Source organism: Sorex araneus, chromosome 4 (genome assembly GCF_027595985.1).
Source record: "Sorex araneus isolate mSorAra2 chromosome 4, mSorAra2.pri, whole genome shotgun sequence".
Classification (NCBI taxonomy): domain Eukaryota; kingdom Metazoa; phylum Chordata; class Mammalia; order Eulipotyphla; family Soricidae; genus Sorex; species Sorex araneus.
The window spans coordinates 43,763,052-43,992,519 of NC_073305.1; the positions used below are offsets into that span (position 1 = coordinate 43,763,052).

At 48.1% G+C, this 229,468-nt stretch overlaps 4 protein-coding genes across 12 annotated transcripts; 2 read left to right on the forward strand and 2 right to left on the reverse strand.

Annotated features, from left to right (window-relative positions):
- Positions 1–12,383: 12,383 nt before the first annotated feature.
- On the reverse strand, positions 12,384–57,643 carry CCDC12 (coiled-coil domain containing 12). Of its 2 annotated transcripts, none has more exons than XM_004614511.2 (7): positions 57,533–57,643; positions 25,024–25,091; positions 14,451–14,530; positions 13,472–13,533; positions 13,232–13,266; positions 12,744–12,820; positions 12,384–12,646 (listed from the first exon to the last, which is right to left on the reverse strand). In XM_004614511.2, the coding sequence occupies exons 1-7, from the start codon at positions 57,626–57,628 to the stop codon at positions 12,564–12,566; spliced, it is 501 nt and encodes a 166-aa protein (XP_004614568.1). In that variant the 5' UTR covers positions 57,629–57,643; the 3' UTR covers positions 12,384–12,563. The 2 variants fall into 2 exon arrangements, with proteins under 2 accessions (XP_004614568.1, XP_054991707.1); XM_055135732.1 differs by having other exon boundaries at positions 13,232–13,313.
- Positions 57,644–60,211: 2,568 nt separating this feature from the next.
- NBEAL2 (neurobeachin like 2) lies at positions 60,212–88,701 on the forward strand. 3 transcript variants are annotated; one of them, XM_055136489.1, is made up of 54 exons: positions 60,212–60,438; positions 66,049–66,137; positions 66,228–66,356; positions 66,461–66,542; positions 66,637–66,761; positions 66,923–67,005; positions 69,216–69,301; positions 69,397–69,679; positions 70,267–70,373; positions 70,883–70,963; positions 72,064–72,147; positions 72,662–72,760; positions 73,149–73,729; positions 73,808–73,940; positions 74,198–74,317; positions 74,525–74,846; positions 74,984–75,066; positions 75,206–75,298; positions 75,418–75,592; positions 75,699–75,832; positions 76,288–76,447; positions 76,659–76,761; positions 76,896–77,049; positions 77,151–77,309; positions 77,451–77,610; positions 77,781–77,866; positions 78,008–78,514; positions 79,587–79,765; positions 79,856–80,015; positions 80,203–80,340; positions 80,425–80,775; positions 80,870–81,019; positions 81,136–81,293; positions 81,537–81,661; positions 81,743–81,878; positions 82,218–82,378; positions 82,477–82,793; positions 82,885–82,980; positions 83,262–83,386; positions 83,470–83,610; positions 83,872–84,002; positions 84,079–84,188; positions 84,289–84,406; positions 84,498–84,595; positions 84,665–84,781; positions 86,026–86,115; positions 86,199–86,308; positions 86,455–86,627; positions 86,729–86,823; positions 87,039–87,155; positions 87,246–87,404; positions 87,481–87,629; positions 87,894–88,029; positions 88,120–88,701. In XM_055136489.1, exons 1-54 carry the CDS (start codon positions 60,388–60,390, stop codon positions 88,219–88,221), a joined length of 8,211 nt encoding a protein of 2,736 aa, XP_054992464.1. In that variant the 5' UTR covers positions 60,212–60,387; the 3' UTR covers positions 88,222–88,701. The 3 variants fall into 3 exon arrangements, with proteins under 3 accessions (XP_054992464.1, XP_054992465.1, XP_054992466.1); XM_055136490.1 differs by lacking the exon at positions 70,883–70,963; XM_055136491.1 differs by lacking the exons at positions 66,461–66,542; positions 66,637–66,761.
- On the forward strand, positions 88,598–92,031 carry LOC101547796 (death domain-containing membrane protein NRADD-like). 2 transcript variants are annotated; one of them, XM_055136492.1, is made up of 5 exons: positions 88,598–89,298; positions 90,280–90,360; positions 90,958–91,138; positions 91,246–91,376; positions 91,463–92,031. In XM_055136492.1, the coding sequence occupies exons 2-5, from the start codon at positions 90,282–90,284 to the stop codon at positions 91,780–91,782; spliced, it is 711 nt and encodes a 236-aa protein (XP_054992467.1). In that variant the 5' UTR covers positions 88,598–89,298; positions 90,280–90,281; the 3' UTR covers positions 91,783–92,031. The 2 variants fall into 2 exon arrangements, with proteins under 2 accessions (XP_054992467.1, XP_004614644.1); XM_004614587.2 differs by lacking the exon at positions 88,598–89,298 and having other exon boundaries at positions 89,802–90,360.
- A 3,091-nt stretch (positions 92,032–95,122) lies between these two features.
- On the reverse strand, positions 95,123–216,851 carry SETD2 (SET domain containing 2, histone lysine methyltransferase). 5 transcript variants are annotated; one of them, XM_055134567.1, is made up of 21 exons: positions 216,653–216,851; positions 191,389–191,404; positions 184,578–188,917; positions 182,196–182,327; positions 178,134–178,262; positions 173,652–173,775; positions 172,161–172,238; positions 170,672–170,769; positions 158,725–158,851; positions 151,026–151,160; positions 149,791–149,910; positions 146,192–146,854; positions 123,924–123,972; positions 119,643–119,826; positions 117,469–118,138; positions 111,807–111,941; positions 109,620–109,759; positions 106,468–106,579; positions 98,463–98,543; positions 96,526–96,627; positions 95,123–95,953 (listed from the first exon to the last, which is right to left on the reverse strand). In XM_055134567.1, exons 1-21 carry the CDS (start codon positions 216,721–216,723, stop codon positions 95,792–95,794), a joined length of 7,668 nt encoding a protein of 2,555 aa, XP_054990542.1. In that variant the 5' UTR covers positions 216,724–216,851; the 3' UTR covers positions 95,123–95,791. The 5 variants fall into 5 exon arrangements, 2 of the variants coding, with proteins under 2 accessions (XP_054990542.1, XP_054990541.1); XM_055134566.1 differs by having other exon boundaries at positions 191,389–191,427; positions 216,652–216,851; XR_008629740.1 differs by lacking the exons at positions 95,123–95,953; positions 96,526–96,627; positions 98,463–98,543; ... (2 more) ...; positions 111,807–111,941; positions 117,469–118,138 and adding an exon at positions 143,010–143,226 and having other exon boundaries at positions 119,737–119,826; positions 191,389–191,427; positions 216,652–216,851.
- Positions 216,852–229,468: the final 12,617 nt, after the last annotated feature.

The window sequence follows — 229,468 nt, forward strand, 5'->3', positions numbered from 1 at the left end:
AAGAATGTTGTTTATTTTCTGATGATTTCTGGTTTAAGCAATAAATATTGTACGTGGAGGATGGTCCAGGCTTTCGATCCATGAGGCTGTGAGCCCCCTAATCCAATGCCTTTTCTGCCTTACTTCTATGTCTTTCTTCTTTTTTCTTTATATATATACATAAATGCATATATATGTATATGTATTTGAACCGCAGTGAGATTCACAGTTACAAAGTTGTTCAGTCATATAATGTTCCAACACCTGTCCCTTCCCCAGTGTACATTTCCCACCACCAATGTCCCCAGTTTCCCTCTCTCCCATTCTGTCCACCTGCCTCTATGTCAGGGACTTCTCTCTCTCTCTCTCTCTCTCTCTCTCTCTCTCTCTCTCTCTCTCTCTCTCTGTGTCTCCCTTGTTCTGTCTTATGCTAAAGCACATGGGACCAGAGAGAGCGCAGGGCCTAGAGCACATGTTCTGCCCTCAGGAGGCAGAGGTTGGACCCCACACTGCAGGGTGTGGGGTCCAGCACTGCCCAGAGCCATCCTTGAGCACAGGGCTGGAAGTGGTCACAAAAACACAAGCCAAAAATCCCCACAAAAAGCATACTTTAGGGGCTGGAGCAATAGCACAGTGGGTAGGGCATTTGCCTTGCATGCAGCCGACCCCGGTTCAATTCCCAGCATCCCATATTGTCCCCCGAGCACTGCCAGGAGTAATTCCTGAGTGCATGAGCCTAGAGTAACCCCTGTGCATCGCCAGGTTTGACCCAAAAAGAAAAAAAAAAGCACACTTTGAAAAAATTGCATTGCATTTTAGGGGCCAAAGCAATAGTGCGGCAGGCAGGGACGTTGCCCTGAAAGCAGCCGACCTGAGCTCAATGCCCAGCATCTCATATGGTCCCCCAACCAGGAGCGATCCCTGAGAGAATTTCTGGGTGTGGAAGCCCTGAGCATTTACAGGTGTGGCCCCAAACAAATAAACAAAAAACAAGTTGCATTTGATTTTTTTATTTTGGTGAGACCTGGGAGACCACCCCTGGTGGTGCTGGGGAGGAGGCGGCAAATCCCGAGGACAGCAGCTCTGGGACTGTTTCGGGGGTGCTCAGGGGCACCTGGGGCTGGAAACTGAACTCCGAGCAACACCCCCCCAGCCTCCACCCCCATTATACATTTGATTTTTTAAAAAATGTTATTGACAGGGCTGGAGCGATAGCACAGCGGTGCAAGGCAAACGCAATCAACCCAGGTTTGATTCCCAGCATCCCATATGGTCCACCGAGCACCGCCAGGAGTAATTCCTGAGTGCAGAGCCAGGAGTAACCCCTGTGCATTTCTGGGTGTGACCCAAAAAGAAAAAAAATTATTGACTCCATTATACTTTAATGCTATCCCATTTTACCCCTTTCTTTGTTCCCCATTGGAAATATTTTTTCTTTTTTTCTGGGGGGGGGAGGCGGATTTGGGCGTCTCACCCAGTAGCAACCAGGAGTTGCTCCTAGCAGTGATCATGGGACCACGTGTTGCCAGGGATCAAACTGTCCTGACTGCAAAGCACGGGCTCCAACCCTTTGAGCCATTTCTCTGGGCCTAATTCTCTTTAAACTTTCAACTCTGAAATGGTCTTAGGGAGATAAGAAGATAGCGAAGAGCAAACCTATGTATCGTTTGCCAGGAAGTCTGCCCCAAGGCTCCATGTTCCATGAGAGAGCACAGAGCACGGTCATACAGCACGGAAATGGCAGCGCCTGGGGAGTCTCTCCACCGTACCACCCGCAGCGCCACGCTGCCACCGCTGCAAAGGAAGTTCTCCTCCAGGCTTCCCCATCACTTAAAAAAATGACAGGGGTGGGTGGGTGTTGGGTTTGCGGTTACATCCAGCAGTGCTCTGGACTTACTCCTGGCTCTGTGTCCAGGGATCACTCCTGGCAGTGCTCAGGGGACATATGTGGTGTTGGGGATCAGATGGTGACAGCCTTGTGCAAGACAGGTGCTTCTATCCTCTCTCTCTCTCTCCAGTCCTTGAAAAATTGGGTGTTTTTTTGTTTTTTTGTTTTTTTTTGCTTTTTGGGTCACACCCGGCAATGCACAGGGATTACTCCTGGCTCTGCACTCAGGAATTACCTCAGGGGACCATGTGGGATGCTGGGGATTGAACCCAGGTCGGCTGCGTGCAAGGCAAACGCCCTACCCGCTGTGCTATTGCTCCAGCCCCCCTTGAAAAATTGTATTTATTGGTCTTGGAGCCACACCCGGCAAGGCTCCCGGAGCATTCCCAATGGTGCTGGGCGACTATGCAGTAGTAGGGATTGAAACCAGGGTTCTCAAATGCCAAGCAAGAGCTCCAAGGCCTGAGGCTGTCTCTGGACCCAGCATTCATAATGTGGGACATGATATAAAGGGGATGTTTGGGGCAAAAGAGATAAAGTACATGCAGGAGCTCCAGGTTCAATCCCTGCACCTATGGTCTCCTGGGCACTCCTGGGCACTGCCAGGAAACAAAAACTGAAACAAAACAAAAAAGATTTCCCTAGTGGGCGTGAGATAGAGCACAGAGCTGTGAACAGCCCTGAACACCTGGGTGTGGCCCCCCCAACAAGCCAAAAATGCAGGTATCTCTCCTAGCCTCGGCCTTCCCTCTGATTGCCATCACAAGAATGTTATCAATAGGAAAACAACAGGGTGGAATCTCTGGCTGTTTTTCTCAATGCCCCCTTCGGCCCATCCAGTAGCTCTGCATACCAACAGCGCCCTCTGACTGCTGACCGCAGTTCTGGAGGACGGATGTTCCCCTGTAACCAGTCACACACCAAAAGGCAGTCAGTCTGTGGGTCAGTTTGCTGCTTCACAGAATACAGCTTCTCCCCGCAAATGTTCACCATGTGATGAATGCCCTCATAAATGGCATGCTGCATGTCATTAATATATTGCTGTATTTATTGGCAAATCATTTAATATGTACCTGTAATATATATATTTTTAAATTTTGGTGGTGCCAAGGAATAAATACAGAACTCCACAAATGTGAGCTATGTGCTCCACCACTGAATCATATCCCCGGCATCCTGCACTAGTTTAAATCCAAACCAAAGGAAAGGAAATTATATTACAACCTAGATCTTCATCTGATGATGACCTGACAAATTCTATTAATTGGAAAAACCTATGGTTTGGGGGGTGGGGCAGAGAGGGAGGGACACCCATGGTGACTAGGGGTCACACCTGCTGTTACGGCCGCAGCAGAATGCAAGGCACGTTCCTTAGCTAGCCTCTGTGCCATCCCTCCAGCCCTATACTGTTTTCTTTTTCTTTCTTTCTTTTTTTTTTTTTTTTGCTTTTTGGGTCACACCCAGCAATGCACAGGGGTTATTCCTGGCTCATGCACTCAGGAATCACTCCTGGCAGTGCTCGGGGGACCATATGGGATGCTGGGGAACGAACCTGGGTCGGCCACGTGCAAGGCAAATGCCCTACCTACTGTGCTATGGCTCCAGCCCCTGCCCTGTGCTGTTTTCGACTTGACATATCCTAGACAATAAATTCAAACCACCTAGTATTCATTAAGCAATAGTGCATGCAACATTTTGTGGTTTTGAATAGTTTCTATAAACATTTATGCACAGGCTTAAGTGTGGGGAGTTTTTATTTCCTTGGAAAGAGAGCCCGGGAGTATGGCTATCTGGTAACTTTAAGGTTAGCTTCAAGCCCTGCCACATAGTTCCCTGAGTGCCTGGGTCATTCTCGGGGCTATTAACGCACACAAACACCTTGCAGGGATGCTGCAGGCTGCATTCCAGACGTCTGCAATAAAGCAAACATCAAAATCAGGCGAGCAGCAGGAAGACTGGGGTTCCCCGAGGCATGTCGTGTTTACACTGTCTACACTGTCATCTTACAAGTGTGCAGCAGCATTGTCTCAACAAACAACCACATGCCTCAACTAAGGGCGGCGCAGATGCAAAAGCTCCAAGCACGGGCTTTGTGTGCAGAAGGGCTGGATTCTATTCCAGGTACCACATAGGTCACCGAGCACTGCTGGATGTGCCTCCGCCCCTCCAAAAAAAAAATCTCGACATGGTGAGCACGTGCTGCTGGGAAATAATGCCAACTGCTGCAGGACTGGGGTGGCCACACCCCTTGGTCAGTGAAAGCCCCCACCTCTGCGAAGCTGGGGGCCATAGCAAGGTACTCATGCCTGCACAAGGGTCCTCATCTGAGGCAGCATCTGGTAATGCCAGTATTTCTTCTTCTTCTTCTAAGTCATCTCCAGCAGTGCTCAGGGGCCACTCCTGGCTCAGTGCTCGGGAGCCAGTCAGTACCAGGCATGCAAGTCAGCTTTCTCGCATGCAACAGGCTCCATGTCTCAGCTCTCACCCCATCACTGTTTTTGAGTTTAGCTTTTCAAACAGTTTCTCATCATAGCATTAATTTTCACTTTTTTTTTTTTTTTTTGCTCTTTGGGTCACAGCACAGCAGGTAGGTGTTTGACTTGCACGAGGCCGACCCGGGTTCGATTCTTCTGTCCCTCTCAGAGAGCCCAGCAAGCTACCGAGAGTATCCTGCCCACACGGCAGAGCCTGGCAAGCTCCCCTTGTGTATTCGAAATGCCAAAAACAGTAACAAGTCTCATGATGGAGACATTACTGGTGCCTGCTCAAACAAATCAATTAACAACGGGATGACAGTGCTACAGTGCTACAGTGCAGTGCTTTTTGGGTCACACCCGGCAATGCACAGGTTTACTCCTGGCTCTGCACTCAGGAATTACCCCTGGCGGTGCTGGGGGACCATATGGGATGCTGGGAATCGAACTCAGGTCGTCCTCGTGCAAGGAAAAAGCCCTACCCGCTGTGCTATTGCTCCAGCCCCTTAATTTTCACTCCTAATGACTACTGATACATGCGTTTGCCTGCATCTCCTCTTCCATAAACGGTCTCTACCTCACCTGCCTACTTTCTAATGGACTTGCTTTTTCACTGTTGACTTCGAGAAATCTCTATATATTCTACATACAGGTGTGCAAACATTTCCTTGGCTGATGTTTATCTCTTAACAGGGTCTTTGTTGGAGTAAAAACTTCAGTGTCAAGTTTACCCTTCCCCTTCCACCACCCCAGACTGCTTCCAGTCCTACACTATAAGCACTAGGTCCTGCAGTTTTTTTTATATATATTTGTATTTTACATTTTCCTTTGGACCACACTTAGTAGTGGTTGGGGCATCATGTTGTGCCCAGGACTAAACCCAGAACTTGCACATGCAAATCACGTGCTCCAGACCTTTAAGCCATTTCTCTGGCCCTGCATTTCACATTGAAGTCAATGAGCCATCTTAATTTTTGCATAAGGTCTGAAATTTAGGGTGGAATTCTTTTTCTTTTTGCCCTCCAATTAATTGTTCCAACACCATTAGCTGAAGGCTATCCTGCATTAGGTTTTGTGCTTTTGTCAAAAAATAATTGGGTAGGGGCCAGAGAGAAAGTCCTTCAGGGTTGTATTTCACCCTGAAGACACTTGCCTTGCATCACCTTGTTCAATCCTGGCATCACTTAATTATGGTCCCCTGAGCACAAACAGGTGTGCCCCTGCAAATGAGAATATCCCTAATATAAAATTATGCAAATAACTAGTTCATCTTGGGTGAGTTGTGATGGTGTGCGCTTTACCTCAGCTTGTCACTTTTAGGTGGGAGGGTGTCCCACAGTAGACCCTGACAGACCTTCCATCATTTCTGACGTCTCCATCTTGAGTGAAACAACTGGTTTTCCCAAAACCGTTTTTTGGCTCACCCTGTGTCCTCGCATCCCACCTTCCCACATCCTGCCCGTTCTCGGGGAGCCTCAAGTTCCAGTGTGGTGGCACTGTACCCAGTTTAAAATGCCTTTCCTCCGAACTCCCCTCTTAGAAGGGGACTGCTGGGTGGGATGCAAATGGAGGTTGGTGGATGGACGTGGACTCTGGTGAAAGTTTCAGTGTTGAAACATTGTATGACTGAAACCCAATCATGAATAACTTTGTGATTTCATGGTGATTAAATAAAGTCCAAACACCTAGAATAGGTTACACAAAGATTAGCACTGTAGCACTATCGTGCTGTTAATTTGCTCAAGCGGACACCAGTAACGTCTCCATTGTGAGACTTGTTGTTACTATTTTTGGCATTTCAAATACGCCACGGGTAGCTTGCCAGGCTCTGCCGTGCGGGCAGGATACTCTCGGTAGCTTGCCAGCTGTCTGAGAGGGATGGAGGAATCGAACCCAGGTCAGCCACGTGTAAGGCAAACACCCTACCTGCTGTGCTATAGCTCCAGTCCACACAAAAATTAAAAACAAATGAATAAATAAATAAATTAAATAAGCCCTTCCATCTCCTGTGTGCAGTCTCTGAGTCGTGGTTTTGTCAACTGTCCAGGCAAGAGGGACTTGTACCCTGGCATCCTCAAGGAGATGCCACCCATGCCTGCCCCCTGCAAAATCCACCATACACTTCACACTCCTTAGAGTATGGATTCTCTTCCCAATTTGAATGATAATAGTATTTGCACCCACGTGCACATATGCAGATACACACTCGCACACACGCACATACATAACAGTGTTGGGTGGTGGTGTGGGGTTATCCTGCTTAGGAAACACCCTCCCTCCGTCCCAATATCGGAAGCTTCTGCCCTTTCCCCCCTTTTCTCTTTTTTTTATTTTAATGACTCATCGTTAGATACAGCTACAGACTTACAAATTTTCATGATTACGTTTTAATCAAACAATGTTCGAGTACCCCTCCCTCCACCAGTGCCCATTTTCCACCACCAATGTTCCCGGTGTCCCTCCGCCACCACCACCCCTTCCTACCCCCTGCCTCTGTGGCAGACACATTCTTCTCTCTCCTTTTGGCTGTTATAGTTGCAACACAGGCACTAAGCAACCATCATGTTTGGTTCACAGCCTACTTTCAGCACGCCATCTATGATCCCAAGTGATACCTCCAACCATCAATTGCTTAGTGGTCTCTTCTCCATCCCACCTGCCTTTTCCCACAGCACATGAAATCGGCTTCCAAGCTGTCGTACCACCCTCCTGGCCTTTATCTCTACTATCCTTAGGTGTTATTCTCCTATTATGTTACTTTATATTCCACAAATGGGTGCAGTCATTCTGTGTCTGTCCCGGTCTTTCTGACTCATTTCACTTAGCATGATACTCTCCATGTTGATCCACTTATATGAAAATTTCACTGTTTCATCTTTCCTAAAGCTGCATAGTATTCCACTGTGCAGATATACCAAAGTTTCTTTAACCAGTCATTTGTTCTTGGGCACTCGGGTTTTTTCCAGATTCTGGCCATTGTAAATAGTGCTGCAATAAACATACAAGTGCAGATATTATTTCTACTGTGCTTTTTTGCACCTCCAGGATATTTTTCCAGAATTTTTATTGTTGGGTCAAATGGGAACTCCATTTCTAGTTTTTTTATTTTTCTCTCTCTTCTTAAACATCTGAATTCAGGAAGAATAAAGAAGGAAGAAGGCGCTCTCGGCCCAGACGAGACCCTGAGCAGCCGCACACAAACGGTTCCTCTGCTCCTAAAAGACCATGATCCCGGAGGCCTACTAACTACTTTTGACACCCAGGGGCTTCTTACAGAAGTGCCTCTAGACTGTGAACTGAACTACGACCCGGTGCCACCCCGGGAGGGGAAAGGGTTTTTTCTCTCGGCCTTTTCTTTCTGAAAGGACCGTCATCTTATAGAGCCCACTAACCAGAGGTACAAGCTTGCAGTTAATGCAACTTCTGGCAGAAATTTCCCTGGAATTAATTACTAAATTATCAGAAATCCAAAACCTCATATACTCTTCATTCTCAGCAATGGAAAACAAATTATCAAATGATGCCTTTTCAGCAGGTTTACTTGTTGGGGGAAAATTCCAAATAATAATAGTGAGTTTTCTGTTGAAATATTGAATGAAATCGAAGTATAGAGAGAGTAAAGTGAAAACCATCAGCCACACAGGTGGGGGTGAGGGGTGGGATGGGAGGTATACTGGGGTTCTTAGTGGTGGAATGTGCACTGGTGAAGGGGTGGGGGTTTGATCATTGTATCACTGAGACTTAAACCTGAAAGCTTTGTAACTTTTTTCATGGTGATTCAATTAAAAAAAAAATTAAATAAAAAAAATTCACTAACTCCTACAAAAAAAAAGGAGGAAGAGGAGGAAGAGGAAGAGAAAGAAGGAGAAGGAGGAAGAGGAAGGGAAAGAAGAAAAAAAGGAGGAGGAGAAGAAGAGGAGAAAAAGGGGAAAAAATAAAAGATCCAAAATGAACTCTGGCCATTCACGCCCTGAGAGGATTGAGGGCTCAGAGGCTCCGCGGAGCTGCTGCTGAGGATCCCTGCCTGCTTCCGGGCCCGGCGTCACCCCAGGCTGGAGGCTGAGGTGTTTCGCTGCACCATCTAAATAGCCATTTCTCCTGGATTCCGAGCTCCAGCAGCCTGGCCCGTGATTCACTTCCCTGCTGACTGGGCCCTGTGAGGACACGGGTCCTGAGCACACAGCGATGGCGTGCACGCAGCCAGGTACCATGCGTCCCTGGCTTCCCCAGCCCCGATCTTGTGGCACAAGGTGGGCTCAGGGTGGCTCCCGACATTTCCAGTGCAGTAGGTGGGCAGCTTACTGCCCCTCTGCAAGCCAGGGTGGCCAGCAAGGCTGATGCCCGAGTCTCCCCTCGCCAACCCGTCTGTCTCTGCTTTCTTTGGGGGACTCAGTGCTTGGCCAAGCTTATCCAATCCCTCTCTTAAATCTTCCTGGGGCTGAAGGGTTGTTTTTTTTTTTTTTTAGAATTTTTTCTGAATGCGATTCAGAGATGACCGCTGGACTAGAGCTGTTACTGACTCGATTCCACGGGACGTCAGAAGACCTCGTGGCCGCCCACCAACTAGATGGTCAGATTTCTTGTCAAATCTCTGAATGAACGATTTGAGGCTCTTCCTGTTCCTGGAGTAAGCAGGTATCATTGGGCTGCACTAGCTCGAGACAGGGACAAATGGAAACGTTACTAGCGCCCGCTCGAGCAAACTGAAGATCAACGGGACTACAAGTGATACAAGAATTTTTTGGGTTTGGGGTCACATCTGGTGATGCTCAGGGGTTACTCCTGGCTCTGCACTTATGAATCACTCCTGGTGGTGCTCAGGAAACCATTGAGATGCCAAGGATCGAACCCGAGTCCATCCGCATGCTAGGCAAACATCCTACCCACTGTACTACCTCTCTGGCCCCAGGGCTGAAGTCTCTTATATAAATGACACTATACAGGGAGCTTTTTTTTTTTTTTTTCGTTTTTTGCTTTTTGGGTCACACCCGGCTATGCACAGAGGTTACTCCTGGCTCTGCACTCAGGAATTACTCCTGGCGGTGCTCAGGGGACGATATGGGATGCTGGGAATTGAACCCGGATTGGCCACGTGCAAGGCAAATGCCTTACCCGCTATCCTATCGCTCCAGCCCCTATACAAGGAGCTTTTTAAAAAGCTATCTAGGCCAGACAGCTAGTACAGGAGGAACACATGCCTTGCATGTGGCCACAATGGCTGTAACCCTGGTTTTAATTCTAGGCACCATATAGTCCTCTGAGCACTGCCATGGTCACTTGTGAACAGAGCACCGCTGAGTGTGCCCCTTCCCTGTGAAAAAAAGTCACCGAGTGCATGATTTGTAATTAAAGAGAAGCTGGGATTCACTGACTTGATCTACATTTTCTCTTAGACTTTTGAGTTTTTTCTCTCTTCAGTGAGTTTTGCAGAGGGCTATTACCCGGCCACTCCTACCTTATCTTACTTGCTAGGGTTGTAATGTATTCTAAGTTGGCCTTATTTAACTTTTGCTCCACAAATACGTTTTATAGGATCAGTGCGTATTTACGTTTCCTTCTTCCTCCTGACTTCTGACATCTCAGGTTGCCTGTTGGATATCAACCCTAAGTACTTTAGGCTTCATCAGTGAATTGCTCCCATTCTTCCTCCCAGAGAGGCTTAACATGCTGTTGCCAGCATCTCTAATTTGATTAAAGTTCATCCTTATTCTTTCCCTTGTATTTTACCTCTCATTGTCACAGTTCCCCAAGTCAGTCTTGATTACTTTTAAGCCAAAACTTCCTGGTAATTCTGAACTTTGTATATGTACTACTTTGTATTTGAAGTGCTGTGTATTTGTACCGGCTCTTCTGTTTCCCCTATAGCCTTTTTATATTTTACTATAGAGCAATGTTCTTTGGTTAAACACAGAAAAGACCATTAATGCTATGCTCCTGATATTTGGGAGTTGATTGGCTCTGAAATATATCTGCTCCTGGGCATAATTACTTGGTCATATTACTTGACCCAGGCTTCAGTTGCTATAGTTACTAACACCCCAAAGGGAGGTCCTGCCATGGGACTGGGATGGACCAGGGGTGAGTGGCAAAGCTACCCCGACATTGAAATGGGACAGTCTAGAAAGCATAAATGCATGGTCTCGATGCAAGCTGTTACAACCTAAGCGACAGGACCCCCGTGGGGAAGGACAAGCTGAACTGACCTGAGGACTTAGTCTGGGATTTATGGTAAAAGCCTTGCTCGCTCTCAAAGCCCAGAGAACTAAGTGTTAAAAGCCTTGCTTGCTCTCAGCCCAGAGAACTAAGTGTTGGGATCTTTGTCTCTTGCTGTGTTTATCCAAACAACTGCAAGTATTGATAACTTATACAACTAGAGGGAAAGATAAAAGCGATATCGATGTTCCTGGGAGACATAGTATCTTCTTGAGTTGATCTCCCCAAGAGAATCCTCTGCCAAATGCTTATCAATGTAAATGACCAATCACAGCTATGTCCTTACCTCAATCCCCTTTCTGATGTTCTGTAAGTATGCGAGCAGCTCTGCATTAAACAGGCCATTTTCACCATCAGACTGTAGTCCCCACCCCTCGTCTCCCCATCTCCCTGTTGGGGAGTCCTGGGGAGGTGGGGAAGGGGCTCTGGGCCACCGAACACACATAAGTGTTGCAGCAGCAGCCCCCGAGATTTACTTTGTGAACTCCCACTTGTCCATCTGGGACTGTGTCCCTTTGGTCTGAAGATCCCATCATCATTTGTATTTGGTGGTGCTGGGGCTTGAAGCCAGGGCAGATTCTACCGCTGAGCCACGTTCTTGGCTGTTTAAATGTTTCAGAACAGCATTTATGGAGCTGTCACGTCCACTCGACCCTTTAATGGCCCCTAAGACCACGGGCTGATGTGTATGTTGTGCACCTAGAAAGTCTTTGGGGAGTCCTGGGAGCAGCTTCAGGAGCCACAGACAAGCTCTCAGCTGTGAGATCATCTCTGCTCCCCCTTACCCAATTCCCAGGTAGACCCACCAGCCGATCCAAGGAACTGTCGGATGAGTTTCAGATTCATGTGTGTACAGCAACTGCTGGTACATATGAGGTTACAAGGCTTTCGATCACCCTGATGGCATATGGGCATCTGTTGAGCTTTTCTGTAACTGCTCATCATTCTTGGAGCTCCAATGGGGGATATGGGGGGCTGGGGAGGGAATGAGAACAAGTCCAAAGTAGGATCTGTGTTTCCTTCCCTCAAGAGTCTGAGACCACCATAAACGGGAGCTTCTCCAGTGGGCACCAACATGAGGGCTGGCTCCGTCTGCTCTACAGGCATGAAGCCAAGGCCAGCTTCCCCCTGGAGTTTCAGGAGCGCTGATTGTTAGTTCACGAGAGCACTGTCCTCTGACCTTGCCTACCCTGCCCCTCATTATAGACAAGTACTGGGCGCTCTTTGTCCCCCAACATTCACTGGGTTTCCCCTGGTACGTCAAATCTCAAGGCAAAGGGCAGGCCTCAGCCTTCTGCCGCCTTGTTCACCTCTTTGCCTCTGTATTCCAGATGTTCTGACCAGCTCCCCGCGGCACTGACACATTTCTCTGCAGTCTTCATTCAGTGGCCCGGTGTTAAGGGTGTTTCAGGTCACTGGTGCTGGAGCCTGTCCCAGGGAAGCCCCAGTCGAGCTCGGCGGGAGGGAGGCTCCCTGGGCGGGGCAGAGGCTGATGGTGTCTGGGGCGGCCCAGGACCCGCGTCCCTCCCCGCACAGGCCGCTTCTTCCTTCGGGTTTTCCCACTGGGAATGAATGTCCAGAGGACCACAGATGGCGGCAGCCCGTGGATACGCGAAGGCCTAGACATGTGGGGGCTCACGGGAACTCTCTCAGGCCCGGTCTCTGTCACTCAGTGCCCGCAGTGACCAAGGACAGCCCACAGCCTCTCAGACACTCGCCCAGCACAGAGCTGATCTGCTGTGCATCCCCGTGGCAGCCACTCCGATTTGGGGTCCAAACCCCAGAGCACTGCAAGGCCTCCTGGTTCTGCACACACAGAGTTCTCCCTGTTTCTGTTTGCACAGGTTTGTTTTTATTAAAAAAAAAAAAAAAGTTGGAAACATACATATGTACAGAGTGAGCAGCCCAGACAGCGCAGGGGGCTGCCGGGGGGCTTCACAGAGACGGGCGGCGGGTCCCCGCCCTGAAGCCACACGGAGGCGAAGGCAGGCAGCGAGCAGGGGCGAGGCTCAGTCGGAGTCGCAGGCCTCCTGCTCGGTGGGGGCGGCCACTGCAGAGGCCAGACTGTCCTCCTGGCCTTTCAGCCTCTCCCCTGCATGGACAGCAGACGAGACAGGTGGAGGGGGGGCTCTGGTGGGCACCTGCCCCTGCTCCCCGAAGCACAGGTCCACCTGCCAGGCCCCACTTACGGATCAGCTCGGCGATGGCTCTCTGGGTCCGTTTCTCCAGCTTCTCCAGCTTCTTGGCCACGTCTCTCTTGAGGTCCCTGAAGCAAGGAGGCGGGGGGTGGGGGGTGTGGAGGCGAAGCTAAAGACAGGTCTTGGGGCCTTGGGCCTTGAGCGAGGCTCGGTCCCCGAGGGGACAGCCCTGTGGGTAGGCCAGGAGGGCCTCTTCCATCTCCCAATGCCCCCAGCGGCACCCCCGACCCACTGGCCACAGGGCCTGTGCTTTGTCAAGGGGCCTCTCTCGGGTCTGGCCTCTCAGCGGACTGGCCTGCCCATCCTGCTGGCCACGTGCTCAGCCCAGCCCTGCCAGCAAGGAATCTCCAGGAGGCCGAGTGTCTCCAGCCCAGGGCTCCGTGGACACACTCATCCCGTCCCCGCCAGGTCCACCCACTGACAGCCCCCCCCTTAGGCGCCGACAGGAAGCTGCACCCGACTGACATGGCAACACTCACCAATCAGGCTTGCGGGGCGCGAGGTTGGCCAGGTCCTGGGAGGGGCGGGGGTTGGAAGGAAAGAGACACATGTGAAGGGGCCCTGCACTGCAGGGAATAGTAAGGCGGAACAGAGGTAGGAACGGGAGGAAGAGGAAAGAGGAAGGTTATACAGAAGTGAAGAGAAGTTGGGGAGCGCAGGTTGGGGAAAAGAGCAGCCCCCTTCCTCTCCCCCCTGCAGGCCGGGCACCCCACACTCACCACTTCCTCAATGACAGGCTCTGGCTTGGCGGCCTCCAGCTGCTCCTTCACCTTCTCCTCCACTAGAGGGCGCAAGACAACAAGCGTGGCCACTTGCACCCCAGCCGCGCGGGGGAAACCCCCCACTCCCCGCAAAGGCAGCAGTGGCGGAAGGGCTTGCCCTTCAGGCTGCAGGCAACCCTGGGATGAAGGAGAGGAGGCAGGAGGGCGCCAGCTAGAGATGGAGCCCAGACCCCTGCCAGGAAGCCCACGGCGCCCCCAACTATGCGGGAGTGGGCAGCCTGGATCTACCCAGGCCCAGTTTTGTGACAGGCCACGAGGGCTGCTCTTCCCATCTCCTCAGGGCTTCCGGAGCCAAGACATCCTTCGGGTCCTGGACTGGCCGGGGCCCATCCTACTCTCAGAGGTACACCTGGAGGATGCCGGCGGGGAGCCCGGGCACCATCACCGTCTCCAATGGTTCCGAGGGAGTGCCCGGTGTTCCTGAGGGGGCGGGGCTGGGGATCCGGGCGCCCACCTTGCTCAACTCCTTCCAGCCATCGGGGAGACGGACCCGGGCAGAGAGGTCTGGGCCAGTTCCTCAGTCCTCTTCTCTGCCCCGCCTCACTGCCCCCACCCAGCAGGGGCTAGGCCAGGAGTGACCGGCAGACAGGGCAAGGACGTGGGACACAGTCACTGATCTCTGATCAAAAACCACGGGCCAGGGAGAGGACTCAAAGGTCCAGGGTGCTGATGTCCAGTACCACGTGGTTCCCCTGAGCACCACCAGCAGGCGTGGCCCCCAAACAAACAACCACAAAATGCTAATGAAAAGAATCAAAACAAAACTGGACAGGGATGGGGGATCTGTCACAGGGCCACTCACCCTGACATTCCAGGGCCCAGAGAGGTCCCCCCAGGGGCCGGGCGAACAGGCAGAGGCACAGCAGCCTCCTCAGTGCTCAGTGCCCCTCGCCCACACGCCACAGCTACGGCCTACCTGCCACGGGCTTGGCCTGGGGCACCCTCCTCTTCTTCAGGTCCTCGTCCTCGGGGACATAGTTGCGCAGCCGGAGCTCCCTGCCAGGCCGAGAAGGGCAGAGATGATGCGGGCACAGGCTCCCTGACCTCACACCCTGACCTCTCGCTGCTCGGGTCAGTGAGAGCCGCGCAGGCGGGGGCAGGAGCATCCTGGGGACCGGAGTCCCTCTTTGGGCTTCTGCGCCCTCCCCCATCTGCCACCTGGTGCAGGCCTGGCTCCTCCAGACCATGTCTGTATGCCGGGACCCTCCCGGGCAGGCTGGCCTGCGGCGAGACTTCAGGCCCTGGTCCTGGCAGGGCCACCAGCTGGCCCCCCAGGGCGTTCCCACAGTGGCTGCGGGCTGAGCTGCACTGAGGGAGAAGGCCAGGGCGGCATCTGGTCCCCGTACCCCCCCCCCACCACACACACACACACACACACACACACACACACTCACACTCACATATGTGTGGTGCCCGGGGCTGGCTGGCGGGGGCTGCGGGAGCGGGCATGGACCACCGCAAGGGCGGCTGCAAGGATGGGGCAGCCACGGTCCACGCAGCGACTCTGACAACAGCACAGGCAACACCCCACGAGAGGACTTGAACGTGCTGCTGACTGGGGCAGGCCCCGAGAGCCCCTCGGAGGGAGTGGAGGGGCCAGGGTGCCCGCTGAGGCGGGCAGCAGCCTGCCCCACTCTCCTCTCAGACTCCCGGGGTTCCCCGGCTCTCCGCAGCTCCTCCTGCCCACCCCTGACCCCACGGACACACGCGCTCATGAGAAACAGCAGAAAGAGAGGTCACGAACCCCATCTGGTTGCCAGGGGGGAGCTCCCAAAGGTTAAGATGGAAAACAGGGGCAGCCTAGAGCCCCCCACAAGTACCCCCTGAACTGCAATGCAGGTCGAGGGTCGCTGACTCCCCAGCCCCTTCCACCCTTCCCTTCCAAGGGCCCCCTTGAAGCCAGGGGCTTGCATCCTCCTCCCAGTGTGGGGCCCACCGTGCAGAGCCTGCCTGCTGCCCCGCTGACACAAGGGCTGACCGCCCACCTGTCCCGTCCCCGGCTCTCGGCCCCGGCTGACACCGCCGAGGCCCGCAGGCTGGGGCCGGGCTGACCCTGGGGGGCAGCACAGCTGAACGCAGAAACCTGCCGCCCCAGCCGAGGAGGCGGGGACACCCACCCTGTGCCCCAACCCTAGTGGGGGGACGGTCTGGTCGCGGCCGCAGGCTCTGTGAGAGAAAGTGGGGTGTGAATGGGGGCACGACTTGTGGTCACAACAGAGTGGGGAGAAAAGAGGAAGAGAAAGTGGGTGTGGGAAGGAAACTGCAGGGATGAGTGAGGGGAAAACCAACGACTGCCGGGGCTCGGAGGGGAGTCGGTTGCTAGGAGGGAGGTCTGGGGGGACAGTTCCGGGACTCCTGCTCCCCAGGCGTGGCAGACCACGAAGGGGCAGGGCACAGCAGGGGACACCGAGAGGCTGGACAACACAGGGCAGAGCAGCACTGACAGGTGGGGACAGCCCGGGCCGACGGGCAGAAGCACCTGAGTCGCAGGGGCGGAGGGGCTCGACTCTGCGGCCAAATACAAGGGGCGAGGGGGGGACTAGAGCGATATGCTCCCCTGATTCTCCCTGCGGGAGCTGGTGAAGACACTGTCCCCTAACACCATCATCGGAGGGCAGGACTCTCTGGAAAAGGTCAGGGGACTCCAGGTTCTGCTCTTAGGGCTGGTCTTTGCCACCTGGACCAAGGATAAGCCCTTTCCACCAGTCCCCCACAAACCACTTTGAAAAAAAAAACAACAAATACAAGCCTGAGGGAGACCAGAGCAATAGCACAGCAGGTAGGGCACTCGCCTTGCACGCAGCCAACCCAGGCTCGATCCCCGGCACCCTATATGGCACTCTGAGCCCTGCCAGGAATGACCCCTGAGCACAGAACCAGGAATAAGCCCTGAGCAATGGCGGATGTGCTCCCCCTAAACCAACCAAACAAACCAACCCCCTCCCCCTTGCCCCCGCTCCTTGAGCTCCGGAGAGCAACGGGCCGGAACACATGCTTTACATACCCGGCGGTTCCAAGGTCCCTGGAGCACCACCAGGTGACCCCTGAACAACACCCTTGTGGCCACAAAACAAAAATGAACAAACAAAAACCTGGACAGCAGACGGGGATTTTAGGCTCTATTTGCTGGCCTCGGAGAAGCAGCCAGGCCATCTACACCTCAGGGGCTGCAATGAAACACGCCACGGCGAGCCTCGGGCTGGGCACCGCTTTCCCTGGCAGCATTTTCTCTATTTTCTTTTTTCCATCTTCTGGGTTACACACAGCAGTGCTCAGGGCTTACTCCTGGCGGTGCTTGGGGGACCATAAGGAAGGGGTGCCGGGGTTCGAGCCCAGGTCGGCCACTTGCAAAACAAACTCCCTATGTGCTGTACTATCACTCTGCCCCCCGAGAGCATTATTTTTACTTACAAGTAGAGTTTGCTGAAGTTGCATGGGATGAGACAAAAACGTTGGCAGCCATGGAGGAGGGCCCTGGCCCCACCTCATAACCCCCATTCTCAGAGCAAGTGGAGGGGCCCAGCCAGTGGCCGGAGCACTGGAACTGCACGGAGGTGAGTGGAAGCCTCCTTGCACATCTTGGAATTGGTCAGGACACTCCCAGGAATTTATTTGTTTGTTGGAAGCAAGAATAAATCCTCTCCAAAATAAAATGACAGGGAAACTCTACAGCTAAAAATATAAGCAAAACTAAGAACTCAGTAAATGGGCCCAACAGCAGTGTAGGTGGGGTTAGTGAACTGTAAGTAGGCAGGGAAATACCCAAATTGAGGGCCAGAGGAAGGAAAGCTGGAAATACAGGAAAGAGTGTTAAGTGTAAGAGGCCTATGGAACATGGTGGAAAGACCCAATATTTGAAATCAGAGGCCCAGAAGCAACATTTAAATGTATGAAAGCTGAACGTGATATAAAATAAACGTAACGCATCAAACCACAGATTTTAAAAAGAAAAAAGGCATACCTAAATAAATCACTGTCAAAATATCAAACAACGAAGACAAAGTGAAAGCCTTAGGTGGGACAAAGACACCCACTATTTAAGGAGAAACGTAAACCGACTGCAGAGCTAAGGAACCAGGCTAATCGCCTCACCAGTGGAGAGGTGAGAAGAGCTGAAAGTCAAAGCAATATCACAGTGGAATGATAAAATCTAGGTAAAATGGCCTTGAAAAACTTGTGTAGACGAAACTTAGAGTCAGTCATAGAGGATGTTTGTTCTTTAGGAAATACTGAAGGGCAGGACAGCAGGGGGCACTGGCCTTGCACACAGCCAACCTGGATTCAATCCCCGGCACCATGCACGGTTCCTGCAACCCTGCCTGGAGTGACCCCCAGGCACAGAGCCAGGAGCAGGCCCTGCGCACAGCCGGGGATGGCCCCCACACCAACCCAACACAAAAACACCGAAGGGGCCCTACAGGGTGGCCAGACACGCGCCAGACAGAAGCCCCACAAGGCCAGCGCTTCCGAGCCGGCCCTCTCCTCTCACTCCCCTGCCCTGGGCCCTCACAGACCCCGTCATACTGGCATCACTGTCTGAGCAGCACCCACAGCCCAGGGTGCGTCCACTCCCCCACTCCAGGCTAGGCCCACAGTGTCCCCACACCAAGTCCAAATGTGGTCCTAGGGCTGGAGAGGCAGCACAGGAGTAAAGCTGCCCCTGGTTTCATCCTTGGCACCTCAAATGCCCACCCCACCCCGACCGCCAGGTGTGACCCTGGAGAGAGGGCAGGAGTAGCCTGGGCACCTTGGGGCGTGGGCCCACCCCCAATAATACAGTCCTGGTCGCAACACCTGCTTTCTGACCACAGCCAGGCCTGCCTGGGGTTAGGCTTCCAGCGAAGCTGGGGGCAGTGCCTCTCCCCTTCCCCAGAGGTCCCCCGCCAGGCACAGCTCCGCCCCTTTTCCCTCCCTCCGGCAGCGAGAGGCTCCGAGAGGCTCGGGGCTGAGTGTCTGTCCTGCGAGAGAGGGGCCCGACTCCCAGCCGCTGCTGCCGCCGTGTCTGGGCACGACTGCCTCGGGCAGGTGTGGGGAATTCGGAGGACAGGGAAAGAGCTTCATGCGCAGGCAGCCCGGGGTCTCAGGGCCTTCTCATGCTGCAGGAACAATGCAGGAAGCTCCAAGCAGTGCCTGCAGAGACCGAGGCAAAGGAGGTCAGGGCAGTGGCTGGTGGCTGGGAGGGAGGACGCCTAAGGCGGGGCCGGTGCGAAGTGGAGTGTCCCCCCCCCCACACACACACAGGCTCCCAGCCGCCCTCTGCACCAGGGAAACGTCCTGCCCCTGCTCTCCCCCACCTCCTCTGCCGGTTCCAGGGGAGCTGTCGGAAGGCCTGAGGAAGTGGGGTGGGCTCTTCCTCAAGGCGGCCACAGGGTGCCAGGGACGGGCTGGCCAGGGAGAGTCTGGGGAAATCACCCCTTGGGGGGGTCTTCTTTCACACCTGGTCGGTGTAAAGCACAGAGATGGAGAAAGCGCACGTTCCAAACAGCACCAAACAGCAGCTGCTATTCTCTAGAATTCTCCTTCTCAGCCAAGGGCCCCAGGGACCCCTGGTAAAAATCCCCTAAAGGGCCGGAGCGGCAGCACAGTGAGGGGGCGCTGGCCTTGCACCCCTAGCCCCCTGGGCCTCACCAGGCTAATTCCTGAGTGCAGCCCAGGAGGAAGCCCTGAGCGCTGCTGGGTGTGTCTGTCATCCTCCCCCACCCCACCTCCAGCAAAAAAAAAAAAAAGGAAGGCAAGAACACAAACATTTTAAAAAATCTTGTAAACAGGGGGCCCACAACATGGGACTGGGGGCCAAATGGTAGGAGGGGGACACAGGAAGGAAGATGGAAATGAGGTCAGAACTTGATCAGAAAAGACGCAGCTCTAGGAGTCTGAACCTGGGGGCAGAGTTCTAGAATGACTAAGTGAAACCTTGAGCGGAGGAAGTCCCCCGGCTCCCAGAGCTGTGCTAGCCCCGGGCCCTCTACACCACCCCAGCCTGCCCCGGGGTCCCTGGAAAGCAGCCAGGGGAGAGCAGCTCCCCACCATCTGCTCCCTGAGCTCAAGGCGCTGACTGCCCGTCTGCCCCGGGGGCTCCTCCTTCCTGCTGGGGCACTGGTGCTCACAGGCTCGGAGCAGCCCTGACCGGCCTGTGCTGACAGATCTGCAGCCCCCAGCAGGTGTCCATGGCAACAGAGAGACGGCGTAGGGGTCCCCTGGGAAAGCTCCTCGCCAATTCCTCTTAGTCACATTAGGCCCTGTACGTGGAGACTCATCCCCAGGCCCCCAACATGAATGACGAGACAGGGTGATGTGTATATTGATGTGTATATGGGGAGGGAGGTGGGGGGCAGCCGGAGCACCTGGGAATGTCCTTAGAGACCCCGGAGAGACCAGAATGGAACACGAGGTGGGTGTTCTGAGATAGTACCACGGGCAAGGGGTTTGCCTTGAACACGGTGGACCCAGGTTCAATCCTCGGCATCTCACAGGGTCCCCTGAGCCTGTCATGACTGATCGCTGAGTGCAGAGCCAGGAGTAAGTCCCAAGCGCCACCCGGTGTGGACCCCCAAACCGAAATAACAAACTGAATGGACCTGGGAATTCTGTTCAGGGGCAGCTCAGTGATGTGGGCCCGAGGGTGTCCCTGAAGGGAAACTGCCACAGACCGGCCTCCACTGCCCGACACCACCCCGGGAGGTTGGCTGGTCCCCAAACCCCCAGCTCGCTGCGAGGACCCTCACCAGCCCCCAAGGTTACAGGGGCTCCTGGGTGAGAGGCAGACGGGGTTTCAGGAAGAACGAGGCAGGGGAGGGGGCCAGAGCCTGCGCTGGCGTCAGGGTCCACCTCGAGTGGGATCCCTCCAGGACAGCAGCTCTGGTGCAGCCCACCCTGCCAGTGGCCAGGACGGACAAGCGTCCAGGGCCCAGTCCCGCAGGACGGTGCTGGGGCAGCCAGTGAGTGGCCGTCCAGGCAGGGGACGGTGCAATGTTCTCACACTCCGCCCCTAGCCTAGCTGCCAAGAGAGTTCAGCAGCTAGTGAGAATTTTTCCAGAGAGGGCTGCGATGTGGTACGTGGGGAGCCACATGCACAACAGGACAGACAGACGCCGGGTAAGCTGTGTCTCCCAAATCTCCGGCAGACTGACTAGACATCCGGAACACTGGAGCTTCCAGCACATCTCAGACTGAGAAGGAGAGAGGTCAAGGCGGACAGCCGCTGGGCTGCACCTCTGGGCGCAGCCGAGCCCCCCATCCCTGCGGCAGGGGCCCTGCGCTGTCAGGAGAGGCTTCTGCCTCTCGTCGCCCCTGGCCGCCCCTCGGGTTGGCCGAGCCTCTTCAATGGGGCCGCAGGGCGCAGGGCAGGTGGGGGCCGCCCTGGGAGCCCGCGTGCAGAGGCTCCTCCACGCCCAGTCGCTGGGCCCGGGGACAGCCTGGCTCCCTCGGCACCCTCCCAGAGCAGGGAGGACGGATGCCTGGGGAGGGCCTGGGCCCTGAAGGCGGGCCAAGATCCAGGCGGTGCCAGGAGAAGGCACCAGGCGCCCCTGCCTGGACGGTGCCCAAGGCAGGCCGGCTCCCACATGGGCCCTAAACTCCCCGTGTCCACTCTCCCTCCGGGGTCATTCGGGGAGCCACGACCAGCCCCCTACCCACAGTCAGGACGCCTTCCTGGGGCCTGGCGGGGAGTGATGTCACTCAGGAAGCGTGGGCTGTGGCCACTGGCATGGGGCGACATTTTCCACGTGGGGCTGATGTCATGGAGACACCCTGGCAGACACCAGCCTGGGGCAGGGGGTGGGGGGCACCTGTCCATCCGCCAGGGCTTGGGGCCAGCACTGGGCCAGGCCTGAGGCTCAGGTGGGGTCGCTCTGCGCATGGAGCCAGAGAACATGTTTCCAGCTCAAAGGAAGACGTAAAGGGTCTGCGGCCACTGACACCCACCCTGGGGTGAACTCCTGTCCGTGCCTGGTGCCAGCTGGGTGCGGAGCTGAGAGCTGCACGGGCAGGAGGCAGCGATCGTGAGGGCCACCCTACAAGGCCTGCCCCCTGACCATGCCCGCATCCCCTCTCCTCCCACCAGCCAGGGCGGCCTGACTGCCAGTGATGGCCCTCGTGCGAGTGGCAGGAAGTGACGGCAAGCGTGAAAATAACAGGCAGCAGCTGACAGAAACACCCCTTTCTGGAGGCTGCTTCCCAGACTGCCAGCTCCCAGCTTCTCTAGACGGGCTGTCCTTCCCCCACAGCCCGGCAGGACCGCTCCCCGCCATGATGGGCTTGGACGCATCCTGGAGAGTTACAAAAACGTTAAAATGGAAATTCTGATCCAGAGGGTTCGTGAGGTTCCAAAGTTACAGCAAACCTTTTCATCGCTGGGGCTGGAGCGATAGTACAGTGGGTAGGGCTATATTGCCTTGCATGCGACCAACCCGGGTTCAATTCCCAGCATCCCATATGGTCCTTCGAGTCTCGCCAGGGGTGCAGAGGTCCTGAGTGCAGAGCCAGGAATAACCCCTGAGCATCGCTGGTGTGACCCAAAAAGCAAAAACAAACAATAACAACAACAAAAGCCTTTTCATTGCTATGAACAAGAGTTTAAAAAATTTGCAAGAAAGGTGAAAGGACCTAGCAGAGTCGAGCTTCTGTAGAGGGTCTTGGTGGCGATGTGCTGAGAAGTCAAGGTGGGGGCGAGGGGCAAGGTCCTGGGGTGCCCAGCTGCCTTTGCCCCTGCTGGATATTCCCATTTCCTCTGTCTCGAGCCTCGGGCCCCACGGGGAACCCCTCAGACAACTGAATCTGTCTGCCCCTGAGTGAGGGAGGCGTTAAAGCAGCCGTCCACTGCTTGCCCACCTATGGGCTTGGGCACCAAGTCATCGAGGGCTTTCTGTAAGGGGCAATCCTATTCACTCCAGTCACATCTGCAGCCCCGTGATGCTCTCAGTGTCTTCTGTCACCCCAAACCCCGATCCGGACAGACGCAGCCTCCGGCCCATGCCGCAGGAAAGCAAGTAAACGTTTCTCCCTCGTTTCAGCCGCAGACAGTAGGCTGAGGCTCGGTGGGGCCATGTGACCCGGCCAGGGTGGGTCAGAAAGCTGGAGTGGCAGCACCAGGCCTCCAGGCCCGAGCTGCCCCCCAGTTCTGGGCCTCTCTCTCCATCCTCCGCGTTCCCACACTTGGGGCACTGCTGCTCAACAAGGAACAGTTTTAAAGTGTGTTCCCGGGGCTGGAGCGATAGCACAGTGGGTAGGGTGTTTGCTCTGCACACAGTTGACCCGGGTTTGATTCCCAGCATGCCATATGGTCCCTGAGCACCGCCAGGAGTAATTCCTGAGTGCATGAACCAGGAGTAAACCCTGTGCAACGCTGGGTGTGACCCGAAAAGCAAAAAAACCCCAAAAACCAAAAAACAAAAAGTGTGTTCCCGTAGGTTCTGTCAAGGTGAAAGAATACGCAGGGTAACCCCGGTGGCCATGGCCTCTGCCAGATCCCCACAGAGCTTCCCTGCCTGTGCCTGGGCCTGTATGAAGGCAAGTGTTCTACCTGCTGTACTGTCACTCCGGCCCAGACCAATGCTTCTTAATTTTCACTCATGACCTTTTTGCTTCTTTCTGCAAAATTTTTATGTACCACCTGGCATATAGGCACACAAAATAGGCATACAAATCATATACTAAGTCATAAAGAAATTCTAATCAAGTTAGTGTTGAGTGAAGACCAGGTGCATAATATCATTGTACTGCTTCTAAATTTAGTATGTTTGTTTTTTCTTCACTCAACACCAAGGTTAAGACTCAACCACATCACCACCCAAATCTATACCCTAAGCCATGCCCCTACCCACAGTGCCCCTGCCTTTTCTCATCAACAAGGACCAGAGAGGAGACTGTCCAGCAGAAAAACAAAAAAAGTCTAGAAATGAGACAACTGGAGCAATGGCATGAGAACCTCAGAGCAAATGAGAAAAGCAAAAGGCCCCTCAGAGTCACCACGGAAGGTAGACACGGTATTGACACCTGTGCCCAGGTCACCCACAGCTGTGGGCATGTGGCAAAGGAACAAAGACCAAACGCCTTCATCTCTCACCAGGAAGGACCCCTGAGGCCACAGGGTGGGGGGCACTAAGATCCCGTAAGACAGCAGAACCCAACACACGGGGGGGGGGGGTGAGGGTCCCCCATCAGAGCCCAGCACACAGGGGGTGAGGGTCCCCCATCAGAGCCCAGCACACGGGGCGTGTGGGTCCCCTGGCAGAACTCAGCACACAGGGGCCGAGGGTCCTGCACCATCTTTGAGCCTCAGCAGCTTCTCCGCCTGCAGCTGTGGCATCCCAAGAACAGGAGGAAGGCGCCAGGCCCGGCAACTGCTGTGTGCACACAGTGCGTGCACCTTGGGGATCAGCAGTCCCAGGCAGGACGGGCTGAGCTCGAGCCTGGCTTCCAGAGGTCAGGGTGTGATGCCTGGGTGTGAGCACCAGGTGTGATCCCCGCACTGCATGTTCCAGAGCACTGCTAGGAGTGACCCCTGAGCACAGAGCTGAGTTTGGCTCCTGAGTGCTGCAGGCTGTGCTCAACGGCCCCCCGACCCCCACACCCTTCCCAAAGACCCACAAACTACCAAGTCGCCTACACATGCGTCCGGGTGCAGATCTGCAAAGGTCCCGTCTTGTTTGCTGTGTCTCCTCAGCAAAGGGAGGCAGAGATGGGGCTGGCACGGGCGACACGAGGCCGCGGCAGGCTGCCACACACCCACCCAGTTCCCCGGAGCAGCACCCTCCAGGGTGGAGACTGTCCCCGCCAAGGAGCAGGAGCCCGCACAGACCCTGTGCCTGACTGACGGCCCCCTCCCCGTTGAGCTCCACATGCCCTGGGCCGGGCTGGCACTGACCAGGCACAGGAGCCTGCCCCGTGAGGGCCCCTGGCCCCGGCCCACGCGGCGTAACCTCCGGCTCCTCGCCATGCCACCCACTCTCCTGAAAAGCGTTTCTTAAACCGGCTTCGAAGCCAAGCAGCTCTGGAAATTCCAGCCTTGGGTGCAGGCCTGTAGGCTGGGGGAAGGGAGGCTGGGTCTGGGCAAGGCAGGGGACCGGGCAGAAGACGCCCACCTGAAGGACTGTCCCTGTGACAGGGGTAAAGGGGGGGCGGGGCTGAGACACGGCAGGGCCTGTGAGCAGCAGAGTCCCCAGGGAGCCCGCCCCGTTCAGGCGGAGAGGAGGCCAAAGGGACTCCGGTGACAGTCCCTGAAGCGCCAAGAGGCAGGTAAGGGAACCGGAGGAGACTGGACAGGACCGGATGACCCGGGTCAGGCCTGATCTGGCCAGGCCTGCCTGGGGGAGGAGGCAGTGAGAGCTGAAGGAGGGTGGAGGAAAATGCTGGTGGCCAGGGAGCCCTCAGGGGCGGGGCACAGGGCAGGCTGTGGGGAAGATTCAGGTGGAGGGGCAGGACCTCGGAAGACTGGGAGGGCCGGGAGGGGGGGCACAGAAACCAGCAGGCGTGGAGGAACAGCGGATTACCGGTGCTTCTCGCCTTCCTCCTCTCCGTCTCTGAGCTGCTTGGTCTTTGGCTCCCCATCGTCCTTGTCCTGTGGAGAGAAGGGAGAGAAGCCTGCTCAGACAAAGGCGCCCACTGCAGTTCCTGATGCCCGCAAGGCCAGTCGGTCTGGCAGTGACCCGCGCGTGGCACCCCAGCCTCCAAGCAAGGCAGGGCCTGCTACAGCCAATGGTGCAGCACCGAACCTTCCTCCTCGCCATCTCCTGCAGAGTCAGGGGGGTAGGGGTGTCTGCCCACTTTTGTGGGTCTGGGTGAAGCCACTCAGTGAGCTGCAGGGGCAGGGCCAGGGGAGTGAGACGCGGTCACCCGCTGCCCAGGCCAGCTCCCAGGCCGGAGCTGCTCCAGAAAAGCCAGACTCGTAACAAGACGCATTCGGGTCACAGAGCTCGGGAGGTGAGGGGACCCGTGTGGGTGCGGGTCAGAGGGGCCACGGCATGCGGGGGGCTGGCTCTGGTACCTTTGTGCCCACCTCCACATCTCTTTCCAAGGCTCAAGAATGCAAGTTGGGGGGCTGGAGTGATAGCACAGCGGGTAGGGCGTTTGCCTTGCATGTGGCCGACCCGGGTTTGATTCCCAGCATCCCATATGGTCCCCTGAGCACCACCAGGAGTAATTCCTGAGTGTAAAGCCAGGAGTAACCCCTGTGCATCGCTGGGTGTGACCCAAAAAGCAAAAAAAAAAAGAATGCAAGTTGATCTCAACCTTGACACAGAGCAACCTGTGTTCCGGGAGGGGCGCGGCCCCTGGGCTTCCATGCAGCAGTCAAGGCGCCCCACACTGCGCGTTCACTGCAGCTAGCCTGTCCCCAACCCCCGGACAGACGGGCCTAGGTGAGTGCCCTCCGTGCAGGGTGGGGGGAGCAGTCCAGGACAGGACCCTGCCGACACCGCCCGTGCAGGGTGTCTGCGTGTGTGCCATCACTGGCGGCGACCTGCCTTTGATGGTCACTGTGACATTTCTGAGTCCCTGCCAGCAGGAAGCGGCTGTGATGAGGCGCAGAATGAGCTGGGGCTGAGGTCGACAGTGTAAGGAAAGGAGGGACTCGCAGTTTTCCCTCCCGGAAACCTGCTTTGCCACGGACAGCTGGCACCCTGAGACTGGCATCTGATACGCGAGTCCCTTTTTGCAGTGTTCATCCCGTGACCCCGAGGGCAGCCAGACCCTGCCCTTAGCTGCTGTCTCCGCCCCTAGCCGGAAGGGAACACACACCGGCCGGCGGCCTGGTCCTTGGAAGGCTTCTGTGAGGGGACAGGTGGCTCTCTCCATGGCCTCCCCTGCTCGCAGCCCGCCCGGGGCAGCCCAGGCTCCGGGGATCCAGGAGACGAGGCTGCAGGAAAGCCACCTGGCTCTGCTGGGGAGGAGACGGGCTACTTCCTGCTGAGTGCTGGCAGGGTCAGGACGATGGGCTGGGGTGGGGAGAGGGGGAGGAAGGGCATTCCTGGAGGGCACAGCCCCTGCAGCAAGGGGGTGCTTCTGAGGACAGGCAGGTGGCTGGAGCAGCAGTCAGGCAGGGATGGACAAGGCGGGTCGGGGGCACTGAGGGCTCTGGCCAGTTCTCTCAGACCTGGCTGGGAGGGCGGGCAGGCGGGCGAGCTGCTGGAGAAAGGTCCAGACAAGACCCTGGACCAGGACAGGAGCCTGCCAACACCCTCATTGGGGTGCCAAAAGCTTGGCAGCAGACGCCGGGGCAGAGAGGCCCTGCCTGGTGGCGGCCGAAGGGGAAGGGAGAGTGGAGCACAAACTCCTTGTCTGGTCCCCGTAGTGCTGGGGACCGAATTCAAGGCCACACACATGGAAGACAAGCGAGCCGGCACTACAGCTACATCCCTAGACGCCGCCCCCCCCCCCCCGCCAAGCCCCCTCTCCACAATTTTTCTCTCTTTTACAGGGGCCTCTCCGTGACATTCAGCCTGGTAGAATGTGCCTGACCACCCGGTGCTTCACGGCCACTCCAGCAGTGCTGGGACTGAACGAGGGCCTGACACATGCTTGGTCTATGTGCTTCCGCTTGACCCATCTCTCAGGCCCGAGGACAAAACTGTTCTGCCGGCCCAGTGCGGCAGGGACCAAGCCCAGGGCCTCACACGTGCAAAGCAAGTGCTCCACTGCGCTGAGTCTGGACTCTTCACGGGGCAAGCGCAGTTCTCCTGGGCTGCTGGCAGAACCTTCCACAGCCTCCCAACAGCACGCGGGAGGTTCTCCACGCACGCACCCTCCTGGCCTAAACACTCATCACGCAAACCGGGGCTTGGGCATTCAAGTCAGAAGCTCCTTCCACCGTACTGCTGCGGGGGGCTCTGGGCGGTAACGCCGGCTTCCCCCACCTTGGGACAGCCTCTTCCTCCCGGCGGGACTCGAGGCACGAGGTAGAGAACCCAGGGGCGCAGGAGCCCAGCCTCTGCCGGCGCCCTGCTCCTTCTCAGCCCTTGAGTGAGGGCACTTGGAGGCCACTGGCGCCACCCCCTCCTGAGTCCCCAGAAGCCTCTCAAGGGCCTCACACAGACCAAGTTATTCATTAATAAGTGAGAAAACAACCCGCAGAACAAGCGGCACTGTAGGTGCAGCCGGCAGGAGGGGGAGGGGCAGCCTCGGCACTGCAGTCGGAGAGGTGAAGGGTCCCCAGCCAGCGCAGAGAGGTGAAGGTCCCCAGCCAGCTTAGAGGTGAAGGGTCCCCAGCCAGCTCAGAAGTGAAGGGTCCCCAGCCAGTCCAGAGAGGTGAAGGGTCCCCAATCAGCTTAGAGGTGAAGGGTCCCCAGCCAGCTCAGAAGTGAAGGGGTCCCCAGCCAACCCGGAGAGGTGAAGGGCCCCCAGCTAGCCCAGAGAGGTAAAGGGGTCCCCAGCCAGCAGGAGGAGGTGAAGGGTCCCCAGCCAGCCCAGAGAGGTAAAGGGTCCCCAATCAGCTTAGAGGTGAAGGGTCCCCAGCCAGCCCAGAGAGGTGAAGGGTCCCTGGCCAGCTCAGAAGTGAAGGGGTCCCCAGCCAGCCCAGAGAGGTCAAGGGCCCCCAGCTAGCCTAGAGAGGTAAAGGGGTCCCCAGCCAGCAGGGAGAGGTGAAGGGTCCCCAGCCAGCCCAGATGTGAAGGGTCCCCCGCCAGTCCAGAGAGGTGAAGGGTCCCCACCCAGTTCAGAAGTGAAGGGGTCCCCAGCCAGTGGGGAGAGGTGAAGGGGCCCCCGTCAGCTGGAGGTGAAGGGTCCCCAGCCAGCCCTGAGATGAAGGGTCCCCCGCCAGCTGGAGGTGAAGGGTCTCCAGCCAGCCTGGGGTGCTGTTCTGGGAGCAGGGCACAAATCGGCCATGACAGTGGGCTGTGGTCACACAGGACAAAGCCTGCTCAGGAGAGGGCGGGAGCAGTGCTGACTTACTTCCCCAGGCCCCTCATTTCCTGCACAGCACACGCAGACACCCCCGCCCCCAGACACACACACACACACACACACACACACACACACACACACACACACACACACACAGCCACCCCAGCAGTTAGAAGCTCTCCCAGCCCTGAAGGGCAGGGACCACACACGGCCAAGGTGCCGGGTCCACCGGCACTGCAGTTCCAGATGAAGGTGCCCCGGGCCCCTCCCGCTGTGTTCTTGCCCATCTCAAGGGCCCTTAGTTTTTGCGAGTGGCTCCATCCCAGCCCCACCCCTGGATCTGGGCACAGGCACCGTCCTGGGGGCAGCCCAGGTGGACTGGGCACGCAGGAGAAAGGGGTGTGAGGCAAGGCTCCAGGGGTCTCAAAGGACCCTGCCCCAAACACAGCCCGACTCTTAATGTTCGAGGGCCTTCTGCCAGGAACAGACTGGTCCAGGTCAAAGCAGGGTCGTGCAGGATGGTTTCACTTCTTCCTCAACTGTCTGGCAAGGCCTCAGTGACGCCATGTTGGCCTCAAGTTCTTTGTGAGGTTACAGGGCTTCGAAAGTTTTGTTTCTCCTCTGTTGGCGCACGGGGCCGGCAGCTCGAGGCCTAGGGATGAAGTGCTGCTTCGGGGCTGCAGTGCTGGGGAGTATCTGGATGTTCGGGGACCCCCAGGGGTGCACCCGGTGGTGGCTGAGCTCTCCAAGGCCATACTTGGTGGTGTTCAAGGAACAGTGATGATGGGGACCAAGCCGGCATGTGCCTTAAACCCCGCCCCATCTCCCCAGCCACGAATCTGTGTCTCCTTGAAGCAATCTGGGGTTTTTTTTTTAAATTAGTTTTTATTGGGAGGTTTTGAAGGGAAGGAGGAAGAGAAAGTGGGAGAGAGTGGAGAGTAACGTGCTGGAGAGAGAACTCGGGCTTCTCCAAGGGTGGAGAGAGCCCCCCCACACACCCCGGCATTAGACAGGAAAGCATGCAAGTACACATCTCGAAAGGGGAGATGCGGGCGACACATGCGCTCAGGCACCGCATGTGCTGCAATCTGTTTTTCAAATAATACCCATTCACCTAAGTTACCCAATATAATGTCGTAAAGCTGCTTATCGTCTGCTCCTGGTTTCACTGCTGGTCAGCTCTCGGACACGGACAATTTGTGTCATTTCTCCTTTACCTGACCAGCAAGGCTAGAAGCTTATGGACTTCGGGACATACTGGGTTTTGGGGTTGTTTCTACGTGTTTGTCTGCCAGGGGTCCAACGTGGGGCCTCCATCATTCGAAGCTCCCTCCCCGGCCCCGGGACCTGGGGTTCTAACGCCGTGTTTGCTCCTCAGTCTCCTAGGAGGGTCCCTCCCGAGCTGCGGGAACGTGACACGGGGGAGTATCAACTGTAACTTCGGCTGACAGTGGGATGACTACGTGGTCCCTGCATGTGCCTGGGGGCAGGAGCCCGAGGGAAGCGAGAACCCCAGCCTCAGGGGCCACACAGGAGAGGCTCAGAAAACGGGCCTGCGCACAGCAGGAGACGGTGTGGGAGGCTTTTCCCATGCTTTCCGAACCCGGGAAAGTGTTTCAGGGAAGGCGGGGACCCTTCAACCCCCATTCCAAGCAGCTAAGGGTGGGGGCTCGCCACACAGACAAAGCAGGCAGCAGATCCCTGAGTGTGGAGACAGCAGCACGAGGGCCGGCGCCCGGGAAGGGTGGGGAGACGGGCACGGCTGCTGTACGCCCTGCTGGACCTGCCCGGCCTGCAGCCGCCCCTGCGTGTGCTGGGGAGGGTGGTCAGAGCAAGGGAGGGCCGGGCTCTGGCGGGGGTGGCGCACGGTGAGGCGGGCAAGGATGTTCACACGACTCCTAATCTTGATTCCTCCCCGGGGGGAGACCACTGCTGAAGCAGCTGGGGTGCACCCCCCCGCCTCCCGGGCCTGGGCAAACAAGCTTCACGGGCGCAAGTGTGTCTGGGGTATGGCCCACACACCCAGCCCTCTGTTGAACAGTCACAAGGGAACAAAGTCCCGCACCCTCACCCGAAAAGAGCCCCGTCGGAGCCTTTCCAGTTCTGACTGGGGCCCACAGTGGGGCAGGGTCAAAAAGGGATGGGCAGGGGCGGGCCTAGCACAGGGGGGCAGGAAGTGACAGGACGGGAGGGCAAACCTGCAGGTTTCATCATTCCGCTGTGCCTGGGCAGCCCGTGCTGGGTGGAGGGACTTCCTGCCCGGCAGAGCTGACCTCCGGGGCCTTGGGGGTAGGGCAGCCAGGGAGGGAGACTGCCTCGCCCGCCGGCCCGCCCGGAAGATGCAGAGATAAGCCCTGGGCTGAACGCTGCCACACCTCCATGTGAAAGCAGGAGATTGCAGTGGGGGGTAGGGGGCGCCCTCAGCCTTCTGGGCAGCCACAGTGCCCAGTGTAGACCCCTCACACACAGACCCTGGCACCTGGTTTGCTGCCAGCACCCCTGACTCCTGTGCCCACAGTTGGCCCGAGAGGAGGTGAGGACCCCAGCAGCGGGCAGGCGCAGCACAGGGGAGAGTGCGAGGGGTCAGGCCCCGGCCCCCAGGCTCCATGCCGCCCTGCCGAGTGACCTTGGGCAGGCCCGTTTTCCTCTTCTCTGAACACAGGGACCATTCGACTGGCATCCATCCTGGCAGAATGGGTGAATGAACTGAATGAAAAGGCATGGGAGGAGGGGTGCGCCCGCGGCTCCGGAGGAGCAGGGAGCAGGGCGCGGGCAGGGCCCCGCTGATGGGCGTCTGAGCGGGATGCGATAAGCTCCTGCCCTATCGGCCACACCTGGCCCCTACAGTGGCAAGCAGACGGTGGGGTTATAAAATCGGCGGAGCCAAGATGTCAGGCGTGTCAGACAATCTGTGCAGGGCCGAGAGCCGATTCCCCTCCCGGCGCTTCAGCAGGAATTTTGGAGAGTTCGGCGGTGAGGGCGGGGGTGGGGAGGGGGGCAGCCGGGTGAGTGGAGAGGCAGGCGGGCAGCAGCTCCCCAAGGGCTGGGTGAGAGGCCCAAGTGTGGGGGCAGGAGGCCCGGGAAGAGGAAGCCGGCCAGAGATAAGAAGTGCAGATAGGAGCAGGCACTAGGGCAGTGGCGGGGGACCCACACGGGGGTGCCTGGAAGCTACAGGCCACAGGGAGGAGTCCAAGCTAGCTGGGGTTGTGACGGTGACTCACGGGGAGAATGAAGGCGCCTTTGACAAAGGAGGTGGTGGCGAGGAGGGGACAGAGGGAAAGGCTGTGGCGGGGGCCTCGCGCTGAGGGTCTGATGCGAGGCCCCTGCTGTCAAGGCCGAGCAAGGGACCCACGCCGCCCTCGGTGTCTTCAGCACGCAGAGAGGAGGCTCACTCCAGGTTGGTCCCCCACCGCCCGCCCTGTCCCTGCTGCCAGATGATGCGGCACGAGGGGACGGCTTGGGCGCTGGGGGCCACACCTGGTCCTGTGGCAGGCCTCGGGGCTGAGTGTTGAGGAGGGAATGGAGAAAGCAGGGCTGGGCTTGGCTCCTGAGCTGGGGCCTCGGACGGGATGCAGAATTGGTGACCGTGTCCTGTGGAGAGGACGCTGGAGCTCTTTAGACTCCCAAGGGGACGAGGGCCCAGAGGAGAAAAGGGGAGAAACGTCAGCAGCACTGGGTGAGTGGGGGGTGTCCGGGCTCTGGGGCGGGCGTGCACCACAATCTGTCCTGCATCTTGGAGGGCTGAAAGGGAGCAGCTCCCCCCACCCCCCGCCCGCCTGAGGGTCACACTGGGCAGGCGGGGAGCCTGGCCCAGTTTGCCGGGCACCGCTCCAGGCTCCTGCCAGTCCCTCCCTGTGGGAGGCTCTGGGACAGGCAGGGCGGGGGGAGGGAGGGTGAACCCCAGCTCCGCCACTACCCGCTCAGCAGGCAAGCTGTGGGGTGTCTCTCGCGGTTCCCTTTCCATCCCAGGTAAAGGGGCGCGACCGCGGCAGGGATACCTGAGGATTAAAGGTAGTTTGGATCCGCAGTTGGTGCTGGACCCCACCTAATACCCACCGTGGGAAAAGGTCTGTCGGCACCAAGGCATCAAGGGTGGCCCAAGTCCTCTGTCCATCAGTGATGGGCTGACTCGCCCTGGCTCTTGCTGCCTCCTCCGGGGGCACCAGATGTCTGCTCCAGTTTCCCCACTTTCTTACCTCCCCCCCACCTGCCCTCCCCAACCCCCCACACACGAAACAAGCAAGTGGAGAGCAGCTGCATGCTGAGAACCACAAGAGGCTTCAGAGGGAGCCGGGCCCGACCCCTCGCAGCCAGACCAGCCGCTGCTGGGCAGACAGCTTTTCGGGGGCTCCTGACTCGCCTCTTCAGAGGGCCGGGCTCGGGCTCTGCATGCAGCAGAGCTAGGATCCAGCCGCAGCCACGGGGTCACCCAAGCACGTCCAGGGGCAAGTCCCAAACGAGGAGCCGGTGACAGACAGGGCAGCCCGTGCACTTCAGGAACCCACAGGGAGCCACACGGTGGGGGGCTGCCAGGTCCACGCCCAAGCCCCGACTCTGACCACACTCCTGGTCCTCCCCGAGACTTGCAGAATCTGGTGTCGGAATCCTGGAGACAGGACAGAGCCGCAGACAGGGGGGTTTGTGAACCGGAATCCCAGGAAGGCCTCCCCGGGAGGTAAGAGCCACTCGAGAGATGCTTCTCATAAAAGGGCAAGGGGAGCCTGACCTGCCAGCAGCAGCCTGGCCAGCAGCTCCTCAGTGACCCCAGACAGCTGGAGCGATAGCACAGTGGGTAGGGCCGTCTGCCTTGCACACGGCCAACCTGGGTTCGATTCTCAGCATCCCATATGGTCCTCTAGCACTGCCAGGAGTAAATCCTGAGCGCAAAGCCAGGAGTAACCCCTGTGCATCGCCGGGTGTGACCCAAAAAAAGAAAAAAATAATCGACTAATTGTGGGGCCAGAGCGATAGTACAGTGGGTAGGGTGCTTGCCTTGCACATGGCGGACCTGGGTTCGAGTCCTTGCATTCCATACGGTCACGTGCACTGCCAGGAATAATTCCTGAGTGAAGAGTCAGGAGTAACCCCTGAGCACTGTCAGGTATGGCTCCAAAAAATAGAAAGAAAAAAATAATAAAAGAATCGACTGATGGTGCAGAGAGGAAGAGACCTCGACCGCCGTTCCCCTTTCTGTGCAAGCAGCACACACGGTCAGGAGGATTTCCTCCCCACCCCGTCTCTGCTGGAGGGAGGTAAGCCCCGAAGCACCCGGGATGCAGAAGGCCCCAGGCCTGGAAGGAGACGGCCTCTGGAGGTACAGAGGCGTGGGCCTGGAACTCCCCATCACCTCAAGAGGAGGGCCAGAGCCAGCGGGCATGGGGGCCCAGCTGGACAACTTCGGAGGATGAATCTGAATCTCTGATCCTGACCCTCTCCACTCTGTGTGACGTCGGCTGGTGACGGTGTTCGGCCCAGAGCCCAGGAGGGAGGGGCACCTGGCTACTGTGTCCTTACCACCTTTGGATCTCACAGGAGTAACTCGCAAAGGGGCTGCACCCCTCAGCAGAGGTCCCCCAAATAACATGCTCTCTCCTCCCACATGTGCACCCTAGGTACAGGTGCCTTTTCACACAAACGCGGGTTCCTGATAGCTACCAACAGGGCATGGGAGGGCCTGCTGTCCACACCATAGGTCTGACTCATTCCAAGGAGGCAGACGTACGCAGATGTGTCCATGTGGAGAGTTCCCGTACACCCCTTCCCGGCTCAGGCCCAACCGAGATCCTGGAAACTTGATGCTTGATGGTCTCCCCCCACCCCCCCGCTTTTTGGGTCACACCCTGCAATGCTCAGGGGTTATTCCTGGCTCTGCACTCAGAAATTACTTCTGGCAGTGCTCGGGGGACCATATGGGATGCTGGGAATCGAACCCGGGTCGGCCACGTGCAAGGCAAACGCCCTATCCGCTGTGCTATCGCTCCAGCCCCGAAACTTGATGGTCTTAACAGACGTCATCCACAGCCCATCCCATTAGCTGGCGCAGCTGCCAACTGTGGGCTGTTCAACCCATCCCCGGGTTCTCCCCGAAGGGTAAGTCTGATTCTCTCTGAGGAGGCCTCAGCCAGCTCCCAAATCCAAGCACCCGCACAGCTGCTTCACCGGAATAGTTACTGGGTGTCTGGCAGACCACACAGTGACTAAGGCCTGACAACGGCTTCAGGGAGCTCGGGAGCAGGGGAAGCAGACAGGTATGTGCAGTCACCCGGTGCTCCTGAGTTCATGGGTGGTTGGGAAGCCGCAGGCCAAGTGATTCAGAGCTAAGAGGAGAAAACTGAAGTCGCCCACCAGGAGGGCAGGAAGTGGAGCAGCAGGAAGTGGGGTGGGGCTGTCCCGGGAGGGCAGCATGAACGGGCACCCAGAGCGGGTGGGCGGGGCGGGGCGCGCTGGGGTCACTGGGAGGAATGGAGCACTGAGCTGCAATAGATGCCCTGCACCCATGGAGAGGATCCAGGGAAGCGGAGATACCCAAGAGGCAGGGTGCAGCGGGAGAAGCCAGCCTGGGAGGGCCCGACAGGCCACAGACGATCTCCCAAGTACCAAGAGGTGAGCAAAAGTCTAGGGGAGGCGGGAAGGCGGCCACAGCATGGCATTTAGAGAGCACAGTCAGAAAAGACCAGAAAGGCCAAGGGCTGTTAGTTGAGGTCAGCGACAAGCGAGCAGGGTATGGGTCAAAAGGTCCATCTTCTCATGCCCAGGAGATTAGGGTTAGTGCTGGGCCTGCTCTGTTTCTCTGGGCCTTGGGAATCAGGTGTTAAACCCCTCCCCCAAACAAATTTGTTCAGAACACATCAGAGCCTGATTCATGACTCATCTCTGAAAAAAGACTACACAGCTTTAAGCCCAAGTTTTCTGTTTTGTGCACAGTAGTCAGAGGAGGATGGCCACATCCGTTCACTGGTCTAAGAGCCAGAGGAAGAGAGTAAGACGGCCACAGACCGTGAGGGCGGCAAAGGCCACTGAAGTGTCCAGAACAGGATGAACTAGATAGGTCCCCTGGCCTGGGAAAGGGGCTATAAATAGAACCTTCCAAATTAGAAACTTCCAGAGTAGGACCTGAGAATCTGACAGTTCCGGGAGTCTGAGCACTTCCGGGGCCCACTCTAACACGGGGCCCAAGCGGAGACCCTGTGAGTCAGAGCACATAGTTAGAAAAGGCTGGCCCAGGAGAGGAAGTGACCTATACGACGAGGCTGTCAAGTGCGGCTGAAGGTGTTCGCGGAGCAATCGCTCACAGGGCCACTGGGACCCAGGGAAAGCGTGCAGCAAGGGTGGGCCTGCCCGGCCTCCTGGCTTTAAGCTGACTAATCTATCATGGAGCCTGGAGTCAGGAAGCAAAGTGACCAGAATTTGCATTGACTCTCCAGGGCCTCTCCCTTGCTGGTGAAGGTGCCACCTTGAACCCTGGGGGAGGGCTGGGGACTGCAGCAGACACTTCCCCCTCGTGGTACTTGCACAAGCCTGAGCTCACCAGGGATGGCAGGAGCCACCGGGTGAGGCGCGAGCTGCAGGCGCTGAGGTATGCCGGCAGCCGTGGTTGCACGGTCACTTCCCCCTGTGAAACGATAGACTTCTTTCCATCAGTGTACTTCCAAGACTGGCCCTCGTTTTGGGAGGTAGAAATCACACCCAGAGGGGCTAGGGCTACGCCAAAAGGTGCTTGGGGGCCGTGTGGTACTGGGCTAGGGTCCCCAGGCCCCCAGGTGCAAAGCATGCAGCTCCGGCTCTTTGAACCATCTCCCTAGCGCCAGGCTCTTCTTTCTGAAACAAAGAAGCCAGAACGGATGTGATGCTTGTGTTGATGAAGTCCCGCCCCCTGGCTCATTAAGAACATCTATAGCCTCGTAACAAATCATAGAGGGTCCTTGAGGTAATGTCTTCCATTAGTTCAATCATTCTGTTTCACCTCCTCTGAGAAAAACAAGCAATCCCAGTCCACAACTCTGAATTAAACAACACTGTCTGAGGACCTGCTCATGAGCCCTAAGTCTGAACGGTGACTTGGGAAGCGCCATTTCTAAAAATCTCTGGATCAGGTTCTTGTAGGATCAGAAGTCTGGAAGGGCTCGAGGCCGGCTCAGGTTCCACAGGTTCTCTGGCTGGCAGGGACACCCTGGGAAGTAATCCTGGCGAAGGCTCTGATGTCCACTCTGCAAATGGGGACGCTGGGTGCAGCGTGGGAAGTGTCCTGTGGACTGGACCCCAACTCCCCAGTCCCCAGCCCCTCACAGAAGCCAGCTGTGAAACAAGCAAGCCAAGGCACTCCGTTGGCTTGAGGGAGGCATCTTCCGTCCCTCCATCCCAACGGGGCGGAGTGCAAACTGCCCAGGGCCCCAGTGTCGGCACCAGAACCCAAAAGCCAATTCTTTACAAGCCAAGTGATAGGCAGAGCAGAGGTTCACAGAGCTGCGGGTGCGCTGCAGCTCCTCAGAGACCAGAAGCTATTTTAACCTCTGATCAGCTGCTTCTCGGGAGTGTCACAATCCGAGAAGTCAAGGTAAGAGCGTCGGCTCCTCTCTGGTGTGATCTACAAGTGATAAAATCCTAATTAAGACCGAATTTAAACTACAAGTCAGAACTGGCACATTTATTTGCAGGGGGAAATATTGCTTAAACAAGGTCTTTTCATCATCACCTACACATACTTCCTCTAGAGACAAAGCATGTGTTTTATTTAACCATATGCTCAGCTTCCCTGCACACAAGGAAGCAACTTCCGGGCACTGATAACACGTGCCCTAGGTTCGGGCAAATGCTTCGGCATCTCAGAGCTGCCTCATCAGCAGCCGCGGCAGACAGGCCCAGTGTCTGGCGCACTGTGAGACGTCAGCAGAGTAGCCAGCAGACATGCAGCCCGTGTCTGTGAGCAGATCAGAGCAGCACACATCTCCCGTGCACAGCACATGCTGGAGACAAGTCAGAAAGGGCCAGCACACATAGGGAACCTGGAACCGGGAGGGGCTGGGCCTTCCACAAATGCCCTTGGCCAACCCCAACCGCTCCCACCTGCCATATGGGTTCCTGCCTGCTCCACCCCTCCTGACCTCAGAGTTCCTCCATCAGGCCAGCCTCTGACTTGGAGATTTCACAGCGTGGGACCCAAAGCCCAAACGGGGTCATGCCCGGGGCCTGGCAGAGAGAGAAAACTCATACTGGGTTCCAAAGCCTGCAGCCTGCTGGGTGCACGTGCCGCGCCCCCACCCCGGCAGCGAGCACCCCCTCCAAGGCCCCGCAGCTGACACACCTCCGTGTTGTATCGGCTGACAGATCTGGGGCCCACGGCCCCGCCTGACCACATTCTGCTGGCCCTTCTGGGGGCCTGGCACCCAGCGGTGGCTCCACAGGACAAGCAATGACACCCACTGTGGGTGGCTGATGAGCTCACTGGTATTGAGTAACTTCCCCGGGCTCCCAGAGCTCCCCCTCACCCATTCCCTGAGTAGACGGAACCCGCCTGAGTCGGACAAGCGGGCAGGACGGGAAAGGTCTGGCCTCAGCAGATGACTTTCCTGGGTACCAAATCCCAGAGCTTCTCCTTTGGATTCAGCCTGCAGGAAATCAGTGGCCTGGTGCCCTGAACACAGTGTGGAGGGCACGGTGGCGAGGGGGGGAGGGGGGAGGGCGGCAGAGGTGTGGAGGGGGAGAGACAGTGACCTTGAAATGACAAAGGTGTTGTTCCCGCCATTCCCATCTTCCAAGGACAGAGCAGCTCCTGAATGAAAAGAGCCCCGAGTGGATTTCACTCCCAGGGGGTATGGTTACCACAGCCACCGCTTTTCCTCTTGGAATTCTTTCAAGTGTACAAGCTGTTGCTTCCCTCCAAAACAAAACCCAAAGCCAGGGCACGGGGGATTAAGGGAAGGGGCTGCAGAGCCAAGGGCCCCCCAAGCTGTACTGAGGGATGTCCCATCTCTGCAACTGCTTAGGAATGGCCCATCCCAGTCTTCCAGCTGCTGAGAGACAGAGGATAAGTGTGTGTGTGTGTGGGGGGGGGATCATGTCACGGGGTGGAGGGCTAGGGCTGGGGTGTACAGGGAGTGGGTGTAGTTGAAGGTGCCCCTATCTGGAGGAAGACTCGGGAAAGGGTGAGGAGATGTGGGGCACAGCATACGGAGGGAGTGAGCTTTTAATGTACACGCATCATCAGAGTTTGTGTCACTTTGCCCCTTCTCCTGCCCCCCAAAATTTAGGGGGGCTCTAAGAAAAGCTAAAACAGCCTGAGCTTCGGAGGCTGCAACCACGTGTCCCAGGGGAAGACGCCCTTCTCACTTTGGAGGCTCTGACTGGGCCCAGGCAGAAGTGTAGGAAACACCTTTCTACAGACCAGAGCCCTGGGCCCTGGCGAGACGGTGCGGCCAGCACACGCTGCGCAGCAGAGCCCCTGCCTGGCTCCGAGTCCCCTTCACCACCACACCACGAAAGGCACCCAAGGACGCTCCCCTGCCATTTTCACATGTGACGCATGTTCACTGCATGTTCCTTAACTGTGCACGCTTAGCGGTCTCTCCCTCATGAATACATATGTGTCAGCTTCCTAAAAACACTACTGGAGTCTGTATAAGCTGGACATCACTGCCTCTGCTGGGCCCAGACCCCTATTCCCTCGCCTGGGCTGCTGGGCGGGATGGTGGACGCCCTCCCCAACTTCAGTTGCTCTCATGCCAATGCAGCCCCTCTCCTCTCTTCAACTGTTTCTGCACTTTTTCCTGGATAATATGCATTGTGGGTGGATTGGAGACACGGTGGGGGGGGGGGACTGGCTACAAGGGTTGGGCGTGATGTCCTTCTGTATCCCAGGATGAAATACACATAATGAAGTAAACATAAATTGCATTTTATTTTTCTACTACAATTCTTTGTGCTACAAATCAAACAAATCCCAGTCCAAATATCTGTGGTGGCCCATTTAAAAATACAATAGGACGGGGCTGGAGTGATAGCACAGCAGATAGATAGGGCATTTGCCTTGCACGCGGCCAACCTGGATTCGATTCCCAGCATCCCATATGGTCCCCCAAGCACTGCCAGGAATAATTCCTGAGTGCAGAGCCAGGAGTAACCCCTGTGCATTGCTGGGTGTGACCCAAAAAGCAAAACAAAAACAAAAACAATAGGATATCCGGTTGGCACTTGCCTTGCATGTGCCCAAATGGAGTTGGATCCCCAACACCCAGTATGTCCCAAGACCAATCCTTGAGTGCAGAGCTAGGATTAAAAACAAACAAACAAACAAACTGAGAACCACCATGGTTTTCAATACCAGGGACCAGAGAAATAGTACAGAAAAGGCTCTTGCCTTGGATGCATGTGTCTGACATGGGTTTAATCCCAGAACCCCACATGGTCATGGGGCCCCACCAGGAATGACTCCTGAGTGCAGAGCCAGGAGTAACCCCTGAGCATCGCTGGGTGTGACCCAAAAAGTAAAAAAAAATAGAAAGAAAGAAAGAAAGAAAGAAAGAAAGAAAGAAAGAAAGAAAGAAAGAGAGAGAGAGAGAGAGAGAGAGAGAAAGAAAGAAAGAAAGAAAGAAAGAAAGAAAGAAAGAAAGAAAGAAAGAAAGAAAGAAAGAAAGAAAGAAAGAAAGAAAGAAAGAAAGAAGGAAAGAAAGAAAGAAGGAAAGAAAAATTAAGGAAGAAAGAAAGAAAGGAAGGAAGGAAGGAAGGAAGGAAGGGAGGGAGGGAGGGAGGGAGGGAGGAAGGAAGGAAGGAAGGAAGGAAGGAAGGAAGAAGGAAGGAAGGAAGGAAGGAAGGAAGGAAGGAAGGAAGGAAGGAAGGAAGGAAGGAAGGAAGGAAGGAAGAGAGAGAGAGAGAAAAAAAAGACTAATTCCTGAGTGCAGAGCCAGAAGTAACTCCTGAGCATCATCAGGTGTGGCCCAAGACCGAAAGGAGGGAGGGAGGGAGGATCAGTAAACGCTAGAGAAGGCTGTGTCGAGAAGATAGGAGATGTCCCCACGCATACCCTGGAGCATGCTTTGTGGATTCCGAGAGGGCAGTTCACCCTCAGTGCTTGGAGACCAAGAAAACAACTCAGGGCTTCAACATCCGAGCCACCATGTAAGTTTTTCGTTGCCAAAACAACAGGAAGATGAGACGCTGGCATGAATTTCCAGAGCCCTCTGCTTCCCGACAACCCGCCCATCAGGATCAGTCACCCCAGGACCACTGTCAGTGGTGAGGCCTGCTGGCCTCCTGTCCAGACTCCTGCTCCAGGCGTCAGCTGCCTGTGGCCAGCTCTGAACTGTGACGGAGCCCAAAGCACCGTGTGGCCACCTCGAAGGGACACGCAGGGAGAGGGCAGCCCTTGCCCAGGCTGGGAGCCTCTTCCCAGGACGTGGATGGGGCCTGAGGACAGACTCGCCCTCTTCCCAGCAGCCCCCCGAGGTGGCTCCCCTTGAGCGGCTCCAAGAGGATGGGGAGGAGTCACACCAACTTCACCCCCTAGAACCTAGTCAGGGGGTGGTGGGATCCCTCCACCCATCGTGACCCGGGCCAGGCACCAGGGGACAGGCCTGTGTGACCCCTCTTTGGGCCTCTCTGGGTCCCGCTGCTGGGTTTTACAGTCAGGGGTTTTTGGAAAGAGGCAGCAGCAGAATGCAGGCACAGGCGTCCCTCCCATCCCCCAGGCCCTCTGGGCCCCATTCCCTGCCTTTCCCATTCCTCAGGCCCCCCTGTGACCAGGCCCCCCGGTCACCCCTGCTCCAGCCTGGAAGCCAGCACTTGCTGCAGTGCCGGGACTGGGACCGAGCAAGGGGGCCATCTGTCCAGGCCACTCAGGGGCGTGGCTCCAGGACTGAAGCTGCAGGTGCATCTCGGGAGGGGCAGGAAGTCAGAAGCTGAGAAGCAAGGCCCAGAGGCAACTGTCTCTGGTGCCTCCTCTCTGGGGAACCCCCCAGAGCAATGGGGAGGGGGCGCAATGCCCAGGGAGGCCCACCATGCTGCACGCCAATCTTGCTAGCCTTGGATCTCACAGACACACTCTCCTGAACAACTGGCCCCAGCTCGCCTGGTCCTGCCCAAACCTAGCCCAGTCCCCACCGGGCTTCCTCTGCCCTACTGGCCTCCTCCCCAGGGGGCTGGAGAGATCACATAGGGGTCCAGAGACTGGCCTTGCATGTAGCCCACCCCTCTACTATACTCCCCGCCATCCCATTCTCAAAACAGAGCCAGGAGTAGCCTCTAAACATCACTGAATGTGGCCCCCAAATCCCCCAAAGCAAAACAAGAACACACAATCCCCCAGGCCTCTGTCACTGGGGTCACTGGTGGGTGTGTGGGGGAGTTGTTTCCAGAACCCTCCTCTAGCCCCAGGCCTCACACCCGCCCCAGGCAAGTAAGCAAGGCTCTCTCCCCCAGCTGTCTAAGAACCCACTCCCAACTGCCCTGGGGTTGGAGAGCAAGCACGGGGCTCCCCTGTGTCACATGGTCCCCAAGCACTGCCGAGAGCAACCCTAATAGAGCCAGGAGAAGCACCCGAGACAGCAGGGTGTGCCCCTCAAATCAGGCCCCACCACTCTCCCCTGGACTTGGCCGCCCTTGGACGCCCCTGGAAGCAGGGGGGCAATCTTGTTCAGGGACCAGCCCCCAGGCTATGCACACAGCTGGTGCTCAATAAATACTCATTCCAGACTCCTGCAGCACTAATGCTCTAGAAAATAAGGCACTTTTCTATTTCCCACGGCAGAATGTCACGACAGTGATCAGATCAAAGAGAGACTTCGAGAAAAGTGAGTCAGCTGGGGAATCCTCTGGGGAACTTTTTTCTGGTGTGTGTGGGGGGGCGGTAGGGGGGAACAAGGGACTGGAAAGAGACTACAAAGTGTCTTCCGGGTCACCTGACACACAGGTGGGTGTGTGAGTGCCTGGGACTGGCCCAACATCTGCATTTCACAGGAGGATAAGTCACGGCCCTCAGGGGGATGACTCAATCCAGTTTCCACAGAGTGCACCAGCGGGTGGTTGCAGCGAGCATACATCGCCCACCCCCAAGGTTCTTTATCTTACTCTCTGTGAGACCCAGTCATTTGGAAGGTGTGGGGGGAGGGTGACACAGCCCCTCTTGGCTGTGGTCCTGCAAACACACTCTCACTAATCTAGCACTGCACTGAAAATGAACTCCGACTTCAAAGAATAAGGGCCAGGCTGGGTGAGGTCCTGAGACTAGGAGAGCAAACTCTCGGCTTCCGCCGGCAACAAGGTTGCTCCACCCACGGCCACCGGGCACAGGCATCGCGGCCACCAGAGGTCTGTGTGGACTGCCCTGCGCGGGACGCTCCACACACATCTTTCTCTGTTCTTAACACCAATGGCGCATCTAAAGCCAGGCCTCAGCTTCACAAAGGGGAGGGAGGCCTGAGGGCCGGGATGAATGGAGCTAAGATTTGAGCCAGACCGCGCAGCTCCAAAGCCCATGCTCTCCATGAGGCCAGGCAGCTCTCACTGGAAACTGATTTTTAGGCCACTCTACCGCTTTGGTGCCCGAGAGACGATACAGTGCTGGGGACCAAATCCTGGCTCCGACGTGCAAAGCACGCACTTCGGCCTTTGTACCCTCCTCTCTGGCCCGCTGATGCTGATTTCGGTAGAGAGAGGAGCCCCTCCTAGGAGCTGCCGGTTCTCCAGCACTGGGGACGGGGGATACTATGTTTTAAGAGATCATCTCAGCTGGCAGAATCCCAGAGCATCATGAGGATCCTTCATCCTTCAGTCTTGGGTCTCTGGTCTAAGAAGCTCTCAAAGGACTGCTCCCAGGAACGAACAAGTCACGATAGCCATCACAAGCTGCCATAGAAACACTATGATAGCCAGGGCTAGGGACGCCGCTGGGCAGCAGAGCACCTGTTTTGCATGTCCTGGGGTCAATCCCCCGCCACTATGATGTCCAGTCAGCAAAAGGCTGTCAACCTGAGAGGCAGTGACCTCCTCGGCTGACTGGACAACCAGGTTGTTGGGCACTGGAAGAGGCCCCATGGATGGGGGATCAAGGCAACTTCCAGAGGAATGGGCAGGACCCAGACAACCCTGGATTCTCCTTGACCGCCTCCTTCTGGACCGCAGCCTACAGCTCGTCCTAGCTCCTCCCTCCAGCTCCCTTCCCCTTGGGTCAGGAAGTATGAGCGTGCTCCCCGCTACTCTGGCACAGTCCTGCGTCTCTGGCTGTGCGGATCCCAGCCGTGTCCCGGACACGGTCCTTTAAGTCACTGGGTGCACACACGGAAGACAGACAAGTCCGCGGGCTTGGGCCCAGCAGGAGGCTCCCAAGGCTGATGTGAAGTTCACGTGGGTTTCTACCGTCCCTGCTCAGCTCTAGGACACGGAGGTTACGCAGGGACGCCTTCTCTCAGCGCTGGGGCGGGAGGAGCAAGTCCTCCAGAGAGAAGCTCTGCCTGGGACGTGTGTGGCAGTTTAACTGCAAATTAATTGCTCTTGGATGCAATTACTAGGCTAATAAAACCTTGTATTAGCTACACTACAGGGGCTCAAAAGCCACATGTGGCTCTTGGCTAGCTGGGCAGAGGCAGAGCGGGACATGGACTAACAGCGGCGACGCCCTGGTCTCCAGGCTAAGTAGAGGACAGTTCCTTCTGTCTCAGGGCAGCGTCAGCCAGGGGAGGCCAAATGCTCGGCAAGTCCCCAGCCAAGGGCAAGTGTCTGTGCCAAGCCAGTGCCTTCAGGCGCTTCCCTTTGGCTGCTGAGGATGGAGGGGCTCCTGTGGCCAGACGGCACTGCAGGGGCCAGGGCACAGCCTTGAGGAGCAGCCTGCAGGAATCCCGACTCACCGGGGCGCCAAAGCATGAGGGTCAGGACAACACCAAAAAGGGCTCCTACAGGCTTCCAGCCCCAACCACTGCTAGCTGCCCAACCCCCCGCATCGCGCTCCTCCCCCTTAGCCCTTCCCCTGGGACCCTCTTTCCAGCTGTCTCAATCCTCCCTTGCCATCAGCGGTCCCCTCCGTAGGGGGTGCCATGGGCTGGAATCCGGGGCTGCATGCTCCGTGACTCGGCCCTGGCCCTCACAGATGAGCTGCACTTGGTGGGCAAATAGCAGACCCTCGGTAAAGCTGCCACAGTCACAACGAAGTCTGACTGTCACACACGGAAACCCACAACGCCAGTTCTCTCTCCACCTGCCAGCACCCCATAGCCCAGCCCTCCACAAGCCCCTGAAATTGTTAAGTTTATAGTGTGTGTGGTGTGTGGTATGGTGTGTGTGTGTGTGTGTGTGTGTGTGTGTGTGTGTGGTGTGGTGAGGGTGTGGTATGTGTGCAGGGGGGAGGTTAGAGTGGGAGGGGTGTTGGTGTGGGGCGGTGTTTGGTGTATGTGATATGAATGTGTGTAATGTGTGTGTGGTATGGTATGTGTTGGGATGTGTGTGTGTGTGTGCGTGTGTGTGTGTGAGTGACAGAGAGAAAACCCAGAGCAGAATCACCCCCACACCTGAAATCATGCCTCTCATCAAACCAGGTGCACAGTGGACATCCAATCAAAGGCCTGCCACCAAGTGCCATGAGAGCAGTAAGGGGGCAGCTCTTCGGGGCACACAGGCAGGTTCCCATGGCAAGAGCAGGCTAAGGGGGGCTCGTCCTACAGGTCCCTGCAGCCTGAGACCAGCTCCTTGCTTCCCATCTGCAGCAGGAAGGAGGCCATGCTCCCCCCTCGTCCCCAGGGCCCAGCCTTTCACAGACACACCTGGCCCCTGTGTGAGGCTGAGCAGGAAAGTGAGACCAATCTTGGGAATAGCCTGCGCCTCACTTAAGCACTGGGGGAGTAAAGGGCCAGCGCTGTGATTCAGCGGTAAAAGCTCATGTCTTTTGTGTGAGGCCCAGGATTTGATCCCTGGCACCACAAAAAGGAAAAAAAAAATTAAAGAGGAACTGAAGAGATAGTACAGCAGGTAGGGCACTAGCCTGAAACATGGCTGACTGGAGCCTGATCCCCAGCACCCCATTTGGCCCGGCAAGTCTCACAAGGAGTGATCCCTGAGCACAGAGCCAGGAGGAAGCCCTCGCACCACTGGGTATGGCCCTCAAACCGAAAAAATAAATAAATAAATAAATAAAATAAAAAAGTCACTATCATTTTACATAAGCAAGCGAAATCCTCAGAGCTATAGAGGAAAAGAGGGAGACCATGTACTATCCACTTTTCATTCCTTCTTTACCATACGGGGGTGTAGGGGTAAACATGTGCCAGGACTCCGTCCAGAGCTTCATACATGCAAGGCATGTGCTCTACCAATGAGCTACAGCCCTGATCACTTTCTTTCCCAACAGCACCATCTTGATAACACTTGCTAAAGTTTACTTGACCTGTCTTCTCAATCAAATGGAAACTGTCTGGGACAGAGACTTCTGTCTGCTTTACTCACTGCGGTAGCTGCCAAAGCCTGTTTGACCGGCATGCAGAGAGCACCAGGACATCTGCTGCTCGAGTGAATTACCCAGGACAGGGAAAGGAGAAATCAAGAGCACAGTGGGTAGGGCGCTTGCTTGGCACGTGGCTGCTGCAGATCCCCAGCACCACACATGCCTCCCCTGCCCCTGCCAGGGGTAACTCTTCCAAGAGTTACCCCTGAGGGCAGAGCCGGGAATAACCCCTGAGCATCGTTGGGTGTAGGCCAAAAACTTTTATGAAAAAAAAAAAAATTTTACCAGTTCCAGGTCCCAGCTGCTCAGATGAAACCAAGCTACTTACTACGTGTTGCTCCACAGCTGAAAACTGTCTGGAAACTGAGTAGTCAAAAATTTCTCATCTGGAGGCCGAAGCGGTAGTACAGCGGGTAGGGCCTTTGCCTTGCATGCAGCAGACCTGGGTTCAATCCCAGGCATCCCATATGGTCCCCTGAGCACTGCTAGCAGTAATTCCTGAGTGCAGAGCCAGAAATAACCCCTGAGCATTGCCAGGTGTGACCCAAATATAAAAATAAATAAAATCATTCTCATCTGGAGCCAGAGCAATATAGTACAGTGGGTAGGCCATCAGCCTGCACACAGCTGACCCAAGTTTGATCTCGGGCATCCTATATGGTCCCCTGAGCCCTGCCAGGAGTATTTCCTGAGTAATTCCAGGACTCTCTCTCTCCCCTCCCCCTTCCTCTCTCTCCCTCTGGCTTATGTTTCTAAAATAGAATAGGACAGGAGAGGAAAAAGGTCTGAGGAGTCAAGAACCAAGAATGTGGACCTGAGTGATAGTAAAGCAGGCAGAGCACTTGTCTTGCACGCAGCCAAGCTGGAATTAATCCCTGGCACCACATATGGTCCCTCAAGCTTGCCAGAGTGATCCCTGAGTGCAGAGCCCAAAATAAGCCCAGAGCACAGCTAGGTGTGGCCCCAAAACAAAACAAAACAAAACAAGAACCAAGAATGTGGCATGCAAGAAAAACTAAAAGAAATGCAAGAGAACTCTAAAGGCCAGTGGGCTCTTGATTCTGGGGGAGGATCCATGTGACTTATAAATGTACATTTTCCAGAAATGAGTTCACAGCCATGAGCTTTCTGATGCCAGAACTGTGACGATTAATACCAATTAAAGTAGATATCAGGGGGCTGGAGTGATAGCATAGCGGGTAGGGCGTTTGCCTTGCATGCGGCCGACCCGGGTTCAAATCCCAGCATCCCATATGGTCCCCTGAGCACCGCCAGGAGTAATTCCTGAGTGCAGAGCCAGGAGTAACCTCTGTGCATCGCCAGGTGTGACCCAAAAACCAAAAATAAATAAATAAATAAAGTAGATATCAGCGTGCCAAAGCAATTGGGTAGCCTAGATGAAATGGACAAATTCCTGGAAACATACAATGTACCTAAACTGACTCATGAATAAAAATTAGAAAAGACATAAACAATGAAACTGCATAAGCAATCAACACTCATCCCCAACAAAGCTCAGGGTGAGGCAGTTTCATTCGTACATTCCACCAAATATTTAAGGAAGCGTTAAATCAATACCTATTCTCCTCACATTTTTCCATAAAATTGAAAAAGAGAGCACTTTTTTTTTTTGAAGGGGGCATGACCCTCCAAAACAATTACCCAATTGTTTTAACATGCTGATTGCTATAACTGGGTTTAATCTTCAAGAATGCTCAAAGGCTACTCTCTCTCAGGAATCACTCCTGGTCTCCCGAGAGACCACATGGGATGCTGGGGATTGGACCCGGGTCAGTCAGAGGCAAGGCAAGGTAAGCGCCCTATCCACTGTATTATCTCTCCGGCCCTCAACGGAGGAAACACTTTCTTTTTTTGGTTTTTTGCTTTTTGGGTCACACCCAGCGATGCTTAGGAGTTACTCCTGGCTCATGCACTCAGGAAATACTCCTGGCGGTGCTCAGGGGACCATATGGGATGGTGGGAATCGAACCTGGGTTGGCCGCGTGCAAGGCAATGCCCTACCCGCTGTGCTATTACTCCAGCCCCCAGGAAACACTTTCTAACTTCTATTTTTTGTCCTTAGAGATTAAAAAAAATTTTTTTTTTAATTTGAAACAACTGGTGACATAGACCATTACAAAGCTGTTTATGATTGGGTTTCAGTCATACAATGATCCAACACCCAACCTTCCACCAGTGTCCCACCTCCAAAGTCCCCAATTTCCCTCACAAGGGCTGGAGCAATAGAACAACGGGTAGGGCGTTTGCCTTGCATGCGGCCGACCCGGGTTCGATTCCTCCACCCCTCTCGGAGAGCCCAGCAAGCTACCGAGAGTATCTCGCCCACATGGCAGAGCCTGGCCAGCTACCTGTGGCATATTTGATATGCCAAAAATAGTAACAACAAGTCTCACAATGGAGATATTACTGGTGCCTGCTCGAGCAAATCAATGAGCAATGGGATTACAGTGATACAGTGATTTCCTAACAACCCCACTCCCCCAGACTGCCTCTATGGCAGGCACTTTTCTTTCTCTCTCTCCTTTTGTGCATTATGGTTTGCAATACGGGTCATGGTGTTTGTTCAGGGCGTTCAGTATTTTTGCCGAGGAGGTAAGGCTGGAGTAGCTTTTGTATCCGTTGGCAGCTTTGGGGTGTGCACATAACTCTCAAGGCTTCCAGAAGTACACGAAGGTGGGGGGAGATAGCCCATCCTGACCCCAAGAAAGCATAGATATTTCAGTCACAAAACCTGCATAACCAAATTTTCAGCAGATTATATCTCGCTGACATCCCAGAAATAAAAGTCTGACTGGGGGCATGGTGGCAATTTTGTTTTTTAGTTTTTTTCTTTTATGGGGTCAGACCCAGCGATGCACAGGGGTTACTCCTGGCTCATTCACACAGGAATTACTCCTGGCAGTGCTCAGGGGACCATATGGGATGCTGGGAATCAAACCTGGGTTGGTTGCATGCAAGGCAAACGCCCTACTCGCTGTGCTATAGCTCCAGCCCCATGGTGGCAATTTTGGATTGTGGGGGCTGCTAGGGCAGGCACCCAGCTGACCCATGCCCCCTCCAATTTACCCAGGTCTGTTCACTCTTGAGTGGGTCTGAATTTATCTGTGGCTTTTGATCTCTTTCTAGATTTATGTATGGGCCACTGAAGCAAGGCCGATAAATAAGCTTGTATAGCTAAGGTGGAGGTGGCTTGTGGCTGTGGCTTCCACAGACCTAACTTTTAGCTGTTTAATTTCTCGAGAAACTTGTTTCTGAGTTGTTGGGGTCTAGCCATAGGCACATGGCAACTCTGGGGTATCAGGAAGCCTTAAGGTACTATCAGGTTGCTGATGTACTCGCCTGTGGGTATGGTTGACCTGCTGGTGGTACTGCATCCCAAACTTCCTAACTTCTTTAGTGAGGTGAAGTGTTATCCTGATAACAACCACAGAAGACAATAATACATGAAAACTATAAACCAGTGCCCTTTACAAATACTCATGCAAAAATCCCCAGCAAGATACAGCAAGTTGAGTTTAGCAGCATATTAAAAGGTTTATTCAGGGGCCAGAGAGGGAGTACAGTGGGTACTATCTTACCTTCTATGTGGCCAACCTGGGTTTGATCTCCGGCATCCCATATGGTCCCCTATGTATGCACTGCCAAGAGTGATTACTAGTGTAGAGTGAGGAGTAACCCCTGAGAACTACCAGCTGTGGCCCAAAAAATATAAATAGTTGAGGCTCAAAAAACATAAACAAATAAATAAATAAAAGGCTTATTCAGAGCTGAGATAGCATAGGGGTTAAGGCACTTGCCTTGCTGACCCTGGTTCAATTCCAGGTACCACACATATGGCCCTCAGTCTTCCCAGGAATGATCCATGGGCAACGAGCCAGGATTAAACCCTGAACACCAGAGGATGTGGCTCCCAAACCAAAAAAAAGGAAAAACTTTCAAATTAAAAAAAAAAAAAATTCAAGGTTTTTATACACCACAACCACAGAGAAATTTTCCCTCTGGAATGTAAAGTTGGCTCAAAAAAACAAAAGTCAATCAAAGTCATACAATAATAAAATGAAGGGCAAAATCCATATGATCATCTCAATTTGTTAAAAAAAAATTGATAGGGGCTGGAGCAATAGCACAGTGGGTAGGGCGTTTGCCTTGTACGCGGCTGACCCGAGTTTGATTCCCAGCATCCCATATGGTCCCCTGAGCACCGCCAGGAGTAATTCCTGAGTGTAGAGCCAGGAGTAACCCCTGTGCATAGCCAGATGTGACCCAAAAAGCAAAAAAAAAAAATAAAATAAAATAAAAAATTCCCTTTCCTAACTAAAGCATTCAACAAGGTGAAAAAAAACTTCCTCACATGATGAACATCACAAATGAAAAACACACTGTAAATACCAAATTCAACAGTGAAAGACTGAAAGTCAGCAATAAAGTAAGGATGACTCCTTTTTTTGTTTGTTTGTTGAGTCATATCAGGCGATGCACAGGGGTTACTCCTGGCTCTGCACTCAGGAATTACTCCTGGCGGTGCTCTGGGGACCATATGGGATGCTAGGAATGGAACCTGGGTCGGCCACGTGCAAGGCAAACGCCTTCCCCATTGTGCTATTGCTCCAGCCCTAGGATGACTCATTTTAACATTCCTATTCAACGTGGTACTGGAAACTCCAGCTAGAACAAAAACCGACAAAGTAAGACCAAGAAATAAAGGCATCCAAATCAGGACAGAAGTAAAATTATCAGTGCATGCAATATATATTTCTTATAAAAATACAGGGACAGGGGCTGGAGAGACAGTACAGTGTGTAGGGCACTTGCCCTGAACACGTTTGTTCAATCCCCAGCATCCCATATGGTTCTCCCAATTCCTGAGTACAGAGCCAGGAGTAAACCCTGAGCGTTACCAAGAGTGGCCCCCCAAAAAAACAAACAAAAAGAGAGTCAATACAAGTCTATTAAAATATCACTGTTTTTTTTTGCACACAAAACCCTCCTCTATGTTAAAATTCAAATGAAATTTCAAGGATCCTGAAGAGTAAAATGATCCTAAAAAGAACTAAGTTGGAAGACATACTTCCAACTTAGAACTTTAGAAGATTTCTAAATGCACTACAAAACTAGAATTAAAAACAAACATTAAGGGGGTTGGAGTGATAGTACAGCTGGTATGGCGTTTGCCTTGCACATGGCCGACCTGGATTCAATCTCTGGCATCCCATATGGTCCCCAGAGCACCGCCAGGAGTAATTCCTGAGTGCAGAACCAGGAGTAACCCCTGAACATCGCTGGGTGTGACCCAAAAAAGCAAAAATAAATAAAAGCAAACATAAGGGGAAACGAGATAGTACAGGGGGTAGGACACTTGCCTTGCGTGCAGCAGACCTGGGTTCAATCAAGGGCATCCCATATGGTTCCCTCAGCACAGAGCAAGGAGTAAGCCCTGAGTACCACCAGGTATGGCCCAAAAAACAAATAAGAAACATGGAAAAACAAAAACAAACAAAAAACTAATTTGGTGCTAGAAAAACACAAGGATAGATGTATTTAAAAAAAAGGAATAAAAAAGAGAGACTAGAAATAAACCTTCATATTTATAATCAAATGATTTCAACAAGAGTCCAAGACCAACAGGGAAAGGATGTCTTCAGCAAACAGTACTGGGAAAAGTTGATGTTCAAATGAAAAGAATGTACTGGACTCTTACATTATACTGCGCACACACACACACACACACACACACACACACACACACACACACAAATAAGTCAGAATGGATTAAAAAGGGGCCGGAGCGATAGCACAGCGGAGAGGGCGTTTGCCTTGCACGCGGCCGACCTGGGTTTGATCCCTGGCATCCCATATGGTCCCCCAAGCACTGCCAGGAGTAATTCCTGAGTGCAGAGCCAGGAGTAACCCCTGACCATCGCTGGGTGTGACCCAAAAAGCAAATAAATAAATAAATAAATAAATAAATAAATAAATAAATAAATAAATAAATAAATAAATAAATTAAAAAGAATGGATTAAAGATCTAAGTATAAAAGATAAAAGTAAAGTAGATATACTGGTTATATAAAATTTAAAAAAAACAACGGCATTGCGGGCTTGGACTCCCTGCAGTGCTCAGGGATACTCCGGAGCAGCGCAGGAGACCATGAGGAGCCGGGAACTGACCAGAGTCGGCTGTGTGCAAGGCGACTGCCCTAACCGCTGTACTGTCTGTCTGACACCACCAGCAGATAAATTGAAGTTAATCAAAATAAGCTTTATGCATCAAAAGATATTAATCAGGAAAGAAAAGTAAAAAGAACTTTTGGAAGACGAGAAGGTATCCGAAACTGGGTTACTATCTAGAATATTCAAGAACTCCTGTAACTACACACTACTACCATCATATTCGATTTGAAAAAAAAAAAAAAGGGTAGAGCAATAGTACAGCAGGCAGAGCACTTGCTCTACACATGGGTGACCCAGGTTCAACCCCCGGCATCCCACATGGTTCCCAGAGCACCGACCGCCAGGAGTCACTCCTGAGAGTGAGCCAGAAATAACCCCTGAACACCACTGGGTGTGATTCAAAAACCGATCCAAAAACAAACCAAAAAAAAAGAAAAGGGCAAAAGATCTGATGAGACATTTCTGCCAAAAAAAATAGAGAAGGGCCCCCGCCAGAGATATGGGCCACATGACTGATAATGAGGGAAAGGCTTATCAGAACCACAGTGAGAAGCCACTTCACACCCCCAGGACGGCTGAAAACAAGGAAACAACGAGTATTAGTGAAGGCATGAAGACACCAAAGCTCGGTGCACTGCAGCAGGAAATGCACAATAAAATCAGCACCTTGAAAATCAGCATGGCAGTTCCTCAAAAAGTTAACATAGGATTGCTCTAGGGTTCCCAGTTTCACTTCTGAGTAACTGAAAACGGGGATGCAAATACCCATCTGCACATTCATTTCTCACAAGAGCCAAAGGGCAGAAACAAGCTGGTGCCCATGAACAGTTAAATGAATCAACAAAATGTGGGGCTGGAGAGAGAAGGTAAGCCCCCCACCCCCACCCCCCACTGGCATTCCATATGGTCTACAACGCACCACCAGGAGTAATTCCTGAGTGCAGAACCAGGAGTTAGTCCTGATCATTGCTGGGTTACAAACCTGAATCTCTCTCATGCAAAGCAAGTTCTCTGACCCTTTGAGCTATCTCCCTGGCCCCTAAAATGATAGTTTATGTGATGCACATTTTAACTACTACCACCACCACCACCACCACCACCACCAAAAACTCAAAGGGAAAATACCAGGCCATATTTTCTGTCCCTCAGACCTTGAATCTCTTTACTTCTTTAAAAAGGTGTGTGGGGGGGAATGGGGGTGTTTAGCAATAGCACAGGGGGAAGGGAGTTTTCCTTGCACACAACAGACCCAGGTTCGATCCCCAGCATCCCATGTCATTTCCCTGATCACTGCCAGGAGTAATTCCTGAATGCAGAGGCAGGAGTAACCCTTGAGCATCACCTGGTGTGACCCAAAAGGCCTAAATAAATAAATAATAAAAAGGTCAGAAAAGGGACTAGCGTCCTTGCACAGGACTGACCCAGATTTGATCCCTGGCATCCCATATGGTACCCCAAGTTCTGCTCAAGCACTACCAGAGTAATATCTTAGTGCAAAGCTAAGAGTAACCCCTGAGCATCGCCAGATATGGCCAAAATTAAATTTAAAAATAAAATAAAATAAACGGCCAGAAAGATGAGAATAGAGAAATAGTATAGTGTATAAGGCACTTGTCTTGCACGCGGCCAACCTGGATTTGATCCCTGACACCCCACATGGTCCCCTGAGTCCACCAGGAGTGATCCCTCAATGCAGAGCCAGGAGGCCTATAAACCAAACAGAAAATATATAAATGGCCAGAAAAATAGCTACATGGATTAGAGCAAATGCTTTGTATGAATGAGGGCAGGATTTGATCCTAGGCACCAAAAGTTCCCCTGAGCACTACCAGGTATAGTGGGCCCCCAGTACTGCAAGATATGATCCAAAAGTAAAAAAATAAAAATTTTAAAAGCCTGGTGCATCCTTCTTATGGCAACTGGCCTGGAATATTGTCTTGCTATTCATTTGCTTTTTATTTAGTGCTTTCCAAGCAATACCCAAAGGATCTGGGGGTCACTCCCAGCAATTCTCAGCCTGTAATAAGGCCAGTGGTGCAATGTGAAGGCTAGAGGATGTGAAGAGGCTCCAGTCTTGCAGGGGCAGAAATTACCTGAGCCAGTCTGGGAGTGACACCCAACGGTGCCAGGGCCCTCCAGAGCTGTACTCGGTGATGCTCAGGGGAACATGTGGTGCCAGGGACAGCATGCAAGACATGAGGTCTGCGTGAGGTCTGTACCATGCAGGAGCTCATAGCAAACTCCCTCAGGCATGCACCTTAACTCTAGGGGATCCCTCTTGTCTTTTATATTCTTATCTGGACTCTAAATCCAAGCCAAGAGTGCAGCTGACTATCAATTATTGCAAGCCGAGGCTTGAGCACTCTGCAGGATAACCAACTGTTAGACAGGGCCCACAGAGTGCCAACAAAAGCAGAAGCCAATCTGGCGAACTTTCACTCTATTACTTCCTCTTTCGATTTCTCATAGGACACAGGCAGGGTCAAGTAGAAAGGGAAAAAATGGGCGGGGATATGTTTTGGCCTTGCTTGTGCGAGGCCCTGGGTTCAAATCCCAAGTCTGTTGGAAAAGGAAGTTAAGTAGGCAGGTGGTTAGGGAGCCCCTGGCAATGCATAACGAAACCGAGGTGAATTTTGAAGAAGTTTAGGTGTCACTAGCCTGGAAGCTGCTAAAAGCACTACTGCCAGACCCACTGTGGACAAAGGAATTGAGACTCGCTCGGTATGAGGCATCAGTGCAGGCGCAGAGACAGTGGACTCACTGCTGAGAGAAGCTCCAGGAGGAACAAAGGGTTGTTATAAAGACAGGGAAGTTGACCATCAAAAGCTTCAAACTCGGGACTGGAGCGATTAAAACAGCGGGTAGTGCATTTGCCTTGCACGTGGCCAACCCGGGTTCGATTCCCAGAATCCCAAATGGTCCCCCAAGCACCGCCAGGAGTAATTCCTGAGTACAGAGCCAGGAGTAACCCCTGAGCATCGCCGAGTATGACCCAAAAAGAAAAAAGGAAAAAAAAAAGGTTTCAAACTCTTTACTTTTTTTTTTTTTGGCTTTTTGGGTCACACACCTGGCGATGCACAGGGGTTACTCCTGGCTTTGCACTCTGGAATTACTCTTGGCTGTGCACAGGGAACCATATGGAGTGCTGGGAATTGAACCCGGGGTTGGCCACGTGCAAGGCAAACCTTCTACCCTCTGTGCTATCGCTCCAGCCCCAAGGTTTCAAACTCTTAAGGCCAGAGAGTGGTTAGGGCATCTGCCTCCCCACCAGGAATGGTCCTGAACAGAGCCAGTAGTAAGCCCTGAGCATTGCCAGGTGTGGCTACACAAAAATAAATAAAAATTTAAAAAATTTTCTCCTTAACAACACCTTAGCAATGGATTCTTAACTAGTCAGGAAGACCCCGCATGGGTGTAGCTTGGGGGAAAACCTATAAAGCCAAGTAGCAAAGGCAAGTTTTACACCTCCCCATTCTGGGGGATTGCCTGCATCTCCACCTGGATGTATACTCTCAGCTCTCTAATTAAAAATGTTTTACTTCACTGTTTGTCTCCTCCCTTAAATTCTTTTCTGTGAGGGCAGGGCAACAAACACAAGAAGTCTGGGAAAGGTCTAGGACTGACTTCCCTTCCCCACGATGAAAAATTCCTTGCTCCCAGCCTGAGCCCATGGCTCTCCGAGAAATCGGGTGCTAGGGATCATTTCCCACAACTGTGAGGAACAAGTGGAACCCAGGCGCAGCTTGACGGCTGGCTGCCTCCTGGGGCTGGTGAGACAGAAGGTCTGCGTGAGCTCTGTACCGTGCAGTCCTAACTCTCCCAGGCATTTCCCTGGGGGACTGAGGTAGGTAGAGAGACAGCAGATTTCCTTCTTGAGGCTGCCACCTCTCTCCTCCCAACTTCATGTGGTGAGCCACATGGGGAAGTTCCATCCAAAACACAAGGAAGGGAGAGAGGGAAGGGAAGGGAAGGGGAAGGGAAGGGAGGGGAGGGGAGGGGAGGGGAGGGGAGGGGAGGGGAAGGGAGGGGAGGGGAGGGGAGGGGAGAGAAGGAAAGGAAGGAAGGAAGGAAGGAAGGAAGGAAGGAAGACAGGTCAGATGAATCCTGTAATTTTTTTTTCTGCTTTTAGGTCACTTCCAGTGATGCTCAGGGATTACTCCTGGCTCTGTGCTCAGGAATTACTCCTGGCTCTGTGCTCAGGAACTACTCCTGGCAGTGCTTGGGGACCATATAGGATGCTGGGGATTGACCCCCATCGGCCAGATCCAAGTCAAACACCCTAACCGCTGTACTGTCGCTCTGGCTCCTGTAATTTATTTTTAAACTTTTACTTTTGGGCTTTGGGGTCACACCAGGCAATGCTCAGGGCTTACTCCTGGCTCTGCACTCATGGATCACTCCTGGCAGAATTCCAGGACCAAATGGGACGCCTTACCTGCTGTACTATCTCTCCAGGGCCCCCAACTTTGGTTTTTTTAAGTTGAAAAGTGTAAGTCTCTACTCTCCTCACCCCTACCATGCCCATGCCTTAAAAGTCTAGATATTTAATAGCCTTTGCATTCTGTACAGCGGAGAACAGACCTTTCATCCATTCAACAATAGAACCAACAACTCCTGCAACTCTATAACCTCTAGGGCCCCCGTCACACACATTATCCTGTTAGATCCCAAAATAACCCAGTGAGAATAAACATGTAGAGGTTGTTATCCTCCAGAGGAGACATGAAGAAACAGGCGCTCGCGGAGAGGAAGCAACGTGTCCCAAGTCCCACAGCCCCAAACGACAGGGTCAGGATTTGCATATACACAATGAACTGAATTCATCCTCGGATTTTAGAGCTCAGCAGAAGGGCATTTGCCTAGCATGGCACGCGTGAGGCCCTGGGTCTGACCCGTTGCAGCGAAATCATTATTTTTTTTTAATGGGAATAAAACAGAAATGAAATCTGAGCATTTTGGTGTCCCAGTGAATAGAAAACTGCCTCCAAGTTTGACAACTAATTAGGAGGTCCGTTCCCCGAGCAGTCAGGGGGTGGAAAAAAAAATCAAAAATGGGTCTGTCCTTTGTCTCTGAGGGTCCCCCGAGCTAGAAAGGCGTTTGCTCTCTGGATGCTTGCAGCAAAATGTTTCCGAACCACCGGCGCTGGGTCCCGCAGTCCTGCCAAAGTACAGGCGGGCGGGCTCCACCCCACCGGGCGCGCTAGGCTGCAGAGCGGGGCGTGGGGAAAACGCCGCTCCGGCGCGCGCACACGCGCACAAACCATCCCTTACACCCACGAGTGTCCGCAAGTGAGCGTGGCCGTCGACCCCACGAGCGCGACAACCCGGAGTCCAAGAGCTCGAGGAGGGCAGCACGCGCTGTCCCGCGGCGCATGCGCACCGGGCAGCCCCAGGCTCGGGAGGCGGGTGCCGCCCGTGTGCGCATGCGCCGGCTGCGCGCGCACAGGTGCCCTCGGCTGCCGCTTTCCCTCAGTCGTCCCCTGTCCTCCTGTCCCAGCTGCACATCCGAACGCTGCCTCCCCCGGCCACGACTCCCGTTCCGCAGTCCTCACCTTGCGCCCGGTTTTCTCCCGTAGGGCCTTTAGCCGTTCTTTCCGCCGCAAAGCCTCTTCCTCCAGCCGGCCCACACCGGCAGCAGCAGCCGCCATCTTGGCCGCCGACCCTCCCGCCTCTCTCTCTCGTTCCAACAATAAGCAAGGCCCTAGGAGTTGATGGAGCCCCCTCACAGCCAATCCAGGGACGGAAGGGGGAGACCGGGAAGTCCCGAGGGCCAATCAGTGTTGAGTTGCTGGAGTCGCCCACTCCTACCTCCCCCGGGAGCCGGCGAAGGTAAATGCTCTCAGGCTCGATTAATCCAACGCCGATCAGTGAGAAAGCAACAAGTGTAATCAGACCTGAGAGAAAGGGCATAGAGTGCGTCGATCTCTGTTTTTTGCCTAAGGGCTTCATTTAGTGAGGACTGGACCTTACTCAGTGAAGGCTTGAGCCATCCTTTGTCCTGATTCTTCAAGACACGAATGCTTTCAAGAAGCCTTCTCCGACTCCCCACTCTGACTTCAGTCTAATGAAAAACTTGCCTCTCCCCGTGGCTCCTTGGATGCGCTTTACCCTGGCCCTCTGTGTCCACTCCGCTCAGTTCGGGTGCACATTATAGGACTTGGCTGAACTTGTAGGTTCATAGGTGATCCTTCCTCCTGCACCCCCTGTAGGGGCAAAGTACCCAGTGTCAGACTAACCTAGAGAAGAGGAGATCCCAAGATTGAAGCTGGGCTGGTTTAGCCTGTAGCACAGCAGGTGCACTGCAGAGGGGCCCCCACAAGAGCTGCCAGGGCCGTATTTCCTGCATGCCCTGAGCACCCAGATACCATTCTGGCTGGAGTCGAGAGCTTCGGACAATATACAGGGGTCCACCGAACCACACTTACTCCCGCCATGGCGGAGGAGGCCATGCCCTCCTGCCCTCCACACACAAACCACCAAGGACTCAGCGAGGCTGCTGTATTTGTGAGACCTCTCTTTTCTGGGTGGCAGTTGGTGGGTGCCCATTCCTCCCTTCCAACCCTCGCCAGAGCCCCCTGTGCCAGAATGTCAAGCACCTACCTGCAGAAAAAGACCCTTTGACCTGATAAACGGAGTCTGTTGGCACCTTATTGAGTGTGTAGCCTGCCAGGGCCTAGTGCACAGGTAGTAGGGGCTCTGGAAATATCCGTTCAGATGTAGGATGGACAAAGCAGGTGCCAAGCCTGGAGGGGCTAGCTAAGAATCCAGGAGGACACAAGAAGACAGAAGTGATAGACAGCCATTGGCTTTCCAAGGTTGAGGGGAGTCTAGACTGTTAATTACTGTTATTGATGGTACCTCTCTGTGCCCACAAACTTACCCCTCAGCCTCAACAAAGGGCCTGACCCCTGCCCAACACTAGAGGCTCCTCTCATTTCCCAGGTTGGCAGAGAAGGGGAGGGCAAAGGTGCTTGTTATTAGGCATGATAGTAGTCTAGCAAAGTGCACTCAGACATGTGTTTCTGTTTCCTGTGTTCCTGCCAGTCCAGCTGGTGTCCATGTGATCCACATGGACCTCGATTTTTTTTTTAAATCTGTAAAACAGATGTGAGGCAACGTTGTACCTTTACCCTCTTGAGATTTAAAAAATCTCCAACCAACATGGAGCTAGAGAGATAGCACAGCAGCGAGCTGGGTGTTTGTCTTGCACACGCCCATCAGAGTTCAATCCCTGGCACCCCATATGGTCCCCAAGCCCACCAGGAGTAATTCTGGAGCACTGAGCCAGGAATAACCCTTGAACATTACTAGGTGTGGCCCCCAAAAAACTAAAAACATAAGATAAAAGTTAAAATAACTTGGTGGGCTGGAGAGATAGTACAGTGGGTAGGGCATTTGCCTTGCATGCGAGCAGATCACGGTTCCATCTCCAGCAACCCTTATGGTCATCTGAGCCCTGCCAGGAGTGATTCCTTAGTCCAGAGTAACCCCGGAGCACCACCGGGTGTGACCCAAAACAAAACAAAGCAAATAATTAATTGATTAATTAAAAATCTCCAAACTCCTGAAGCAAGTGCGGTTCCTGGAGCAGGAGTTCCTGCACGGCAGCATCTAGGAAGGCTCCTGGAGAAGGTTCCCGAAACCTCCCGAGGGGTCTGCCAGAGTCACGGAGGGCACTGCTCCCCAGAAGGGGGTTTCAGGCTACTCCTGCTGACCCCTGGTCAGCTCCCCTGCCCGCCCAATCCCAATTCATACGGTGGCAGCAAAGAAGCGGCATTCAGTGCTTCCTCCACAGAACTTGTTACAGCACCTGGCACGTGGTAGAGGCGCTACAAGTGGTCGTCGTGGTTATTACTGGAAAGACCCTAGCCATCTGCACGCCGTCCACCGTCCCTGGCCCTTCCTTCCCCACAGCCGGTCCCTTGCACTAATGGTGTGTGCAGCCAGCCAGGCTGCATCCCCGGCGAACCTAGACCCAGGGATACTCAGGAAACCTCCAAGGTTGGCCCTAGCCGAGACAACGGTGGGGGGGCGCAGACTGCGGAGGGCGGGGCGGCAGGGTGCCCTCCCGGGACGCCCTGACCTCAGGCTCCTCCTCCCGCCGGGGTCCCCGCCCTTTGCACGGTCCCGGGAAAGGCGGGGCGGCCGCCAAGTGCAGGAAGCCGGGCGGCGGCCGGCCGGGAGGAGGAGGAGGAGGAGGAGGAGGAGGAGAAGGAGGAGGAGGAGCGAGCGGACCCGGGTGGCCCAGAGCGGCGGGGGCCAGTACTACTTCCCCCAGTAGTACCTCGCCGCTCCGCCCCGGAGTGACGCTCCCCGCTCATGGGCCTGGCCGGAGGCAGCCGGCGGGCGGCGCGGAGGAGGCGGCGGCGGCAGGTGGCTCGCAGCAGGGCCGGAGCCGGGCCGGGCCATGGCCGCCTCGGAGCGGCTCTACGAGTTGTGGCTGCTGTACTACGCGCAGGTGAGCCCGCCCCGGCCGCGCGCCCCGCGCCCGCTGCACCTGCGCCCCGCGCCCCCGCGGCCGCGTCTGCTCTGCGCGCTCACGTGCGCCCCCCGCCCGCCCGCGCCTCGCGCGCGTCTACCTGGGGGGACGCTCCTCGCGGGCGCGCCCCTTTCCTGCGCCTTTCGGGAGCGGGGAACCGCGCAGCTTCGGCGATCCCGGGGGAGGCCGGCACTTTTCCCTGTCACCGAGGGGGAAACTGAGGCGGGGGAGAGGGGCGAGAGGGACGAGGATGGAGCTTAACTTGCGTCGGGGGTTGTCAGGACCCGCCAGCCAGGGCTCTGGGGGGCCCGGCCGGAGCGCGGGGAGTGGGCGACCCTTTACTGCGTGTCAGACTGGGGTCCACTCGGACCCCCACTGCACCGCAGGGAACCAGTTGGTTGAGATGAGCTTCCAGACCCGAGGCGGCCACACCCCACCGCGACCCTTGTGCTCAGGGCGCTGGACCCCAGGGTCCTGCCAGAGGAAGAGGTTTGCCTGCATGCCTGGGGAAGAGGGTTCGGTTTGTAAGCCAGGTAGTGTTTGAGAGGGATGGAGAGCGCCCCCGTGGCCAGGGACTGCCTCAGGTGGCCCCAGGAGGGGAAGGCAGCCACGCTGCCCCAGGTGTCCCGCAAGCTCTTACGTCCCACACGGCCCCCAAGGCAAAGCAGGATGCCAGGGGCGTGCCCCCCTTAACGCAGCACCAGCTTCCCGCTCTGCACCTGCCTGGCATCACGCTCCTGGCTCAGGTGTGCCGGGCACAATGGACTATTGTGCGCCCCTAATCTGGACACTGGAGGGAAGTTCAAGCCAAGGTCTGCAGGGAAGCTGGCTGGCAGTCCCGGGACCCAGCCGTGGGGGGCTGTCATGGCCTCAGCTGCAAAGTCGCAGGAGAGACCTGCAGGGCTGGGACCGGGGCTGTGAAACCCTCAGTCTCTGTTTCCTGCTTTGCCTTGTCACAGCCCTGACCTCAGGCTAGCCAGGGTGGAGAAGACTCCTGTGTCCCCTGTCCCAGCCTCTACTGGGGTCCCCAGGTGTCCCCCTCCCCCGCCACAGCCCTTCTGTTCCCATCTCTGATGATTAGTCTTTGTGAGGAACGAAAGTGAAAAATTCAGGAGACACTCCCCACTCCTCCACCCCCCCCCCTGTCACCTCTGATCGCCCTGGGGCTGGGCACAGATTATGGTCTCAGTTTCTTCACCTGTCACAGGTGTGTGTCGGGGGTGGGGTGGGGTGAGAGGGGGTTCTGGCCCCTTTGTGCTGAGTGAGGGATGTTCATAGTGGGTCTTCATGGGCAGCATGCTGCTGGGGCAGGTACCTTGCTGCAGGCTCCTTTGGGCTCCCAGATCCCGAGGACATTCTTGGGGAGCCGGGTGCCCCTCTCTGGGCTGGTCCCTCCCCTGCCCGGGCTCCGCACTGCGGGGCAGGTACCTGGCACAGCCGGGCTGCTCGCCGGCTTGGAAGCCTGTGCAGGCAGGGGGCGGCCTGGGGCCGGCAAACAAATCCAGGATGTGAGCGGGCCGGGAGGGGCCGGCCGCTGGGAGAGGAAGCTCAGGCCACCCCGCGCTACCTTCCTGCTGCTCCCGGAACACCGTCCCCACCCTCGGGGCTGGTCCCGGCAACTGCAGCGGGCCGTGCTCCCCCTGCGTGTGCCTAAGGGGAGTCAGATAGCGACGGTAGGAGTCCCCTGGGCGGGCCGGCCTCCCTGTCAGGACGCATCCCCAATACTGCCCCTCCCTTCAGCATGAGAGCTGACATCAGCTGGCAAACCTGTTCCCCCAGTTGTAGGTCTAGGTCCGCCCCACAGAGCACCCCACTCTCTGCCCTCCTTTGCCCTCATGGACCCTAGGCTCAGACCCACCCATCTAGGTCCTGGGGCTGCGGGTGAGGGAGGAGCGATGCGAGGCTCCCAGAGCACCTGGCGGACATCACTCCAGGGGGGAAACCGAGGCAGGGTTGAACCAAGGACAGCGCACTAGTTTGGGGTCGAGACCAGCAGATCTGCCTAAGTGGTGTTCCCTCAGTGAGGGGTGTTCCTGGGCACAGGGAGCCTTGTGGCGGGGGCGGGGGGGGTGGTATGGGGGGCGGGCTGCATTCCAGGATGCCCAGCTGTCTGTGTGGCACAAAGCTTCTCCCTCCCGGTTGAGGAGACCGTCCTGCCCTGTGCACCCAGACCAGGCAGGGCCGCTGCCCCAGTCCTCATCTTGCCCCTCACCCTCGGCGGGCTGGGCGTTCCTCGGAGTTGGATGAAGGTACTGACCAGAGGACACTGGTATTAGCTGGAGGTGTTGTCTGGAGGGCTCCCTGGGACCCTTGGGGAAGGTGGTCAGCAACTGAGGGGACCCGGGCACTGAGCCACAGGAGCAAACTTTAGCACCTTGTCAGTCAAGAGGGGGCGGGGCAGGGAGTGAGGAGAACGGGGTGGGGGAGGAGCTGGGGCACATCTGACACTCACCCGCCACGGCTTCCCCAGGGACGGTGAAGGAAAGGACTAGAGGATGAGGGGACTGGAAACAGCCCCCCAGGCGGGTCACATCATGCAGAGCAAGATGCAGACAGAGTTTTCAGACTGAAGTTTTCAGACGGCCCGGGGAGGGGGCCCGACGTGGGGTCCCAGGCGGGGAGGACAGGCTTGCCCTCCCCTGTGCCTTTGAGGACTCTGAGCTCCAGGTTCCGGGGAGACAGCCAGGTCTGTGCCCTCCCTGGTCTCTCACTTAGAACTGAGGACTCTGCCTCCTGGAGCCTGTGAGACCCTCCCCTCCTGTGACTTAGTGTACCCTAATCACATGGTGAGAAGGAAGGTGGAGTGGGCTCCTGAGTAAATGGAGCCCCTCAAGCCTCAGCAGACCCCGGGGGCCTCCCCTCACCCCACCCCCCACCAGGGGAAGGGGGAAGGGCAGAGGTGAGGAGAGGGAGCGCCAGCAGCGTGCTGGGGGAGGGGCTGGTAATCGCTGGGGTTGTTATGGCAACTGGGGAGCTGATGTGGAAGTGTGGGGTCTCTATGGAAACAGGGTCGGTTACTATGGGGACCCTGGGAGGAAATTCCTGGTTTCCATAGTGATAGGACACGAGCAAGGTTCAGCCCTGTGGTGTGACAGAGACCAGAGGGTCACCCCGTTCCCTCCTCTCCCCAGGTAGAGGACCAACCAGCCCCCTTCTCCGGGGCCCCTGCACACTGACTCCCGTCCTTGACATGCCCTCCCCGTGAGGCGAAGTGACAAGATCCCCAGACAGGTCATTCCGAGCAGACCCCTCCCTGTCCCATTTCGGCTTGCTGTCCCAGGAGATGGGGCGTTCACTGCCCCCGACTGGGAGGAATTTCCTCTGTCACGGAGCCTCTAGCCTGGGGCCCCCAGCAAACATGCTCCCCGATGATTCTCCTGTCCCACCCTGCTGGGATGCCCAGCCTGGGCAGTGCCCGAGATCTCTCCCTCTGTGCCCGGCAAGGCAGCACCCGGGCTCGGGGCGGGGGCCTGCAGGACCAAGTCCCTGTGCTGAGTGTGTTCTCAAGTGTGTGCCCCACTGGCCCTGCACGTTCCTGCTCAGAGCTGCAGGAGGTCCCCTGAGAGGAGTGGGGTCCCCTGGTACGTAGTCGCCCCACCACCACCTACAGCAAATGCTGTGACACCCTCACCCCCTCTGGCTTCTGTTGCCCCAAGCTGTGGGGTCCAGGTCCAAGCCAGGCTGAGGCCTCAGGAAGAAGAGGAGGGCACACACTTTCTCCAGGGTGGCTCCCTCGCAGCACCCCCACCTCGCCTGGGGCCACAGGGGCTGCCTGGAGGGCCAGGGCGATAGTACAGCAGTGTGGAGGGCGCTTGCCTTGCACACAGCCAACCCAGGTCAATCCCTGTCACCCCATGTGGTCCCCTGAGCACCGCCAGGAGTCATTCCTAAGCGCAGAGCCAGGAGTAAGCCCTGAGCACCGCCAGGCGTGACCCCAAAACAAAACAAAAACAAAGGCTGCCTTGATTGCTTCTGTCTTTACTGTGGCCAAAATGGGCCTGCCGGAGTCGGCGGGACCGGCCAGACACACAAGTGAGGGTGCTGTGGGGGCGGGAGTGATGAGCAGGTCGGGGGCTTGCCTGGCATGCAGCCAACCCAGGTTTGCTCCCTGGCACCCATTAGAATCCCCCGAGCACCACCAGCAGTCATTCCTGAGTGTAGAGCCGGGAGTAACCCCAGAGCACTACCCAGTGTGGCCCAAAAAACAAAAACAAAAACAGAGGAAGGGGAAGGAGAGGTGCTGCAGTGTGGGTGACCAGCGCAGGTGCAGGCTCGAGGAGGCTGGTTGGTGCCTGCTTAGGGGCCTGTTGCCCAAAAGCAGGGGGCGGGGGGGTTGGACAAGAAGTTGTGTTTTTGTGGGTTTAGGGGGGCTTAGGAGCCACACCGCTGTTGCTCAGGGATGTTGCTCAGGGATCGCTCCTGGTGGGGGTAGGGGGAGGGAGACCATGGGGGGGGGGTGGTCCTGGGGATCAAACTAAGGTCAGCGTGTTCAAGGCAAGTGCCCTCCTCTCTGCACTCTGACTCCCGCCCCTTCGCCGTGTCCCTGGAGGCCAGAGGTGGCAGGGGATGGGGACATGACAGTGAGGACAGGGGAGGACAGGACAAAGGTGTGAAGGTGTCTTGCCCTGGGGCCTGAGGCAGAGACCCAGGTCAAGGAGCTGAGATTCTCTTGAACCAAGGGCACCTAGCAGCAGGGGTCGAGTCCAGCCTTGACCCTCCCTTCAGCTCATCCCCACACACCTTTGAAATTCTTTTCTGGTCCGCAAGCCCCACCCAGAGCACAGTGGCCCTGCCCATCTGTGTCCCGGGCCCCACCCCTCCCGATGCTGGGCAGGCCCCTCACAGCGTCTCTTGCAGGGCCCTGGGTGCCCCTGGCCCCCCCACCCCCACATCCCTGCGGTCTGCCGGGAGGAAGCGGCCCCCCTCCCTCACAGTGACTCTGCGCTTCCTGCCCAGGCCTGGTCAGGAGGGGAGAGGTTTCCCGTTCGTACCGAACTTTCCCTGGCGTCGGCCAGACTGGGGTACAGCCACAGCCCCTCTTGCCCATGGAACCAGCTCTGGGTCCGGGGGTCCAGGTAACTAGCCAGGGTGGGTGAAGTTTCCAGCACCAGGTAGGATCTCCTGCTGGTCCTCGTTGGGGATGTGTGTACGTTGGAGACACACAGGTCTGCCTGGCTGATGAGGAGCAAGTGGCTTCTGATCCCCAGTCCAGGAAGGCCTTCTGGAGGTGGTGGCCGCTGAGCTAGGAGAAGGTAGCTGAGCCTGAGGCGTGGGGACGAGGTGGCTGGGGGTTGGGGAGCCCTCCAGCCACTGCACCAGTGTGGGTGTCTGTCAGCTGCAACCCATCCTGTGCGCCCTTAAGCCCCTCCCCTGCCCCTGTCAGGCATGCCTGGTCCCCTGGGATCGGGGAGGTGGGGACAGAGACTGGGAGTCTGAGGAAGCAGGTGGGGGCATGGAAGTGATGTCAGTCTGGACAGCATCCGCGGATGCTGACCTTGCAACTTCCTGTCCCCCCCTTTCTGTGACCCCACTGCCTCCAATCCCCACCGCCCATGTCCACCTGCGTGTCCCCCGAACCTCCACTGGCAGAAGGACCTGGGCTACCTGCAGCAATGGCTGAAGGCGTTTGTGGGCGCCTTCGAGAAGAGCATCTCTGTGTCCTCACTGGAGCCCCGCAGGTGAGGCTGGAGCCCAGGGGCCGGCCGGGTCAGGGCGGGGAGGTTGAGGGGTACTCAGGGGTCCCCGTGACTGCCCCCTGCCACCCCCAGGCCAGAGGAGACGGGGCCGGAGGTGCCGCCGCTGCCGCTGGACACGCTGCAGGTGCTGGCCCAGCAGCTGGCCACAGAGGAGCTGGAGCAGGTGCTGCTGCGGCTGAAGCTGTTCGTCATCCTCTGCAGGTGAGGCTTCCTGTCCCCCCAAAGTGGGCAGCGGAGGTCTGGGGGGGCAGCGGTGGGCGGGCCAGGGCCGAGTACCGGGCACTTTCCCATCGTTCCTTCCTCAGGAACCCCGAGAATGTGCAAGCAGGCTGGGGCCAGGTGCTGGGGCCCCGGGTGCTGGCGTTACTCACCCGAGTGGTGACCGAGGTGAGGCGGGGGTCCAGCATGGGGGGGAGGGGCGGGGAAGGGGCCCGGGAGGGGTGCCAGGATCCAGCTTACCTCTCTCCCCTGCCCGCCCCAGCTGAAGCAGCCCCCGGCCCCGCAGGAGGGTGTGGGGCCGCTGCTGGAGACGGTGGGCCTGCACGCCCTGCTTCTTTGTGAGGGGCTGTTTGACCCCTACCAGACCTGGAGGCGCCATCGCAGAGGGTGAGAGCCGACCCCTGGGGGAGCTGGACCGTGGGGGAGTGCAGAGGAGGGGCTCGGGGCTCCAGGGGGCTGGGGGGGCCTATGTGCAGGATCACCCAAGCAGGGTGAAGAGCCTGGCCTCATCTGGCGCCCCCCCTTCCCCCCCTTCCCCACCCCCCCAGGGAACTCATCAGCCTCAAGGAGAAGAGCAAATACAAGTTTCGTCCTGCGGCTCTGCCTGGAGAATTCAGCACCTTCTTCAGAGGTCGGCCCCGCCCCCCACCCGCGCCCCTACCCCGCAGCAGGACAGGACCCCCTCTAGTGGTGGCACACCAGGGGCTGGGAGGTGCCCAGGAATTTGAGGGGAGAGAAAGGGCATGTCTGGGCCAAAGGAGGAATTTCTCTTTTGGAGGCGGCTATCTCGTGGGGGGAGGGGCGTCAGTTTCCTTCCCCCTTTTTTTCTGTTACCTAGCACCTGTCCGATGAAGATCATTTTGTTTCTTTTTTTTAAAACCCCAAGCAACACTCTGGAGTTGAGGAGGGTTACGGGTTACTGACACTCAGCTCAGACAGTTCATTGCTTGGGTCGGGCCCGGTGGGTGGTGCTGGGTGTGACACAGAGACCTCCCACACTACACCAGGAGGTGTGGAGTCAGGGGGCCTTGAACTCGGGACCCTTGGCAGGTGAGACATGTGCTCCTCAGACCTGAGAGCCATCGCCCTGGCCTCTGTGCTTGGCTTTGTAGGTGGTTTACAGTGTGGCAGCAAATTGCTCGCTTTCACCTTTTCTTATAGTGGAGTGGTATTCCCTGATGTATGTGTCCTGTAGTTTCTTTGTCCAGCTATCGGTTCTCGGACACTGAGGTTGTTTCTAGATTTTGGCGACTGTGAATAGTGCTGCAATGAACATGTCTTTTCTGAATAGAGTTTTTTTGCTCTTGGGGTAGATGCCAAGAAGTGGAATTGCTGGGTCATATGAACCTACTTAGTATTCCCTGTAGCCTCAGCCGGCCTCTCCCCTCCCCAGGACACTGTGTCCAGGTGTCTCCACTCACTGCTGGAGGGACCCCAGGACACTGCTGACCCTCCTCTCCTCGGGCTGGGCAGGCCTGGGGAGCAGCGGCATGTTAAGAAGGGGAGCTCTATGGGGCTGGAGCAAGAGAACAGCGGGTAGGGCGTTTGTTTGCCTTATACGCAGCCGACCCAAGTTCGATTCCCAGCATCCCATATGGTCCCCCGAGCACTGCCAGGAGTAATTCCTGAGTGCATGATCCAGGAGTAACCCCTGTGCATTGCTGGATGTGACCCAAAATATAAAAAATAAAAAATAGAGAATGGGAGCTGTAGTACAGTTGATAAGGCATTTGCCTTGCATGCAGCCAATCCGGGTTCGATCCCCAGCATCCCATATGGTCCCCCGAGCACTGCCAGGAGTAATTCCTGAGTGTAGAGCCAGAAGTAACCCCTGTGCAACGCCGGGTATGAACATAAAAAGAAAAAAAAAAGGGGGGGGGAGAGTGTCCCTGGGGTGCACTGTGAGCTGCAGGCCTGGGGGAGGGGAGATGCCCCTGTGGAGTGCCCTGTCCACGTCCCCCTAGCCTGGGTGCTGTTCTGGAAACACTGGGCTTTGCCCGGTGTACCTGGGGTCAGATCATGCCCTCGTTTCCAAGGCAGCATCTTGTCTCCTGCAGCTCTCTCAGACCCCCCTGAAAGGCTGTCCCCCCAAGAGTGGGTCAATGACCCATCACGCCAGGGTCAAGCCAGTCCTGCCCCCACCCTGCACCTCCACGTAAGCTCTCTGCTCTCTGCTCCATGCTGGAGTGGGGCGGATTGGGTGGGGGAGCGCATTTGGGGGCTGGGAGCCCCAGCAGAAGCCCTGGGGGTTCAGGTCAGGACGGTACTGTGGGGGCCTGGGGTCCCAGAGTGGGGCCCCTCCAGCATTGCACCCTCACAGGACCCGGGATTCGCTTCTGAGAAACTGCAGTCCTGGTATCTGTGGGGAAGTGGGGGTAAGATGTGTCTCTCCAGAGACCCCCAGTTGGGGACCGATTAGGTTCTCGGGGTTTCAAGGAAGGCCTCTGTCTGTCTTCAAGCTTCCCAAGGAAGGGCTGTGTCACCTCTCAGATGCTCGCTTTAGAGCCATGATATATTTTATTATTTTATTATTATTTTTGTTTGTGGGGGGTCACACCAAATGCTCTGTGGGTTTACTCCTGGCTCTGTGCTCAGGAATCACTCCCCGCAGGGATCTGGAGATCTATCAGGTCCTGGGGATTGAACCCGGGTCAGCTGTGTGCGAGGCAAGCACCCTACCCACTTTACTGTTTCCCCGAATCCATCCATGATATGTTTTAGGTCCCCCCTCGGCACAGACCAGCTGAGGTCCCTCAGATGCTGTCCCCTGTCCCTGCGCCCTGGGGCCACGGACCCAGGCCTCGCCTTCGTGAGGCTGAGCGGTGCGGTTCTTCCCTGCAGACAGCCTGCACGATGCGGGGCGTTTGCCGCCGGCGCTGCTGCTGCGTCTCATCCACCTATTCTGCGCCATCCTCGCCGGGGGGAAGGTAGGCCTGCGGGTGCCGGGAGCCCAAGGGAGGCGGTTTGGGCCGTTCTGCCGGGTGAGTAGATGCTCACTACCCGTCTCTGCCCACACCCACAGGAGAACGGGCAGGTGGCCGTGAGTGCCGGCTCGGTGCAGGGCCTGCTGGATGTGGTGCGTGACTGGGGCCAGCGGCCAGCCCAGGATACCCACCTCCTCCCACTGGCACTGGAGGCCCTGGTGGGTTCAGTTCATGTGCTGCATGCCAGTCGGGCACCCCCTCGCGGCCCAGAACTGCGTGCCCTGCTCGAGGGTTACTTCCGTGTCCTCAATGCCGACTGGCCAACCGGACCGAACCCGGGCCGTGAAGAGTCCCTTGTTGCCCTGAGGGTCAGCATGCTCGGTGGGTCTGCGCGCCAGGAGAGGAACCTGGGTTGGCATACTTGGTGGTGGTGGGGGGGGGCTCTGTACGCCAGGAGGGGAGGCCGGGTTGGCACACTCGGGGGGTCTGCACACTGGGAGGTGGAGTGCATTGGGAAGACTGGACTGGACAGTGTGAGGGAAAAGGTTAAAGGTGGAAGGGATTTGTGTGTGTGTGTGTGTGTGTGTGGGGGGGGGGGGGTCACACCCAGGAATTACTCCTGACTGCACTCAGGAATGATGCCTGGCGGTGCTTGGAGGACCATATGGGATGACGGGGATCAAACCCGGGTCGGCTGCGTGCAAGGCAAATGCCTTCCCCGCTGTACTATCGCTCTGGCTCCAAGATTGAAGGGATTTTTTAAAAAAATTGTTGGGGCCACCAAACCTGATAGTGCTTGGAGCTACTCCTGGCTCTATGCGCAGGGGACACTCACAGTAGTGCTCAGGGGACCACGTGGGACTGGACATTAAGCCTGGACCTCTTGCATGCCAAGCATGTGCCTAGCCCTTGAAGCTAGCTGGGAGGGGAGGGCACCGGACGGGGCCTGACCCTTGCCCCTTCTGCAGACGCCATCCCCATGATGCTCGCCTGCGAGGACCGGCCAGTGCTCCAGGCCACCTTCCTCAGCAACAATTGCTTCGAGCATCTCACCCGTCTCATCCAGAACAGCAAGGTGGGCGCCGGTGGGGGGCTGGCTCCAGGGCGAGAGGGCCCTAAGTGTGTGGCTGCCCAGCTGTGCCACGCACACCTGGGCTGGATGGGCCGAGTGGCCCTGGGCTGGTGGGAGGAAGGGCCTGAGGCACGGTCCTGGGTCCGACTCCCTGCGGCCCCTGGGTCCCAGTCCCTGCAGCTCTGGATTCCCCCCCCCCCCCCCCGCCCCAACCAGGGTTGCTGTGCAAGGTCTCGGGGCTTGGCCCCTTGTTTCCCTTTTCTACAGCCCCAAGTAGGGGGCAGGCTTACTTGGAGGGGTGGAGCTGTGAGAGGCCAGTCTCTCCTGCATGCATGCACAGCTGCTCTGTCCCTCCCAGCTCCTGCTCTTCCTCTGGCCAGCAGGACACTCTCCTGGGGCGCACCCCTCTCTCTGGGCAGAGCCCTTGCAGCTGCCGCAGGTCCCGCTGTAACTCACCTCGTCTTCCTCTTCTCTCTCTGCCTCCTCCACCCCATGCCTCCCCCTTCCCACAGCTATACCTGCAGGCCCGGGCGCCCCCTGAGGGGGACAGTGACCTGGCTACCCGGTTACTGACCGAGCCCGATGTCCAGAAGGTACCGCCCTGGGGCTGCCTGGCTCCAGCCCCGCCTCCCTGGGCACCCACCCCTTTGGCTCCTTTCTGAGCCCTTTCTGCACCGGCAGGGGGATGAACATAGGGGCGGGTAGGCCTGGCACTGCCTCGCCAGGAGTGGTCCACACTGGCATACAATCATGGGGGGGCTGGTTTAGAGCCGGATGGAACCTTCGAAACCAGTGTCATGGGGAGTGGGAGGGACTGGGTCACTCGGGGAGGAAAACAGGCCCTGGGCCGCTTCTTCCCAGGGGTCTCGCACCTGCCCTGAGTAGGTTCCAGCATGCCCTGGGGTGCAGGGAAGCTACCAGTGCCAGTGGAGGCTGTGTCCCCCCACATGGCCATCTGCAGGAGGCAGCCTGGGGTGTGGGCACTCAGCTGTCCCCCAGGCGCCTGCGTCCATCCATCACTAGCAGCAGATGTGACAAGGGTGACCACCTCTTGCTTTTACAGATGAGGAAGCTGAGGCCTGGAGGGAGCAGAAAGCTTCCTACAGCCCTTGGGGGGGGCGGGGCGGGCAGAACCCGGAGCTCTCTGAGCCAAAGCATGGCCTGGCCACTGCTCACCAATTCTTTAGGGCCCCCTGAGCCCTCACCCACCAGGGGCTGCTGGTGGGCAGCCGGCCCTGAGTCTGGCCAGGGGGCTCTGTAGCTCCTGGATCAGGTAGAAGGGACAGGACAGGACTCAGGTCTCGAAGGTTCTTCTGGTTCTCACATGCTATGATTGACTGTCCCTGAACCCCCGACCCCCCACAATCATCCTGGGTGAGGGGCACTCACTGATCTGCCTGCACGTGGGATTGGCTGGGGTGGGGGTGAGCCGGACGAGGCCTGATGAGGTGGGGGGCTATGGTGAGCCCCCCTGCCCACCTGATGCGACCCTGTCCAGCCCTGGTTTCTGCCATGCCGCAGGCCCGCTCATAGTCGTTTGGGCCAGGAATAGAGGGCCCGGTGCCCAGTACCCCCTTGCCACGCTCCCAGGGCCCCAGCAGGCCCAGCTCCCTACCTGGTACCCCTGCTCCTGTGGGGGCCTCACTCGTGCCTCTGGCGCCTGCCTCTCCTGACGGCCCCTTCCTCCAACAAGGTCCTGGACCAGGACGCCGACGCCATTGCAGTGCATGTCATCCGGGTGCTGGCCTGCATCATGAGCGGCTCGCCTTCCGCCAAGGTGAGCGCGAGGATGGGGCAGCTGGCCGTCGGTCCCGGGGCTCGCCTGGCCGTGGCTGTTGGAACCACTGAGCTGGGGAGGGCACTGTCCTGCCCTCAGGGGTGACTGTGGTCATTGGTCCGTCCCGGGAGCTGGGGACCCAGGGTCAAGTTGGATGTAGGAGGAGACCTGGTCCACAGCCTTTGTTGGTTATTTTTCCATGGGGGGGACCTCTCCGAGTGCCACTCTACAGACCCTCCATCCAGGGGCGGAGGATCCAGCCTGACGGGTCTGTGTACAGGCCTGCGATGCCAGGCCACACTCCGTGGTGCTCAGGGCCTGGGTGGTGCCAGAGAGTAAACTCAGGGCCTCGAGCCCACAAAGTGTATGCTTCAGTCCTCTGAGGTGACCTTACACCCAAGTCCTGAGGGCCAGTGCTGCCCCGGGGTTCCCAAGGACTGCAGGTGTGCAGGGGCCCTCACCTGCTTGCCCACTCCCCTCCCTCTCCCCCCCCGCACCCGGCCCTATCGCACAGGAAGTGTTTAAGGAGCGCATCGGCTACTCTCACCTGCATGAGGTCCTGCAGAGCCACGGCCCCCCCACCCACCGGCTGCTGCAGGAGCTGCTCAACATGGTGAGGGCCCTGGGTGTCTGGGGTTCCATGGGCCTGGCCACGCAATGTCGGGATGGCATGGCCGGCCCACCTGTGTCAGCGTCATCGGGGGCCTAGAAGTCACTGCTGTTAGCAAGTCAGGGATCATCCTGGTAACATGCAGGCAGGGTTCAGGCCAGCAGGCCAGGAGCCAGGGCTCGGGAGTGAGGGGGCCCGGGTGGGCGAGCTCAGTGAGGGTCTGTCGTTAGTGGGGGCAGTCACCCACGTGACCCCCCCACACGCCCCTGAGCTCCAGCAAGGCTGCGAGCAGGTGGGCAGAGCTCGTGCTACCCCCGGGTGGTGGCCAGCACCCAGAGTGGCCTGCCCCTCGCCATCGACCTGGGAGCTACCCCCGCCTCTCTGCCCGTAGGCCGTGGAGGGTGACCACAGCACCTGTCCGCCGCCCCCAATCCGCAACGAACAGCCGGTGCTGGTGCTGACTCGGTGGCTGCCGGCCCTGCCCACGGCCGAGCTGCGGCTCTTCTTGGCGCAACGCCTCTGGTGGCTCTGTGACAGCTGCCCAGCCAGCCGTGCCACCTGTGTGCAGGCAGGCCTGGTGGGCTGCCTGCTGGAGACCCTGGGCACAGGTGCTGCCCTGGGCACCCGCTGCCAGGAGCAGCTGCTGGTGCTGCTGCAGGCCCTGGGCCGCGTGTCGCTCAGGCCCCTGGAGCTGCGTCGCCTGCTGCGCCCGCCACCAGGGCTGGAGTGCGGGGACGCCCGCCACGCCGGTGCCATCATCCGGGCATTATCAGGCATGGCCCGGCACCAGGGGCCTGCCCGCGCCCTGCGCTACTTTGACCTCACACCCAGCATGGCAGGGATCATGGTGCCCCCGGTGCAGCGGTGGCCGGGCCCGGGCTTCACCTTCCATGCCTGGCTCTGCCTGCACCCTGCAGCCACGGCACCTGGCCCGGCCCCCAGCAGGCCACTGCAGCGAAAGCAGCTGTACAGGTCAGTGTCTGCCCGGGGCCAGCCCAGGCAGGGACGGCAGGAGAGCGCCTGGGCATAACCGCCAGGACTTGTCCCCAGTTTCTTCACCAACAACGGCTCAGGGTTTGAGGCCTTCTTCACGGCAGCTGGGACCCTGGTGGTGGCCGTGTGTACCCGGAAGGAGTACCTGACCATGAGCTTGCCCGAAGTGTCCTTTGCTGACTCCACCTGGGTGAGCCTCTGTTGTCCTGTGGCAAGGGCAGGGGACAGTGTGTGTGCGTGCCTGTGTGCATGTGTGTGCCTGTGTGCATGCTTGTGTGTCTGCATGTGTGTGCAAGTATGTGTGTTTATGTATGCATATGTGTGCGCCTGTGTGTGTGTGCATATGTGTGTGTGTGTGCCTGTGTGTATGTGTGCGCGTGTGTGTGTGTGTGCAGTGGCAGGGGACGAGTCTCAGTCTCCCGCCTGATGGAGTGCCTTCCTTTCTAGCACTGTGTGGCCATTGTCCATGTACCTGGGCGCCGGCCCTTTAGCCAGAACCTGGTCCACGTCTACAAAGATGGCCACCTGGTCAAGACGGCGCCCCTGCGCTGCCCCTGCCTCAGTGAGGTGTGCCGGGCAGGGTTGGGCAGGACGCGGGGAGCTGGGGGACCGGGAGGAGGAGGGCAGGTGGGACCTGGAGCCCCTCCCCCACTCCCTTGGTATCCTCTGGAGTCTGGACAGGCGTGTGGGGGGTGGTCTCCGAAGTGCTGGTGCGGGTGGCAGCCCATGCTGTGCAGTGACCTGACCACAACCCCCCCGTTCCTGCCCCCACAGCCCTTCTCCTCCTGCTGCATCGGCTCCGCTGGGCACCGCACCACCACCACCACCACTGGGCTGCCCACACCACCAGTGCCCACCGCCCCGGCGCACTCTCACCCTTCCCTCACCCGCTCCCAGTCCGTCCCGGCCACCTCAGGGCTTGGCTGGGGGTCGGGGCTGGTGGCCCCCCTGCAGGAGGGCAACATCAGCTCCACCCTCGCGGGCACGCAGGACACGCGCTGGGGCAGCCCCACGTCCCTGGAGGGCGAGCTGGGGGCCGTGGCCATCTTCCACGAAGCCCTTCCTGCCACATCCCTGCGGGCGCTGTGCACCCTGGGTACGCAGCCCCTTCCCCAGCCCCCTGCCCCGTCACCCCAAGAGACGCCCAGGCCAGGAGCGGAGGGGGTGTCCGGGGCGGTGGCTGTGGGTGGGGCTTATCAGAGTCTCGGTCTGAAGCCCCGAGTCCCTCCCTAGGGCCCAATGAGACAGCCCCCTTCAAGCCCGAGGGTGAACTGCATGAGCTGGGCACCAAGCTGCTCCTCCATTACTCGCCTCAGGTACTTCGTGGGTCTGGGGCCCGTGGACTCAACCCCACTCCCTCCCCCAGCTCCCCTCCCTCTCAGGCACCCCTTCCTCCCTCTGACCCCTGCTGCCTGCTCAACACCCCCCCCCACCCCACCCGTCGTCTATCCCCAGGCCTGTAAGAACAACATCTGCCTGGACCTGTCCCCTGGCCACGGGCTAGACGGCCGCCTGACAGGCCACAGGGTGGAGACGTGGGACGTGAAGGTGGGTGTGCAGGCCCATGTGTGCCCCCCACCCACCCACCCAGGCCACGCCATGGGCGGGGGGTCTGCAGAGAATGCCTGGGGCCTCCCTCGCGCCCTCACCGCTGTGCCCGTCTCCAGGATGTGGTGAGCTGTGTGGGGGGCATGGGGGCCCTGATGCCGCTGCTGGAGCAAGTGGCTGCGCAGCCCCAGGAGGCCGAGGCGGGCCCCACGGAAACCCATGACCTGGTGGGGCCCGAGCTGACTTCTGGCCACAACAGCTCCGGCCTGCTGCTCCCGCTGGGCAAGTCCTCAGGTCAGTCTCCAGGGAGCCCGGGCCCGGGCTGGGGCTGCGGCAGCCTTGGCCTGCTGGGAGGCCGGGGACCCCCAGAGTCGCTGACGGCTTCTGCTCCTCCCGGCAGAGGAGCGGATGGAGAGGAACGCGGTGGCCGCCTTCCTGCTGATGCTGCGGAACTTCCTGCAGGGCCACACCGTCAACCAGGACAGTCTGGTGCAGTGCCAGGGGCCGGCCGTCCTCGGTGCCCTCCTGCGCAAGGTGGGGCCTGTGGGAGAGCCAGGGGGTGCCCGAACCCTCCCCTCCCCCCCCACAGTCGGGGAATCTCCTGAGGGGGTAGCATTTGAGTGGGGCTTTGAAAGCCAGGCCAGAGGGGTATCGGGGCGGGTCCAGGGGATGTACCTGCATGGTCTGGAGTAGACCGGGAGCTCGCCTGCAGAGGCTGCAGCGCCCGGAGCCACCGCACAGTGGGGAGGGCACTGGCCTTGCACAGGGCATCCCATACAGTCCCCCCTACCCGGGGTGATTCCTGAGTGCAGAGCCAGGAGTAACGCCTGAACACTGCTGGCTATGCTCCCCAAACAAAACATAGCAGAGAGCCCCTGCAGGTTGTGAGCTGCTGAATGTCTGTCTGTCCATCTGCTTGGGCCAGGCAGCGCAAGGCGGGTCAACAGCAGGACCCTGCCAGGGTACCACAGCTCCTTGCTCCTCTGCAGGTGCCCAGCTGGGCCATGGACATGAACGTGCTCATGTCCGCCCAGCTGCTGATGGAGCAGGTGGCCGCTGAGGGCAGTGGGCCCCTCCTCTACCTGCTTTACCAGCACCTGCTCTTCAACTTCCATCTCTGGACCCCCAGTGACTTTGCTGTGCGCCTGGGTATGGACGGGGCTGGGGTGTGGACGTGCCACCGGGCAGGTGGGAGGTAGAGGCGAGAGCTGGAGAGGCAGCCGTCCCACGGTGGGGGATCTGCGGGGATATACTGGAGCATTTGCGGGACCTCGGCACTGCCCTGAAGGGCGTATACCAGGGGCACGGCCTGCCCTGGAGGCTGGGAGGGGGCCTGAGCCACCTGCTGATACCCGTCCAGGCCACATCCAGTACATGTCCAGCATCATGCATGAGCACAGGCAGAAGTTGCGGAAGAAGTACGGGGTCCAGTTCATCCTGGACGCCCTGCACAGCCACTACAGGTGAGGCGGGGTGCGGGGAGTCGGGGGCTGATGTGGTGACCTCTGGCCTCAGTGCCTAGCTCACCTGCCCACTGTCCCTTGTCCTGCCCCTGCCTGCCCCGGCCTGCTTGTGTGTGCTGCTGGGGTGCGCCCAGCCCGTCGTGCGAGCGCCCCCTTGCGGCCGACGACCTGCGCACCATGCAGACGTCGCTCCTGGGGCCGGCCTACGAGTTCCTAGTTCGGAACCCCGCAGCCGAGGACATGCAGGTCCTGCTGAACTTCCTGGCTGCTTCAGGTGATGATGGCCAGGTAGGCACCACGTGGGTGATGGTGAGCCTCGGGCGAGGGGTGGCCCTGGGTCCCGTGTTTAGGGCCCGGGGACAATCCAGCTTGGGCCTGTCCCTCATCAGGTGGTGGGCGTCCTGGACCTGGTCTTGGCGCTGCTGCAGGCCTCACCTGCACAGGAGTCTCTGACCGTCTTCCTGTTGGAGCCGGGGAACCTGGAGGTGCTGCTGGCACTGCTGGTGCGGCCCAGCCCGTTGCCCCTGCTGCCTGACCGAGTCTGCAAGGTAGGGTCTCAGCCCACGCCCGAGCCGGGCTCTCACACTGCCACACTGCCTGAGGAGCAGGGAGGTGCCGCAGGCCTCTCAGAGCCGGCGCCTGCTGTCCTGCCTCGCGCCCCTCCACGAGCGCCCTCCCGCTCCCCACAGATCCTGCGCAGGCTGCAGCAGAATGAGCGCCTGCCCGAGCGAAGCCGTCAGCGGCTGCGGCTGCGAGACTGTGGACTCGAGGGTCTGGTCACCTGCCTACCCGAGGGGACTGTCTCCCCCCAGCTCTGCCAGGGCCTCTACAAGCTGTTCCTGGGGGCAGGTACCATCTGCTTGGGGCCGTGAGGCAGGCCGGGTGGAGAGAAACAGGGAGATGGGGGTAGAGGCTGGACCCGGGGGGCGCCAGGGCTGAGCGGTGGGATGGGGGTGCATGGGCCCTCCCCCCAGCCCTAGCCCAGCCCCTGTCTCAGACCTGCCTCGGCTGTTCTCCAGATGGGCTGAACCTCTCAGACCTGTTGGCTGTGATACAGCTGTCCCTTCAGGCTGACCTCAGTGTCCGTCTGGACATTTGTCGACAGGTGAGTGCAGGAGGTGAAAGCTCAGGGCACGGGGCGCAGTGGAGAGGCTCTTACCTCGGGACTGACCTTCACTCGCTTGTGCGACGGGGTCTGCATGGCCCCGGGAGTGTATCCCTCACTCCCTGTGTCCTGCCCCTGCAGCTCTTCCGCCTCATCTACAGACAGCCGGACATAGTGCAGCTGCTGGCACAGCAGGCGGGCTGGCAGGACGTGCTGACCCGGCTCTATGTGCTGGAGGCCGTCAAGGCGGCCAGTCCCCTGCCCTGCTCCCCTGAACTGCCCACGCCCCCGGAGTCTGCTCTTGCCAAGACACCCACAGGCTCACCCGAGTCCTCGGATGTCTTCCTGCCCTCGGAGGTCCCCGGCCCCAACCCTGAGGCCTTTTACCACGCTCTCTCCCCCTTGTGCACATCCTTTGACCTGGGCATGGAGCGGGCCAGCGTGGGCTCCAGCAGCACCACGGGCGGGAGCAGCGGGACGCTCACACCGGCCAGCCAGCCTGGCACACCGTCCCCGCTGGACGGGCCCCGGCCCTTCCCGGCTGTCCCTGGCCGCCACAGTTCCAGTTTGTCCAACGTGCTGGAGGACAGCAGTATTCTGGATCCCTCAGTCAGTGGGGATGACACCTCAAACACCAGCAACCCGCAGGTGAGTGGCCGCCCTCTGGTGCCTGGACATGGGGCCAGCAGGGCGGCCTTGCTGAGAGTGGGCACTTTCTGCTGGCGTCAGGTGCTGCCCCTCTTGTTCTGTAAGTCTGCAGCTGTGTTCCCCCCAACTCTGGGCAACAGGGCAAGTCACAAGGGTGCCAGCCTGGTTTGGGAAGTGCCTCAAGATAGACTCTAGGGCAGAAGCTTCACCAGCCTGGGGACAGTGCAGTTCCCAAGTGCCGCTGAGACTGAGAGGGCTCTGTAGCATTCTTCCAGAGAATTCCAAGTTTGTTTTTGCTTTATTTTGTTTTGGGGTCCCAAACCTTCACTGCTGGAAGTGCCAGGAATTGAACCAGAATGTCCTGCAGGCAAAGCATGTCCTCAGCCTGTTGAATGATCTTTCCGGGCCTTTTATTTTTATATTCTTTTGGTAGTGAGGATCGAACTCGGGTCTCATGCATGTGAGTCATGCTCTTTACCAGTGAGCACTCCAAGACTGTTATTTTGGTTTTGGGGTCACATCCAGTAGTGCTCAAGGACAACTCCTGGCTCAGTGCTCAGGGGGCCATATGGTGTGGGAATCAAACCTGGGCTTCCCAACTTGCATGTGCTCAGCCTGGGACGTTATCTCCCTGCTCTACCCTGCACCCTCCCGAAAGACTGTTGTAGAGATCTTGGAGGGCTGTGGGGTAATTTAGTAAGTGGCAGGGGCCACAGCCACAGTACAGTGGGGAGGGCATTTGCCTTGCATGTGGCCAACCCGGGTTCTATCCTCGGCATTCCATATAGTCCCCCAAGCACTACCAGGAGTGATCCTAAGTTCAGAGCCAGGATGAGGCAAATATATATATATATATATATATATATATATATATATATATATATAGTAAATGCCTTATCACCTCTTTGGGGTCTTTCTTGGGTCTTTCCTGGGACTCAGATGATGGTGGGAGCCCCCTGGTGGCTGTTACTGAATGCTCCGTCTCTGGCTGTCCCTTCTCAGGGGTGGGTGGTTTCCTAGGATGGTGGGGGGGGTGGGAGGGAACTTGACAGCATCCCCCCTGTGCCCACAGCAAACCTCTGAGGAGGAGCTGTGCAACCTGCTCACCAACGTGCTGTTCTCGGTGACGTGGCGGGGCGTGGAAGGCAGTGACGAGGCCGCCTGGCGGGAGCGCGGCCAGGTCTTCTCGGTGCTCACCCAGCTAGGGGCGTCAGCCATGCTTGTGCGCCCTCCAGACTACATCAAACGCAGGTGGGTTCCCCGGGGAGCACACGAGGGCAAGGGGCGTCCGTGGACAAGGCAGGCGGCAGGCTGAGCCCCTGGTCTCTTGCCCACCCCCAGCCTCTTGGAGATGATGCTGGAGTCAGCCTTGAGTGACATCAAAGAGGCATCCCCTGGGGGCCTGGCCTGCCTCACACAGCAGGCTCTGTGGCTGCTCCGCCTGCTGCAGGACTTCCTGTGCTCGGAGGGCCACGGGAACCAGGAGCTGTGGAGCGAGAAGGTAGGATGGTGCCCGGGCACGTGCACGGGGCTGGCAGTCTAGCTGCAGTCAGGGGGAGGGGGAGAGTGGGCGAGGGGTGTCAGAGTGGAGCTTTGTGCAAACCCTGCCTGGCCCCCAGCCCAAACCTTCCCTGCGCCCTGGCCACCTCTGGTGATGATGGCCCCGGGGCCCGCTGTGTTGCTGGCAGCTATTTGAAGGCGTGTGCAGCCTGCTTGATCGCCTGGGAGCCTGGCCGCACCTGGCCAACGGCACGGCGGACCTCCGAGAGATGGCGCAGATCGGCCTGCGCCTGGTGCTCGGCTACATCCTGCTGGAGGACCCACAGGTGAGCAGGGGGTGAGGGGCGGAGTGGCGGGTGTAGGGAGCTCCGGGCGCAGCGGGACTCACGGGGCAGCTCCTTCCACGGCAGCTGCACGCCCAGGCCTACGTGAAGCTGCACTCGCTGCTGCAGACCGCGGAGCCCATGCGCCGGGAGGAGGCCTGCTACGTGCTCTCCAAGCTTGAGGCGGCGCTGGCGCGGGCGCTGACCACCGCGACCTCAGAGACGGCCCCCGAGGACCAGAAGCCCCCCAGCGCGGCCACAGAGCGCTGCTCCTGGCTGGTGCCGCTGGTGCGCACGCTGCTGGACCGCGCCTACGAGCCACTGGGGCTGCAGGGGGGGCTGCCCTCCCTGCCGCCCACCAACGGCAGCCCCACCTTCTTCGAGGACTTTCAGGCCTTTTGTGGCACCAGCGAATGGCGCCACTTCATTGACAAACAGGTGCCTGGAGTTGGGGGCGTGGGGAGAGAAAGGGGGCGGGAACGGGTCCGGGGCCCACGTCCAGCCCTGGTTTCGCCTCCTGCCCAACCGTCAGGTGCAGCCCACCATGTCGGAGTTTGAAATGGACACCTACGCCAAGAGCCACGACCTCATGTCCGGCTTCTGGAACGCCTGCTACGACACGCTCATGAGCAGGGGGCAGCGGCGCCAGAAGGAGCGGGCACGGAGCCGTCGCGCCTTCCAGGTGTGCAGCCCTGGGGCGTGCCCGGGAGCTGCCGACCGGCGGGGACGCGGGGACAGGGCCGCTGCGGGACGCCGAGCTCCGCCCCCAGCGCCTGCCTCTCCTTTGGCTCCTCGCAGGAGCTGGTGCTGGAACCTGCCCAGCGGCGGGCGCGCCTGGAAGAGCAGCGCTACAACGGGGCTCTGAAGCAGCAGGCGGCGCAGCACGCCACCGCCCTGCTCCACTGGGGGGCGCTGTGGCGACAACTGTCCTGTCCGTGTGGGGCCTGGGCTCTGAGGTGGGCGTGGCCTCTATGGGCGTGGCCTGGGGCGGGGCTAAGGGCACGAGGGGCGTGGTTTTTCTGGGCGGGGCTATGCGGTCTGGTTTGGGTGTGGCTTGGGGCGGGCGGGGCTACGGGGGAGGGACCTCGAAATACAGATCTTGCCTTTGGGGATGCTGAGACTTCGGGAAGGGCGGGGAAGGAGGAGGTCCACAGGCCGCAGTCTTATTCCGTGACCGCCCCTGGAACCGGTCCGTGCAGGGACCCGCCCACCCCTCACTGGAAGCTGTCCAGCGCTGAGACGTACTCCCGCATGCGACTGAAACTGGTGCCCAACCATCATTTCAACCCGCACCTGGAAGCCAGTGCCCTGCGGGACAACCTGGGTAAGAGGGAGACTGAACCGGCGCTTCCCAGGTTCCCTGGTCCATGCTGGCCCTGATGGAGCACCTTTGGGCCCATTGCAGGTGAGGTCCCCTTGACACCCACCGAGGAAGCCTCGCTGCCTCTGGCAGTGTCCAAAGAAGCCAAAGTCAGCACTTCCCCAGAGGAGCTGCAGGACGACCAGCTGGGCGAGGAGGAGCTAGCTGCCCTGGAGATGGCGTGAGTGGACCTGGGAATGCCTGCGTGCGACCAACCATTCGGTCCAGTTCCTCTTCCTCCCGCCTGATAGCCCCGAAACAACTGATCCAAGTCAGGGCTGCGGGTGGGGAAAAGTTGAACAGCAGATCGCTGCTCTTCATGGCCGGGCACCCCAGGAGAAACGCACATAGCTGAGAGGGGGGGCCCCAGGGAGGGCCTGAGTCAGGGAAGCCTGAGAGATGACCCCAGCAGCACGGGGTGAGGGCAGCGCCCCTGATGTAGCAGCACTGGGAGAGTGTGGCTTTGGCTTGGTGGGAAGGGACCCCAGAGCCTAGAGTCTGAAGCCGGTCTGGTGCCTAGGATGGAGGCGGCGGAACTGGACGAGCAGCACGAGAAGCTGGTGCTGTCAGCTGAGTGTCAACTGGTCACAGTGGTGGCCGTGGTCCCAGGGCTGCTGGAGGTCACCACACAGCACGTGTGTTTCTACGATGGCAGCGCCGAGCGTGTGGAGACGGAGGAGGGTGTGCTCTGGTTGGAGGGAGGGCAGGCGATGGCTGGGATGCGAGGGCTAAGGCCAGCTGGGACAAGTGAGCCCTGTACCTGCTGTCTGTCCCCACAGGCATCGGCCACGACTTCCGGCGGCCTCTGGCCCAGCTGCGGGAGGTCCATTTGCGGCGCTTCAACCTGAGACGTTCTGCACTGGAGCTCTTCTTTATTGACCAGGCCAACTACTTCCTCAACTTCCCCTGCAAAGCTTCGGGGGCCACGGCCTCGTCGCCTTCCCAGGGCCCCAGGTCCCCGCCCCGCCCTGCCGCACCCCACACGCAGGTTCGGAACCAGGTGTACTCATGGCTCCTGCGCCTGCGGCCCCCCGCCCAAGGCTACCTGAGCTGCCGTTCCCCCCAGGAAATGCTGCGTGCCTCTGGCCTCACCCAGGTGAGAGCCCTCCTGGGGGTGGGGGTGCTGCAGGAGCACCTAAGGGTGGGGAAAGTACACTGCTCACCTCTTGCTTGCACTTGCCCTCCAGAAATGGGTGCAGCGGGAGATCTCCAACTTTGAGTACTTGATGCAGCTCAACACCATTGCGGGGCGGACCTATAACGACTTGTCTCAATACCCTGTGGTAAGGGCCCCTGGCACCCCTCCCCTGACTCTTTACCACCAGCCCTGGCACTGTTGGCATGCCAGGCCCTGAGCTTGTCCCGAGGAGGTGCTATCTGAGATCCCCTACTCCCACAGATCACCCCGTCTTTCTCCCCAAGGAGATACTTCCCAGGACTGTCCCTCCTACTCTCCTGAAGCCCCCCAGCGGGTATACCCCCACCCCGAAGCTCTGTGCTCCCTCCTGCAAGGGTGGATGGGGCGGTCTCAGGACCCTCAGACAGCTCCCGCCTGGGGGCGCAGTTCCCCTGGATTCTCCAGGATTACGTGTCCCCAACCCTGGACCTCAGCAACCCCGCAGTCTTCCGAGATCTGTCCAAGCCCATCGGTGTGGTGAACCCCAAACACGCCCAACTCGTTCGGGAAAAGTGAGTGTCCGGGAGGTGGGGCTGGACCTGGGGGTGCAGAGGGTGAGTGGGGCTCTGCTGACTGCCCTTCAATGTGGCCCCAGGTATGAGAGCTTCGAGGACCCAGCAGGCACCATTGACAAGTTCCACTATGGTACCCACTATTCCAACGCGGCTGGCGTGATGCACTACCTCATTCGTGTGGAGCCCTTCACCTCCCTGCATGTCCAGCTGCAGAGCGGCCGGTGCGTGCAGCCAGGGGGAAGCGGGTAGCAGGGTCAGTGGTGGGGGTGGGGAACAGATGAAAGGAGGCGGCAGGTCTTCAGGACATCCTAGACCCTCTGAGACTCCCCCTGCCCCACCCAGTGCCGGGGATTGAATCCAGGGCCTCTCGTATGGGAGACACGCACTCTGCCACTGAGCCATATCTGTGGCCCCTCTGGGGCCTCCGTCTCTTTCCTTCCCCTGCCACCCCTCCTCCCTCACCGTGCCCCTGCTCACCATAGGTTTGACTGCTCTGACCGGCAGTTCCACTCGGTGGCGGCGGCCTGGCAGACCCGCCTGGAGAACCCTGCAGACGTGAAGGAGCTCATTCCTGAATTCTTCTACTTCCCTGACTTCCTGCAGAACCAGAACAGTAGGAGCAGGCATGGGGGCGCGGGGGTGAGGGGGGCACAGGGCGCAGCAGACGGCTGACCCGCTCTCTGTACCAGGCTTTGACCTGGGCTGCCTCCAGCTGACCAATGAGAAAGTGGGCGACGTGGTGCTGCCCCCCTGGGCCAGCTCCCCGGAGGACTTCATCCAGCAGCACCGCCGGGCCCTGGTGAGCAGGGGAGCACCCGCGGAGGGCCCACAGCCTGCCAGGGGTCAGGGAAGGGCGGACTGGGGTCCTGTCCCTGCACTGACCGCCCCTCCTGCCCCAGGAGTCCGAGTATGTGTCTGCCCACCTGCATGAGTGGATCGACCTCATCTTCGGGTACAAGCAGCGGGGGCGGGCGGCCGAAGAGGCCCTCAACGTCTTCTACTACTGCACCTACGAGGGTGGGCAGAATCCCGTGGCCCTGTGGGGTACAGCTGAGGGGGGCGGGGACAATGAGGAGAGAGGCGTGACTGCTCTGTCTGCCCACCTCAGGGGCAGTGGACCTGGACCATGTGGCAGATGAACGGGAACGGAAGGCCCTGGAAGGCATTATCAGAAACTTTGGGCAGACACCCTGTCAGCTGCTGAAGGTGAGGCTGGCAAGGGGGGGCTGGTCCAGGATGCCCAGGCTGTCGTGCTGACCGGCCACTCGCCCATAGGAACCGCATCCAGTTCGGCTCTCTGCTGAGGAAGTGGCCCAGCGCCTTGCTCGTCTGGACACAAACTCACCGAGCATTTTCCAGCACCTGGACCAGCTCAAGGCCTTCTTTGCAGAGGTGAGAAGCATCAAACCTATTGTTCTTTTCTTTTCTTTTTCTTTTTTTTTGGGGGGGGAGGGGCGGTCCACACCTGGCAATGCTCAGAGGCTGCATTCAACGAATTATTCCGGCGGTGCTCGGTGCTCAGGGGACCATATGGGATGTTGGGGATGAAACCTGGGACGGCTGCATGCAAGGCAAGCTCCCTACCCTCTGTGCTATTGCTCCTGCTGTCCTTTTCAACGTCTTGAAGGCTAGATCAAGAGGGGATTTAAGAACTGTATCCGGAGCAGAGGGAAAGACGAAGTTCAGGACTTGCTTAACCTTGGACATTCTGCCTCACCTTCCTTCTTGTCTGTGTTCTAGATGCTTCCAGGCCAGACTTCTTCTTCTTCTTCTTCTTTTTTTTTTTTTTTTGCTTTTTTGCTTTTTGGGTCACACTTGGCTTTGCACAGGGGTTACTCCTGGCTCTGCACTCAGGAATCACTCCTGGCGATGCTCAAGGGACCATATGGGATGCTGGGAATCTAACCCGGGTCGACCACGTGCAAGACAAACGCCCTCCCCGCTGTGCTATTGCTCCAGCCCCCAGGCCAGACTTCTTAAAGACCTTTTTATTGTTGCAGTGCCATGCTTGTGCTCCGAGGGGTTGTTTGCACCCCTTTAGTTTCGGGGCCTGCACAGTGGTCTCGAGGGCTTGCGGTCCAAGTTGAGGCACACAAGTTGTGTTTGTGGTGCCTACTAGGGGTCCAACTTCCTGGCCATGGTGCTTGCACAATTGGTTTTAGTTGTGATGCTCACACACACGCGTGTGCACGTGTGTGTGTGTGTGTGTGTGTGTTGCCCATATACACCTGGGTGTGACAAGGCTGGGTATCATTTGTGGCTCTGGGAATGGCAGGCAGCAGAGTTTCCAGAACCATGCCCAGCCATACTCTTGGAGGCAGGGCCTCTAACCTCTGCCCTGTTCCTGCAGACCTGGGTCTAATGGTTTGATTTCTGTGCTGATGCCCCAGGCTGGGGGCTCACAATTATGGGAGAGGGGAGCAATACCAAGACCACGCTTGTTATTCCCAGCTTCTCAAGGCGTCCTCCTGGGGACGCACTGCTCTCCAGGGAAATCTCGGGCGCATCTCCCAGGGAAATTGGCCGCTGAGATGCCTCACTGGCCCTGAGACGCCCAGTTCTGAGGCCAGAGGCAGCGGTGGTGCGGGAGAGGGGGCAGTGCAGGGGGACTCAGCAGGCTGCCTCCCACCCTGCAGGTCATCAGCGAGGGCGTGCCCCTGGTGCTGGCCCTGGTACCCCACCGCCAGCCCCACTCCTTCATCACCCAGAGCTCCCCAGACCTGTTGGTAAGTGCACTGGGCAGAACCCCACCTCAGCCCCACCCCATCTCTCACTGCCCCCATCTACTTCTGCTCGCTTTTGCCTGTAGGTGACCGTGAGTGCCAATGGACTGTTGGGCACCCACAGCTGGCTGCCCTATGACCGCAATATAAGCAACTACTTCAGCTTCAGCAAAGACCCTAACATGAGCAACCCCAAGTAGGACAAAGGACCGGGGTGTGTGGGGAGGGGGGGTTCTAAGTACTCTATACTGAGTCCTCTCCCGGCCAAGCCACAGGCTTGGTCCAGAGGCTCTGAAGCCGGGGCCTGCTGTGCCTCACCTGCCAACCCTCTGTCCGGATCAGGATGCAGCGGCTACTGAGTGGCCCCTGGGCGCCCGGCAGTGGCGTGAACGGGCGCGCCCTGGCAGTGGCCCCCGATGGAAAGCTGCTGTTCAGTGGTGGCCACTGGGACGGCAGCCTCCGGGTGACAGCGCTGCCCCGGGGCAGGCTGCTGAGCCAGCTCCGCCACCACTTGGGTAAGCAGCCTGGGAGTAGGGGGGTGGGCACGGGGGGGCCTCCCCCTGGCTAGGGAAGGTGTGAGCCATCTTTTCTGCTGTGCCCTCCCCTCCCCACACAGATGTCGTGACCTGCCTCGCACTGGACACCTGTGGCATCTACCTCATCTCCGGCTCCCGCGACACCACGTGCATGGTGTGGCGGCTACTGCTGCAGGTACCCAGGAGAGGGGTGGCGAACAGCCCTGAGGGCCCCTCGTCCAGACCTGCAGCCCTCCCCACCATGCTCCAGTGATGCCCACTTTCCCCTCAGTGGACTGCGGGTTGCAATTCTGAGCCTCCTCCTCCCTTTCCTGGCCCTTAGCCTTCTTGCCTAGGGGCTGGGGCAGCAGGATGCCTCCACCAGCCCTGACCCAGTCCTGGCTCCCACAGGGTGGTCTGGCAGTAGGGCTGGCATCCAAGCCTGTGCAAGTCCTGTATGGGCACGAAGCTGCAGTAAGCTGTGTGGCCATCAGCACTGAACTGGACATGGCGGTGTCTGGATCTGAGGTGCGTGCAGGCCAGTACCCCGGAAGGCTGTCTGCTGGGCACGGCCCCTGCTGCCAGTTGCTAAGCTGCTTCACCTACCCCCCGCTCCAGGTTGGCACTGTGATCATCCACACTGTGCGCCGAGGACATTTTGTGGCAGCCCTCCAACCGCCAGGGGCTTCGTTGCCTGGCCCTGTGTCCCACCTGGCGTTGGGGTCCGAGGGCCAGATTGTGGTACAGAGCTCAGCCCGAGAGCGTCTGGGAGCTCAGGTATGAGATGGGACACCCACTGCACTGCACGAGGCTGTGTAGGCATCCTCTCCTTCCTGACACTTGCTTCTTCCAGGTCGCCTATTCCTTGCACTTGTACTCCGTGAACGGGAGGCTGCGGGCATCGTTGCCGCTGGTGGAGCAACCCACGGCCCTGGAAGTGACGGAGGACTTTGTTCTGCTGGGCACGGCCCAGTGTGCCCTGCACATCCTACACCTCAACACGTGAGCCCCACCGTTTCTGGGCTCCTGGCCCCTCAGGGTAGTGGCTGTTGGATGAGGAGACTAGTGGGCGTATGTCGTGGACCCAGAGCCTCTGCACATCCTTTAAGGCTCGTTCCCTCAGCCACATGCTGTGGGAGTTCTCTTTATGTGTCAGGGTTTGCATCTGGCGGGCCTTCAGAGGAGAGGGACGGGGATGAAGGCAGCAGCCTGGTCTGCTGGATGCGGAGCTCCCTTGCAGCTATGATTGTGCCCCTTTCCCTGCAGGCTGCTCCCGGCCGCTCCTCCTCTGCCCATGAAGGTGCCCATCCGCAGCGTGGCTGTGACCAAGGAGCGTAGCCACGTGCTCATTGGCCTGGAGGATGGCAAGCTTATCGTGGTGGGCGCGGGACAGCCCTCCGAGGTGAGGCTTGAGGTGGGGGAGTGGGCCTCAGACGGCGCGGGGAGCGGAACGACGACTCTGACTAACCCCTCCCGGCCCTGCTCCCTCCAGGTGCGCAGCAGCCAGTTCGCGCGCAAGCTGTGGCGGTCCTCGCGGCGCATTTCCCAAGTGTCCTCTGGGGAGACGGAATACAGACCTGGAGAAGCCCGCTGAGCCCTGCCCTGGCCGGCCGCTCAGGCTCCGCCCCCAGCGGCTCCGTTGCAGGAAGCTCCGCCCCGGGGCGGCAGGAACGCCGAGACCATTGGCCCGCACTCAGGGGGTGGGCGGGGCCCCACCCCCGTCGCGCTCAGGGATTCGTGGACGGCAGCACTCCGGGAAGTCCCGCCCCTCGCCGGCAGAGGGGTCGCCCAGAGTCCCAGCACCGGCCTTGGCGGCCGTACCGAGCACTTTTTTGCACAGTTCGGGGCTGGGGGGTTCAGGCCCCCAGGTTCTCCCCGTCCGGCAGAGCACAGGGGCCGGGCTGTGCCTTAATCTCTGAAGGCGGCCCTCCGCTCTCCTAATCTCGGCAATAAACCTGGCCTAGTTTTGTATCCGTTTCGCCTTTGTACGCGCGCGTCTCAGCCCGTCCTGGTCACCGTCCTAGGGGGGCTGCTGCTTCTCCTGGGCGTCTCTGCCACGCTCTGCGTGGGCTCAGTTTCCCCAGCTGGGCCCACCTCTGCCCCTCGGGGCCCGGCCGCCCTGCCCCGACAGGCGCCGTGTCTGCGCACGTGTGCGCGTTCCTGCGCGGGGCGGAGGCGAGACCGCAGAGCCGCCCCGCCGGCCGCACCCCTCCCCTCGCGCCCCTCCCGCCGCACCCTTCCGCCCCTCCGCGCCCCTCGCGCCGGCAGCCCACACCCGGGCCTCTCCCCAGGCGGCTGCACCGTCGGACTCGGCCCCGCGCCGCCGGAGCCGGGCCTCCCTGCCGGCTGGCGGAGAGCGGATCCCGGGACCAGTGGAGGGGCGACCACCGCAGGTCAGGAGGGGGCTGGGGACAGAAGCCCAGAGCCGCGGGCTGCGTCTGTTGCCCACCGCGAGTCCCACCCCGTGGGCGTTGTCAGCACAGGCGCCCGCGCTGGGATGTGTGTGGGCAGCCCGCACAGTTGCCAAGTGCGGGGTGTGGCACTCTGAGCATATTTCGTGGGCCCGGAGTCGGGGTAGAGGTGCCTGTCTCTGTGCTCGGGCTTGGTCTGGCAGACAAAAGCCGGCCTGGGTCACCCGCCAGCCAGGATCTTGGAAGAGCCCCTCACTGTGGTAAGTGACACGGAATACCCACACGTGACAAGGGTCACTGCAGCCTTGGGCCACAGCCCCGGCCAGTTGTGCACCTTCCTGTGCGCAGGCCCCCAGGAAGTGAGTTTGGAGCGGGGGCGGGGGGGGGGGGACCAAGTCTGTGTGTGGAGTCAGAGGGCTTCTCCCCTCTATCCTCTCCCCCAAAACTCCATCCCGAGCCTCAGGTGGTGAGACTCAACCAGGTCAGCGCTGTGGGTCCAAAGTGGGCCTGGGAATGGGTGGGCCTGGCCTCAGGCCTCTGACCTGCAAGAGGAGAAAGAACACAAGTCTCCGAGCCCACGGGCACCCCCCTGGACCCTCTCGGGACTCCTGAGGCCTCCTCCTGTCCAGACTCTTCAGCAGGAGGTGATGAGGGCTGGGCACGCTGAGGCAGCGCTGGGAGCAGGCGCACTCCAGGGAGTGGGGCCTTGGACACTCAGGGTGTTGTGTTCTTGGGCTCAGTCTGGGAATTCTGTGGGCGTCCCTTAGCCAAATTTGGGGCTTGACTCTGGCTGAGGTGGGTGGAGTCCCCTTGACTGCTCTGCTCTGCCTGAATGTACTTGGGTTGGAGACAGGGTAGCTTTCAACTGGGGACAAGTTGCCCCCAGGCAGAAGTGAGCAGCAGCATTTATTACCCTTCCACGCTAGCTCTGTTTTGCAATAGAGCTGCCCTGAGCTCACCCTCTAGCTCGCTCCTCTAGCTTTGGCCAGCTATGACCAGGAGGTGCCCCTGTGCGCCCTCCCGACCCCCTCATCAGAAGGAACTGGGTCATGGTTGGGAGCCGTGCAGGGGTACCCGTCCTCAGAAGGAGTCAGGATGGAGTGACCTACCCCACTACCAAGGATGCCCCATGTAAGGCCCAAGGATTTCCTGGCTGTCCCTGTACACAACACCTCTGAACTCAGGTCTCCCAGCAAGTGCACTTGGGGTGCTGCCTCTGACCCCCCAATCCATCCTCCTAGAGATGGAGCTTCTTGGAGCACTACCAGCCTACAGAACTCTGCCGCCCAACTCCAGCCATGGGGCAGGCGTGGTCCGCGTGGGTAAGTACCTCTCAGTCTAGGTGTGGGACACTGGGATGGATTGGGGGGAGCCCCCTTTGTGAGTAAATCAAAAACTAGTCCAGTCCAGGTTCTGCTGTCCTTGGGTCTGGAGGGACAAGGGGCCTCCAGGCAGAAGTGAGCAGCAGCCTTCATTACCCTTCCAGTTCAGCTCTGCTTTGTAAAACTGCTGGGCTTCCTGTGCACAGAGGCCGCCGTGGGGCCGAGTAGGAATCAGTGTGCTCTCACAGCTCAGAGGCGGTGGGGGGAAACAAGCGCCATCATAGACAAGGGAGAGAGAGCAGCTAGAGAAGGGCGGGACCTGAGAGACACCGGGGAAAGGATTCCCAGGGGAGAGTCCCGCCTCTGTCCGACAGAGACCACCGCAGAGCAGGAGCAGACTCTGCAAGCCCAGGAGAAAGCTCGGTGTCTCATGAGTGGCTCAAGGAGAGGCTGTGGGAAAGCAGGCCACTGTGCCGAGGCCCTGCGGTTAGCATGTAACACTGCATGGTCAGGGATTTGCTTTCAGACCTATGAGTGTGCCCAGGGACCCCGGCCTGGATTCCTTGTCCCTGACCCTGTCTCTCCTTTCCTTCACAGATAAGACATGGACGGGGCAGGACAGAGGACCGTGGGGAGGGGAAGGGGAAGCCCTGGCCCCCAATGCCACCTCCTCATTCCCCCCGGAGCCTCCCGGAGCCTCCAGTAGCATCATTCCAGTCTACTGTGCCCTCCTGGCAGCTGTGGTCCTCGGCCTGCTCTCCTATGTAGTCTTCAAGTGGTAGGTAGCTTGGGGGCACCTCCACCCCCACGGTGACCCCCAGCCAGCTGTGTCAGGAACTGGTTGACAGGTCCTCTTTGCATCCTTCTCACCCTCCCCAACCCCAGCTGGCGCTCACATAAACACAAACAGAAGCTGGCCAAAGCTCGGACGGCAGAGCTGGGGAGCCAGATGCACGGAGAGAGCAGTATCTTTCTGGACACTCCTATTAATCTGGACCCCTGCGCCCCCAGCCAGGGTGAGCCCCGGTCCCTATTCTACAGTCCTTCAGGCCCTGGTTCTGCCCTGCTGTTCAGCCCTTCTGATACTCTGTTTTCCCTGCAGGGCAGCATCCTGAGCTGGGCTGCAGACTTTATCTTCATCTCCCTCGGCAGCAGCAGGAGGAAGTGGAGCGGCTCCTGGAGGTGTCAGAGGAAGCTGACACGGGCTGGCAGGGCCTGGCGGGCCGTCTGGGCTACCCGACTGAGGCTGTGGCGACTATGGCTCAGGGCCAGGTGCCAGCCCACACCCTGCTGAGGGACTGGGCTGTCCAGAAGGGCAGCAGTGCCACCCTCAGGGTGCTAGAGAGTGCGCTGACTGCCATGGGCCGGGAAGATGTGGTCCGGGTTCTGAGTTCCCCGCCTGAAGGCTGCTCTGTGGTATGAGCGCTAACTCCCCTGCCCAGCCCCTCAGGGGGCTATTCTGGTGCTCCCCCCTTCTTCCTTCACTGGCCTTTCCTGTTTTGAGGACACATGGTTTGGAGTCCACGAAGTTTCAAGTTGCCACTCACCGCCCCTTTCTCTACCTTCCTCTGGGACAGGGATATTGGGGTAGTTGACAATGGGGACTGTTCCTGCTCTGATCCTCTGCACCTCTCCTTCGCCTCGGCCACTCTTTTCTGTTTGTACCCCGTATTAAAAGCCACTTTGGTTTAGACTTGTGTGCTGACTGACTCTTCGGGCCTTGAAGCAGTTGGGTAGCCCAGAGAAAGAATTGGGTCCTGAGGAAGAGGGAAAGGCACCGGAGCAGACAGGCAGCATGTGCCCATAGAAGATGCTTATCCAGTGCATCCATATTCAGTCAAGCTAGCAAGCTTTTACCTTGCAAATCTTTAGCTCCCTTAGCTGAACAACAGTAAATAGAATGGCACCTATATTAGATCCCCATCCCTCCTCCCACCCACCCAAAGACTCCCAGACAGTACTGAGGTCCAAGACCGAGTAATCAGTGAGGGGGTCTTGATTTGAGGATCACTTTCCTGATGTCTGTGATCAAGAGGGGCTGGATGTCTGCACCTCTAGTTGGGAGGCAGGAGTTAGACTGGTCCTGGGACTAGTTACCAAGGAAGGACCGTGTCACCTCTAGAAGAGAAAAAGGGAAGACAGAGTTCCCCTTGTAAGATCCACAGCCCAGACTCTGGAGAGTGAACTCCAAACTTGCTTCTTCCGCGGCCTACTTGATTTCCTCACAACTCAAGAGCAAGTGTCATCTTACCCAACAGAGGGGCAGATCAGGACAGACACTCTATCTATATGCTCAACGCTGAAGGGAGCAGCAGGCAAACTAGTTATCATGCCTTCAGAAGGTATTGCTACAGGACAATACCTAGGATCAAGACTGCCTAGGAACGATGGCTGCCATCCTGCCATCTACCAGCATCAGTGGTTAAGAAGCACAACCATTCAACATCCTATCCCTTTGCTGAGATGTGAGTAGGTCTGTTCTAAGTATCAGACTCAGACTGTTGCTACTGCAACTCCTCAAAAAGTTTACTAAGGCTGCTTGGCTCTATAAACAATCTAAAGAAGGAAGAGGTTTACAGCCACTTTCATATTAAATGACCCAGGAAAGTAGAACAAGTCCAGTGGTAGGTCAGCTAGAATCAGAACAATGTGCTGAAGACTGCACTTACTTGTGGATCAAGTCACAGGGATTTGAAAAGATGGATTAGCAATGAGAGTGAAATTATTTGAACCTGGAGGTGTTATGGGTGAGTGAAAAGAAAGGAGATCTTAAAAATTTAGTAAAGTGTTAGAATTTCTCCTCAACTTTGTCTTACCTGAAAGTTGACAGCCTGTCAACATCTTGTAATAGGAGGCTGCTTAAATTTCCTTGGAAAATCTGGAGCCTAGAGTTAAAACCATGAATTGAACTTTGGCCAATCAAAGTCATATGGCCACATCCTTGGACTGCAAATCTACTCTAAGAGAAATGCTTTTACTATTTTGGATTTTGGGCTGTACCCATCAGTGAGTGCTCAGGAGATCGCACTCACTGTGTGGTGCTAGAGGTTGCAGACACTGCAGCTACCTGCAAGAGAAGTGTCTCACGTCCTGTACGTTATCTCCAGTCTTTTTTCTTCGTTGGGGGGAGGAGGAAGGAGGTACACAGCTGGTATGCTTAAGGATCACTCCTGACAGAGTTCAGGGGGACCATATGGGGTGCAGGGGATTGATCTTAAGTTAGCTGCATGCAAATCAAAGTGCCTTATCCACTGTACTACCTCTCGGGCCTAGATCAACATTTTTTTTTGCTTTTCGGGTCACCTGGCAATGCACGGGGGGGGCATATGGGATGCTGGGTATTGAACCCGGGTCGGCCACGTGCAAGGCAGACGTCCTACTCGCTGTGCTATCTCTCCAGCCCCCCAGACCAACATTTTATCTTTATTTTTTCGTTTTGAGGCCACACCCAACTATGCTTAGGGCTTACATCTAGCTCTGCACTCAGAGATCACTCTTGACAGGGCTCAAGGAATCATGCGATATACCAGGATCAAATTTTGGTCTACCATTTGCAAGGCAAGCACACTACCCGCTCTCTACCATCCCAAACAAACCTTTTAATTTGCTCAAGCAATTAACATCAAAACATTCTCTAATAATAAATTTTTTTTTTGCTTTTTGGGTCACACCTGGCGATGCACAGGGGTTACTCCTGGCTCTGTACTCAGGAATTACCCCTGGCCGTGCTCAGGGGACCATATGGGATGCTGGGATTCGAACCCGGGTTGGCCGCCTGCAAGGCAAACGCCCTACCCGCTGTGCTATCGCTCCAGCCCCTCTAATAATAAAATTTTTAAATGTGGAGCTGGACAGATAGTACAAGGGGTTAAGCTGCTTGCTTTATATGCAAAACCCTGTTTCAATCCCCAGCACTGCACACGGTACCCTAAGTAGTCTGCAGTCACTCCTGATCAGAGCTTTTCAGTACTGCCAGGGTGGCCCCAAAACCAAACAGTAAGTAAAGAAACCTCTAAAATGCAAGAGGGTTAAGTAACTCGGGTTCATCCATTTGACATTATGTGCTTTTATTAATAGTTTTGAAGGCTTGCAGTACCTTGGGAAAGCATCTGGGTAAATTGTTTGTAGCATAATGGTTGTGGCTTTAAAATAGATGTTTTCCTTTAAGCAGGACTCACAGCTATTTCTACCATGTACAATAAAAACGACTGCTCCTGTCTCAAAAAAAAAAAGTTTTAATATGAAGATATGAGATGAATTACTGAGTTTCCTAATCTCCAGATGTTTACTCATCACAACCTGTGAACTACACTGATCTAGTGTGCTAGTGCAAACACCAAACAAACATCTCAGTGGGGTCAGGAGACTCATATCTGGAGGGAAGAGAGAGGTTCAATGTCTCTCTCCTGTTAGAAGATATAAAGGGAAAGAAGCTGTCTTTCTCCTGCCCCTATTAGCGGAAAAAAAAAAAAAAATAGCCAACCCAGATTTGATCCCTGGCATCAAATATAGTCCACTAAGCCCCGCCAGGAGTAACTCCCGAGCACAATCAGTGTGGCACCCCATCACCAAAAAAAAATCCCAAGTGCCAGTCTTCTGTCAAATGTTTGAATCAGTCACGGGCACATGGAAAGAATAAGATCTGTGCAAAATCTAACTGAAACTGCAAGAATTTAGACTTCAGACACTTAAAAGTCACCATCTTTCCTCTCTCTGGTGACACACAAACCTGTGACCAACTTTTAGGGAGCACACACACCAAGTTCTTTAATTGATTTTATTTTTTACATAAAAAGTTCAGTAAAAATTGGATAAAGTAAAGTGATTTTAAGCAGTAAATCAATCTTATCAACATAGCACAAGGCTGGCCAAAACCACACGGCAGCCTGCTTTAGAATATTTACATGATAACAAATTAAACCTTGCAGGAGAACTTAAACTGTCCTTACAAAGTCTTCCTGTGATCCTAGCACATAGAGGCTAAAAGCAAAACAAAAAACAAACAAAACCAGGAAAAAACAAATTATTTTCAATATATTCACATATACATTAAAATATAATACAATTCATCAGGGTAAGGGGTCATGAGTGGGGATGCGCATGGGTCTGTGCGCTGACAGCACCGCCAAAGAGACCCAGGTTTGAGATGAGGGTCGGGTCTAGCCAGGGTTTTAGAGGGAAGGGGCTGTCCCAAGCCCTTGCCTCTGATGGCCGCTAACCATACCCCAACATCTCATGACTAGGGATCAGTTATTGTAGATGGGAGCTCGTTTTTGTGGCTTTCAACTGATATCTGTAGGTTTGAATCCCCCAGGGTGGTGTGTCATCAGTAGCACAACCCTGACAGTGGGGTGGGTCAGAGGGGGTCCGCAGGATTTCTTCTCGTCGGAGTCAGTCCAACCTGTTCATTGGTTAACCCTGGCCCCAAGAGTCACTCTAATTCAGTGTCCTCTTTGGGTTTATATACAACCCCAAACTTCTGCATGTACTTCTTAATGTACTCTTTAGTTTTGTGTTTCACATTCTCATTGCACTCCAGGTCCTCAGGGTTCTTACAGTACTTCAGCTCCTTATTCATAACACCATGAGTTAGCTGTTCAGGGCAAAGAAAGAAAGACCACAGTCAGTGAGGAAAGAAGTTATTAATGACAGAGGAAGGCCAGTTTCTTGCTTCAGGGAACTTCTCATCAACACAGGGAGTCGAATAAAGATGGTAGTCTGGGCAGGTTGGTGCTGGGATCACCAGACAGGGGAACTTAGCTCTTGAACAATCTTAGAAAATCACTATCTTCCAACTTGGGCCAAAGAAACTGTTCAAAGAGTAAGGTGCCTGACCCGGGTTCAATACCCAGTACCACAGAGGGTCTCCTGACGAGCCATGGATGATCTCTGACACAGAGCCAGGAGTCCTGAGCACCACCAGATGTTTTCCCGTCCCAAATCTCCCTTCCTTGTTCCTAGCTCAGGCATATGGCAAGGGCAACTTTTTTTCTTTTTTTTGCAGTGTCTGCTAAGGACTTAATCCAGGTTCTCCTCACAGGGACAAATAAATGTTCTAATGCTGGGATACATCCTTGAGCTTTCTATGATGAAAGGGGCCATCTTCTCCAAGGCAGTTTGCTCAGAATATTATATAATAAGACCACAGTAGGAAGGGAAGAATACCTTGCGAGCTAGATGTTTGAAGTCTTCAGTGGTAGTAATTCTTCCCACTTTGCAGTCAGGTTTCCGGTAGGGATTCAGGCACTGGACAATGAACTGGGACATCTGCAACAGAAAAAATATGCTGCTCAAAGAGGGCAAGAAGTGCTCACAAAATAATGAGAAAAGGGTATCAATGTCACTGTCATCCCGTTGCTCATTGATTTGCTCAAGCGGGCACCAGTAACGTCTCCATTTTGAGACCTGTTGTTACTGTTTTTTTGGCATATCAAATACACCACGGGTAGCTTGCCAGGCTCCTTTTCCTACACTCAGGTGGTTTCTGGAAAGAATCCAGGTCAGTTCCAGGAATGCAACATTACTATTGGACTGAGCAAGTCTGATTTAGACCAGCGGAATACTCAATTTTTAATATGACACTATCCCCCATTTAATAGCTAATAAAATCTCCAAGGCTTTAACATAAAGAGACTGTAGCTGAGTTTGCTGGCCCCTTGTGGCAGGGAAGAAAGGGCATTACAGTGCTACTAGAAGGCTTAGTCACTTGAGGAACTATGCAGGCCTCTGTCACTGAAGGTTAGATTTTCACGTGTTACACACTTCATTTGGTTCAGACCAACAACGTGCAGCAGATGTAAACACTGTTATGACAATTGCTGAGGGAATATCCAGGATCGGTTCCTTTTAAATAGATAATTTCCTGAGTTGTCTCTGTAGTATCTGTTCTACATGACAGCTCTCAAATCCCAAAAGGAAAAGGAAGAGAGGAGGCCACTAAAAGTCACTTTGTCTGGGAGTACCTTCAAAAGGGTCTCTCCATCCCTGAAACCCAGCGAGCCTTCAGACATTCAAAAAATAAGGTAAGCACTAAAGAAACAACTGCTGGTGATTGAGCTGAAACAGTAATTTCACACTAGTAAGAACTAAGTTTTATCCCTAGTAAGGACTTTAGTTTTGGGGTTTTTTTTTGGGGTTTTTTTTTTTAAAGTGGTCCCTAGTCTCTATACTCTTTCCTTTCAAACAATTTTCCTAAATATACATAGGGATTTCATTATATCTAGCTGAAAATCCTGCAGTGCTAACTCAGATCCTACAGAAAAGAGCACAGTATCATTTATATTAATTGGATGCTTTCTCTTGCTTTTATATATTTTACTACCTGAGGCTATGTCCCTCCTGATCTATACCTAATCCAAGAGTCCTTTCTCAAACTCTAGTTGTCAAGCCTACTGTGGCACACTCTTCACAAAACTGCCAGTATTTTTTTTTTCTTTTTGGGTCACACCCAGCGATGCTCAGGGGTTACTCCTGGCTTTGCACTCAGGAATTACTCCTGGCGGTGCTGGGGGACCATATGGGATGCCGGGGATCGAACCCGGGTCGGCCGCGTGCAAGGCAAACGCCCTACCCGCTGTGCTATCGCTCCGGCCCCACTGCCAGTATTTTTTATAGCTCTCTTTCCTCTAATGCACAATGAGCTATTAGAGAGTTTATAATCTAGATGCCACAAGGCAGACATGTAGTTTAATGTACTACGAGTGGAAACACACACACGTAATAGCATATATCACAGCTGCATTTCTCTAATCCCTTGAGCAGCCCCTGAATGAGTTTCACCAGGGAGAACTGGCCTTTTATTTAAATTGGAAGATATCCTGCTAAAAATTGCCTAAAAAGTTGCTAAAAATTGCTAAAAAGTTCCTCCACCAGTCTAACAGGAATGTTTTTTTACCTATGTAAATGTTTTTTACCTTTCCTACCAGAGTACTATTTGGGGGATGAAATGAGATAACCGGTATGAAATTCTTATCTAGTTGCAAAGGATCATACCAATGTGTCATCACAACCTATATTATAAATAGTTGCTCATACTTAGGACAAGAAGAGAAAAGGCTCAAGATTAAGCCCATGGCACTTAGAACCCACTCCATCCAACCTACCTCTTTTCTGAAGACTTCTTTGCTTTTCTTAGCAAGCTCACTGGAGGTGTCTGCTTCGGCTGTCTTAGGCTTTTTTGAAGTCTAGAAATGGAAAAGAAAACAAATTTTGGTATGGAAGGTCAGGTTACCAATGCCCTGCTGTTCCAGAACAGAACCTTTCTTTCTTTCTCCCAGTTGGGATACCTGACTCTTGGTATTAAGCTCCTTAGGGAACATGGTCTGGAGTCAATTAGGCTGCTGTTACCACTCTCAGCTCATGTTTCAATCCTGTACTTCTAACTCTGGCCTCCTTCCTACACACCAAGCTCTAATTCTCTACCCTAACTCATAGCTACATCTTTTCTTTTTCCTTTTAAATGAACACTTATACTCAGGGAAACAAGTGATCTAGAGGATCAAACTAGAATCAGTTGTGCATAAGGGAAGTGCCTTATGGCCTGTACTCTCTCTGGTGCAAAGCTACATCCTTGATGTAGTTATACATTTCCATTTATTTCAGTTACCTTTTTCTGCAGGTGAATGTACTAAGTGACTTGATGACATCCTGTCAACAAGCCTCACCTTTCCTGGTTATGAGATTCCAGGATTCTCAGACAATGGTAACATGCTCTGTGTTGAAGACCTTTCACCACTGAAAACAAAGGTCTAATGACCACAACCATCCAACAACTCATCAAACCCCTCAAACTCACACTGGATTCTCATCACTTTTCCTCCAAATGCAGAGCTACTGAGGTTGTAGAGCATATGCAGGGGAGATCTCTGGGAAGTTTGTTATCTCCAGTTCAGGAGTGAAAAGAACAAAGAGCAATCAAGATGGGGAGTAGAGGTGCAGTGAGGGGGTGTGGGAATGAGAAGACAAGGTTCACTGAGTCATGCTAACAAGGAAGAGTAGATGCTAACAAGGAAGATATTCTCTGCCAAACTGTTAAGATGATGACAAACTGAGGGGTATTACCATACTCCCTTTCAACAGTCGCAGAAGGAAGGCCACCAAGCTTCCTTTGGTCAGGCACTGTCACAAAGTGATAGGTCAGCAGCCATGGCACTCTGGGTACTTGCATTGCACTTAATCACCATTATGGAAAAATTTGAAGCCATACCAAATTTAAACAAAAAACAAACAAAAAACCCAAACAAAACAAAAATTAGCAGTTCTTTCTCCCCCTTGTTTTGGGGACCATATTGGCTGTACTCAGGGGACCGTATGTGGTGCTGGGAATTGAATCTGGGTTAGCTGTATACAAGCCTTACCCATACTATTTTCTCTCTGTCCTTAAAGTGCTAACATTTCCACAACATAAGGCTTTTAAAACAAAGTATTATTAGCCTCCCCAAATATCTACTGCCAATTAAAAATAATTTCGCACCAAAAATGATTTTGACCAATGGACTCCAAAATTTAACAGACTATTTCTTGGGAAAGGGATTGCCTACTTGAGCAATAAGTGGTTTCTTGAGATCCTAGGAACTCGCAAGAATGGGCACTAAGTTACAAAAAATAAGCAATGTTGTAGGGCTGGTGATATAGTGCATGGGAAGGGCACTTGCTGACCTGGTTCAATCACTGGCATCCCATACAGACCCTCCAGGCATTGCCAGGAATACTCTCTGAATGCAGGCCAAGGGTAATCCCTGAGTATCACTGGGGGTGGCCTGCCCACCTCTTGCCAAAAAAAAAAAGGGGAAAAAAAAAAAAAAAGCAAGCGATGTTGTAGTGGCCACAGAGCCAGAGAGCTAGTACTGGGGTTATGGTGCTTGCTGTGCATGTGGCTAATCTGTGTTAGATCTCCCAGCACTGCCAGGAGTGACCTCCTCCAATTCCCCACACAACCCTCACCCCTGAGCCGCCCCCCCTAAAAAAAAAACCGCAACACCTCAAAACAAAAAGTAATGTGTTCCCACGTCCTCAGTAACAATCAGCTTGTGTTTTCTGTAAGTTGGCTCATATGGGCTTTAGTACATAAAGGATTTTGCTGAGCAGTGGCCAGATAGCCACAATAAAACTAGGAGCAGAGGCTTAGAGGAAAGCCAGGAAATCTCATCCTGTTCTCAGTCTTCAGCTGAAATATATTTGCATCCTAAGAAGTAGAATCTGGTTGGAATATGACCTGGTATGATATGAGAGAAGGCCTGAATATCTTCAAGGAGAAGCTTGTGTCCTTTTGCCTTAGTATGAAATAGCTTTAAGTTTACTGGATAGCTCTGATAACCATACAATGCTGACTGCATAATGCAGCAAATACAAACTCCATACTTTACATTGCTCAGTGAAGAACTTTATCTTCAGGAAAGCATGATTCCAAAAGCTCAACTATCAGAAACTTTACAAAAGATTCAAACTAAAATCTGCAAATCACATATACATCAATGAAAAAGGATCCTTGAAAAAAAAATCGTAAGAGAAGCTGGGAAAATCACTCAAATCAAAAGGCTAGAGTATGTGCCTTTTATGCAGGAACTCCAGGATCCCCATCATATGGTCCTCTAAAAACGAAGCCAGGGCCAGAAGACCCTGAGCACTGCTGGGGTCTTCCAGAAGTCGAAATCCTAAATAAATAACTAAATAACCCATACCAAAAAACAAACCAACCCCCCCAAATAAACCATCAACACCCCTCACTCTCTCCCCAAAAGTCCAATAAGCAAAGCCAAAACTACTTCAGAAAATTCTGAAGTGTTCAAGTTGCTACTGTCTTTGGTAGCAAAAAGAATAAACATTTCATTATTTGGTTCCAGGTAAGTTCTAGATACACCTTAACCTGTCAAAGAGGCAAGAGCTGGAAGGAACAAGAAGATGCTTAAGGGGCAGGAGCGATAGCACAGCGGATAGCGCATTTGCCTTGCATGTGGCCGACCTGGGTTCAATTCCCAGCATCCCATAGGATCTCCGGAGCACTGTCAGGAGTAATTCCTGAATGCAGAGCCAGAAGTAACCCCTGAGTATCGCCGGGTGTGACCGCCCTCCGCCCTCCCCCATCCCCCCACTAAAAAAGATGCTTAAAGGGCCAGAGTGATAGTACAGTGGGTAGAGTGTTCGCCTTCATGTGACCAGCATGGGTTCGATCCCTGGCATTCCATATGGCCCCCAAACACCGCCAGTAGTAGTTCCTGAGCACAGAGCCAGGATTAACTCCTAAGCATCGTCAGGTGTGGCATAAAAACAAAACACGTTTAAAGTTCTTAGAAATAATGTTTCTAGAAACAACTTTCTAAAATAGTATTTTGAAAAATCTGACTACATTAAACAAGCTCCATCTGCTCTACTCAGAGAGACGAGGAATTTATCAAACACTTGGAACTACGGTCCAAAAGATATCACTAAGAACCACCGGGTTTTAAGAGCAGTAGAGCCCTGGGTTTTCCCCCCTCTGCTTGCTCCACTTGATGACCAGGTTTTTCTTATTGGGCAAATTAATTAACTAACAGAATTTTGGCTCTGGTTTCTGACAATCTCCTTTCAAGTATTAGCAACTCAAGCTTAAAAACAAGGGAAGAGGCTACCTTGCTTTTTTTTGGGTCACACCTGGCAATGCACAGTGGTTACTCCTGGCTCTGCACTCAGGGGACCATATGGGATGCTGGGGATCGAACCTGGATTGGCCGCGTGCAAGGCAAACTATTGCTTCAGTCCAACCTTGCTTTTTTCCTTTTTTTTTTTTTTTATTTTGCTTTCTGGGGGTCACACCTGGCTATGCACAGGGGTTACTCCTGCTCTGCACTCAGGAATTAGCTCTGGCAATGCTCGGGGACCATATAGGATGCTGGGTTGGCTGAGTGCAAGGCAAACGAACGCCCTACCCATTGTGCTATTGCTCCAGTCCCCCAACCTTGCTTTTTTCATACCCACTTGTAGTTAAGTCCTGAACAAAGCCCACCAAATATATTTGCATCATCAATTCCCAACATGGCTACTCTTAGATCTTTCTGTCACCTTGCTCAAATACGATGATGCAATTATATCTATTAATCTCACCTTACCAAACAGGCCTAAATCTCTTCAGGGATATACATGTGAATATTCTGACTCACCTACTTTTACCAGAACCTAACCTGATTCTCATAGCTAGAAATTTATCTATCTAACTTTACTAAGCAATTAATATCACTGTATCACTGCAGTGCAGGGTCCACGGCTTTCTGAGTGCAAAATGGAGACGCCGAACCTCTCTCTAGGTTTCTCCATCTTATGAGCACCATAAAAGGGTAAAAGTTTATAGCGATGTTATTTCTGGTTGTACTTTCCCTGGATTTTATACAGAAACCCAAAACCGCGCGGCCACTGCTGCGGCCGCGCAACCTAATGTCATCTTAGTATCAGCAATATGTAATGGTTCCTTCTTAATGGGTCGGACTTTTGTGGGAGATCCTAACAAGAATAGTAAGTCTTTTGCTGAAATATTGAAGGCAATCAAAGTGGTAGCCATCTCTCTAGACTGAACTAAGCTATATCCCCATGCCGGCTGAGAAGAAATATCCTTCTTTCTTGGGAAGAAACGCGGCGTGGTGTCAAACATAGTGTGATGTCCATTAAGCAAACAGACCTGGTGGCGTGGGAATGGGATATAAGGGGAAAAATCATGTACATGGAACAGCGGGACGCTGGTGGAATCTCGAGCCGGAGCCGATACCAGTGCAAGACCTTTGGTTCCAGAAACTGCTTGCAGACACTCTACTAGACTATCAACTAAGCCAGAGCCCTACGCCGGCTGATGACGGGAAATAACCATCCTTTGTTTTTTTTTCCCTTTGTCAGACAGTGTGGCGATTACTAAACAGGCGTGAACTCGGTGGCTTGGGGCAAGGGGGAAAAAGAAAAGTTATGTAACAAACAGCAGGACTTAATATCTCTATATTCTTAGCAATGGAGAACTATCAAATGCTTCCTTGGCAATAGGACTGTCTATTTCTTTTTTGGGGAAAACCCCAGCAACGGTAGTGAGTTGTGTGTTGAAACATGGAATGTAATCGAGATAAAGTGTAAACGAAGTGAAACTTATCACGTACAAGGGTGGGGACTGGGGAGGTGGGAGGGGGCGGCAGATATACTGGGGGGGTGGTGATGGAAGATGGGCACTGGTGAAGGGAAGGGTGTTTGAGTATTGTATAACTGACATAATCCTGAGAACTATGTAACCCTCCACTTGGTGATTCAATAAAAAAATTAAAAAAAAATCACTGTATCACTGTCATCCCACTGCTCATTGATTTGTTCAATCGGGCACCAGTAACGTCTCTCATTGAGTGACTTATTGTTACCGTTTTTGGCATATCCAATATGCACAGGTAGCTTGCCAGGCTCTCCGAGAGGGGCAGAGGAAGAGAACACGGGTTGGCCGAGTGAAAGACGAAAGCCCAACCGCTGTGCTATCGCTCCAGCCCAACCAATTAATAATTGCAGTTATCTAACTAACGTCTCAACAGATCACTTTTTACTTCTGGGGTGGGGATACGGGTGGGTGAAAGGGTGAATACCCAGCAATGTGGGCCTTACTTGATGCCAGGGATCAAACCAGAGACAGCCATGTGCAAGGTAACGCCTTACCCTTGTACCCTCTTGGGCCCCTGCCCCATTTCTGTGGGGTGGGCTAGGGAGGGGGATCATATCAAGGGTTTACTGCAAATTCTGTGCTTAGGGATTATCTCTGACATTGCTCAGGGGACCATATGCAGGGCTGGGGATTGAAGGCAAGCAAGCACTTTATCCACTGTACTACATTCTAGGCCAATTGATCATTAACTTATTTTGTTTTGGGATGACAAGTGCAGTGTTAAGGGGATTGTGTGGGGTGCTGGGGATAGAATCCAGGTCAGCCATGTGCAAGGTAAGTGTCTCACCCACTGGTTCCTGGGTCTTTTTTTCCTGGTCTTGTTTTTGTTTTCGGGAGACACACAGCAGTGTTCAGGGCTTACTCCTGGTGGGACTCTGGATACCATATGGGGTGTCAGACATGTGTAAGGCAAGCACCCTACTGCTGTACTATACCTTTAGTCCCATATTTTATAATCATTATTATTATTTTGGGGGAGGGGCGAGGAGAAGAATTATATCCGGCAGTGCTCAGGGCTTACTTTGGCTCTGTGCTCAATGGTCACTCCAGGCAGAGCTCATGGAACCACTTGTGATTCTGGGGATCAAACCTGAAACATCTGACTTCATGCAAAGCAAAAGCCCTATCTGCTGTACTGTATCTTCAGTCCCCTTGTTCCATTTCCAATCCCCTTGGAAGTAATTTCAGTAATTTCGGTGCATATAGGGTTACTAGACCCAGTAGAAAAAATATGGAAGTTAGATTTATGTTGTCTGAGGTCTTGGTATCCTACTAATGTGATCCCTATGTCAGGGATCCAAAGACTGATACCTCAAGCATATGACCTGTGCAGGCAAGGTTAGCACCTTCTTCACTTTTGTTTGTTTTGGGCCAACCCGGCCATGTTCAGGGATAACTCTTGGCTCTGCACTCACAAATTACTCCTGGTGGTGCTCAGGAAACCATAAGGGACCTTGGGGATCACACCCCGGTCAGCCGCGTGCAAGGCAAGCGCACAACATGCTGTACTCTCTACCCCCGAAGGAATATATATTACAGAAAGTTATAGGAAATATCAGTTCTCAATCTACTAGTATTTAAAATAAAAGAGAAAAGATCTGTGTATGTTTATGTGTTTTCCAGAAAAGTCTAAAAGAACCTTCACCAAGCAAAGTTTCTCTCTTTTGGCATTAACAACCTTATGAGTCAGTTGTGTTTGGGAGGCTGTACATATACTGTAAGTTAGAGGCCTCCTCAGTCTCTCTCTCTCTCTCTCTCTCTCTCTCTCTCTCTCTCTATATATATATATATATATATATATATATCCATATATATGCGCATACACACACACACCTATATGCATATATATATACACACACACCCATCCCTTCCAGTGCACATGTTCCAAGAACCCCAGTATACCCCCTATCCTGCCTGTGTGGCAGATGATTTTCACTTTGCCCTCTCTTTACTTTGATTATTCAATTTTCAACAGAAAACCTGTATATATATATATGTACATATATATATACATACATATATTTATTTATTTTATTATTTTTTTTTCTTTTTGGGTCATACCTGGCGATGCACAGCGGTTACTCCTGGCTCTGCACTCAGGAATTACCCCTGGCCGTGCTCAGGGGACCATATGGGATGCTGGGATTTGAACCCGGGTCGGCCGAGTGCAAGGCAAATGCCCTACCCGCTGTGCTATCTCTCCAGCCCCCCACCATATATATTTTTACAAGTTATTTTTTGCCATATCCAGCAATGCTCAGGAATTACTCCTGGTGGTGCTGGGGGAGAGCGGGAGATGATATGAAATGTTGAGGAACGAACCTGGGTTGGTTGAGTGAAAGAAAAGCACCCTACCTGTGCTATTTCTCTGACCCGGTCTCTACCTAACAGAAGCCAGTAACATCCTCTCAGTTGCACCAACCAAAAATGTTGCTAAATACTACCAAATGCGACCTGAGGAACAAAAGGGCTTCCTGTTGAGAAAGCCTACATTAAAAGTTTAACAGTATTACTTATTTCTAGAGAGCAGAATATGATGAAATCAGAGCAGATGAACATAAAAGTTTGATTCTGTTTTCATGCCACACTTTTTGTTCATATGGTATGAGAATAAAAACGGACCTTTAATTTGGATGTACTGGCTCCCTCAAATACTTTTTTTTTTTTAACTACACCTGGCTGCACTTCGGGTTTACGTCTAGAACTGAGCTCAGGGTTCTCCCCTGGATTGCTCAGGGGACTATAAGGGATGTCAGGGACTGAACCTGGGTCAGCCAGTGCAGAACAAGTGCCCTATCTGCTGTACTATCTCTGGCCCCAACCCCTCAAGCACTTTTGTGTGATTATCTAGAATAAGGAAAGTGAGATCCCAAGACCATGTGTTTGCTGGCTCTACAAAATGACAGGACACAGATTCCCAAATGATCAGATACACATATGTAAAGTACACCCACCTTCATGGGGTTTTCATCATACGTTGGGGTTCCCAAGTCCATCTCAGCTTCATGTTCAAGGCTGGCATCATCTCCAGGGCTTTCCCATGTAGGAGGATCCCACTGAGTCTGCCTAGAAGGTAAGAACAGCCATGCTGTCATGCCAGAAACAGAACTCTAGCACAGATATCTGTTCCTGTATCATAAAAGAAATCATGCAGCAATACACAGATTAAGGCTGCTCTATGTGGCATATTCATTCTTTCTCTCTCTTTCCCCTCCCCCTCCCCTCTCCCTCTCATTTCTGAGTCATATTTGGCAGTACTCAGGGCTTATTCCTCTGGCTTGGTGCTCAGGGATCACTCATGGAGGGGCTTGGGACCACATGGGGTGCTGAAGATCAAACCTGGGTTGGCCACATGCAAGGCAAGTACCCTCTCCACTGCTTTATCAATCAGGCCCTGAGACAAACAGTTTTTGGTGGTAGTGGTGGTGGTGGTAGGGGTTTGCCACATCTGACAATGTTCAGGGCTTACTCCTGGTTCTGCACTCAGGAATTATTCCTAGAGGTGCTCATGGGACCATTATGGTATGCTGGAGATCAAACTCTGGATGGCTGTGTGCAAGGCAAATTCCCTATACCCTGTACTATTTCTCTAGCCCTTGAGACAAATGTTTTTTGACATCTCCCCAGTAACACTGATTCTATTTCAGATACATACCCACTTCCTTCTCACAATGGTTAACCCATTATTGATTACAGTTAACAATCTGGCAACATTCACTGTTAAACACAGCACTAAAAATAAAACAGCTTGTCTCTCTCTTAGCAGGCTCTATTATTTTGGTTTTGTGGTCATACCTGACAGTGTTCAGGACTTACTTCCGGCTCTGTGCTAAGGGATAACTCCTGGTGGTGCTCAGGAGAGAGTAAATGATACCAGGAATTTGAACCAGAGTTGGCTGCATACAAAGAAAGCACCTTACCCTCTGTACTATCTCTATGGCCTAAGGAGCACTTAATGACTTGAAAATACAATTTAGAAAAGCTGATGAAATATGTGTACCTATAACACCCTTTCCAAATGAAGAGATAAACAGTGATTATATCTAGCACATACTTGGAGCAAACTAAAATAAATCACAATGCACTCTTCAAAGTGGAAAAAGCTATTCCTTGCTTTAAGTTTTGTTTATGTTGTGCCTCAGTTGGTTTACTTATTTTTTTGCTTTTCGAGTCATACCTGGCAATGCACAGAGCTTACTCCCGGCTTTGCACTCAGGAATTACTCCTGGTGGTGCTTGGGGGACCATATGGGATGCTGGGAACCAAACCCAGGTCAAGTCTCATGCAAGACAAATGCCCTACCTGCTGTGCTATCGCTCCAGCTCCACTCAACTGGTTTAATGGCCAATATCATACGTGCATTTAAAAAGTCATAATCTCTGCCAAAACTATTCTCACCCAACCAGAAAAGAAGGGTTTGGGCATGTTAATACACTGTATTTTTTTTCTTTTAACACACTGTATTTTTAGAGTTGTTTTGAAAACAAAGATTTTATTTCCCTAAAAGCAAGTTCTATGAATTAACAAAGAAAATCTGTACCAGAAAAATGAAGTCAGCTTTCACAGGGAATGTTCTAAAGGGAATGTTCTAAAGGGAATCACTGAAAATGTCTTGGGGCCGGAAAGACACTTGCCTTGTAAGTGTCTGACCTGAGATCGATCAATTCCCAGCACTGCACATGACTCCCAGAGCACCACCAGGAATGATCCCTGAGCATCACTGAATGTACCCTCTCCCAAGGCCTGCTGCCCCACAATGAAGACTCAAAAAGTTTCAGAGAACTGTGAGCAAAAGCCTTTTACCAGTCTACCATCGCAGTTCTTTACTTTCCTACCACACCAATCTTTAGTCAACAACACTAGACACAAGGTAAGTAATTTTTGTTGTTTTGAGGCATACCCAGCAGTGCTCAGGGGACTATGTAAGGGTGCTGGGGAGGGTGGCCATGTACAAGGCAAATTTATCACTTTGGTCCCAATATAAATCAGTTTATCAGGTCCATTGTGAAAATAGAACTAGCTCTGACCAATGAACTAATTTAAACTGGGCTCAAAAAATTCTTTTGTTTTGGGGCCACTCCTGGCACACTCAGGGACCACATAAAATGTCAAAGATTGAGAACACGAGCCAGCTATGTGCAAGCAAGTGCCCTACCTGCTGTACAATCACTCAGACTCAGGGCTCAACACTCTTACGGTAATCAAAAACCACAAAAAGCTGGGATTTTAGTATGAAAACAGGAGAGGAAGTGTCAATACTTAGGAAATAGTTAAGGAAAAGCCTAGAAAAAGAGATGGAAAGTATCCAGAAGAAAGAATTCTATTTTTTATTATAGAAAAGGAATAGTATAAATTACAAAATTTGCAGGCTAACAAACATAAGATTATATACCAATGCATATACACATACACATAGAAAGCATTAATTTGGTATAAAGGTATTTATCCAAAATTTTTTTACAAAATTTAAGAAAAAATCTTTTTTAATATAAAGCAAACTATGGCCTGTAAACCAAATATAATTCACAGCCTGCTTCTACAGAAAAATGTTATTGGAGTCCATTCATTTGTAAGTGTGACTGCTGTAGAGCAGTGACAGAACTAAATTGCTAAGGGCTGGAGAGACAGTACAGCAGGTACAGTGCTTGTCTGGCACATGGCCCACCCAGGTTTGATCCCAGGCATCCCACATGGTCCCGGAACAATACCAAGAATAATTTGAGTGCAGTCAGGAGTAAGTCCTGAGCATCTCCAGGTGTGGCCTAAAAACCAAAAGAACTGAATATAGTTGTTGGGATTTTTTTGGCTGGTAATGCCAAAAATATCTGATATCAGCCTTATAAGAAAAGCTCTGCCCATAATCCATGATGTCAACAATGCTGATAAAGTCAAGAGTCTTCAACAGTCTTGCACATTAAAAATATATACAATGTATCTAAAAAGGATGCAAGTCTTAAGTATGATGTAACATTTAGATGTGATTCTGGAAAGCCAGCAGTCCTTGGGCACAGTGGAAAAGTGGAAAACCAGTAACAAACCTCTAGCTGTGGTGTTAGCTTCTTTGACCAAAAAGACTGACTTAGGAATGCCAGGAAGCCTAGCTTACCTTGTAATCACATGGTAGTAATAAATCTTCCCTTCTGGATCTCGAGCTGTCTTCCAGTTGGGAGGTAAGACAATGGTTTTTGGTTTGGGAGGAGATGGGGGTGGCAAATCCAGGAGATTATTTGTCACAACCATTTCAGGCTAGAAAGAAACAACACAAGTTCTTGATCAGTGACTTATCTGAATCTGGCTTATCCAAGGGAAAAAAAAGTCTATTTATGTTGGATTCCCAGACAGTGCTGCTTCTGAACTGCCTGGGTGTTGCCACCCTGTTGAGTAAACCTCAGGGGTTCTCCTTGAGGAGAAAGGGTTTCGAAGACAACACTCCAGAGATGGGGAAGGGCAGTACCAAAAGGGGCACAATTTCCCTGTAATTTGTAGTTGTTAATCATTTATCCTTTCATAGCTCCAACCAGCTTGGGCTCGACACTGGGTGGTTGTCCTCTTCCTGGCTAAGAGCTATGTTAAATGAAATTATATCCACAACAATGCTCCCAGGGCACACCCAATTCCATTGGGGCATGCCTAATGGTCAGTGTTTATGTCTAACTTCTTGTGCTGTGTTAAACCCAGTCCCACCCACGCATTTCAGAGAGCAGCTTCTTTTTCCCCTACATTAGCCCAATCTCATTTCAGTATTAAAATGCTGCTGGCCATCAACCTGTGACCTGTCCTTCCATCCATCATTCAGGGGAATGTATATCCGTCCTGAGTACACCAGGGAATATTGCTTCTGCAGGACAGTGACAAATGGTGCCTGAATTGGGACATCGGTTGCCAGTTACTAGCCTGTTCTATTCATTTTGCCAGGGGAACGACTATTGGTCCCAAATACACCAGCAGACCCAGTGTCAACATGGTGACAACTTAAGCTTACCCTTGGTGATGCTGAAAATCAAACCCAAGTCTCCCAAATGCAAAGCAAACATTGTAGCCCTTTGAGCTATCCTAGTCCCTTTCTCACTGTTTCTCATTTTAGAGACAGCTGTGGCCAGGGCTTTGTGCTTAGGGGACCAGGAATTGAATGCATGTCAGCCACATGGAAAGCAAGTGTTTTACCCACTCTACTATCTCACCCCCCAACCTGCTCTCTTTTTATTTTTGTTTTGAGACCACAGCCCACTATGCTCAGTGCTGACTAATGGTTGTGAACTCAGGAATCACTCGTAGTGGGCTGAGGGGACCCAACGTGGCGCATGAAATCAAACCTAGGTCAGATGTGTTCAAGGCAAGTGCCTAGCCTGCTGTACTATCCTCACTAGCCCCATTATCTCTCTCTTTTTATACAACAAAGGAATAAATGAATAGAAATCCCTCAGTCAAGCAGAGATGTCTCAGAAGATACCAAATCTGCCAACTCCTTGTTCTTTTTTTTTTTTTTTCCTTTTTGGGTCACACCCGGCAATGCACAGGGGTTACTCCTGGCTTTGCCCTCAGGCAAAGTGCAGTGCTCGGGGACCATATGGGATGTTAGGAGTCGAGTGCAAGGCAAACGCCCTACCTGCTGTACTATCACTCCAGTCCCGCAACTCCTTGTTCTTAAGACTTTGGGACTATGAGAATAAGTTTCTGTCTTTTCTCCATCTATTGTATTTTGTTGTAGCACCCCTAGCAGACTAATAATACAGTAACTATAATTACATACATATGTGAAATTGTTTATTCCATTCTTTCTTTTTTTTTCCTTTTTGGGTAACACCTGGCAATGCTCTGGGGTTACTCCCGGCTCTGCACTCAGGCCCCAGAATTGTTCGATTTATATAAGCCTAAAGACATCAAACATGGGTCCTGAGCATCCTTGTGCATCCCCCAACTTAATCACTACTTTATATAGCAGTTCATTTTTTGTACTTCCCTGAATTTCTCCATTCTGAAGCTGGGGAGATAGCTCCAAGGGAAAGCACATGCTCAGCATGCTGAAGGCCTAGTTTCAGTCCCCAGAGATCCTTTAAGAGTGATCCCTGAGTACCTTTACAGGAGTAGCCCCTGAGCTCAGCCTACTGTGGCTCCCATCCCTCCTCCTTCAAAAATTCCTCCATTCCGGAGCTGAAAGATAGAAAAGGGAGTAAGGCACTTGCCTTGCATGCAGCTGACTTCAGTTCAATCCCGAGTACTACATACAGTGCCCTGAGCAACACCAGGAGTGAACCAAAGCGCAGACCCAATTATAAATAGGAACATTTCTTACTGGTTGTAAAGTCTGAGGCTGTCCTGGAGCAACTATTGTTGTCACAGCTGCAGTTGGCTGTACCACAACTCCTTGTGGGTGAGCTGTGAAAATCTGTTGTCCCTGGATATACTGAAGACTTGGCTGGGCATAACTCTGCAAAATAAAATGAGCAAAAAAAAAAAAATTAATTTATTTTCCTAGTGCTGATAAATCAGCAGTTGATTTCAAGTTAGCATAATCTTATTGAAAGATACATGCAGAAGGGGGGGGGGAAAGAGAGGGAACGAGTGTGAGCACACCTTTTTTATTTTTGGGTGGGGCTCAGGAGCAATTCCTTGAGGGTCCTAGGGTGAGCATACATGTGTAAAATAATCTCTTATTTCAAATACAGAAGTCTCTGGGGAAACAGCTCATGATGCTGGAGCACATGCTTTGCATATGGTAGGCTTAAGCTTGATCCTGGCACTCCTCCAGCAATGTTTCTGAACACTGAACCAGGAGTAGCCCCAAACACTACCGGGTGTGGTCCCACAACAAAGCCATAAGTTCCTTTAACAATTCCCCTAATCATTTAAATTTTATTGGGTTTTGTTTTAATTCTTGCCATATCCTGTAACGCTCAGGCCTTACTCCTGGCTCTGTACTAAGAGATCACTACTGGGGGGTTCAAGGGACCCTATGGGGTGACGGGGATCAAAACCAGGTCATATACACGCAAGGTTCTATCATATCATATCATATCATATCATATCATATCATATCATATCATACCATATCATAGTATAGTATACTCTATCGGCTGTATTATTGCTTCAGCCCATAACCCTTATCATTTAATTGCTTAGAGTTTACTCTACCAGAAGAACTTGGAAAACTTTTTTTTTGAAGGATTGGGGCACAATCTCCTAAATGCTGTCTAATGAGAAACTGTTTAGCTTCCAATGAGAAGACGGGAGGAATCAAAGAAGAGAACCCTAATGGTCTGATCACACACTTGCCAAGCACCTTAACCAGGCACTATCTCTCTGGTCCCACAAATTCCTTTTTTTAGGAAATCTTTTTACTACTGATTTCTTTCTTTCATAATGTAGGAGTATTGCTTTATTCAGCCACTGATTAATCTGACTGAACTGGGCATGAACTCATTAATAAATTTCTAATTATAAATAAGTTATTCTGATAGGAAAAGGTAAGAATAAAGGCTTCATAGTAGAGGAAGAATGTAACAACTTTTTAAAGATTTTTAACCTTTTGAGTCTTTCATAATACAATCTCTTTCCAAGAAAGACAAAATATATGAAATTCTTATCACACACTGATTTATATACAATGCTTGTTGAGGCAGAAAGCCCTTACATAAATACTATCTCGTTTCAGTCCTGATCAGCAGAGGCCTGGAATTACTTCAGAAATTTTAACTAGCATGAACTTAAACCTACTCTAGAATTATTTCTCATTCATGGAAAAACAGCTGGTCCAGATGGTTAAGGAGCCCTGAAAAACAATTTGTTTTAAAAACGTGCTGACTACCAAGAAGTTAAAATAGATATATATTCTAGGTAAGTCAGATTTCCTTTTCCCCCTGGTTTCTGGGCCACACCCAGTGGTGTTCAGGACTTACTCTTGGCTCTGTGCTGAGGGATCACCACTTGTGTTCTGGGGACCATACCTGCTGCTGGGGATTGAAATCTGGTTGGTTATGTGCAAGACAAGTAACTAACTCACCTCTCCAATCCTGTAAGTTTAAAAAAAAAATGCTGGAGGGTGGGAGGAAGAGTCCATACTTGGCAGCGCTAATAGTTACTCTTGGCTCTGCACTCAGGCAGGAGACACTCCTGACAAGCTTGAGGGACTATGAGATGCTGGGGATAGAACTTGGATTGGCTGCATACAAGGCAAGAACCTTACCCGCTGTAATATCATCTAGCCTCATAATTTTTTCTTTTTTCTTTTCTTGGGTCACATTAGGCACTACTTAGGGGACCATATGGGATGCTGGGAATTGAACCTTGGCCAGATGCATGCAAGGCAAGCATCTTGCCTTGCTATATTATCTCTTCAACCCCTGGAAATGGATTTGTATCTTATGAACTGAGAAACAGGGCTGGAGCACACAGCGGTCAGGCGTTCGCCTTTCATGCGGCAGACCCGAGTTCGATTCCTTCGCCCCTCTCGGAGAGCCCGGCAAGCTACTGAGAGTATCGAGCCCGCACAGCAGAGCCTGGCAAGCTATCCGTGCGTATTGGATATGCCAAAAACAGTAACAGTAAGTCAATGAAAGACGTTACTGGTGCCCGCTCGAACAAATCGATGAGCAACGGGATGACAGTGAACTGAGAAACAATAGGTAAAATTTGAACACTAATAAGTACTCAAATATAACAATTACATCAAGTGATACACAATCGAGGTAATTTTAACAAGCCAATACTCTCAATCTAACAGATTTCTGGATTGATATTAATTACTAGATGGTACAAAAAAAAGGAATACAGTATTTGATTCAATAATATAAAACAGCTTAGTCTATATAGATTATAAATCAGACTCAAGGCTGTCAAAAGAGAATTAGTATAATTAGGATTGTAGCACTGTTGTCCTGTTCATCGATTTGCTCGAGCAGGCACCAGTAACGTCTCCATTGTGAGACTTGTTACTGTTTTTGGAATATCTAATATGCCACGGGTAGCTTGCCAGGCTCTGCCGTGCGGGCGGGATACTCTCTGTAGCTTGCTGGGCTCTTCGAGAGGGATGGAGAAATCAAACCTGGGTCAGCCGTGTGTAAGGCAAATACCCTACCCACTGTGCTATCGCTCCAGTCCATAATAATAATAATCAGGATAGTATTTTAAAAACCAGAGAAAATGTATGCAATAGAAATGTGGGCTGGAAGGGCTGGAGCGGTAGCACAACAGGTAGGGCGTTTGCCTTGCAAGCGGCCGACCGGGGTTCGATTCCCAGCATCCCATGTGGTCCCCTGAGCACCACCAGGGGTGATCCCTGAGTGCAGAGCCAGGAGTGACCCCTGAGCATTGCCGGGTGTGACCGAAAAAGCAAAAAAAAAAAAAAATGTGGGGCTGGAAATTCAGTACAGCAAGTAGGGAACTGTAACGTAGGTTTAATTCCTAGTATAACATATGGTCCCCCAGTTCTGCTAGAAGTGACTCCAGAATATGGAGCCCGGAATAAGCCCTGAGAAGAGCCAGAGAGGGCCCAAAAATCAAATCAAAACAAACAAAAAAATATTTCCATTGTTGGATATTCAACAATGTTAAAGGTACAGGATGGGAAATCTGAACTACAACAGATGAATATGAATAATTGAGTATTATCTCTCAATTCAGTTCCTGCTCCCCAAACTACCTTTTATCTATCACATAATCAAGGTGATATATATATATATATATATATATTTTTTTTTTTTTCTTTTTGGATCATACCCGGCGATGCAAAGGGGTTACTCCTGGCTCTGCACTCAGGAATTACCCCTGGCCGTGCTCAGGGGACCATATGGGATGCTGGGAATTGAACCCGGGTCGGCCGTGTGCAAGGCAAACGCCCTAGCCGCTGTGCTATTGCTCCAGCCCGAGGCGATATTTTTAAAAGTAATACATATATTCTAAATAAAACATGTCATGATCACCAATTTATTTGAAAAATGAGTTTTTCCAAAATTTCTATTGAGGCCTGATACACAAAAATAAGTATACCCAGGAGTGAATACAAGAGGCAGGTTACTATGCAAGTGAGGGATTAGTTAATACATATGTACTGGTAATCTTGGTCAAAAGCACAAATTTCTTTCCCAGTCCACAAAGCAAAGTACCAGACATTGTACTGAATGCCAAACTTCTTTTTTCCCCTGAACTATCTGCTATTCTTATGAGCAAATTCTTACAGTTTATATTAAAATATATATATATATACATACACACACACACACACACGTGTGTGTGTGTGTGTGTGTGTGTGTTCATATGTGTGTATGTACAGAGGAATTACTCCTGGCAGCACTCAGGTGACCATATCAGATGCTGTGGATCAAACCCAGGTTGGCTGCCTTCAAGGCAAGCATCTTACCTGCTATACTATCTCTTCAGCCCCACAAATTCTATTTTTGAACAACAACTGTAGGACTAACAAGTCTCTACTGAGGAGATCTGCTTTTGTTATATTTGGGTCACACCCATCAATGTCTGGGGTGGGGATGGTATGTACTCTTGGCTCAATATTTACAAGCTGCTCCTGGAAATGCCTTGGGAACCATGTTTCCCAAGGAATGGAACATGGGCTCCTACACAGAAAGCATATGCTCAAGACCACTTACCTCTGCACCCCATGCTTCTTTTCCCTACTGAGTTTGTGAGTTTGTTTTGGTGGAAAGGGGACTAGGCTACTTCAGTGTTGCTTAGGGGAATTATTAAATTATTAATAATTATTAGACAATAGTTTAGTGGCTTAAAGAACTTGCCTGGCAAACTTGAATGCAATTGTTCAAACCATGGTGTTCTGCTTGAATGCACTAAGTAATCCTTATTAATTAGAAATAACTTTTAATTTAAATAACTACTCCAAAAAATAAATAACATTTAATATTAATAAATGGGATGTTATATAGCCATCAAAATGTATTATGCATTTATATATATAAAGATACTGCTAAGATTTTAGAAATTAAAGCAGGTCACCTGGTGTGACTAAATTAAACCTGGGTATACTAAACCTTCATCACAAAAACTTTATAATATATTCCAAAAACATGCCTTGAGGTCTCTCCAAACAATTTACATTGATTTCTGTGTGTATGAATGTTTTGGGGCCACACTCAACAGTGCTCAGAACTTACTCTTCCTGGCCATGCACTCAGGGATCATCCTGGTAAGTCAGGGAACCATATGTGGTGCCGGCTATTGAAATTAGTAAGCGGCGTGCAAAGCAAGCTCCCTACCCAGCTCTACTATCTGGCCCCAACAATTTACCTTTAAAAGGCGATGAAGGGTGATAGGAGAGACAAGAATACAAAGATAATGATGCTTTGCACATTTCTTTATGCCACCCCGGCCCTTGATAGGGATCCCAGAGCATATGGCTGTCAGGATCACTTTGGTGTATGTGGCACTGGGGCTTAGGCTATTTTTTTTTTTTAAGTTTTGGGGTCATATCTGGCAATACTTCTGTCACTGTCGTCCTGTTGCTCATTGATTTGCTCGAGCAGGCACCAGTAACGTCTCCACTGTGAGACTTGTTGTTACTGTTTTTTGGCATATCAAAAAATTTTGGCCATGGGTAACTTGCTGGGCTCTCTGAGAGGAGCGGAGGAATCAAACCTGGGTCAGCCACATGCAAGGCAAACGCCCTACCTGCTGTGCTATATCGCTCCAGCTCTGGCAATACTTAGGGGTTATATTTAGCTCTGAACTCAGGAATCACTCCTGATTTGAAGGACCATATGGGATGCCAGGGATCGAACTATGGTCAGCAACATGCAAGCCCTACATACTGTATTATCATTTTAGCCCCAATAATTAATTGTCTTAAAACTAAATTTTGAATACATTGTTATACAACAGAAAATGAATACATACAAAATTTATCAATCAATTGCAGGACTTCCATCTTGTATCAAATATATCATTTCATATACAGATTGTAAGACAAGAAAGGTTCCAAATTTAGTTACCTGTACAATTGGTGGAGTTGTCTGTGAATAGGGTGATGTCACACCATAGACAGTTGGACAAGTCTGTCCTTGGTAATATATAGTTGCTTGAGATTGTGCAGGAGAATACTGCTGCTGTACACTGACAGACTGTTGGTTTGAATCCCAAACTCCGTAATTCTGTCCCTGAACTGGGCCTGGGGCTGGCACTGGCAAGACAGCAACACTAGAGTCTTGGTGTACCACACCATCACTCTGAGTCACATACTGTGAACTAGAAACTTCCACAGGGGCTGCTACATGTGACACCACTGGCACTGGTGGAGGAGCAGCAAGGGCTTCTGTAGAATGTCCTACCAACGGCTGAGCATGATCATAAGGAGCAGGAGAACATACGGGGTCCATGCTGGGTGTGGGCAAGAGCACCTTTCCAGCATTGGGGTTGCTGGGATCCACATAGGCTTGCATGGGATAACCAGGTGGGTAACCAGCAAAGGGGTGGTGAGGAGCATTATAGCCAAGAGAATCATAAGGCAGTGGAGACGTCATTCCCATGTTCTGCATTTGCTGCTGTTGTTTCTGAGCCTCTCGCTGAGCCACCTCTTGCTCAAACAACTTTCGACGTTCCTCTGTAGAAAGCTTATTACGGTCTTTAATCCGTACTTTCTTTTTAGAAGTTGGTGTATCATATCTAGAAAGAAGAAAAGAGAATCACAAAGTCTATCCCAGGGATACAGTGCTGCATAGCAGGTCAACCTGTACCTGAAGGGTGAGTACATAAGCAGCCTCAGGCTTCCTGATATCCCAAAATTGTCACTGTGACTCTGGCCGGACCCCAACAACTTGGGACCAAGTTTCCCGAGAAATTAAACGGACAAAAGTTAGATATGTGAAAAGTCACGCCTATAAACCACCTCCGACTCAGCTATACAAGCTCATTTATTGGCCCTGCTTCAGAGACCCATAAATAAATCTTGAAAGAGATCAAAAACAGGCCATTTAAGTGCATTAATGGCCATGATTCAGAGACTCACAAATGAATCGTGGAGGAAAGCAGCACGCCACAGAGACGTCTCCCCATCACACACCAGGCTGATTTCACCAGGGCACCTCGAAGGGGGGGGGCCACATGTGTTACTCCATCTGCCCCAAATGAACCCTGAAATCCACAAACCTCCAGAACCCAATCACTGCCATGCTCATGGCAGACCTTCATAGGCTCATCCTGAGCCTCCCACACATGAGAATGAATCCACTGAAAACCCCAGGCTTCAAGGAGTCGGGGATGGGTGACTTCCCCTCATCTCCCCGCCCTTCCGGTTTTTTTTTTTTTCTTTTTGGGCCACACCTGGCGCTGCTCAGGGCTTACTCCTGGATCTGCACTCAGGAATTACTCCTGGCAGTGCACAGGGGATCAAAACCAGATTGGTCATGTGCAAGGCAAACATCTAACCACTATCACTAGGGCCCTGGATATTATTTATACAAACAAGAAATACATAGTCTGATGGGGCTGCAGAGATAGTATAGACAGTAGGGAGTGTGCCTAGGAAGAGGCCGACCTGGGTTTGATCCCCAGCACCCCATACAGTTCCCCCAAATCTGTCAGGAGTGATCCCACTACCAGAAGTAAGCCCTAAGCACAGTCAGATATAGCACAAGAAACCAATCAAACAAACTGAAAAACGATAGACTATCGAACATCAGGCAGAATTGTAAAAAGAGCTCAGTTAAGCATTTAGAAATGAAAAGGAAGAAAATGATATAAAATTGAGTATGCAATATCAAACTCACTCATTCTACTCATCCAATAGAAAATCATGCACATGAACACCAAAATAAACAATCAAAATAGCACCATACACAGCATTTGGTAACAAAAGATGATATAACAATAACACTAATAAATGAACTTATACTATTATAAATTTTAGCAATAGAAACTGAAAGCCACAAAAGTCGAGGGCTTTTGTGGCTTTTCATTATAACTATTAAAACAACCCAAGTCTACAAGTCTCTTTTTGATATTATTGCTGTCAAAAGGAAATATGAATTTGCATTTATCAGTGAACTTTTACATTCCTTCATCAAGAAAAGACAATTATTCCAAAGTCCTTGGTGCCCAAACTCAGAAATGTATGGCTTGGACACTTTCTGACTTGCCCAGAAGTGAATAATTTACATAGATCACTTACCTATCATCTGGTCTTTTTGATCCCCGCTCATAAGCAGAAGAGGGTGGAGAGAGGGAGCCCCTTCGTTTCCTTTTCTCTTTATTTTGAGTTTGCTTGTCTGAATCTCTTTCTCTGGATCTATTAGGAGTCTTTGGGGCAGCTGTTTGATCTCTGAAGCCAACGGCATCCCTTCCTCGTTCAATTACTAAGGAAAAAGGGTTTAATAAATTTTACATAGAATTTCCTCCATCATGACACTATACTGATATGAAATTTCTAGCCAACAAATGATCTTGACTTCTCTCATCAAATCCAGTCTTAAATTTAGGTGAAATATATTTTGGGGGGTGGAAAGGTGTGGTTTGAACCATACCCAGCTGTGCTCAGGGCTTCTTCCTCACTTTGCTCTCAAGGACTACTAGTGGCTGGGTTCAGGAAAGCATATATGGTGTTGGGTATTGAACTCAGGTCAACCAGTGCAAGGCAAGCACCCCATGTGCTGTACTATCTCTCTGTCCCCTGAAAATTATTTTGTAGGTTTGTGAGTGCTAAGTTCTAAAGTCTCATCTGTGAATATTTTCTAGTACCTTTTACCACACAAATTCTCAATTTAGTCTTCATTTGAACCTGCCTATAGTCATTATAGTTCCTCCTTTAAATTCAGGTTAAAATGTGGCTATTTTCTTTTCATTAAATCGTGGTAAATTAAGGAAAGTCATGCCAAACATTCAAGTTCTACACCTGTATGTTGGGGTATGTGAGGACGAGGTTCTTTATGTATTCAGACTGATTTTCTTTTTTTTTTCTTCTTTTTTCTGGTTTTTGGGTCACACCTGGCGATGCACAGGGGTAATTCCTGGCTCTGCACTCAGGAATTACTCCTGGCGGTACTCAGGGGACCACATGGGATGCTGGAATTTGAACCCGGGTTGGCCGCGTGCAAGGCAAACGCCCTACCCGCTATGCTATCGCTCCAGCCCCCAGACTGATTTTCTGATGAAAGCCAAATGAATTTTATTTCCAAAAGTTAATAAAAGCCCTGAGTGTTAACAACAATAAAAAGTTCTAACCTTTTAACTGCTCAACACTGTTAGTACATTTTTCTTTAGTCTTGCCAGAGACTGAGAAAGGGATTTCCATATGGAAAAAAATGAAACTGGCACTCAAAGTGCTTCTTCCTGAAGATTACAGTGGTTTATTGTAAACCATCTACTATAAATCTAGGAAATACAAGATTATACAAGACTAGAAATTTATAAAACATGGGAGTAGAGGTTTGGGGGTGAAGAAAAAACCCTCATAGATATTTAAGCTTTGCTTATCTTGCTTATGATTTTAACTCAGTGAGCTAATAACTTAGGTTAGCTTCTAATGATCAACTCTGTTAAGTGGTGCCACTGTGCAGTTGACAAGTGGCTTTGCCAATAGCACTGTTCAAATTTTTGGGAGGGAGATACAGATACTAAACCTGGCAATACTCAGAGGTTACTTCTGGCCCTGCACTCAGGAATCACTCCTGGAGGGTTCAGAGAACCATATGGGGTGCCAGGAATCCAACTTTGGTCAGCCACATGCAAGAAAAACACCACAGGCACTGTACTATTTCCCTAGACCCAACAAATTCTCTTTTTTTTTTTGGTTTTTTGGGCCACACCCAGCAACGCTCAGGGATTACTCCTGACTTTGCACTCAGGAATTACTCCTGGCAGAGCTCGGGGGGTCATATGGGGTTTGGGGATTGAAATCACACCAGCTGTGTGCAAGGCAAGCACCAAACCTGCTGTACTATCTCTCCAGCCCCCCAATTTTCTTCTTATGGGAAAAATTCTTTGCTGCCCTATTAGGGTATGTAGCTATCAAAACACAAGTCAGTAGAATTAAAACGTGAAAGATAATTTGAATTCTTTAACTTTAATTATCTCTAATTAAAATAAGATAAAAGAAGGACCTGAGAGATAATGGGCTGAGTACACTCTTTGCATGTATGAGGTCTGGGTTTACTGCCCAGCACTTCATGGTCCCTGGAACAAGCCGTTAGCAGAGCCATTAGACCACCATTTAATGTGGGTGCCCCCCCAATTGCCCACAAGACAACAATGATGCAAAGATAATTTTAGAAATCTTTAAGTAGTAACTGGTAAGATTTACAATTATGAGCTGAATAGACATTGCAGGGGATAAGGTACTAGTACTTACCTTCCATGTACGTACTGACCCTGTGTTTAAATTACCAGGACCACATGTGGTCCCTGAGCTCTGAGTCAAGAATAGCCCCTGAGGGGCTGGAGCAATAGCACAGTGGGGAGGGCGTTTGCCTTGCACATGGCCGACCCGGGTTCGATTCCCAGCATCCCGTATGGTCCCCTGAGCACCGCCAGGAGTGATTCCTGAGTGCAGAGCCAGGAGTAACTCCTGAGCATCGCTGGGGGTGATCCAAAAAGCAAAACAAAACAAAACAAAACAAAAAGAATAGCCCCTGAGCACCATTCCCCAATAAAAAATTATTTAGGAGAGGAATGATAGCATAGCAAATAGGGCATTTGCCTTGTATGTGGCTGACCTGTGTTGGATCTCCGACATCTCATATGGTAGGTACCTCAAGCACCACCAGGATTAATTCTTGAATGCAGAGCCAGAGTTAACCCCTAAGCATCACTAGGTATGGCCCAAAAAATGAGAAAAAAAAATTAATACTATAAACCCTTCAGGCCCAAATTATTGAAAAGCATAAAAAGAAAAAAATCACTGTGCTAGCACATTCACTCCATTTGCAGTGGATCAGTAATAGAGGGGCTAAAGAGACCAACACATCCAAAAGAACAAGAACACCCAGTCCTAGTGTGGATGCAGGGAGAAAGGGACTCTGAATCACTGCTGGTGGGAATGCCAACTGGTCCAGGCTTTTTGGAAAACAATATAGACATTCCTAAAAAAAATTAGAAATTGAGCTCCCATTTGCCCCTGCAATACCACTACTGGGAATATACCCTGGAGGACCAAAAACACACAGCAGAAACACCATCTGTACTTCTATGTTCATTGCAGCACTATTCACCATAGCCAGAATCTGAAAACAATCTGAGTGCAAGAAAACAGAGGAGTGGATAAAGAAAATGTGGTACATCTACACAATGCAATACTACAGAGCTGTTAGAAAAAAATGAAGTCATGAAATCTGCATATACATGGATGGATATGGAGAGTATTATGCTGAGTGAAATGAGTCAGAAGGAGAGAGAAGTTATAGAATGACTGCATTCACTAGAGGTGTATAAAAAGGATAGTATGAGAATACCAAAGGCCATAGAAAACAGGGGCCAGGAATACTAGTCAATGGTTGAAAACTAACATAAGTTGGGGTGAGGGGTGGGGGTGTGTGGATAGACAAAGGACCAGAAGGGGGAAGGGGGAAGAGGGAAGGAGAGGGGGGAGAGAGTGAGGGAGAGAGAGAGAGAGAGAGGGAGAGAGAGAGGGAGAGAGGGAGGGGGAGAGAGAGAGAGAGAGAGAGAGAGAGAGAGAGAGAAAGAGAGAGAGAGAGAGAGAGAGAGAGAGAGAAGTGGCCTATTACAGAGGCAGGCTGGGGGTGATGGGAGGGAAACTAGGGACACTGGTGCTGAGAAACGCACACTGGTGGAGTGGTGGGGGGATGGGTACTGGAACACTGTATGACTGAAATCCAATCAAAAACAGCTTTGTAATTAGCTATCTCATGGTGATTCAATTTTAAAAAAAAGATTGAAACAACCATAATTTTTACCACTGTTTCAATCTCTTCAAAAGAATATTGAAAATATATAAGTGGCAAAGCCCAAAAATTACATTGCCATAACCTTTAATAATAATTCTTAACCTTACTGAGCAGCCATGACTCATTCCTCAAAAATTAAATATTTTACACTTCCCCAGAAATATGAATTATACTAAGAATTTTGTATATAAATTTTGTATGTAAATATTGAGATGTTGAGATAAAGATATAAGTATTTTATATACAAACACTGAGATCAAGATGCTTACAAAGATGTCAGTAGTACAGTTTTAGGAATGTCTGCTGTAGGGGAGTAAATAGATGAAAAATCTAAAGGCTCCAACTTTTAAAAAAAGCAACACAGGTAGTACAAGGGGCATTTTTGCCAAAATTCACTAAAAACAAATATGTTTCCAAACTCTTACACAAAATATTTAACCAATTACATACCTGGTTTAAAACACAAAATAGCTTAAAAAGTTATCAGTTGTCTCTGCCTATTTCCAAAATAATATTTGTAAAGTTACATATATAGAATGTCTTTGAATACTTACTTGTGTTCTCCTTTTCAGTTTGACTTTTCTTGGGAATTCGATAGACCTCCTGCCAGAACAAAAAAACAAAGAAAGGTTATTAATGTTGTTAGTGGTGACTGCTTTTAAGCAGACCAATTTTCATATGGCAACAAATGTGAAAGAATATACTGGTATTCAACGCAATATATTGCCCAGAGGTTATTTCACTGTAAATAAGCATCCTTAAACTTAAAATCTGTCTCTTCACCTCTCTTTATCCAATTCCTGCTGTCTTAACTCCTATATGACTTCTGTATATATCCTGATATTATCTATAGTTTCTTTAATTAAAGTATTCATAAAAACAACAATATTGCACTTGCATCCTTACCTAAGGGAAGAAAAGATAACTAATAACTCCGCTATACAACAGCATTTCAGAAAAATACAAAGACAATTACTGATACCAAGTTTGCTATATTCACATTGCTGACGTTATTTTTAAAAAGGAAAGACAGGGACCAGAGAGATAGTACAGGGGTTAAGGTGCTTGCTTTGCATGCATCTGACCAGAGTTAGATTCCTGGCACCCCATCTGATCCTCAAGCCCCTTCAGGAGTGATCCCTGAGCAGAGATGAGGAGTAAGCACTTGAGCAATGCCAGGTGTGTCCCAAACAATGTCGTGACCCCCAAAAGAGAAACATTAGATCATTATTCTTTTAAAAATAGCAATGTCATACTAGGGCAAAACTATTTTTAAGAAGTGGGAGCTGGGAAAACTCCGGGCCTTCCCAGAGTCTTGTAGAGGGTGACCCTCTCAACTTCCATATACTTTTGGAAGTCCCAGCAGCCAAACCCAAGTCCTACTGCTGCTGACATGTAAGCTCATTCACTGACCCTGTTCCAGTGACTCATAATTAAATCAACTAGCTGAAAAAATTTCTCAGATACCTGGTCCTGGCTGAGACTCCAGGGTGATCTTGGGAGGGGATGGGACAAGTTCCCACCCAACCAAAGCTGCACTCACACCCCAATAGCTGCCACCATACCTCTGGTCGGACTGCCCTGCTAAATATTCCAAATTTTTGGCATTCACAGTCACCGGACATCTCCAAACTCTATACTAACATTCTAGTAAAAGCACACCAGATTAGATGGGAATGTACTATAGAAGCCAACTAACCTCAATTAACAAAAAAGGTTTAACTACCATAGAAGTTTAACTTGCCAACAGTTTAGTAAGCCCTAAGACAAGGACTAATGTCCCCATGGTGAGACACGATTTTCAATTTTTTTCTACTTCAGTATTTTGTTTTTTGGGTCACACACCATGATGTTCAGGGGTTACTCATGGCTCTGCATTCAGGAATTACTTCTGGTAGTGCTCAGGGGAATATATGTAATGTCAGGGACTGAACCCCAGTCGGCTATGTGCAAAGCATGCTGTACTATCACTCTGGCCCCTTAAGGTTTTTTTTTTTTTTTTTTTTTTTTGTCATTTCATTAGCCATTTTGTGGTAGGAAGCAGTATAAAATAAATTACTGTGGGCCTGCTTTGAGGGCAGGCTTGAAGGGTGGTTGGGAAAATTGGAGACAATGTTGGAGGGAAGGTGACAGTGGTAGTGGAATTGGTGTTGGAATACTGAATGCCTATAACAAACAATCATGAACAACTTTATAAACCATGGTGTTTAAATAAAGTGGAGCGTAGGGGCAAGATTTGGGAGCCAGAAAGAGAGTACAACAGGTAGGGCATTAGTCTTGCACAATGACAAACTGGGCTCTATCTCCAGCACCCTATATGGTCCCCTGAGCCTGCTAGGGGTGATCGATGAGTGCAGTGCCAGTAGTAAACCTGAGTATCGCTGGGTGTGCCCCAAAACAAAACAAACACCCCCCCAAAAAACAAACAAATGAAAAACCACCAAAACCCAGCAATCGTAAAAAACCTATTCTTAACAAGTGTAAACTAGGGGCTAAAATAAAGTGATAGCACAGAGAACAGAGTGCTTGACTTGTATGGTGGTCAACCTGGGTAAAACCCTCAGTACCACATATGGGTCCCTGGGCCTCTCCAAGTGTGATCTCTGAGCAGAGCCAGGAGTAAGTCCTGAGCATTGCTGTGTGTGGCCCCAAATACAAAAACAACAAAAAATAAACTGGTAGAGACAAAACAGTACAAGGGTTTAAGGTATGTGGCTTTGCATGCAAATAACCCTGGCTGAACTGGTACCAAATATGATCTCTTGAGCACTTCAAGGAATGGCTCAGACCTCAATCTTTTATAAAACACACATACACATACCCCCACCCACAAGATATGCATTTAAGTCCCCCCCCCCCTTTTTTTACTCAGGAATTACTCTGGCAGTACTTGGGGGACCATATGGGATGCCAGGGATCGAGCCCACTATACTATTGCTCTGGTCCCAAGTCTTTAAGTCTTTTTTTCTTTTTTCTTTGACTTTTTGGTCACACCCAGCGATGCACAGGGGTTACTCCTGGCTTTGCACTTAGGATTACTCCTGGCGGTGCTCAGGGGACCATATGGAATGCTAGGAATCAAACCCAGATCAGGCGCATTCGAGGCAAAAGCCCTACCCGGTGTACCATCGCTCCAGCCCCAAGTCTTCAAGTCTTAAGGTACCTGTTCTTACAGTATGAATCTAGACCTAGAACCTGCTGCTCTGCTCCCTGACAATTCCTGATTCTACTCACTCTCTCTAGTAGCTCTTGGGCACCATGTTTATTTATATATTCATCTCATGAGGTAAATAAATGGTAGGTCCATATTCCCAATGGTATTTCACATGATACGCTCTCTTTAAAAATATTTGGCAGGGAGGGGAAACACAACTGGTTGTGCTCAGGGATTACTCCTGGTGTTCTGAACTCAGGAATCATTCCTGGTGGGACTTGGATGCCAGGGATAGAACCAAGCTAGGTTGCACGCACACGTGGAAAACATACCATCTTCTGAACTATTACCCTGATTCCTAATCTTTAAATGCTTACCACGCCTGTAATTCAGTCACAATTTCTTTTTTGGGGGTCACACCTGGAGATGCACAGGGGTTACTCCTGGATCTGCACTCAGGAATCACTCCTGGTGATGCTCATGGGGCCATATGGGGATGCTGGGAATCGAACCCGGGTTGGCTGCATGCAAGGCAAACACCCTACTCGCTGTACTATCATTCCAGCTCCAAATTCAATAATAATTTCCTAGCAAGTATACAAGACAAAGAACTCTTTCCATATGATTGCTGGTTCCTGTGATATTTGTGGAAAATAAGACATTTACTTCAACATTTCTTACCACGTAACAAAACCGAGCAAGGTTAAAATGTTAATAAGTTGTCATTAAAAATGACAAATGTGTACCACAATGATACAGGGCAATTTATATGAATGCAGATTTTAAAACTTCAAAGAGACTGGAATGATAATACTTCAAGATTGGGCATTTGCCTTGCACATAGCTGACTTGGTTCTGATCTGAGGTACCCCAATAACTATGAGTTATTCCTGAGTGCAGAGCTAGGAGAAAGCCCTGAGTACTGCCTGGTGTGGCCCCCCCAAAACAAAACAAAAACAAAAAAACAGAAACAAAAAACTCCTTCAATATTACATAACTTAAATGATTTAATAAACATGGCATTATTAAGTGTGCGGATATCTTATACAAACTAAGTAGCATACTAAGCATTTCAACATTCTTAATAGCAATGCTTGGGGGTCACTTCCCGTGATACTCAGCTGATCAGTGTAGTCTCAAGAGGGACACGCAGTATCAGAGATTGAACTTAAGAAAATCTACATGAATAGTGAATAGCATATGCTCTACTCCTTGGCCTATCTCCTATCCAAAGAATTAGTTGAGCTCCCAACCCACCCCTGAGGTAAGTTCTATTGACTCCATATAACGGTGGAAAAACTTTAAAAGATTTAGCAGTCAGCCAAGATTGTGACAGAAGATGGTCTAATTTCAGAACATTTTAAATTTCTAGCTAGTATTAGATGATATAGATATATATACCTAACAGCATTATTTTTTAAAAAATTTATTAGTGCATCACTATGAAGTACAGTTAGACTTAAATTTTCGTGCTTGCGTTTCAGTCATACAATGGTCGAGTACCCAGCTCTCCAGTGCCCATTTTCCACCACCAACGGTCCCAGGATCCCTTTCAACACCCCCACCCCACACCGCCTCTATGGCAGGGCATTCCCTTTTGCTCTCCTTTTGGGTGCTGTGGTTTGCAGTAGAGGTATTAAGTGGCCATCATGTTCGATCTATAGTCTATTTTCAGCACACATCTCCCAATCCAAGTAACCCGTTACTTGGTGGTCCCTTCTCTATCTGAGCTGCCTTTTCCTCCAACATGCAAGGCTGTCTTCTAAGTTGTGGAGCAATCCTCCTGGTACTTATCTCTACTGTTCTTGGGTGTTAGTCTCCCATTCTGTTACTTTATATCCCACAAATAAGTGCAATCTTTCTATGTCTATCCCTCTCTTTCTGACTCATTTCACGTAACATGATATTTTCCATGTTGATCCACCCATATGCAAATTTCATGACTTCATCTTCTCTAATAGCTGCATAGTGTTCCATTGTGTAGATGTACCAAAATTCCTTTAACCAGTCATCTGTTCTTGGGCACTTGGGTTTTTTCCAGATTCTGGCTATTGTAAACAGTCTAACAGCATTATTTTAAGAAAGGAAAGTCATTTGGGGGACTTAAAAAATGTATCTAAGTGGCATCCTACACCCTCCTAGCCTTTTCTACATAGGACCTCCATTAAAGCTGATTCCCAACTCTAGGTGAATAACTAGACTATTTCAGAGAACTTTTTATTTTTTATTTTTATTATTATTTTTTTTGCATCTTTTAGGTCACACCCGGCAATGCTCAGGGGTTACTCCTGGCTCTGCACTCAGGAATTACCTCTGGCGGTGCTTGGGGGAACCATATGGGATGCTGGAAATTGAACCCGGGTCGGCCGCGTGCAAGGCAAACGCCCCACCCGCTGTGCTATCTCTCCAGCCCCTCAGAGAACTTTTTATAGAAATGTCATTTGGAGACAAACTGAGTCTTAAAACTCTGGGCATGTCTCTCAGGCAAAAGTATTTTTCAGAAGCTCGCCAGTAATCCTAATGCTGGGAGAAGATTGAGGACCACAGACTGACTGTATTATCTCACTCAAATGTCACAGAAAAGAATTTGAGAGACTATTTTGAGGCCATGCCTGATCTCAGTCTGAGCCAGTTGAGCTCCAGAGCTCCCTCTCCTCTTAGGCTGCTTTGCCTACTGAGAGGATATACACCCTGATCCACAGAGAGATGCTTAAAATCGTCCAGATGTCTAGGTACACGGCTGGGAATAAGAAAACCAGCAATAAAAATAGGGAGATCAAAGCTGACAATCTAAGCTCTGTATGGATCCTTTGCTAACTACTCAGAGAGGTTACCAAATTTGGGGGTGGGGGAATGTTACTTATCAGCATTTGCCCACACTACAGAGACAACTTAAAAGGTTTGAAAATGACTGGTGTGTTTAGCAATGTAATCTGTTTTCCAAAAAGATGACATGTTGGACAGAGGAGATATCTCAAAGGGCTGGAATCCTTATCACTACACCACATGGCCCATGAACACCAGGGGATGTGGCTCTGATCACCCCCAGCATGAACTGGAAAGTCGAAAAACAAAGAAAAAGATGACATGTTGATTCCTGAAGAATGTTCAGAATAGACATTTCAAGGGATATAGGTATCTGAGAACTACACAGATTTAGTCTTTTTGGCATAAGGTTTGGGCATGATAAGTATTCATTACAAGTGGTCATATTAATTCATTATACAGATCTCAACTAGGATACTGATTCAGTAGTGGTGGTTAATAAAATATTTTTCAGGGGTAACATCTGACAGTGCTAGGGGACCACTCCCCACAGGGGTGCAAGGAAATAAATGGGATCTACTGTATATAAATAAGCACTTTGCCTTCTGAGTTAGCTCTCTGGCCCTAAAATAAACATTTTTGGGGATTTGTGTGTGTCGTGGTGTTCAGAACTTACTCCTGGCTCTGCACTCAGGGATCACTTTTGGAGGGGCTCAGGGGACCATATAGGATACTGGAGATCAAACCTGAATCAGACACATGCAAAGGTAAGCCCTATCCACTGTACTATCACCTGACCTCAAATGTGTATATGTGTACAAACACACACACACACACACACACACACACACACACAATTTGTTTTTGTTTTATTTAGGCCACATCTGGCGATGCTCAGGGATTACTCCTGGATTTGTACTCAGAAATCATTCTGGGCGGTGTTCAGGGAACTATATGAAGTGCTGGGGATTGAACGGGTCAGCCACATGCAAGGCAAGCAACCCTACCTGCTTTATTATCTCTCTGCCCCCCCAATATATTTTAACATTTTTATTTATATATTTAATATCTATATATTTATAATATCTATATTGGTGTTTTTGTCCATATCATTACATTTACTTTCATTTTCTTACTAAACTACAAAATTCCTAAAGGATGAGGTCTGTATCTATTTAACTCAAGTCATGTGCAAGGCTGTTTAGCACTACTTCTACTGTGCTCAGAGGTTTTCACACACGGTAGTTCTCAGGTGGTGATTATCTGGTACTGGGAATCAAATATGGACCGACTTCATGGAAATACATACTCAGTTTCTTTGAACTATTTCTCATATACAAAATATTTTTTTTACTTTTGGGGGCACATTTGGTGGTGCTTGGGGGACAATGTAGTGTCAGGGATCGAATCAGGACCTCCCGCATACAAAGCATGCCCTCAGCCCATTGTGCTTTCTTCTTGCCCCCCAAGAATTAATTTTTAATTCCGTTCAAAAACTGAGATAAGGGGGCTATAGTGATAGCAAAACAGGTAGGGTGTTTACCTTGCACATGGCCAACCCGGGTTCAATTCTCAGCATCCTGTATGGTCCCCTAAACACTACTGCAAGGAGAAATTCCTGAGTGCAGAGCCAGGAGTAACTCCTGTGCATCGCCGGTGTGACCCGAAAACCAACACCCCCAAAAAAAGAAAAGAGATAAGCTAATAAGTAGAAATAGAATTTTGGTGTTCACAGGTAGGTAATTACAACTGAATAGAGACAAAGAGCTACGTTATTATTAGTGTGTGTCTAACACTATGGGAAAACAAGTTCTACCTACTAATCTAGGCTGAAAGCCTTAGAGAGTTACCGACTTGACCCTCTCATTCAGAGCTGTTGAGGTAAGGGAGATTGCTCAAAGGGCTGGAGCATATGCTCCACATATGGGGAGTCTGGGCTTAATCTCCCCTTACCATATGGTCCTCTGAACGTAACAGGATGTACCCTGTGCTTCCCTCACTCCCCAAAGCCAAAATCTAATCAAACATGTATATAAAACTGAGTCTGCAAACTCAGATTTAATCCCTCCACTCCTTATCAACACTGGAAAGGCCCTAACAATAAAATTTATGAAAATTTTGGTTTTGGAAGGGCCCTCCTTGGTGGTACTTAAGGCTATTTCTGGTTTTTGGGTCATACCCAGCGATGCTCAAGGGTTCCTCCTGGCTCATGCATTCAGCAATTACTCCTGGACGTGCTCAGGGGACCATATGGGATGCTGGGAATTGAACCTGGGTTAGCCGTGTGCAAGGCAAACGCCCTACCCGCTGTGCTATCACTCCAGCCCCCTTAGAGCTATTTCTGGATATAATAGACCAGACAGTGTATGTCTGACAGCTTGATGCTAGGGCCCAATGTGGTGTTACTCAGGCCAAAGCTAAAATTGTTAAATGCCAAACACTTTTTTTTTTTTTTTTTGCTTTATCTCTAGCACCAAGAGGAGTGTCTGACATTAGCTGAAAGCTAAGTTATCTGTTGAATGAACCTGTTCAACTAAATTTGTTTCTGGATCACACCCAGTGGTGCTCAAAGACCATATGTGATGCTGGAGATTGCACCTGGATTAGCTGCATGCAAGGTAGTTTATCTTTCCAGGTCCATAACATTATTTTTATTGGTTTTTGTTGTTGCTGTTACAACTGGTAATACTCAGGGCTTACTACTGTCTCAGCATCAGGAATCACTCCTGCCAGTGCTCAGGGAACCATACAGGATGCCAAGGATCAAACACAAATGCATGCAAAACAAGATCCCTACCCACTATACTATCTCTCTGGCCCCTATTAATACTACTTCTAAAAGACTTAACAACTCTTGGACAAATAATGGAAAAACTTTGGAAAATTAATATAAACAATCAGTGAACTATTCAGTTATTTAGGTATATGTATATACATATATAGATATATACACATACAGTACGCATACTCACTGGAGCATAAAAAGTGAATAGCTGACTCAAGTCTCTGCTTCCAAGGTCTCTCTAGCCCATAGTGTGTATAAACATATATTCACGCTGATATCACTGAAGAACTGAGGTGATGATTATTAAATGTTTCCCCAATTTCAGTTTTCCAGGCAAATTAACTCCAAATCTAAAATTTCCCTTAAGATACTATAATAAAAATATAACAAAGATTAAGAAATAGTGATTGTGGAGCTGGAGCAATAGTATAGCAAGTAGGGTATTAGCTCTGGGTTCGATCGCCGGCATCCTATAGGTCCCGTGAGCACAGCCAGGAGTAATTTCTAAGTGCAGATCCATAAGTAACCCCTGAGCATTGCCAGGTATGACCCAAAAAGAAAAAAATAAAAATAAAAAAAAAGAAATAGTTATTTTCCTTAAAAAATCTAATGGTCCAGAGAGGAGAAAGTCAAAAGTTTTAGTTTGAAATCTGCTATGATTACTACCACTGCAAATAGAGAAAAGGAAAACAAACTGCAACTACAACTCTAAAGATATTTTTGAAAGATGGAAAGGATATTTCGTGTAATAAGAACAAGAACACAGAAAGATGAATACATATGGACAATCTTAAGTGATTCATGCACTTAATAAAAGAAACTGTTGGGAAAGATTAGACAAAGAAATACTTTGATCTTTGAGTAACAGTGGCTCTGTGATGTTACTAGAGATTTCTGTTGATAAATCTGTGGTTTTAAATTAAAAGATAACACTGTAGGGCTTGAGTGAGAGCACAGCGGGTAGGGTGTTTGCCTTGCACAGGGCCGACCAAGGTTCGATTCCCAGCATCTCATATGGTCCCCTAAGTACCACCAGGAGTGATTCCTGAGTGCAAAGCTAGGAGTAACCCCTGAGCATCGCTGAGTGTGACCCAAAAAGTGTGTGTGCTGAGCAGCAACTAACACGGCTCCAGGTTGTGGGACTGGAACACATCCGAGCCGGAGGGGGGGGGGGGGGGGCACTGGAATGGGGCAGCGTCTGCCCGAACTCCAAATGGTCCCGGCCGCCGGAAGTCACGCCCTCGACCCACCCTCGGCGCCATCTTCCCACCTTCAACAGAGAAGAGGCCAGGCAGTCTGGTGAGCAACGCGGCCGGAGAAATGCTCCGGACCCGAATCCGGGCCAACAACACCAGGGATCCAGACGGAGGAGGTACAGCTGGTACACCTTCTCCGGATGGAACCCTGGCGACACTGAGCAGCAACTAACATGGCTCCGGGTTACGGGACTGGAACACATCCGAGCCACGCGGCCTTTTCTAAAAACTGAAAATATACAATCTTTTAATGACAAACCAATTATCAAATGCTTCCTTAGTAGGGCTGTCTTCCCTGGGGGGAAACTCCAACAATAATAATGAGTTTTGTTTTGCAATATGGAATGTAATCAAGGTAGAGAGAAAATGAAGTGAAATTCATCAGTCATACAGTTGAGGGGGGGGCAGTGGCAGGGGGTATACTGGGGATTTTGGTGGTGGAATATGGGCACTGGTGAAGGGATGGTGTTTGAATATTGTATAACTGAGACATAAACCTGAAAACTTTGTAACTTTCCACATGGTGATATAAAAAAAAAAGTCATATAAAAAAAAAGTGTGTGTGTGTGGGGGGGCAGGCGGGAAAGATAACACTGTAGGCAATATAGAGATAAAAAAATCACACATTCAAAAATCCATATGGGGCCAGAGACATAGTACAAAGGTGCTTGCTTTGCAAGAGGATGACTCAGGTTTGATCGTTGGCATCCATAGGTCCCAGTGATTCCTGAACACAGAATCAGGAGTAAACGCTGAGCACTGCTGGATGTAGATCCAAAACAAAAACAAAAAGCCACATATACAACTATGTTCACTGCAACTTATTACAATAGCCAGAAAAATCCAGGCATCCATCAAAAGAAACAGCACATAATGAAGGCATGGTATACATACACAATGGAGCTACATACTCTGCAGCCACAAGGAATGATGAAATCATACAATTTGGAGGGTCTCATGTTAAGTAAAGTAGATCAGAAGGACAGGGACAAATATTGGACAAAGGACAAATTCTCACTAATCTGTGGCATGTGAAATAACACATCAAGGAAACAAAAGGTATTAAAGATGGGCAAAACATTCGGAAAGAAAGAGAGAGCAAGAAGAGGTGGTCTGGAAATAACGCAGGGAGCAAGGGTCAGGGGCCTTAGCCACTACAACCCAATGCTACTGGAAGTATGGGACCCAAACTACATTAAACTTAAAAAGGCATCAGTCAAAGAGTCAAGCTGGGGGTGGGAGGGAATTGGTGGAGGAGAGGGATCAGAGTGGTGGGATTAGAGATGAGAACATCGTATGCCTGAAATCCTATTGTTAAATAACTTTGTACATTACAGTATCTAAACTTAAAAAATACGTTATTTTTATTTTTATTTTGTTTTTTTGGGTTTTTTTTTTTTTGCTTTTTGGATCACACCCGGCAATGCACAGGGGTTACTTCCTGTCTTTGCACTCAGGAATTACTCCTGGTGGTGCTCAAGGGACCATATGGGATGCTGGGAATCGAACCCGGGTCGGCCTCGTGCAAGGCAAACGCCCTATCCACTGTGCTATTGCTCCAGCCCCCTATATATATTCTTAAAGACTAATACTATTGATCCAGACAGATATTAAAGGAATTAAGGCACTTACCGGGGCAACAGTACAGTGGGGAGGGCGCTTGGGGATGCTGGATGGGAAACTGGGGACAATGGTGGAGGGAAAGTCATAATGGTGTGTGGGATTGATATTGGAACATTTAATGCCTATAATAACTGTATTCTGATGAACTTTGTAAATCAGTGTTTAAATTAAGTAAAATATAAATAAGGAAAAATGGCAAAGAAGGATCGCCGAGGTGATTTAGTGGAAGCACATATAACTTGCATGTGTGAGATTATGGATTTCAACCCCACGGAAAGAAAGTGAGGAAAGAAAGAATTTTAGCCTGGATCTTAGTTTCTAATGATCATTTCCCGCACAAAGAACAAGTTTCTTGTAGAAATGGCAGATTCCAGGACAAAGTAGAAGAAAAGCCTAAAACAGCAAGTTGTATGAGGTTGAAAAAAAAGAAAACATGTCAAAATTACAGAGAATGTAATTTACTGGGTCTCTCACTGGCTGTAAGTGATCATTTAAACACCAATTTAAAAATGAAATGGATAGATCCTAATCCAGTAAATAAAACAAGAGTCCCTGAATTTAATTAGATCAATGAATACAAAAGTAAATATGAGCCCAATAAAAATTCTTGCTTACACACACACACACACACACACATACACACACACCACCGCCCACCCCCCAGCCCACCAAGGTGCCCAGAAAGTTCAATGACAAAGCACCTGCTTGCAAGTATGATGCAAAGTTTGATTCTCAGCATCAAAACATGTGGGAAGCAAATATTGGTGTTGTGTTGGGGAATCCTGGCATCAAAACAAAGTATGCAAGTTCCAAAGTACAGAAACCAAAAGCATGCAAACACTATGGCTGAAATATGTAAAGACGGCAGCCAAAAAAATATGAAGTGGGGCAAGAAAAGTCTCTTCAACAAGTGGTGTTGGAAAAACTGGCCAGCAACATTAAAAAATAAATAAACCTCCGATCTCTAATGCCATGCACAAAAAAATCAAATTAAAGTGGATTAAAGATCTTGATATTAGACCTGAATCCATAAGGTACATAGAGGAAAACAGGCAGAATTCTCCAAGACATTGAAGCTAAAATAATCATCTTCATTTATTTGCTTTTTGGGGTCACACCCAGAGATGCTCAGGGGCTACTCCTGGCTCTGTACTCAAAAATTACACCTGGCAGTGGTCAGGGGACCATATGGAATGCCGAGGATCGAACCTGGGTTGGCCTGTGTGCAAGGCAAACACCCTACCCGCTGTACTATTGCTCCAATCCCTAAAGGCATCTTTAAGATGAAACACCATTGAGCAAGCAAGTAAAAGCAAGGATAAACAAATGGCACTACATTAAACTAAGAAGTTTTTGCTTCTGTTTTTTCTTTTTATTGTTTCAATGGTCACAGTATGGGGAAAATTATTTACGCAACACTCATCTGATAAGGGGTAATATCCAAGATATATAAGGCACTGGTAGAATTTAACAACAACACAAACAAAACAAACAGCCCTATGAAAAAATGGGGAGAAGAGATAAACAGAAGCTTCCTCAGAGAAGAAACGCTAATAGCCAAAAGGCAACTAAGGAAGTGCTCTATATCATTTATTATTAGGGAGATGCAAAAACAATGAGATATCATCTCATGCCACAGATGAGATGCCATACACCAAAAAGAAAAAACAGTGTTGGTGTGGATGTGAAGAGACAGAGACTCTCATTCACTGTTAGTGGGAATGCCAATTGGTCTAGCCATTCTGGCAAACAATATGGACATTCCTCAAAAAAAAAAAAAAAACCTAGAAAATGAGGGGCTGAAATGATAGCACAGCGGGTAGGGTGTTTGCTTTGAACGAGGCCGACCCGGGTTCGATTCCTAGCATCCCATATGGTTCCCTGAGCACCGCCAGGAGTAATTCCTGCGTGTATCCATGGCTTCGAGGCTGGCCTCACGTTCCGGGGAAAGGTCAACTCAGAGAAACGATCACCAACTACATTGTAGTCGAAGGCCATGTGGGGGAAGGGAGTTGCGGGCTGAATGAGGGCTAGAGACTGAGCACAGCGGCCACTCAACACCTTTATTGCAAACCACAACAGCTAATTAGAGAGAGAAAACAGAAGGGAATGCCTTGCCACAGTGGCAGGGTGGGGTGGGGGGGAGATGGGATTGGGGAGGGTGGGAGGGACACTGGGTTTACGGGTGGTGGAGAATGGGCACTGGTGAAGGGATGGGTTCCCAAACTTTGTATGAGGGAAGTATAAGCACAAAAGTGTATAAATCTGTAACTGTACCCTCACGGTGATTCTCTAATTAAAAATAAATAAATTTAAAAAAAAATAAATTGGACTATCACTTTAAAAAAAAAAAATTCCTGCGTGTATAGCCAGGAGTGACCCCTGTGCATTGCCGGGTATGACCCAAAAAGAAAAAAAACAAACCTAGAAAATGAAATTCCATACAATCCAGCCAACATTGTTCCTGGGAATATACCGTAAGCCAAAAACCAAAATGCAGAAAAGCCATCTGCAAGCCTATGTTCATTGCAACACTGTTCACAACAGCCAAAAATCTGGAAACAACTCAAGTGCCCGAGAGTAGATGAGTGAATAAAGACTATGATACATCTATACAATGAAACACTACACAGCAGTTAGGAAAAACAAAGTCATGAAATTAGTTTATACATGGACGGACATGGAGAGTATCATGCTGAGTGAAAAGAGAAAGTGACAAACAAACAAGAACTGCACTCATTTGCAGAATACACACACAAACACACATACTCACACACACGTATTTTAAAAAAGTATTTAAATTATACCCACACACAGGAGGATGCTTCCCACTGTAGGATGCTTGCCACCAAGGGGGAGGAAGAGTGCAGTTAGGACAGAAAAGGAACCATCATGACAATGAGAGTTGAAATGATCACTCTGGACACAAACTGCATGCTGAAAGGAGATAAAGCGGATATGCACAATATCCTTTCAGTTAACAGTAATGCAACTACAACGCCAAAAAGGAAAATGAGGGGGAGGAGAAGAGGAAAGGAGGGGAAGAAAGAGAGAGGGGGGAGGGAGGGAGGGAGAGAGGAGAGAGGTCTGTCCTAGATGCAGACTGTGGGGGCAGGGTGGGGTAGATTCGAGGGAAACTGGAACATTGGTGGCGGAAATGTGCCCTGGTGAGAGAACTGGTTTTGACTGTATGACTGAGACTTGAGCAATCATAAACAACTTTGTATCTCATGGTGATTCAAGGAAAAAAATGAAAGAGGAAAAAAAGATGGCAGCCAGGTATGCAGCCGTTGACAAACACTGAAATTAAATTCATACTTCCCAGTAAGTACTGCAATCAAAATGTGCAAGAACTGCCCTACTGGCTGGAGAGATGCTAGAGCGAGTAGGGTGCCTGTTTTGAAGGTGTTCCAACTGGCACCCTATTTGGTCCCGTGAGCTCACCAGGAATAAACCCTAAATGCAGAGTCAGGTAGTAAGCCTTAAGTATTGCTGGATGTGATCCAAAAATCAAAACCAAAACGAAAAACAATAGCACAATTAAAGAATGCAACACCTGGTAAGCAAAATGTGCATACACAATGTATGCAAACCCCACCCTTCCCGGCATCACACTGTGTGGGGCCCCAGTTATCACAACAACCACAAGGGGACATGGAAATAAATTTTTTACAATGCCAACCAAAATGACAAAAATTAAATATTGGAAAATCATTTGGTAACCATTAAGTTATAATTAATTCAGCTAAATCATTGGCTGTTGACATTAATAAATAAATTTAGTGAATAATGAAATTTATGTATTACTAAATGGGGATCAATGTTGCACTTTTTAATTATAAAGGGAAAAATTACTTTAAAAAATCTGACAGACAACCATCTTAACCAAGTGGTCAAAGATGACAATGCCAGTATTAGGACAAATCAATTATGAGAAAAACACAACTTAATACTCCTGATAAAAAAGCATGACAAGAATCCAAAGAAAATAAAATTTCAGACCCAATAAACTATTTCAGACAAAAAGATACAAGAGATACAACTCACTATTACACTTCATCTTAGATTATGGACCTCCCCAAATTAATTTTGTTTTAGTGGAGAAATATGTAAACTCTAAATGAAGTCTAAATAACCTATTATCTAGATAGTATAACTTATTGTTTAAACTTACAAGAATTATAATTAGGGAGATAGTATAGAGGTTAAGGTGCTTGCTTGCACGTGTCTAAACCTAGTTCAATCCCTGACAAAGAACATATATGGTTCTTTGAGCACTCCTGAGCAGAGACAGGAATAGTCCTTGAGCACAGTCACTCTCACCTCCTTACCTCCCAAAATATAAATTAAAACAAATGATGCAAAACATCAGAAAAAATCTTTGTAAAACTATTTTTTGGCTATTTTTCCTAGTTTTCACTATCATCTATATTATGTGCAGAATACACACAAAACTATTCTTGCAATTTTTAAGTTTGAAATCATGTTATAAGTAAAAGATAAGAATACTGGGGTCAGGGGCCAGAGACAATACAGTGGGTAGGGTGCTTGCCTTGCACACAGGTGGCCTGGATTTGATCCCTGGCACTCTATACGGTCTCCCAAGCCCGAGAGGAGTGACCTGAATGCAGCACTTGAAGGAAGCCCTGAACACTGTGCTGGGTGTGCCCTCCGTCCCTGCCAAGAATAGTAACACTGGGGTTGAAGCCACAGTACAGCAGGTAGGAGGCTTGCCTTGCACACAGCTGATCTGGGTTTGATCCCCAGAACCCCCTAAGGTCCCCTGAGACCTGCCAGTACTGAGCACTGAGTACTGAGCACAGAAGAAAGCCCTGAGCACAGCTGAGTGTGGTTCAATGAAAACCAAACATGAAACAAGCAAAAAGAGGTAAGAATACTATACTAAGAAGGAAAATGTATTTTAATTATGTTTACTAGTTCCTGTCAAGTTATCAGTTATTACTCTCGAATATTCAACTCAGATGACCATAGTGCTAAGGAAAGAACAAGATTCCATAAATATCTAGTCCAGTAATCATATAATGTGTAACATCTCCTAGGACTAGGCAAATAGCTCAGTGGGTAAAAACACATATGAAGTGCTAGGTGTGGTTTGTGGCACTGACAAAAAAACATACGATTTTATGTATATGTAACCTATTTCAATCCTTTTTTTTTTTCTTCACTGTCATCCCGTTTGTTGATTTACTCGAGCGGGCACCAGTAACATGTCTATTACACTCAGCCCTGAGATTTTAGCAGCCTCCTTTACTCGGCTTTCCCAACGATTGGAGGCTCCTTCAGGGCCAAGGGAATGAGACCTATCGTTACTGTTTTTGGCATATTGAATATGCCACAGGTAGCTTGCCAGGCTCTGCTGTGTGGGCAGGATACTCTCGGTAGCTTGCTGGGCTCTCTGAGAAGTATTTATCTTTTACTGTATCTTTTTTTCCCCCCCTTAATTAAAAAAATTTCTTGTCCACACCCAGCAGTGCTGACTAGACTTGGGTTGTCAGCACTGACAATGGGATGCCAGGAATCAAACCAGGGTAGGCAGCATGCTACGCAACCACCCTACATATTATACTATAGTTCTAGCCTCAAGAGACAAGACTTTAAAGAAAAACTAACATCACAGTCTACAAAGACATTATCATTTTATCTTTAGGATAACAGAATTAAGAGCTCAAACAAGTTCCTTCAATCTCTGAATGTTCAGAATAGCCAGATTATATACTTTATCATTCAGATCAAATGTTGGCAAACCTTTTCCTTAAAGGATAAGACACTAGATCATTGTATGACTGAAATGTAAGCATGCAGGTTTGTAAACCTGCAACTGTAACTCACGGAAATTCATTTAAAAAAAAAAAGGAATGACAGTAAATATTTCAGGCTATGTTGGCCATCCAGTCTGAATCAACTACTTGATAACTTTCATCAATTCCACACAAAAGCAATCATGATAAATGCATAGAAATGAATAAGCATGGCTATATTACAAAATGATCTGGGGTTGGAGAGTAGCACAGTGGCAGAGAGCATGCCTGGCATGTGAAAGACCCTGCATTCAATCCTTAACTCTACAAGGCTTCCGAAGCATCAATGGGTTGTAATTCTATTAGCCCTCAGCATTGCATGTCTAGCATCACACCAAGCCAAGCAAATCTAGGAATAGCCTTAATAGAAACAAGTTAAAAAACAAACACAAAAAACAAGAAAATAAGATAGTGGGGAAGATTTGAGCAACCCCTGATTTAGATGAAAATATCTGAAGCATATTGGTCTTTTTTTCTTTCTTTCTTTTTTTTTTTCTTGTTGGGTCACAACTGGCAATGCTCAGGGGTTACTCCTGGCAGTGCTCAGGGGACCATATGGGATGCTGGGGATCGAACCCGGGTCGGCTGTGCACAAGGCAAATGCCCTACCTGCTGTGCTATTGCTCCAGCCCCAAGAAACATATTGGTCTTTTAGCAAGAAACAAGTATTTTCGAAGGAACAGAATCTAAAATAGCATTCTGTTTTTAAAATTTGTTTCTGGTGTTACCCTTGGAAGTGCTCAGCGGAGATTATGGGATGTCAGATTTTGAACCCGGGTTGGCCCCATGCAAGGTAAACACCTTGCCCATTGTATATCTTTTTGGACCCTAAAAACAGCATTCTTTAATAAGTCCAAATTTAAAGAAAAATTTTTACAGCAATCTTTATAGATACAAAAATAATCTCTACTTAGGATTTGGTGTTTATTGCAAAAATACATTAACTTGGGGCTGGAGAGATAGCACAGCGGGTAGGGCGTTTGCCTTGCACGCGGCCGACCCGGGTTCAAATCCCAGCATCCCATATGGTCCCCTGAGCATGGCCAGGGGTAATTCCTGAGTGCAGAGCCAGGAGTAACCCCTGTGCATCGCCAGGTGTGACCCAAAAAGCAAAAAAAAAAAAAAAAAAAAAAAAAAAAAAAAAAAAAAAAAAATTAACTTCATTTTTAAATGATGCTTAGCAGATTTCATGTATCTGCATCAGTTAGTAACATAAATCCCAAGCAGTGACTCAAATTGCATAGCTGGGAAATTAGGTTTTTAATTTTTTTTTCTGTAGAATTTAATGCCTAGCTTTCTAGGAAAATGTTTCCTTAATTAATGATAACATCATGAAATAAAGATGAAAAAGAACATGAACAGCCATTAAGAAGAGCTCAACTCAGGGCGAGGGTTGTGGCTCTGATGTAGAGCACTTGCCAGGCACATACAAGGTCCTTGGGTTTGATTCCCAGGAACACACACCCCACCGTACATATATAACATCCCTACCAGGAACACACACACACACACACACCCTTATATATGCTGTCACTGTCATCCCATTGCTCATCGACTTGCTACACACACACACACACACACACACACACACACACACACACACACACACCCTTATATATTGCTCATCGATTTGCTCAAACAGCACCAGTAACGTCTCCATTGTATACTTTTTTTTTTTTATAACATCCCGAAATCATCTAGTCAAAGTATAAATCTCTACTACTCAGACTTCACTCAGGGATTCATATCCTGTAACCAAAGTATTCTTTAAGAGAGGCTCTGGAATCATTAGCCATCACAACCTCTTAAGGTAACTGAATTGATGTTGCCAAATTCTTGGGAACCTTACCTCTTCTTCTCATGATCCAAATGAACGATTTTCCAGTCAAGTTAAAGTAATCTTCACTTGTAACCAGATGTTTTGCCCTGTAAAGTCTAGGGTATATTTTCAGCATGGGAGTGATGTACAACAATTTCTCTTGCAAAAAAGAAATATATGCACATGCCCCTGCTGAAAATGTAGCCCAGTAAATGTGAAAATGAATATGTGGCCATGTGTAGTGTTCTAGGTAATGTATCTTGTTGAGGTCTACTTTAGGAGTCTGGTGTGTAAGCCTTGTGAAGCCCAAGGCATTGGTCCTGTGTATAGAGGTATAGAAAAAGTAGCTCACTTAATCCTTTCTCGCCAGGAGTCGGGATTTTCCCGGAACGACATCCATTGTCGGCAATGGACGCACCAAAATAACGCCGGCGCCAGTGAGTTAACCACCTCTGTCCTCTTTTCACCTATTATATTTTTCATGCATCATCCAACTTCCCAACCATCTTCCTGTTTCTTCACAGAATGCACGCTAGGTTCTTGTTTTTCTTCAGCACGAAGTTGAAAATGGAGTTGAGAAAAGGAGACACATGGTCAGCTGGTGATGTTAACAAGCTCCTTGCTGCCCTGAGAAGCTAGATGGAAATGGTTCAAGTTACAAAGGGGATCATCATCAGATGTGGGAGGACAAAGAGTCATTCATGAAGCTTCATTCCCTTCCCTCCCACCCTCTTTTATTTGTTGATGATCCCTATCATCTGCCTTCAGAGAAAAATCAAAATTAAGAATCTGAAGCACTCTTTTAGTTCTTCAGTCCATCTAGTAGAAAGGCCAAATGGAACACATATCCCACAATGTTACAGTGATCCCAGGAGGTCAGGGAAGCATGGAGTGGCTAACATGACCATAATCTTAGATCAATACATTTTTAGACTGATATTGAGTTAGCAACTAACATAGCACTTGGCAAAAGGTGCTTAATTAAGATTGGTTGAGTAAATTTCTTTTTTGCCAATGTCTACTTGAATACATAGGTGAAAGTCGGACAGAAGTAGTTAACTCTCATCAAGGCCAATATAGTATGAATATACAGTCATCGAAGTTGATGTGTTTCTCTAATACATGTTTGAATTATGGTTCCCAATTTTACTGTTTAGGTTAGATGCAAAATACAGCTTCTCATCTGTTTGTAAGGACAACCATATTGAAGTCAGAAACAAGAATAAAGGTAAACACTAATTGGAATGATAAAATAAGAATCTCAACATCAACGTGCAACAAACATCACACTTCATTAAAGAAGAAACATTTATCACATGTGAATTCTAGATGGGTAATGATTCCAGAGCAAATTAAAATTTGAAGAAGGAAAATTTTATTTAATGGCTTCCTTGATACTAAGAATTGGGTAAATCCAAAGTATGACGGTTAAGAAGAATATGTTGTAAGAACAAATGAAATCTTAAACATACATTCAAGAGTATCATCAAGTTACATAGTACTGTGCAACTGGCTTAATATTTTACATAGGAGTGGAAAAGATAACAAGAAGGGGAAGAAATAACTTTATAGAATTAAAAATATTTGGCTACAGCATGAGTATAAAAGACCACATATATCTGAGGTAAGAATATCCCAAAGACTAATTCCAACCTTTATAATTACAGAAAAAAACTACCATGATATAAACAAAAATCACTTTCTCAGAACTTGAGGTTTTTAAGAAATTATTATTATGTCTTAGTAAAAAAAAAATCATCAACTAGAGTTGTCTCAAACAAATATGAACTGGTTCTACATCCCTATTCTCTCTGTATTTCTATGTAAAAGGTTTTTCTATATTTTGTATACTTGTCTTTACTTCCTCCTTCCTTTCTGACCCAGACATGGTACATGCTCTACTAGCAGTCTCCAAATACAAAAAGGACTTCTTCCAGGGATTCCTGTGTCCTCATGAAAAAGGCCTTAAATTAAAGTCTAATTCAGGTGACCATAAAGCATCTTTCTCCTTTGACTATAATTCCAATATTCACGTATTCTATCATAGCAGATTTATGATGAATCCTTCCTTGACTATCCAAAGGTCAGATTTTTTTTTTCATAAGGCTCAGTAAGTGATGAAAGAGTAGCATGAGTAAGAGGTCAGTGGGTTCAGTAAGAACTAAAACTGTCCCGTACATAAAGAAGGGTTTCAACACAGTAAACTAAGAATGTTGAAAATAAGCACAGTGCACACCAAACAAATTATTCATTTTACTTAGGCCAGTTTCATATTGGTTAAACTGTAGAATTAATGGGATAAGCTTTATGGTTATATTGGGGTAAAAGTACTCAAGTGTTCATCTTGCTGCAAATATATCTGTATTGGGTCTATCTGGTTGTTTTACATCTTGCAGCAAAAAGAACAGCCAGAAAAAGTAAACCCTAGGAAGTAACCTGTTCCCTCACTGGTTTTCAAGAACTGACTTCCAGTTTATTTACAATAAAAATGTACCACATCTCTCCTAGACTGATACATTTATTCATTTCTATGTTTACCCAAGATCCAGATTGGGTTTTCTGTAAAACAAACCTTGTACATCTTGCTACATTCTTTAACAAGAGATTATGTATTAATAGAAGGGTCCCAAATCTATTTTTTCCTCTTGATATATCGTCCAAAAGGAAATAAGCATTAAAAAACAGTACAATTTCAAAAACAATAATGAAACTGAGTACCAACCACCTTCATATAAGTCGTTTAACTGAACAGACTCAAAAATTAAAAAAGAAAAAAAAAATCAGGGCCAGAGCGATAATATACAGGTAGGCCACTTGCCTCGCACACAGCAGATCCAGGTACAATCCCCATCAACACATATGCTCCCCTGAGCGCAACAGGAAGTGATCCCTGAGCAAAGAGCTAGGAATAAGCCCTGAGCACAACTGAGTGTGGCCATTAAAAAAAAAGAAAAAAGAAACAAAAATTATTTCTGGGGCTGGAGCAATATAGCTGGTTGGGCATTTGCCTTGCATGCAGCCGACCTGGGTTCGATTCCCAGCATCCCATATGGTCCCCCAAGCATCGCCAGGAGTAGTTACTGAGTGCATGAGCCAGGAGTAACCCCTGTGCATTGCTGGATGTGACCCAAAAAGCAAAAATAAATAAATAAATAAAATTAAAATTCTACTTTTTATGAGAAATTATTAACTTAGTTTTCCTAATTTAAGTAATTTCTAGTATGTCCAAGAAAATTTCAATTATTTTAAACATTCATATTTTTCTTATGCAGACTTCTATGTAGTATTTAAAAACAAATCATACATGTTACTCAAATTCCTTGACAATTAAAAAAACACTTTGAATAACTGATTTCACTGTTGTGAACGCTTATCTTTTTTGTCATGAACACTTTTCTAATTGATGATGTGTATTAGTTCGGCAGATATACCTCTTGCCATGATATAGAGCATTCTGACACATTAATGATTGGCTGACAATAAGAAAAATCAGATTCCGTGTATTGCTAAGAAAATAGGCAAATTCAATTTAAAGTCTAAGGAACTCCAAACCTGAGTATTTCAGGTTAAAATTAACCAAAAGAAAAAAAGCTTTCTTACCTTTAAGTCTTTCCAACTGTCCAGGAGCCTGGTGGCCAAGTCACTTATATCTACTGTTTTATCTGGCTGTTCCTGGCTTCTCTCACTCTCCACATCAGATACACCCTCCTCTTCATCTTGGGATGGTGTTTCCTCAACAATAGGTTCTTCCAGTTTTGTGCCATTGCTCTCTTTAGGCTCTACTTCAGTGTCAACCTCTTGTTCAGATGTCGGTAACTTACTGGTCTCCACAGCCATTTCACTATCAACTTTAGATTCAGACAGCTGTTGTGTGAGTAGCTGTTGTGACTGTAACTCTTCCTCTTCCTCTACAGGGACATGTTCTAACTGATCAAGATCATCTTTGCCATCCTTGCCTTCGAGTTCACTGGTAGCATCAGATATTGCACTGTCCATGCTATTTTCACTAATAATTTTAAGTCTACGAAACATGAGCTTCTTTGGGGTGTCTGTCTCAGCTTCTGTGTTTAGCTTGGCAGAAGGATCAGGAGTGTTAAGTGGTGTGTGAGCACGAGATGTATTTTCACTGGAATAGCCATCTCCTTCACTCAACTGAGGAACAGCAGTCTTGGTCTGAGACCAACGTTGAATAATTGGAAGTACTTTGCTTTCTTCCAACATATTTTTAGTAGGAATTGGTAAATGTTCCAAAGTCTTTATAATCTGGTTAAACAAAATTTTAAAAATAAACAAAACACATCAGGTGACTTCAAATCACTGGATGAGGCTCAGCTAATTTCTGCCTTGAATAGTGAGAGCTTTTAAAAAAACCATCTTATTAAATTAAAACCAAAGTCTAATCACAGAAGAATTAAAATGTCATAACACTATTTTCTTTTTTTTTTTTTTCCATTTTGGGTCATACCTAGCGATGCACAAGGGTTATTCCTGGCTCTGCACTCAGGAATTACTCCTGGCGGTGCTCAGGGGACCATACAGGATGCTGAGAATTGAACCTGGGTCGGCCGCCTGCAAGGCAAACGCCTTACCCGCTGTGCTATCACTCCAGCCCCCTTTAAAAAAGAAAAAAAAAAAACTGTTGGGCCTATTTTTTTGGAGGGGCGTGGGGAGCCGAATTCACACAGTGGTACTCAGGCACTACTTATGATATTTGGGGAATCTAGGGTTTTCACATCCATAGCATGTCCTCAAGTTATTGTTGTGATCCCCAAATATTTTTAGTAAGACTAACCAGCAAGAATAAAATGTGAAAGAGGGGCCAGAGAGTGAGAGTACTTGCCTTGAAAGAGGGGTGACCTGGGTTCAATCCCCAGCACTGCCGGGAATGGTCCCTGAGATCAGAGCCAAGAGTAAGGCCTAAGCACAGCCAGGTTTCCACGAAAGTCAAAATAATAAAATAAAATGTGACAGAGAACTGCTCACAACATAAAGCAGAATTCACTAATATTTTCCACCTGCATAGTCCTTTGTTTTTTTTTTGCTTTTTGGGTCACACCCCGAAATGCTCAAGGGTTACTCCTGACTTTGCACTCAGGAATTACTCCTGGCAGTGCTGAGGGGACCATATGGGATGCTGGGATTTGAACCTGGGTCAGCTGTGTGCAAGGCAAATGCCCTACCCTCTATACTATCACTCCAGCCCCCCACCTGCATAGTTTTAAATATATATATACACTACTGAACCTCATCTGTAAATCTACTTTTGCTTATTTTTGTTTTGGGGCTACACCCAGTGGTGCTCAGGGGACTGTACTGGTGCCAGGGATTGAATTTAAGAGCAGCCTCAGGCAAGGCAAGTGCCCTACCCCCTGTACTATTGCTCTAGCCCCTGTAATCTATTGTTAAGAGGTTTCCCAAGTGGCTATGATATACACTTGGGAACTATGCGGCAACAGCACTGAAATGATCTATCACGTACACACACAGAAATATAGCTATTACCACGTTAGCTTTCATAGTTACATAACACAGAAATTCTCTTATTTTCATTCAGTAACCCACATCCCCTCAATTCAAAAAGTTCTTGCACAGTACTCCCAAGCCAGAGATATAATACAGCAGGTAGGGTGCTTGCCTTGCATGCTGCTGACCTGCATTTAATCCCTGGCATCCCAGATGGTCCCCCATGTACTTCCAGGAATAATCTCTAAGCATAACCTGGTGTGGCCCAAAACCAAAACAAAACAATTTTTAACCAAAAAAAAAAAAAAAAAAAAAACAATGTAGCTAAGTACTCCCCTATATAGTTCTACAGGAACGTTAAGGCTTATACAATATCTAATTACCAAACCTCCTGGGAGAATGATGAAGGCAAGCACAATCATTAATTTTACCATTTTCATGATTCTGGTTTTTGAAGTATGTTATTAAATGAATTTGGGATTATATTAGAAACTGTTATTAAAAATAACTAAATATAAGCCGTATTAGAAAACAGATTTTGGGCCAGAAAGATAGCTCAATGAGCTGGAGTGCATGCTCCAAATGCAACAGGCCCGGGTTTGATCCCAGCACATTGTTTTTCACCCCATACACTGTCAGGAAAAGAGGAAATAGTATTTCATGGGAAAGCAATCAACAACACAATTTCCACTAACAACACTGCCAACAAATCAAAGTAGAAAACATTATTTCATGGTAAAGTAATATCACAAATCCACTAACAATGCTAACAATGAAAAAAAATCACTCAGAATTTTTTCAAAGCATTTTTGGGGGAGGATGGGGACCTCTCAAATAATACTCAGGCAGCTCACCAGCAAGTCTCAGCCAACTGTGCTGGTGGTTTACACAACAGCCTAAGGATCTGTTGTGTTTCAGGCCCTGCAGTGCTGGGGATTACCAGTCAGGGCCACCCCTGTGATGCTGAAGAAAAAACAATTTTTCTTTCTTTCAAACTACTCTCTTGCCATCCAGATTTCAATGATAATTTTAGAACCTCAGAATTAAGGTTTCATGTAGTTAAGTCTATTTTTAGAACTAAACTTATAACTCTAAATTTAGAACTGTATTTGCAAATTAGATTTTTTAATATATCTTGTGCTCACACTTCCCAATCATGTCATACCAACTTTAAAAAAGAACTTTATGAGGCAATAGTGCAGCAAGTAGGGCACTTGCCTTACATGTGGCCAATCCGGGTTTGATCCCCACCAGAAGTGATCCCTGAGCAGAGCCAGGAGTAAGTCCTGAGCACCTCTGGGTGTGGACCATTCCTTAAAACAAACAAAAAATGGGGCTGGAGCGATAGCACAGCGGGTAGGGCGTTTGCCTTGCACGCGGCCGACCCGGGTTCGAATCCCAGCATCCCATATGGTCCCCTGAGCACCGCCAGGGGTGATTCCTGAGTGCATGAGCCAGGAGTGACCCCTGTGCATCGCCGGGTGTGACCCAAAAAGCAAAAAACAAACAAACAAAACAAAACAAAAAAAAAAGATACTATAAGGAAAACCATGGATATAACCTCACTGCTAACAAAATGTATATAAAATTTATAGTTACAAAATATTGGGATGATAAAATTATTTTATATCAGCAGCATACACAATGCTGAATTTATAATCGTCGTTATTATCACATAACCTCCTGCCTACACAAAATAGTGGTTCTAGAAACCAGGAAGTTGAATGTGGACTGACCTCTTCCTGCAGCTTTTGGTTACTTTCCCGGCCATCACCCAGTTCTGCCATCCAGATCCACAACAGAGACAGTCCATGACGTTCCAGAAAGGACTTCAGGCAAGATTGTGAGTGTGTGTTCTTCCAAAGGTGAAAGGAATCAGAATGCAAGAAATTGACAGTGGGAAGGAGACAATACCAGAAAGAGTATTAAAGAGGACCCACAAAAAAAAGAATAAGGAGTTTTATCATATTAATACACAAAAACAGAAATTCTATTTTTATTAACTCAACCAGAACTGTAGAACTATGAAAACTAGATAGTAAACTTTAACGTTACTAAAACTGTACAACTTTAGAAACTGTAAATCTTAGGGAACTGTATAAACATTAAGAACTTATTTATAATGAAAATTCTGAAAGCCAGGAAACAAATTTGAGTCACTATTTTTACTGAAAAAGAATTTATAAAAATTATTCTCTAGGGCTGGAGCAATAGCACAGAAGGTAGGGCTTTTTCTCTAGCACTTGGCTGACCCAAGCTCGATTCCCAGCATCCCATATGGTTCCTTGAGCACTGCCAGGAGTAATTCCTGAGTGCATGAGCCAGGAGTAACCTCTGTGCATCGCCAGCTGTGACCCCCCCCAAAAAAGCAAAATAAATAAATAAAATTATTTCTAGATATTTTTTTCTGTTCAGATACTAACAAAGAATTTTTTTTTTACTTAGCTTTTTTTTTATCATCATTTTTTAAAAAAAAATTTTCCAACTTGTGGGGGCTGGAGGAGTAGCACAGCGGGAGGGCATTTGCCTTGCACACAGCCAACCTGGGTTCAATTCCCAGCATCCCATATGGTCCCCTGAGCGCCGCCAGGGGTAATTCCTGAGTGCAGAGCCAGGAGTGACCCTTGTGCATTGCTGTGTGTGACTCAAAGAAAAAAAAATTTTCCAACTTGTGGCAATTATCACAAAGAGATTATAGTTAAAATTCAGTGCTTTGAAGTCCTCTAGTAAAAAATGGTCTGACATGCTAATGAGAAAACAAACTACATCAAGTATCATGAATTTTTACAAAAATAAAAATCCCACCATGTTCCTAATAAAACAAAGATGGCTTTCAAAATCACATCAAACACCATTTTAAAGCTAAATCACTTATTAGAATTATTTTTCTGTATTCTCTATTCCAAATTCTATATTAAACATCCCACCTTAAATTCAGAAACAGAAAGTAAGTTATCATCAGACTGTTCACCTGTATAAGCTCCAGACAGGTAAGTTTCTGCTCCAAAGTTTCAATTCTAACCATTAGTCGGGATAAACTGAGCACCTGGTTTTTATCAGAGAGACCCTCACCATTCTCCATCAGGGCTTCTAACTCTCCATCCACCTGCCACAACAGAGAAAAATATATGGTTATAAAACAACAGAAAAAATTCAATGAACCAATTTTTAACAGTTTGTTTTTGTCCTGGTGCTTGGGGGATACCCCTGGGTTATCTCTCTTGGCAGTATTCAGGGGACCAAAATGTAAGGAATCAAACCTAGAGCTCTAGGTTTCTTTTTCAAGCCTATGTTCTCTTGAACTTGTATTCCTCTCTTCCTCACATCTAAGTAAATTTCATTCAATAAAAATTATCTTTTGGAGGGGCTGGAGTGATAGCACAGCAGGTAGGGCGTTTGCCTTGCACGGGGCTGACCCGAGTTCGATTCCCAGCATCCCATATAGTCCCCCGAGCACCGCCAAGAGTGATTATTCCTGAGTGCAGAGCAAGGAGTGCCCCCTGAGCATTACCGGTTGTGGCCCGAAAAGCAAATAAATAAATAAATAAATAAATCTTTTGAAGTCAGAGAGGACACCTGCTTTGCATGTGGCTAACTTTGGTTTAATTCCCCCCATCAGATATAGTCCCGCAAAGCAGTGCTCTACCTAGTTCTCTGATCCTTCAAACCACTAAATTAACAATCAACCTAAAAGACACCCAACATCATCCTCAACACCATCTGTAATAAAAAAAACACAATTAAGAACACAGAGGGGCAGAGCAACAGTACAGCTGGTAGGGTATTTACATGCAACTGACTGAGGCTCAAGCCTTGGTACCACATATGGTTCCTCTAGTCCTGCCAGGAGTGATTCCTGAGTGCAGAGCAAGAGTAAGCCTTGAACATTACCAGGTGTACCTCTAATCCCCCGAAAAAGAAAACACAGTAAGAAACCATGCCACAATTGATTATTGTGGTAAATACGGAAAAACCTGATTAATATACCAAATTTAGACAAAGATGTAGGTCTACTTTTACTTGCTACTAAATAAAGTATAAACTGATGAGACCAGTTTGATTTATTCTGGTGTAGGGGTGAGCCTGTGACACATCAGAGAGTGCTCAGGGTTACTCTTGGCTCTGTACTCAGCAATCACTCCTGGCATTGCTCAGGGGACCAAATGTGGTGATGAGGATCAAATCCATGCTAACCATAAGTCAAGTGCTTTACTGATACACTTCTCTCCAGCCCTTGATGAAATCAATTTGAAAAACATTTCATTCACTCACCCAGTATTTACCAAGCACTTACTATATATCAAATGTAAGTATTAGGGCTAAAGAGGTTGCAGTGAATGAAAACAGAAACAACAAAAAAATAACTGCCAAAGAGCAAATTATACTATTTGTAAAGTACTTCAGAAAAAAAACAGATTAGTTTGCAAAGTATTTATATCTCTTATGCCTAACAACTGCACACTTAAGAGTAAATCCTAGGAAAACTACATGAATATAGATTCACAAAAATGTTTGCTGAACAACTTTTTAAAACAACAAAAAAAAACAACTGCAACAAATGAGTGTGGCAAGGTTGAATAAACTGAGATGTTCAAACAATTAATTACCATAGAGAGTGAAAGGAAATCAAGTATAGCTAAATGTCAATCTTACAAATACAATGCTACGTAAACAAAAGATGTTGAGAAGATTACACACTGTATAAATCAATTTTAATGCACTTCAAAATAGTTTTTGGATTACAGAGAAATCCCAAACAGCAAAATTAGCCAGGTTTGCACTAGGCATGTGTGGTACTACCAGGAATCAAAGTACCACTGCTGTCCCCAATGCTCCCTGAAAATTTTCATTTTAAAAAGGATAGAATAGGGGTGGGGAAAAATAGTTCAATAGGCTGGAGCACACACTTTGCACGCACGAGGTCCAGGTTTAATCCCAGAGGCCTCATGGTCCCCTAAGTGATGCAGAGTATGACTCCTGAATAGAGAATTAGAAGTAGCCTGGAGCATCACTAGGTGTGCCCCAGAACAAACCAAAATCGAACATTAAGACACAAAATTCAAAATAGTGATAAACTCTGGGATATAGATAGGAACAGGAAGCAGAGAAGTAAGTATTTTATAATTATATATAATTGTTAAGAAATAACTGAATCACTATGAGTTACACAGTTACAAACTTGGTCATGATTGGGTTTTAGTCATACGATGTTCCAAAATCCATCCCTTCACCAGTGTACATTTCCTACCACCAATGTCATAAAATTATGCTATAGCATATAATTATGCTAGAGTTTACAAATATCTTTGTACATTTCAAACCTTACATTTAAATAACAAGTAGCAAAAAAAATCAATATACTCCAGATTATTCTGTAGTTATGTTGCAATATAAAAAGAACTTAGTATAGGGGAAATAAAATTAATTCATGTAAACAATAAAGTGTTAACCATACTGGGAGGGAAAATAAGTACCCAGGACTTATTCTTAGCTCAGGGGTCACTCTTGGTAGTGTTTGGGGATTCTGGGGATGGAACTGAGGTCAGCTTCACATAAGGCAAGCACCATAACCCCTGATATCTCTCTGACCCCTAAATGTTAACCATATTAATATTTTTGAAAAGATAAAAGGCTATGAAAAGAAGGGAGTAGTTAAACTGAAAAGTCACCAGAACTGAATTCACAGAAGTTGATTTGAAATTGATAAGATAAAAAAAGGAGAAAAGTGATCCAGTAGTATAGAAGGAAAATTTTAATCAAAAGGAAAAGGGGAATCGTTTGATCTCAAATATTCAGTCTGACTGGAATGGATAAAATATGGCTAAGAAGTGGGAAGGTGGTGGGGCGGGGGGAGAAGAAGAGCTATTTTTTAAAAAGGCCAGAGAGATAGTACAAAGGTTAAGGCACTTTCCTTGAATGCAGCCTACCCTGGTTTCAATTCCCAATACCACATGGTACCCTGAGTACTGCCAGAAATGATCCAAAACCATACTCCCCCAGCACTGCAAAAAAAGGGCTCGTGTTAAGAGTTAGGATCTAATACAGAGGGTTTTAGATGATTAATCAAAGGAATCCAGAACCATTAATACTTGAAAATAATTAGTGAAGCAGTTATAGAATGAAATCTAGACAAGATAATGAAGGAGAGGGGTGGGCTGAGAGGGGGCATACTCTCCCTTTTCAATAATTTGGCTTTTTGGCTGAGTTGTCTTTAATGAGCCTTAAGCACGAGGTGCCTGCGACTGCTCCCAGCAATGTTGGGGAACCATAAAGTCTTAAGAATTGAACCCAGGGCTTCACATGTGCAAAGTGTGCTCAACTAATGAGTCACAAATCCCCAGTTCTAAACACAATTCTTAACAATTCTTAGTGTTTTCTGATAAAATGTAGCAATCATCTGTTTAGTAAAGAAACAGGTCTATTTTTATTTTGGGTTTTGGGGCCACACCCAGTTGTGTTCAGGACTTATTCCTGGTGGGCTCAGAGTGCAAAGGATTAAACCCAGTTTAGCCACTTGCAATGACATGCCTCTCCCCACTATACTATCTCTCTGGCCCAAAGACCTATGCAACCACACTTGGGTTAAGAAGAAAAAAAAAAAACCCACAAAGAACTGGGACTGGAAAGATAGTACAGCAGGTAGGAAGTTTGTCATACAAGCAGCCTACTCAGACTGGATCCCTAGTATCTCACCAGCAGTGAGCCCTGAGCAGAGAGCCAAGACTAATCCCCAAGTTTCTGCAGGTATGGCCCCACCCACCAAAAAAAATTTCACAGCATTCGTTAAGTGTGTATCCTTCCTTGTAACACATCTGTTCTAGATGTATCTCCTAAAATTTTGTATATTTTGTTTTGTTGGGCCACACTCAGCAATGATCAGGGTTACTCCTGCTCTGTGCTCAGGGATCACTACTCACGGTGCTTGAGGAATCATATGGAATATGAGGGACTGAACTTGGGTCGGCCCCAAGCAAATCAAGCGCCCTACCTGCTGTACTATCTCACTCCAGCCCCTCATTTTGTCTATTTTGATTGTTATGTTGAAATAAAATCGTATCACTGTCATCCCATTGTTCATCGATCTGCTTGAGCGGGCACCAGTAACGTCTCTATTTGCGCCTGTCGCGTGCTAGTGTAGCCCGATGGCGTATTGAGGGCTCTTTCAGGATCAGGTGAGTGAGGACCTTCGTTGTTACTGTTTTTGGCATATCAAGTACATCACGGGTAGCTTACCAGGGGGCGCCACACTCTTAAAACCATATGTGGTATCTGGTTTAGAACCCAGATCAGCTGTATGGAAGGCAAGAGCCTTCTTAACCTATTATACTAACTCCACAGCTTTGGACCAAATTTTTATTTTCATTATTTTTTTTTTTTCATTTAACTGTACCTCCTGAGTTACCCATATCGTTGTCTACAGCCATGGTTTCTACATTTTCTTAATCTTAAAAGTATTTACATAACTTATTTATGCTCACACTGGATAGCTGAGTTTTCATTCTATGCTCATGAAAGCAATAATGCTATGACTCCTGATAAAATACTGTAGCAGGTTTCCCTTTTGTTCTGTAACATACACAAGTGTGCAACTAGTGGCTTATATATGTCCATTCATCTTCAATAAGTAACAAATTTTTTTTTTTTTTGGGTCACACCCGGTGATGCACAGGGGTCACTCCTGGCTCTTCACTCAGGAATTACCCCTGGCGGTGCTCAGGGGATCATATAGGATGCTGGGATTCGAACCCGGGTCGGCCGCATGCAAGGCAAATGCCCTACCTGCTATGCTATCACTCCAGCCCCGTAACAAAGTTTTTTCAAAAGTTGTTAAATTCATTTATACCACCACCAGCACTGTACGAGATCACCTGCTGTTCTTGTGTACCATTAGACTAAATTTTTACCTATCTTGTGAATGTGTGGATGATATTCCTCTGATTATTAATGATGCTGAATAAATTTTCATGTTTATTGAGTAGTTAGCTATCTATGGGAGCTGTTTAATTTTCCTTTGTGTAGGTTTTTTTTTCATAATTACTATCAACTCTAAATATATTATGGACCCAGATACTTGTTTGCTGTACTTTGAATAGTTCAGATCATTTCCAATCTGTATGTTACAAATTACAAATCACAAACTTGTGACTAAGGGACTTACTATTACATCTCTATCAAATAATCACTAAGTTTGTAACATATTCAACAAGAACAATCAATCACCTGTCTTTAAGCATCACATAGATGTAAATCATAACAGCAAGAAATTAATGCATAATCAAAGTCTACACAGGGGATGCAGGATAAAATGCCATTAATGGTTTCCTTTTTCCCCTCCTTAATTTCTATTTTTGGGCCACACCCAGATTACTCCTGGTTCTATGCTTAGGGACCATATGGGTCACAACAATTTCTTATAAATAAAAGTTATAGTTTGTGAATTTTGTTAATAGTTAAGATTGTTAAAAGTTAAGGGGCTGAAGAGATAGTACAGTGGGTAGAGTGCTTGCCTTGCATGCAGCTGACCCACATTTAATCCCTGGACATCCCATATGGTCCCCCAAGCACTGCCAGGACTGATTACTGAGTGCAGAGCCAGCAGTCACTCCTGAGCATTGTCAGGTATGGCCCAACAAACAAACAAAAAAACAAACAAAAAATAATAAAAGAAACCTTGGCCAGGGTAACAGTTCAAAGGATTGGAACATATCTTTCATGCATCAGGTCCTGAGTCTGATCATAGCACCAGAGGGTGTGGCCTGGTGTCCCCCTAGCAGTATTCCCAGAGCCCTGAGCAGCAGTGGGGAGAAACCCCCTTCAATAAAAGCAATTTTGATGAAAGTGAAAAAAAAAAAAAAAAGGGAAAATATTTCCTAGTACTTAAGGTGAGTCAGCTATGACCTAGTAATTCCACCTCCAAGAATAAACATAATAAAATATAAACATGGCTATAGATAATGGATATGGCAGAGCATCTTTCTTACCTGCCTTATATGTATGAGACCCTGTGTTCGATTGTCAGAATCAAAACAAAGGCACATGCAAGTCAGACATGTATTAAAAATTATAAGATTGGCCTAAGAGATAGTACAACAGGTAGGGTGTTTGCCTTGCACATGGATGACCCACCTTGTATGCCTGGTACCCCATATAGTCAGCCTACCAGGAATAATGCCCTTTCAGGTCTATCCCCCGCCCCTGCTCCCACTCCTCCCCTCAAAAAAAGGATCATGAGATTTAGGAGACAGAAAGACAGTACAGGTATTATGCAGCTGAACCGTTCAATCTCCAGTACATCCTCCTCTACCTCCAGCCCAGCACCAGAAGGAATATATCCCCAAGCACAGAGCCAGAGTGGTCCCAGATTCAAACACAGTTCAAAAACCCAGTTTTCCCCCATACCCTGTCTAGAAAACAAAATTTTAAAAAAAGAACTAAGATTAAGAACAAAGAACTAGAAACAAAAATATTAGTCTGGGCTTAATAAACAACCTATTAATCATTATATTTTTATCTTCTCCTCCAATCCTACCTTCTGTTTTCTCATCTAAATACTGTCATTTATAGTCCCAAATAAAAACTTTTCTGAAAAGCCCAGGAATGGAAAAGAATCACAGAGCAATTTCTGACCGACATCTCTAGTCTCCTAGCCCCTTTCCCAGTGTTCAAAGGTCTGGGGTCAGGCTGGAAAATGTGCATTTTTACCACAGACCACACCAAAAATGGTTTTGGTTGAGAAAAACTGTTATGGTGAAGTATTCTTAGAAAAGAGGAAAAGTAGTATTTAAGACACCAAGTCCTTGTCCCAGCTCTTTTAGTAATTTAGCAACACTAATCCTCTCAGCTCTATTAGGAACTCAGGTGAGCCAGGATAGGAAAACAAGGCTATCAACTACTTCCCTAACATACTAAATTAAAAACAAAAAAAGATAAAATATAAAGTCTTAGACTTTTCCATTCTCATTCTTGGATTCTTTATAACCTCTCATAAATAATTGTACACTCCAAAGATGGTTTTCAGAACTATTTCAAAGAACAGTTACAAACTTAAGTATTCCAAAGAAAAGACAACCCATATTAAAGTATAGATTAAAAAATATGAATTCATGATTTATGTGAATAAATCAAAGTGAACAACATATAATTTGTTCTTAGCTTGTAAAAAAGCCTAATTTTCAAGATTAATACCAAATTTTAATTTCTATGTACCAGATATAAAAGTATTAGTCAGGGCTGGAGCGATAGCACAGCGGGTAGGGCGTTTGCTTTGCACGCGGCCGACCCGGGTTCTAATCCCAGCATTCCATATGGTCCCCTGAGCACCGCCAGGGGTAATTCCTGAGTGAAGAGCCAGGAGTAACCCCTGTGCATCGCTGGGTGTGACCCAAAAGCAAAAAAAAAAAAAAAAAAAAAGTATTAGTCAAGGCTGGGAGACAGTTCAAATGGACAGCGCACATGCTTCTTATGCAGGAGAACCAGGTTTGATCCCTAGCACTGCCTGGTGCCCTGAGTATTCAAAAGTCAAAAAACCTAAGCATGCTTTCTTTTCATTCATATCTATTTTATTGCGATTCTAAATTTCTCTGGCTATAGACTGCAAAATTCAACCTTAAAAGTCACCTCACTTCTTAAAATGTATTTTATAAAAGCTGAAATGTGAAAGGAACACTTACTGAATCCTTTTTACGAGATCGATCCTTCTTCATTTTCCCTCCTGCTGCTCTGATGCTTACTCTGTTTTCTCCTCCCAGGTAACCCCGGCAATTAGCTGACCCACAGAAACATTTCTGAGCTTCTTTTCTGTTCAAAAACATAGATGAATGTGATAAGTTATGTGAAATTTAAGCATATAAAAATGTAGACATAAAACAACTGCACACAAGACAGAAGTCAATCCAGTCAAAACAAACATACCTGCTACCAAGTAAGGAAAATGATAAAAATTCTTTTAAAAATTATGGTCCAGGGGCTGGTGAAATAGTACTGCCTTGCATGCAGTCAATCTGGGTTCAATCTCTGACACCCCATATTGTCCCCCAGCACTACCAGAAGTAATCTCTTGAGTGCAGAATCACGAGTAAGGCCAAGCACTGCTGGGTGTAGGTCCTGACTTCCCCCACAAAAAAATTATGGCCCAGAGATACAGTACAGCAAGTAAGTGCTTATCTTTCCTGCAGCTGACCTGGATTCAATTCCCAGCACCGTATACTGTCTCATGAGCAGTGCCAGGAGTGACTCATGAGTACAGCCATATAACCAAAAAGATACAAATATTCATTCATGGGGCTGGAGCAATAGCACAGCGGGAAGGCGTTTGCCTTGCACTCAGTCGACCCGGGTTCGATTCCCAGTATCCCATATGGTCCCCTGAGCACCACCAGGGGTAATTCCTGAGTGCAGAGCCAGGAGTAACCACTGTGTATTGCCAGGTATGACCCAAAAAAGAAACAACAACAACAACAACAACAAATATTCATTCATGGGCCCAAGGAGACAGAAGAGTGGGTAAGCCTTGCCTGAGTTGAATTCCCGGCACCACATATGGTACCCCAATCACTAACAGGAATAATCCTGAGCAATTAGGTATTGCCCAAATCCCGGACAAAAGGAATGAATGAATGAATGAATGAATGAATGAATGAATGAATAAGATCCATTCTTGGGCTGCAGAGACACATCAATGAGAGGCCTGTATGTAATCTCCAGCAACATCCATTCCCCTAACATTGCTGTGAGTAAATCCCTAGCATGTCAGGTGTGGCCAGTAATGTTTACATGAGGCTCTGGTTTGGGGGGATGGGTGGACTTTTTTTTGGGTCACACCCAGTAATGCTCAGGAGTTACTCCTGGCTCTGCACTCCAGAATTATACTTGACAATACTTGAGGGACCACAACGGACGGTGGGAATCGAACCTAGGTCGGCCGTGTGCAAGGCAAACACCCTATCTGCTGTACTATTACTCCGGCCCCATGGGTGGATTTTTTGAGGGGTGAGAAACACCTGGTAGTGCTCATGGATTACTCCTGGCTCTGTACTGAGAGATCACTCCTGATGGGCTTGGGGGACCAGAGTGTGTGTCAGGGATCAAACCTGGTCAGTTGTGTGCAAGGTAAAATGCCCTAACCACTGTACTAACCACTCCCCAAGGATCTGAGTTGAACTCTCAGCGCTACAAAAAAGAAGTATTTCTTTTCCAATCTTCCTTTATTATTCAGAGAAAACCAGCCAAGAAGTTAATGAGCAATTTTTCCATTTCATTAGGATTTATGCCTTATGACAGCGGTAGGGCATTCGCCTTTCACGTGGCAGACCCGTGTTCGATTCCTCCGCCCCTCTCAGAGAGCCCGGCAAGCTACCGAGAGTATAGAGCCCACACGACAGAGCCTGGCAACCTACCGTGTCATATTGGATATGCCAAAAACAGTAACAATAAGTCTCACAATGAGATATGTTACTGGTGCCCGCTCAAACAAACCAATGAGCAACAGGCTGACAGTGACAGTGTAGAAACAATTGTAAACATAACATCTAGTAACAAAACTGCTTAAATAATTTCACAATTATTTACAAGTAAATGCTTGACAAACAGAACTAAGTATATTATTATAAGGAGCATGCAGAGATTATGAGACTGACGCGCTGTCTACTGTGCTAAGGAGGCAACACTTATACATAGATTATACATAGATTATAAAATGCAGTAGTACAGAATATTACAGAATATGTAAGTACTAAAGTCATTACATAAATAAGAGAGCAATAGTAACTAGGGTAATAAAATTAACTAGTCAAAAAAAGTTATGTTGAAGAAACAGGTATTGAAACATGATATGACTAAAAATCAAATAATGAACAAATCTGTACTTTGTAACTGTTTCTCACTATGATTCAATTAATTAAAAGTAAGAAAAAAAGAAAAGAAAGGGAGGGAAAAAGGGAAGGAAGGAAGGAAGGGAGGGAGGGAGCGAGGGAAGGAGGGAGGGTTTAGAGAGATAGTACAGCAGGTAGGGTGTTTGCCTCGCACGCAGCCAACTGAGGTTTGATCCCCAGCATCCCATGTGGTCCCCCAAGCACCACCAGGAGTAATTCCTGAGTGCAGAGCCAGGAAGAACCCCTGAGCATCGCTGGGTGTGACCCAAAGAGAAAAAAAAAAAAGAAAAGAAAAGAAACAAAATAATGGTGACCCTTGAGAGCAGAGTCAGGAGTTAAGTCCTGAGGACTGAGCACCATTAAGTGTGATCCAAAAACCAAAAATCAAGAGAGAGAGAGAGAAAAGCAGGTAATCAAAGAATTAACCACCTGACTTGCGCTTATTTCTGACTTTGCCCTCAGGGATCACTCATGACAATGCTCAGGGCATACATGGTGTCTCGGATTGAACCAGATTGAGCATGTTTGTCCCATGCAAGGGAAGTATACTACCTATTCCTCTCGGATCTTAATTATTATTTGACAGTTGTCCTGAATAATGACCATCTGATTAATTTCTAATATGAAAAAAACTTCAGTGCTAAGTTCTGAAATAGAAGCATGGAATAGGGGCTGGAGAAATAGTACAGCAGCGAAGATGCTTGTCTTGCATGCAGCTGATCCAGGTTCAATCCCTGGCACTGCATATGATTGATCCCCTGAGCTTATTAAGTGCAAAGCCAGGAGTCACCCATGAGCACTGCAGAACAACAGAAATTATAAGCAGAACAACAGAAACTATAAGTGATTCTTAAACACTTTCAATGTCATATGTGATACAAAACTCTGGATAGAGAATTAAATCCCTGTCATATGACTGCAGGAAAGGTACTAATATATCCAGAAAACTGTGTGCTCTCAGATTATATCAGAAGCTAACAATTCAGATAGTAGTCCAACTTAAAAAAAATTAGACTATTAGGGGCTGGAGAGATAGTCCAACAGGAAGGGTGCTTTCCTTGCACATATTGGCCTGGGTTTGATCCTAGGCACCTGCTATGGTCCACAGAGCCTTTTCCAGTAGTGATCCCTGAGCACAGAATCAGAAATAACCCCTTAGCAGGTGTGGCCCCAAAAATGAAGTTAGATATTCTGGGCCAGAAATGTGGTTCAGTAGTAGAACACTTGGCCTTATAAGTCTGCAATCTTGGGTTCAATTCCAGGCTTTGCAACCACCCGCCCCTGCCCAATAAAAGGAGACCAGAGAGACAGTATAGGGAGGTTAAGGTGCATGTGGACAATCCAGGTTCAAATCTCCTGATACCATACAGAACACTGCCAAGGATCACTCCTGAGCACAAAGCCAGGAATAACCTCTGAATACCACTAAGTATGGTCCAAAAAACAACATGGGGCCGGAACTGTAGCAAAGTGGGTAGTACGTCTCCAGTTCTTAACTATATGGTATATTTCCACCATTTCAACTGCACTGGTTTCTATCTTTTTTTAGGGGGAGGCCACACCTGGCAGTGCTCAGGATCCTTAGCAACTGCTGTTGCTCAGGTAGCTATCTAATTTCCTTTGTTAGAAATTTTACAGGTGCCAAAGGTGCTGCCAGAGCAATAGTAAGAATATATACTTAACTGTAACAATGTATCCTGATCTAAAGGGTAACCTTCCTGTATTTTTTTTGGTTTTTGGGTGATCCCTGTGATACTCTCAGGAATTACTCCTGGCTCTGCGCTCAGGGATAATTTCTGGCAGGCTTAGGGGAACTATATGGGATGCCAGAGATTGAATCAAGGTCGAACGCATCAAGGCGAACACCAACCTGTTGTACTACTGCTCCAGTCCCCACCTCTTTTTCTTGTAATTAATAAAGCTGTTATTTTTCCTACTATTTCCAAAAGTACATATTTTGTTGATTTTATACCTATATGCCATTTATTGTTTTGTGTATTTCCTGAGATTAAATCAAGAACTAATTTTCAAATTAAAAATGTTTTTTCATGTGGTTCAGGTTAACATGATTATAAGTGTTAATACTATGGTTTTGAATGAACAAGTTACTGCACCTTTGGGGCTGGAACGATAGCACAGCGGGTAGGGTGTTTGCCTTGCACGCGGCCGACCCGGGTTCGAGTCCCAGCATCCCACATGGTTCCCCGAGCACCACCAGGAGTGATTCCTGAGTACAGAGCCAGGAGTAACCCCTGAGCATCGCCGGGTACTGACCCAAAAAGCAAAAAAAAAAAAAAAAAAAAGTTACTGCACCTTCACCACCACAGAAGTGTCTAAGATCTTAGAATACTGTCCTTATGTTACTTCTAGTCCATCTCTCCTTCCTTCCTTCCTTCCTTCCTTCCTTCCTTCCTTCCTTCCTTCCTTCCTTCCTTCCTTCCTTCCTTCCTTCCTTCCTTCCTTCCTTCCTTCCTTCCTTCCTTCCTTCCTTCCTTCCTTCCTTCCTTCCTTCCTTCCTTCCTTCCTTCCTTCCTTCCTTCCTTCCTTCCTTCCTTCCTTCCTCTAAAAACTCTTGACAAGAATATTTCATAGGCAGTATAGCTCTTTTTCATCAGGAGGCAGATAGCTGTCTTTTTGTGATATTGACTGTCACTGATAACCACTTCTTAGATCCATTAGTTCATGTGGGGTGTTACAAAATGATGTAATTACCACACTTCATTAGCTGAAATAATCTTTAAAAAGAACTTTCTTTCATCAACTTTAACCTAAACTAGAATTCTCCATAAAAAGGCATGACAGATGTCTTTTTATAAATTTTAGGGGCTGGAGCAATAGCACAGCGCGTAGGGCGTTTGCCTTGCACGCAGCCGACCCAGGTTCGATTCCCAGCATCCCATACAGTCCCCTGAGCACTGCCAGAAGTAATTCCTGAGTGCAGAGCCAGGAGTAACCCCTATGCATTGCCAGGTGTGACCCAAAAAGGAAAAAAAAAATTTAAACTAGGGGAAGAAAGGTGCACAGGGGTAGGGATGCATGCCTTCCATGCAGCTGACCTGGTTTCAATCTCTGGCACCCCATATGGTCCCTTGAGCCCCGCCAGGAATGATCCCTATAGAGCAAGGAATAAGCCCTGAGCATTGTCAGTTTTGCCCCCAAAACAAAAACAAAATATTAAACTAGTTTTCAAAATCATTCACTGTTTGCCCTTAACTACAATTTAATGTGGCTTAAAAAAAATATAGGAGCACTACAGCACTTTTTTAAATGTAGGAGCACTTCAGTCATTGATTAAGCTGACTAAAGTGGACATGAATTCCACACATTTTTTTTAATTGAATATCCATGAGATAGACCATTACAAAGCTGTTCATAATTGGGTTTCAGTAATACAATGATCCAGCACCCATCCCTCCGCCAGTGTACATTTCCTACCACCAGTGTCCCCTATTTCCCTACCACCATTCCTCAACACCCCACCCCCCAGTGTCCCTCTAAGGGAGGTTTTTTCCTTGCTCTATCCTTTTTCTTTTGTGCATTATGGTTTGCAATACAGGTGCTAAGAGGTCATGGTGTTTTTTCAGGGCATTCAGTATTTTGATCAGGACAGTAAGGCTGGAGTAGCTTTTTAATTGGGTGGCAGCTCTGGGGTATGAATGTGACTGTCGAGGCTTCCGGAAGTACAGGGAGGTGGAAGGAGGTAGCCCATCCCGACTTCAAGAAAGTGTGGAGATTTCAGTCAAAATCCACACACCAGAATTTTCAGCAGATTAAGTCTTGGTAAGGTCTGTTCTGAGATGGTGGAGTCAGGTCGAGGGGATAGCAGTGATTTTAAATTGTGAAGCAAGTGGCTGCTGGGGGCTCTGCTTGGGTCGTCACCAGGCTCACCTGCCCCCCACCTCTGATTTACCCCAGTCTGTTCAGCCTTGTGTGGGTCCAAGATTAATTGCAGTTTTTTTTTTCTTTTTGAGTCACACCTGGAGATGCACAGGGATTACTCCTGGCTGTGCACTCAGGAACCACCCCGGTGGTGCTCAGGGGACCATATGGGATGCTGGGATTAAAAATCCGAGTCAGCCGCGTGCAAGGCAAACGCCCTACCCGCTGTGCTATCACTCCAGCCCCTAACTGCAGCTTTTGATCTCTTTCAAGATTTATGGGTCTCTGAAGCAATGCCTGTAGTAGAGCTTACATGGTGGCGCTGGAGTTGGTTCGTAGGGGGTGATTGCCAGTGCTTTTAGGAGTACTGGAAGTGGGGGAAAGTAGCCCATCCCAACTCCAAGAAAGCCTGGAGATTTCAGTCATGAAACCTGCATAGCTGAATTTTCAGCAGATTATACTTTAAGGAGGTCTGTCCTTAGATGGAGTCAGGCTGTGGGTATGGTGGTAATTTTGGATTGTGGAAGCAAGCGGCTGCTGGAGGCTCTGCTTGGGAGTTTATCAGGCCAACTCGCTTCCCTCCAATTTACCCCAGTCTGTTCAGCCTTGCATGGGTCAGACATTAACTGCGGCTTTTGATCTCTTTTGACATTTATGGGTCTCTGAAGCAAATATGATAAATGAGAGCTTGTATAGTTGAGCCAGAGGTAGTTTGTAGGTGTGACTTCGTATGTGTCCAGGAGTACTGAAAAGTGGGGGAAGTTAGCCCATCCCAACTAAAGAGAAAGCCTGGAGATTTCAGTCACAAAACCCACACACCAGAATTTTCAGATTATGTATTGGTGAGGTCTGTCCTGAGATGGTGGAGTCAGGCCGGGGGTATGGTGGATTGATATCTTTCAAGATTTATTTATGGGACTCCGTAATAAGGCCAATAAATGAGCTTGTATAGCTGAGCTGGAGGTGGTTTATGGGCATGGTTCCTCCATACCTAACTTTTGGACATTTAATTTCTTGGTAAACTTGGTCCCAAGTTGTTGGGATCGAACCAAAGGTACAGTAATAATTTTTGAAGTATCAATTTTTGAAGGTACAATCGTGCTGCTGATGCACTTCCCCTGCAGGTACAGATTGACCTCCTGGCAGCACCATACCCCACCCCCCGCCCGGCTTTTTTTTTTTTTAAATACCAGGCTGGAGCAATAGTACAGTGGGCAGGGCGCTTGTCTTACATAATGCCAAGTCGGGTTCAATCCCCAGTACCTCATATGGTTCCCCGAGCCTGCCAGGAGTAATTCGTGAATGCAGAGCAGGAGTTACTCCTGAACGTTGCCAGTTGTCGCCCAAAACAAACAAATCACTGTAAGATGCACAGTTAATGTCCAGAGTTAACACAATTTTTTTCAAATCACTGCAGTTATTATTTTTTTCTTTTTGAGAGAGTAGGGAGTGGTGTGGGGGTGAGAGAAGTATACCCAGCTGTGCTCAGAGCTTACTCCTGGCTTTGCAATCAAGGATCATTCTTTCCAGGCTAGGGAATCATGTAGGGTGCCAGGGAGTACAGCAAATGCCCTACCCACTGTAATCACTGTACTATTACTCTAGGCCCAGCAGTTATTATTTTTTGTCTTGTCTTGTTTTGAGGGCACACACGGAGAAGCTCAAGGTTACTCTTTGCTCTGTTTTCAGGAATTGTTCCTGGCAGTGTGCAGAAGACCATATAGAATGCTGGGGGTAGAACTTGGGTTGACTGTATATAAGGCAAATGCCCTACTCACTATACTATTGCTCCAGTCCCATATTACTATTATTTTGTAAACTGAATCACCGTTAAGATACAGTCACAAAGATGTTCATGATTGAGTTTCAGTCATCCCTTCACCAGTGTACATTTCCTACCATCAATGTCCCCAACTCCCCTCCCCTGTCCCCCCATACACAAGAGAGCTTATCTCTAAGGCAGTCTCCACAGACTTCTTTCTCTCTTTCCCATTTTTCCCTTTTAGGCACTATGGTTTGCAATACTGTTAGGGTATCACGTATATTACTTTACCTAGCACCCAGTTCTAGTCTAGAGTTATCACTTTCCCTATCGTTGTCTAGAGGTCCCTTCCCTGACCTACCTCCGTATTCCCTGTCCACTCCGACTGCCCCACTGTGGCAAGCTCCCAACTAAGGGCTGATTTACCTGGCCTTCATTTCTGTTGTCTTCCGGCATTATTCTCCTACTATGTTTCTTTATATCTCACATATGAGTGTAATTATTCTATGTCAGTCCTCCCTCTGACTCATTTCTTTTTTTGGGGGGGGGTCACACCCAGCAATGCACAGGGGTCCTTCCTGGCTCATGCACTCAAGAATCACCCCTGTCGGTGCTCAGGGGACCATATGGGATGCTGGGATTTGAACCCGGGTCAGCCGCGTGCAAGGCAAATGCCCTACCTGCTGTGCTATCACTCCAGCCCCTCCCTCTGACTCATTTCACTCTCTATGTCCATCCATGGTTAAGCAAAGTTAACGATTACATACCCCCCCAACAACAGCTGCATAGTAGTTCACTGTCTAGATGTACTGCAGTTTCTTTATCCACTCATCTGTTCTCAGGCACTTGTGTTGTTTTCAGATTCTGGGTATTGTGAATAGTGCAAATATTATCATTTTTTTTTTTTTTTTTGCCTTTTGGGTCACACCTGGCGATGCACAGGGGTTCCTCCTGGCTCTGCACTCAGGAATGACTCCTGGCGGTGCTCAGGGGACCATATGGGATGCTGGGAATCGAACCGGGGTCGGCCGCGTGAAAGGCAAACGCCCTACCCGCTGTGCGATTGCTCCAGCCCCTATCATTAATTTTTTAGAGTAAATAGATTTGGAGGATTTTTGAAGGGAAGAGGGGAGAGAAAATGGGAAAGAGTGGAGAATAATGTGCTCAAGAGAGAATCCGGGTTTCTCCAAGGGCAGAGAGAGCCCCGACACACATCCCAGCATTAGACACGAAATCATGAAAGTACAAATCTCAAGAGGGGAGACTGAGTGACACATGTGCTCGGCCACATGGTCACAAGCAGCACATGGGCTCAGGTAGGATATGTGCTCAATATTATTATTCTTTTTTTTTTTTTCTTTTTGGGTCACACCTGGCGATGCACAGGGGTTACTCCTGGCTCTGAACTCAGGAATTACCCTTGGCCGTGCTCAGGGGTCCATATGGGATGCTGGGATTTGAACCCGGGTCGGCCACGTGCAAGGCAAACGCCCTACCCGCTGTGCTATCTCTCCAGCCCCATTATTATTAATGATGCACAGGGGTTAGTAAGATTTCTTCCACTTATGGCAAGGAACAGCTTATTTGAGATTCTTAAAGTCTTTTTTTTTTTTTTGCTTTTTGGGTCACACCCGGCGATGCACAGGGGTTACTCCTGGTTCTACACTCAGGAATTATTCCTGGTGGTGCTCAGGGGACCATATGGGATGCTGGGATTCGAACCCGGGTCGGCCGCGTGCAAGGCAAACGCTCTACCCGCTGTGCTATCTCTCCAGCCCCAATATTATTAATGATGCACAGGGGTTAGTAAGATTTCTTCCACTTATGGCAAGGAACAGCTTATTTGAGATTCTTAAAGTCTTTTTTTTTTTTTTTTGCTTTTTGGGTCACACCCGGCGATGCACAGGGGTTACTCCTGGTTCTACACTCAGGAATTACTCCTGGTGGTGCTCAGGGGGCCATATGGGATGCTGGGATTCGAACCCGGGTCGGCCGCGTGCAAGGCAAACGCCCTACCCGCTGTGCTATCGCTCCAGCCCCAGAGATTCTTAAAGTCTTCCTGTAGAATGATAACTAATCTTTTTTGTCTTCTTTTAAAAAGCCACACCCAGAAGTCCTCAGAAGCTAATCCTGTCTTTTTTTTTCTTTTTCTTTTTTGCTGGGGAATGATTTCTGGCAGTACCGAGAGAACCATGTGGTTATCAGGATCAAATTTGGTTCTTCATGAAAATAGCTGCAGCTCATTGAACTCTCCCCAGCCCCAAATCTGAATATATATAATGTATTTAATAATATGCACTTCAGTCCCATTGTTCATCGATTTGCTCAAGCGGGCACCAGTAACATCTCTACTGTGATACTTGTTGTTACTGTTTTTGGCATATCGAATATGCCACGGGTAGCTTGCCAGGCTCTGCCATGTGGACAGGATACTCTCGGCAGCCTGCCAGGATCTCCTCCGAGAGGGACAGAAGAATTGTACCCAGGTCGACGGCATGCAAGGCAAACAGCTTACTGGCTGTGCTATCGCTTCAATATATATAAAATCCCTGTCATTGTCACTGTCATCCTGTTTCTCATCGATTTTGCTTGAGCAGGCACCAATAATGTCTCCATCGTGAGACTTGTTACTATTTCTGGCATATTGAATACGCCACGGATAGCTTGCCAGGCTCTGCCATGTAGGCGTGATACTCTGGGGAGCTTGCCGGGTTCTGCAAGAGGGACGGAGGAATTGAACCTGAGTCGGCTGCGTGAAAGGCAAATGCCCTACCCGCTGTGCTATCGCTCCAATATATAAAAAATATACAATATATATTATATATTACATTAATAATAAATATAATATATATTCCCCTTTCATTGGGCCAGGACTTACTCCAGGCTCTGTGCTCAGGATTAACTCTTGGTGGGCACGGGGAACTACAGGGGATGCTGGGGATCAAACCCAGGTCTGCCACATTACAAAGTAAGAGCCAACCCACTGTACTATCAATCCTGCTTCTTATATAGTTTTCTATATGACAATATATATAATAATATATATCATATATAATATAATAATATATATTATATATCATAGTGATATATATTATATATATGCCTCTCAGAGAGCCCAGCAAGCTACCAAGAGTAACTTGCCTGCACGGAAGAGCCTGGCAAGCTCCCTATGGTGTATTAGGTATGCCAAACACAGGAACAATAACAGGTCTCATTCCCCTGACCCTGAAAAGAGCCTCCAATTGTTGGGAAAAATGAGTAAGGAGAAGCTGCTAAAATCTCAGGGCTGGGACAAATGGAGACGTTACTGGCCCCACTCGAGTAAATCGATGAACAACAGGATGACAGTGATACAATGATGACATGATAAACCAGGAATACCCTAATCAATTCCTATCTCAAATTTGACAACATTTTCTTTTTTGTGAAAAATTATTTTTTAAGGTGACAATATAAATGTCATTAAGTACTCATTGCTATTGTATCAACTATTTTTCTTAGTAGACAGAACAAGGTACAAATTAGTTTTTAACAATATGGCTTAGGAGCTGGAAAGACAGGACAGAGTCGACAGGGTGATTGCCTTGCATGTAGCCAACCCAGGTTCAATCCCCAGCATCCCAGATGGTCTTCTGAGCACCACCAGGAATAATTCTTGAGCGCAGAGCCAGAAGTTACCCTTGAATTACCCAGATGTGAGCCAAAACTCAGAGGAGGGAAAAAAAGTATGATATGGCTTAGATAAGACAAGATTAAGATGACACTGATAAATGATGGATACATCAATATTCATTATACTAATCTCTTTTCACAGTTAACTATTAAACTTTTAATTATGCAATTAAGTTTTTGTAATGAATTCTTAATAGTATTAAGAACATAAAAATAAAAATAAGATAGCATAAAGTCACAGAATTATGAGTAGCCAGAAGTGCCATAACATAGGAAGAACATAAAATCAAGACAATACATTATAGCTAGATCTGATATAAATAACTTATCAGTAATTCACATCAAAGTGTATCTCTATATCCCGACATTCTAGTCCCATATCAGAAGGTACAAATCAGAATGGAAACAATACTTCAGAATGGAAACAACACTTACCCGTATCTTTGAAATTGATAGTCAAATGTTAACTCTGAGCCTGAAGGAACCAGTTTGGTGGTAAAAAATCCAACTCTCAACTGTCCATTCACGGTCCACTGAGATATTGTTTTTAAAGAAAATAAATTAGTAACTATTCTGCATTTTAAAAAACATTAATATCTGCATTAATTATGCATGTTCTCTTTTAGGCAATAAATTTTTTCCAAACACAAAATAGGAGACTTTTAAAAATAAACATATTTAAGTGTTATACTTTCTTAATGAAGTACAAGACTGAATATCACCCTTAATATGTCTCTATGTCTCTCAGAAACAATCATAACATCTCAACGTGCATTACTACACAGTAAAGAATGAACTCATCCTAAGAACAGGCAAGTAATAAATGCTTCAATTAACACACTATTACAGGAAGACATACTACTTCATTTTGTATTAAAACCATGCACTAAGATAGAACCAGAAAAACATTGCAAAAGTTTAATTCATAAAGTGGTGGTTATATGGCTGAGTTTATGAAAAGAATGGGAAGCATCAGAACAGATATATATATATAATACTCAAGAATTAAAATGGAGAAGATATTTACAGGTTAGACTTTTGAAGATCATGTTCACCAGGACAAAGCAATTATACAGTGAGCCGAGTGCTAACCTTGTATCTAAATAATTTTTAGATTAATAATATTGTGCTTATGTATGATGTGAACACTTGGGAAAGTTAGATAAAGAATGGTACACAGAAGCCCTGTACCACTGTTTTGTAACCTATTATTTCAAAATTAAATGTTGGGGCTGAAGTGATAGCACAGCGGGTAGGGAGTTTGCCTTGCATGTGGCCGACCCAGATTCAATTCCCAGCATCCCATATGGTCTCCTGAGCACCACCAGGAATGATTCCTGAGTGCAAAGCCAGGAGTAACCCCTGAGCATTGCCGGGTGTGACCAAAAAAGCAAAAACAAACAAACTAAAAAAAACCCCAGAAACAAAATTAAATGTTTATGGGCCAGAGAAAGAAAGTATAAAGGTTAAAGCATTTTGCTTGGCACACAATCACCATATGATTGTGTGCTGGTTCAATCACCAGCACTACATGTAGTGCTGGTTCAATCACCAGCACTACATATAGCTCCCCTAGCACCACCAGAAATTACCTGCAAGCACAGAGCTAGGAGTCAACACTCATCATCACTGAATATGGCCCAAATACCAAAACAAATCAAATCAAAATTTAATATTTAGCAATAAAGTAGGGGAAAATACTAAGATCATCAAAAAATTAAATCAGTAGGGATCCTTTTGTGATTCTTCAGTATGACTGGTTGATGATACATCTGTGCACTCTGTGTCTCCCTCAAACCCTGCTACACCATCAGTTGATGTGCAAAGATTAAAAAAATAACCTAGGGATATCTCTCATACAAAATTTGAAACTAATGAACAACAACAACAAAATACCTTAAATTCCACATCTACTTCAACTTACTTTTTGAGTCTCACAATTTGGTTCACAGCTATGATTCATGAAACGAGAGCAATTTCCTTTCTGTGTAGCATCAATTATCTAGGGAAAGAAAGTAAAAAATGAGACTTTGTAAAGAAAAAGCTTAAAATTTAACGCTATATTCCCTACCATTCACCTTCTTTTAGAGAACTCTCATATTTACATATCAAAGTGATAAGTAACCAATTATTTGCTCTGCAAGATCTACCAACTTTAAATATTTTACCTACAGATAAAATTATCTCTGTATCTTCAATGTTACTTTTACTTCTTACATTCTATTATAATTCAATCTCACTTCACAAATATGAAACTTTTAAAGTGGATATGCTGGGGAAGGGGCGCGGTGCGATAGTATAGAGGGTAGTAGGGCATTTGCCTTGCACATGGCCTACCCGGTGTTCGATCCCTAGCACCTCAAATGGTCCTGTGAGCCTGCAAGAAGTGATCCCTGAACTCAGAGCCAGTAGTAAGCCCTGAGGACTGCTGGGTGTGGCCCCAAACCAAAAAATAAATAAAGTAAAATAAATACCTGTGCTACTAGAGCACTCAATCTGGAGTCAGCTGCATTTCTGTGTAGGACACACAAGCTCTCAAATTTTAGTGCATATCTAAATCCCCTGGAAAGCTTGTTAGAACCCTTAATTAAGGACCAGGGAAAGAGTTCAACAGGCTGTGGGAGGTCCATGTTCTACTGCTGGCACCAAACTGTCTCTCCCAAGCACTTCTAGGAGTGGCCAAAAACAGAAAATCATCTCTTGATGAGCCCACCTTGATTTATATTCAGCAGGGTAGTGGCAGTAGGTTCCTAAAACATGTATTTCCAGACCGAATATAGAGGTAGATATAAAAATGTAAGCAACAGGGGCTGGAGCGATAGCACAGTGGGTAGGGCGTTTGCCTTGCACACGGCTGACCCAGGTTCGAATCCCAGCATCCCATATGGTCCCCTGAGCACTGCCAGGGGTAATTCCTAAGTGCATGAGCCAGGAGTGACCCCTGTGCAGTGCCGGGTGAGACCCAAAAAGGAAAAAAAAAAAAAAAAAATTAAAATTAAAAAAAAAAATGTAAGCAACATTTTATTAAGGTATTAAAGCGCTCTGCAAAATATGCAACTCCTTAGGAAATAGCTAATTTTCATTTAAAAAAATATTATCTGTGCCAACACATTGTTATTTCTTAATTTTTTATTAAAAAATGATTAAAATTTTTTCTCCCCTTAATTTGTATTATAATAAACATAGCCTATTTAAAAAAGTTATTGGGGCATCATAAATAATTTTTAAGAACTATAACATAAAAACAAGTATGTTTTCAGTTAAAAAATGTAAATCTCACTGTCCATCCTTTTGGTAAACAAAAGACAAGTCACTGATCCTGCAACCTCTCTGCATTTTAGAGATCAACTGACATCAATGATCCTTTCAAACTCAACAATTTCCATATCAAAGCAAACACATCCATGCAGCTCACCTCATCATTCTTGAGGGCCATGAAATAGTAATGGATATTTTTGTTTCGTGCATATTCTTTTACTCGGGCTTTGAACTCCTTATGGTCAAGTACCTCTCCACAATATTCCAAAACGAAGGTGTTCCTGAAAACACAGAAGAAAAATAATAGTATTTCCCATATAGGTTCTTTATCAAAAAAATAAACTATGAAAAAATTTATAAATTTAAAGAAATACTGCAAACACATTCTGTATTACGTAAGATAAAATTAAAATATATGTGAAGTAGCTAGTACCAAACAGAAGTTAATTTTCCCTAATTCTTTTTAAATAAAGTTGGTTCTGATTTTTATAATTTATCCTACCCACATGGCAGAGCCTGGCAAGCTACCCATGGCGTATTCAATATGCCAAAAACAGTAACAACATGTCTCACAATGGAGATGTTACTGGTGCCCGCTCGAGCACATCGATGAGCAATGGGATGACAGTGACAGTGACTAGCAAATGCATATACTTAATAATTAATATAAATAATAAAATTTTTAGATAATAAGCTTTTTTTATTCAATAAACTCAAGCCTAGTTTATTTATCATGTAAGCAGTAATTTCACCTGAGAAGCATTTCTAAAGAAATCAGAAGATAGTGAAAAATTAGAAACTTAATGTTCTAGGCCAAAAGGAAACTTAAATATAGCCGCTCCGTTGCTATCATTTACTCAAGGGTCTCTAGTGATATATATATATACATACATATATATTTTTTGCTTTTTGGGTCACACCCAGCGATGCACAGGGGTTACTCCTGGCTCATGCACTTAGGAAGTAATTCCTGGCAGTGCTCAGGGGACCATATGGGATGCTGGGAATCGAACCCAGGTCGGCCGTGTGCAAGGCAAATGCCCTACCCACTGTGCTATCGATCCAGCCCCATCTAGTAATATTAAAGGTTAAAATGTACTATAATTCTCTGCATTCTGAGTTTTCCATAGCATCTATTAATAAATATGATTAATTGCTCTCAAGTTACGTCACTTGCCACCTATCTTTAAATGTTCTTTCCTTAGTTTATTACCTATTTCTTTGCTATTTTAGATATGAAATTTTCAGTCTCTTACCCCTCTTTTTATTTTATGGAAGTTCATTCTCAGCAATGATTTCAACTACTATTTTCATGCAAAGAGATGTTTAACTACGTTTTGCCCCCAAGTTCTGACCCAAAATGACCTGGTAATTTTCACTTATCCTCTCACTTACACACCTAATTATAATCAAAGAAATCTGGCGGTGGTGGTGGTTGGGGTTTAGGCCACATCTGGCACAATGCTGAGGACCTGCATGTAATTTGTATATTGATCTATCATAAGCATATTCATGTTTTAATAATAAAAATCTGATAACTAGCAGGTATTTCTAAAAGGTTAAATTATTTTCTTATAAGGAACACTTAAATTCCATTTTTATTTTAATTATTATTATTATTTTTTTTGCTTTTTGGGTCACATCCGGCCATGCACAGGGGTTACTCCTGGCTCTGCACTCAGGAATTACCCCTGGCAGTGCTCAGGGGACCATATGGGATGCTGGGATTTGAACCCGGGTCGATCAAGTGCAAGGCAAATGCCCTACTCGCTGTGCTATAACTCCAGCCCCTTAAATTCCTTTTTAAGTTTTATTTATTTTTTTATTTTGGGGCCACACCTAACAGTGCTTAGGGTTTATTCCTGGCTCTATACTCAGGAATTACTCCTGGCAGTGCATGGGCGACTATATAAGATGCTGGCAATTGAACCCAGGTCAGCTGCATGCAGGGCAAGTATCCAAGTCACTATACTATCACTCTGGCCCACAACACTTAAATTCTCCCAGAAGGGGCCGGAGAGATAATACAGCAGGGTAGGGCACTTGCCTTGCATAGTCGACCCAGGTTCATTCCCCAGCATCTCAGATGGTCCCCCAAGCATCCATCGTGAGGAGGAATTCCTGAGTGCAGAGACAGGAATAACCCCTGAGCATCACTGGGCATGACCAAAAAGCCAAAAGAGGAAAAAAAAAATTTTGCCCAGAAGCTTATTTTTTTAAAGTAATGTACTAGAATGACCACAGAATATGAGCTCATAGGGTCAGAGAGATAGCTCAACAAGATAAAGTGCATCCTTCACATGCAGGCAGCAAGGTTCAAACCCTGGCACAACCAGAACAATCCCCAAGTAGGCTGAGAGAAACTCCTGAGCACAACTTGGTGTGGCCATTCCCAGAAGAAAAAAAGAAATTGTGAAACTATAGTGTTAGAACCTCCATTTTTGGGATTAGCTCCCTTCCTTGAAAATAAGCAGAATTACTTCAGACTTGTAGAATAAATCACTGTATCACTGTCATTCCATTGTTCACTGATTTACTTAATAGGGTGTCAATAACAGTAATAGCATTTGTCCCAGCCCTGAGATTTTAGCAGCCTCTCCTTACTCGTTTTTCCCAACAATTGGAGGCTCTTTTCAGGGTAAGAGGAATGAGACCTGTTATTATTACTGTATCTGGCATATCAGATACACCACGGGGAGCTTGCCAAGTTCTTCCATGTAGAATAAATATTATAAAGAATACTAGGGGCTGAAGCAATAGCACAGCAGGTAGGGCGTTTGCCTTGCATGCGGCCGACCCGGGTTCCATTCCCAGCATCCCATATGGTCCCCAGGGGTAATTCCTGAGTGCAGAGCCAGGAGTAACCCCTGTGCATCGCCGGGTGTGACCCAAAAAGAGAGAAAAAAAAAAGAATACTAAATATGCCTTATTCCCTTGTAAGTGGTAAAAAGAATTCCATTTCAAATCTACCAAAATAAATTTTCTTCCCTGAACTTGAAACCTTTTCTTAGTACAATAAAATACTATGTTTTGCTCTCACTGCTCTCAAATTGTCTATTTTCAAAAACTTCTCTTTTTGATTTTTGGACCACACAGAGTAGGCCACATACTCAGAGCTTACTCTGGCTTGGTGCTCTGGAGCACTCTTTGGCCAGAGCTAGTACCTGGATAGGCCACACATGTAAAGAAAGCAGACTACCCAGTGCACTGGCACTCTGTTTTCAAAAGCTTAAGATTATCAAAACATCCAAAAAAAGTAAATATTTCACACCAGAAGAAAATCTGAAGAATAGTAACAATCCCCATAAATCTAGATTTGATGGGGGAAAAAGTCTAGATTTGATGAAGCAACTAAGACACAAGTCTCAAAGTCCTAGTGATTTAGGAACTATAAGAGTATTGCCAGACTTTTCAATAGGGTCTAACATCCATAAAACTAAGGCCAGACAAAAGCTTATCATGCAGTTCTTAAAACTGACTTTTTTAAGAAATAGGATTTGTGTTTCTTAGAAATACTATCTCGGGGGCTGGAGCGATAGCACAGCAGGTAGGGCGTTTGCCTTGCACGCGGTCGACCTGGCTTCGATTCCCAGCATCCTATATGGTCTCCTGAGCACTGTCAGGAGTGATTCCTGAGTGCAGAGCCAGGAGTAACCCCTGTGCATCGCCAGGTATGACCCAAAAAGCAAAAAAAAAAAAGAAATACATCTCAATTTGATAATAACAGGCTAGTGACATGGCTGAATGGTACTTTGTATAAGCCTAACATGAGATTCTTAGCACCACAGCTAAAATCATGTGTGTGCCACAGCCAAAAGCATGTGTAATCTCTAGTGATCACAATATCAACAACTATTAAGAAATGTGGGGTGGCAGGGAGGAGAAATAAAATATGGGAGCTTGAAAAAAAGTGTAGTGGGTTAGGTGATGAACAGCATTTAGGTATTCAACAAATTCTGAGTTAGCATCAAGTATGCTTTAATTTTCCAGATACTCTTTCTATTAGTAACTATCCTCTTTTACTCAACCCAAATCAGATTACGTCCCCATTCTTTTTTACAGTTTACAGGTATTCTAAGGGTCTATAGTAAACAGTAATAGCATAAGAAAATATAATTAAGAGGCAATGAAGAAGCTTCCTAGTCCAAATGTTGACAAAATTTCCCTTATATTGTTTTTGGGTCATACCTGGCTCTGCACCCAGGGATCGCTCCCAGAGAGCTTGAGGGGACCATCCTGGGTGTCGGGTATCAAAACCATATCAGCACATTCTAGGCAAGAGCTCTACTTGCTATACTATTGCTCTAGCTCAAGGGCACTCAGGGCCTATTCCTGGCGGGGCTCAAGAGACCACATTTGATGCCAGGAATCTAACCCAAATAGGCTTTGTACAAGGCGAACACCCTACCCTCCGCAACTATTACTCACCCCACAAAATGTTCTCTATAATAGACAAAAGACGGGACTTTTTTTTTAATCTCCTGAACTAAAGTGAATTTTGTTTATGTTTACTAGCTACTAAGCGGTCATTCTTTACAATAATTATTAACTCAGTGTAATAGACAAATTATTTTCCTACAAAGTATCTACACCTTCAACAATACAAAGTGAAGTGAAAAATGATCAAAACATAACTTACGAAGGAAGATCCTTGGCAGCTCTCAAGCCCCAACCTTTCTTTTCTGTAAGTATGACTTCAACATCTGCATGCTGTTTTCTCTGAAACCGTCTATTGGAACAATAATCCCCATTTGGACATCGAGAAGAACTAAGATGAAAATAGTGAAATTAATTCTTTAAAGCAGCAAAAGAATAAACACAAGTTTGGCAGAATGTGTTATATAATTATTTGTATTATTCACAGCTTTATGGCATGATTATCAGCATGTGTGATGAACCTCCAAAAGAGCCTTCCTGAGTTTTTCCTTCCAATATGAACACTCTTTAGAACTGAATATGCTGTTAAACAGATGATACCCACAAAACAATAGTGTCATCTGGTCATCACAAGAAAGTTCTGTCTCCCATTTCCTGAATATCTGAGATACATCTAAATTTAAAGTACTGACAATTCTGTAGAACTGACATGTTTTCTGTCACACACCCCCCCTTATACTCCGCATTAATCATTAATTTAACCTTTCTTTTAATAAGGGGCCACTCTCAGTGGTTGCTAGAGGACTCTGGGTCCAATCTTGGTGATTCTCAGCCTGGAGATACCAGCCTGACAGTTCACTGACCAGCAGTACCACTTGGGTCCAGTGGTGCTAGAAGGCAACAGGGCAACCCTCAAATGTGTTTGGGTGGCTAGTGCTACTCCTGGCCTTGTTTGATAAACTTCTACCTGGCAATGTGGATATGAAAGCTCAGTGAGTGGGCCATTCCAGGAAGCAACTTCACCCAAGATCCAATTCCAGGCCTCAAATGTGCTAGAAGTTTGCTCTAACAGTTTGAGCTATCTTCCCAACCCCAATTTAATCTTTTGAATGTACTTAACTATTTTATCTTTTTTTTTACGAGAAACTAATATCTTACACATTTCACTGCTCAAACAATACAAAGTGGCAAGATTCCTTAATAAATCCTAGGATACAGTAAAAGCAAATGTTCACTGAATTTTTAATATTCCAAATCTAGCACGTACAAAAACATTTAATACTGTGAAACACTAGAATAGAAATTTCTAATCATTTCCAACATTTACTGCCAAATCAGCAATAAATAACATTTCCACAGATGCTCAGAGGATAAAGCAATCACCTTAGGGGAAGTAGTGAAGGAAAGCTTTCAGAAGGCAGCAGGATTAAAGGAGAATCTCTTGGATATGGAGAGATAAGGAAAACAAACAAGAGATACAGTCTTCACTTGGGTGAAAAACAGGAAGTGAGACCTATTTGAGGAAAGTCTAAGAATAACTTCGAAGGAATAACTAAAGAAAAAGCTAAGGGTAACTGATAGGAAAGGTAAGTTGCTAAAGAATGGGAAGATAGGTTGCTGATTTATTATAAGAAAGGGTTGGAAAATTAGAGCTAATTCTAAGACTTACAAAAAAATTTAATGTAGAGGCTGGAGCAATAGCACAGTGGGTAGGGCATTTGCCTTGCACATGGCCGAACCAGGTCCAATTCCCAGCATCCCATATGGTCCCCCCAACACCACCAGGAGTAATTCCTGAGTGCATGAGATAGGAGTAACCCCTGTGCATTGCTGGGTATGACCCAAAAAGCAAAAAAAAATAATTAATGTAGAAACAACATCAAAAAATTTTTTTCTTCAATATATTTAGAAGGTTGGCAGAAAAAGAACAATGCACAATGACTAGGGGCAATGCTCTTACATCTCTTTTTACATATAGACTGTCATCTCTTCCTTTTAGAAAAGGAATACCGGGACTGGAGAGATAGCACAGCGGGTAGGGCGTTTGCCTTGCACGCGGCCGACCCAGGTTCAAATCCCAGCATCCCATATGGTCCCCTGAGCACCGCCAGGGGTAATTCCTGAGTGCAGAGCCAGAAGTAACCCAAGTAACCCCTGTGCATCGCCAGGTGTGACCCAAAAAAGCAAAAAAAAAAAAAAAAAGGAATACCAAGTGTCTTTGGTTTTGCTTTAATGTTTTACTTTGGAAATAAAATACCTCATTGGGGGGCTGGAGTGATAGCACAGCGGGTAGGGCATTTGTCTTACATGTGGCCAACCCGGGTTCAATTCTTGGCATCCCATATGATCGCCAGAGCTCCGCCAGGAGTAATTCCTGAGTGCAAAGCCAGGAATAACCCCTGAGCATCGATGGGTGTGACCCAAAAAGAAGAATAAAACAAAAAACCACACCTCATTAGGGGTTGAAGAGATAGTACAGGAAGTAAGGCACTTGCCTTGCATGCAGTCAACCCAGTCTGAATCTCTGGCACAACATATGGTCCCCAAGCAAGGCCAGGAGTCACTCTTGAGCACAGAGCTAGTCACAGTCCCTGAGCACTGTATGGCCCAAATATTCACCTCCCAAAAAGAAACAAACAAAACCCCTCAATATTAAAAGTGCCAAAACTACAAATCGCCTTAATATTTTTTCATATTAAAAAAATACTTTTCATACTAAAAAATAACATGCATTTTAGATGTAAAGATACTATAAGAAAAACATAGAAGCTGTGCCCCAACTTACCTGCCACCCAAAAAGTATAATACATATTTTCCTTTTTTGGAGGGTCCCACTTGGCAGTGATCATAGGTGCTGAGGACTGAATCTAGGCTAGTTACATGCCAGTCAGTCAAGTACCTTACTCTCTGTACTATCGCTCTGGCCTTTGCATATTTTTTAAGATTTCAAAATAGCCTTATTTATATTAAGTTATTGGTAACTGGCAAAAAAAAAAAGAAAAAGAAAGCAAAGTCTATCAACAGAAGATCATTAATTACGAGTTTACTATGAATTCATAATGCAGCCAAGATAAAGTATTAGGATAGGTCTGTATGTACAGAATGAATTATCAAAATATATTTAATAAATATATGATGGGGACAAAGTTAAAAAAGTTAAGATTTCTATAAGATTTCTAAAAGAAATACAGGGGGGCTGGAGTGATAGCACAGGGGGAAGGGTGTTTACCTTGCACGCAGCCGACCCAGGTTCGATTCCCAGCATCCCATATGGTCCCCTGAGCATGGCCAGGGGTAATTCCTGAGTGCAGAGCCAGGAGTGACCCCTGAGCATTGCTGGGTGTGACCCAAAAAGCAAAAAAAAAATAATAATAATAAAAAATAAAAAGAAATACTGGGCTGGAGTGATAGTACAGCGGGTAGGGTGTCACGCGGCCGACCCAGGTTCGATTCCCAGCATCCCATATGGTCCCCTGAGCACTGCCAGGGTAATTCCTGAGTGCAAAGCCAGGAGTGAGCCCTGTGCATCGCTAGGTGTGACCCAAAAAAAGCCAAAAAAAAAAAAAAACAAAAAACACCTAGTGACATTGTTATAGGCATAAAAAATTACCAAGAGAGATTTAAAATAGAGGGACTGAGGTTTAGAACAAGAGTATGTAGTTTTCCAATGTTAGACCATACCCAGCAAAGGTCAGGGGTAAATTCTGGCTCTACATTCTGGAATCACTTCTGGTGGTGCTTGGGGGACCCTTTGGGATACCAGGGATCAAACCAGGGTTGTCCATTATGCAAGGCAAGCACCCTACCCACTGTACTCCCCCTCAAGCTCCTGTTAGGGTTTTATATCCTTTTGGAGTAGCACTGTAGTCCTGTTCAACTGGTGTTCGAGCGGGCACCAGTAACGTCTCCACTTGAGACTTGTAACTGTTTTTGGCATATCAAATACACCACAGGTAGCTTGCCAGGCTCTGCCGTGCGGGCGGGATACTCTCAGTAGCTTGCTGGGCTGTCCGAGAGGGATGGGAGAATCAAACCTGAATCAGCCTCGTGCAAGGCAAACGCCCTACCCTCTGTGCTATTGCTCCAGTCCATTAGCATCAATAATAAAGTGAATTTACACAGTACTTACAATATGACTATAAGCAGAACTTACAATTGTGTATTATAATCAAATGCACCAAAACAAAGAAATCTAATATTAAACACCAGCTGTTTTTATTGCACATACACTCTCAACAATATGTAGAAGAGAGGTCAAACTCTCCATTAATATTTTTAATATCGGGGCATTTAATAAAATAACTGGGCATCCCACCTTACTTACCATTCAATCATGAGGAGTCGATTAAGACAATCTTCCCCACATGCTATTTCACCTTGGGCTCTTTCCTCCTTAGAAAGAGGTGTACACTCACACTGCATTCTCTTAATATCTCTATGGGATTTGTTCTTCTTTCTATGGGGTAAAATTTTATAAAAATTTGTTAAATCTTGTGATATGTAATACACAAAAAATAAATGTCGTTAATTTTTTAAAGATTCTAGTCAATAATTTAAAAAAGGTTTGTTTTTTCAGTACTTCAGAAACAGAAAATTCTAAGAACTGTGCTGCAAGAAAGGATGAGAAGCAAACTGGAGAATACAGCAAATTCAAATTCAAGCCCTGAATTTTGTACTGGGCACTTATTCTCTAGTCCAGGTTTCCAGATCAGCTAAATCTCTTGGAGGGTGGGCTGAGGGGAGGAGAAATTCAAGTATTTTATTGGGTATTTACAGGAGAGGGTGAAAGCCCATGCCCTTGACCAGCTAGAACAGTAGCTTTATAGCTGCTGGAAACTAAATCTCAAATTCTGAGAATTTCCAAGTGTTAATAGCCATATCTGGCTCGGGAAAAAATAGAAAAACTCACCATCAAATACTGAAAGAGCTGATTAAAGAATTTATCCTCACATGAACAAATGATAACTGAGATATAATCTGAAGAAAAAACATCTTGCTGAAAGTTTTAAATTACAAGTTAAATGCAATCAAATGCTTTGGTGTTACTCAATATTCTTCCCAATGTGGCCCCCTTCCAACCTTGTTTCCTTCCTGTGGCCCCCAGTCCCATTGCTTAGCTCCCAAATCTCATGCCAGGGACCCCCACTTATACCCTTCTCATCTATGGTTCTCTAAGAATACCCTAGAGGTATATAAGAGCCATAAGGTTGAGAAACACTGCTTTAGATAATCTTTCAGTAACAACACAGCACTACCATGATATTTTACACAGATATCTTGCTTAAAAGAAAGTGAAATAATTTATAGAAGAAAAGAATATAGCTATAAGTAAACATTTCAGAGGTCTAAATTTCTCAACCCAAACTGAGGAGAAAAAGGAAGCTATTAAAAAGTGACTGAACTCATAAAAATCTAGTCAGAATTAAAAACAAAACTAAAAAAATAACCAAAAAAAACATACCATCTTTACTTTGCCTTTATGTCAAGCTATTTTTGATCATTGATAAAAAAATGGTCAAAAACATCAAGTTTGATTAAATAAAATTTTTCAGGGGGATGTGAAGATTAATGTAAAGATTTATGTGTAATAAAAATATTAGGGGAGTAATAAATGCCCAAAGGCAACAGAAACTGAGAACTGGTCATCATGGGAAGCTTATCACAAGGTGTGAGATGAGGATGGTTGAGGGAAACAGATATACTGAAAGAGGATGTGGTGCTGTAATGTTATATGCATGGGATCCTACAATTTTATAAACCATGGAGCCTAAAATTTAAAAAATAGTAATAAGAACTTAAAATTAGGGAACCAAAACTACTCTTCAAATATTGGACAATGAAAGCACAGTCTAAGTAGCTGCCTCAATCTCCTAATTTCCACTGTGATTATGCATTCTATAATAGTTCCATAAACTATAATATATATAGTACTTTATGAAAGTACAAAATAGTGTCATAATGACTTCAATTAAAAACTTTAAAATTACTCATTTAAGTCACTTAAATACATAATTCATTAATGAGTATGGGAATATGCTTACCTAAAAATATGACTGACTTGCTTTTTATATGAGGAGTTTAAGAAAAATGAGGATGGCATAAAGTATACCTTTAGTATGAGATAATAAATGAGACAAAAAGAGAACATCTCTTTTTTTCCTTTTTGCTTTTTGAGTCACACCCAGAGATGCAGAGGGTTACTCCTGGCTCTGCACGCAGGAATTACTCCTGGCACTGCTTGGGGCACCATATGGGATGCTGGGAATCGAACCCAGGTCAGCCACGTGCAAGGTAAATGCAAACGCCCTACCTGCTGTACTACTGCTCCAGCCCCAGAACATCTCTTTTCTAACAGAAAAAAAAAAAAAAAACCTGCAAAAGAACTCTACAAATATAAGCATATATACTCATATTAGACTCATATATTTTAATTTATATTTGATCACGTAATTATTTCCTGGGACTGAACTAATATGATCAAGTACTGAAAGGTCAATTTTTTGTGTGCTTGGGTCACACCCAGCAGTACTGAGGGTTCCTCCCAGCTCAAACCCAGAGGTACTCAAGGAACCATTTGATGACCAGGACCAAACTCTGGACTCCTTACTGTAAAGCATACACTTCAGCCCTCTGAATTATCTCCCTAGGCCCCAAAACTAGTATTTTTTAATAAGAGGTAAAGATTTGTCAATTAAGTATTAATTACCTTTCTGTTAAATAAACATTTTCTTCAATGAGATCAAAGTAACAAGGCATCTTCCCTTGCTTGGCACATTCCTTCCATCGTTGTGGGTCCCTGAAGTCCTCCATGACACAAGAAGGTCCAACTAATGCTGAGCCTGGGGACACTGTTGTATCTCCCTGCTCTACCTCAACTCTAACTTTCTTTCTATCCTGAAGTTCACTGTCACTTTCAGAATCACTCTCCAATTCCTGCCTCCTTTTTTTAGGAGGCCCTCTATCTTTCATATCACTTTTTTCTAAGTTTTTTGAAAGATCTTTCTTTTCATTCACTGTTACGGAGTCCTTAATGGAATTACTACTTATTTCAGGTGCTTGTACTGATCCCTTGTCCTTCTGAAGGGACAGAAAAAATTTACTGGATTGGCTTGAAAAGTGGGATCCACTACGCTGATTCCAATTCTCCTCCTCTTCACGGTCGTCAGTTAAGGAATCTGGCACTTGCCCTTGAATTCGGTCATATACAACCCCAGTTCCAGGTGGCCGGCCTGCTGATCTTGGATCCCAGTAGCCGTTGCCTTGCCAGTAATTACGTGTCCCACCATACTGTTCTGCACTTTGCTGATATTTGTGTCCACCACAGACTCCAAAACTACTGTCGGGCTGCTGGTATGTGGTCGTCGGCTTTTCTTGTTGAGAGAACTCCCACCCTAGGTTTCTGTGCTCTTCAGATGCATGGAAGCTATCTACCTGGGAAATCTCACAAGAGGAAGAAAAACTCATTTCTGTTTTTCCCAGTCTACTATCTGGTCTGTTAGGGAAAGTTGTCTGTTGCCGAGACTTATTTGTGACATCTTGAAAATCATCAGAGGAATAAACGGGCATCTCTTCCTGTTGCCTTGAAGCTATTTTGGAATTTGTTTCTTCAACATTTGGATGATTTAGAGAATCAGATTTCACATCAGTATGACTTGTACTATCAACCCCATCACTCTGAGGATGAACAATTTCAGGCAAATGGTTATCTATTTGTTTTCTGCTGGACTGTGTAAAAGTAATTTCTGGATTCTTCTCCATTCCCTTATGAAGGAAAAACTTCTCAGTCTGAGTACAGGCTTTACTCGATGTACTCTCAAATTTTTCCTCATACAAGTGTCTCCTTGACTCCAATCTTTCATCTTCCCAGTGATCTGAATAGTGTCTGTAACTCTGACTGCTCCGGGAAGAACAAGGACTTGTTTCTTCCATGGGCAAAGTAGAATTCTTTGGCACAACCACAACTGACTGTAGACGGTTCCTTGGAATACAGCTATCATCAGAATCTGTATCTTCTGAATCACTATCATCACTTGAACTTTCAGAAGAACCAGAAAAATCTTCATGAACAGTAGACACAATCTCTGAAGCATGACCACTACTATCACATTTTAAAGTGTAATTTATACCATCACTGTCTTCCATGGTTAAATTTAAATCGCAAGAAGAAAATACTACTTGCGAATCATCAGAAGTATGTGCATGTTCTCTTCCATCTTCATCTAACAAGATTTCTGGTCTTTCTCTTCTATCAGGCACTATGGAATTTCCCTCTTCTTGAGTCTTCTGTACACATTTTCCAGGTAACCCATAATTATGCCTGTTTTCCCAGGAAGCAGCTACCCTGGCTGAATCAGGAAGGTCACTACCTACTTCCATTTTTTCTTTCTCTGCTTGCTTTGTAAAATCTGAGCTTTTATTCAGCACAGCATCCATAACTGGGGATGTGTTCTCTCCACATTGTAAGAGAGTTAAATTGTCCATTTTTACTCCTGGTGAAACACTTGGAAGAGACGAAGCAATTCCTGAATGTATGGGTTGACATAAATCATCAAAATGATTAACTGAAGCTGAAGTAGTGCTACCAATGCCCTGTCTATTGTCCTCAACCACAAATTTTGAGTGCTGATCTGTCATATTTCTATTATCACATGTAACTGTTTTTGATTTCAAATGCACATTCATAAAGCTATTTGGAGAAATCTTTGCAACTGAAGGCTCAGTATTTTCAGCTTCGGAATGACATAAAGGATTGCTATCATTTGAAGTACAATATAAATCTGAATCTTTGGTTTTACAACAAGAAACTCTCATATCAACTGGTTCTTTTACTGTTTTGGAATAATCTATGGTTATTAGTGGCAAAGATGTCAGTTTATCTTGGTGTGGCGACACTGAAGGATCTGTTTCCCTAAGTGATTTTTCTGACTTATTACACTGTGTGCAAGTATCATCCAAGTCTTTTTCTTTACATCTATTAATATTCTGAAATCCATTTGATGAAAGCATGCGTGCTCTGACCAAAGGGGATACCTCCAATCCAGTCACACTATCATCAGAAGACATCAAAGCTGTGTCTGTTTTGGAAGTGCAAAATGTTGCTGAATCAGATTCTGTTCCAGGAGATCCATTTATATTTAATTCTATGGGACAATAACTTCTTAATTGATCATTCCTTACTTTAGATGAGTCGAATTCCTTAATACTATCATGGCTATCATGTCTTATAAATTCAGACTTAAAAACAGGTGATTCATCTAGCTTTTTAAAAGTAGGTGAATCATTTAATCGATTTGATGGTGATGGAGAACCAGTCTTTTCTCTTTCAGGAATTTTACTAATCATTCTTAATTCACTACCTTTTGAACAAGGAGTCTGTAAACTAAAAGAATGAGACTGTTTTGTTTCTTCATTTAATTCTGTACAACAGAAAGAATTTTTAAATTTATCAGACTTGGGTACAGGTTTTGAAGAAGCAGATTTATAACGGGAAGCACTGTTATCATACTTGGAATACGATGACCCCCGTCGAAATCCCAATTCATTAGAAGGAGAACAACATCTCTTTACTGCTTCATTTTCTGAAGTCCTTTTGGATTCTCTTTCTAATTTTGAAGAATACTTTCCTCTTTTCTCTGTCTCTAAGTAAGAGGACTCGGTTTTGCAATCCCGGTCAGACTTAGAATAAGATGATGTCCTCAGATCTCTGTGAGAGGAGGAATGAGATGAGGTGCGCCTAGAATATGTTTTCTTATATTCATCTTCTGAGTCAGAACTCTCTCGTGCCCTGTTATCTGTATATGGCCGAGAATACCGTGCCCGCTCTCGATAAGGGGAACTCCTATAGTAGCGGCGATCAGAGTCGTAATAATGGGATCTTTCTGACCTGGAATAGGATAAACTAGTTCTAGAGCCTCTCTCAGATCTAGAACGAGATCTGCTTCGCCTCCGTTCTCTCTCTGATCTACATCGAGAAGATATATACCGAGTATCTCTTTCAAGTTTTGAGTAGCTAAAATATTTATCATCTCTCTCTGTTTTAGATCGTGAAGATTTCCCCAAATCCTCATATTTTAAAGGTGCTAAGCTCTTTTTTGAATCTCTTTCCTTTTCAATGCTTGCTGAAAATTTTAAATCATGTGATCTTTGACTTGAGGAAGTCCGTACAGAATCTTCATCAGATTCTGAACCAAGAAAGGTGCCTTCAGATTGTGAGGATTTCTTCTTAGAACCTGTTTTTTTTGAGACCAGACTATTCTTAGAACTATCTGGAATTTCTTCTTCCTTCCCAATATGGGAATCTTCTTTTTGCAAAGGCGCATCTGCTTGTTCATTCAAATTTTGAGTTATGTGTTCCTCTGAACTATTAGATACAGTGTCCTGTTTAGTGTCCATTTCTGAAGATTCAGGTACAACTGTAACAGGGGATTCCTTGAGGTTTCTAGCTGCTACATCTACTGGTGCTGTCATCAGAACCGTTACTGGTGCATGTGGCAAAGCCACTGGCTCTATTACTGGTGCTGGTGGCGAGGGTGTTATGGCTGGGGGGGGTGGAGGGGGTGGAGGTGGAGATGAGGGTGGTGAGTCTAGAGTTGTTGATTCTGCTATGGCTGCTGGTAATGATACCATGGGAGGAAGAGGAGATGCCGCTGCTGTAGTGGTAGTTAGCAGAGGCCTCGATGTTACATGAAGCAGATGTTTCTTAAAATGAATTTTGCCCAATTCTACCCTTGATTTTGGTGGAGAAGATTCTTCTGTAGTAGATAAGGTATCTCCAACGTCCATTTTAATTTTAGGGGTTAAGTCTACTTGAAGAGGTACAGATGGGGAGTTTGGAGTATCATTTTGCTTTTCATTACCAAGTGCAGTCAGAAACCTATTCTGCAAAGTCTTCTTTGTAAGGCTAAAGCTGAATGACACCTTTTGTCGTCCCTGTTCTTCCAAATTAACTTTTGTCTTGGTGCCTTTGGGTAAAAACCGACTAGAAGCAACGCCTTTGAACATTGGTCCTTTGATGAAACCTGTTTTCTGCACATTTTCAATCTTTGCCTATAAATGAACAAAACAAGCTGTTACTATTATAATAAAGTCACTTTCAAAAATCTACTATAATTTCAAATGTCAGGGAAATAAAAAGATCTTTTTAGTGACAAATAACATGAATTCCTGAAGACTGTAATCATTTAAAAGTCCTTTATTATGGAAATTTTAATACACTTATAAGTATAGAGAATTTAGTACCCACTCTGGTTACAATTACCTATATTTTCGCATTCTAGTGTGTTACATAAAGAACTTAATCTCTCTGGGTTTTTTTTTTCCTTTGAAAGTAGAAAAGTTGATTGAAAAGTCGAAGAGAGGAAAAGAACTCCCCATGTGGGGAGGAACTCAGTACAAAACTAAGTTCAGAATTTAGTTTCTTTGCAGCATAACTATCTTCCAGGCAGATTTTTAACAACACTGCCTCCCCCCCAAAAATATATATATATATCAGAGGTCTCTCTCAAAATGCAATACGAAAGACAAGAAAGTTCATGTAGACAGAAAGCAATAGTTAACATCTCAGTAATGAAAATAGTTTGCTTTGTTTGTGGGGGGGAAAAGTGAAATCATTACAATCCTATGCTCTACAACCATATATCCTTGCATTATACAGAATCAGTTTTACTGAAACTAAAGATCTGTGACAAAATTCCAGATACAGATTCAACAAATCTAAGGTGGACAAGAAATTTGGTTTTGTTTTAAAAACAAGCATCACATGGGGATGGGGAGAGGAAGAAAAAACAAACAAACAAACAAAAAACCATCACAGAGATTCTGACGATCTTGCCAGATTTTTGAAAAGCCTGGTAAAAACAATCTTCCATCATTTTATTATGAAATAGCCAAATAAAGACCTGACCTTTTTTGCCTTCCTGAAAATCACCCACACTCTGTCACACTCATTAACATGGTCTCTGCTTAGGACCCACATACTTTTGTCATGCTGATTTAGTCTGATTCTACCAAAAGTGAAACAATTACAAAGTAGTGTTAAGATGATTTATCTGGTGATCACTGTATGAGTGAAATGCAAACACAAAAGTTCTTAAGTTTGTAACTATACATCACAGTGGTTCTCTAATAAAAAAATTTTTTTTTGGGTCGCACCTGGCGATGCACAGGCATCACTCCTGGCAGTGCTCAGGGGACCATATGGGATGCTGGGATTCAAACCCGGGTTGGCCGAGTGCAAGGCAAACGCCCTACCCGCTGTGCTATCACTCCAGCCCCTCTCTAATAAAAATTTTTTTAAAAAGATTTATCTAGGGCTAGAGCAATAGCACAGTGAGTATGGTGCTTGCCTTACACACAGCTAAACCAGGTTTTAACCCCAGCACCTCATATGGTACTCCCCCAAGTACCACCGGAGTGATCCTTGAGAGCAGAACCATAAGTAATCCCTGAGCACCATCAGGTGTGGCCCCCAGCCCCCAAAGAAAAAAATATATACATACACACATATATAAAATACAAATTAAAAGGATTATACACATGTCAGCTGTGACACTTTTCTAACTTGTCAGAAACATTCTTTAATCACAACTCTGGCTATTACAGAGAACAACTATTTCTCTTTCAACATGATAAAAGCTGCCATCTCTTTTCACAATTATATAGTATTCAAGTAGGAAAGCAAATGTTTTCACATATTGTCAGAGAAAAGCACTCTTCGAGTAGTTTTTGTTTTGGGACCACACCTGACAGTGCTTAGAGTTTACTTCCAGAGGTGCTTAGCAGACTGTGCTTAATTTTGCTGTGATTTGAACTGGGTCATGACATTAGCCTACAAGGCAATTAAGTGTTTTACCTCTTCTACTATCTCTCCAGCCTCTCTTTCAATATTCCTAGTAAACAAAGTCTATTTTCCAAATTAAATCCTCTATGCAAGATCAATACATAAAGAAAAGTTAATGGCGGTCTCTAGAGGTACCAGATTCCTTCATTTTGCCTACAGCTCTTTAAGTTCCCAAGTTTAAAAACCAACAGGTTAGCCCTAGCACTGCTGGAAACATACACTCTCACCCCATCTCCAGCAGAGCCAAGAAAAATCCCTGAGCACTGCCAGGTGTGGTGCCCAAAAACAAAAACAAAGAAGTCCCAAAACAAAAATAACATCAGTTTGGGCTGGAGTGATAGCACAGCGGGTAGGGCGTTTGCCTTGCACGCAGCCAACCCGGGTTCAAATCCCAGCATCCCATATGGTCCCCTGAGCACCACCAGGGGTGATTCCTGAGTGCATGAGCCAGGAGTGACCTCTGTGCATTGCTGGGTGTGACCCAAAAAGCAAAAAAAAATAAGAAGAAAAAATAAATAAATAACATCAGTTTAAGATAAACATCATCTATCACTAAAAAGACTCACTGTAGACCCAAAAGTAAAATTAAGCAAAAACTAGTCATTTACACCCAAAATAATAGTTAAATTTCAATGCTTCCAACCCCATGATTATTGAATACAAAAAAAAGCATACTTGCCTCATTTTCTTCTTCTCTATTGCAATCCAGCCAAGGAAGCATGCAAAAGAATAAAAAGAAATCATAAATACTTAAAATCAATTGAAATAAAATTTTCCTCTGAAAATTAAAATATTAATTATCTATAGGTATATTCCATTGAACAGCCCATTCCTTCAGAGTCTGCATTATCTAAAGTATAAAAAATATTTATTGAAGAGCACACCACACAATGTTAAATGATACTAAGTGCTAGAAATAAAGGGTTGAGAGAAGAATACAATAGAGTCTCTGCCCTTAAGATAATAATTTCTATAAATACAAAATATAATTTTGTTACAAAAGTAATTGCAACATAATGGAGTAAATATCTAAATAAAAATGTCTACATTATAATAGTAAAGAGAAGGTAAGTTTAGTGGAAACAGAAGAATGCAACTAACCTTTAGAAGAAACAGACTATTAAGAATAAAAGTGGTTACCAGAAGGGAAGGATAAGGGGGTAAGCTGGATAAAAAGGGGGACTGTACCTCTGAGAAAAGAAGCTAGGCTTTTGGTAGTGATCATAATGTAGTAAAAGTATGTGAAGTTTTAGTGTTGTACATCTGAAATCTAAAACATTTCAATGCCATTAAAAAATTAAAGAATTAGTTTTTGAAGATTTTATTCAAAGAAGATCCTTGGAAAAGGATATCACAGGCAAAGGCACAGATATTAAAATGAAACAAGGACTGGAGAGAAAGTATAACATATTAACGTGCTTGCCTTGCATACAGGTGAATCAAGTTCTATCCTTGACATCCCAAATGGACCCCACCAAACCCTGCCAGGAGTGATCCCTGAGTGCAAAAGCAAGAGTAAGCCCTAAGCATTTTGTGGATTTGGCCAAAAACAAAACAATACCAAAACAGTATTTGGGGGGAAAAAAAAACAAACCTGGGGCCTGAGTGACAGTACAGTGGTAGGGTGTTTGCTTTGCATGCAGCTGACCCGGGTTCAATCCCCGGCATCCCATAAGGCCCCCCAAACACCACCAGGAGTAATTCCTGAGTGCAGAACCAGGAGTAACCCCTGGTCACCCCAAAAGTAAAACAAAACAAAAACCATTTAAAAGGAAAACAGTATGTCAAGTAGTGGGTAGTAACAAGGTCCAGTGGCCTTGTTTCTCATGAGAAACATTTCTTTTATGGGTTAGTAAGTGGTTCTCAAACATTCTTTGTATTCATTCCATAGTCTCTTTGAAAAATGGGAGGTATATATACTGTATCACATCACCAATCTATTCGTCAAGAGAGCTACATGATGTTCCAAAAAAGGTCACAATGACTTGAAAAACAAAACATTACTGGGGCCAGAGATACATTACAGGGGGTAGAGCAATTGCATTTCATGCAGCTGACCTAGGTCTAATTCCCCAGCACCACATATGGTTCCCCAATCTTTGCCAGGAGTGATCCCTGAGTGCAGAGCCAGAGTAAGGCCTGAGCACCGCCAGTTATAACCCAAAAACAAAACAAAACATATTACTATTGGTATGTTTTTGTAAATTATTTTTTGGGGCCTGGGAATAAAAAAATGTTATTATCCCCCAAGCACCATCAGTCAGAAGCACTGCCTTAATTAACCAAGCATTGGTGAAGTATGGCAACCAATCAATAAAACACTCCCTCATAAATTAATGGTAATAGCATTGTTAGATTCAATAATTGAGGGCCAAAGATATAGAAAAATGGGCTAAAGTACATGCTTTGCATGCAGGAGACCTGAATTTAATCCCTGGCACCACATGGTCCTATGAACACTGGGACAAGCAACAAGCTACAAATCAAAAATATTTTTGAATTATTAATCCATGTCAACAAAAAAGACAAATTTCTATTAGGTTACATGGCACAAATGAAAAAGACTAAATTGAAGAATGATACAGTTAATAAAATCAGCCAACCAATCTCTCAGACTAAGACACTAGAAGCAAAATTTCCATAGGGAGACTTCATGAGAGATTTCACCATATCATGAACATTTATTAGTATTAAAGAAAACATTGATTAGTAAGGGAATCTACTCTGAATATCATGTCATACAGGAATAGTAACAGACAGAAGTGTTTGTAATTACTTTGAGGAAAAGACCACAGTGATCTCATGGCAAAATATGAGCAAATTTAAAAGATAGTCTAATTTTATAAAATTACAAAAATTGGACCTAACATATGACTAACAGATTAAAGTACAGGATGAGTGGGCTGGAGAGATACTACAGTGGGTAGGGTGTTTGTGTTGTACATATGGGTTGCCTGAACACCACCAGGAATGATCCCTGAGTGCAGAGTCGGGAGTAAGTTTAAGCATCACCAGGTGTAAACAAACAAAAATGTAGAGAATGACAGATCTTTTCACTTTAGCTCACTTTTAGTTGGAACAATTAGTTTTCTTTATTTGAAAAAACTACCAGCACCTAGGAGAAAAAAAAAATCTTACTAACCAAGAAAGATAAAACTGCAATTTGGTCTTTGTTCCTAAGGACAACTACCTTTAAGTTGTAAAAAAAAAAAATGTGCATATGAGAAAATCTATTTTTTAAAGTTTTGTTTGGGTGGACTAATCTCAGCTCTGCTCAGGGGAACATGTGGTACTAGGATTAAACCCTGCCAGCACTCCTGTGTGCTCAGATCTTTGAGAAATCTCTCTGGCCCAAATGTCTCTTTTGTAAATACAAAACAGACAAATGGAAGAACATGCTTTTTGAAGTTTATTTCCTTTGAAAGTCTTACCGGTATATCATTACATATAAACATTTGTAGATGTAGTTTAAGCTATATTCTGTCAGCATTAACAGCACCACATAAGGTACAGAGATCACTCCTGAACAGAGTCAGGAATAGTCCCTGAACATGGTCTATGTTGCAGTACAAAAACAATAAACAGATGTTAAAGCCCCTCCTCAGAGAAAATTCTTCAAGGAGATCCATCCAGGGGCTTCAATACTCTAGATTCCTAGGAGATCTGCCCACCGGCAGGATACCATCTAGGGGCATATTGCTTTCTCCTTTTCCTTTACTGGTAATCCATGTAATCTATTTTAACAATCATATTAAATTTATTTCTTAATAATATTTCCAGTCATTTTGCATAAACACAGTAAGAGACTTTTATCATCTACACCCTAGATTAAACTTTAAATGGTTTCTCTGTACTCATGGTAGCTTTTCCTGGGGAGATCTTGCTATGTTTCCCAGACTACAGTTCCCAGGTCAGGGTAGTTTTTCCTAATCTCAATATGGTCCTTATCCAGTTATTTCTTTTGGGGTCATGACAGAATTTGTTCCACGACCATGCTCTTAACTTACACTTCTTATGGCACGTAGGCTGCTCCACGTCGAAGCCAGCACAATTTATGGTTTGCCCCAGTTCCATCCAAATCCCTCAATGGGACTCACCTTTTGGGGTGTAAGGAGCTAAGGTCAGTCTAAGGGCAAATGAGGCTTAAGTAAATATAAGGGATGTCCAGGAGTAAATATTATTCACAGTCAATTAATTCCCATATTACAAAAGCATAACATTAACTGTCTTCCTGGGTCTATACAAAAAGGACATTGCTCTAAAATAAAAATATCAAAGGGCATAAAACACAGAGAAAAGCAAATATTTCACTTACATAAACAAAATCCAGAGTTATCAGAAGTTTGACTTTGTAAGTTACTATGTCTGATTTGGAGATATTTGTAACTAACAGATAGGGAAAGAAGAACATAAAGGAGAGGTTAAAGATAAACAAAGAGCACTGGGAGTGCCCCTATGGAATTGCATGTTCTTCGGGAGCACTGTGGTGGGTGTAATTCACTTAACCAAAACTCCCTGTGGGCGGAGAAAGGACAACTAAATGTTAAGCCTAAAATGCTTGGAACTATAATCCAACACTGAAGGTCCCTTGAGCACTACTTTGATGGTCCCCAGAACCACAGAGCCCAAGAAGCACCATATTCTTAGGTTCTACATTGAACTGCTAGCCTCTATTTCCAAGAGTGGCTAGCTACAATCCATGAAGGGCCAAAAAAAGAGAAATGAAATAAAAGTTCAACATTAACAAAGCAAGAGTATTAGTCTCAGGTGCCATAGTGATAGTACAAGCAGGTAGGGCGCTCGCTTGCTTGCATGTGGCTGACCCAGATCTTATCCCTGGCATCCTATATGGTTCCCCAGGCCACCAAGAGTAATCCCTGAGTGCAGAGCTAGGAATAAGCCCTAAGCACTGTCAGGTGTGGCCCCAAAATGCTCCCCCCACACACACAAATAAATGAGTGGGGTCAAAAAGAATGCCCACACAAGCAAAGCATTCATTGCAAAGCTACATCTCCTGTGGCTAGAGAGATAGTATAGTGGTTAGGGCACTGGCCTTGCACATGGTCAACCTGGGTTTGATCCCCAACATCCCATATAGTCCCTGACCCAAGCCTGCCAGGAATAAGTCTTGAGCACCATTAGGTGTGCAACCCAAAACCAAAAATATTAAAATGAAAAAAAAAAAACACAAAATAAGTAACATCTTGAGATCTTCAGGCAAGATTTTAATGTGGTATGTTTTTATACTATAGTAAAAAAAAGTATATAGTAAAAAAAGTAGTAAAAAAATGATCTCAAACATACCATCAAGTAGTTCTATAGTCAGTGAGGAAAAGACTATCATCCCAAAACAAGTTTCTCTCCCTCTCCCTCTCCCCCTCCCCCTCCCCCTCTCCCTCTCCCTCTCTCAGCCCTGGTGCCCGCTTGAGTAAACTGACAATGGGATCACAGTGATACAGTGATACAGTAATACATACTTTATTATATGCACACATATAACTAAAATCTTATTCTATGGCTTATCTCCCAATTTGTTGCATTATTTACTTGTTACTTACTTGCATATAGCAAATTACATTTTGTTTATCTTTTCCAAAAATCCATTAAATTAGAAGGTATGGTGACTTAATTCGAACATTTTAAAGATTGTTATATACAAGTAAGTTTTCATTACTCATTATTTTGAGTTTAATATACATTTCCATTTATTTTCCTTATCAGCAAAATGTGGGAGAGGGGAACCCTATATCAAATAATATTCAAAAGAAATAAATATAACACAGACAAATATTCTTTGTTATGGGGTCATATCCTTCTGTGCTCAGGAATATTCTTGGGAGCTTGGGGAGCTCTATGGGATGTCGAGAATAAGACCAGGGTTGGCCATAATCAAGATAAGTGCCCAACACTCTCTCTCCAGCCCTGAAATTCATTTTTAATACTAGCCAATAAATCATACCAAAAAGTTGAGGGTAAATGTTTAGTCAATTAATTATGTTATACTTAAATTGGGTCATACAGTCCCTATTTCTAAACCACCATCCCCATTATTACAGCTACCAGAATAATTTTACAGATTTCATCATCTGTCCCTCAAATCTATGTAACATTACATTACCATTTTACAAATGAAGATACCTAGAGGCATAGCTAGTTAATGGAAGAACTAAGTATTCAATTGGTCTGTACAGCCCTTGACTCTTGTATTGCCATTATGAATTACACAAAATGGCTGCAAAGAGTAAAAAGTTAAAGAGAAATATAGTTTGATTCATCATACTAAAAAATATCTGCCTCGAAACAGAATAGGCTGCTATCATGAAAGAGAGTCTAACTCCTTGGAGCTAGATTTGGATGTCAATGGAGATTTTCACTTTTTCCAATTTAAAACTACAGTTTTCTATAAGAAATATGCTATTACACTGAAAGCTGCCACTACCGACTGAGGGAGACAGCTTATTATAGACGAACAGTAGGCTATAAACTTACCCAGTTTAACCTGTACCCACCCTGTATTTTACCAAACTGGATAATTGAATCAGCTTGCCAGCCCTACTCTTTATAGTAGCTTGTGCATATTAAAGAGAAACATGAAAATAAGTGGTCAGTTCAAGTTACTGTAATTATTCTTATCTATTAATCCCTTAAAAACAACCTTTAAAAATGTATAAAAATAATCTTCAAAAAAAATTTTTAAAGGGAAATGTGATTAAATTAACACGAGAAAGATTGGGTTTCTCTTTATACATTTTTTTTTTTAAGAAGTTTTATTTATTTATTTTTTTTGCGTCACACCCGGCGATGCACAGGGATTGCTCCTGGTTCTACACTCAGGAATTACTCCTGGCGCTGCTCAGGGGACCATATGGGTTGCTGGGATTCGAACCCGGGTTGCTGGGATTCGAACCCAGGTTGCTGGGATTCGAACCCGGGTCGGCCGCGTGCAAGGCAAACGCCCAACCCGCTGTGCTATCGCTCCAGCCCCTCTCTTTATACATTTAAGATAGTAATTAGTGCAGAGCCACGAGTAACCCTGTGCATTGCCAGGTGTGACCCAAAAAGAAAAAAAAAAAAAAAAAAGTAATTCAGATTCCCCTCTCATAAATAACTGCTTGCTCTGGAGTTATTAAAAATGCTCCTGAGAATAATTTTACTCTTTCATGTTTCATAAACAAGTTTTTTCCATTATAAATATTAAAAATGTAAACGAGCTACATTTATTTCTTTTTTTTTGGGGGGGAGGGTCACACCTGGCGATGCACAGGGGTTACTCCTGGCTTTCCACTCAGGAATTACTCCTGGCGGTGCTCAGGGGACCATATGGGATGCTGGGAATTGAACCCGGGTCGGTCACGTGCAAGGCAAACGCCCTACCCGCTGTGCTATTGCTCCAGCCCAGGAGCTACATTTAATCTTGGTAACATAGTGAATAAAACAACTCATTTCTTTAGACCAAACTAAAAACACACTTAGAGCTTGGTTTGTTCCTGAATTTTGGTTACACAACCCCCCCAGCCCCAAAGAAAAACAACCACATTGAAATGAAGTTTTCTTTTGTTTTCATTTCTTTTTTGTCTTATTTCTTGTGTTTTTTTTCTTTGAAAATGAAGTTTTCTTGAGAAATGAATCATTAAATATAAACAAAATACCATCTATTTACTTGGTTTTGGGGGAAAGTTTATACATCTAACAAAAAATGGCAAATTATTTTTTGGGATGTGGTAAAGTTCAAATCAACTATCACAAGTACAATACAAAGCAAGGCAAAGATACTTATTCCCCAAACAAACAAAATCCCTGAAACACTAGTGGTCTTGAAAGGTGTGTCAATGACAATGCTGGACCAGTGTGAAAAACAATGTACTAAATACTCATTTCATGAGCAAAACACAAGGTTAAAACAAAATTCTAAGGTTGAGTCCAGAAGTAACTCCTAGCTCTAGAATGCTACCTTTTGACTGAAAATTCAATCTGAGTGAAAATGATTCTAGCAGCTCTGCTATCAATGATACCTGAAGGCGGCAACAGCAAACAATTTCTGGGTAAACACTGCCAGGTGTGTGAAAGCACAATGGGTACAGCACCTGTTAAGTATCCCCCCAAAAAAAGATTTTTTTGACCCTGGCCAGCAAGCACTGTAAGCACTGCAACTAGAAGAATACAATGAGCACTGTAACCTGATCCAACTCCACACCATCACAACAGTAACAAAGGAAGGAGGAGGAATACCAAGGTTCCTCAGTTGACAGCAAGACTAGAAACAATCTATTTGTCCACCAATAGTGGCTGAATGGGGCTGGAGGGATAGTACAGCAGGAAGGGCATTTGCCTTGCAAATGGACAACCTGGGTCTGATTCCCACCCCTCCCACCCCACCCCCCCCCCCCCCCCCCCGCACTCCACAGGGTCCCCAGGTCCGCTCTAGGAGTGATCCCTGAGTGCAGAGACAAGAATAAACCCTGAGTACAGCTAGGTGTAACCCCCCAAATCAAAACAAAAATATTGCTGAATAACTGTAAAATATGCAACTTTACAACTAATGATGAAGCTCCCTATTATCATCATTATTCTGGAATGATGATCAGAATATTTTGGTGAGTGAAAAGAGGCACATACAACATGTTAAGTATGCTTATATTTAGAAAATGTAAAACAGAAGACTCGGCCAAAATGAAAAAAAAACAATATTACATATTAAAAGAAAGACTAAGGATAAAGGAAATGCTCAAAGTGCTGAGCCCAAGCTTTCCATGTTAGAGCCCCAGATTCAACTTCAGATTCAACCTCTAGCACATGGTCCTCCAAGCACTGCTGGGAGCCGTCCATAAGCAATGCTGAATGTTACTCCCACAGATACCATGAAATTAAAAACGAGTCAAATAAAGGAAATAGTAAGAGAACAGGAATGAAAACTATCTCTACTTTTTTATTAAAGGAACTTAGGAATTGTGTGAAGTGTTGCATTTTTAAAGGGACAAAGTAAAAAATGATTTCTAGAAATTCAAACTATATAAACTATACCAAATTAGGTTGTGATTAACATAAATGAATAGCTAAAGCAAACGAAACTATAGACAGTATATTCCTTACTGGAATTTAACCAATGGGCAAAAGATAAAGCTTAAAATTAGAAGAGGAAGGACAGCAGAGGAATAGGACAGCAGGAAGGGCACTTGTCCTGCATCCAGCCTACTGGAGTTCAATTCCCAGCACCACATATGGAGCCCCAAGGCCCGCCAGGAGAGTGATCCCTCAGCACAGAGTCAGGAGTAAGCCCTGAGCACTGCCAGATGTGGCTCAAAGAAACAGTATTAAACCAGGATCAGTGAGACAGAACAGGATATGTGGCACCTGCACCACACACGGTCACCCAAGCACTGCAGAGAATAACTTTGAGAACAAAGTCTGGAACAGTCCCCAAGCACCTCCAAGAGTGGCTCAACCTTCTCCCACCCCCTAAATTTTAAACTATGTAGTAGTTTTACTACTATATACTGGTAAAATTCATATGAACCAAAATATCGCATTATCATTAGATTTTTCAACTTCAAAGAGAAGAGTTTGGGGTCTTTGTTTGGTTGGATGGCTTTTAGGCCACAAACCTCCAGCAATACTCAAAGGTAATGTTACTCCTGGCTCTGCACTAAAGAATCACTCCTGATGGTACTCAGGGGATATGGGATTCCAGGGATCGAACCTGGGTCAGTCTTGTGCAAGGCAAACGCCCTAGTTATTGTACCAACTCCTCTGGCCCTCAAAGAGAAGTTGTGAAACAAAAACTCTTAAAATGCAAATTAAGAAAGTTGAGTATGAACTGGAGGGTTATTTTTTTTTTTTCACTTTTAGTTTTGGTGCCACACCAGGCAGTGCTCTGGCCTTACTCCTGGCTCTATGCTCAAGGATTATTCCTGGTATTGCTCCGGGGACCATATGGTATTCCAGGGATCAAACACCAGCCAATCATGTGCAAAGCTAGTGCCCTACCCAGTATTACTGCTCTGACCCCAAAACTAATTTTTTTAAATACATAAATAAATAATAAGCCAGAAAATAAAAACCCACCCTCCCCCCAAAAAAACCAATAAAATATATATCCTTAACTTTCCAGTAAAAAGGCCTATGCTCTCAGAAGCAACAGCTGATTTCAAGAGTGAGGTAGTGTATAAATGAGCTATGGAGCTATGGCCAAGAAATGATCAAAGATTACATCATACAAAAGGACACAAAGGGGACTATCTGAACAACAAAAAGTAGTACAACATAAAGAAGTATAGCAAACATATGAACTTTAATAAACTAAATTAAAAAAAAAAAAAACACTATATTGGAGGGTTGAAGCAATCGGGTCCCTGAAGCCACAAGCAGGAATGATTCCTGAGCACAAAGCCAGGAAGAAGTCCTGAGGACCTCTACATGTGATCCCCCTACTCTCCCCCCAAAAAAACAAAAATCACACTGGAGAGCCCTCGAATCCCTCCAAACAGGTTCATATTCCAGGCACCATTCAGTCTCCTAAGCACAGCCAGGGTCACTCTTAAGCACCAATGGTGTGGTTCAAAAACCAAATAAATAGGGCCAGGATAATATACTGGGTAAGGTGCTTGCCTTGCAAATGCCCAAACCAGTTCAATCACCAGAACCACCCTATAGTCCCCCGAAACCCTACCAGGAGTGGTTCCTAGCTCCAAAGTCAGGAGTAATCCCTGAGCACCATTGGATGTAGCCTGAAACACAATTTAAAAAAATGAAATTTACATTGGAGGTAATCTAAGGGAAAGCACCTACACTGAGGGTGTGAGTTCCGTTCCTGCTGCTGTCACATGTGCCAAGTAGGCTCTATTTAGGACACTCTATTTAGGCTCTATTTAGAATGTGAATGCTCCAGAGCACAGCCAGGTGTATGGTAGGATCATAACTCAAGTTTCAACCTCTGACAAGCATCATAACTGAGAGGCGCCCAGTAAACATTACAGCCAAAATGTATCCAACACTACAATTAATATGTATAACTCCTGGTGAGCACCACAGTCAAGTGTGTGAGCACCACAATCAAGTGTGCAATTCTTGGGTCATTGAAACGACAGCAGCAATGAAAGGAATACCAGTGGGGAATTTGCAATTTCACCTGTGAAAGACTGTCAACAAGACATTACTTCACTGTCTGATAAAAGACAGAGAAAAGAACCAAATTTCCCCCTCTCTCTCCCTCCCTCTCTCTCTCTCTCTCTCTCTCTCTCCCTCCCTCCCTCTCTCCCTCCCTCCCCCCCTCCTCTCTCTCTCAATATTATTTTTGGGTCACACCTAGCAATGCTCATGGGTTACTCCTGGCTCTGCACTCAATAATTACTCCTAGCAGTGCTCAGGGGACCATATGGGATGCTGAGGATTGAACCGAGCGAGGTTGGCCGAGTACAAGGCAAATGCCCTACCCACTGTACTATCACTCTGGCCCCTCCCCTACATTTTCTATATGAAATGTATTCCCAAGAAATTAAATAACTGAAAAAAAAATTTTTATACATTTCCAGCAAAAAAATGCATAAGAATTGTCATTGTCATCCCGTTGCTCATGGAGTTGCTCGAGTGGGCACCACTAACGTCTCTATTGTGTGACTTGTTTGTTATTGTTTTTGGCATATTGAATACGCCACGGGTAGCCTGCCAGGCTCTGCCATGCGGGCGAGATACTCTTGGTAGCTTGCCGGGCTCTCGGAGAGGGGCGGAGGAACCGAACCTGGGTCGGCCGCATAAGAATTAATGGAATTATAAAAAGAAAAAAATTACCATCTTATGATGCTTATTAAATGAATCTGGGAATAATCATCATCAATGTCATATAAAATCAGGAGGCAAAAAGGCTGATGGGAAACTGTAATGGATAGATTAGACTGACTACACCAGAACACACTGATCAATTCTGACATCACTAAAAGACAACCTGTACATGCCCCTGACATAATATACAATACGTAACCAGTAAGACTACTATGAAAAGAAAGCCTCATATAATTGGCAAGTCTCCAAAATACAGCAAACAGAAGGGACTGTTACAGATTAAGAGAGATCTGCAAAAGGAAAGAAAGTATACACTGCTAGTGAAAACTTCAGTTGAGCTTAGGTCATGCTTTGAATCTCCCTATTAGGGGGCTGGAGAGAAAGTACGGTCACAGGGCTGTACAGTTGCTTATGGCTGAAAGTACAGTTGCTTATGGCTGACTTGGGTTAAATTCCTGGTACTCCAAGTAGACCCCCAAAAGCCCTGCCAGGTATGGAAAAGAAAAAAAAAGAAAAAAAAAGGCGGGGCAAAGGGAGACAGAAACCACTCAAAAAAACACAAAACTCAGTAAGTTTTCTTTTTTTGGTGTGTTTTGTTTTGGGGCCATACCTGGTGGTGCTTAGGGCTTATGCTTTGTGCTTTTGGGTCTCTCCAAGGCAGTGCTTGGAGGACCATGTGCGATATGTGTACTTATTTTAAAATAAACTTGAGGGGCTAGCTAGATAGTACCGAGGTAAAGGCACTTGTCTTGCATATGGTTTAATGGTTTAATCTGGTTTAATCCTGAATAACACCAGGAGTGATCTCTGAGCACTACTGGAGTGAACTCTGAGTACTACCAGCAATGGCCCAAATCTGCCCAAAAAAAGAATTAAAATCGATCTTGAATAATGCAAATCTCAGAGAATCATTAAATTAGAATTCATTCTTCTTATTTTAAAGTAACCAGGATGATACAGCCTCTCCTATAAATCCACACAACTATTTCAATTTCCAAGTATGAGCACTGAGGAATGATTTCCCTTTGGCATCCCACATTCTCTTATAAATAATAAAAGCTCATTTATGCTACCTGTGACCTGTCAATCTGTCTAAAGTTTAATGAGTTAAAGTCCTAAAATTATGTTAAACTTGGACTACCTCACCAATTAGACTAAGACAAAGTGAAGAATCAGGGGTCCAGAGATGGTAAGTGGTAGGACTTGCCCTGCAAGTCTGAGGCTATGAGTCTGATCCCTACACCCTCCCAAATGTCTGTGTGTGATCCAGATCTGATAATGCTAGTCAGGATTCCCAGTGCTACAACCAAGTGTGTGTGATTAGCACAATTAAAATGTGCATCATAAAGTCTGAAAATAAAGGATCTGGAATGTGTGCAAGGCAAGCAGGTAAGGTGCTTGCCTTGCACACAGGCAACTCTGGTTTGATCCTTGACATCCCATATGGTCGCCAGAGCACTGCAAGGAGTAATTCCTGAATACAAAGCCAGGAGTCACTAACCCCTGAGCATCGGTGGGTTTGGCCCCCAAACAAGAAAAAAATAATAAAATATGCAACACTGCCAAGCATTGTAATCAAGTGTGTGTAATCTCTCAGCCACCATAACAACAAAAAATAGGAAGGGGGAAAAATGTATATAAAAAGTTTTAAATGCCAACTAATTAGGGAATCCCTGACACCCATCAAATTTAAAAAAAATTTCCCCCTTTATTTATCGATTAATCTTTACTATATTTGACAACAGTGGTCCAAAACTATTAAATACAGTAAGGTATTTGCTTCTATATATTGTTATAATTATATTATGATCATTACTCATCTCTTAAGCCTAATTAGAAAATTGAACTTTATCAATTTGTATATATAAGCAAAAACAGTGCAAAGTTCAGTACTATTTGCCACTTCAGATATTCATTCAGATCCCAGGACATATTTTCTGCAAATAAGGGGGGTTTATAAGAACATCAAAATTAATATGAAAGATTAATTAAACTAGAAATTCAACTGATTATGAACGGTCTAAATTCTAAATACCATTCCTTAATTTCATTAAAAAGTTAGTTGGGGGCGGCAGAGAGAGTACAGCATGCAGGGCTGCTGGGAACCTTTGACAAAAGGAGACTTCAAACCATAAATCCCAAGGGTAGGGAGATAGCTCAAAGGGCTGAAACACAAGACTGGAATGTACATGTCCCCAGGTTTGATCCCGAGCAACACAAGGCCTCCTGAGCACTGTCAGATGAAGTCTGAGAGGCTCTTAACCTACTGGGGAAAACCCCCTGTCACCCCCCCCCCAAAAAAAAAGAACAAAAATTAAACTCCATTATGAAAAACAAAAATCTGAATGTTCCTTTTTTTGGATCACACCCATCAATGTTCAGGCGTTACTCCTGGCTCTGCACTCAGGATTTACTACTGGTGGTGCTTGGGAGACCATATGGGATGCCAGGGATCAAACCCAGGTTGCCGCATGCAAGGCAAATGCTCTAACCGTGTACTATCACTCCAATCCCAAAACTACTCCATTAAAAAAAAAGGGCAGGATAATATGTACCGTAAAATGCCACCACTATGTAAAAACATTAAACAAAGGGGACCCAAAGGAATACACAGAGGCTTGGAGTGCCTGCCCTGCAAGTGTTGAAGTCTAAGTCTAAATCTCCAGTATCCCACATGCTCCAAGGATGTGCAAAATGATTTCAAGCTGCACTGTAATTAAATGTGTGCCAATACCATCAAGAGGATTACAATCCTGGAGCCAGAGAGATAGTAGAGGGGGTAGGGTGCTTGCTTTGCACATGCCTGACCCAGGTTCAATCCCCAGCATCCCATATGGTTTCCCAAGCACCACCAGTAGTAATTCCTGAGTGCAGTGCCAGGAGTTGCATGTGGAACAAAAACTGAAAAGAGGGGGGAAAACACACACACAAACTTTCCCCCTCAAAAAAACCCACTGGGGTACAGTCCCTGTAAGCACAACAACTAAAAGATGTATGAAGGGAACCTGGGGACATTGGTGCTGGAAAATGTACACTGGTGAAGGGATGGGTGTTGGAATACTGCATGACTGAAATCTAATTATGGTTTTTAAGGGTCTATCTCACAGTGATCCAATAAAAAATAAGTAATTTAATAAAGATGTGTAAGTGCCACAGCTAGGAACCTCTGAACCTTTGGCATATGTGTAGCACCATAGTGAACCTGAGCATCATAACCATAACTTGTGTGCCTCAAAGAAGAGCATACATAGGGCTGGAGCGATAGCACAGCAGGTAGGGCATTTGCCTTGCACGCGGCCGACCAGAGTTCAATTCCCAGCATCCCATATGGTCCCCTGAGCACCGCCAGGAGTAATTCTGAGTGCATAAGCCAGGAATAAACCCTGTGCATCGCCAGGTGTGACCTAAGGGAGGAAAAAAAAAAAAAAGAGCACACAACTTTGGCAAGCACATAAAACACAGCAGCTAAGCGAGAGTGAACCTCAATGAGTTCAGTAGGCAAGCACTGATAAGTGACTCCTGATGAAAACCATAACTAAATATGTCACTGTCACTGTCATCCCGTTGCTCATCGATTTGTTCGAGCAGGCACCAGTAATGTCTCTCATTGTGAAATTTATTTGTTACTGTTTTTGGCATATCCAATATGCCACAGGTAGCTTCCCAGGCTGAGTGGCACAATCTAGCGCATGTGCAATCCCTGATAATTGCCATCAACAATTAAAGGAAGGGGAAAGAATAGTAATAAAATTTAAACAAAAGATAAAGTACTTGCTTTGCATGCAGCTGACCTGGGTCTGATCTCTGGCATACCATATGGAGTACAGCCAGGAGTAATCCCTGAGCATCACCAAGTATGGCCCAAAACGAAACAGTAATAATTATAAAAGAAAAAGGTCTTGAGAGAGATCATGAAATTAATGGATTATTTCTTTGATGTGAGAATGGAGGGTGGGGGCAGGGAAAGGATGCTAAAGGGGAATTTTCACCTGTTCCTCTATAAACATGGATGCTACCTTACCCTTTTCCATTATTATTTGTGAGGCTGGAGCAATAGCACAGTGGGTAGGGCGTTTGCCCTGCACACGGCCGACCCGGGTTCAATTCCCACCATCCCATGTGGTCTCCCAAGCACCGCCAGGAGTAATTCCTGTGTATATGAGCCAGCAGTGACCCTTGTGCATCACTGGGTGTGATCCAAAAAGCAAAAACAAACCAAAAAAAGACCAATTATTATTTGTTTTGGTAATTTAAAAAATCATTTGCCCTGGAATTTGCTTACTATGTGGTAGTGTGTATGCTTTGGGGTTTAATGATCCCCAAACAAAACACAAAACAAGATATAACTTAAGACATATTACCAGGACCTGGAGAGAGAGTATAGCAAATAGGGTGCTTGCCTTGCATTCAGCCAACCTGGCTTTGATGCCCAGCATCCTACATTACCCAAGTCCACCAGGAGTGATCCCTGAGTACAGAGCCAGCAATAAGCCCTGAGCACAACTAGATTTGGCCCAAACACCAAAACAAGCAAAAAATATATTTTTCAATATAGAAATATAGAGCATGGGGCCAGAGAGACAGTACAGCAGGTATAATGCTTGACTTACACAAAACCAACCAAAAGGTTGATCCCAGACATCCCATATGGTTCCCGGAGCACCACCAGGAGTAATTCCTGAGTGCAGAGAAAGGAGTAACCCCTAAGCATCTCTGACTGTAGCCCAAAAAAAAAAAAACACAAAAAACATAAAAAATGTAAAGCAGGGCCAGAGCGATAGCACAGCGGGTAGGGAGTTTGCCTTGCACGCGGCCAACCCGGGTTTGATCCCCAGCATCCCATATGGTCCCCCAAGCACTGCCAGGAGTAATTCCTGAGTGCAAAGCCAGGAGTAACCCCTGAGCATCGCTGGGTGTGACCCAAAAAGCAAAATAAATAAATAAATAATAAAATATATATATAAAGCAAATGTGGCAAAACTTTGATTACTGGTTCTAATGAAAAGATATGGGGATTCAACTATAATATATCATATATATTATTATAACTTCCCAGTGAGTTTGAAAATTTTTTTCAAAAGGCTTTGTTCCTCTACCAACCTCTATCAAGAGCAAATTTCTTAGGAAAAAAAAAATTCTACAATTCTTACAATATAGTTCTTACCACAATAAAAAATATATGGGGGATGGAGTGTAGGGCGCTTGCCTTGTGTATGGCCGACCCGAGTTCAATTCCCAGCATCCCATATGGTCCCCTAAGCACCACCAGGAGTCATTCCTGAGTGCAGAGCCAGGAGTAACCCCTGTGCATCGCTGGGTGTGACCCCCCCAAAAAAAAGCAAAAAAAAAAAAAAAACACATATACTATTATTCCGAAAGAAGAGAAATGATGAAGCTGGTCAATTTATTCCTTAACCCAGGCTGGCCAGGTTTTGCCAAGACCACCACCAAATACCAAAGGTCAAGAAAAATCTTAATTACCTGTAGCATATAATAGTCCAAACCTTCATCTCCCCCCAAGAGAAAATTATAATGCATCTGGTTATAGGGTTGTTCTTTTTGGTTTTGGTATTTAGGTGACACCCAACTGTGATCAAGGGCTATTCCTGGCTCTGTGCTCAGGAATGATCACTGGCAGTGCTCAGTATACTGTATGTGGTTGTGGTGACAGAATTTGAGGAGTCAGCTACAAGCAAGACAAGTGCTTTCCCTACTATACTGTATCTCCAGTCCAAAGCATTTGAGGTTTTTTGGTTTTGGGGTCACACCCAGTGGTGCTCAAGACTTATGCCTGGCTCTGGGCCAGGAATTATTCCTGGTGGAGATGTAGGACCATATGGGATGTCAGGGATTGAACCTGGGTCAGCCATGTGCAAGGCAAGTTCCTACTCACTGTACTATCTTTGTGGCCCCTGTTTCTCAAAGTCACGGGTTTTTTAAAGGGAGAATAGCTTAGTTTATGCAGGGAGAAGTAGCAAAAAATATTTGAGAAAACCTAGTAGCACAAAAGAAATTAGGCAAATATGACTGACAAGACACTCTTATTTAAAAAAAAAAAAGACACTCTTATAAAACAATCTTGGCAACTGGGGTCATTCAACTCTCACCCCAATCTCAACTGGGGTGAGAATGGACACAATGGACACTGGTGGAAGGATGGGTATTGAATCACTGTATGACTGCACCCTGATCATGAACAGCTTTGTAGCTGTGTATCTCACAGTGACTTAATTTTTAAAAAAAAAACATACCTTGGCAGCTTGAAAAAATACACTGAGAAAACACAACTAATATCAATATTAGCTTAATACCTTTCTAAAGATACAATGTTTCAACAGAAGAATGGTGAGGCCAGAAATCTAGTATAAGCAAAGAAGGACATGAATACAGGAGAAGTATCCTATACCCATCATTTCTCAACCAGGGCAATATGGCTTCCAGAATTTCCCCAGAATATTCCAAGGGGACAAAGGGGAATACCCCATAAATGTGGAATGAGGAGGGACATGGAAGCCAAATGGTATGAAAGAGGAGCCACAAGAAGCAAACAAGACCAGAAGGCAGCCACTGTTAGAAAAGAGGCTAAGAAATACTACTTTAATATTATATAGCTCATTTTCATATCAGGAAACATCAAGAACTATTTTAGCTTGCTATGTACCTCAGCAGCCTAAAAAGGGGAGCCCATATTTCAACCAATAAAAAGCCTTCTCTTAAAAATATTTTTATTGGGGCCGGAGCGATAGCACAGCGGGTAGGGCGTTTGCCTTGCACGCGGCCGACCCGGGTTCGATCCCCGGCATCCCATATGGTCCCCCAAGCACCGCCAGGAGTAGTTCCTGAGTGCAAAGCCAGGAGTAACCCCTGAGCATCGCTGGGTGTGACCCAAAAAGCAAAAAAAAAAAAAATAAAATAAAAATATTTTTATTTCCCCACTAATTTACTGAACACAAAGCTACTTAAGACCCAGACCAAATGTAAAATCTGGTCACATTATACTTTCAACTGGCTTCCTATGGCATCTCTATCCCACTAAAACTAGGGTGAAATATAGAAATCTGAGCATCATCACTACTTTGTTGTTTTGAGTATGCTCAAATTACCCCCCAGCTATTAAGATTTATTTTTGCCAAATTTACTATCCTTTACCTGGTTTATTATAAGTACTATTTTCCTAGCTATATATTTTCATGCAATACTAGCAAGGGCTAACACTATCCTAATTCTTTTCATTGGGGAGAGAGGGAAAAGGAGGGGAATTGGCCCACACCTGGTGGTTCTCAGGGCTGACTCCTGTCTCTGTGCTCAAGAATCATTCTTGAAGGGTTCAAGGGACCATATGGGGTGCCAAACCCAGGATGATCACATACAAAGGCAAATGCCCTAACCACTGCACTACCACTCTAGTCCTATCTTAATTTTTAAGTCCTCCTTTATGAAACCTTCTGCAAAAAATACTATTATGATCCCTACTTTTTAAATAAGGACCCCAAGGCAAACAGTCATGATTTACCCAGGTTTATAAAGCTATTAAAAACTAAGAGTTTAACTTTATTTGTGCCCTGGAACATTTTGGCAGTCTAATGAAGGCCATGGATTCCTTCCCAGCTTATTATTTTTAAATGCATAAAACAGAATACACGTTACAAAGAAGACCAAATTAAAATCGATATTAAGAAAACCCAAGTGTTGGGGTCAGAGACATGGCTCAGTGGTAGAGAGCTTGCCTTCCATGTGTGAGTCACACAAGTGAGAGTCCAGATTCAAGTCCTAGCACCATGTGGTCCCCTGAGCACCATATCAAATCAGGAGCATCCCGAGCATTACCAAACTGAAAATGTGCTGTAATGTATATACTTCATAGCAATTCAGTGGTAAATCATCAAATCTACTGTAATTTCGATGTAATGAATATAATATTTTAGGTATCTACAATAACTAAAATATTTTGCTAAAATGTGATTTATACCAATAGTAAAATCAAAGGTACTGTTAATAGAACTGATGTTTGCTAGCGACATTAGTAATTAAAAGAAATGTAAAGGGGCTAGAGAGATAGTATAGCAGATAAGGAGCTTGTCTTCCATGCAGTCAACCTGGGTTCAATTCCCAACCAAAGGTTACTGAAGAAGTGATTTTCACCCTAAGTTTATGGAAATCAGCCATGTTAAAACATCCATAGTAGTGGTTTTCAATTGCTGCTCCACAGACCAGTGCCAAATAGCAGGTATAAAAAGACTGAAAAACTACTGCTCTATAACACACCTCCTGGATCCTTTTCTTTCTACACAGGACATTTATCACTGGGTCAGGTCTCTCTCCTCAACTCCAGACTTGGATATTACTTCAATCTAAATATCTAGTAGACAATTTAAACTTACCATGCCAAAAAATAAATCTGATCTGGGGTCTGGAGCAATAGCACAGCGGGTAGGGCGTTTGCCTTGCACGCGGCCAACCCAGGTTCAATTCCCAGCATCCCATATGGTCCCCTGAGCACCGCCAGGGGTAATTCCTGAGTGCAGAGCCAGGAGTAGCCCCTGTGCATCGCCAGGTGTGACTCAAAAAGCAAAATAAATAAATAAATAAATAAATAAATCTGATCTATTTCCCAAACCTGCTCTTCTCACATTCATATCCTAGATGATGATAATAACTGTATCTTTCTATTGCTTAGAACAACCCCCTTGGAATTATCCTTTAATCCCCTCTCATGAAACACACCTGAGCTATCAACAAGCATATTGGTTTGATCTTCAAAATATACTGTGGCTGGCGAAACAGTACAGCTGGTAAGGCGCTTGCCTTGCATGTGGTCGACCCAAGTTTGGTCCCCAGCACCCCATACGATCTGGTGAGCCTAGCCAGATCACTGAGTGATCACTAGAGTGATCACTGAGTACAGAGCCAGGAGTAAGCCCTATCGGGTGTGGCCTAGAAACAAAAACAAAAAAAATTCAAAATCCAACTCTTTTACACCTTCTTATCCCCTTGCTACCAGCATCCCTTTCCTAGATTACTAGATTTCTTACAAGTCTTCCTGCTTCTACTGTTGTTTCCCCATGAAAATTGAATAATATTCCTGAAGACCACGTCACTTCTTCATTGAGATCTCAGAAAATAATCCTAATAATGTCACTAGGGAACAGGACTTCTTAAAACTTTGTGTAACCTGGACAAATAGTACAGCAGATAGGGCGTTTGCCTTACACACTTGCTGACCCAGGTTCAATCCCCAAGCACTCCTGAGTGCAGAGCCAGGAGTAACCCCTGAGCACTGCTAGGTGTGGCCAAAAAAAGAAAAAAAAAAACACCTTTGTACCCTGGGTTTATACAGATATGAAAAAGTAACGATATAAATCAAATACTGAAGTCATAGAGAATTTTAAAACAATTTTTGTTATTGCTTTGGGGAATACCCCAGTGGTGCTCAGGTTTCACTTCTGGCTGTTCACAGAGGATCATATCCAGTGCCAGGGATCCAATCAGGATCAGCAGCTTATAAGGGAAGTGCTTTAACAACCCTTTATCTCTCAGGCCCCAAAACAATTTTCTTAAGATTTTTTGTTGGGGGCTGGAGCAATAGCACAGCGGGTAGGGCGTTTGCCCTGCATGCGGCTGACCCGAGTTCGATTCCCAGCATCCCATATGGTCCCCTGAGCACTGCCAGGGATAATTCCTGAGTGCAGAGCCAGGAGTAACCCCTGTGCAGAGCCAGGTGTGACCCAAAAAGCAAAAAAAAAAAAAAAGATTTTTTGTTGTTGTTGTTACAACTCCCGCATTCAGTTATGTAATCCCAGTTGAGAACCAGTTTAAGTTAGGCCTAAGGCTGGACAGTAGGTAAGAGCATTTTTGCCTTGCACTCAGTCAACCCAGGCTCAATCCCCCAGCACCCCATACTGTCTCCTGAGCCAGGAGTAAGCCCTGAGCACTGTTCCCTGTGACCCAAAACCTACACGAAGAAACAAAAAGTAGCTAGGCTTTAGGAGCCCTTTGAAATCTGTCCTCCACCCAATTCTAATTTACTAGACTCCTTTTAGTTCATTCTATTCTAGACAGAAGACAGAACAAACTATGACTTCAATGCCTCGAACTAGTGCCCCTACTTAAAATGCTCCTTTCACCCTCTGGATACTAACATGCCACTCCTCTCACTGTTAAATATCACTCTCATAAAAGCTCACCTTGGGATGGAAGAGATAGTATAGTGGGTAAGGTGCTTGCCTTGCATGCACCCAACCCGGGTTTGATTCCCAGCATCCTATATAGGTCCCCTGGCACCACCAGGGAGTGAGTCCTGAGTACAGTGCCAGGAGTAACCCCTGAGCATCGCCAGGTGTGGCCCCCAAACAATAACAACAGAAAGCTCACCTTATGCCCAGGGATGTGGCTCAACGGTAGAGTGCCAGCCTTGCAGGTGTGAGGCCTCGGGTTTAATCCCCAGCACCACCCCAGAGCACTGCCCCCTTTGTTGAGTGCGATGCCAGAGCCACAAGTGTGCACCCCTACGACACTGAAACAAAGACAACAAAGGAAAGGTAGGGGGTGGAGCAAAAGGCTCACCCAATTGAAATTGCATCCTCTTCCCCAACAATTTTGAATACCCTTTACCTTTCTCCATTTTCCAAAGTATTTACCTCTGAACATTCCTGTATCATAGTGCACATGCAGGCAAAATTTAGGGGGTTGAAGAGATAGTACAGCAGGTAGGGCACTTGCCTTGCATGCAGCCAACCGGGGTTTGATCCCCAGCATCCCATACAGTTCCCCCAACCACTACCAGGATTGATTCCTGAGTGCAGAGTCAGGAGTAACCCCTGAACATTGTCAAGTGTGGCCCCAAAAGACAAATCCAAAAATTTATTTTGTACACCACACCCCTTGTGTGTCTACATTTGGTACAAAATAGACACCACCACTTTCAAAGAATAGCACTTTTTATCTCTGCAAAGCATGTGCCTTGCCTATCTTTCATTAAAGAGTTTCTTAGTACAGCACTTTCCATGTATGTGTGTGGCTGGCCAGGATTAGGTCCTCCAAGCCCCAGCAGGAGTGATCCCTGAATACAAAATCAGGAATAAGCCCTGTGCATAACCAAGTATGGCTTAAAACTGGCCAAAACCAAAACCAAACAAACAAAAAAAAGAGTTCTTTGAGAACTAAAGCGATGCTCTGCTTGCAGAAGCCCAAATTTAATCCCCGGGACCCAGATGCACTACATAGAGTACCTTCAACAACGTTTTTTGAGGAGCCAGAAATATAACTTGATGGTAGAGGACCTGTTTTTTATACAAATGAGGCCCTGGGTTTGAACCCTAGCACCACAAAAAAAGGAAGTTTTCCTTAAGACTTGTTTAGTTAGTAGTGTCCTCAACACCTGCCCTTGAGTCAGCTTGACAATAAATACCTAATGCAGATACGCAGGTGATTACAGGCATTCCATCTGAAACACAATTCTGCCTGCCATAGAAAAATTATGTCTCACAGCTGTGTTTAAAAACAAATAAAGAATATCAGAATTCAGTGGTCTTTCCAATCAACTGAATTTACATTTTGTGCCTAAACTTCATGTATCTAAGAACTATTTTAAACTAAAATAGGTACTTAGTCAATCCTTCCGCTAGTCATGCCTCTTCTACAAGCCTACTCAAATCTTTTCATGTTTGAGAACTACTTACATGTTGCTCAGACTACTCTCATGCAGTCCTCCCAAAAGCCATGTGAGGTTGCTATCATTACAATACCGATTTCAAAGATGGAAAAAACCTAAGTTCAGAGAGATGAAGTTACTGGTCCAAGATTTAACTAGTGCTCAAGCCCAAGTCTGCCTGGCAATAAAAAGCAAATTCTTTAACCTTACACTATTCTGGCTTTCTCTCTCCAGTGGTTTATGCAATAACTGACTTATAGATACTATTTCTGGGTTTGTTGTCATTTCTATTCTCTAGTTTCAGTTTCTGCATCTGAAAAACAGGTGATGCATATCAAGAGCCCTTCCTGTTGTTACAAGTAATTTGACCAAAAACATTTTATAATTCTTTTTATAGTCTGTGCAAGTATATACCCATATACTTCAGAACTTAATCACTGTCAAAAATCCAAAACTGTGGAATCAGAAATAAAAATGAAAACTACAAAACTTTCTATTAGACATTAACACCTTTCCCTCATGTCTCTTAAGGCTGCACATTAGAGTTCAGTTTCCAGATAACATGAAAAATAATATCCCCAAGGTGCAATAATAAGATCCTTAAAACTCCATTTCATCAAACTACCTGATCAAAGGAACTGAAAGTAGCACTAATACTTAGCCCATTTGGGGGCTGGCATAGTTACTTTGTAAAGAATAAGCTCAATAAGGATTTACTGAATCATGATACACATTTTTTGAAGTTTTCCAAGTCTGAAACCCAAAGCCTGTAAGTTATTTTAACTGGTCTGATGACTGTGCAGTAAACCAAAACAACCTAAGAAAAATGTTAACTTATGAAAGAATCCATGAAAAGATAACACTATGCTGAGACAACTCACAATTACACGTAAGAGGGGCTGGAGAGATAGCACAGCGGGTAGGGCGTTTGCCTTGCACGCGGCCCACCCGGGTTCAAATCCCAGCATCCCATATGGTCCCCTGAGCACGGCCAAGGGTAATTCCTGAGTGCAGAGCCAGGATTAACCCCTGTGCATCGCCAGGTGTGACCCAAAAAGCAAAAAAAAAAAAAAAAAAAAAAAAAAACCCAATTACACGTAAGAGTTGGGTTTTTAGAAAGACTGAATCATTTCTTACTGTGTTGAGGTAATCAACAGACCAATCGAATCTTTTTGTGTATTGGCAATTGAACCTTACAACTATTGAGTGAGATTCAGACATTTCTGAACCAAGATGAAAAGTTTTGGCTAAGTGTTCCCAAGAAAACCAAGGTAAAATGGGTCAAATGAGCAAATCTCCTGGACTCACATCCTGGTCGTACAGGTGACCGTTTCATCGGAAACTCCTATCCACCGTTAAGTTTGAAACGAGTCGTGTAGTCTCGTCAGTCGAGTCTTCAACCAATACCAGCAAAAGGAATTAAGGAATAGCTGTTTAAAACAATAGTCTCGTGAAGGCGGAGGGAAATAAGTGAATCCAGACTTTGTAGTGCTAGTTCTCTGGAGGCAGATACAGTAGCAGCTATGTAGCCCGAAATGGGGGAAAGGTCCTAGGCTTCAAAAGGTCCTAGTGGGCAAAAAAACTACCCTTCAGTTTTCTCGACGAGTCTCTTTAGAGAATCCGCAAAGGATTCTCGGTTTAACTAAGTCTTCGCAAGAAGAAAGTCATCCATTTAAGGCAAGAGGTTCCGGTTACCAAGGAAGTAGTGTCCGAAAGTGTGCAAATTCCGTAATCTGGCGAAGAATGCGTGCCCCTCCGGAGGCTTTCATTTTCGGACGGAAAAACAAACTCGGTGTCACCTCAACTGCCGGGCCGCACAAACCTCGCCACCATTACAAAACCCAAGTGCCAAAGGTGCGGAATGTAAAAAAAGTCGCAAAGCCTCCGAGGCTGGAATCGAGTTCCAGGCAAGGGACGCGGTGGTGGGAGGGAGAAAAACCAAGCCCGAGAGGCAGCGCGGGCCTCTCTGCGGCCCGGAGCCCAGTGACGCGCTCCAGGCCCTTCCGGTCGGGGCAGCCGTCACTGGGAAGCCGGGCGACGGGCTGAGCTTCCACCCGAGCCCGGGGATTCGGGGCCTACCCTCGCCAGCGCCCTCTCGCCAGGTCGGGCAGCGGCGGCTCCTCGGACTCAGTTCCTTCGCCTGGCGAGGGCGCCGGTGCCGGTCGCCGAGTGTCCGCGGACGCTTCCGCGCCTCGGGCCGGCGGGCTCGGTGCGGACCGAGAGGACACAGCGGTGGCGGCGGCGGCGGCTGAGGCCGTGGCCGCCCCTCCCCCACCGGCCTGGTCCAACCGTCGCGGCGACGCGAGCAGCGGCGCCAACGCCGGGCCCAACCGCCGGCCCGCGGCCGGCCGGCCCAGACGACCCGAGGCGGCGGCGCGGGCCTGCTCCCCCCCGGCGCCCGCGCGAGTCCCCCGCGGACGGGCCCGTTACTCTCGCGCCGCCGCCCGTCAGGACGCGCCGCCCTCGGCTCGGCTGGAGGCGGCCGCCGCCGACGGGAGGCCGCGGAGCTGATACTTACTCAGGGGTCGGGTGCTCCGGGTCGTAGAAATCCCCCATCTTTGGAGGCGGCTGCGGCGGCAGCTGCTTCATCGGGAGCGGCGGGAGGCAGCGGCGCGAGCCCCCTCCCCGCGGCTGGGTGACGCGAGGGAGGGGACAGAGGGGTGGGGAGGAGGCCGCTGGTCCGACCGCGGCGGCGGCAGGGGCGGCCCGCGTCGCTGGCTCGCTCGCGCCCTCCCTCCCTCCCTCCGGCGCCCGCCCGCCGCCCTCTCCCCCACACTCACACGGGGAGCGACGCACACCCCGCCCGCCCCTCCGCCGCGCTGGCCCGGCCCCTTAAAGAGACACGCACGGGCCGGCCCGGGGCTCTCGGCGGGTCCCCGGCGCGGGCGGGCCCGGGGCAGACGCTTCCCGGAACAATAAGCCCCGGGCCCCCGGCCGCGAACGGCCCGGACCCCGCCCCCGACCTGACGGAGGCCGGGGGCGCTGAGGCGGCGCCGGGCCCACCCCGGGGTGGTTTGCCCCGGACGCCAGGGGAGCCGCCGCCGGAGCCCGCCGGGACGCCGGGCTTCCTGCCCCGTCGCCCCGGAGGACGGCGCTCCCCGCAGCCCGGAGCCCGCTCGCGCGCACAGCCCCTTCCCGGGGCCTCCGGGCTCCGAGGCAGCGCGGCCGCCGGGTCCCCGGGGCCTCTCCCGCCGCCGCTGCCTTTTCTTTCTCCTCTACGCCCGCCCAGCCCTCCGGCGGCCTCTTCTCGCCCGCCCGCTCAGAAGTGGGAACCCGGAAGAGGATTTGGGGAGGAGGGGGGATAGGGGCTGGGCGGGGGTCGACCCTAAGGCCAAATGCCAGGACACCCCTGCCCCTCTCCTGCGGAGTCCTGGCCCTCTCGGGGCGGCGTCCCCTTCTCCCGACGTGGAGAGGAGGTATTTTTGGAGGAGACTTAAAGCGATTAAGTTCTCCGGGCATTGAAAAGTTTATGGTAATTGATCTTTGGGGTGGGGGGGAGGGCACATCCGGCGGGGCTCAGGGCTCAGGGACCCTGCGTGGAGCTGAGGATCCTACCGGCGGCTTGGCTGCCTGCAAGGCCTTATCCCAGTACTGCCCCAAGTGATCATTTTGAAAGTGTGGGGGTTCCAAAAAGATAGAACCGTGTGTGTGTCTGTGGCTTGGGATCGGGTTTGGGACAGAATGTGTGCCCTCTCCCACCTTTCTCTGGCGGAGATGCTGCCACCACCCCATTATTTGGTCTTTGGGGGCAGTGCCTGGACTGAGAGTGGGTTCCTCATGAACTGGATTAGCGCCCTTATGAAATAGAACCCCTTGGCAGGTCCCCTGTCTTCCCTGCACAAGTAGAAAACCCCACAGCGTTTTGGTTGGGCGCTGGGGGGTCGTGTCATTTGTGTAGATGCCTGTTGGTGTTTTATCATCATGGTTTCTCACTTGGAAGTCTGTTGGCTTTTTTCTCCCCTAGGGCCTTTGGGCACGGCATCCTGGTCCAGGAGGGCATGTTAAACCTCAGGTTGGAGTCTAACTTCTTTCTGTAAAATGAGACTATCAGTGTGGGCAGGTCCTCTCACTGTTGTGAAGATTAAATGAGGTATTTGTGAAGCTTTAAACCTTCAGTGCAAGTCAGCACTTGCGACCTTGAGGTGCAGTGATTACAAGTTCTACCTGGCACTGTATACCAGCCCTGCCACTCTCTAGCTATGTGACGTTGGGCATGGCAATTTTTCATGCTTCCAGTGCTTTATCTGTAAAGTAGGAGTATTACCCATAGCACAGAAGATGTTGTATTATTAAACCTTCTTGCCCAGTGCCACTCATTGAGAAGTGTCCAGTCAGTGCTATCTTTCAAGCTGTGAAAGGATAGTGCGAAGCCCTGTATCATTGGGAACTTTTATTTTTTTTTTTTATTTATTTATTTATTTTTGCTTTTTTGGGTCACACCCAGCGATGCTCAGGGGTTACTCCTGGCTTTGCACTCAGGAATTACTCCTGGCGGTGCTTGGGGGACCATATGGGATGCCAGGGATCGAACCCGGGTCGGCTGCGTGCAAGGCAAATGCCCTACCCACTGTGCTATCGCTCCAGCCCCAACATTGGGAACTTTTAATATTGGACAGACAGGGCTGTTTTAATTTTAGGTGGAGATGAAGGAGAAAATGTGAGTATGAAACAATAAGAACCTAAACTGAGGGGCCGGATAGATAGTTAAAGAGGGTAGGGTACTTGTTTTGCAAATAGCTGACCAGGGTTCAATCCCTAACATCCCATATGGTCCCCTGAGCACTACCAGGAGTGATCCCTGAGCACAGAGCCAGGGATAAGCCCTGAGCATTGCTGGGTATGGCCCCCCAAAACCAAAAAGAAATCACTAAGGCCCAAGGAAATAGCTCAGAGAGCTGTAATGTATGTCTTGTATGAGGTTCTGAGTTCAATCGGCAGCACTGCATGATCCTTCAAGCACTGCCAAGTGTAGCCGTGGTGGCCCCAGGCTCCCAAGTACTGCTAAGGTCTACAAAGAAATTACAAGAAAAGGAAAGCTATTTATTTTGAGGCTATAATATGACTGGAGTGATAGCACAGCGAGTAGGGTTTTTTCCTTGCACTCGGCTGATCTGGGTTCAATTCCTCTGTCCCTCTTGGAGAGCCCGGCAAGCTACCGAGAGTATCCCGCCCGCATGGCAGAGCCTGGCAAGCTACCCGTGGCATATTCAATATGCCAAAATCAGTAACAACAAGTCTCACAAGTCTCTTACGGGTGCCCACTTGAGCAAATCGATGAACTACGGGATTACAGTGCTACAGTGCTACCTAATGGTACTCAGGGCTTAATCCTGGCTCTGCGCTCAGGGCACATGGGATACCAAGGATAGAACCCAGGTGAGCTGCATGCAAGGCAAATGCTCTCCTTGCTGTATTATTGCTCCTACCTACAGGGAAAACACTTTGAAAGGTTAAAAGAGCACTTGTACAGCAGGGAAGGTGCTTGCCTTGTACATGGATGAGTCAGGTTCTATCCCTGGCACCCCATATGGTCCCTCTAGCCCTGCCAGAAATGATCCCCAAGCACAGAGCCAGAAGTAAACTCTGAGCACCGCCAGGTGGCCCAAAAAGAAAATAATAGGGGACTAGAGAGAGAGAGGTAGCTCAACAGAACACATGCTTTACATGCCACAGGCTGGATATGATCATTGGTAACACATGGTTTCTTGAAGCACCATCAGCAATAACACCCAAGCACAGAGCCAGGAGTAGATAATGCACATCACCACATGTGGCCCCAAACTAAAAAGCAACAATTAAAAAAGCAAATAGGTAGTCTATTTTCTCTCAAAAAAGAAAGGCAGGTCAAGAGATAAGAAGGTAAGGCACTTACTTGCCTTGTATGTGGCTATAGTGACCACGACCCTAGCTTGAATCCCCATACCACATACGGTCCCAGGAGTACTGCTTGGCTCACTTCTCAGTATAGAATGAGGAATAGCCCCTGAGCACCATCATTTGCACCTATAACACCCCCCTCAAATAAAATTCATATTTATTGGGGCAAGAGAAATAGTATAAGGGTTGCCTTGCATACAGCTGATACCAGTTCAGTCCCTGACACCACATATCCCTGAGCACAGAGCCAGGAGTAAATCCTAAGCACTGTCGGGTGTGGTCCTCAAACCAGAACAAATGAACAATAAAGGATTTGGTTCAAGTGGTTGTAGCCCATGTCCTACATGCTCAAAGCCCCCAGGGCCACTGAGAACTAGGAGGTATAGCCCTGGAGCTTCCCCAACACCACCGGGTCTCCAGGCATCGCCACATCCCCAGGCATAAACCACCCAGCACAGTTGGTCAAGTGTTCCTGGAACTGAGCAACTCAGCATCCTCCAGGCTCCAGGCCCTGAGCATGGCTTGGGAACCTAAAAAAAAAAAAAAAAAAAAAACAGGGTCGAGCATTTGGGAACACCAGTATTCCAGTATTTATAGTTCAGAAGGTCAGAAAGAATGATAAGCCAGCAAAGGGGCAAAGGTAAATTTAAACAAACAGGAACCTGGTCTCATGAAAGCCTGGAAAGAATGCTTTAACATAAAACAACGAAATTCAGAAGCAGTATGCTTTTTATTCAAAGCTACTTTAAAGATTTGCCCTTATATATCAGTTACTAGTTGTTGCATAACAAAACAATGGCTTACAACAAGAATAATCATCTATTGTGCTAATTTTCAATCTTGCCAGGACTCAGATGGGGGATGTTTGTTTCTGATCCTCATGGCATTATGTGGCACAACAACTGAGAGCCAGGAGATTGTTTCCAGGGTGACTGACTCCCATTGCCCACAAGGCGCTGCAGGCAGTTGGCCAGCACAGTTTCCAAAGTGGGTGATATTGCGCCCCTTGACAGAAGGGGGCTGGCTGGCTGGGGGGGTGGGGGAGAGGTTCGAACAACCCAGAGAGGTGGTAGTAGCTTCCCATGTAACTGAGGGGTGCTGAGGGGAGCTGGTTTTTGCTGTTTGTTAGTTTAAATAAAAGATATCCAAGGGGAGGGGCTGGAGTGATAGCACAGTGAATAGGGCATTTGCCTTGCATGCAGCCGACCCAGGTTTGAATCCCAGCATCCCCTATGGTCCCCTGAGCACCGCCAGGAGTAATTCCTGAGTGCAGACCCAAAAAGAAAAAAAAAAAAGATTTCCAAGGGCAGCCTGAGTGACTGAATTTTTTCCAAAAAGGGAGCAATGGGGCAAGTAAGTTTGGGAACCTTTGGGCTAGTAGCTCAACACTCAGAATCAAAGTCCTCAGTTCTTCGTTTTGGGCCTTCCCACACCTCTACGGCTCTCTCAAAGCAGGATGGCATTTCTAACAGTATGTGTCCAAAGAAGGAGCCAGATGGAAGCTATAATGACTTTATGACCTGTCTTAGTCTTATATCATTACTTCTGTTGCATTCATTGAAGTAATCACAAGGTCCACCCAAGTCCAAGGGTGTATATTCAAGAGAATATAACCACCCCTTAAAAGGGGAGTGGCAAGAGTCAGGAAGTGCACTTTGGATAGAAAATGTTATTGTTGCCACTTAGGGAAAATATCCACACAATTCTAGTCAGTCAAAATAGCTAAAAAGAAAAGTTTAGAAATAGCTGCACAGATATGTAACATTTATTGGTATAGTATATTAAAGTTTAAAATGTTCAGAGGGGCAGGGAGATAGTACAGTGGGAAGGGTATTTGCCTTGCACAGAGCCAATATTGCATATGGTCCCCCTGATCACAACTGGGAGTGATTCCTGAGTGCAGAGCCAGGAATAATCCGTGAGCATTGCAGGTGTGACCCCAAAACAAAACGTTTCTAGGGGCTGGAGAGAAACTACAGTTGGTAGAGCACTTGCCCATACACAACTGAGTGGGTTTTCATCCCTGTCACCCCATATGGTCCCTTCAGCACTGCTGGGTGTGGCCCCAAAACAAAAAAAATTTATGGGGAGTTAGAGAAATAGTAGAGGGTTTAAGTTATTTGCTTTGCATATGGTCAACCTCAGTATGAGTCTTGGAATCATGTAAGGTCCCATGAGCACCACCAGAAATGACCCCTGAGCATAAAGCCCGAACTAGCCACTGATCTCTGTGCTCAAACTCTCTTCCTCTTAAAAAAATGAAATAAAAGGCAGTGAACTGGGAAGATAGTTCGAAGAGTCAAAGTGAATGTGGTACAAGCCTGAGACCTGGGTTTAATCTCTGGCAATGTATGGTTCCTTGTGCTCTACTGGGAGTGACTTCTGAGCTCTGGGCCAGGAGTAGCCCCTAAGCACCACTGTATATGGCCTACAAACAAACAAACAAAAATTTTATTTTGAAGGTAAAAAATAGATGATATTCTTAGAAAGATAAAATATTGTCACCTTGAATCAAGAAGAATCACGGACCAGGGATGTAGCTCAGCAATAGAGCACTTACTTTGTATGTGTAAGGTTTGGGTTCAATCTCCAATACAACAAAACAAAATAAAAATCATAAAGCTTGAATAAACACAGAGGAAATAAATCACTCAAATATCTGTGTCTAAAGAATGTGCTAAGGCCAGAGAAATAGTACAGCAGGTAGGTGTTAGCCTTACTGCTGACAAGTTTTCAATCCCTGGCAACTCATATGGTCCCCTGTGCCCTGCCAGGAGTGATTCTTGAGCACAGAGCAAGAAGTAAGCCCTGAGCCTCACCAAGTATGGCCCCAAAATAAAAAAATAAAAACATAAAACTGGGTTTGGAGCAATGTATAGTGGGTAGGGTGTTTGGTCCCCCAAGCACCTCCCAGGAGTCATTCCTAAGTGCAAAGCCAGGAGTAGCTCCTGATTGCCAGGTGTGCCCCCCGCACACACAAAAAAATTTCATATGATTATCTCAATAAATATAAAAACACTAACATTCATGACTGACATGCAGTTAATCAACTAGTATTAGAATAAATTTCTTTGAGTATGGAAATGTTTATTAAAAAGTTATGGAGAACATAGAGATAGAACATTGTGAACATTTTCCATTCATGCTAGAAACATGTTCACTGCAAGATAACACTATTACAGAGCCCCCCAAATTAATTAAAACCTATAAATAGGAAGAAAATTTATACATTTTCTGCACATGATATGATTGGTGATTTTACTTGAAAACTTAAGAAAATCAACTGGCAAATTTTTAAGTCTGATAAACAGCAATGTAGTTGGATCAATGTAACCTGTTTTAAAGAATCCTTTGATTCTTCTGTTCATTTGGTTTTGTTTGGGGGCCACACCAGTGGTGCAAGGCTTCATTCTGACTGTACTCAGATCATTCCTGGCAGGGCTCAAGGAACCATATGGGATGCCAGAGATCAAACCCAAATCAGCCCTGTGCAAAGCAAGAGCCTGTCCACTATACAAATGTGTTGACCCCAAGGAATCCTGTTATTCTCTTATACAGAAAAGGAGCAACAGATCCAAGGTACATTTGGGGAAAAGTGCAGAGAAGTCACACACAAGCTTTCAGGTTTCCCCAGGGCCACAAAGGTTACATGCCATTTCTAGCAGCAAGCTATGGGGACATTGAAAATGTCTCTGCCTAGGACCAGAGAGAAAGTAAAGTGGGTAAAGTTCTTCCATCGCACATGGCTGATTCAGATTAAACCCCTGGTACCCCATACGGTGCACCTGATAGGTGCCAGGATGGCAGAGCCAGAAGTAAACCCTAAGCACAACTGAAAGAAAGAAGGAAGAAGGGAGGGAAGAATGAAAGGAAAGAAGGGAAGGAAGGGAAGGGAGGGTGGAAGAAAGGAAGGAAGGAAGGAAGGAAGGAAGGAAGGAAGGAAGGAAGGAAGGAAGGAAGGAAGGAAGGAAGGAAGGAAGGAAGGGGAGGGAGGGAGGGAGGGAAGGAGGGAGGGAGGGAGGGAAGATATCTCTGTCAAAGGAAGGCAACTTTTGTCCATGGATCTGAAACACTTTTTTTTTTCAGGCCACACATGATGGTACTCAGGGACTACTTCCAGAGCATTTGCTCAGGAGATGATATCTATAGTGCTTAGGGAATTATGCAGTATCAACCCAGACCTAGGGGTTTAGGGGGTCACTCCTGGCAATATTCGGGAACATGCAGTGCTGGGAATTGAACCCAGGGCCTCACATATCCAGTATGAACCCCGGTTTAGGAGTTTAGGGGATCACTCCTGATAGTGCCCTCACACATTCAAGGCAACTGCTCTACTGAGCCACATTCCCGGCCTTTGAATTATTTTCAACAGGCATATTAAATAACTTCAACTGCTTTTATAGAATATTATTTTTTGTTTGTTTTTGGGCCACACTCAGCTGTGCATGTGACTTACTCCTGGCTCTGTGCTCACTCCCGGTGGGGCTCTGGGGACCTTATGCAGTGCCAAGGACTGAACCCAGATTGGCCTTGTGCAAGGCAAATACCTTACCCACTGCACTATTTCTCTGAAGCCAGAGAATCACATTTCTATTAGAAGGAACCTAGAGGCTTTCAAATTCTTTCTGTCACATGTACTCCTATCAGTGCTGCTCAGACACTGCTTCTCCCCACCCCTGCTTGCACCAAGAACTTTCATTCTAGCACTGGACAGCTCTTATCTAGGTTTTTCCTTCTGAAATACCAAAGTAGTCTGCCCTCTTTGCACTTCACTTCTCAGATCTAATGACCCTGCTTTCTGGGACTATTCCTTGTCTGAATTCTGTTTTCAAGATTTTAGAGCCACTTGTAGGCTGTTCACCTTCCTCTGGGGAATCTGACCCCTTAAAGACACTATCTCCAGCCTAGGATGCGAAGTTTCCAGGGGGCCTGGCAGACATGGCATGTAGCGGGACTATTGCTTTCCTCACCCAAGACACATGGCTGCCAGTGTCTTGGGTGAGGTGACAAGGTGGTGCTAGCTATATTTTTAGCAGCTCCTTCTCTCTACTAAGTCAACTTTTGGATTGATCTTAAAAAGTCATCACAGATGAGAAACGATGATTGGAAAGAGACTATTTTAGTCTAAATGCTGCCTTTCTAAACTTAAAATTTATTTTGAAAAGGAGGAGAGCCTAATCTTCGCTCTGAGTGTGGGTGTGCATTTGTGTGTGGATATGTGTGATGGTGATTATATGTGTGTGAGTTTGGATATGTGTTGTGTAAACTCACCATCTAGAGACATCGTTCTGGGTATGTTACACATTCATTATTATTATAATTATTGTTATTATTATGGTTTCAGGTAGTTGAGGCTCTTTCTGCTGTACATTAGATAGACATTAATTCCTTCATTTCATAGAATTTCAGGGCCATTCATTATTGTGTTACACACAGGGAAAGAAAGACTGAGAAACTGTTCAACTGGCCCTATGTCCCATGCCAATGAAGTATGGAGTTCCAATTTAAATACAGATGTGCCAGCCCAAGGCTGGGCCCTATCACATTGCTTTATAATAGCACAGCCCACCTATCCACAATCAAGTCCAGTAAGATAATCAAGCAATACCCTGGGGTGCAGCTGGAGGTCGAGTGAGTGGACTAGTACCTATATGCAGTACCACAGGAACCAGCAACAGGTGTCTGATCCCTTCAGATTCAAGGTCAAGGAAGGAAGACAGGCAAGATTATCCAGAGCTGTGCTTTGACCTGAGTCCCAGTCACTTAGGTAGAGACCTGGGTTCTCTATTGACACAATACTTTTCACTCTATAGTACTAAAATTGTATCTATCGATTTCATCCTTCATCAAATTTAATTTTATACTATTTCATTGAAAATCACAGTAACTTAGGGGGCTGGAGTGATAGCACAGCGGGTAGGGCGTTTGCCTTGCACGCGGCCAACCCAGGTTCAAATCCCAGCATCCCATATGGTTCCCTGAGCACCGCCAGGGGTAATTCCTGAGTGCAGAGCCAGGAGTAACCCCTGTGCATCGCCAGGTGTGACCCAAAAAGCAAAAAAAAAAAAAAAAAAAAAAAAAAAAAGAAAATCACAGTAACTTGGCTGGAGAGATAGCACAGCGGTTAGGGCGTTTGCCTTGCACGCGGCCGACCCGGGTTCAAATCCCAGCATCCCATATGGTCCCCTGAGCACCGCCAGGAGTAATTCCTGAGTGCAGAGCCAGGAGTAACCCCTGTGCATCACCAGGTATGACCCAAAAAGAAAAAAAAAAAAAGAAAATCACAGTAACTTAATATAACATCTTTTCTTCTTTGGTTCCACATATAATGTGTGAATTTTTATTTCTATTGGAAAGTCCCAGGAAATAACAGGAGTCTTCAGAGTTGTCCTACCCAAAGGAAAGGAGATTGGGATATGCATCAACTAAACTAACGACTGAACATTGCTTTTTTGGGGTGGTTTGTGGAGGTGGGGGTTCATACCCAACTATGCTCTGGCTCACTCCTGGTGTTGCTCAGAGGACCATATGTGGTGCAAGGCAAAACTCAAACCAGAGTTGTGTAAGGCAAGAGCCTTAACATTGTTCTCTTCAATCTGGAGGATTACTCTTTGTTTTTTTGTTTGGGGGCCACACCTGGCAATACTCAAAGGTTATTCTGGGCTCTGCCTTCAGGAATTACTCCTATCTATGCACAGAGGACATGGGATGCTGGGGATCGAACCCAAGTTGGCCCTATGCAAGGCAAGTGCTATACCAGCTGTACTATCTCTCCAGCCCCATGGTTGAGGAAAAATTGTGTGGAAAGTTGCAGATTCTTTCATTTGGAGACTATTAGCAGGAATGGCAAATGCATCATCAGGGCATAACAGCACCTGCTACTTGAAATGATAGTGAACCATATGGATAGCTGGTGGGAGGTGGGGGGTATGTTTCAGGCAAAATGGATAGTCAGTGCAAAGGCCCTGGGGTAGAAGCTTCATGGCATGTTTGAGAAACATTGAAGAAGGCCCATGTTTATTCTGCCCATGAGACTAGAAGATATGAGAGTAAAGTCAGAGGAGGCAAGATTATGTGGGGCTTCATGAGCTGTCTCACTCTGAGAGAAATTAGGAGCCATTAAAAATTTGAGACTTGGGGTTGGAGAGATAGTATAGCAGGTAGGGTGTTTGGCTTGCATGCAGCCAACCCAGCTTTGATCCCTGGCACTCCATGTCTCCCTCCCCAATAGGAGTGATTCCAGAATGCAAAGTCAGGAGTAAGACCTGAGCACCTCCAGGTGTGACCCCAAATCAAAACAAAACAAGATCATAATAAAAAATGAAAGTCTGAGATGTGAGAGACAGATAGATCAAAAGGCTAGGTGGTGCGGTGCCACCATCAGGTCAATCTGTACCTGTGGAGCGAATGCACTAGCAGCCTGATGGTGCCTTCAGACTTCCTGATACCCCAGAATTGCCGCTGTGCCTCTGGCCAGACCCCAACAACATAGGACCAAATTTTCTGAGAAATCAAACAGCCAAAAGTTAAGTATGTGGGAGTCTCGCCCACAAATCACCTCTGGTTCAGCTATACAAGCTTATTTTTGACCTTGCTTCAGAGACCCATAAATAAATCTCAAAAGAGATCAAACGCAGCAGTTAATCTTGGATTCATATAGTTAATCTTGAATTCGTGAACAGACTGGGGCAAATTGGAGGGTTGCAGGTTAGCCTGGTGCTTGCCCAAGCAGAGTCCCCAGCAGCCGCTTGCTTCCACAATCCAAAATTGCCCCCAGCCTGACTCCACCGTCTCAGGACGGACCTCACCAAGATATAGTCTGCTGATAATTTGGGTATGTGGGTTTTGTGACTGGAATTTCCAGACTTTCTTGGGTGGGGATGGGCTACTTCCATGCCACGTCCCTGTACTTCTGGAAGCCTCAGCAGTCACATCCACATCCCAAAGCTGCCACCCGGTTAAAAAGCTACTCCAGCCTTACCGTCCCGATAAAAATACTGAATGCTCTCAACAAACACAATGACCTCTTAGTACCTGTATTGCAAACCATAATGCACAAAAATAAAGGAAGGTTGGGGGGGTAGGGTATTGGCAACTGTGGGAGGGAAATGGGGACACTGGTGGTGGGAAATGTACACTGATGGAGGGATGGGTGTGGGATCATTGTATGACTGAAACCCAGGCATGAACAGCTTTGTAATGGTCTATTACATCGATATTCAATAAAAAATTAAAAAAAAATAATGTGGGATTCATGCCTGCTTCAGTCAGCTTAATCGGTGGCTGAAAAAAAAAATTGCAGTACTCCTACATTAAAAAAAAAAGGCTAAGTACATCGTTTGTATGTGGAAGTTGCGGGTTCAATGGCACCACATGCTCCTCTGAGCACCGCTGGGAGCCACACCTGAACACAAAGCTGGGATTGCCGCTGAGCACTGCCAGGTGTGGGTCAAAACAAGCAAACAAAAGTTTGAGAAGTGAGATATGCTTTAACTTATATTTCAAATGGATTAACTAGGCTGCTCTTCTGAAACTAGACCAAGAGCAATGGAGGAAGTGAGGTCACCATTTAGAAAAGTGCTGCAATGTGTCACAGCTTAAATCTAGGAAAAGGAATAACCTCTATTATACTGCTAATCTGCCTATCTCACCCTTTCTAGTATATTGTTAATAGAAGAAAGGTAAAGTCCATTAAATTTGACAGATTTGATGTGGGGTATGAGAGAAGAGAGCAAAGTGAAATGCAAAGCCAAGGATTTTATTCTGAGGAATTGAATTAAGAAAAGAGAAGTTGGGGCAGGGGTGTGGGGGGGCAAGTAGCTTTGGTTTAAACAGAATGATCATTGATGTCTTAATAGACATTCAAGTGGAGATGCCAAGTAGCAGTTGGCTGTATGAGTTTGGGGATTAGGAGAGCAGCCTAGGCATGATATGTAAAACTGAGGATCGGCATGGGATATTTAAAGCCACAACTGAATGAGTTCACCAAGACAATGATGTCCCTGTTATCTTCTCTGGATCTGTGAGGGGACACTGGGTTTCCTCTTTCCGACTGCCAAGTCTCTCCTGCACACTTTCAATTTCCTCTCACTCTCCCTTTGTGTTGCTCTCTGGGCAATTTCCTCAGATCCAGATTAACTTTCCCTTGTTCTACTCGGCCGTTTTCATTTTCCGCTGTCCTTATTCCCCACCCCACAGGCTGTTCATGACATTGCTATTGCAGCTGCATGCTCCTGGCTTTGGGGCTGGCACATCATGTCAGTTGTGGTGTTTGCCAAGGGTCACACCCTTCTTTGTGGTGCTCACACACACCTGGCTGCAGAGTGGCTGGAAGTTGTTTGTGGTGCCGGGAGGCCAAAGACAGCAGAGCTGTCAGGCTTGCAGTACAGAGCTGCCAGGATGGTGCAAGTGGATTTGAACATGGCCATATGCTCACAAGGCAGGCAGGCACCCTGCA

Bases quoted from the DNA above. Each gene is read 5' to 3' on its own strand.
- CCDC12 (XM_004614511.2), bottom strand. From the start codon at position 57,628: ATGGCGGCTGCTGCTGCCGGTGTGGGCCGGCTGGAGGAAGAGGCTTTG. The intron at 13,534-14,450 runs GTAGGCCGTAGC...TGCGCCCTCTAG, and splicing joins CCAGGCCAAGCCCGTGGCAG to TGGAGGAGAAGGTGAAGGAG. The intron at 13,267-13,471 runs GTGAGTGTGGGG...CGCCCCTCCCAG, and splicing joins AGCCTGTCATTGAGGAAGTG to GACCTGGCCAACCTCGCGCC.
- NBEAL2 (XM_055136489.1), top strand. From the start codon at position 60,388: ATGGCCGCCTCGGAGCGGCTCTACGAGTTGTGGCTGCTGTACTACGCG. The intron at 80,016-80,202 runs GTAGGATGGTGC...TGTTGCTGGCAG, and splicing joins AGGAGCTGTGGAGCGAGAAG to CTATTTGAAGGCGTGTGCAG. The intron at 87,630-87,893 runs GTGAGCCCCACC...CTTTCCCTGCAG, and splicing joins CACATCCTACACCTCAACAC to GCTGCTCCCGGCCGCTCCTC.
- LOC101547796 (XM_055136492.1), top strand. From the start codon at position 90,282: ATGGAGCTTCTTGGAGCACTACCAGCCTACAGAACTCTGCCGCCCAAC. The intron at 90,361-90,957 runs GTAAGTACCTCT...TTTCCTTCACAG, and splicing joins GGCAGGCGTGGTCCGCGTGG to ATAAGACATGGACGGGGCAG. The intron at 91,139-91,245 runs GTAGGTAGCTTG...CCCCAACCCCAG, and splicing joins TCCTATGTAGTCTTCAAGTG to CTGGCGCTCACATAAACACA.
- SETD2 (XM_055134566.1), bottom strand. From the start codon at position 216,723: ATGAAGCAGCTGCCGCCGCAGCCGCCTCCAAAGATGGGGGATTTCTAC. The intron at 191,428-216,651 runs TAAGTATCAGCT...TTCTTTTGCATG, and splicing joins CGGAGCACCCGACCCCTGAG to CTTCCTTGGCTGGATTGCAA. The intron at 146,855-149,790 runs GTCAGTCCACAT...TTGTTTAACCAG, and splicing joins ACCAAAAGCTGCAGGAAGAG to ATTATAAAGACTTTGGAACA.